A 288358-nucleotide genomic window follows, 5' to 3' on the forward strand; every position below is an offset into this window, starting at 1 on the left:
AAAACAAAAAGCTTATAAAAACAATACAAATTTTAAAGCTTTTCAAATACATATAACTGCCCTGATATTATAAACTTTAATTTCTGTATTTATTATTTATTATTTATTTTATTATTATTATGTACATTTATACTTTAGTTGTTGTTATTCTTTGGTTTATACATTTTGAATTGTATTTACAGTGCCTTGTATTCATTTTGTTTTTTGTTGCATTGTAGGCTACTTGAAATGTTTGTAATTTAACTAAATAAATAAAAAGCACAATATGTTATGTATACCATACGTAATAAGATATATTTCTAAAATCAATACTTTCAATATTATAATATTATATATTATATGACGTTACTGTCACAAAAATAGCGTTAATGGTTCTGTTTTTTTTTTTTTTAAGCAAGTCTGGAGGCTAATGAAATGAAACAGTAACGTTATTTCTGAGGAGATTTGTATTGTATTGTATTGTCTTGTATTTTGTACTGATTTTCTTGCAGGTTGGCGATGGCTCGTAATCACATGATGGGTGGAAGAGGAAGTGAGTGCTTTAATTTTTACTTAATTTTGTATGGTGTGTTGTACCATGACTGACTGATCCCATTTGATCCCATTTATTTGATTCATTGCATGTGAAATAAACTTGAATTTAATTTGAGTAACTTAACTGAAGTAAAAATCTGTAATTGACCACAGACATTGATTATTGATTATGATTAAACTAACGTTATGTGATATGTGAAATATTCCATCCTTAGAGCACTCCAGATCCAGGAGAGCTGCTTTCTGCCAGACGGCTGGTCGGGAGGTTTGGAGGCCCGATTCTGATGACCGTGATCAGGATCCGCTGCCCAGAGATGGACAAAGTAAGTTACAGATACTTCTGGTCAAATATTACTCAGTTACAAGTAAAAGTTGAAAAGACTGATTTTTACTTGAGTAAAAGTACAGAAGTACTTGTTTTTAAAAGTACTTAAGTATCAAAAGTAAAAAGTAAATGTCAATGCATTGTTTTATTATTGTTTGTAATATTTACAGTACCTTATGCCTCTGAATCTATGCCTGCCTACCTACCCACCCTCATATCAATATATCATTTATTTCTAGAACACAGGTCCTGTAGTGGGATTGAATGTGAGATTGAATAAGTGCTCTCAATAACGTCCACAATAGTTTCGGGCTGTTCCCTCAAATAGTGCCCTATTTAAAGATGTTTGGCTTTTAGGATGAATATGTCAGCCACTGTTATAAGCTAGTGTGCTCCAAAACACAGGGGGACAGAAATATCAGTTTTGGGGGGGGTCAGATCATTTTTCTGATATTGTGAAAAAATATAATTACAGTTACAATACAATACAAGTCAACTCCTATTTTCACTGTAGGAACATTTTAATGTAAAGCGATTTCAGACCCCCCTATTGTGGACCGTTCCATTTTTAACCACCGTGGGTAGAAGCAACGGAGATAGAGAACGACTTCAACTTCTCAAGCAAGTGTCAACGTTGAATGATAAAACGCTAGTTTCATAAAGTATCATTCTTTTCAACATTCCTTATTTGTATATTCAAAAATATTTAAAATAATCTAATTTAATACAGTTATAATTTTTCAATGTAAATTATTAAATTTTATTGGTAACAGCCTAGTGTCTAATTATTTTAATTGAATATATTTATCAAATTTAAGAATTTGAAATGAAAGATGGAGCATACATTTAATAAAATTAGGGGAAAATGCCCTTTATAAAGGTACAACAAATTATTCTGAGTGTTTTCAAACAGTGATGTAATGAAACATTGACAATTTAAGCTTGAAGGGAGTAAAGCCTCTGCACACTAAAAAAAAAAATGGTTCTTCAGCGGTTCTTCAGGGATTCTTTGCGGTGGTTAAGGTGCTATATAGCACCACTACCATTTAAAGAACCTGTTAAGCCCAGTTTGGTTCTTCAGCGGTTCTTTAGCGGTTCTTTGGGGTGGTTAAGGTGCTATATGGCACCATTACCATACAAAAAACCTGTTAAGCACCTACAGTTATTTAAAGGCTCTCTTTAGTCTCTTAGTTTAGTTGGTGATAGGATTAGAAAAACGACATTAAAATATAGTGATTTTCCTGAATACAAGTCCCGCCTATATATATTCCAGGGCCCCCACACAAGACTTTTTGACCACAGAAAAAATTTGTGTGGATGTGAAGTCAGATATATAGCCTACTGAAATTGTCACAAACTTAAATAAAAAGCTATATTCATATATTAACTGCTTTTTGTTATTTGTGTAGGCCTAGTCAAATAATTAGGCTAAACAAATGAGTGACTAGAGAAGTTATGTTTAAAAACGTGTTTAAATTTATACTTACACAATTTGAAAATGTGTCAAGAACTTGTTGTTGAATTCTGTCATTTTGAAAAAAAAAAAAAAAAAATCATAGTAAATAAATATATAATTAAATAAAAACGTACGCGCCGATTAGTGTGACTGTGCATGTCAGGTGCACGTGATTGGTCGTGGCGGAGGTGTTGCAACCATTTATAAAGATATTCTAAATGTTACTCAGAAAACGGGTTATAAGTTTATTTCATTTGAAGTACTTGTACAAAATGTTACGCTCTTAGATGTTAGAAAAACATCCCTATTATCTCTAGCCTTGGCTACCGTATATAGACCGCCAGGGCCTTACGCTGATTTCATAAAAGAGTTTGCAGATTTTCTCTCAGACCTATTAGTCAATGTCGATAAAGCATTAATTGTTGGAGATTTTAACATACACGTAGATAATCCAAATGATGCGTTAGGAGCTGCGTTTACAGATTTATTAAATTCATTTGGGGTCAAGCAAAACGTCACCGGACCAACACATCGTCTTAATCATACACTCGATTTAATTATATCACATGGAACCGATCCAACCGATATAGATATCATTCCACAAAGTGATGAAGTCACTGATCACTACATGGTAACTTGCATATTACGTACTGCTGTAATATGTCATGCGGCGTCGCGTTATCAACCAGGCAGAACAATCCTCCCATCCACCATAGATAATTTCTCAAATTGCTTATCTAATCTGTCTCAGCTGCTGCCTGAACCCAAACAAACAGATGAACTAGAAGAACTAACTAGCACTATGAGCACCATTCTCTCTAGAACATTGGATGTGGTTGCACCTATTGTTGGAGCTACATTAGTTTGCTTTCAGTAGTGGTAATTTTGTTAATTGATTTGTTTATCATTATAATTTTTCCCACATTAGTAATATATTTTGGTAATATTATTTTGTTGTTTGTTTAGTTAATTGTTTTATTTATATGTTTAGTCTTTATTTTTTGGTTAGTTTATTAACTACAATGTTTTGATTTAGACACCTGAGGGCAGTAGTGTGCACAGGTAAAGGTGAATATAGGTAGGAAGTAGGAGGTGATCTGGAGCACCTGGGTGATGGGCATATGGTTTTTTACCAGCGCGAGAGATGCTGTATTGTTTGCTCCGTTGGGAAAATAAATCAGCCACAACTTTGAATCAGCCTGGAATTGGACTCATTTCTTGCCTGCGTGCATCACCTGCCCAGGGTGCTATAAAGGTTGTCGTTTGAAGTTTGATTTAAGTTTAATTAATGTTTTTTTTTTTTGTTTTTTTTTTTTGTTTTTGACAAACGGCCACTACACCTATTAAATTAAAAAAGGTCAGAGAGAAAAATAAAGCACCATGGTATAACAATACTACGCATGTTTTAAAGAGAGAAACCCGTATTTTAGAGCGTAAATGGAAACAAACTAATATAGAGGTCTTTAGAATCGCGTGGAAAGACAGTATGTCACGTTATAAAAAGGCCCTAAAAGCGGCCAGGGCTGAGCACCTCCGCAAACTAATAGAAAACAACCAAAACAATCCAAGGTTTTTATTTAACACCGTGGCTAAACTAACAAATAAACAGACGTCACCCGAACAAAATATCCCGTTACAGTTCAGTAGTAATGATTTCATGAACTTCTTCACTGAGAAAATAGAAAGCATCAGAACCACAATTGTAAACGTTCAATCTTCAATCGCGCCTTATAATTCAGCTTCAATTATCACCCCGCAAGAACAATTACAGTGCTTTACAACTATAGAACAAAAAGAGTTAAATAAACTTATCACTTCATCTAAAACAACAACATGTTTATTAGATCCTATACCAACTAAACTACTGAAAGAAGTGTTACCTGTAGTGGAAGAGCCTCTCCTCAATATTATTAACTCGTCTTTATCTTTAGGTCATGTTCCAAGAACATTTAAACTGGCAGTTATAAAACCTCTCATTAAGAAACCACAATTAGATTGTTACGTCCGGAGCCGTAAGGTTCTGTTTGTGTGTGCTCAGCTGTGCTGCTTTCTTTTTTTTCTCTATCCCTGTCTCTGTTAATAGGAGAAATGGTTCCACCTGGTACAGATAATCAGTGGCCTGCTGTGATTGGATGCTGGGAGTATTTAAACTGCAAACACCATCAGAGCTGTGTTGGTGGTGGCTTGACTGTGCAGCAGCAGCAATAATGAGGTCCCATCTTCAACCCCAGACCTGAGACTTTGTTGAAGCCAGTAGTGAACAGTGTATCTCTACCTCATATTGTGTGTACTACTTAGTGAAGTAGTTTTCTCTTTTTAGTCTTTTTCTGTTGCACTTCCTGATTGAGACTTTAAAGGCAGAAGTGAGTGTTACCTTTAATGGTTAATCATTGATTGACTTAATGTATCATTTTCTTTTGGTTTATTTGAAGCTCGTTACTTAATCATTTATTTCTTTATTTTCTGGGGTTAGTAGGGAGGTGGGTGCCATTTATTTTGAATCATTCTTTTTTCTCCTGTTTATGCTAGCAAGGGAGTTAGCTTATTTTGCTGTACTTTTGTTTTCTTTTCTTTTAGTTTAGGTAGTTTGATTAATGAGGAGTAAGATTGATTATGTTTGTTGTTTTGGCTATACCCCCTTCTGAATTTGATACCTCTCTTTTTCTTTTGCCTAATTTGTAAATAAAACTACCTTCTTGAATGAGATCACTATGTGGATATTGTGAAACAACTCTGGGTCTGGAGACGGGGTGGCTTCATGCTGTTGCACATTCATTTCACCACCATCCATTTTTACTGTTTCATTCCTCCCCTAGACCAATCAGGAAAACGTAACAGTAAATGGGGGCTCGTCCCTTTGTTGACTTGTAGTATCGCAAACTTGTCTACTTTGTGTGTGACAACTCTTTGAGGTAAGTGTTCATTCTTTTTGCATTGTTCACATTTGTTTGCCTGGCTGATTCACTTTTGATGAGGGAGGAGTCGTCTGTGTAGGATATGGAATTTGATCTAGTTTCATTCACATTATATCCTTCTTGGGAAGTATATGATCGTTGCCGAAAGAAGGATTTAATTGAAATAGCAGATTTCTTTCATATTAATATTCCAAAAGAAGCGAGTAAACAGGTAATCAAGGAGGAGTTATTTGGAGAGCTAGTTAAAACTGGCGTTCTAGTACCACCAGATGAGGAGGGTATCGTTGGGGTAGAGTCCGATGCTGTGGTGGGGTCTGCGGTTTCTGATTCTAATCCTAATATGGAGCCCAAAGATGCTTGTTCTGAGCCATTACTAGCCATTAAATTAAAGGAGATTGAATTGAAGCTAAAACAGGAAGAATGTGAGGCAGAGCGTATTAAGTTGCGTATGGTAGAAGTGAAAGGAGATCGTGATATCGAACTGCGTAGGTTAGAGATAGAAGCTTTAAAGCTGCGTAGGCCCATTCCATTGCCTCAATCCAGATTACCTTCTGTGTCATTAGTGAAAATGCCAGAAGTGGATTCTGTTCAAAACTCAAGGTGTAACTCCTCTGATTCTCCGTTTGACTCCCCTCCTGATTTTGATGTAGGTAAATTCATTCGTTTGGTACCATCGTTCAGAGAAACTGAAGTAGACTCGTATTTTACAGCATTTGAGCGTATAGCTGCCAAGCTGAGATGGCCTAAAGACATGTGGGTGCTACTTTTGCAAAGTAATTTTGTAGGTAAGGCACAAGAGGTCTCGGCTGCATTGCCAATCGAGCAAGCTCTCGATTACGATGTAGTTAAGACGGCGGTTTTGAGAGCATATGAATTAGTGCCTGAGGCGTATCGTCAGAAATTCCGATCGCATGTGAAATCAGCCAGACAGACATATGTTGAATTTGCCAGAGAGAAGAAAACACTATTTGATAAGTGGTGTCTTTCCAGTGGGATCACAACCTTTGAGCAGCTTCAGGAGTTGATCCTGCTGGAAGACTTTAAAACGTGTGCACCAGAAAACGTTGTTGTATATCTTAACGAACAAAAAGTGCAGGTTCTAGCTGACGCTGTTATTGCAGCCGATGAATTTGTGTTAACGCATCGAAATGTGTTTTCAGGAACCCGATCGTACAAAAGCCAGCCTTCCATGGGGGGAAGCTCTGAAGTTTTCCGATCACCTCGTCGTAATACTAACACCGGTCAAGACTATAGTTCACAACGTAAATTGAGTCCTAAACGTGCAGGTGATGGGCGAGCATGTTTTTTTTGCCTTGACCCCAATCACTTAATTTCGGAATGTAAGGCGTGGAAGCAAAAAAATTCTGCTTCCAAGTCCAAAAGTGTGGCGCTTGTGCAATCGTTTCCAAACACATATGATGTGAATGCTACCACTTATCAGCCATTTATTTGTACTGGTACTGTCTCTCTTTCATCTGAGTCAGAGGAAAGACAGTTAAGGATTCTAAGGGATACTGGGGCTGCACAGTCTTTTATTTTAGAAGATAGGCTTCCTTTTTCTGCTGAGTCTTATACGGGTACTGATGTGCTAGTTCGTGGTTTTGGAATGGTTTGTGTCAATGTTCCTCTTCATCAAGTGTATTTGAAATCGGAACTTGTTACTGGTTTAGTGACGCTGGGGGTATGTTCACAGTTACCTGTAGATGGGGTTGATTTCATTCTAGGAAATGATCTTGCCGGTGGCAAAGTCTTTCCTCGTCCTATTGTTACTCATGAACCTATTACTACTGAAGTATCTGAACTTGCGACTCAGTATCGATCTGTATTCCCTGCCTGTGCTGTAACACGAGCTCAGTCACTGAAATTTGGTGATGTTTCAGATCTTTCAGATACTGTGTTGTTTTCTCAACCTGAGGATATAGAGAGGGTGACAAAAGTTACATCTAAGGTTGAGTTAGAAAACATTGAATCCCCTGAGTTACCAAAAATCACATTGAAAATAGGTAAGGTGGAGTTAGCTGCTGCACAGATTACTGATCCTTCCCTGGCTACTTGTAGAGATGCTGTAGTAGATTGCAGTCAAATACCTAAAGCTAGAATTGCGTACTTTTGGGAAGATGGAATTCTGATGCGTAAGTGGAAACCTCTGCATTGTGATGCAAAGTGGCAAGAGGTTCGCCAGATTGTGTTACCAACTGATTATCGACACCATGTACTAGAGCTAGCTCATGAGAATGTTCTAGCAGGACATTTAGGAGTAACGAAAACATTCCATCGAATCACTAAATACTTTTTTTGGCCTGGGTTGAAGTCTGCAGTTTCTACATTTGTCCGTTCATGTCATGTATGCCAGTTAGTGGGGAAACCAAATCAGACCATTCCAGTAGCTCCTCTAAAACCGATTCCTGTTCTTCATGAACCATTTGAAAGGCTGCTTGTAGATTGTGTAGGTCCCTTACCTAAGTCTAAATCTGGGCATCAGTATATTTTAACCATCATGTGCACCGCGACTCGCTATCCAGAAGCAATTCCTCTCCGCACGATAAAAGCTAAATCTGTGGTTAAAGAGATAATTCGCTTCTGTTCTCTCTTTGGTTTGCCTAAGATTATTCAATCTGATCAGGGTTCGAATTTCACATCAAAAGTGTTTTCACAGATGCTGAGTGAATTGGGAGTTAAACATCAATTAGCGAGTGCATACCATCCAGAGTCTCAGGGTGCATTGGAGAGATTTCACCAGACTCTTAAAGCTATGCTCCGAAGATTTTGCACAGAGACTGGTAGAGATTGGGTGGAAGGTCTACCTTTAATGATGTTTGCAATAAGAGAAAGTGTTCAGGAATCACTCGGATTCAGTCCTGCAGAATTGGTGTTTGGCCATACCGTGAGAGGCCCACTAAGGTTACTGAGTGAACAGTTGCTTGCACAGACTTCTGCACCTGTCTCTGTACTGGAGTATGTGACTTCTTTCAAGGAACGTCTTCACCAAGCTTGTCAGTTAGCTCGGACTCATCTGGTGGAGTCTCAAGAGAAGATGAAAACTCGTTTTGACCACAAAAGTGTGAGGCGTGAGTTTCAGCCAGGTGAATCCGTTCTGGCCCTACTTCCTGTGTCTGGAACAGCCTTGCAAGCTAAGTTCTCTGGTCCTTACATCATTGAGAGAAAACTTAGTGATACCAACTATGTTGTTTGCACTCCTGAGCGGCGACGTAAGAGCAGAGTGTGTCATGTAAACATGTTGAAAACATACACCATAAGAAATGCAAATCCAGATGTTCCTGTTAAACCTGTGTCTGCAGCAGTTCTGTTACCTATTGATTGTTTGGAGGAGGATGGATTGATAGCCAAAGATGCTCAAACTTTGTGTGCCCGCTTGCAGAATTCAGTTATTCTGAGTGATCTGCAATCCTATCTCTCCTACTTAGCAGAAAAACAGAGTAAAGCAGTTAGTAACTTAATTGTTACCTATTCTGACCTTTTCTCTGATGTTCCTTCCCAGACTACCTTACTGTGTCACGACATTGATGTAGGAGATAGCCAGCCCATTAAACAACATCCATATAGAATAAATCCAAAGAAACGAGTCGTCATGAAATCTGAGGTAACATATTTGTTAGAGAATGGTTTGGCAACTCGCAGTCAAAGTCCATGGAGTTCACCATGCATTCTAGTGCCGAAGCCTGACTCTACATTCAGATTCTGCACTGACTATCGTAAAGTTAATGCTGTGACCAGACCAGACTCTTTTCCTCTTCCAAGAATGGAAGATTGTGTTGACAAAGTTGGTGCTGCTCATTATGTTACTAAATTAGATCTACTAAAAGGGTACTGGCAGGTCCCGCTGACTTCTCGTGCCTCTGAAATATCTGCATTTGTCACACCTGATTCTTTTCTACAATACTCGGTCATGGCTTTCGGGATGCGAAATGCACCGGCTACGTTCCAGCGGCTCATGAACAGAGTTTTGTCAGAAGTGACCAATGTTGAGGTATATTTGGATGATGTTGTGATATACTCTGACACTTGGGAGGAACACCTTGAAAAGTTAAATGTGGTTTTTGGACGGTTGAGGAGAGCATCTCTGACTCTGAATTTGGCTAAATGCGAATTTGCCAAAGCAACCGTTACTTATCTTGGTAAATGTGTTGGCCAAGGACAAGTAAGACCTATAGAAGCCAAGATAGCTGCCATTGTTGAGTTTCCCAAGCCCACTAATAAACGTGAGTTGCGCCGTTTTTTAGGAATGAGTGGCTACTATCGAAGCTTTTGCAAGAATTTTGCTGCTATTGTTTCTCCTCTCACTGATCTTTTGAGTGCATCCAGGAAGTTTGTGTGGACTTCAGAGTGCATGGATGCATTCAATGCTGCCAAAGATCTCCTCTGTACTGCACCTGTTCTCTCTGCTCCTAATTTCTCACGGCCTTTCAAACTACAGGTGGATGCCAGCGCTGCAGGAGCCGGAGCAGTCCTGATTCAGGAGGATGGAGCAGGAATTGACCATCCTGTATCTTTTTTCTCAAAGAAATTCACTAACTGTCAGCGAAATTACAGTGTAATTGAGAAGGAAGCGCTAGCTTTGTTACTAGCCCTTCAAAATTTTGAAGTTTATCTGGGTGGAAGTGATGGCCCTATTTTGGTTTATACAGACCATAATCCATTGGTGTTCTTAACTCGCATGTCTAACACTAATCAACGTTTAATGCGGTGGTCTTTAATTGTGCAGGAATACCATCTTGACATCCGGCACAAGAAAGGAAGTGACAACATCATTGCCGATGCCCTGTCCAGAGTTCATTCTTTAGACAGTTAATGTTTTGATGATTGGTGAATTAGTATGTTGACTTATAACCAGTGGGCGGTTATAGTCTTTGGTGGCGGGGGTGTTACGTCCAGAGCCGTAAGGTTCTGTTTGTGTGTGCTCAGCTGTGCTGCTTTCTTTTTTTTCTCTATCCCTGTCTCTGTTAATAGGAGAAATGGTTCCACCTGGTACAGATAATCAGTGGCCTGCTGTGATTGGATGCTGGGAGTATTTAAACTGCAAACACCATCAGAGCTGTGTTGGTGGTGGCTTGACTGTGCAGCAGCAGCAATAATGAGGTCCCATCTTCAACCCCAGACCTGAGACTTTGTTGAAGCCAGTAGTGAACAGTGTATCTCTACCTCATATTGTGTGTACTACTTAGTGAAGTAGTTTTCTCTTTTTAGTCTTTTTCTGTTGCACTTCCTGATTGAGACTTTAAAGGCAGAAGTGAGTGTTACCTTTAATGGTTAATCATTGATTGACTTAATGTATCATTTTCTTTTGGTTTATTTGAAGCTCGTTACTTAATCATTTATTTCTTTATTTTCTGGGGTTAGTAGGGAGGTGGGTGCCTTTATTTTGAATCATTCTTTTTTCTCCTGTTTATGCTAGCAAGGGAGTTAGCTTATTTTGCTGTACTTTTGTTTTCTTTTCTTTTAGTTTAGGTAGTTTGATTAATGAGTAAGATTGATTATGTTTGTTGTTTTGGCTATACCCCCTTCTGAATTTGATACCTCTCTTTTTCTTTTGCCTAATTTGTAAATAAAACTACCTTCTTGAATGAGATCACTATGTGGATATTGTGAAACAACTCTGGGTCTGGAGACGGGGTGGCTTCATGCTGTTGCACATTCATTTCACCACCATAATAATCTAGCAAATTATAGACCCATTTCAAATCTTCCATTTATGTCTAAAATATTAGAAAAAGTGGCGTCCGCTCATGGGCTCTTTCTTGCAACAAAATGATATCTATGAAAAGTTTCAGTCTGGATTCAGACCGCATCATAGCACTGAAACTGCGCTCGTTAAAATCACAAATGATTTACTTTTAGCTTCTGACCAAGGCTGTATCTCAATACTAGTTTTACTTGATCTTAGTGCTGCATTCGATACTATAGATCACACAATACTCTTAGATCGACTACAAAATTATACTGGTGTTCAAGGACAAGCACTAAGCTGGTTCAAATCATACCTATCTGACCGCTACCATTTTGTCTATTTAAATGGAGAAAAATCGATCATAACTCCATTAAACTATGGAGTGCCGCAGGGATCTGTATTAGGCTATACAAATAAACTTGACTTGACTTGACTTGACTTGACTTGACGTGAGCGAGCGCGAGCCTCAAAGAAAATTAAGTGCCATATAGTACCAAAAGAGGTTCCCCTATTATTACGAGCCAAAGAACCACTGTTGGGTACTGTTGAGCACCATTTTTGTTATGTTACCTCTTATGGTTCTACATAGCACCATTTGACAAAGGTGCTGTATAGCACCTTTAAAGATAGGTGCTATATGGCACTTAAAGTGGTTCCCCTATGATTACAAGCCAATTAACCACTTTTAGTGCTATTTAGCACCATTTTTGTTTAGAGTGTGTTTAGGCTATTAAAGGGGTGGTTCGGGATTTTTGACATCGGACCTCATTTTTAAGTCAGCCTGGTTGTTATTCATCAGTGGAGACATTTTTTTTTTTTTAAATGATCCAGTCCTTATATTTGGATAGTTAGCCGATGCTAGGCTAGCGCGAGTCAATGGTATATGTTAGCCAGCCATTAAAAACCGTTTTACCCACTCCACAGTGCACCAAACGCAAATCAATTATAACACTAGACTATCGATGTATATGTCTGTTGAGAGAATAATGTTAGAAATCAAACTTACCTTTTCATCACATTGCATTAGTTATAATTTGTTCCCTGTAATCATAAGCCTTGTCTACAGCAGCAGCGGAGTGATATTGATTACCTAGGCAACCGAGTGAGCCGGTACACTCATGACGCAAGTGTATTTACCTGCCGCGACTTTGATATTGCTGAGGAATGCTAGCTAACGTTAGCTGGATGTAACGACTGTAGTGCGCTTCTGTTCTGTGTTTACTTTTTGCCGCATTACTAACCGGAGCAAAGTAAAATTCCGCAGCTGCTGAGAAACTAGTTCCTTTGGGATCATTGAGATGAAAGGTAAGTTTGATTTCTAACATTATTATCTCAACGGACATTTGCATCGATAGTCTAGTGTTATAATTGATTTGCGTTTGGTGCACTGTGGAGTGGGTAAAACGTTTTTTAATGGCTGGCTAACATATACCATTGACTCGCGCTAGCCTAGCATCGGCTAACTATTCAAATATAAGGACTGGATCATTTACAAAAAAAAAAATGTCTCCACTGATGAATAACAACCAGGCTGACATAAAAATGAGGTCCGATGTCAAAAATCCCGAACCACCCCTTTAAGGAAATGTAATTTTGCCAAAAGAAGAACTTTTATTTTAAGTGTGATATGTTACCATATTATCATGCTTAACACTAAGAATTTGAATAATTGTAATGTGATGATCAGATGCAGATATCTGCATGAGAACCCCCCGAACCCCCTAGAGATACCAAGCTCCACCAACAAAAAATGTGGTAAACATATTAGGCTATATGATGATCTACAAAAAAATACACATTTAATTATCTTATTATTAAAATACATTATTATGATTTTACCACCTCCGCCTCATTTTGAGCCAGGAAAAAAACCTGAAATAGGCAATAGGCTTCTTGTAAAGGTATTACTTTTACTAGTAATTAGAATGGTATTTCAGTGCACTTAACTTCTAACTTTTGGGAGTTGATCAAAACAGTTCTCTTTTGGATATATAATAACAATGAGATATTCTGTAGCCTACTGATTATCAGTTTGTCGCATGTTTAGACCTTGTATGTGTGTTGCACAACACATGTTGCACTTGGCGATCACGGTGGGGATTGATATGGTAGTGGACCATGATGGTCATAGAAGAAGTGAAGGAGCAGTACCCCCCAATTATGGTGGGGTAATTCGCACTCTGGCCATGCTGCCACAGCACAAACTGTCTGTAGGCGGCATGTCTATATTGACGCTGTTCTACACCCGGCTCCTGGCTGTCATCAACAGCAAAAATGTTATTCCAGGCCGCACGGGCCAGCCGCAACACCCCCTCATTCAACACATAGAACTCCATGTGTGCCATGTTGCTTATGCAATTTGCAGGTATCTGGTGACAGCAAAGCCTTTCCAGGTCTGTGTCCATTTTTCTGTCTGCAATTGGTGCAAGTGCACCAATGCAGGACATCTCCAACAGGGTCAGGGCTCTGGGATACCTCAAACATGGCCATCACATCAAACATAAGACCTGGCAACCTTGGATTGTATTCAACAGCCTGTCCTTCTGCACAGACTCCAGGGAATGCAGTTTTACCTACAACGCAAAACAATGTGTTAGTATATATATATATATTGGGGGAAAGGCTGAATGTATCTAAAATGACATCTTGACCAATAATAAACAAACCTCCATTTCAGCTGCACGTCTTGACCGCAGCTCCTGCAGCCTCGACTGTATGGGACGCCAAAAGGGTCAAATTTCGCCACTAACCAAACGCCTTTCATTCGCGTTTTTTTCTGTGGTACAAACGCCGCAAATTACGGCGTTTGCAAAGCAAAATCGCCGTCATTATCTGCGTTTTATTCATACAGCCAATGACGCCGTTTCTGATGCCGCAGGCCATCCATAGTGCGCCGTAATTTGCGGCGCTTCTGTCTGACAAAGACGCCGTAAAAAGCGGTGTTTTGTATAATATTATAATCAGCCACTCCCTTTTCTTCAAAGTTCAGCCCATCTAATGAAGTAGATGGAAAGACTTATGTAGTAGATTGTCGATCTGAATGATCGGGTTTTGTTTTTCTAACGTTGTTAGGACTAGTGTTTGGACTTTTATCGTGTCATATTTTTTATTTCTTTATTGGGCGCGTGTATCCCCCTTTTTCCTTTATCATATGTGGGTATGATTTTAGCCTCTGTTTACATTCATGTCTGTGAAATACATTAGATTTCCCAGCAAACTTACAACCTTCAATAGGGCATTGGTATGCTTGCACGGGCAGCAGTGTCGGTTTGCTCTTAATGACAGGGGTTCGACCCCACACTCAAAAAAATGCTGGGTTGTTTCTGTAAACAAATTGTTAGGTTGATTGTGCTATGTCAAAATGTTGGGTTGTTTGGGGTACTGTAAACACATTATTGGGTTGCTCATGCTGGGTAAAATGAGTTGTAAGGGTCATTCACAAATAGTAATTGGGTTACTTTTTCATTCTTTGCGGAACTTTCTGGATTCTTCACATCTGACTCGAGGAGCACGCCACTCGGAGCAGGCAGTGTTTTATGGTAAGTTAATATGAATGTTTACCTATATTTTTAATAAGTTGTGGTGGTAGCAGCAAGCTAATTTCACTGTTCAACATACAGTCTTTGATATGGAAGTGTGAGGGGTAACGTATTTATTCTGTGAAACATTAAATAGCCACAGCTAGCCGGTAACTAATCCTTAGTTGAAATTAAACTAGCTACTGTATATCAGCAGCCTTTTTGAAATATGCAGTTTAAATTCTAAATTCATCACGTAATCGGAGGCCTATTCATTGTGGAAGTTGCGTATTTAAAAGTGAGAAAAGCCTTTTGTATGAAATCCATACGTGCAGTATCCCTCACAGGGCTCGCACGTAAAATCAGCGGGAAATGAGTCTCTAATGTAGCCTGGGTTTCCCCATTCTGCCTTGTGCGCAGCATGATTTTATTCACGCTGCTAGGCAGCCTGGACACCATGGACCAGATTTTCCCCTCAAAAAGGGAACCAATCACAGAACGGGGAGGGAGCAGCAAGACGATGACGACGTCTATGCGACACACCGAAGCAGTTTCTTTATATCTATGGATCCAACATAGCATCAGACGCAAAGTTACCTTTCGATGCAGCCTTAGATAGTGTTCTAAGTAGTTTAAAACGCAAGTTTATTTCGTCTTCTTCCTTTCAACCAGATGATCCCACAGTAGCTGCACGGGTCTCAAGCTGTCTGGCAGACATCTCCACATGGATGAAGGAACATCACCTGCAGCTCAACCTGGCAAAGACTGAGCTTCTCGTCCTCCCTGCCAATCCGTCTCTACAGCACGACTTCACCATCCAGCTAGAGTCATCATTAATCACCCCATCAAGATCGGTCAGAAATCTTGGAGTAACGTTTGATGACCAGCTGACCTTCACAGATCACATTTCAAAGACAGCTCGATCATGCAGGTTTGCACTGCACAACATCAGGAAGATCAGGCCTTTCCTAACTGAGCATGCAACACAACTTATCGTCCAGGCCCTGGTCATCTCTAGGCTTGACTACTGCAATGCTCTTCTGGCTGGACTTCCAGCATGTGCAACCAAACCCCTACAGATGATCCAGAATGCTGCAGCTCGTCTTGTCTTCAACGAGCCCAAGAGGGCCCACGTCACTCCTCTGTTCATCTCTCTGCCCTGGCTACCTCTCGCTGCTCGCATCAAGTTCAAGGCACTGACGCTTGCTTACAGATCCATCACAGGCTCAGCTCCCTCCTACTTTCACTCACTCCTACGAGTCTACATCCCTACCAGACACCTACGATCGGTCAACGAGCGACGTCTCGTGGTTCCATCACAGAAAGCCACAAAATCACTTTCCAGAACATTCTCATTCACAGTTCCATGCTGGTGGAACGCTCTCCCCACCCTCATCCGGAATGCAGAATCCCTGACAACATTCAAAAAACAGCTGAAAACCAATCTCTTCCGTGAGCACTTTACCTTATAAAAAAATAAATTAAAAAAAATGTCCTTTCCCTTTGAAACATCACTTATCAGGCTTATGCTACTCTGAATAATACCTGAACTTCGTATTTTGAGCACTTCTTGCGTTGTTGTTGCTTTTGCCTCTTTATGATGACTCGCTGAATTTAGTCCTAATTTGTAAGTCGCTTTGGACAAAGGCGTCTGCTAAATGACTAAATGTAAATGTAAATGTAAATGTAGCTGAGCTGTCATTTCAATTCAATATATATATATATACACACATCACAAAAAATATATTTCCACAGAGACGCAGCCATCTGTCAGTGCTTATTGTTCACTGACACAGCAGAGGGACACAGGATGTAGCTACTAGAGAAAAGTAAGTGTATGTTTGAAACAAAAGAACCAATTAATAATAAAGCATCATCTTTATGATCAAAGCCTTCGTGGAGCTTTATTATGGTATTGCGACTGAAATTCATTTGGATAAATCCATTTTAACTGAAACATTTATTGTATAGTGCAAGCATTTAGAGTTGTTGAAACATTAGTCAACCTTCGGTTTTGTTCTCTGAGGTCATTTAACTTTTGTGCGCACAGAGCTTCACCACAACAACCACTTAATAAGACATTTTCTTTTTCTTTTTTTACTCAAACACATTTTCCATTGAACTCAGCCTAATCATGCTCATTAACATTCACTATGCAGTATTAGAACTAATCCTGCCGTGCTGTGGGTATAAACCTCAAATGCTCTTACCACTGTGCTTTGCATTTTGCTCTGTACATTTTAATGGAAATTGTGGTTTGTACAGTCCTCAGGTTCTTTTTGCTAGAAGATTAAGGCTGAAAATAAATGCTAAATTTGATTATATAATGAAGCAATGGCAATAGTTTAGACAACTCGTATAGTCTTAGAAAAGTGTGATATCTTAATGACATCAGAGTAACGTGATGACATCGGCAGTCTTTTTAGATTGTTATTGATTTTTCATCAGTTCTTGTAATCATCCATAATTTACATGTTTTCATTTCAAAGGAAATATCATTATTTTAAAGATACATCATTACCATACATCTGTCATATCACATTAAGTTGATTTCAAAAACCAAGGAATTTGTTACCCTCTTAAAATACTCAACATCTAGATGACAGCTTGTATAATTAAAGGGATAGTTCACCCCAAACTAAAAAATTGTCATAATTTATTCACCCTCATATTGATTCATATTGAAGATATTTCATTTTTTGTTGTTGTTGTTTCACCATTTCTCAAGATATCTTTGAGTTCCACAAAAGAAAGTAAGTCATACAGGTTAGCACTGACATGAGGATAAATAAATGACATCATTTACATTTTTTGGTGAACTCCTGTATAACCATGCTTAAATAACTGTAAACAACCTGGCAAGATACTGATCCATCCTTTAGGTTGCCTGAACATTAATTTTCATCTCTCTGTGCACTACTCCTATCACAGAGTCATTGCCTATCGGTGAGTCAAGGCTATGACGTTTAAAAAAAAAAAGAAGTGAATTTTAAAGAAGAAAAAGCCACAAGTGGAAGAAGCCCAGATTAGAAGAGATAACAACACAGAGAGAAGCCCAGAATAAAAGATGCTGAGAGGATTAATAAGTGAGTATGCCAAATGCTTTGTGTGTCCTCCTTTTGCTTAATACGTGTATCATATGTACATATGTGTTTTTTTTCTGTGAATGATGAACTAAAATTAACAATGAACAAAAAAAGCACTGTTTCTTTTTTCTGGCCTCTTTTTCTGTACTAAGAGGCTGAATTTGGAATATTGTTATATGGCATCATCTTTATAGCTTTGGATTGATAGTAATGCATTTTCAGATTTTCTGTCTGTGATGGCTGACTAGATATCGCTGAAGTATTACACTGAACACAGTAAAAGGTGATAATACTTCTTAAGAATATATAGCAGAAAGTAATATTTTTCTTGATTTGAGTCTGACTGTGAACACGCTTTCTCTTGGTAAGCTTGAAATCACTGTGGTCATTTATAGCAATATGTTGGACAAAAATACAGGTCCAAAGAATACATGTGATCTATTCTGAAACCAGTTTCCAGACCACTGAAAAATGGAAATGAAAAACCGTAATTGCATGATGTTTGCTCAAAAGTTAGTGTGGAAACTAAACAATCTGTCAGTTCTAAAGTCTTGTACATGAATGTGAAGAGTTCATATAGCTTTCATTATGGTAAGTTCATATAGCGTATCAAGTATAGATAAACACTATGTGCTAAAGCTAAAAACACACAAACAATTATAATAGTATAATAGTTATAATTGAACAAATCCCATTAAACATTCACAGTGCTGTGGAAGAAGTGAACTTTATTTTGATGACATTACCTGGATGAATCACAACTGATTATTTATTTATTTGTTCATGTTGTTCAAGAGTCTCTTGTCCCTTGCACATTCTTTGGTTTTTCCACATATATGGGAGTGGGTGCCATTTTTCTTTTCTCATTTTCTCCTGTTTTTTGTTAGTTAGGAAGTAAGGTAAGAGTTCTGTTGTTTATTTGTGTTGATTGTTGTAGGTCAATTAGGTGTTCCTTCTACCGGGTAGTGAGATCTTTTGTTTGTTTTGGCTTTACCTGCTCCTGAAGAACAGGCTTCATTTCTTTTTCTTTTGGAGCTGTTTGTTTAGGATTCTTTTTGCACTGTATTTATCACTTATTGTAAATAAATGTATTGGAAATCTTACTTTGTGTATTGTGTGCTGGGACTCAGATAGGTTAACTTTTCTTTGTCGCTGTTCATTTTTGCTTTAAAGCTACTTTCCCTTTTGCCCCTAGAAAATGAATTGGGAACGTAACAGTGGTATTGTGTAATTATTCGAATAGAATTGAGTCTTTTCTCTCTGTTTTGCATGCGTCGTCATAATCATTATTGTTATTGTTGTTATTATTATTTTAATAAATTGTTTTGCCTCTGTCACAGTGTATTCTTAACCTGAATTAGCACTGTTCATATAGGCAACACCAATAGGTGTCATGTAACACAAAATAAACCTATGTTTTCTTCATGATACAGGGCATAATCTTAGTTTCGTTTTTATTTTGTTACCATTAGACATCACTGGGTTTTAATTTGAGGTATGAAAACCTGACGATGCCACATATTGAAACACAAATTCATATAACATATTAATTAGCCTGTCATTTTCTTCATTTTCTAAGTCAATAAAGGTTATGTTAAATGAATAAATGTAGTGTAAATGTTGTAATGAAACCAACTGTACCGTTCAAAAGTACTGTTTGTTGTTGTATTTTTCAAAACTTGAAACTTGTGTGTGTGTGTGTGTGTGAGGTGGATTTTTTTAATGTTTTTGAAATAAGTCTCTTGCACTGCTCCCCCAGCCTGCATTTATTTGATTAAAATATAGTAGCCTAGGCTATAAACTACAGTATTGTGATGTATTATTACCATTTTAAATAACAGTTTCTATTTGGACATATATAAAAAATAAAAAAATAATTTTTTTTTTTTTTTTTTTTTTTTTCTGATTTCTAATTGTAATAACGATCTCATAGCTTTATTTCTGCAATTGTAAATGCAGTGAAAATATATTATTGGCACTTCAAAGATGTATTTTCCTTGAATGATTTAATTTGACTGGTGTTACCGTCCCAGGACGTATGCATTTGCGTTTTCTAATGGGTAAGTGTCATTGATTGATTTATTGAGTGTGTGTGCGCGCGCAGCCAATGGACCCAACGGCCTGCTGGGAGTTGTAGTTTTGTTGTACGTTGTATTTATACCACAGAAAGGACCTGTCTTTCACTTCGATGGTAACTAAAAAAAAATTCAAGCTGCGATTTTTCACGATGGATATCCTCGCGCGATCGAGTGTAGATTGTGTTAAACACGACAAGAACCAAAAATTCTGCGTTTATTCCTTAAAACAGTCGGTATTTCCCATATTGCTTCTCCTTTGCAGCTGCCATTGGCGCACGTCACGATTATAAACGCCTGCTATTGGCGTAGGCAATGTTTACAGCACGATTATCAAGTATGTGGTGCGAACGCAACGGAACAGTCAGATTTACCATAAATGAACATGGTGAGTAACATTTTATAAACAATATTGTCAATATTGTTTGTTTTCCCTCTATTTTGCTGACGAGAATTTCAAAATAAAGCCCTACCAGAGTCTCAATGCAACAACAGACAGTGATTGAACCGTGAATTTTGTGAACCATTACATAATCCTATATAGGCTAATTATAAATTCAATTGTTATTATACTTTACAATATTACTGTTTGTTGTTGTATTTTTCAAAACTTGAAACTTGTGTGTGTGTGTCAGGTGGATTTTTTTAATGTTTTTGAAATAAGTCTCTTGCGCTGCTCCCCCAGCCTGCATTTATTTGATTAAAATATAGTAGCCTAGGCTATAAACTACAGTATTGTGATATATTATTACCATTTTAAATAACAGTTTCTATTTGGACATATATTAAAAGGTTTTTTTTTTTTTTTTTTTGTCCAATTTCTTGTGCTCCTCCCTGTCCTAATCTAGGTGATGGGACCTACCAGCTGTTCCTCATCAATAGCAAGAGGATCCAGTATTTAAGCAGAGCCGGGGGGGAGAGAGAGAGAGAGAGACTGGGACTGGGACTGGGACTGGGACTGGGACTGGGACTGGGACTGGGACTGGGACTGGGACTGGGACTGGGACTGGGAGAGGTTTCTTCTCCCAAGAGCCTGAGGCCCCGTTTACACGATGGGAAAACGCAGATATTTCCCTGCGTTTTGGCCTGTCATTTACACGAAAACGCAGTTTTTATCCCAGAGAACGATTATTTCTAAAAACTCCGGCCAAAGTGGAGATTTCTGAAAACGCCGGTTATGTGTTGCCGTGTCAACTGGGAGAAACGGGGTTTTAGGTTCTCAAACGTCACATTATGCGCCAGAAAATGCTTACGTCATGTGAGCGCCCTATGTTTCAGAGTTTGTTCCATACTGTCTATGAGTTTGTTTGGCTACTATTTGATCATGGATGCTGTTAAAGTGGTACTCATTTTTACTTTTGTGAAAACGCTTTTGGCCTGTTTGCATTTGCTTCGCTGTCTGTCCACACGAACGAACCTCGCGCCATGTCTATTGTTTTGAAAGGAACAGGAAGTCGCTCGTGCTATTCGTCGTTGTCGATTTTGAGGATTCTGATTGGCTTGCATGGCTTTATCCTTCTCCTTACACTGCCGCCCCTTTGTATTTATGCGGGTTGATGTAAACGACAACTTTTTTTGAAAACGATATTGCGTGCACAATGTTATTTTTGAAAACGGAGGGGGAGAAATATTCGTTTCTCTAAATACCCGGCTATGTGTAAATGTGGCCTGAGACTGTTGTGTTACCAGACTTGGAGTGTTGCTCTTGTTGGTGTATGTTAAGCTTAAGTGTGTTGTTACGCTTAAATGTGTTGTTACGGCTGTAGTGTGCAGCTTTGAATTGCTTGCCCATTGTTGAGTGTTGGAGCAGTAGGGAGTGGGTGCCATTTTTCTTTTCTCATTTTCTTTTCCTTTTTTTTGTTAGTTAGGAAGTAAGGTAAGAGTTCTGTTGTTTATTTGTGTTGATTGTTGTAGGTCAATTAGGTGTTCCTTCTACCGGGTAGTGAGATCTTTTGTTTGTTTTGGCTTTACCTGCTCCTGAAGAACAGGCTTCATTTCTTTTTCTTTTGGAGCTGTTTGTTTAGGATTCTTTTTGCACTGTATTTATCATTTATTGTAAATAAATGTATTGGAAATCTTACTTTGTGTATTGTGTGCTGGGACTCAGATAGGTTAACTTTTCTTTGTCGCTGTTCATTTTTGCTTTAAAGCTACTTTCCCTTTTGCCCCTAGAAAATGAATTGGGAACGTAACAGTGGTATTGTGTAATTATTCGAATAGAATTGAGTCTTTTCTCTCTGTTTTGCATGCGTCGTCATAATCATTATTGTTATTGTTGTTATTATTATTTTAATAAATTGTTTTGCCTCTGTCACAGTGTATTCTTAACCTGAATTAGCACTGTTCATATAGGCAACACCAATAGGTGTCATGTAACACAAAATAAACCTATGTTTTCTTCATGATACAGGGCATAATCTTAGTTTCGTTTTTATTTTGTTACCATTAGACATCACTGGGTTTTAATTTGAGGTATGAAAACCTGACGATGCCACATATTGAAACACAAATTCATATAACATATTAATTAGCCTGTCATTTTCTTCATTTTCTAAGTCAATAAAGGTTATGTTAAATGAATAAATGTAGTGTAAATGTTGTAATGAAACCAACTGTACCGTTCAAAAGTACTGTTTGTTGTTGTATTTTTCAAAACTTGAAACTTGTGTGTGTGTGTGTGTGTGAGGTGGATTTTTTTAATGTTTTTGAAATAAGTCTCTTGCACTGCTCCCCCAGCCTGCATTTATTTGATTAAAATATAGTAGCCTAGGCTATAAACTACAGTATTGTGATGTATTATTACCATTTTAAATAACAGTTTCTATTTGGACATATATAAAAAATAAAAAAATAAATTTTTTTTTTTTTTTTTTTTTTTTCTGATTTCTAATTGTAATAACGATCTCATAGCTTTATTTCTGCAATTGTAAATGCAGTGAAAATATATTATTGGCACTTCAAAGATGTATTTTCCTTGAATGATTTAATTTGACTGGTGTTACCGTCCCAGGACGTATGCATTTGCGTTTTCTAATGGGTAAGTGTCATTGATTGATTTATTGAGTGTGTGTGCGCGCGCAGCCAATGGACCCAACGGCCTGCTGGGAGTTGTAGTTTTGTTGTACGTTGTATTTATACCACAGAAAGGACCTGTCTTTCACTTCGATGGTAACTAAAAAAAAATTCAAGCTGCGATTTTTCACGATGGATATCCTCGCGCGATCGAGTGTAGATTGTGTTAAACACGACAAGAACCAAAAATTCTGCGTTTATTCCTTAAAACAGTCGGTATTTCCCATATTGCTTCTCCTTTGCAGCTGCCATTGGCGCACGTCACGATTATAAACGCCTGCTATTGGCGTAGGCAATGTTTACAGCACGATTATCAAGTATGTGGTGCGAACGCAACGGAACAGTCAGATTTACCATAAATGAACATGGTGAGTAACATTTTATAAACAATATTGTCAATATTGTTTGTTTTCCCTCTATTTTGCTGACGAGAATTTCAAAATAAAGCCCTACCAGAGTCTCAATGCAACAACAGACAGTGATTGAACCGTGAATTTTGTGAACCATTACATAATCCTATATAGGCTAATTATAAATTCAATTGTTATTATACTTTACAATATTACTGTTTGTTGTTGTATTTTTCAAAACTTGAAACTTGTGTGTGTGTGTCAGGTGGATTTTTTTAATGTTTTTGAAATAAGTCTCTTGCGCTGCTCCCCCAGCCTGCATTTATTTGATTAAAATATAGTAGCCTAGGCTATAAACTACAGTATTGTGATATATTATTACCATTTTAAATAACAGTTTCTATTTGGACATATATTAAAAGGTTTTTTTTTTTTTTTTTTTGTCCAATTTCTTGTGCTCCTCCCTGTCCTAATCTAGGTGATGGGACCTACCAGCTGTTCCTCATCAATAGCAAGAGGATCCAGTATTTAAGCAGAGCCGGGGGGGAGAGAGAGAGAGAGAGACTGGGACTGGGACTGGGACTGGGACTGGGACTGGGACTGGGACTGGGACTGGGACTGGGACTGGGAGAGGTTTCTTCTCCCAAGAGCCTGAGGCCCCGTTTACACGATGGGAAAACGCAGATATTTCCCTGCGTTTTGGCCTGTCATTTACACGAAAACGCAGTTTTTATCCCAGAGAACGATTATTTCTAAAAACTCCGGCCAAAGTGGAGATTTCTGAAAACGCCGGTTATGTGTTGCCGTGTCAACTGGGAGAAACGGGGTTTTAGGTTCTCAAACGTCACATTATGCGCCAGAAAATGCTTACGTCATGTGAGCGCCCTATGTTTCAGAGTTTGTTCCATACTGTCTATGAGTTTGTTTGGCTACTATTTGATCATGGATGCTGTTAAAGTGGTACTCATTTTTACTTTTGTGAAAACGCTTTTGGCCTGTTTGCATTTGCTTCGCTGTCTGTCCACACGAACGAACCTCGCGCCATGTCTATTGTTTTGAAAGGAACAGGAAGTCGCTCGTGCTATTCGTCGTTGTCGATTTTGAGGATTCTGATTGGCTTGCATGGCTTTATCCTTCTCCTTACACTGCCGCCCCTTTGTATTTATGCGGGTTGATGTAAACGACAACTTTTTTTGAAAACGATATTGCGTGCACAATGTTATTTTTGAAAACGGAGGGGGAGAAATATTCGTTTCTCTAAATACCCGGCTATGTGTAAATGTGGCCTGAGACTGTTGTGTTACCAGACTTGGAGTGTTGCTCTTGTTGGTGTATGTTAAGCTTAAGTGTGTTGTTACGCTTAAATGTGTTGTTACGGCTGTAGTGTGCAGCTTTGAATTGCTTGCCCATTGTTGAGTGTTGGAGCAGTAGGGAGTGGGTGCCATTTTTCTTTTCTCATTTTCTTTTCCTTTTTTTTGTTAGTTAGGAAGTAAGGTAAGAGTTCTGTTGTTTATTTGTGTTGATTGTTGTAGGTCAATTAGGTGTTCCTTCTACCGGGTAGTGAGATCTTTTGTTTGTTTTGGCTTTACCTGCTCCTGAAGAACAGGCTTCATTTCTTTTTCTTTTGGAGCTGTTTGTTTAGGATTCTTTTTGCACTGTATTTATCATTTATTGTAAATAAATGTATTGGAAATCTTACTTTGTGTATTGTGTGCTGGGACTCAGATAGGTTAACTTTTCTTTGTCGCTGTTCATTTTTGCTTTAAAGCTACTTTCCCTTTTGCCCCTAGAAAATGAATTGGGAACGTAACAGTGGTATTGTGTAATTATTCGAATAGAATTGAGTCTTTTCTCTCTGTTTTGCATGCGTCGTCATAATCATTATTGTTATTGTTGTTATTATTATTTTAATAAATTGTTTTGCCTCTGTCACAGTGTATTCTTAACCTGAATTAGCACTGTTCATATAGGCAACACCAATAGGTGTCATGTAACACAAAATAAACCTATGTTTTCTTCATGATACAGGGCATAATCTTAGTTTCGTTTTTATTTTGTTACCATTAGACATCACTGGGTTTTAATTTGAGGTATGAAAACCTGACGATGCCACATATTGAAACACAAATTCATATAACATATTAATTAGCCTGTCATTTTCTTCATTTTCTAAGTCAATAAAGGTTATGTTAAATGAATAAATGTAGTGTAAATGTTGTAATGAAACCAACTGTACCGTTCAAAAGTACTGTTTGTTGTTGTATTTTTCAAAACTTGAAACTTGTGTGTGTGTGTGTCAGGTGGATTTTTTTAATGTTTTTGAAATAAGTCTCTTGCACTGCTCCCCCAGCCTAAAATATAGTAGCCTAGGCTATAAACTACAGTATTGTGATGTATTATTACCATTTTAAATAACAGTTTCTATTTGGACATATATAAAAAAAAATAAAAAAAATTTTTTTTTTTTTTTTTTTTTTTTTTCTGATTTCTAATTGTAATAACGATCTCATAGCTTTATTTCTGCAATTGTAAATGCAGTGAAAATATATTATTGGCACTTCTGTGTATGCACTGCAAAGATGTATTTTCGTTGAATGATTTAATTTGACTGGTGTTACCGTCCCAGGACGTATGCATTTGCGTTTTCTAATGGGTAAGTGTCATTCATTGATTTATTGAGTGTGTGTGCGCGCGCAGCCAATGGACCCAACGGCCTGCTGGGAGTTGTAGTTTTGTTGTACGTTGTATTTATACCACAGAAAGGACCTGTCTTTCACTTCGATGGTAACTAAAAAAAAATTCAAGCTGCGATTTTTCACGATGGATATCCTCGCGCGATCGAGTGTAGATTGTGTTAAACACGACAAGAACCAAAAATTCTGCGTTTATTCCTTAAAACAGTCGGTAATTCCCATATTGCTTCTCCTTTGCAGCTGCCATTGGCGCACGTCACGATTATAAGCGCCTGCTATTGGCGTAGGCAATGTTTACAGCACGATTATCAAGTATGTGGTGCGAACGCAACGGAACAGTCAGATTTACCATAAATGAACATGGTGAGTAACATTTTATAAACAATATTGTCAATATTGTTTGTTTTCCCTCTATTTTGCTGACGAGAATTTCAAAATAAAGCCCTACCAGAGTCTCAATGCAACAACAGACAGTGATTGAACCGTGAATTTTGTGAACCATTACATAATCCTATATAGGCTAATTATAAATTCAATTGTTATTATACTTTACAATATTACTGTTTGTTGTTGTATTTTTCAAAACTTGAAACTTGTGTGTGTGTGTCAGGTGGATTTTTTTAATGTTTTTGAAATAAGTCTCTTGCGCTGCTCCCCCAGCCTGCATTTATTTGATTAAAATATAGTAGCCTAGGCTATAAACTACAGTATTGTGATATATTATTACCATTTTAAATAACAGTTTCTATTTGGACATATATTAAAAGGTTTTTTTTTTTGGTTTTTTTTTGTCCAATTTCTTGTGCTCCTCCCTGTCCTAATCTAGGTGATGGGACCTACCAGCTGTTCCTCATCAATGGCAAGAGGATCCAGTATTTAAGCAGAGCCGGGGGGGGGAGAGAGAGAGAGAGAGAGAGACTGGGACTGGGACTGGGACTGGGACTGGGACTGGGACTGGGACTGGGACTGGGACTGGGAGAGGTTTCTTCTCCCAAGAGCCTGAGGCCCCGTTTACACGATGGGAAAACGCAGATATTTCCCTGCGTTTTGGCCTGTCATTTACACGAAAACGCAGTTTTTATCCCAGAGAACGATTATTTCTAAAAACTCCGGCCAAAGTGGAGATTTCTGAAAACGCCGGTTATGTGTTGCCGTGTCAACTGGGAGAAACGGGGTTTTAGGTTCTCAAACGTCACATTATGCGCCAGAAAATGCTTACGTCATGTGAGCGCCCTATGTTTCAGAGTTTGTTCCATACTGTCTATGAGTTTGTTTGGCTACTATTTGATCATGGATGCTGTTAAAGTGGTACTCATTTTTACTTTTGTGAAAACGCTTTTGGCCTGTTTGCATTTGCTTCGCTGTCTGTCCACACGAACGAACCTCGCGCCATGTCTATTGTTTTGAAAGGAACAGGAAGTCGCTCGTGCTATTCGTCGTTGTCGATTTTGAGGATTCTGATTGGCTTGCATGGCTTTATCCTTCTCCTTACACTGCCGCCCCTTTGTATTTATGCGGGTTGATGTAAACGACAACTTTTTTTGAAAACGATATTGCGTGCACAATGTTATTTTTGAAAACGGAGGGGGAGAAATATTCGTTTCTCTAAATACCCGGCTATGTGTAAATGTGGCCTGAGACTGTTGTGTTACCAGACTTGGAGTGTTGCTCTTGTTGGTGTATGTTAAGCTTAAGTGTGTTGTTACGCTTAAATGTGTTGTTACGGCTGTAGTGTGCAGCTTTGAATTGCTTGCCCATTGTTGAGTGTTGGAGCAGTAGGGAGTGGGTGCCATTTTTCTTTTCTCATTTTCTTTTCCTTTTTTTTGTTAGTTAGGAAGTAAGGTAAGAGTTCTGTTGTTTATTTGTGTTGATTGTTGTAGGTCAATTAGGTGTTCCTTCTACCGGGTAGTGAGATCTTTTGTTTGTTTTGGCTTTACCTGCTCCTGAAGAACAGGCTTCATTTCTTTTTCTTTTGGAGCTGTTTGTTTAGGATTCTTTTTGCACTGTATTTATCACTTATTGTAAATAAATGTATTGGAAATCTTACTTTGTGTATTGTGTGCTGGGACTCAGATAGGTTAACTTTTCTTTGTCGCTGTTCATTTTTGCTTTAAAGCTACTTTCCCTTTTGCCCCTAGAAAATGAATTGGGAACGTAACAGTGGTATTGTGTAATTATTCGAATAGAATTGAGTCTTTTCTCTCTGTTTTGCATGCGTCGTCATAATCATTATTGTTATTGTTGTTATTATTATTTTAATAAATTGTTTTGCCTCTGTCACAGTGTATTCTTAACCTGAATTAGCACTGTTCATATAGGCAACACCAATAGGTGTCATGTAACACAAAATAAACCTATGTTTTCTTCATGATACAGGGCATAATCTTAGTTTCGTTTTTATTTTGTTACCATTAGACATCACTGGGTTTTAATTTGAGGTATGAAAACCTGACGATGCCACATATTGAAACACAAATTCATATAACATATTAATTAGCCTGTCATTTTCTTCATTTTCTAAGTCAATAAAGGTTATGTTAAATGAATAAATGTAGTGTAAATGTTGTAATGAAACCAACTGTACCGTTCAAAAGTACTGTTTGTTGTTGTATTTTTCAAAACTTGAAACTTGTGTGTGTGTGTCAGGTGGATTTTTTTAATGTTTTTGAAATAAGTCTCTTGCACTGCTCCCCCAGCCTAAAATATAGTAGCCTAGGCTATAAACTACAGTATTGTGATGTATTATTACCATTTTAAATAACAGTTTCTATTTGGACATATATAAAAAAAAATAAAAACATTTTTTTTTTTTTTTTTTTTTTTTTTTCTGATTTCTAATTGTAATAACGATCTCATAGCTTTATTTCTGCAATTGTAAATGCAGTGAAAATATATTATTGGCACTTCTGTGTATGCACTGCAAAGATGTATTTTCGTTGAATGATTTAATTTGACTGGTGTTACCGTCCCAGGACGTATGCATTTGCGTTTTCTAATGGGTAAGTGTCATTCATTGATTTATTGAGTGTGTGTGCGCGCGCAGCCAATGGACCCAACGGCCTGCTGGGAGTTGTAGTTTTGTTGTACGTTGTATTTATACCACAGAAAGGACCTGTCTTTCACTTCGATGGTAACTAAAAAAAAATTCAAGCTGCGATTTTTCACGATGGATATCCTCGCGCGATCGAGTGTAGATTGTGTTAAACACGACAAGAACCAAAAATTCTGCGTTTATTCCTTAAAACAGTCGGTAATTCCCATATTGCTTCTCCTTTGCAGCTGCCATTGGCGCACGTCACGATTATAAGCGCCTGCTATTGGCGTAGGCAATGTTTACAGCACGATTATCAAGTATGTGGTGCGAACGCAACGGAACAGTCAGATTTACCATAAATGAACATGGTGAGTAACATTTTATAAACAATATTGTCAATATTGTTTGTTTTCCCTCTATTTTGCTGACGAGAATTTCAAAATAAAGCCCTACCAGAGTCTCAATGCAACAACAGACAGTGATTGAACCGTGAATTTTGTGAACCATTACATAATCCTATATAGGCTAATTATAAATTCAATTGTTATTATACTTTACAATATTACTGTTTGTTGTTGTATTTTTCAAAACTTGAAACTTGTGTGTGTGTGTCAGGTGGATTTTTTTAATGTTTTTGAAATAAGTCTCTTGCGCTGCTCCCCCAGCCTGCATTTATTTGATTAAAATATAGTAGCCTAGGCTATAAACTACAGTATTGTGATATATTATTACCATTTTAAATAACAGTTTCTATTTGGACATATATTAAAAGGTTTTTTTTTTTGGTTTTTTTTTGTCCAATTTCTTGTGCTCCTCCCTGTCCTAATCTAGGTGATGGGACCTACCAGCTGTTCCTCATCAATGGCAAGAGGATCCAGTATTTAAGCAGAGCCGGGGGGGGGAGAGAGAGAGAGAGAGAGAGAGACTGGGACTGGGACTGGGACTGGGACTGGGACTGGGACTGGGACTGGGAGAGGTTTCTTCTCCCAAGAGCCTGAGGCCCCGTTTACACGATGGGAAAACGCAGATATTTCCCTGCGTTTTGGCCTGTCATTTACACGAAAACGCAGTTTTTATCCCAGAGAACGATTATTTCTAAAAACTCCGGCCAAAGTGGAGATTTCTGAAAACGCCGGTTATGTGTTGCCGTGTCAACTGGGAGAAACGGGGTTTTAGGTTCTCAAACGTCACATTATGCGCCAGAAAATGCTTACGTCATGTGAGCGCCCTATGTTCAGAGTTTGTTCCATACTGTCTATGAGTTTGTTTGGCTACTATTTGATCATGGATGCTGTTAAAGTGGTACTCATTTTTACTTTTGTGAAAACGCTTTTGGCCTGTTTGCATTTGCTTCGCTGTCTGTCCACACGAACGAACCTCGCGCCATGTCTATTGTTTTGAAAGGAACAGGAAGTCGCTCGTGCTATTCGTCGTTGTCGATTTTGAGGATTCTGATTGGCTTGCATGGCTTTATCCTTCTCCTTACACTGCCGCCCCTTTGTATTTATGCGGGTTGATGTAAACGACAACTTTTTTTGAAAACGATATTGCGTGCACGATGTTATTTTTGAAAACGGAGGGGGAGAAATATTCGTTTCTCTAAATACCCGGCTATGTGTAAATGTGGCCTGAGACTGTTGTGTTACCAGACTTGGAGTGTTGCTCTTGTTGGTGTATGTTAAGCTTAAGTGTGTTGTTACGCTTAAATGTGTTGTTACGGCTGTAGTGTGCAGCTTTGAATTGCTTGCCCATTGTTGAGTGTTGGAGCAGTAGGGAGTGGGTGCATTGGCTGTGAATCTGAATAAAATGTGTCTTTACACAAAACATTATCATAATTCAACCTGAATGTATTAAAAGCCGTAGTCACCTTTCACTTATTCATGCAAAAGCTATAAAAATTATGACTGAGATTATCTTAAATTTATACTATTTTTGAGAGGATAGATAGATGAATTTACTCACTTTTTCAATTTGTCCTTTCAGGGAGATATATACTGTTTTTGCCATTTCTGCTTTCTACCTCCTCTGGCAACTCAAAGGGAGCAGTTTTGCATTTTTTGGATGCAGGACCAAGAAAAGTACACGCAAATTTCATGGACAATATGTAATTTTTAATAATATGAACCACACCCGTTTCAAACAGTTGAGTGTCGCTGTCCACTGGAGCCATAAAGGTTCTCTCAACATTAGTGAGGGCACTGATGGTGGTCGTTTAGAAAGACCCAATCTTAACTTTATCTGTGGACACTTCATGTTTTTGTGCGGCGGTTTGTGCGGTTGTCCACTCAGATGAGCCGGGTGAAAGCAGGTCGGCTGTACGGTTGGCTTGCAACAGACATTCTGGAGGGTGACAGAAAATAAACATTGACTCAATAAGCATTGATAATACCAATTACCTTTTTTAAACCTTAGTGCGCTGACAATAAGCCTACATTAATATTAACCCCCTGAGGTCGGCTGTATCGCCGGCGATACCAGCTCGCTTTTTTTTTATTAGTGTAAAAGAAACTCATAAATACTCTGTTGACTTTGATTTTCCATAGGAGTTTCATACATCAATCGATTCTGTTAAATGTGTATTATTTTTGTGTATACTCACAATAAAAACAAAGTGTTGTGCTTTTTGCCAAATAAAGAAAAATAAACACGAAGCGAGTTCTGCCTTCTCTCTGCCAGTGAAGTCCATTCTGAAACGCGTCCGAAAATTAACAATAACTCAGCGAATACTCAGTCAAACAGACATACAGACAGACAGGCATGACGCTTGAATTCTCTTCTTTTAAATGAAGTCATTTATATAAAAAAACAATTATTCTCATCTTGTGAAATCTGTATTAAAAGAGAGCGATTCCAGTCGAGCTCATCTCATCTCATTACGTTATAATCGGCCCCGCCCACGGAGAGCGCGCGCTATTCAAACGCAAATGGCTGAGGCAATCCTGTGAACGCCCCCATCAGCTCGAGAAAACACACACGTTTATTTAGATCATTGTTTACACCGTCTTGCAGCGCTGTGAGGAATAATACTAATCGAAAATGTCCCTCAGAAGTGCGGGTATATCGAGGAGCGAGCTGAGGAATACAAGTAAGTTTTTTCCTTCTCACGTGAATTTCTTCACGTGGGTTTCTGTTTATGAATGAATAAACGGCACAGATGCGCGCTATTTACCACAGCTGGCAAAGACAGTTTCAATTTAAATCGCGTGTGTGAATGAATCAGTGGCGTAGGCAGAAATTGTATTTTGGGCGGGCCATTGAAAAAGTGAGTGGGCCTATAGTTTTTCTTAGAAAAAAAATGACTTAAATAATAATTAAACCTTAGAGAGTAGAAAAAGAATAGACAAACTGCAAAAAACAGTTTTTTTATTTTTATTTATTTATTTATTTATTTAGAAAAACAGGGACAGCGTACAATAAACATTAACCTCAAGGGGAGAGATGCATAGTACCAGGTTTTAGCTCAAGAGCTAATTTCCACCCGTAGTCCCTGGGACACCTTTATTTTGCAATATTCGGCAAAGACAATAACAAAACACTGTCTAATCATCAAGTTCAACCAACAGAGCTCAATAAAGGCTGGACAAACCACTAGACAATAACCTGTCTATTTTATTCAGGTTAGTCAGCAGTGCAAAGACAGTTCACCCGAAAATAAAGTAGGCTAAAAGTAAACGAAATTCAAATAATGAAAACTCTCAGCAGAGCACGGTTTGAAATAAATAACAACACACTCCCTAATTTCTGTTAAATCAACCATATACAATGCAATCAGACAATGCAATTAAGCTTTTGTGCCAAAAAAAATAGCAACTACAAAAAATAAAACCAAGAAAACTGTCCAAACCACTTTGATGAGAAGCTCCTTGATTTTCTATTCTTGACAGTGCAGGGAAATACCTTCAGATTGGGTTGTGAAGGTGGTTCATCAATTGCAGTTAGATCGGCGGGTAAACCCGCGTCAGGCTGACCGGGAGAGAGCACTGGCACTGCCGCCAGGGAGAGAGCGGCGGCCGCCACCAGCGCCTGACTAGCCTTCTTGTGGGTTAATGAGTCTGAAGAACTGGGCTGGGTAGACTCGGCAGATGGCGTGTCTTCTTCCTCAACTCTTAAAAAAAAAACAAAAAAAAAAAACATTAAAGAAACTTGTTTAGCCATTATTGTGGCGATATACATTGGCTAAAGGCCGCCAGAGCCCGCCGCTCAGAGAGTCTTCCTGTCGCCCTAGCAACCATAGGCTTTCTACAACTTGCTTCAACAATTCCATTTTATTCGGAAAACAAATTAAACACACACACCAGTCAACAATAAATCAGGTTTATATTAATATATTTTCTTAAATACATTTGAATAATAAAAATAAACTAAAAATGTATTTTGATCAAACTTGCCTGGGCGGGCCAGCGAGTAATGTGGGCGGGCCAGTGCCGCCCTGGCCCATTACTGGCTACGCGCCTGGAATGAATGATGATGTTTTAGCAAACTGCATTGCTATACTGAGATAAGTAAACATCGACTGAATGTTGAAATAAAATGTAGGCTATTTGTATAAGCAACGTATTAAACTGCAAATTAACAATATGCCCTAATATTTCATGAAAACAACGTTACAGTCAGACGAAATATGAAAGACAACATTTTGTTTAGTAGATTTGGGTACAGTTTTTACTGTAGAATATACTGCCACATCAAATAAGCTTTTGTTTAGCCATTTCTATATATAAAATACGATTTTTGTCAAAAATAAAGTCATCAACTAAGATGTTAGCTGTTCCAATGTTGGTTATATTCAAACTAATGAATACATAGATAAAATGTAGGGCCTATAATCTTTTTTTTTTTACAAAGAAAGAGTACACTTGAAATATTGTTGAAATTGTAATTATTGTTGTAATTGTAACCATTTTAATAAAATAGCAAAACATATTTACAAGATAGATGTAAGCAAAATCTTAAATGGTCAATATAAGTCTTCTTCTAAATATATCTTTTGTCCTTTCATTGTGGCTCAGTCAGTGTCACACCTGAGTGAATGGCTCATCATTATGCAGAGTGGGTGTATTCTAAGGTGTAAACCACTCCTCGTTCACGCCCCCTCGCATATTGGCTTTCCAAGCAAAACCTGTTTTACATCAATTTAAATCAATGTATGGTTTTATGTGAACGATAAAGCAAGACTATTTTCACATAATTTTGAAGAAAAAACTATAGGCGACGACATCCATAAGTCAAAAGTCTTATTGCCACATATTTAGTATGTGTTTTGTGGTCTTATTTCAAAAATTTTAATTTTTAGTTTTTTCGATAACCACGCATAAACATTATTCTCTCAAAAATGAAAACATGTACATACATGTGGCTCACATATTATTGTAGTCCTGTTTGTGCTATATAGAGTGAATTTACACCTTTGCCATTAATATGTTTATAAGCAACTGAAAAAAGCACAAATGTCAGGGCATGTCAGAACACCCCCAGGGCCCAAAAAAACGCTCAGACTCCAGAGGGTTAACCATACAAACTACAAATTAATAAAACTAGAAAAATAAAACTGTGAAAACAGTGAAAAGACTGTTAATAATGTTTTATTTCTTTTTTTTATTATTATTAGGGTGGCCCGATTATGATTTTCTATTGCTGATAACAATTTTTTTCAAGCAAATTGGCCAATTCCGATAGCCGATTTTTCCCTTTAAGCAAATTTATTTGTTGTTTATTTGCTCTATAACATCTGTTGCCAGCCATTTGAAATGTAATCATGATGCAAACAAAGAGGCTACACACATGTAGCATGATAATTAATTTTTTATTTAAATTAGATTGTATAATTTCAAGATTTAAAGCAAAAACAAAATGGTCTGACTTTTGTTTTGTGAAATTATGCTAGAAGACACCTGCACAAAACAAAAACAGCAGACGGACTGAATGAAAACGCAAATTCACTTTCTGTCAGTAGGTGGCGCTTGGAAATCGCAAGTGTCTTAAATGTGAGTGTAAATGCAATGAAGAAAATGTTTAATTTAAATTACAATTTTGCCACAGTTTTTGCATGAACATGTTAAACATATCTAATCATTTCTGTAATACATTTTTATTTAAATTTTGCAACTTATAAAGTGTTAAAATATGTATTCAATTTACATATTAAAACTATTGTATGAAATGGCAAATGTAAATTATATAATTGAATTTTCATTTTCATTTTGCACCAAACGTTGCACAAATGTATGGGGAAATTTAAATTTAAATACAGAAATGCATTGCCATTTTACATATTGCATTTCAAATTGAATATTGCTACCCATAAGCTTCCATACACATGGTACCGGTTACTTGTTACTTGTTACAGTACAGATTGGAGGTTGACCAATCACAGTTGTCTCTGATCATTGGCTAGAGACGCTTATTTAATCATTATAGTGAGAAAGTACGACAGCTTCTAAACCCATACAATTAATAGATTTAATCGGTTATGGTTTATAACGCGCATACATTTCCAAAAAGACAAAAAAGTCCCGAATATTGCATAAATGGAGCATTCGGGTTTTTGAGCCGATGAGCGCCCTCTGGTGGAACATTGAAGGATTGTTTGTGTGACAGTTCTGATGTTTTCCTCTAGTTACGGTTCCCACGGGTCCTTGAAATCCTTGAAAGTCTGTGAATCTGAAAAAATGTTTTCAAGGCCCTGGAAAGTTTTTGAAAATAAACATACATAGAGACAGGTGCTTGAAAGTGCTTGAATTTATTTTGTGCAATAAGTTTTCTGGAAATAATTCCATATTCACTCCAGTCCACTAATGTGTTATTTCTCCAACACTTCATGGCCTTTGCATACTAGCTTGCTTGATTTACACTAGTTAAGCGCATTTACGCGTTACGTTAGGGTTTTTCCTGCATAGAGAATTATGAGGCGGCCGCTCTCGACAATAAAAAATAACTCGAGAATCACAGTGACAGAAAACGTGAGGATGATTCTTTTTTATTTCATTTAAAGTAAGTGGTGATTGATAGCCTATAGTTGATAATAATATAGGCCTACCTAATGTACTGACGGTAACAATGTTGCGCTGTTGAGGCTCACGCAGTTATTTATAACATATTATAGTTAAGAAACAATATATAGCCTAGGTGACCAGAGAGCTGTTTGCCTGAATGCCATCAAGATTGAAACCGAGACTGATTTCATAAGTTCAATAAACAAATAGTTAAAATTAAGTCACTTACATTTTAGACGCAATGACTGTTTTTGTTCTGTTTCAGCAGCGAAAATAGTTCCAAACAAAGATCACAGCAGAACCACAGCGCATCTCACAGCAACACTTGTTGCATTACTGAATGATTCAGCGTTTTGAACGAATCGGTTGAGTCAAAGATTCAATTACCCATTCATAACCTGCCTCATTCTGAATAAATCAGCCGTTTGAACGAATCATTTAAATGGATGACTCAATGACTCGCTCATTAAGACGGTCGCCTGCTGTCTCCTACTGGCGGTTTAGTTTCAAAGTATCATTCTTTTCAACATTCCTTATTTGTATATTCAAAAATATTTAAAATAATCTAATTTAATACAGTTATAATTTTTCAATGTAAATTATTTAATTTGATTAAATAAATGAATAGGTACAAAAAATTAGTGTATTCAAACAGTAATGTAATGAAAGACTGAAACAACAATGAAATTAAACAATTTAAGTTTGAAGGGAGTAAAGCCTCTGTTTAGGCTATTAAGTAATTATGTAATTTTGCTAAAAAAATTACTTTTATTTTAAATAAATGTTCATTTTAAATCAGCCTACTTCAGTGTGATATGTTACCATACCATCATGCTTAACACTGAGAATTTGAATAATTGTAATGTGATGATCAGATGCAGAAATCTAAATCAAACAATATGGGCGGTTCGCGGGTGGATTATTGATTTTTAACAGTGGATTTGGGTGACTCAAAGTGCACCAGGTTAATGAATTTATCTTTAAAATGTAAAAAAAATTCTTACAGGGGGGCATGCCCCCGGACCCCCCTAGAGGTACCAAGCTCTACCCACAAAAACAATGTGGGAAACACATTAGGCTATATGATGATCTACAAAAAATACAAATTTTATTATCTTATTATTAAAATACATTATTAGGATTTTACCACCTCCGCCTCGTTTTGAGCCAGGAAAAACCCTGAGTTATGTTAAGTGTTTCCCGCATGAGGTACTTTGTGTTGTAAGTTGTCATGAAGTTCAAGTGCGCATGAAACTACGATGGTACCTCATTGTTTGTTGTTGGACACAACAAATGTGTCCCCACATTAAGTCCTTGAATTTGAGGGTATTGGACCTGGAAAGTCCTTGAAAGGTCCTTGAATTTGAATTCAACCAAGGTGTGGGAACCCTGGTGATGTAAGGAAGTACAGGACATATATAGTTAAAAAAATATGCCTGTGAGTTTGATGTAATGACAAAACATGGTTTCACGTTATTTTTATTTTTATCGGCCGTCGCCATCGCTACATTTAGGGACGAACAAGAATTCTGTGAGAATGAAAGTTGTAATGAAAGAGAGTTCGATAAGAGTCACTTTTATAGCGATGTGAAACACTGTGGAGAAATACCACTGGCATTATCACATAAACTACTAGGTAAGATACAGATATGAGTGCCAACATGCTATTTTACACGTTGATATGTTTTAATCACTTCTGTGTGTTTTACAGATGCTCTGCCTCTTGATGAGGTTGATGGTAATGTTATTCGTACTGTGAAGAGAAGTGTGTTTTCAGAGTCTCAGCCCTCTCCTCTGAAAGAGCCCCTGACACTGGCTGCTGTGTCACAGGTCAATAAACCCATCCACTCATCATCATTTACAGAGAACTTGTGCTTCACTGCAGTCAAACCTGGGGATATTGTTGCAGTAACTGTGTATATGTAATTTATGAAACAGAAAAATACAATGGAGCTAGTGCCATCTAACCACCAGTCAAAAGTTTGGTCACACCCACCCATTCTTTATCATTTTTCTTGTCCACATTTTAAAATAGTAATAAATTAATCATCATCATCACCACCAATAACATTGTCGTCGTCAGCATCATTTTGAACTTATTCAGGCTGTTGTTACAAAGAAGTACACTTCATCATACTTTTAAAAAGAGAAATTATATGAAAATAATATAGGCTACTTTAAAAGAATATACTTTGGTGCAAACTGAATATAATGTTTCGGACACTTAATTGCATCATGTTAACTGAAATTAAATGAACATTTATTATAGTTTGTTAAGAAACGGTCATGAAAGTATACTCGTTAAGTGGCTTTTTATTTCATTAATTTTGTATTATCTGCAATAACTGTTTTTTAAAAGAAACATAGTTTTCCATTTTTATTTTTAACACTTATTTTTTACAAGGGTGAAGCAGATCACAAAAAAAAAAAAAAATTTGAACCACCCAACTCCTCAAATAAATGTCTACTTTAGGTTGTGGGCAAATTATTTTTAGCTATTATACTCTATTATATATATAGATATTATATAATGATAGCTTAAAAATTGGACCAAACACTTACATACCAATAGAAACACTTTATCATAAATGTATTTAGTCACAAACAGTTCATTTATTGTATTGAGTTAATTAATTCAGTTCATTTAGTGTTTTTTGTTTGTTTTTGTCAGTTATACTTTTATTTATTGATTCAGTCATAAAGCTTTTAATCAGCTAATGAACTCGTGGGCCACTTGGACTCTTTACAGAACCACCAGTGGTCTGAGGATCACAGTCTGAGAAAACTGCTTTAAAACCAAACTGGACCATGGTACCACCACAGTACTTTTGTGTAAATGTTGTTTCTGCATATATTCAGGCTCTTTTGTGTATTTCAGGATGTGTTGAGGAATATTTTGGATCTGAATGAGTCTGTGATTCAGAATGAAGAGTTTGTCCGTTGTGTCAGTGGTGGGAAACTGTTTCCTGGCTCTGTTCCACTGGCACACAGATACGGGGGCCATCAGGTAAAACTGACCGTCACTTCAAACCCGACAGCGATGGCGTAAGACAACCAGAGCAAACATGTCAACCATGTGTTATTATTATTATAGTTTGGTTATTGGGCCGGACAGCTGGGGGATGGAAGAGCACATATGTTGGGTGAATACACAAACAGGTAAAATCATCCTTTTCCATCAGCGTTCAACACAAATCATCAGTTGTTATTGTCAGATGTGACTTTTCTGTTGTAATGCATGTCAACTTTCCCATAATGTTGTTTAAGATTAAAGAATGGAAAGTGTGATCTATACTTTACTGGTTTTTCAGCAAATAGATGATTCTGGCATTTTTTAAATCTAATTCTCACTTAATGCTTAAACATGCGTCTGAACAATGACATCTCTCAGTTTAGAACTGACAAGTGTTAACCGTTAGAGCGGTATACAATCTCTCTTTTATCCAGAAAAGGTGAAAGATGGGAAGTCCAGTTGAAAGGCTCAGGAAAGACACCGTACTCAAGGTGAATATCAGTTTCTGCTGCTCAATATTTTTTGTATGCTTTTAAAGTAATTCTGAGATATATTTAGTTGTAAATGATCTTACATTATGACTCATAGTGTGTGATTCTCTGTCTGGCAGGATTGTTATGGTTATGCTGTTTACTGTACATGATGTTTTGTGTGCAGGTCTGGTGATGGACGGGCTGTGATTCGCTCCTCTGTGAGGGAGTTCCTGTGCAGTGAAGCCCTCAGGTACACACACACACACACACACACACACACACACACACACACACACACACACACACACACACACACACACACACACATACATATAAATGCACAATATATATGAATGGACATGCACAAGAAGAGTAATATATGGATTTATCATATTCAAATGCTTGGTGTTGAATATTAGTTTTATTTTTATTTATACTTTTTCCATTTTTTTGCCTTTATTGTTTGTCAGTCTGGTTGTGAGTGAGGAACCTGTTTGGAGGGATCCGTTTTATAATGGCAGTGTCATAAAAGAAAGAGGTAAAATACGATCAGATTTGGAAAAATCGAGTAACTAAGTTCTTTATCCTCCTCAGCTTTATGTGATTGTTCTCTGTATCTATCAGGAGCGGTTGTTCTGCGTCTGGCCAAGTCCTGGTTTCGTATCGGTTCACTGGAGATATTAACTAGAACTGGAGAGTTAGATGTCCTACGGTATATTAACTTTTACTTGGGAGAGAATATTTTTTTTCTCACTCTTTTTTGCTTTTTAATTTCTTTTTATCTTTTATTTTCAGGACATTGTTGGACTTTGTAATTTCAAGAGCATTTTAAATCTATAGCAACAAATGACCCTGACAAGTATGTGGTGAGTATCTGTGTCTCTCTGCTGTTTAGCTGTAATACAAGATTATTTTATATTGTCTGATCAGTCTCACTATATTTGAATGGTTTTCATGTTGTGTGAAGGTGTTTTTCTCTCGAGTGCTGAATGAAACGGCACATTTAATCGCCCACTGGATGTCGGTTGGTTTTGCTCATGGTTAGTTCACTCTGCTTTACTTGTTTAGTTATCACATAGATTTATCATTATAGATCGAGCTTAATACACAAAATGCACAACATCATGATCTGCATCTTCACACAGGAGTCTGTAACACAGATAACTTCAGTCTGCTTTCTATCACTTTTGATTATGGCCCATTTGGATTTATGGAATCATATGACCCAAGTATGTTTCTTTGTCTAACTTAAACTTTCATAATATTAGCAATCATCTTCCTATACGTTTAGTTTTTAAGCTTTTTGTCATTTTGACATTACACACACACACACACACACACACACACACACACACACACACACACACACACACACACACACACACATACAATACTGCAAAAGTGGAGGAAAATTGTATGAATAGTAAGCTACTTTAGATCTACTATAAATTTTGTATATAGGCTACTTACAGTATAATATACATGGGTTGAGGGGCATGATTAATTGCATACTTTTTTTAATCCATTACTTGTTTTATTTTACTTCATTATATTCTAATAAGTTAAAGTGAAACAGACAGCCATAATAATAACATATAATAATTGTATTGTTAAATGTGTGTTATTGCTCCAGCATTGTTTCCTCTGTATAGATTTTGTCCCCAACACGTCTGATGACGAGGGCCGGTACAGTATAGGAGCTCAGGCTAATGTTGGCCTGTTCAATCTACAGAAACTTCTAGAAGCTCTGAAACCACTGCTGACCTCAGATCAGCTTTCACAGTAAGAGATCCTTTTATTTTCTGTTGGTATTGGTCTGGAATAAATAAGGGTGATTCGTGTCAATTCATTTACTTCAGATCTCAGCAAATATTGAGAGAGTATCCACAAATCTACCATCAAAGGTGAGCCTGTCATTAGACAATATAGATCACTGTATTCCTCTCTGAGTCGTTCCTGATCTCACTTTACTGTTTCTGTTGTAGATTTCATGAGCTGTTCAAAGCAAAGTTGGGCTTTCTGGGAAATGAAGAAAAGGATTCATATGTGATTGCATTTCTTCTAAAGGTAAATATTAGCTGGATTGTTTTTTTCTCTAATTGTACTATAATTAATTCATGTGATAAAGTTATTTGGCCATTCTCAGGAAATGGTGTCATTTGTGACAAAAAGGGTATGTATATATATATATATACATACATACACACAATTTCATTATAAACTTTTTTTAATTAGATAGTTGTTTTTTTTAGAATTATATATTTAATGGCCAAACTGTCAGAAATAGTTAAGTCCAGTATGGTATCAGTAGTAGATCACACAAATGGCAGCATTTCCTGAGAATGACCCATATAATGTTGTATGATGTGTGATGTGTTGAGCTAATGGAGGACACTGGAGCAGACTTCACTATGACTTTCAGACAGCTGAGTGAAGTGACCCTGTCCCGGCTTCAGAAGGGATCCTTTGCTCCGGTACGTTTCCTCTCCATTCACTCCCACAGCAGCCGCAATATCCATAATCATGATTTCAGTCCATTAACTGTGACTGTGTCTCTCTTGACAGTCTTTGTGGGCTCTTTCAGACCTCTCATCACACAAGCATTTCAGAGACTGGGTTCAGCTGTATTTACAGCGTCTGTCAAGGTAATGTTGCTGTAATGTAAACTCAAACTCTTTAGAGGATTAAAAATGAACATCACTTGATGTTTTAATCGTCTTCTACAGGATAATGAGTGACTCAGATGAAGAACGGCAGCACAGAATGCAAGGTGTGTTTTTGTATATGTTATATGATGCAATGTTATATATTATGTGTTTATATATTGTTACAGTAACACTACCGCTGAAATGTTCATGATTGGTAAGATTTGTTTTTGAAAGAAGTTTCTTATACTCACGAAGGCTGCATTTATTTAATCAAAAATACAATAAAAACAGTCATTTTGTAATACTATAATATATTATTTATTATATTATGAGATATTATTACAATATAAAATAAATTATTCTATTTGAATATACAGTATTTGTGTAATTAATATATTTGTTCAGTTGAATGTAATTTATTCCTGTGATCATTTCTCCAGTCTTCAGTGTCACATGATCCTTCAGAAATCATTCTAATATGATGATTTGCTGCTCAAGAAACATTTGAAAACAGTTGAGCTGCTTAATATTTCTGAGGAAACCCTGATACATGTTTTGATTAATATAAAGTTCAAAAGAACAGCGTTTATTTGAATCTTTTGTAATATTATAAATGTCTTTATTGTCCCTTTTTATGCATCCTTGCTGAATAATATTATTAATTTCTTTTTTTTTTAAAAGCCTTACTGACCGTAAATGTTTAAACGGTAGTGTGTGTTTTTTTACGATGTGTTATGTTGTATTTAATGTTATTAGTAATTTTTCTATTGTTCAGGAGTAAACCCACGGTATGTGTTGAGGAACTGGATGGCTGAATCTGCTATCAGAAAAGCAGAGAAAAATGACTTTTCAGAGGTATTATTATTACATGTGATGTCAAACTAATATGCTGTCATGATCATGCTTATCATATATCTTAGAGTGTTTGCTTTAATATATTACTGTGAAATGAAGACTTGACAATTATACATACAATGTAACATCTTCAGACAGACCATTATGGCTTGTTGACAGTATGTTTGATGTATTTCTAGGTGACACTGTTGCAGAAGACTTTAATGGAGCCATTTATGGAGCAGGAAGAGGCTGAGAGAGCCGGATATGCCAGTAAACCTCCATCCTGGGTTCAGCAGCTGAGGGTCAGCTGTTCTTCCTAACTCAGGGTCGAATGAAAAAAAAAAAATCATGAATTTCAGCATCATTTGAACCAAAAATATTGTTTATGACATTGTAATCACACTTCCTAATGGATGATCTGATTGGAGGATGCGCCATGTTTGATGTTATATATGGACATATATGCACGTTATATATGGACAATGGACATGGATGTCTTTTGTAATATTGCTGTTTCTGCATTTCTACAAAAGTGCAAAAATCTTTGCATCATGCATCTCGTTTACTCCTGTTTAACAATTAGGCATGTCAAAATCTGTTAAACAGTTAACTTTGCAAGACCTTATTTATTATGACATTCCATTAGCAATGATGATATAGCATATTTGTAATACAAATAATCTGATTAGGTGCGTAAGTACAAAGTATTTACATATTTTAGTCTGGTGGTGTAATGCAAGAATATTAAACAACAAAATAATTAAAGATGTATGTCCTAATGTCACGCCGAGAACTTGTTTGGCGGTCAGTTCCTCAGTCCAACTACAAAAACATGTCAATTAGCTCTATCTGTCTTCAAGATCATTGTTGACTGCGCTTTTTCAGCATTGCTGTCATCAGTTCTGACATGAGTTCGCCACCTGGGGGCGCTGTTTGTAGAGGTGTAATTCTCTTTGGTGGAGCTGGAGGCATTTTTCTGATGGAGCCGGCGGATGGGTTGGCAGCCGGTGCAGGAGCTGGTGGTGGAGGTGGTGGTGGTGGAGCTCCACCTGCAGATGCAAAGTTTTGGGGACCAGGAGGAGGAGGAGGTGGAAGGGAGGTAATGGGGTCTGGAGGTGGTGGGGGGAGTGAGTCTCCCCCGTGAGGTGCAAAACTAGGAGGCGGTGGAGGAAGAAAGTCAGGGGGCAGCTCGGCATCTTCTGGAGGAGGTGGTGGTGGAGGCAGGTCATCCATGGGTGGAGGTGGGAAGGAGGATTGTGGGAATCGAGGTGGAGGAGGAAACTTGTTGACTTTGGTTGTGCTGGCAGGAGGAGCAGGGGGAGGAGGAGGCAACATGGGGTCGGGTGGTGGAGGAGGCAGGGTTTCCATTGAAGGCGGAGGTGGTGGGAAAGATGTTTGGTTGCCAGGACCCTTCAAAAACAAACCAAAAGTAGCATTCAGGAGCATTTCAGATAAATGATGAAATTACAAGGGGATTAAAACAACTCTAAAGGAACCGTCACCCTTTGTGGAAAAGTAGTGTGCTTAATTTTACTGCTCTTGAAGTATACTTTAAGTCTTTGAAGTATATTTAAAAATATATATTTTCAGATAATATATTGTTCATTAAATAAAAGGCCACTATATGTGTATTTAAAGACACTGCACTTTCATGACTGTTTCTTAACAGAGTTTAGTGCAATTTTAAAAAGTGTACTTTGCAATCATGACAAATTAACAGTTATACTTTTTAAATTATGGTTTAGTAATCTTTTGCAGTACATTTATTTTGATATTGACAAACATACTAGAGCACATGCAAATTTGATTATAATTTCAACTGTAGTGTGTTATTCGTTAATACATTTAATGTTAATATATTTTAAATTTACCAATTGGCAACTTCATCATGACAAATGTGTAATTAAATATTGAAAACATGTCAAGTTTCAATAGAAATGATATATGTATATTTTAGTTTACTATAAATGCTTCTCAGTACATTCGGCAGTAAACTTCATATTTCATTGAAAGTAGAAGTAATTATGAAATGTTATAAAATTATGTACTTAAGTGTGTTAATAAATTTAAACTATATTTTGTTTAATTGCAATTAACATGCAGTTAAGTGTCTGAAAACATAATAGTTCACACTTCAGTATGGTCCATGAACTTATATTATTTATGGTATTATATTATGGTGTTCTTCATTACTAAGGCAACTGATAGATTTAGAGGTACCTTGGTGTCCTTTGGAAGCTGAGGAGCGTGTCCATTCGCAGCTTTGGCTGAAAGATAAACACAAAAATGTAATTAAAATCCTTTTATATATCAAGATCTATGATACATTTTATAACAATCTATTTAGCTCATTATCTCTACCTTTAGGTGTAGGAGAGGGTGTGGATGCACTGGAGGAGGCCTGGATAGTGCGGTTAGCCCAGCTTCCAGTGCCGGCTGCTTTCCTCACAGCGGCTTTGTAGTTTTCATATAACTGCTTACCATACTGTGACAAAATCATGACAAAACAAGACCATTAATAAGGTAGGTTTTCATTATTATAATTTTTTGACAAAGTAGACAGCTCACAATAGGACCCAACACAATACAGCTACAATTTACAGTATGTTTTTGCATTGCAAACTATAATTTATAATTTAATTTGCTGCAAAAACTTCAAATTAGTGTCTTCTTGCATTTATCATCATTATCTATTTTGGTTTTTGGTGTGTGGCCTGGTTTCTGCTCACCTTTGCAATACGTATCCCAGTCACCCACAGAGTCATGGTCAACTCATCATCACAACACAGATACTTGATGTATTGGGATTCTTTTTGAATTTGAGGATGCTGAAAGCAGATCACAGTGACCATATGAACATGACACACACCTGATATACACACCTGAGAAGGCCAAGATAATAACACTTCATTTAGTTGTTTTCGCTATTGTTTCCCTGTCATTCTCTACAGATTTGTGGAACCATTCATTTTTCAGGGGTTGAATCTTTAATCAATGTTTTTTTGTTCTCAAAACAACAAAGGGTTGGGTAACAACTTACTAGGGTTTTCAGTATTAGTTCATGCTTTGCTAATATTCATTTTTCTCCAAATGGACAGTTGGTGATATTAACATTGTTTTGATTACATATGTTATTGAGCTGCAGTTGCATAGCAGAGACAGTGGATGACACACTAAAATCACAATTTGATTGCCAGTGCCCCTCATGCCACACTTTAGGATTAGTCCTAAATATTGCTAAAATGAACCACAAAAATCTTTTGCTTTATAATTTTGAATTATTTCAAACATACAAAGAATGTATGTCCCTTTTCTGTTGGGGTAAGGGTTTAATTGTGCATGTATTACATTTATTGCATTTTTTGCGTTTTATTTCCCAATTGCTTGACAAACATAAAACACAGCCCACCCTAACCTAATCATAGCCTGAAACACCCTTGATGATTTGTCATGCTTTCTTAATGAGATGACTGAGATAACAAATGATTTTATGTGGGGAGGGAAAGGAGTTAAAATAGCAAGGAAACATTAATTGCAAGTTATAAAGAAGGAGGATTAGGATTGATTGACTTAGAAGTTAAAAAGAAGGCCATAAGGGTAAAAACGATGAAAAAGTATTTATGTGATAAAGTGGAGTATGGATGGAAAGGTTATATGAAGGATGTGCTGGACAAATGTAGTGGATGTGGGGAAGAAGGGCTTTTTATGGGATTGAAAAAGCCGATGTATGACAAAATGCCGCTGTTTTGTCAGGAAGTGCTAAGTGTGCAGAGGTCATATACAGAAATATACAGTATGAGTGTGAAAATATAAATCAAGTTTTAAAACAACCGATATTTTTATATCCAAATTTTAGAATGAAAGAGAGAGTGTTTTATGACAAATTGTATATGAAAGCAGGAGTGAGACAAGTTAAGGATATAGCATATGATGTAAGAGGGTTCTTACCTAATAGAGCCTTATATTTACATTTACATTTACATTTATTCATTTAGCTGACGCTTATATCCGAAGCGACTTACAATTGCTATATATGTCAGAGGTCGCACGCCTCTGGAGCAACTAGGGGTTAAGTGTCTTGCTCAGGGACACATTGGTGTCTCACAGTGGATTCGAACCCGGGTCTCTCACACCAAAGGCATGTGTCTTATCCATTCTCTCACACCAAAGGCATGTGTCTTATCCATTGCGCCACCACCACCCCCTGTGAAAACTTACAAGTGTACAAGTGTACCACCACCACCCCCTGAGTGAAACTTACAAGTGTACAAGTTATATGATTGTGTTTCGGAGTGGGATGATGAAAACGAAATGTCAAAAGTGGACTCGATGTGTGAAAATATTAAGACAAGTCTGCCCAGAGCCTGGGTAGAGAGTATTGAAAATGAAACTGTTAAACCTGGGGAATGGGGATTGCCAGATTTGTATTTTAGAGTTTGTGGTTGCGCAATAAAGACTCTGGATATATGCGGTACAAAGAAATCTCCTCTCACAATAGGCCAATGTCTGGGTATCTGAGAGAAAAACCTGGGCTGCGTTTCCCAAAGCATTGTGAGATAAGTTGATCGTAGAGGACATTGGTGGCAAATGGTCTTCACGATCAACTTCACAATGCTTCTGGGAAACGCAGCCCTGGACTGGAGCTCAGAGCCACTGCAGAGAGAATTACACAGAGCTGGCCAGTGAAATGAGACAACAGATACTCACTGTCACACATGCCTGGTATTATTATGGTTACAGTTATAATGCATGGATTGATTTGCACAGAAACAGAGTTTGATCAGATCAGAGAAGCTCTTCCTGCACATATTCAAGGTAATGTTCCACAATGGTTTCAGTGTCCCAGGACAGCAGTGAGCTCAACACTGCACAGCTGTGTCTTTAAAACACTTTGGCCAGTGGACAAATGAGAGCTACTTTTGACAGTTTGCATTTCCTCTATTACAGTGGTGAGATATTATACCTTCTATAATAAGAATAAATGAATAAACATCATGTTACACACAAAAACAAGCAAACTGTAAATTCAATAATCCTTTATGCTCTGTCTTCTGTTTGCTTTCTTGTGAACATGATGATCATCAGATTGACCCATCATTTCAGATGAATATGATCATTTTGTGCAGGCTAAATAGGTCTTCATCCAAAATGAACGTTATCTTATTACATTCAAATTATTATGTAAATACACTGTACAAAAAACAGTTTTTTTTTTTTTTACTGATCGGTGATGGGACCGAGAGTGAAACTTACAAGTGTAGAATAGGTTAAAGAAAAACAATGTCGCAATGTGAAACCATCATGAAAGTTTAAATAATTAAGTAACAAAACAAATTTTCAGTTCAAGAAGAATTTCTTAGATGATGACTTCCGAGCAACTTCACCATTGATAAATGTAAAACCAGTTCATAAGAGACATAAGGGTGCATTCCTGTACACAAAGAAAATGTATTAAGGTTTCATGCTTTTTCAAACTGTCTTTGGATCTGAACCAAAAGTAAAAAAAACAACAACAAACAAACAAAAAAACTTGCAGCTGCACATACAGAAAAAAAAAGAAAAAATAGTAATGTCACAGTCTCTGTGTCTTCGGTCTCTGTAGCGGCTCCTTATTCACCATCAGCTGATCCTTAGGAAACTACAATTAAACACACAGAGTCACATATGGAGAATGAGACATTACTGCAGTCACATCACATCAGTAGATTCATTTCAGAACAAACACAGGGAGAGATACATACAGAGTACATTAATATTACAGCCAGAGATATAAAGGTGAGGAGAACATCAGAGCTGTTGTTCTGCACGCGGGAGAACGACAAGATGAGGAAGATCCTGATCAAGACCATTGTGAACAGATCACCGTGTCAGGACCACTTCCCACTTACCGTCGTGGAAACGAAAGGTTCAGTCGATTATTCGCATTATATGAATGATGTGATGAACAGAAACTACTCTTGCAATTAATTGTAATCTTTTCTGGGAGTGATCTAGATTCTTCTGTGACAATGTCCTGCAGCCGAGAGTCAGAGCGGACCTCCTGTCGGACAACATCTATGTACTAACTGATTAAATGATAATACGGCATATGTAGTCCATTCCATAGAGACTGTGTGTGTTCTCAGAATAATGAGAACAAATAATGTTTATTACAGGATCTAAATAACTGAGCAGTTAAACTCGCTGTTCTCCAGAAAAATCCTCCAGGTTTTGCACATTTTTAGGTTTTCCAGAATCTTCTGCATATTTGACACCTTTCCAACAATGACTGTATGATTTTGAGATCCATATTTTTACATTAAGGACAATTGAGTGACTCATACACAACTATTACAAAAGGTGAAAACATTTACTGATGCTTAAGGAGGAAACGATGCATTAAGAGCAGGGGGTGTAAACTTTAAACAGAATTATGATGATGTGTACATTTTGTTCAAAGATCATCTTTTTTTTTTCATTCAGTACTGCCCTTCAGAAGCGAATACTTCCCGGTTTCACAGAAGACAAAATAATTACAATTTATCCTGTTCATGCATTTTAAAAAGTTTACACACCCCAGCTTTTAATGCATTGTGTTGCATCAGTAAAAAAATAAATAAAAATTATATATAACAAATATTTTACTAAAATATTAAACTAAATGTTTACTAAAAACTAAAAATATATTTTTTTCTTCAAGAAATACTGTGTAAAACTGATGTCATTAAAATAATATGCAGGGGAAACCAAGTCCTATGTTTGGTGGACCCTTTGTGTTACAAACCTTATTAATATTCCAAAGTATTCTAAATGATTTAGATTAGGTTACAAAGCTTGTGTAATCTAACGAAATATGTTACAAATTACTGTATTTTGTAATCTTTAGTAAATAATCTACTTACAAGATAGTGTCTCCAGTTTATAATGTGGATCATTCTTCAGATCAGAGAGAAGCTTCACGTCTGATTCTCCAAGTTTATTCTCAGACAGATTCAGTTCTCTCAGGTGTGAGGGGTTTGATCTCAGAGCTGAAGCCAGAGCAGAACAACCTTCATCTGTGACTCCACAATCCCACAACCTGTAGAGAACAATGACACACTCTTCACTCTCTCAGTTCAGATCAGTTTAGCAGTGAATCCATTATTAAAGAGAAAATACAAACTTAAAGCACAAATAAAATGTTTTGATGGATCATTGGACTGAGATCTAAAATGTCAAAGAGCTCAAAACATGATTATTAAACATCTAGTCTTTAGATCTGTACTAATACAGTACGTATGGAGTAATGATTTGTTTTAATTGTGTAAACAATATTTTAAAAACAGTCCCTGCAGAAAGATGAACGTGATGAACTGCAAGAATAAATCCAGCATGTTCTTCATTTCTCAGTTCTGAATGTGTTGAGATCGAGTCGGTTTAAAATCAAGAGACTGAAGTGTTGATTGTGATGTGACAGTGTGTATTTCAGTGACTCAGTCCTGCAGAATCATGTTCCTGAAGAGCAGCTCATGTGTTCAATCTGTAAGAATTGATCAATTAGGAAATGCCGGACAGTCTGTTTGGGGAGCACCCAGACCCTGAGAGGACAAAGGACCTCTCTGGAAATTACCATTTGAACGAGGCAAAGTCACACCTCAGAACACATCTCTCCTCCTCTTCCTCACTCCCCCTCTCTCATGCTGAGACCACATGTAAATCACCCAAGAAAATGTATAGTTTAATGTGAATGATTATCACAGAGTATTTTTCATGTTTGGTATCATTTAAAATGTCACAGTGCGACTGGTACAAATGTCTCGTTTCCAAATAAGTAAAACAAAAGGTAATAAGGTTTTTGAGAGTTTATGGATAACTAGCACACAAGGAGGGGTTGGCCTCTAGACAAATGGTCTCCCTACACCCAAAGGTGTAACCTCTGAATGCAAATTTCCATTGCTAAAAGATATTTCCAAGTGAAAGAGGTCCTGGCTATTTAATGAAATGCAGCAGGGAATTCGAGGCCTTTTTCTGTACCTCAGATTCGCCCGTGAGGCTGAGAGAGAGAGAGAGAGAGAGAGAGAGAGAGAGAGAGAGAGAGAGAGAGATCTTCAGCCTCATGTATTTCTTATTGTTGGGTTTGCATCTCTTCTCATTTTCCAGAGTATTTGATGTTTTGTATCGATTATATTTGAATTGATTAAGAAATTGGCATGATACATACTTTGCCTCGAGAAAAGGACAGTAACACGTTAAGACCTTCCGCGCTGGTCGGATGCCGGACTTTGGGCCGATTTAGCGTGAGCTTACAAATCACTTACAGTTCAATAAGCTCAATAACACAGCAGCAGAAAAAGGCTGAACATTTCAAATATAGGAGACTTTACATTGTGTTTCATGTGTGAGTCATATATGATCTTACCACAGTGTGTCCAGTTTACAGTGAGGATCCTCCAGTACAGCAGAGAGCAGATGAACTGAATCTCCTAGTTTATTCCCAGACAGATGCAGATATCTCAGGTGTCAAGTCAAGTCAAGTCAAGTTTATTTGTATAGCGCTTTTCACAATACAGATTGTATCAAAGCAGCTTCACAGTATTAAATTAAAATAATACAACAAAGTTTGTTTCAAGAGGAATTTATTGATTGATAAAATTAAATTAAATATCCCCAAAATATCCCCAACTGAGCAAGCCAAAGGCAACAGTGGCAAGGAACCGAAAAACTTCATCAAGTGACCTAATGGTGTCCTAAAACTCCATCAGGTGACCTAATGGAGAAAAAAAAAAAAAACAACCTTGGGAGAACCCAGGCTCAGTCGGGGGCCAGTTCTCCTCTGGCATTTATGAGCTAGAGGCCGGATTGTAGTTTGAACTGTAGGATTATATGAATGCCTGGCTGAAGAGATGCGACTTTAATCTAGTTTTAAACTGGGAGAGCGAGTCTGAGCAACGAACAGTATCAGGAAGACTATTCCAGAGTTTTGGAGCCAAATGTGAGAATGCTCTCCCTCCTTTGGTGGTTCTGGATATCCTAGGTATGACCAAAAGCCTTGAATTTAGTGATCTTAAAGAGCGCGATGGATTATAGGGTGATAAAAGATCCGTTAAATAGACTGGAGCTAAGCCGTTTAGGGCTTTATAAGTCAGTAGCAATACCTTATAATTAATACGGAACTTTATAGGTAACCAATGCAGTGATGATAAAATCGGTGTTATATGATCATATTTTCTTGATCTAGTAAGAACTCTAGCGGCGGCATTTTGGACTAACTGTAGCTTGTTTATTGAGGATGCAGGACAACCAGCTAATAAAGCATTACAGTAATCCAGTCTCGAGGTCATGAATGCATGAACTAACTTTTCTGCATCAGAAACTGATAGCATATTACGTAGCTTAGCAATGTTTCTAAGGTGGAAAAATGCTGTTTTTGTAACATATGAAATATGATTTTCAAAAGACAGGTTGCAATCGAGTATAACACCCAGGTCTTTTACTGTAGAGGATAAAGTAACAGGACATCCTATGATGTTAAAGTTGTATTGTGCGAGGTTTTGTGGGCGGTTTTTTGAACCGATAAGTATTACCTCTGTCTTGTCTGGATTTAATAAAAGAAAATTACGGGTCATCCAATCTTTTATATCTTTAACACACTCTGTCAATTTGGAAAATTTTGCGTTTTCATCCGGCCGTGATGAAATATATATTTGAGTGTCATCAGCATAACAATGGAAACTAATTCCATGTTTCCTTATAATATTTCCAAGTGGCATCATATATATTGAAAATAACAGAGGGCCTAATACAGATCCCTGCGGCACTCCATAGTTTACTGGAGTTATGATCGATTTTTCTCCATTTAAATAGACAAAATGGTAGCGGTCAGATAGGTATGATTTGAACCAGCTTAGTGCTTGTCCTTGAACACCAGTATAATTTTGTAGTCGATCTAAGAGTAATGTATGATCTATAGTATCGAACGCAGCACTAAGATCAAGTAAAACTAGTATTGAGATACAGCCTTGGTCAGAAGCTAAAAGTAAATCATTTGTGATTTTAACGAGCGCAGTTTCAGTGCTATGATGCGGTCTGAATCCAGACTGAAACTTTTCATAGATCTCATTTTGTTGCAAGAAAGAGCCCAGTTGAGCGGACACCACTTTTTCTAATATTTTAGACATAAATGGAAGATTTGAAATGGGTCTATAATTTGCTAGATTATTATGATCTAATTGTGGTTTCTTAATGAGAGGTTTTATAACTGCCAGTTTAAATGTTCTTATTGTTAATTGCCAATTTCTTAATCAATTCAAATATAATCGATACAAAACATCAAATACTCTGGAAATGTTCTTAGGTGTGAGGGGTTTGATCTCAGAGCTGAAGCCAGAGCAGAACAACCTTCATCTGTGACTCCACAATCCCTCAACCTGTAGAGAACAATGACACACTCTTCACTCTCTCAGTTCAGATCAGATCAGTTTAACACAAGGGTCCGCAGCCGTACTGCAGGGGGTCCGTCAATTAATGCTTGATCACAAATAATTTTTTGTTAAAAAATTAAACATGGGTAAAAAACATCACTAAGACAAATTTAAATATAAGCACTCTCAAACGAATGCAAGATCTTCCTCAAACAACCTTCATCTGTGACTCCACAATATTTCAACCTGTAGAGAACAATGACGCTGTGTAAACAGTGTGTAAAATGACCATTTTATTAAAGATTGCAATGTGTGATGTGATTTGAATGTAGTGACAAGCAATGCCACTATATTCTACACTGCTTTATAAAGGATGCCGGTTCTCCATGAACTTGAGGAGAAACTGAGGGACAAATACCATGCAGTGCTGTAACTATGGAGTGATAAAGAGATAACATTAATAACACCTGAAGTGTAACTATCAATTAAATGTACTATATTTTAGTTCAATAATTTTAATTTAATATTTGAAGATATTTTTGTTTCTAAATATTTGTCCAATAATAATGATCCATTAATGGCCATTTAAAATAATATTTTTTTTCTAATATTTTTATTACTTATATTACAATTAGATTTCATGCTTAGCATTTAGCATGCTAATATATGCTATTGCTAATTAATAGTTTTGTAGCAATCTAATACAATCTTATAACTCAGTCATGTGACACAAATATAAGAAATTGAATGAATTAATCCAGTTAGGGAACCATATTAAAATCACTTTAAAACTTCTTCATTGGGTTACTTGGAAATGACTTGATTCCACGATGTTGACATTATGTGAACAAATGATCTTTGTTGAAATTAATTGGTTCATGTGGAACTGATGTGCATGATTCAATCATTTAAATCCTACACACTTTTTCAGTGCATTGTTTTCTGTATTTTAAAAATAATTTTGGATTTACTGTAAATCCTTAAGAATGTCAACATTGAAAAGTGGAAGAATAATCAATTTATTAAAGAAGTTTCAATTATGAGAAGAACCTGAAGTCTTTTTGTCCCTGATATTTTTCCCATTTCTTTTTCCTTTTTATATTGTGCTCTGTTTTTTAGGACATTTATTATATTTTTGTTTTGCCTTATTGTAATGATATTTACTGCAATACAAAACTTTACTTCCGCATTCCTCGATTCCTATGGAAGTCTGTGGGTGTTGTAACTCTGTCAGTTCAAAAACACTGTTGTTTTAATATAACATTTATACTTTGTGTATTTGTGTAATGTTTTGTCTTGTTTGTGATGTGGAGTAATTATATATATATACTTTATACCATGGTCTGGGTGAATACCCGATTCTGATTGGCTGCAGGGTGTCCATTAAAAAGTGATAGAGGACACCTAGTAAAGGAGTTCTGGTGAAACTGACTGTTTACCGTTCGAAATTAATAAATAAATGCGCTGGCTACATCAGCTGTGAGTAACCATAGCAACAGGCAGTAAACTGAAGGGTTCTACGAGCTGAGCGGACTATAAATATCTCTGGTTGCTAAATAAACCGTCAGGCGTAACCAGGGAAACCAAGTTATTGTTTGTAAAAACTTTAGATTTCGATTGTAAAACTAATTAAAATATAAACTAATGTTTTAAAAATGTGTTATTTGGCAAGTGACCATGGTATAAGCGGGTTAATGCCCTTCGAGGTGTCCATTGTCAGGTATTAATGGACTTCGCTGCGCGTCGGACGGTTCACACCTCGCCGTCGTCCATTAATACCTGACAATGGACACCTCGTCGGGTATTAACCCTTACATACAGTAGGCCTACTGTGCAAAAGTCTTAGGCATGTTAATAATTTTTCTGTTTCTTCATGTAATCACAGACGGACTCGATGATGGTGAGATCAGATCATACCGGCTGTTGTCAGATTCCTTGTGCATACACAAATCTCACTGGATTATTACAATTAATGGCAAAAAGAATGTTTGGAAATCTAAACTGATATTTCCTACTGACACATTACAGCAAAATATATAAACAACTGACTTACAATTATTTTTTGGGGGGAGGGGAGGGGGGGGGGGGGGATATTAACATGCCTAAGACTTTTGCACAGTACTGTATACACTGGGGAGAACATTTATGTTTTAGGATTAGCATGTTTAATCAAGCATTGGCTCACCTGTGATGTTCACTGATTTAACTGAATATTTATTTAATGTGCATTTGGACTGAAGTAAGTATCACTTGTAATTTATTGTTTAACTGAGTGTCTATGAATCACACATAAAATACTGGTTTTGGTTTTCCTGGTCAAACTATAATTGTACAGAAAATGAGCTCTCAATGAAATGTATTCAATTGTCTCTCATCTGTGTTGTGTGGATGTGTAATTGTTTGGTTGGACTCCTTCTTCAGACCCGAAAACAAGCTAGAGTTTAACAAGCAAAGTTGGTGATCATTGAGTAAAAAAAGTTAAAAACGATTAAATTACTAATACATAATATATTTACCAAGGACAAAATATGTGTTTATCAGAGAGTTTATCTTACCACAGTTTCTCCAGTTTACAGTGAGGATCCTCCAGTACAGCAGAGAGCAGATGAACTGAATCTCCTAGTTTATTCTCAGACAGATACAGATCTCTCAGGTGTGAGGGGTTTGATCTCAGAGCTGAAGCCAGAGCAGAACAACCTTCATCTGTGACTCCACAATCCCTCAACCTGTAGAGAACAATGACACACTCTTCACTCTCTCAGTTCAGATCAGATCAGTTTAACACAAGGGTCCGCAGCCGTACTGCAGGGGGTCCGTCAATTAATGCTTGATCACAAATAGTTTGTTAAATAAAAAAATGGTAAAAAACATCACAAAGTCAAATTTAAATATAAGCACTCTCAAGCAAATGCAAGATCATCCTCAGTTGATGCTGTAATAATATCATACTGGCAAACTCTCAAGTGTGTTTTTGTGTTTGAGCTCTGGAGAACGTCAAATGTTTTTACAGCGGTGAGAAATGTAGCCAATCACAGTCATGTTTGTTGGTCTATTGAACGCAGTGGCCAATCAGAGGTGTTTCATTTTGTCAGAGTCCACTCACCGAGATATAAAGGCCCTGTCCTAAATGGCACACTTCATATGCACTTTCAGTCTTGTAGACTTACAAGGGCTTCTGCGTGCCCTTTAAGTCCATGAGACCGTAGGGTGTCCTATTTAGTAATGTTAGGTTTCAGAAGGGTACTCACGAGCGCCCCTCTGTGGTCGATATGTGCCCTAAATGCGCACTGAAGCGAGCTCCGCATCAGACTTGTTCACGACAGTCAAAGCGGTGTTACGTCAGGAAAGTGCGGACTCAGAGGAAGACCGCGAGTGTTTAGGGTGCCGTTTGTGACAGGGCCAAACTCACAATTGCGTGACATAAAAAGTCAGAATTGCGAGTTTGTACCTTGCAATTCTGAGGGGAAAAACAGTCAGAATTGTGAGATAAAAAGTCACAATTATCTTTTAAATTGTTTTATTTTGTGGCGGAAACAAGCTTCCATAAATTAGAGGCAACCAGTGGCGAATTAGTCTTCCAGGTTTGCTGTCATCCCTGTAGCTCTATTCACAGTCAGCTTTCCTTTCACATGAAACCCCCCAAATGCCAGCAAACCAATGAGAATGCTATGGAAGCTTATGGGTAGCAATATTCAATTTGAAATGTAATATGCAAAATGACAATGCAATATGTAAAATGGCAATGCATTTCTGTATTTAAACTTACATTTTCCATTACATTTGTGCAACTTTTGGTGCAAAATGAAAATGAAAATTCAATTATATAATTTACATTTGCCATTTCATACACTAGTTTTAATATGTAAATTGAACATTTTAATGCTTTATAAGTTGCAAAAGTAAAATTAAAATTTATTACAGAAATGATTAGATATGTTTAACATGTTCAAACAAATAATGTAGCAAAATGATCATTCAAATGTTATTTTTCTTAATTGCATTTACACCCACAGTTAAGACACTTGCAATTGCATTTTCATTAAATGTCCCGCAATGAATGAAGCAAAATTCATTGTGCAAATTGAAAATGCATTCCACCCTGTCAATCACTGCGTGAAGTTGGCCCCGCCTCCTTCCTGTCAATCACTGTGTGAATGTGGCATATGACTGTGGAGCGGTGCTTACTGTGAATGTACGAATTATACTGCAGACAATTTAAACAGAGCAGCAGGGGCGTGTCTAGAGGGGGGGCACGGGGTGGCACCGGCCCCCCCTGGAATATGATTGGCCCCCCCTGGTGCCCCCCCTCCAATCTCATTGGGCTAGATTTACTGTCAACCTGAAAATGCCCACTGCACCATTGGACCAGAGTGCTGTCAATCACTGTTTGATTAGCGAGCACAGTTGCGCGTTTTTAAAACAGGAGGAAAGAGACACCACAACACGTCAGTGTTTACGTATGTACACACTAAATTATATATGACCTGGGAGTGCTCAGTGTAGAGTCACGGAGAGCCAAGTCCCTGGACATGGATGAGTTTACCAAACTATTTGGTAGCCAGCAAAACCCCCCCCAAAAACCCCCCCCCCGCAGAATACAGAGCAGAGCATAATACATGTGATGGTGCAGTTAACCCACAGGAACAGACACATTTCATGCTGAGAACACACACTTAATTTTTGTGTTGAAAATAAAGTAATGTAAAAAGTAAAGTAAATAAAATAATGTTAAATGACTAAATAATGTCTGTGATTTTTATTTTGTATTTATTGGAACAGAACTGTGTTGTCTAATCCATGCAAAATACAAAAAAAATAATACCATCTATATTAGAGCACGTGGCATTGCACAAGATTTTGGAAATCGTGCTTAATATTTTCTAAACCAGTATTTATTTTCAGTTGAATTTTCTGATTGGCCCCCCCCTGACTGGTTCTTGGTCCCCCCTGTGCCCCCCCTGACTGGTTCTTGGTCCCCCCTGTGCCCCCCCATTTATAAAATCCTGGAATCGCCCCTGCAGAGCAGTGCAATTTTTTATATGTTAGGTTGACTATTTTATAATTATTTTTTATTACGGCTATAATGAACAGGCTGCAAGATTCCAATGCTGGAATATGTTGTATGTGTGTGTGTGTGAGGTGTGTGTGTGTGTGTGTGAGAGGCGCAGGCGCGATCGAAAAGTGGAAACATAAAAACATACTCCGTCATGTTCATACAAGACATCATTCAAACTGCAAAGTGTTGCAAAACGTTGGAGGATATTTTGTAAATAATTTATTTAATATGTTTTGTGACAGTCTTAATAGCTTTTCCATTAGTACTAGAATGAATAGTAGAAAAGTAATTTTCAAATTCTTTAAGGAATACTGAGAAAAGGGGCTTTTTGTTAGAAAACTTACACTTATGGATGTGAAATTTGACTAATAAAATTAACAGATTAATTACAAAAGCCTCCTTAATCACACTGTTATCATACTTTGAATACCAAAAATTACATTTTCAAAATGCAAAACTAAATTAGAGAGTACCTTTTCCTTAATAAACATAGACACTTCATACCATAACTTTTTCACACGACTACAATGCCAGAAAATGTGGGGAACTGTTTCCAAGTGCAAAGAGCAAAACACGCAACTTACATCAATGTCTTAAACTTACTAAGGAAATGTTTGACAGGGTAGAATTTGTGCAATATCTTGAAAGAGATTTCTTTCACCTTGTTTGTAACAAAAAACTTATGAGGTAATAACCAGACACTTTCCCTAACAAGGTCATTAACACATTTAGTCCAATAAGCAATAGAGCAAGATTTGGTGACAAACTCCTTTAAAAATAGAGAACGAATAGATTGGTTATTGTTTTTGTACTGTAAAAAACAAATTTTGCCACATACTGTGTCAGCTGGGTTAATTATGGCCATATCAACTGATGACAACACACTTCTACATAAGGAAATTATACCAGAATTGATTGCAGAAAATACAAGAGCAAATTCCTTGGGAGTCAGGAAAATTAAAGTGCAGAAGAAAGTGTCAATTTTATAATCACACATTAGTAAAAAAGAAAGACCCCCAAGTCGGTCAAAAATAAAATTAGGAATAAAATTCCACAAAGAAGGTTTTTTTCAAACAAAATTTTAACCAATTAATTTTGAGGGTATTAGTATACTCAATATTGTATTGAGATGATGTTCTAACCTGTGTAGTAGTAGTACTGATAAATAGTAATAAGTAATTATTGATGAATAATTATTTACATAAATGTGATGCTTAAGTTATCCTAGTTTCTCTCTACATACATGCAAAAATAGTTAATTTTACAACATTTTAAATCACATGATTTTAAACCTAAATTTGATGGATTAATAGCATGTGGTCACCGCAAGTATTATTATTATTTTTAATGCGTGTATACAGAACATTTTAAAATTAAGCCATTTAATTTTATTCAGGACATATTTGCGGTTGAGTGGAAGTAATTGTCTCTGTAATGTTAATCCTAAAGCTACAATACAATATGGTCTGTAAACAACTTAACATACCAGTACACGTTCAAGAGAAAATGCTAAAATAATAACAGCATCAAGAAAATAAATCTTGTCAGATGTCCAAAAAAAAAAAAAAGTGCATAAAGATATTTTGTCTGGTAAGAGTTCCTTCTTTAATGGCTCATTTTTCCACAGTGATCTGTACATAAGGTTCCTCTTAATTTGCTGTTCAGTGTCTGCAGGACATGTACGCACATAAAAATTTAACCCCACTGAATTTAAGTTTAAAATACAAACTGATCACATCACTGATGAACTCTCTTCTAGTGCGCATGCATATATGACGTCACCCAACACACACCACCGCGCATGCGCGTAACAGCGTCCAGTACGTGTTGGATCTGATCCAGCTACGTCATCGTGCTACAGGCTGCAGAGAGGACTTCTTGAGAGTAGTCGAGTGCAGGCGGGGAGGAGCTGCAAATGGACACGTGAAGTCGGACACTTTCTGGTTCCCGTAGTGACCGCTCACGTGGTGTTTGCATACTTTACCACAGCTGAAGTGAAATAAATTCAATATTTGCCAAATAATACACAGATGTTTCAGAGACATTTTCATTCAATACTTTATGTACTGCTTCATACAGCGTCTGTTTGAACAAGAATAAAGTTCAACATAAACTTCTATCAATGAAGTGGAGTCTACGTTTTTTAATCAGTTTTAATTTGATAAACATGACACAATATAACATCGCAACTACATGAAAAGAGTGTTTACTGTTATAAAAAACTGATTTGTGATCTTTAGAGGAACTAAAGGTGTTTGAATAAACACGAAACACACGTGATCGTTGTCATGCGGTGAATCCGGCCAATCGTGGAACAGCTGTGTCGTCATCAGAGCTCGTGCAGCCGCTCTTGAGAAGCTGCGCTGGCTGAGTTCTCCGGCTACTCTCGAATCGCTCTCGCGGTACTTTGATGGCATACGTCACAGTCACGTGGCGTCGGCACTTTATCAAGTCGGACAAAATTTCTAACCGGCATGCACTGCTTCAAGTCAGCTGCCGATCGGTCTGCGCAGAGCTGTGTGAAGTTGAACAAGCCTTGTGTGAAGTTGGCCCCGTCCCCTCCCACCCTGTCAATCACTGTGTGAAGTTGGCCCCGCCCCCTCCCACCCCTGTCAATCACTGCGTGAAGTTGGCCCCGCCCCCTCCCACCCTGTCAATCACTGCGTGAAGTTGGTCACTTCAAGTCACTTTCATCAGAATAAGATGGCGGTGTACTTTCTCTTAATTAATTACATATAAATACAGCAAGATTCTTAAACTAGTTCTAGAAAATTAAGAACAAAGAAATGTGCATCAGGTGTACTTTGTTTTTTAATATTTTTCATTAATTTATGAAGCCACTGCAAACTTAAAATATGTTAAAATATGTTGTATAATATCAAGAAAATGCAATTACCTGCCTCCTTATTTATTATAGATGCCTTTTTGTTACACATATTTAGCCAGTGTAATGCATTGCATTCAATGTTGTTATTTATTTTGTTTGTAAAAGATGGCTTATATTGTTTTGGCATAGATGTACAGTAATTGGTTATGTATGTATATGTGACTGTGCCAACCTCTGTTAAGAGGAGCAGAAAATTGCGATTATGTGTGTGCGCTAGACTCCTAGAACTTTAAATGAACTCAGCCATCTTAGCTGAGTTTACTGTAGTTCAAGGACATGAAGAGGTGGACCGCTTGCACCTGACTGGAGAAGGATCTGGGAAACTTTGGAGGAGTGTCAACCAAATGCCAGTTGTTAACAAGGAGTATAAAAGACTGATGAACGGACTGCCTCTTGGGATACTGATACGCCAGTGCCCCCGACGCCTAGAAGCCCAGAGCTGAGGACAAGAAACCCCAAGCAGAAGAGAAGAAGCCCAGAGCTTACTACACCTTTGTTTCAAAACATGACTATTGTATTTTATACTTAAACGATTAAGTTGTATTCGCCTTTTATATTTTTGTTTATTATAAAAAGAAAAGTAACCAATTCAAAGAAATTTAATTGATTACAAAATCTGCCTACTGAGACTTATGATGCTGGAAGACTATTAATGAGAACATACCACAGAGGAGTCTTCTGACCAAATTGTAAGTAACATTTGAACGCTTACGGTTTAGGTCAGATTTGACTTTCTTTACCTTACCTGAGAATAATAAATAAATAGGTAAAAGGTGTTAAGAGTAAAGTACACACCGTAAAACATGGCGCCCAACGTTTTAGGGGCAGTGATCCATCGACCCCTGGCCACGGTCGATCGAGCAATGCTTGCCCATTCGCTTCCGCACTCGTACGCTTGAGTATAGGAGTACGAACTTTGAATGCTAGTAAATTACCAACTAAAAGGCAACCTGTAAGACCCCAACAATGTTAATAAACTACAAAAGATTATTTAAAGGAACAACCCAGAAAGGGTTAAAATAAATGACGTCTAAGAGAAACTTCTGGAAAAGATAGTATTTAAAAAAACAGACCCAGAAAGGGAAAATATTACTGTTATAATACAGACCCAGAAAGGGAGAATATTACTGTTATAATAAAGCCCAGAAAGGGCAAAGATTAATATAAAAATAAAATTCCGTGAGAGTGGAAAATATACAAATAAAATTCCGTGAGAGTGGAAAAATGAATGCTATAATGCATACCCAGAAAGGGCAAAGATTAATGTAATAATAATAAAACCCAGAAGGGTTAAAACAAAAGTCGACTAAGAGAAATTTAGCCAGAAAGTAATAATCTAGAAAAGATTATTTAAAGGAAAATCCCAGAAAGGGTTGAACAGAGATTATTTATAGACAGCCCAGAAAGGGTTGAACAGAGATTATTTATAGACAGCCCAGAAAGGGTTGAACGCGCGTAGAACAAATAACTTTATGAGCGAGAGAGCCGTAAAGATTGAGAAAGCCGTGAAAAAGGAGAGACAGAAAGTCTCAAACGGCTAGCCTCAGACAGTAAGAGGCAGAGACTGACTAAAAGATAAGACCTGTTAGTGGAGGACGCTTCGCTTATGACAGGGCAAGCAGTAAAATCCAGCAATGTAGATATTTAACATGAGGAGATTCTCATGTATTAAAATGAAAACTAGCCTTTCAGGCAGACACAACGGTTCTAGAAAATGGAACGAGGCTTCTCTATAGAGATAGACCAAAATGGTTAAAACTTAAAGACTGAGGTAGGTCTAACATGAAGTGGAAAAATGTGTACATGTAATAACATTACAGAATAAGACTTCTAGACAAGGAATAATGACTGTTAACAAACAGCTAAGAAATGTTTTTCTATATTACGAATGATAGAGTGCTAAAACGAATTTAAACCACCGGACTTGGATAGACAGGCTATATATCAAGTTGATATTAATATCTTCAAACAAACAGAAGAAATGTACCTAACATTGTCAGAAGACAGTTTTATGAAGTGGAAATATGCAGGCTAAAAGTAGGACTTATAATCTGTAACAATATGTGTTGGGACAAATGGGATGTTATCTGGCATATTAAAATAAAAATAAAAAGTGTAATGAAACTATAATTATTGGTCCTGGAAGAGCCAGGATGATTTTATTGTAAAATAGGTGTACCGGTTAAAGAGAGAGAGTCTGTGAACATAGCTCAGACTCGAAAAGCCAACAGTAGTGCGTGCCAGATCGTCTCCCACACTGTATTACAGAGAAGAGCTCGTACTTCAGAACGTTAGAGGCTGAAAGACCTGTAAAACGATAGTTATGAAAACTTAAGGGAGGCACTGACAACAAAATAAGTCAGGTAAACTTTATTTTAATATAAAGTTAACTAATAGTTTATGATGGAGTAAAAATGGTATTGAAGGAATATAATTACAAATAACAGACAATGAAGGAAATGGGAGATAAACTATTAACAATAAACTTGTTAACAATAACAATGCAAAGAGTAACAACTTTAGAAACGGGAAAAGATGTCCCGCAAGGACTCTTTCGGCCGTCCATGCCTCCGTATGAGAGTTTTACCACAGAGTCAGGGTGAGTTAGAGGGTTCAGAGAACTCCAATACCTCTGATACACAACACAGAAAGTGAAAGCAGGAAATCAAATAATATTATGTTAAATGTAGCTATTATATATATTGAATGATTAGTCAGAGGTTAATGTAGTAAATACAGAGGACTAAATACAAATATTCTGATAGAAAGAAATGAAGAAGATGCTTTTAAGAGGAAAACAATAAAAATTATAATAAATAAAAAAAATGTAAAAAAATTGTGCCTATAGAAATTTTACTTACAGAGATATAAAGACAGCCAGTCTATAATGGGAACCCATTTACTGAGGGTTTAAGTAGAATAGTGACAAATTTAGAACAAGTAATAGTGTCATTAAAAACAAAAAAATAGTTTCTGAAGCGAGACTTAGGTACCGTAAGAAGTCAAGTAAGAACTTCAAAAGACAAGAGAGCGTTAATATTGGTAAAGAGAAGTTCCAGAGTCCAGAAGAAGAGATGGAAAAAGACACTGGGACTTTTAGCCCAAAATTAAATGAAGAATAGTTTATAAGCAGGAATATTAGACTTATAAATCATGTCAAGTCATACTGCAAACATAAGTAAACAGGTAGGAGTTAAAAATTATATAACCACATGCCTATGCTGACAGGAGGTTAAAGCATTAGAAAATGCATATAGGTGAGCCGAGATTTCACTACAAGACAAACGTGTATCTGTCTTAGATATAAAGACAAATATAATGACCGATTACTGAGAGAGATATAGGTCAAAAAAAAAAAAAATGAAAAGATAGTAATAACTAAATAATATGAATAATATGACGTAATATGTAAATTACATAAGTGGGCAAACAAACAAACATAAATAGAATATTTCATATCTTATAGGCTACTTTAGTCTTGAACAAAATTCATGTCTACACTAATGTCTACAGCAGAGAAAATGATAAATACTTCAATAACTTAGAACAGGGCTTGGTACGCTGATAAATGTTAAAAAATGGAGATGTGACTGAGACTGAACTATAACGGATTTTCTACAAGAAAACTTTGCTACTTTAAGGTAAGAAAATATAATTTATTTAAAAATATGTAATTAAGGCCTAGCAGCAAGAAATTGTTAATTAATTTATTAAAATAACAAGATAAGGCAAGGCAAAGCAAGCTTATTTATATAGCACATGTCATACACAATGGTAATTCAAAGTGCTTTACATATAAGAAAATATTATAAAAGAAGAATAAATATTACAGTTTAGACAAAAATAAAATAAAATACTGTACAAACAGTCGGACCAACAGATAAGCAAGAAGGATGAGCTTTAATTAGTAAAAAGTTAATTATAACTATACATGAAGTATGGATTTCTATACAGAAATTTATACAAAAACTTATATTGTAAACTTCTTAGATTAGGAGAGCTGTTGAAAATAGTGAATTCAAAGAGTATTATTAAATGGAATGTTTAAGTTAGCGACAAGATATACAATGTTTTGGACCGAAGGAAAAAAGCTGATAGATGTTTTATTAACATCTGAGAAACTAAGAATAATAGATGGAAAATTGATCTAATAAATACGTTTAGATAAGAGAGGTCTATACCAATTGAAGAAGTTGTGAAAGAAGGCAAAGCTGTTTTTATGTATATATAGGCTATATATATATATATATATATATATATATATATATATATATATATATATATATTTAATACTATTATACTAATGGCAGAAGGTTTTAAAGGAGTCGAAATACCTACCATTCCAGCCGCTCAAGATAACTAAGGAAACACCCTGGACAGTGAAATTTAGAATGAATAATTTGATTGAGGACTCAATAAAGCAAAAACTGTTTAAAAGCTGTAGAAGTTGTGTTAAACAATTGCCTAGGAAGTCAAGTTTGAGGATTTAATAAGTATATATACAAAAGATTATTAATGTTTAACGAGTTTGAGTTTAAGAGTTTTAGGTTTTGTAATTTGAAGTGGTTTACGCATAAAATACATAGCTTAATGGGTTACATTAAAGCATGTTATTGCTAGCAAATGATGAAGCATTACATATTAGAAAAAAATATTTGATTAAACTAAACGGGAATAAGCTGAAATGTTAGTGCAATTAAAGCAGCCATGTGAAAGACGTTGAGTTATATAGAGGAAAAATAACAAACAAATGTGTTGTAGTTTGTGCCGAATGTGTGAATATAAAACCAGCTTTACCCAAGTATTAATAATAATACATTTAGTTTATATAGCACCTTTAAAAGTTGCTTTCTCAAAGCGCTTTACAGGCAAACACAAGAGGGAAAACTACACATTTTAAATACAAATATAAACAAATAAAATGGAAAATCAAGTAAAACTTGAAATAAAATGTTTTAAGAAGAGATTTAAGTCACTAAAGTGTTGCTTCACTGCTGCTGTATTGTCAGTAACTTTACCCTAAGTATCTAGTGCAATTATAACTAGACTAATGAGATAAAAACATTAGGGCATTTGAATATTGATATTGATAAAATATTATATCAATTAATAAAATAAAATAATAATAAAAACATACCTTGCTTCTGAGAAAAAAGATTAGCAGTTCTGTGCAAAAGATATTCCAAGTTGGAATTTCTGACGAGGTCAAAAGATGCGCTTCATCTGACAAACAACTACAGTTAGAGAGCCTCAAATGTGGAAACATTGCAGTGAGGAAGAAAAATAAAAAATAAAAATAAAAGCAAAACATTATAATAAAAGCACGATTGATATATTATGTTGTAACAACTATTAATAGCCAGATAAAAAGTCATAAAAAAGGAAAAAGGTTTCTTAAAAACGTACAATTGTTTGTAAAACTATGTGCACTGAAGACTGAAGATTTGAGTTTGAAGTTAGAGAAAGCAGCATGTTAGGGGGAGTAATGTTTCTCCTGGTACAGCCTAGCACACAGAGCTCAGGGGAGTAGCTCAAGGTCGCTCAACAGGAGTTTTACCAGACAAACCCAGCAATACATGGAGAAACAGGGTTTGATTTAAACTGTTTTGAGAAACGGGAAAATAGACCGCCAGGTAAACTAACTGATTTAGCTCTAAAGCTTTAAAAAATGTTGGGGGGACTTAACCTCTTATATAGACTAAGCCTTTTTCTGAACCTTTTAGTCCAACCAGACAATTTTAAAGAAAACACAGTGATATGATATTAATACAGCTGATAAGCTAGCTTGACTTAGAGAAAAGTAGAGAAACGGAAACAGAATGTATAATATATAATAGATATTGGACCAAATTTAACACCTTAGTGAGAATTTAATCTTTGAAGTTTTAACTGATAACAAGATACATATTCCTACATGGGGACAGACATTATAATATTACTATTGTTTAAGTTAAAGATATAATACTATTGCATATGTTAAAGATATGCAACAATTATAATGGAGTTATTTAAAAGTCAAATATGGATGTTAAATATAGTGAACAAGAAATAAGATATTAAAGTAATTAAGTGGGTTACATATTATAGTAGTTGATGGATTTTTAGGAAGTCCTAGCGCCTGCTGTTGCATGAGTGCACTCTCAATGCTGGGTCGCACAAGGAAAGGAATTTGTTGTTAACCCCAGTGCCAAACAGATATGTGGATGATCCACTGTGGTGACCCCTATAACGGGAGAAGCCGGAAGAAAAATAGAGAGAGAAAAAGTGGATGGATTGTCAAAAAAAAAAAAAAAAAAAAAAAATTATAATGATAAAATAATAATGTACATAACAAAAGTAAATGTATAATTATTACTACAGTGGAAGAGGATAGTGACTGCTTTAGACTGACCACATAGTTTTAGGATATTTAGAACAAAGACCATGTTTGAATATTGATTAATTGAAATTAGTTTTGATATAAAGTATTAAGATATGCAGCAGAGTGATCAAAATGCAGGAACAGCTGTTAATAGCCTACTAATAAAAGTTGCAGGCAAGATGTGTTAAATGAAATTAATATTTTTCATAGCTATTTAACAAACTGTACTGCATACAGAGTGACTGTAAGAAATGTCTGAATAAGCTTACATGGATTAAATAGATTAGTCATTTACAGATGTAAAAAGAATAATAAACGTGAGGATAGTTGATTAAGAAACTTGGAGTTATTAGAACATTTCCTCTGATTTAAAAGGAATTTGATCCTTGCTATAAAAAACAAGGTTACAAATGAAATTGAAATGAACAATAAAAGTATGATTAAGATGAAGAAAAGCTTCATAAGTTAGAGATAACTAGGGAGGTATTAACAGGATTGAGGTTAATTTAATGATGAATTGAAAAAGAAGATTGTCAACAAACAATGAGAGAACCTAGTGTGTTGTTGTCTTCCAGGACTGTAGGATGAGTTCTCCTCAAAGTAATAATGAATGACCCAGTGACTATCAGCGAGCACATGGATGCATAGGACTGTTTATGTAACAGGGTTGCTGTGGACTAAATGCGATGAATGTTTGAAAGACATTAACCAAAGTAATTTGCTGGTGTATATATGGTAGGCAATAGGCATAGAATTTGGGGCATGGACCTTTGGTGGATTAACCATTTAAGGCAAAAGTACGGAACAAAGGTGTACAAAGAAATCAGACTTGGAAACAGCTGAGTATTTCTAGCGTCGTAAATATGGTCATAATGTATTGAGATAAATACAAATGACGTAGAAAGCAAGTGGCTGTTGGTTTTGTCCCAGGAGACTTGGGAGAAAACTAGAGAGCCTAAAATCTTGCTTTGAAGAAGGAAATATTCCAACCAAAGTGAGAAATGGTTAATGGAAACGCTATTTACAATATAGCGTAAGAATGTATCACAATAAAAAATCTCCCAAAAAGGGGGAATGTGATTTAAAAATAAAAAAAAAAGAAAAGAAAAAAGTCCCAAATACATGATTGAAAGGCAGAGGTGATCCTGTGTGCCAGTGAACTTCTGGAAGGGGGAGAGCCTGCTAGCAGAGGTTCACTCAGCACGACCGGCTGGTCTTCAAGGAAATACTGAACAAGACCACCAGCAAAGCACCTCGAGTGTCTGTGCCAAGAGAAAGAGCTGGCACAAGATTAACAAAACAGTAAAATATTAAAAGTTTTTGATGTGGGTAGAGTGATACTTTGGAATTTACTTATCAAAAACAATTAAAGTAAATAGTCCAAAAAGAGGAAGAATAATGCTGAAATATAGAAAAATCCTGCTAATATAAATCAATTGCTGTGGGTAAATGATAATTATTGATTGTTTAAATTATTATGGATGTAGCAGCAATTTGGAATTTTGTTGATTTTATTGTAGCCTAACTGTACAAGCGATTTAAGTGAACTAAAGCTTTTTGGGAGCAAAAGAAAGCAGGAAGTTGAACTATAAAGCTAATGTGGAAAATCTACAAGCATAAAAATATATTTAATAGTACATAAAGGAAGAACATTTGAATATTGCATTATGGAACTACTGAAATTATGGGATTCTCATATCTGCATAATCTTGCCTGATGAATCCACCGTATAAAGCACTAGAATATAGGTGAAGTAAATTAGGGTCAAAAATTGGAGAAAAACCCCCAATGATATTAGTATTACAAACGAAAAGAACAAAATGGTTTAAAGTGAATGTCCTGATAGAAATATTTAATAGGAAGGTAAACGGAGATTATTCACTGTAAGGTGAATCTACCCTAAAGGAACATTACAGGAAATTAAGATTTTGACGATAAGAGAGAAAAGTATACATTTGGTTAGAACTGGAATATTTGGGGAAAATGGAAAGACATCAGTAAACACTGCAACAGTATAGTCAGTCTTAGCAACGTTTAAGAAGAACATTCATGGACAAATTAAATATGAATTGTGTAAGAATGTAATTTAGAAAATGGCATAGAAGCAAATCCTAAAAGTCTTAATACAGTTATGGAGACTTATTTGGTGATAATGAAACTAATATTTTGAAAACTATTAAATAATGTGAAGAATATTGAAGAATATTCTAGAATTGGCTAGAAGGAAAAATAACCAAGAGATAATGGTAATATAAGATAAAATACATTGAGGCTAATACCTCCTACTTGTAGTAAGAGTGAGAAATGAAAAATGATATAAAACATAGGTTATTTTTAAACATCATCCTAAATATCATGATAAAATTAAAAATGAAAATAGACAGTATTTCTTTTTAGAGGGGAAAAAAATGTGTGCACGTACTTGGCAGCAGAAACGAAGAGTGATATTAAATCACGAATATGATAGCATATGGAGCATGTAGGCCAATAATATTTAATGAGAGTCACATAAAATAGATTAGGATTATGGAAAATATTGCAGTATCTGTTATATTAAAGCATTCTAATATGCAGAAAGAAGACTAGAAAGACTAGAAAAATTGGGAGAGAAACTGGACAAGGATGGTCAATCAACTTGTAGAAGAGTTGAGAAAACAACTTAAAGTTAATTTAGTATGTTTCCATAACAAACAAAAAGAAATGAATAATTGAAAATGAGCTCATTATGAATAATAGGTGCTAGTAGACATATTGTAATGTTGACCTGATTGACACTCCTGGATGCAGGCTTATCATGGAAGTGTTTGAGAACAGCAAGAGAGCAGATGAGGACAAACAAGCTCTCATTATGATCCATGCAAGAGCACCAAATGGCCTTGACTGAATCTGGAACCCTTTCAAAGAAGGGGGTGGAAATAGCAGAAGAAGTCCTACAGTATATAGTTTGTATATGCCTCTTATTCAGTCAAATAGACTATACAACAAGATAGACTGTAATAGCAAGAAACGGCCGCTCTGCATCCACCAGCACTGAGACCTTAGCTGGGGTCAGTTAAACCTTTTGGGAAATCCTGGTAAATATTATTACTTTATTATTTTAATGATTTATAATAAATAAATAAAATAAGAACCGTAGAACTAAAAGGACTATTATGAAGTGGGTGTTTGATATTGTAAACATAAAATGTAATAATTTTATGGCATCTATAATGCCAGTTGTGTTTATGGTTTTTACTGACTGATAAATACATGATTTAAGAAAACGAAATATATTATTGTAAATGAATAAAGAATAATTTAATTGTATTATGTGAAAATGTATTATACTATAGTAACAAACAAATCTGGGGTTAGAAAAGATTATACCTTAGATTTAACTAAGGAGACGTTTAGGGTAAGAACTCCTGATATGATGATTTAATTATTGGGTTAATTTTTGAGGATTTAAAATGTGTGTGGTGCCACCAAATACTGATGTAACAAAGTGTGAACCTTATTATAATGGGGATGTAAAGATAACTTATAGTAAGAACTTACTGAAAATAATGTTGTTGTTTTTGCTTTTGAAATATTTTTAAATCTTTATGAATGAAAGAATTCATTGGCTTCAGTGGACTTTGAATGTATATAATATATTAAGGAAATTAAAATATATGCTATGCTAATTGAAGAAGAAACTCTTGTGACCGTAGGGCATGTTAAAAGATGAACTTGTACATTTAATTTAAAATATAAAATGTTTAAAGATGGACATTATTAACTTAAGAGATTGTTTGCAAACTTTACAATGGGAACCATATGTATAACAAGGAACAAATTGATTTATTGACTTATATAATTTATGTTTGAATATATAGTGTTCTCAGATATTAAGGGAAACATTAGAAGAATTACTCTGGATACAAAGGTTTAATAACTGGATTATTCTGATTATAGTAAATGTATGAAATGTAACCATAATTAACCAGATAAATAATTGTAGGATGTGATATGTTTATGCAACAATTACTACACAAGGTTTTTTTTTATATTTGATGGTACAATTATGATATCTGAGAATCTGTTAATGCTTAAGAAATGATGGATTTAGTGTAAGATATTTGAATGAGAAAATGAGTTGCATGACAATATTTGACCCAGAGGTTTGGAACTGGACGTTTCAAGCAATAATAAAAAAAGAAACCTTGTGCACTGTTTGAACACTGAATAAATTTCAAGACTGGTACAAACCAAGGGGGATGTTTAAACTAGTAGTTTGGGCAAGAAAACCCATCATACCCCAGAGATACTAACTTTGTGCCCTAAAGACCCTAGGAGATGTCAGCGGCTCTAAGGGGGGACCGGGTGGTGCTTGAAGTACTGGATTTTTGTTGAGATCCAAATTGGCCTAATACATGATAAACAAGCAGAGCACAAAGTTTTGCCCCTTGATAAATAAATAATTGTAATACAATTACAAAGGAAATATAATTGATTATTTCTGTTATGGGAACCAGAAAACAAAACTGGGTGAAATATTGCATGAACTGTAACAAACCAATCTATTTAAGAATGATGGACAAATGTCTATGTTATTGGTAAAGTTTGATGAAGTGAACAAAGTCTGTGCTACAATTATGAGAAGGAAGGATAAAGAGTCAGGATAATTGCATGAAGGGGGTGTTGTATAATATCAAGAAAATGCAATTACCTGCCTCCTTATTTATTATAGATGCCTTTTTGTTACACATATTTAGCCAGTGTAATGCATTGCATTCAATGTTGTTATTTATTTTGTTTGTAAAAGATGGCTTATATTGTTTTGGCATAGATGTACAGTAATTGGTTATGTATGTATATGTGACTGTGCCAACCTCTGTTAAGAGGAGCAGAAAATTGCGATTATGTGTGTGCGCTAGACTCTTTAAATGTTTAAATGAACTCAGCCATCTTAGCTGAGTTTACTGTAGTTCAAGGACATGAAGAGGTGGACCGCTTGCACCTGACTGGAGAAGGATCTGGGAAACTTTGGAGGAGTGTCAACCAAATGCCAGTTGTAAACAAGGAGTATAAAAGACTGATGAACGGACTGCCTCTTGGGATACTGATACGCCAGTGCCCCCGACGCCTAGAAGCCCAGAGCTGAGGACAAGAAACCCCAAGCAGAAGAGAAGAAGCCCAGAGCTTACTACACCTTTGTTTCAAAACATGACTATTGTATTTTATACTTAAATGATTAAGTTGTATTCGCCTTTTATATTTTTGTTTATTATAAAAAGAAAAGTAACCAATTAAAAGAAATTTAATAGATTACAAAATCTGCCTACTGAGACTTATGATGCTGGAAGACTATTAATGAGAACATACCATGTTAATATTAATTTGCGAGTCCACAAAACTCATTCTCTTAAATGGCTTGGGTCTGCAGAGCATTCACAGCGTACAGTATACGTATACTTGTAACTCACTTTTCTCCTCACTTAACAAATCTGTTCTTCATCGACTGCAATCTATTCCAAATTCTGCTGCTAGGTTACTCACTAGATCAAATAGGCGCACCCATATCACCCCGATACTTTGCTCCCTTCACTGGCTTCCTGTAATTTACAGGATCCAATTCAAAATTTTAATCATAACCTATAGGGCTTTACATGGTCAGGCCCCTGCTTATCTTGCTGACATAATTCATCTTCATACCCCTCTCCGGTCTCTCAGGTCTAATAATCTGCTATCTACGCTACGCACTCGTTTAAAGACAGGTGGGGATAGAGCCTTCGCCGCTATGGCACCCAGACTATGGAATGCTTTGCCAACCAGTTTTAGGTTTGCTGAGAATGTGGACAGTTTTAGGGGACAAGTGAAGACTCATTTGTTCAGGTTAGCTTTTGGGTAATCTACTGTTTATATACTGAAAATTGTATCTGTTTTATTTTATTTTATTTTATTTTATTTTGTTCTTTATTATGTTTTATTGTCTATTGTAAAGCGCTTTGTGACCTAGTCTGTGAAAGGCGCTGTATAAATACATTTTACTTACTTACTTATTATATATTTTATAATGAAAAAGACTAATAAAATTGTCTCTTCATATTAAATGGATAACAATATTTGTCTGGACACTTGAAAAATGTGTAATAATGGGGCCTATAAAACTTAAACATTTAATGATTTATAAGCATTTCACATATTTCTACACTAATTATACAAAACTATTCTGCCAGTGCACCATACTGTACAAATAAACTAGATCAATGTTCATTCTTGTCTGAAACTTTGGAGGAGACAAATATGAGACCACCAGGGTCTTTAGTTTAGGGAAAAACTCTGAGCACAGTGTGTGATGATGTTGAGATCACTTCTAAACTTCAAAATAGACAAATGTGAGCGATCCCGAGTTTCTACGGAGAGAAATCTGAGCACAGTGTGTGATGTTGCTGAGATTTCTTCTAAACTTTAGAGGAGACAAATATGAGATCTCCAGTATGAAGGGCCGTTAGGCAACAATTATTGAAAAGCCTCAACACTAGTGAAACAAAAAACATTGATCAACCTTGGTGAAATTCATTCATACGCATTACTGAAATAAGAAGAGATTTCGGTAGTTGATGATGGCTAATTTCCCTTGAAAAGGAAGTTGTGTGTCCGCACTTCTGTTTAATTTGGCGCGTCTCACAAACTCTTTTAAGCAATGTCGGTTAGTTGTAACGAGTTGTATGGGAAGCCAAACACACCAACAGTGGGACGAAACGGAGCGGTGTTACAGAGCTCGTGCCGTGCTGACATCATCGGTGCGGCTCAATGGACCGAGCTGTGTGACTGACTCGACATCGCAGGGAGGACGTGTTTGCTAGCGAAACCGAATGGACAGAGCAAACTAATCTCACCAGCGCGGCGCTGACCATGTTACTTTATTCATTACTGCTCCGCAGAAGTTCAGGTGTTTTCCCTGCATATAAGATAATGAAGATCAGCATGAAGTTATTACATTTCTTTTGCTTATTATCTTTCATATTAGTACATTAGTAGTTTTTGAAAAGCTACTTTGAATAATTGTATTTTTGTAGCCACGGAAAGAACCGTTCAAAGCAGAAACTTCAACGATTAAGGACTGTGCAGTGCCGGGGGAACTATAGGATCAGGGTTGGGAAACACTATTATTGCACAGAAACATCATTAGGGAAAACACTGTTGAGTAAACGTGGGGGAAAAGAGTTGTCATTGTAGTCAGAGTGAAACAGACTAAAATTATTGAACATAATGAATATAATGAAATACTGACTACATTTAAAGGATATATTTTAAAAAGAATGTAAAAATGAACACTAATACCAGATCATGAGATTAGACATTTGTGTACACCTGTGATTTCTGTGCTGAGATTTAGTGTTTACAGAACAAGCTAATTTTAGTCCTAAAATGTACATCAAATGATTCGTCTTACTGAGGACAAAGACATGTGTGACAATCAGAGAGACAATCTTACCTCAGTGTGTCCAGTTTACAGTGAGGATCCTCCAGTACAGCAGAGAGCAGATGAACTGAATCTCCTAGTTTATTCCCCCACAGATCCAGATATCTCAGGTGTGAGGGGTTTGATCTCAGAGCTGAAGCCAGAGCAGAACAACCTTCATCTGTGACTCCACAATCACTCAACCTGTAGAGAACAATGACACACTCTTCACTCTCTCAGTTCAGATCAACACGTACAAGCCACAATTCTACACAGACTATACATATGTCTAAATTTCAATTGGAGATTTATCAGTCATAAAAAAATTAAGAAATTCAAAAAGCTCTCAACACATGTGCTTCATAAATCCAACAGTTCTAAATGAGCTCAAACACAACTACACCTCTTCTCTGTGACAGACTCATCGTGAAGATGAAAGCACACAAGAGTATGGTAGGTTAACTACTGACTATAAGTAACATTGTAACTACATGCCAACTTATTCTAACCCTACTAGTCTACTAATAAATCTATTAACACTCCAATGGGAGTTAGTAGACATGTGCAACTGTACTGATAGTCAACAGAATGTGTTCAAAGGACCATTAAAATAAAGTGAAATCAATATGGTCAAACCTAAACTGATAATTATGACAACACTGTTGCTGACAGTGAACATACCATGAGGTTTTACTGGATATGCAGTGATTGCTTCTGTCTTCCTAATGCTACCTTCTGCCTCTCTGTTTTGCTCTTGCACACAATCTACTTCATGCCTTCTGTCCTCTGATTGATAGTTTATACAAAAAATAAAATAAAAATAAAATAAAGTATTTTTTGCTGAGAAATGATTCATGATTATTATAAATTAATGTAAGAAACATTCACTGGACTGAAGCAACTGGGTTTATTGATTATTAATCCACCATTTGTTAATGTTAAAAAAATGAATTCTTCTGACATTTTTTCATGTTAATATAAATGTCAAATATGACGCAATAGGCTTTTGGGGAACATTTTCCATCTCTTAATTATCATTGATTTGCACTGAATTGCATATGAGCCATAAAAGCGATGTATAAATATGATACTCAACAAAAAAAAAACACATATGCATGCATATACAAGTTTGTATCTGTTTTTTGTTGAGTATCAGATTACACACACACACACACACACACACACACACACACACACACACACACACACACACACACACACACACACACACACACACACACAAACAGCTTTTCTGGATCATACAGTATATGCAATTTTTGACATTAAAAAATGGTGTATTAATAATCAATAAACCCCAGTTGCTTCAGTCTAGTAAATATTTCTTACATTTACTTTATAAACATAATTAAAGATTTTCTGAGCAAAAGGACCTTACTTAAAATTAAAAAAAATTAAAAAAATTAATCAGAGGACAGAAGGTATGAAGAAGATTGTGTACACGATGTTTCTCAGCAAAGTTTTGGTCATATTGATAATTTATAGGCCCTAGAAATTTGCATTTTAAATTTGATACAGTAGTAGGCTAATATATTCATAAATAGGCATTTACTTATTGTTCAACCGAATTTTACAAAGAATGTTTAGTTAAAGTTATGAGAGAATAAATGTTTTAAAATTCGTATTAAAATCTTGTAACATGCATTGCCAAACAAGCATTCTTTTTTTCCAATTAATTTAAACTCCCAAAGGGGAAACGTATCCTGGGAGATACAAACATTTACAGGCAGATTATGGAAAATGGAAAAATTAAATCCATAAAATTTCAACATAAACATAATAAACTAACACTTAACAACAACTCTTCAAACATGCAAGTCTCCTCAAATATTGTAAATATGTGAAATGTATCACTGAAGGCGAGTAGATTTCCCACTACAGGAGATCATGTTGTTTTTAAATGCTGTCCATGAGCTAAACAGAGAATCTATGAATGAAGTCACCAGATCTAAATATTCACAACAAACACCCTTTCAACATGAAAACTGAGAAATTAAACCAACACTTTCCCTGCTTATCTCAGGATACATCGCCCCTTTTAAGGTTAATTTTAAATTAAGAGAATAATTGAAGAGTTCAGATGCAAAAGCCTCTAAGTGCCATCTGAAATTTTCTTCTAGAATGATCATTTTTATCAAGCTCGTATATTTAAGTTCAGTAATTTCACTTAAATGGCAATGAAAATTACCTATTAATTGTCATTTAAGTGAAATTACTGAACTTAAATATACAAGCTTGATAAAAATGATCATTCTAGAAGAAAATTTCAGATGGCACTTAGAGGCTTTTGCATCTGAACTCTTCAATTATATGAATATACTATATGAATTATAAATAATTACAATTCATTTAATATAAACATAAAATTATTTCACTCTAAACTGCTTTAATTTGGAGTGAGAGATACAGGGGGAGTGGCTTTATTGCATCAGATACATGTCACTTTACTCACAGCTGATTGGTCCAGTTTTGGTTTGCGATCTCTAACACAGAATACATTCATTTTATTCAAGGTCATCCTCCAGCGCAAGTTACCATGGTGATCGAACCCGTTCAAAACCAATCCACCTTCTTGAGCCCGAAAAAATAGAGTTTGCTCAAAATAATCTCAAATTTACAAGGGGAGCATTTTGGATGTCTCTCTTCTCTGACAAACCCACCTGAGATCTTGGAGTCTTTACTAACGAGCTGATGAGTTGAGTCAGCTGTGTTTGATTAGAGAGACATCTAAACTGTGCAGTGCTGGTGAAACTCCAGGATCAGGGCTGAGAACCACTGAATTATTATACAGGAACATCATTGGGGAAAACACTGTTGAATAACATGGGGAACAGGAATGTCATTGTAGTCAGAGTGAAACAGACTAAAATTATTGAATATAATGAAATATTGATCAAATTTAAAGGATTTTTTTTTAAATGTAAAAATGAACACTAATACCAGATCATGAGATTAGACATTTGTGTACACCTGTGATTTCTGTGCTGAGATTCAGTGTTTACAGAAAATTTTACAAGCTAATTTTAGTCCTAAAATTTACATCAAATGATTCGTCTTACTGAGGACAAAGACATGTGTGACAATCAGCGTTTCATAACTGCAGGATGTTTTACTTACAGCAGCCTTAGCATATTGACATCATGAGCCAAGTAATATTGTTTAACACCAATTACCAGTGTGCACATTAACATTCTCATGTATCTCAAAAAATATGAATTTAATTATTTTTGTCCAGAGTTCAGATAGCTTTACTGCTTGAAAGTCTTTGTAAAGTTAAATTGAACTGCCGTCTTCCCCTGTATAAGTAAGTGCAGCACTCCTGAAAAAGAGTAAGGATTAAAGAAAAATGAAATAAAAGAGAGCGCAGCAGTGCTTCTTTGTTGTTATATTTACTCAGAATGAAGTGCATCACGGGCACGCACCACCCACTGAAGTGTGCGGTGACGTAATCACGCTGGTATGCCAAGCGAAAATAATTAATTTAATTAATGCACATAACAAAGCACAAATAAGAAATTGAACAGTATATAAAAGTATTAGAAAAATAACATTTTAGTATATTATAATGGCATTGAAGAAATTGTACAAACAAAAACAGCTTGTACTCCTACATAAGCATCAGTAGCCACGAGTCGCATTGGTGTGACGTCAACTCCCCTCTTCGATTGATTGGCTAGAGGAGTAGCTGTCAATCTAGAACTAGTGGACCAATGGTGACACTTAAGCCTGCCCTAATTTACATGAAACTCGAACCAGGGACGTGGGAACTATATTGTGAGAGGGGGGGTGGGATTCTTGGGGGGGGGGGGGGGGGGGGGGGTGTTAGTGTAGGCCTAGTAGCCTGTGTTATGTATCCTGATTGACTTTATGATTAGTTAAACCTGTTTTGCACATGCATCCCCACAGAGTTAACCATTTCAGACAGTAGGCTACCGGACAGCCTCTGTCTCGTTCACTTCAAGTCTGTGGGCGTTACGCACAGCTCAGTGTGGCCGCTCCAATTTACCTTCAATGAAATCTATGTCAAAACGCGTTAAAAGAGGCAATGCATTTACGCAGAGCAGGGTCATAAACGCGCAGAAAACGTGGCCATGTGTGTCTGGAGTTCAGCGAGCTCCACGGACCACTCCTTCAGTCTATCCACGGAGCGCTCTAAAGTCAACAGCGCTGAATGAATGATGATCTGCTTTTATGTCATTTTTCCTTTTTTATTCAGAATATTCACAAATGTGTTAGCTATGGCATGAAATATCTGATATTCCGATTGTCAAATATATGCAAGTGGAAGTGTATTGTTGTTTAAACACCTTTATAACGATCGCGTTAGTTGAGCTGTATGCGCGATGGGCGCCGCCGTGTTAATTTGTGCCGCAGACGCAGTTCAGAGAATCGGATCTGTTGGATTTACAACACGTGTAAATTTCACATTCATCCACTTCTCCCAAAATACATAAAAGTAAGTGGCTGGTGAACTGGGAGAAGAATAGAGTAAACATTAAAGTTACTTACACAATGTGTATCTGATATGAATAAAACGTGTCGAATTATAATGGAAAGGATTATTATTACCTCCGAAAACAATACATTTAGAATTTGTAAAATACACACTGATGTCTATAGACATCAGTGTGTATTTTACAAATTCTAAATGTATTGTTTTTTTAGTAGCCTACTTAGGCTATGTGAATTTATATGTCTGAAACCTAAAATAAACAGTATGTGGTTGAAAACACTGAAAAGTTGTGATATATGACAGCTCTGAGCGCGCCTGTCTCTGGCTAAATTCAACATTTGAATTTAGCAGTTGATCATGTGATGCACTGACCGTTCTGATCACACCGGTGTGAAACGCTCCAGGGACCAGCCTAGACTGATCACAACGGTGTGACCGTACGTGCGAAAGGCTTAAAAACAAGAAATTTTATGACACAAAATGTTGAAATGTAGGCTTAAATCAAACACATTTAATTCAGATTCTGTATATATAAAATGGAAACCAAAAACAACGAAAAAAACAGCTGGCTGACCCCTAGAGGGGTGGGGAAAAGGGGTGGTGGTGGGGGGGGGGGGGGGGGGGCGGCCGACCCCCCCGCCCCCCCTGTTCCAACGTCTATGACTCGAACTGCAACATTTGGGAAAGCAAGCGCAGAACATAGAAAGAAGAGCGAAGAGAAAAACAGCACAAGCGTACAAAAGAGTAAAATATGAGCAGAAAATGCAAGAAAGCACAAAGTACACAGTAATAAAACCAAGGAAAACATACTTTTTAAGAAAGCATGACCATAAGTTTAAGTTTTCTGCAAAATAACTTTTAATGTGTTTAAAGTTTTTATTCATGCTTGTTATTTCTTGATTCACGCTTATTATATTTTGATCCATGACCACGTTGTTTGCTATTCTGATCATTTTGCATTCTTTTTTTTCAGTTTGTGCAATATATTTTTACATGTGTTTTAAAAATTTTGATTCACGCTTATTATTTTTTTATACGTGACCGCTATATATTTGGCGGGAATTTGATCCCATAAACCGGACTCGCGTCCTCGGGAGTCATTCTCCTGAGTCGGACTTGGCAATTAACTTGGCAATCCGAACTTTGTGTACTTGCTATCGAGAAACGCCTAATGTCGGCGCTTGGCTTCTTGTGACAAACACGCCGGGAAGCAAGAACAAGATCTGCTGTATGTCATCCATTGTTGTTTATGTTGCTTTCTTCACGCGGAAATGACATCGTTCCAGTCTCACACAAAGCCCGCCCTTTTACCCATATATGGATTGGCCAGAAGGTGGGCGGGGTTAGGATTTCCCGAGATTTTCCAAGATGGCGCCGCCCATACCCCCATAAACGGCTCCAAACCCGTTCTTCAGAAAGTCTATGGGTGACATCACAGACGCTTTGTCCATATTTTTTACAGTCTATGGTTTATTCGAGCAAAAAAGTGTTAATTTGAGCAATTCCGTCAAAGAAGCAACACAAAGCCTGTAAAGCATTGAAATAAATATCAGTAAATATTGGAAACTTAAATAATATAAAGTTAAATCTATTAAAAAAACAACAAAAAACTTTCGTTTAATAGCCTACTTCCACACAAAGACGCGTGATTCCACATGAAGCCTACAGTTCTGCGCTTTGAGAGGGATGTGGGACACGAGGAGGAAAGAGTCAGAGACCATCAATCTATTTTCTGATATCTTCATGTTTTCTAGGCTACTTGTTGTATAAGGTATGAAAAGCGAATTTAATCTTCCACAACCCAGCGGGCACCTTGACGTCAATTTAACATCAATATGACATCAACATTGATGTCAAAATGACGTCACGAAATAGGTCAAAAATGAAAGTCATATTGACGTCAAAGTGTCGATGTCAATTTGATGTCAAGATTTTGACCTCTGCTGATGTCATTTTGCCAAACAAAAAGGTGAAATGCATGGCCGTACACTTATTACACGCTTCACTTAAAACTAACCAGATTTACTTTATTTAATTTCCGGTTTAATGAAATCATATTTTGCATTTTAAAGTCACCATGATGGTGGTTAGCGTTTGCTTTAGTTGGGCTCTTGACGCTTGACTTTTTAAAGGTCCCCTATTATGCCCCTTTTGACAAGATGTAAAATAAGTCTCTGATGTCCCCAGAGTGTGTATGTGAAGTTTTAGCTCAAAATACCCAACAGATCATTTTTTACAGCATGTTTAAATTGTCATTTTTTGGGGCTCAGAAAAACACGCTGTTTTAGTGTGTGCCCTTTAAATGCAAATAAGCTGCTGCTGCACAACACAGGGGGCGGAGCTTCATGAGCTCGCGCTCAGTCTCAGGACAATTTCATCTCACGGAATGATGATAATAATATCAGAAACTCTCAGTAACGGTGTTCATTTCGACCCGGAGTCGGACAATAATGCCTACAGAGTCAGAGTGCTGTATAGAGATGGAACAGGTATTACGGTTATAACGTATTTGTCATCTGCTTGTATGTATCCACTATTAATAGCCTACAAGTCTGCTGTTTCGGACCAGGTCCGAATGATGATCAAACATATACTGATGAGTTTAATAAAGTTTATTGTACATAACACAAAAGATGAAGCGTCAGTTTTACTTCAGAAAATCACCGTAAGAGCTGAGTAAACACAGTAAGTTATAAGAAGTGCGCAAGTACATAAACAAATTTCAGTAGAGTTGAGGGAGCTTTTTCTTTAAAAAACAAAATAATTCCACCTCGTCTTCAGCGGCTGCCTCAGATTTCGGGAGTAAATAGAGAGAGAGCTATGTGGATTAATACATCCAGCCACACAACACTTACAACGCTTGGGAGACATTCTCGTCAGTGCAGCAGCTGTGAACTCCATCAGGGCGGGTCTATGTTCAAACGGCAGTGTCTGTCAACACTCGTGGGCGGGGCCTGTGCTTAGTGACGTCACTAAAACAGCATTCTGAAAACAGGTCGTTGGGAGACACTGCTGATGATTTATGGGGATTAATAAAAAAGGAGTGAGTGGATTTTTATCACTATTGGGTGGTTCTGTACACACACTGCCAACACACATTTATGTCCAAACAGCTTGCAAAAGTGAATGTTGCATAATATGGGACCTTTAATGTAAAAATTTCTCTGGCTGCTATAATTGTGTGTTTATAAAGCACAATTGTTGTAGCAAAAAAAGCCATGAGAAAATGAGATCAGGTGATGTTGGCTGTTTATTGATGATGACGACAATATCATCATGTAATTGCCTGAATCCCTGATCTTATTCAATGTCTAATGCTATGATTATATAGGACTTGTGATTTTAAAACTGTTTTATTCATAATCATTAATGGCAAAAGAAGTCATGTCTAGCAGTGTTGTTTATCAAATAATATACTTGGTTTTAAAAAACTATTTAGTGCACAAAAACCTTTCATCTATGGCATTACTTAGACGCACACAGACATCAAGAAACAGCATCTGAATCTCAACAATGGTGACATTCAAACAAAATATCCAGATAATCAGATCAACTCTGAGCATAAAACAAGCTATAAAAAATCCAGCTGCATAATTTGTTAAAGCCGCAATGCATGCTGGGAGATAAGGGTGAGTTTTGATTGGTGGTACCCAGCATGCACTGCAGCATGAAGCATTTCATTGACTGTCACCATTGTTGAGAGTCATACACTGATGGCTAAGTAATAATGTAGAGGAAAAAGTTTAATGCTTTAAAGGTCCCGTTCTATGTGATCCCATGTTTCAAACTTTAGTTAGTGTGTAATGTTGTTGTTAGAGTATAAATAATATCTGTAAAATTATAAAGCTCAAAGTTCAATGCCAAGCGAGATATTTTATTTAACAGAAGTTGACTACAAAAAACGGCTCGATTGGACTACACCCCTCTACTTCCTTCTTTAATGATGTCACTAAAACCGTAACCTCCGCCCACAGGAACACAGGCGTATTGATGGCGAAATGTCAACAGACGTGGTTGATGTTTATCTATAATCGGATACCGCAAAAGTTTAATTCGAAGTTGTTAGTTTGCTCTGTCCTTTTCACCACGGACTGTTTTTCTAACCTGGGATAATATCAAGCAGGCTTCTCTCAGCGTTTCATACTGACGAAGGGGGCAATTTCAACTATATTCCAGCAAGCGGTAAGTAGTGATTTAATATGGAAGTAGCGATCACTCTTCACATCGTTTCTCTTAGTAGGATGAAAATAATCTTACTTAAACTGTGATTAATATACAGAAAGCGATCAAAGAACAATCCCTTTCCAATCGCCCAAGCTGTCAATCACACAGCGCGAGTTTACCTGACACTTGCCAAAACTCGTTATGAAATCAATGACGCTGTTACACTGCACAACGAAGCTCTTACTGTATTTATATACCTCATGTTAGCATTGGTGAAATCATTAGTGAGAGTGCAGAAACTGCGTTGCAATGATAAGATCTTTCACGCGATCAACAGGCTGTCATCTGCTCAATGCTCATCACTGCAACCTTTTATGTAATGGTAATAGATCTAAATACTTAAAAAACTTCTCACGATTCGTTAATCCAGATAGCTGTAATAGTAAAAACGTATAATAGCTGTAATAGTAAAAGTTTTCCAGATAGTTTCACATGTAATGCCAGATATTTCATATGCAAGCATGTCAGCCAATCACAGCAGAGGGCGTTTACACTGAAGTCTCACAGCAGACACGCCCCTTCAAACAGAGTGTTCAAAACAGGGAATGAAATCAGGCTAGGAAATATACCTTTTATTTCTAAATTATAACAATTTTTGATCTAAAAAACATACTAACATTATAAGGGCACCCCTGGAAACATTATAAAATAATAAAAATAATCCATGGAATGGGACCTTTAAATGCTTTTAAAATCCTTTACATTGTTTGATAAACAACATTACTCTCATGCTGTAAAATTAAATGGCTTCTATTATAAAACAATATTAAAACCACAAGTCCAACATGATCAAAACATTAGACCCAGAATAATATCAGGGATTCAGGCAATTACATGATGATATCGTCATCATCATCAATAAACAGCCAACATCACCTGATCTCATTTTCTCATGGCTTTTTTTGCTACAACAATTGTGCTTTATAAACACACAATTATAGCAGCCAGAGACATTTTTATATTAAAAAGTCAAGCGTCAAGAGCCCAACTAAAGCAAACGCTAACCAGCATCATGGTGTCTTTAAAATACAAAATATGATTTCTTTAAACCGGAAATTAAATAAAGTAAATCTGGTTAGTTTTAAGTGAAGCTGGTAATAAGTGTACGGCCATGCATTTCACCTTTTTGTTTGGCAAAATGACATCAGCAGAGGTCAAAATCTTGACATCAAATTGACATCGACACTTTGACGTCAATATGACTTTCATTTTTGACCTATTTCGTGACGTCATTTTGACATCAAGGTGCCCGCTGGGAAGGGCAAGACATTTAAGCTATGTTTGAAATTGCGCTGCCAGAGAGAGCGAGACTAAAAATCACCCGCGCGTGTGAAACGCGCTTTACAAATAAACTTGACGCGCCTTGCATGTCTAATAACAAGCCAAAACTGTGTTAAAATGAATCTGACGTGCAAGTAAAAATGTAGGCTAACTGTCCAACAACGTTTTTCTACTTTACCACAGTAAAGAATCTGAATATAATAGGCCTAATTAAAAGCGAACCAAGGAAGAAACGTTTATAATCCCCTTAGAAAATCGAGACGTGACTGAAGATTTGAGGGGAAAAAACAAGAGATTACATGCAGGGATGAGTCACGATTTTTGAATATTCGATTAGTTTATTTAATTAATGAATTATAGAATATCGAATAGGTTGTCTAATTATTCTCTAAAATAAAATATCCATGTTTTTGGTGCTAATGCGGTGGTGACGTGTTCATATAATTACGTTCTGTAATAAGGTCCTGTGTCCTGAATGTTCAAGGACAAAGTTTTTGCACTTCCCTCCTAAGTTGCACTTCAGTAAATGTGTAGAAGATGTTCACAGATTTAATGTGACATTTGAAGTGAGTTGAGCAGTCTTATTATCCTAATTTTTTGTAATGCCTTTGAATAATATGGGGGACATGAATCGCAATATATCGCAGAATCGAAACGCAATACTTGCTGTATCGCAATATGTTAAGAATCGCAATAATATTGAATCGTGGCCCAAATATCACAATACTATCGGATTGTCAAATTTTTGCCAATTCCCACCTCTAGAACCAATGAAATGTGATTTTCAAACTCATACTGATTTAAACAAAATGATTTTACCCACACTGACTGACACATCCGAAGCGTGCCTCAAAGACGCCTCAGACAGCGCGTGATCCCGATAAACTCTTATACCTACACAGAATTACAGTGTTTCAAAATATCTGTCTTGGCGAGTATTCAAGCAAACACAATCTGCTATGTCTTAAGTGAACGTTTGGTAACTGTTGGGGAAAAACATCTGATGTGTAACATTATATTAGACCCATGCAGTACAGTAGGTCTGAATATATAGTCTTTTTCATTAATGTTAATCAAACAATTGTGGTACCATGGGGGAAAAATAAAAAATGTGGTGTTATTACCAGAGATTTTAAGGCAGGGGTGGGCAAACTTTTTGGCTCAAGGGCCACACTGGGTTTTAAAATTTGACAGAGGGCCGGCCCAGTAGCAGATTATGAAACACAATCTCATGAAAGTGCGTATCTATACCACAAATTTTATTTCTCGTGCCATTTATACGCCAAGAATGTTTTTTGAGTGCATATGCTACGCACTGTAAACCCCTTGGTTAGGATTAGGGGTGTGGAGTGCGTGCCTATTAAACACCATAAAGTGCGTATCATATGCACGCGAAAACTGCGTATCATAAGTAGGCTACTACAAATACAATTCATGGTATTCGCACTTTCATAAGATCGGGCTGAGCAAACACATTTACGTTGTGGAAACGTCTGCGCGAAATTCAACAACTGAGAGACGACATTCTGACAATACATTTTTTATGCTAGATATCCCCCATTTAGCATGTTATGTTTTGAGGTTAATTTTTTATTAGTTAGATGTTAGATAATTATAGCCTATACTTTTTAAATATTGTTTATCCTTATTATTATTTAATGGGCCTAACAGTAAATTAGAAACAAAACACCTGCAAGTGTACACTTAGAAGAGTAAAAATGACAGAAATTAATTCAACTTTATTAAAACTGCATATGGCAATCAATTTACACTTCCAAAAGTCATACATTTGTGGAAAAAACGAAATAAACGAATATACAAATTTATTTTTAAGTATACTAAAATAAAACATAAAAAGCAAAGGCAGATCAGAACATTTCATGAACAAAACCGGGTTCTGTACATGGCAGACAGGGGTCGAAAGCCGGGCGATAAAGGTCGGTAAACGGAATCAGTCAGGATACATCCACAAATCCAGAGGAGCAAAGAAACTAAATAGCAGACAAATCAAAGGAAAAACTAAACAGGTGTGCAAGCGGTTACCAAACTTTTTTTTCTCTGTGAGTTTCCAAAAAAGGAAAAAACATTAACGTGCAACAAGTCTATGCGCTTAAGTCGCTGTCTGTTTGGTTTCCATGGTGACGCGTCATTGCTTGTTACGTGACACACCGCAGCCACAACAGCGCTGAATGAATGATGATCTGCTTTTATGTCATTTTTCCTTTTTTACATTTGTTAGCTATGGCATGAAATATCTGATATTCCGATTGTCAAATATATGCAACGCAATATATATATATAACGCAAAGTATTGCAAGAAAAAGGCTAAATGAATGCGATCTTAAGACAATTTTTTAAATACTCGACGGGCCGGATTAAACAGCCTAACGGGGCCGTATGTGGCCCGCGGGCCGTAGTTTGCCCACCCCTGTTTTAAGGTATGGTTGGTAGATGATTTTGTTTTGGAACCTTCAGAAAACGTTTAACTCGATTTTTCTCAAAATTGACTTTGACTATTAAAGTCAAACAGGTGTAGCTCAGTCATGAACATTTGCTCATTGCGACTCATTTTGCCAGAACGGGTCACGTATGTAAGCAGACCAGTGGCGGAACTAGAGTTTTATACATGGGGTGGCCAGGGGGTGGCCACTGCTACTTTCGGGGGTACACAGTACACACACACACACACACAGTGGAAAAGCTTGTGGGGTCACTCTGTGTCTATAAGTGTTGAACATTCAAAATATTTGCGGAAAACAAAGCTGAAGCACCAAGGAGATAAGATACCGCATGTGTCTGTTATGAACTGCTGCGTTTATTTACAAAAAAATATTTATTTTTTTAAATGAGATATAGCAGGCATCAAGCAGACATGTCCTTGAAAATTTTAAACAATTTTATTGCCCATCAATATAAAATCTTATCCTAGGAAGATTTAATACAACATAATTCTTTCTTTATAATAATTTATAATAATTCTTTCTAAATATAATTATTTAATTTTTAATAATTTTTTTGTTTTCATTTTTGGGTGAACTATCCTTTTAATCTGGCAAAATCATCTCAACTTAAATTCCTGAATTGGGTATGTGATTGACTGCCTGTGTCTGGTAGATGCCCTGGTTGCAATACATTTTTATCTTAACTCTTTCTCGCCAGTATACAAAAAAAAAGGTGTTTTTGGTAATTTTCACAATTTCATGGCACCCCAGAATATTTTGTTGTATGAATATCTGAACATACCAAAAGAAAAAACAGACCCTGTGCTTTTAAACAAAAAAAACAACAACAAAAAATAATAATGTTTTATTCTAGCTTCGTGCGTCTTTTTTTATCAACACTTGAATGTTGGCAAGTTTCATAAAAAGCAACATGAGCAAAAAGCTGAGAAAATCGCATTTTTATCAAAGACTACATCTAGATCAGATTCATAATGATGATCAAAACACAGTAGATCGAGTCCATCAACACCCTACACCCATAAAGCTTCATAGTCCTATATCGCATTATGATATCGCTTGTTTCTGCTCTTCTTTGCCAGCGTTTTGATCTCCTATCCTCACATTAGCTAGAACATTTGTGTACTGTAACGTTCACACGGCAAGGTACTGTATATGCGTGTATTAGGCCTAATGTAGGCTATTCGGAGCAAACCACCCTGATGCTAAACCTTAAAAACTTACTTCAAATATGATGTTTTCTTATTCGGTGAAGTTCGGTATCTTGCAACCATCTCTCGTCCTCTGCTCGTCCGTTTGAAAACTGCGCGCGCGCCGCGCTGCCGGCGAACGTATTTATTTATTTTTTTTAAATCAGCATCAGCAACTGCCAGTAGCAAATAAAATTTTGGGGTGGCACCCGGGGTGGCCAATCGCATGTCAGGGGTGTCCAGTGCCACCCCGGACCCCCCTCTGGCTCCGCCACTGAAGCAGACGCATATGTAAAATCAAAACTGCCTAATGTTACTTGATGAAATGTTGACGCAGGACGAGGTATAGGACTGTGAAGCTTTGGGGGTGTTGCTGGACTTGAACTTCTGAATCCGATCCAGACGTAGTCTGAATATCTAATATCTAAAAATTCTTAAATCAAGATACATAAGCAATTTTTCAGTATACAAGACTTAACATTTTAAGTTATTGTGCTAAATTTATCTTAAATTAAGAATACAAAAAAGAAAAGAAGACAAAAATACGGAGAAAGAAATTTATTTTCTGCGGGGTAGTCCTAAAATTTACATCAAAGCATTTAGTCCAGGGTTCCTCAAATCCGGTTTTGAAGTGCCGCTGTCCTGCAGAGTTTAGTAAGGTAAGTAACTCAGTAAGGCAGTGGCCCTCCAGTGCCAGATTTGTAGAACCATGATTTAGTCTTACAGAAGACATTAACATGTCTGACTATGATATACAGTAGATGATCTTACCAGAGTTTCTCCAGTTTACAGTCAGGATCCTCCAGTACAACAGAGAGAAGCTTCACACCCGGATCTCGCAGTTTTCTATTATTCAGATCCAGTTCTCTCAGTTGTGAGGGGTTTGATATCAGAACTGAAGTCAGAGCAGCAGAATCTTTCTCTGTGACTCCACAATCACTCAAACTGTAGAGAGATGAAAATCATACTTGGTAAACACTATGAACTGAAAACAAAAAGCAATAGAAAATTGAGAAAAAATTGACAATTTGTAGATGGAGTAAAGAAAACACTGCACTTGGTCACCAATGGATAGCATTGTCTCAAAATTACTCAGGAACCTTGAGGTAATGGTGTCACAGATTACAATTGGAGAGAGTTAAGTGTGAATAAAAGACAAATGGGACATGGACTCAGGATAACAAACTCTCAGTGTGCAAAAGAACAAGATTCTGAACAGACACGACATATACAACATAAAATTAAGCCAACTAACTCCACGCTTTGCTCTAAATGTAAGACCGCATTCTTGGGCTAGAATTCTTGGCCTCCCTTGCAGGTGAATAACCAATAAACATGCTATATGAATATTTTATTTTTTGTCCGTTGTTGCCAGGAAAACTACTTTATAAAACTGGATCAGTGATAAATCACTCTCTTTGTCTAGCATATAATTAAGAAAAATTATTCCCATGACAAGAATTTTACAACCATCAACTGATATCTCAACCATGATAGCCTTTTTTTTTAAATAACATTTGTGCTTTACTATGTCATATTATACATGCTTTATTATATATATTATGATGTCATATTTATAGATTTTGACCTTTACCTTTTTAGTCCAGTCTTTGGCTCTATCCAGTTGATGTTGTTTACCTCTATTATAAGAGTTGGGCTTTGTTTGTCTGTTTAAAATGTAATACTTAAAATGTTAAAGGATTAGTTCACCCAAAAAGGAAAATTATGTCATTAATGACTCACCCTCATGTCGTTCCAAGCCCGTAAGACCTCCGTTCATCTTCGGAACACAGTTTAAGATATTTTAGATTTAGTCCGAGAGCTTTCTGTCCCTCCATTGAAAATGTATGTACGGTATACTGTCCATGTCCAGAAAGGTAATAAAAACATCATCAAAGTAGTCCATGCGACATCAGTGGGTTAGTTAGAAGTTTTTGAAGCATCGAAAATACTTTTTGTGCGAAAAAAAAAAAAAAACCCGACTTTATTCCACTATTAATTTCCTTCTCTCTGGGCCTCGAGTTAGTTCACGTAGTGTAACAACGTAGCGCTTCTGTGTTATACGTCACACGTAAGCTCACTATTGGCCGACGCTGGTCATGTGTGTGGTCAAACTTCTAACTAACCCACTGATGTCAAATGGACTACTTTGATGATGTTTTTATTACCTTTCTGGACATGGACAGTATACCGTACATACATTTTCAATGGAGGGACAGAAAGCTCTCGGACTAAATCTAAAATATCTTAAAACTGTTCCGAAGATGAACGGAGGTCTTACGGGCTTGGAACGACATGAGGGTGAGTCATTAATTACATAATTTTCATTTTTGGGTGAACTAACCCTTTAATGAAAACCTCAACTAAGTAGTCAAGTTTCATTGTCAAATTTGCAACAATAAAGAATTAACTTTTAACGTGGATCAAATCCATATAAATGGTTTAAGTACTTATTCATTTGTAACATTAAACTTGTTTATTTTAAATGAATCCTCATGTTGAAGACATTGGGTGTCAGGTGCTTTAACACAAGTTTGAGTCAGCTTGTATTGTTTCCCAATCACATCTCCCCGTCATTATTCACATAATAAAATAGATAAATTCAAATTTTAAAAAATCAGAAAAACAATAAAAACAAGTATGCTGCCATATTGCTCCTATTACTGATACAATAAATGTTCGTATGTTTCTTAGATTTATGATCTTTTGATTTTCTTTTGTTTTAACAGTAAAGTGATAGTTTTCACTGATACTTACTGAACTTTAATCACGGGCAGCAGCTTCTGAAGAACCTTCAGTTTTTCAGCTTTATTGTTTTCTCCAACAAATGTATTAATATCAAACTTCTCCAGACTCTTCTCTGATGTCAACAACACAAAAACTACAGCTGACCACTGAGATGAAGAGAGTCTGGCTTCACTTATTGTTCCAGATTTCAGATACTGTTGTATTTCCTCCACTAGTGACTGGTCACCCAGTTCATTCAGACAGTGGAACAGATTGATGGATTTCTCTGGAGAGTCAATGGTCCTGATCTTCTCCTTGATGTACTCAACTGTTTTCTCATTGCTGTCAGAACTCCTTCTTCTCAGTGTCATTAGTCCCTGAAGGAGAATCTGATGAGACTCCACTGACAAACCCAGAAGGAAGCGCAGGAAAAGGTCCAGATGTCCATTTTTACTCTGTAGAGCCTCATTCACGGCTCTCTCATGGAGCTCAGAAAATGAAACATATTCTGATAAATTGAGTTTAAACCAGTTCTTAAACATAAACAACACACCTGTTATAGAGACTATGTCGAATACATTTCTGTTGTTGTTTGTGAAGCAGAGATGCACATATAAAGCTGCTAGATGTTCCTGAACACTCAGATGAACAAAGCAGAAGACTTTCGCCTGATACAGGCCTGACTCCTCTCTGAAGATCTGAGTGCACAATCCTGAGTACACTGATGCTTCTGTCACATCAATGCCACACTCTCTCAGGTCTTTCTCATAGAAGATCACATTGCCTTTCACAAGCTGCTGAAAAGCCACTTTCCCCAGTTTGAGGATCATGTCTTCATCTGTCAGGTTCTTCTCATAGTCCTTCTCATGTTTTATGTTGGACTGAAGGATCAGGAAGTGTGTGTACATTTGAGTGAGAGTCTTGGGAATCTCTCCACTCTCTGCTTCACTCAACATCTTCTCTAGAACAGTGGCTGAGATCCAGCAGAACACTGGGATGTGGCACATGATGTAGAGGCTCCTTGATGACTTCAGGTGTGAGATGATTGTATTGGCCAGACTCTGATCACTGATTCTCTTCCTGAAGTATTCCTCCTTCTGTGGCTCATTGAAGCCTCGTACCTCTGTCACTCGATGGACACACTCAGAGGGGACGAGATCGGCTGCTGCTGGTCTAGAGGTGATCCAGATCAGAGCAGAGGGAAGCAGATTCCCCGCAATGAGGTTCGTCAGCAGTACGTCCACTGATTTCTTTTTGTTTACATCTCGTAGAGTCTCATTCCATTGAAAATGTAAGGGAAGACGACACTCATCCAGACCATCAAAGATGAACAACACTTTATATTTGTCACTGGATATTTCCATTTCTTTTGTTTCAGGGAAAAACACATGAAGAAGATCTGAAAGACTGAACGTTTTGCCCTTCATCAAATTGATCTCTCTGAAAGGAAGTGGAAATATGAGCTGGACGTCCTGATTCACTTTGCCTTCAGCCCAGTCTAGGATGAACTTCTGCACAGAGACTGTTTTTCCAATGCCAGCGACTCCCTTTGTCAGCACAGTTGTGATGGCTTTGTTTTGTCCAGGTAAAGGTTTAAAGATGTCATTGCATTTGATGGGTTTGTCCTCTGTTGCTGCTCTCCTGGATTGTGTCTCAATCTGTCTCACCTCATGTTCATTACAGATCTCTCCACTGTCACCCTCTGTGATGTAGAGCTCTGTGTAGATCTCATTCAGGAGTGTTGGGTTTCCCTGCTTTGCTGTTCCCTCATTCAGACGCTTAAACTTCTTCATCAGATTTGATCTAAATGTGTTGAGGACTTCATGGCTGCAAAATTCAAATTCCATGTTACATGTATTAAATAAGTTAAATATAGAGATAAATATATAGAGTAAAATGTCTTATTTATTCTCTGTATCATGACCAAAAACATATCATAATATTTAGGAAATGTGTTAATTATTAATGTGTTTTAATTTTGATCTCAATCTAAAATTCCACACTTTACCTGACACCAGCATCCCTGCTTTCATTAAAGTCCTGTAGTTGATTCATAGATTGGTCATTCTTCTTACAGACGGGTTTTGTTACTGCTGATCTTTGTGGTGGGATTGAACTGAAACATCATGAAGAGAATCAAGAATCAGACACTGTGATATTGGTGGATTTATTTTACATCACCTGAATAATTCTAACAGTTAATAAGTAAATGCACATTAATAAATCAACTCCTAAAGGGCACAACTGTAATAATACTAAAAACAAAAACTATAAGTTTGACAATATGTTGTATTAAATATTGTACATATTAAATTAAAATAATACATTGTTTATTGATTGCTTATAATTTAACTTCATGCCAGTTGTCAGAGATATTTTAATGGTGAGAATAAAAGTACCAGTAGCAAAATATAAAAAGAGAAATAAACAAAAAACTACAATTACAAAAGTTTTTTAACTAAATCGGCCTCACTATTCTTTTCATAAGAATCAACAGAGTCCTAAAATAGTTAAAACCATCGCATTTCCTTAAAATATGCTTTAAAGATAGTGGACTCTGTCATAAGAGGCATAAAGGAGGATCTTCAACTGATAACAAAACCTTGTGCCTATTTGACAATATGTGCAGATGATATGGTCCCAGTGATTATCTGAGTAGAAACAATGTTTTCTACCAACAACATGATTAATTTCATTAAGTTTAATTGTATTACATTGATACCATTTGTTGGTAATTTTTGGAGGACTCATTTTGGAGGAGGTTATGATGGGTTTGAGGTCAGAATATATAGGGCATTATTTGAGCTCTGAATATAAGGCCTCCACAGCAGCACTGCTGCACATTACCTGGAGTTCCACAACGCACAGGTACCAACAAAAATAACTACAGTCCATTTAAAATGTACACAAAAGCTGTATTTAAAATAATATATAAGCATCTCATTCAATAAAATGCTATATCTGAGTCCAAGCCAAAAAAATTTAACACTTTGTAGATATGTCTCTCTCACATCATGTGAAGACAACAATGTCTAGTGTGAATATCATAAACGCAAAATACAAAAACACCATAATATAAAAATGCCAATCATGTATTAATAAAAATGTTATAGCTACCTGAGATCAGCCTGTGTATTGTCATTCTTAAAATATATTGGATGATCCATAGACCAGTCACTCCTCAAAGACACACAGCTGGGCGCTGGTTCTGATCTCTCCTGCTGAACTGAACTATAACAGAACAACGAAACGTAAAAACAAAACGTTTTAATGGAAAGCACTTGAGGAGGGTTTAGACATTGTTTTCAAGAAATTTCCTTTAAAATAATGTATATAAAAAAAATGAATGTCACATTATTTTCTTCAGGAGACATCTTTTTTATTATATAAAAGGTTAATTAATGTGTTTATTCATAGTACCTGCATCCTTTAGAAAAATCTTCATCTCTGGATGTTTGTCTGTCATCCATGATAAAGCTGAACAGTAACAGTCTGATCTCCACTGACTCTGGGTGGAAATGACAAACAAACACAAAACTAATGTAATTAAACATTGTTAAACATCTTTATAATTTATCTGACTAGATCGCGAGAGTTGGAGAAATAAATAGATAGAGATCTTTTGAAAAATCATCATATACACGATACACAAAATAAACCACGTTCATTTCCTTTCAGAGAAAATATTACGCTGGAAGAGCGGGGTAAAGTTAGTTTTAGGTTCGATATTCGCCAGACATTCGTTTTTCTATGTCACTGCTCTATAAAGTCAGCAGTCTTACAGATATTTCAAGAACAATATTACTTTTAACAGTAGTCAATCAATTTATGTTGGCATGAAATATTCGTTAAAAATTATCTTACGTGCATTATAGCTGCATATTTATACATGAGAGTGCTTCAACGCGCTGTCACGGCTCATAATGCTCGAGGGAACGTCTGCAAATTACACCAACCGCGTTAAAACGTATAATTTTTAACACTTAAAAAACAGACAAGTTCAAATTCCAAAGCTTACAGTTGGTTACTATTAACACCGATGTACCAGTGACATTTTGCCAATACCTCTCTTACTCTAGTAAGTCAGTCTGGTCACTAAGGAATTAGTACATTACAATTAGTAGGCTACATTACAATTGAACAGTACACAAATATTGACAATAAAATATTACTGTCATTCACCAAAGTGTTTTTTTTTTTTTCATGTTTCAAAGGTTGTAGTAATTCCCTAGGGACCAGACTGACTTACTACAGGTGAAATTTTGACCATACCTCCCTTACTGTATGTACAGTACACATATTGACATGAAAATATTATTGTAATTCACCTATAGTGGATTTTTTTTTTTAAGTTTCAAAGGCTGTAGTAATTCCATAGGGACCAGACTGACTTACTACAGGTGAAATTTTGACCATACCTCCCTTACTGTACATACAGTACACACAGATTGACAATAAAATATTACTGTAATTCACCCTAAAGTGTTTTTTTTTTAAGTTTCAAAGGTTGTAGTAATTCCATAAGGACCAGACTGACTTACTACAGGTTAAATTTTGACCATACCTCCCTTACTGTACATACAGTACAAACATATTGACAATAAAATATTACTGTAATTCAACCTAAAGTGTTTTTTTCATGTTTCAAAGGTTGTAGTAATTCCCTAGGGACCAGACTGACTTACTACAGGTGAAATTTTGAACATACCTCCCTTACTGTACGTACAGTACACACATATTGACAATAAAATATTACTGTAATTCACCCTAAAGTGTTTTTTTTTTTTTCATGTTTCAAAGGTTGTAGTAATTCCATAAGGACCAGACTGACTTACTACAGGTGGAATTTTGACCATACCTCCCTTACTGTACATACAGTACACATATTGATATGAAAATATTACTGTAATTCACCTATATTTTTGTTGTTTCATGTTTCAAAGGTTGTAGTAATTCCAAAGGGACCTGACTGACTTACTACAGGTGAAATTTTGACCATACTTCCCTTACTGTATGTACAGTATACATATTGATATGAAAATATTACTGTAATTCACCTATAGTGGTTTTTTTCATGTTTCAAAGGTTGTAGTAATTCCAAAGGGACCAGACTGACTTACTACAGGTGAAATTTTTACCATACCTCCCTTACTGTACGTACAGTACACACATATTGACAATAAAATATTACTGTAATTCACCCTAAAGTGTTTTTTTCATGTTTAAAATGTTGTAGTAATTCCCTAGGGACCAGACTGACTTACTACAGGTGAAATTTTGACCATACTTCCCTTACTGTACTTACAGTACACACATATTGACAATAAAATATTACTGTAATTCACCCTAAAGTGTTTTTTCAAGTTTCAAAGGTTGTAGTAATTCCCTAGGGACCAGACTGACTTACTACAGGTGAAATTTTGACCATACTTCCCTTACTGTACATACAGTACACACATATTGACAATAAAATATTACTGTAATTCACCCTAAAGTGTTTTTTTGAGTTTCAAAGGTTGTAGTAATTCCATAGGGACCAGACTGACTTACTACAGGTGCAATTTTGACCATACCTCCCTTACTGTACGTACAGTACACATATTGATATGAAAATATTACTGTAATTCACCTATAGTGGGTTTTTTCAAGCTTCAAAAGTTGTAGTAATTCCATAGGGACCAGACTGACTTACTACAGGTGAAATTTTGACCATACTTCCCTTACTGTATGTACAGTATACATATTGATATGAAAATATTACTGTAATTCACCTATAATGTTTTTTTTTTCAAGTTTCAAAGGTTGTAGTAATTCCATAGGGACCAGACTGACTTACTACAGGTCAAATTTTGACCATACCTACCTTACTGTACGTACAGTACACATATTGATCTGAAAATATTACTGTAACTCACCTATAGTGGGGTTTTTTCAAGTTTCAAAGGTTGTAGTAATTCCCTAGGGACCAGACTGACTTACTACAGGTGAAATTTTGACCATACTTCCCTTACTGTACTTACAGTACACACATATTGACAATAAAATATTACTGTAATTCACCCTAAAGTGTTTTTTCAAGTTTCAAAGGTTGTAGTAATTCCCTAGGGACCAGACTGACTTACTACAGGTGAAATTTTGACCATACTTCCCTTACTGTACGTACAGTACACACATATTGACAATAAAATATTATTGTAATTCACCCTAAAGTGTTTTTTTGAGTTTCAAAGGTTGTAGTAATTCCATAGGGACCAGACTGACTTACTACAGGTGCAATTTTGACCATACCTCCCTTACTGTACGTACAGTACACATATTGATATGAAAATATTACTGTAATTCACCTATAGTGGATTTTTTCAAGTTTCAAAAGTTGTAGTAATTCCATAGGGACCAGACTGACTTACTACAGGTGAAAGTTTGACCATACTTCCCTTACTGTATGTACAGTATACATATTGATATGAAAATATTACTGTAATTCACCTATAATGTTTTTTTTTTCAAGTTTCAAAGGTTGTAGTAATTCCATAGGGACCAGACTGACTTACTACAGGTGAAATTTTGACCATACTTCCCTTACTGTACTTACAGTACACACATATTGACAATAAAATATTACTGTAATTCACCCTAAAGTGTTTTTTCAAGTTTCAAAGGTTGTAGTAATTCCCTAGGGACCAGACTGACTTACTACAGGTGAAATTTTGACCATACTTCCCTTACTGTACATACAGTACACACATATTGACAATAAAATATTACTGTAATTCACCTATAGTGGGTTTTTTCAAGTTTCAAAAGTTGTAGTAATTCCATAGGGACCAGACTGACTTACTACAGGTGAAAGTTTGACCATACTTCCCTTACTGTATGTACAGTATACATATTGATATGAAAATATTACTGTAATTCACCTATAATGTTTTTTTTCAAGTTTCAAAGGTTGTAGTAATTCCATAGGGACCAGACTGACTTACTACAGGTGAAATTTTGACCATACCTACCTTACTGTACGTACAGTACACATATTGATATGAAAATATTACTGTAACTCACCTATAGTGGGTTTTTTTCAAGTTTCAAAGGTTATACTAATTCCATAGTGACCAGACTGACTTACTACAGGTGAAATTTTGACCATACCTCCCTTACTGTACGTACAGTACACATATTGATATGACAATATTACTGTAACTCACCTATAGTGGGTTTTTTTTCAAGTTTCAAAGGTTATACTAATTCCCTAGTGACCAGACTGACTTACTACAGGTGAAATTTTGACCATACCTCCCTTACTGTACGTACAGTACACATATTGATATGAAAATATTACTGTAATTCAACTATAGTGGTTTTTTTCATGTTTAACACACATAACTGTTAGTGGTTTATTACATAGTTACACATTGTCATGTTAACCTCAACTTAATTATATCTAAATCTTCTACTACATCATTTTGTGAAGAAAAGAGTAATGACATCGTCTATTACATTATTCATAATTTTTTTTAATTCTTTGATGAATAGAAAGTTCAAAATAACAATTTATTTTAAATAGAATCTTTTCAAACATCATACATGACTTTACTGTCAAGTTTGATCAATTGAACTCATCCGTGATAAATAAAAGTATTGATTTATTGATGTATTTCCCCCAAAAATAAAAAAATGAAATTATTACTGACCCAAAACATTTGAACGGTAGTTTTTAATGTTACAAAAGCTTTCTATTTCAGATAAATATTGTTCTTTTGAACTTTATATTCAACAAAGAATCCTGAAAAAAAATTATTATCAACATTGATAATAATCATAAATGTTTTTCGAGCATCAAATCATCATATATAGAATTAATAAATTACACTTTACTATATATTCACATACAAAACAGCTGTTTTAAATTGTAATTATAATTTTACAAAATTACTCTTTTCTTTTTTTAAATCATAAATGCAGCATTGGTGAGCAGAAGAGACTTTTTTTTAAAAACATTAAAAATCTTACCGATCTAGTGTATGTATATGTATTTTCATCACTTTATGCGTGATGCGTTACACACGCACACACAGATATATCTACACATGTACATGTCCACAATAAATCTGATATTATTAGAATTATCATTCATGTAAATACGTTTTTTTAATTTGTCTTTGGAAGAAAAAATATGAAGAAAAATATTATTTATTTTTGTCTATTCATTAATTAAAAAATATTTTGTTCATAAAAACTATTTTTATTATTTTTAAAAGCCGTCAGACAGAAATCTTTAAAGTATTTTCGAGAAAAAAATTTATAAAATAAATTTCAGAAAAAAATTCTCTCTGACGGATTTTAATTAGAACAAAACAGTTGAGACAGTGCATCATAGTTGCCATCGCGATCGGCTCGATTTCCACGCTTATATTACTGAATCAGTGTGATATGTTTCTTTGTTCTTTTTGTTCTATTATTTTTTGGGGATTATTTTTCCTTATCTACAGCTTTCAAAACTGGTGAGTAAAAACAACATTTGATAATCCTGATACAGTCGACTGTCAATAGCACTAATCATAAACGTGTTAGGTTAGCCTATAGCCTAGACGTTGACTGTAAAAAAACACACTATAGGTGAATTACAGTCATATTTTATTGTCAATATGTGTGTACTGTACGTACAGTAAGGGAGGTATGGTCAAAATTGCACCTGTAGTAAGTCAGTCTGGTCCCTAGGGAATTACTACAACCTTTGAAACTTGAAAAAACCCACTATAGGTGAATTACAGTAATATTTTCATATGTGTACTGTACGTACAGTAAGTGAGGTATGGTCAAAATTGCACCTGTAGTAAGTCAGTCTGGTCCATAGGGAATTACTACAACCTTTGAAACATGAAAAAAAACACTTTAACGTGAATTACAGTAATATTTTATTGTCAATATTTGTGTACTGTACGTACAGTAAGGGCGGTATGGTCAAAATTTCACCTGTAGTAAGTCAGTCTGGTCACTATGGAATTACTACAACCTTTGAAAAATGAAAAAACACTTTAACGTGAATTACAGTAATATTTGATTGTCAATCTGTGTGTACTGTATGTACAGTAAGGGAGGTATGGTCAAAATTTCACCTGTAGTAAGCCAGTCTGGTCCCTATGGAATTACTACAACCTTTGAAACTTGAAAAAACCCACTATAGGTGAATTACAGTAATATTTTCATATCAATATGTTTGTACTGTATGTACAGTAAGGGAGGTAAGGTCAAAATTTCACCTGTAGTAAGTCAGTCTGGTCACTAGGGAATTACTACAACCTTTGAAACATGAAAAAAAAAAACACTATAGGTGAATTACAGTAATATTTGAATATCAATATGTGTACTGTACGTACAGTAAGGGAGGTATGGTCAAAATTGCACCTGTAGTAAGTCAGTCTGGTCCCTAGGGAATTACTACAACCTTTGAAACATGAAAAAACACTTTAGGGTGAATTACAGTAATATTTTATTGTCAATATGTGTGTACTGTAAGTACAGTAAGGGAGGTATGGTCAAAATTTCACCTGTAGTAAGTCAGTCTGGTCACTAGGGAATTACTACAACCTTTGAAACTTGAAAAAAAAACTATAGGTGAATTACAGTAATATTTTATTGTCAATATTTGTGTACTGTAAGTACAGTAAGGGAGGTATGGTCAAAATTGCACCTGTAGTAAGTCAGTCTGGTCACTAGGGAATTACTACAACCTTTGAAACATGAAAAAAAACATTATAGGTGAATTACAGTAATATTTGAATATCAATATGTGTACTGTACGTACAGTAAGGGAGGTATGGTCAAAATTGCACCTGTAGTAAGTCAGTCTGGTCCCTAGGGAATTACTACAACCTTTGAAACATGAAAAAACACTTTAGGGTGAATTACAGTAATATTTTATTGTCAATATGTGTGTACTGTAAGTACAGTAAGGGAGGTATGGTCAAAATTTCACCTGTAGTAAGTCAGTCTGGTCACTAGGGAATTACTACAACCTTTGAAACTTGAAAAAAAAACTATAGGTGAATTACAGTAATATTTTATTGTCAATATTTGTGTACTGTAAGTACAGTAAGGGAGGTATGGTCAAAATTTCACCTGTAGTAAGTCAGTCTGGTCACTAGGGAATTACTACAACCTTTGAAACATGAAAAAAAAACATTATAGGTGAATTACAGTAATATTTGAATATCAATATGTGTACTGTACGTACAGTAAGGGAGGTATGGTCAAAATTGCACCTGTAGTATGTCAGTCTGGTCCCTAGGGAATTACTACAACCTTTGAAACATGAAAAAACACTTTAGGGTGAATTACAGTAATATTTTATTGTCAATATGTGTGTACTGTAAGTACAGTAAGGGAGGTATGGTCAAAATTTCACCTGTAGTAAGTCAGTCTGGTCACTAGGGAATTACTACAACCTTTGAAACTTGAAAAAAAGACTATAGGTGAATTACAGTAATATTTTATTGTCAATATTTGTGTACTGTAAGTACAGTAAGGGAGGTATGGTCAAAATTTCACCTGTAGTAAGTCAGTCTGGTCACTAGGGAATTACTACAACCTTTGAAACATGAAAAAACACTTTAGGGTGAATTACAGTAATATTTTATTGTCAATTTGTGTGTACTGTACGTACAGTAAGGGTGGTATGGTCGAAATTTCACCTGTAGTAAGTCAGTCTGGTCACTATGGAATTACTACAACCTTTGAAACATGAAAAAACACTTTAGGGTGAATTACAGTAATATTTTATTGTCAATCTGTGTGTACTGGACATACAGTAAGGGAGGTATGGTCAAAATTTCACCTGTAGTAAGTCAATCTGGTCACTAGGGAATTACTACAACCTTTGAAACTTAAAAAAAAAACACTTTAGGGTGAATTACAGTAATATATTAATGTCAATCTGTGTCAGGGTTTATACAGAGATTCTTAAATTGAATTTACTACCTTTTTACTACCTATTTTACTACCATCACAATATTTTTACTACCAACACGGCTTCAAACTTCAACTGTAGCAGTGTTAAGTGTTAAGTAAAGTGACAAGTAAAGACATGAAATATCATTTCCAAAATGAATTAATAACATATTTAATCACAATTTAATGAGGCAATTATAACTTAATTTCAACACTGGGAGGGAGAGATAGAGAACCAGAGAGAGCGAGAAAGAGAAAGTCAGGAGAGGTTCTGTAGGTGTATGTGAGTGTGCATGTGTGTTAGGGCAAGTGAGTGAGCTACATTCAAGTAAGAGGGAACTCTACCATAGGACTTGGATTAATCAAGATATCACAACAGGCCTTGGTCCATAGGATTTACTCAATATGTCAAAGAGTAACAATTACATAAAAATTAGAAGACAGACTGGACCTTTAGAATGAACAGCTACACAATGTGTAATAATAAAGTGCAATTGTACACTATATTAATAACAGTATTTCATTAATAAACAAATAACTTCAACACTAGACACAAGCCGAGCACTGTCCAACTCACAACTTTTTTTAGTGAGGGCCAAATACAGAAAAATAAACAAAGGGCCGGGCCACACACTAGAGGTGACATATTGACACAATACACAATACTGTATTTTTACAACCTGGCTATACAACGCTATAAATCCATCCATATTTTTTTCCAAAACGCTATAAATCCATCCATATTTTTTCCCAAAACGCTATAAATCAATCCATATTTTTTTCCAAAACGCTATAAATCAATCCATATTTTTTTTCAAAACGCTATTAATCCATCCAGATTTTTTTTCAAAACGCTATAAATCCATCCATATTTTTTTCCAAAACGCTATAAATCCATCCAGATTTTTTTCCAAAACGCTATTAATCCATCCAGATTTATTTTTTCAAAACGCTATAAATCCATCCAGATTTTTTTCGAAAACGCTATTAATCCATCCAGATTTTTTTTCAAAAGCTATAAATACATATTTTTCCCCCCAAAATTGTCTTGTTAAAAAGTATTTTGTCTTTTATTTCGTGTTTGCATTTGAGGAAAAAAACATGTTATGTAGCCTAACCGTTCGTTCTCCATTAAGGATGCTTTTAAAACTTAAAACTTAAGACATCAAACAGAAAACACAAAGCCTCTCTTTGAAACGAATTTCGTTTTGTATTAATTTTATCTTAATTTTAATCCATGTTTCATTATTTTGTATAATCACAACACGTTCAGACATGAACCGAAACCCAGCGTATAGGTAGCCTAGGCTACTCGCCTCACAGACCTAAACAAATTAGAAATATCCTATATCTATTATCTACAGAAAGCTTGAAATTTCTACTTTTAAACAGAACCATTCAAAACTAAATAAAAGTAGGCTATAGGCTAATCCGTAAGAAATGCATTTTTCTCCGGCGCGTTCACTACTGCGAAGATCGCGGGTCAGTGTCAACTTCATCTTTGCAGCTGACACAGAAACACTTGTTTATTAATAAACAATTAAAATGTCATAATATATATTTTTTACAGCGTTTAGGTGCCGTTTATATGAACGCGTCACCACTGCATGAGAGAGAGAGAGAGAGAGAGAGAGAGAGAGAGAGAGAGAGAGAGAGAGAGAGAGAGAGAGAGAGAGAGAGAGAGAGAGAGAGACACACACACACGCAAGGTCTCTCCCTCTCTGCCGTGCGCTCGCTACACGGTTTGCATGCGCGCTTTTGCTCGCTCGCTCGCTCTAGATTCGCAGGAGATTTTAACTAATTTCCAGGCATCATAACATTACAAAAGGCAATTGTAATATTTTTTTATTACTATTTTGGTATGATGAACATTCACCCGCCAGTGTGGCGGATAGCCTTTTGAGATTTACTCGCCAAACGGAAAATCTAACTGGAAAATTTACTACCTCGTCAGATGACGTTTACTACTTTTTACTACTTTTTACTGGCCTTAATTTGGCATAATTTAATTTACTACCTTTTACTACCTTTTACAACCCCGCGGAAACCCTGTGTGTGTACTGTACGTACAGTAAGGGAGGTATGGTCAAAATTTCACCTGTAGTAAGTCAGTCTGGTCCCTAGGGAATTACTACAACCTTTGAAACATGAAAAAAAAAACACTTTAGGGTGAATTACAGTAATATTTTATTGTCAATATGTGTGTACTGTAAGTACAGTAAGGGAGGTATGGCCAACATGTCACCTGTAGTAAGTCAGTCTGGTCACTAGGGAATTACTACAACCTTTGAAACATGAAAAAACACTTTAGGGTGAATTACAGTAATATTTTATTGTCAATATGTGTGTACTGTACATACAGTAAGGGAGGTATGGTCAAAATTTCCCCTGTAGTAAGTCAGTATGGTCACTAGGGAATTAGTACAACCTTTGAAACATGAAAAAACAATTTAGGGTGAATTACAGTAATATTTTATTGTCAATATGTGTGTACTGTACATACAGTAAGGGAGGTATGGTCAACATTTCACCTGTAGTAAGTCAGTCTGGTCACTAGGGAATTACTACAACCTTTGAAACATGAAAAAACACTTTAGGGTGAATTACAGTAATATTATATTGTCAATATTTGTGTACTGTACATACAGTAAGGGAGGTATGGTCAAAATTTCACCTGTAGTAAGTCAATCTGGTCACTAGGGAATTACTACAACCTTTGAAACTTAAAAAAAAACACTTTAGGGTGAATTACAGTAATATTTTAATGTCAATCTGTGTGTACTGTACGTACAGTAAGGGAGGTATGGTCAAAATTTCACCTGTAGTAAGTCAGTCTGGTCCCTAGGGAATTACTACAACCTTTGAAACATGAAAAAAAAAAACACTTTAGGGTGAATTACAGTAATATTTTATTGTCAATATGTGTGTACTGTAAGTACAGTAAGGGAGGTATGGTCAACATTTCACCTGTAGTAAGTCAGTCTGGTCACTAGGGAATTACTACAACCTTTGAAACATGAAAAAACACTTTAGGGTGAATTACAGTAATATTTTATTGTCAATATGTGTGTACTGTACATACAGTAAGGGAGGTATGGTCAAAATTTCCCCTGTAGTAAGTCAGTATGGTCACTAGGGAATTAGTACAACCTTTGAAACATGAAAAAACACTTTAGGGTGAATTACAGTAATATTTTATTGTCAATCTGTGTGTACTGTACATACAGTAAGGGAGGTATGGTCAAAATTTCCCCTGTAGTAAGTCAGTATGGTCACTAGGGAATTAGTACAACCTTTGAAACATGAAAAAACAATTTAGGGTGAATTACAGTAATATTTTATTGTCAATATGTGTGTACTGTACATACAGTAAGGGAGGTATGGTCAACATTTCACCTGTAGTAAGTCAGTCTGGTCACTAGGGAATTACTACAACCTTTGAAACATGAAAAAACACTTTAACGTGAATTACAGTAATATTTTATTGTCAATATGTGTGTACTGTACATACAGTAAGGGAGGTATGGTCAAAATTTCACCTGTAGTAAGTCATTCTGGTCTTTATGGAATTACTACAACCTTTGAAACTTGAAAAAAACCACTATAGGTGAATTACAGTAATATTTTCATATCAATATGTTTGTACTGTATGTACAGTAAGGGAGGTATGGTCTACATTTCACCTGTAGTAAGTCAGTCTGGTCACTAGGGAATTACTACAACCTTTGAAACATGAAAAAAAAAACACTTTAGGTGAATTACAGTATAATAATCACATTCATATTTGTGTACTGTACATACAGTAAGGGAAGTATTGTTAAAATTTCACCTGTAGTAAGTCAGTCTGGTCACTAGGGAATTACTACAACCATTAAAGCAGGAAAAAACACTATATGTGAAATATTATAATATTTTATATTAATATATGTGTACTGTACGTACATTAAGGAAGCTATTGGCAAAATATCATATGTAGTAAGCCAGAGTCGTCACTATGAACAACTGCAACCTTTTGAACACACAAAACAAAACAAAAACATTAATTAGTGGACTTCGGTTTGCACTGTGGGCTGAATTTGCAGACGGTCCCTAAATCAGCCTATGTGAATGTCTGGCGAATATCGAACCTAAAACTAACTTTACCCCGCTATGTGAGCGTCACCTCGAGTGCACGACTAACCTTTATCAAAATGTATCTACATAGCCAACCGATTCACAAACTCCTCCATCTGTTCCATCGAGTAGGCTAGCTACACATAAGAAAGGAATCGACTATTTTATTAAAATGGCGAAACATCAGCTTTCTTTTACTTTCGCTATTATCTGTGACGAAAGGGACACGTGATTAAACTGCTGAAGTCACTATAATGTTGGTTAGTAAGTTAGTGTTTTAATGGTTGCCCTTATTGGCAAATGACTTGAGTTTAATCACCAGTAAGGTTTACAGTTAATAACTCCAGTCAGTTTTGTGTGCTGACAAACTCAAAACAAACATATTTATTACACGGATTAATGCATTTGTAGGAGCCACAGCAGATTATTCATACCTGTGTTCGCCAGTAGAGGGCGGTGTGCGCTGTGTAGTGAAAGCGGGTGTGCGAGACAGGCGTGCAGATCAGGTCCCCTGTCTATATCAGTCAGTAATAAAACATTTAAGCGTTCATTAGCCTATTATTCCACATCTCACTTAAATAGAATCTATCTAGCACTACTTTCTTCTTATTTAATAGGCAACTCTAAACCACTTCTACATTCATCCTCTTCTTCACATTCACTAAATAAACTTAACTATATAACGTTGACTTTGGCTTGCTCATTTGGGGATATTTTGGGGATATTTAATTTAATTTTATCAATCAATAAATTCCTCTTGAAACAAACTTTGTTGTATTATTTTAATTTAATACTGTGAAGCTGCTTTGATACAATCTGTATTGTGAAAAGCGCTATACAAATATACTTGACTTGACTTGACTTGACTTGACTATATAGACCTCACAACATTGACCATGAGGAAGGATCCTTCTTGTTTAGCTCCAGTCTTCTTCTATACACAATTTTTTTTTGTGTGTGTATAGTTTCAAATAGGACCTACATGTTTACCCCAAACTCTGTTATCAATACATTTAAAGACCTTTTTATATTTCTTCAACAAATAAAATAAAACTGGCACTGTTGTTTGTTCCATGAAACTAAAAACAAATTGTTCTTCCTCCACATCCCATTCATTATAATATTTTCTATTTCTATAGGTTTCTCGAAGGAAAACATAATTCATTATCTCTAAGTATTCTAAACCTATCGTCTGTCCATATATTTAACAAACCTATTCTCAAACACTCCATTACTCCATGAACTCACAGAGGATAGAGACCGAAAAGAACCAATAGTGTAAAATTAAGTGTAATTTAATCATTATACTTTTTTATGTACAACTGATGCTTTATTACATACTTTCTTTTGAAATTGTCTTTAGCCAAAATAATTTTTTTGTTTGTTTGTTTAAAAAAGCATTGTGTGCCGTGTTTGGTTTCTTCCTATTTCTGGTCAGATGCATGCATCTATATCCCACTCTTAACCTGAATTACTTGACTTTACTAGAAAATTGCACGTAAACCTGTTGTCTTAAACCATTTAAGTTTTTACACAAGGTGAAACTAGAGATCAAACATAACACATTAAGTGGATGCAGTAGACAAATCAAGTTTACATTATTAGTCTTTACTTAAAATCATTAGTTCACATATTTATTTTTATTTGGAGTGTACGTTGTATAAAATAACTATTTTATGTTACACAAATGTTATATTTATGTAATGTCTTATACTATTTTGAGATTTATTGTAATAAATGCATTCTGTCACATAAATTGGAAGGGAAGAAAATTAAACCATTCATTTCAATGTTCCAATGTTTTTTTTATTAATTGTTGACGACAAAAACAAAACAAAACAACAGGTAACACTTCAATGTAATAAACTTGTCAACCAAAAGACAAGTAAAAATAAGCATTGAAACTGCTTGCAAGTCCAATCAGAATGCACATAGCTTTTAGCACGGTTTCAATGTTGTCCATCATAACTTCTTCTTAATGATGATGTTCAGTGACGCTTGATTGAGACGGAGAGAAGACGAGAGCACAACACCTTCATGCTCAATGAGGAGGATTCTAATGTCCAGATGGCAGAATGAGTCATCGTCATTAGAGTCCTAACATAAGAACACAATCATGACATTTCTCATTAAATAACCATCAATAATGTTAAGCAATAGAGTCTAGTCATGAGACAATCAAACACATGAGGGAATGTGTGAACTGGTTATGACTGCTGGAGTATATTAAAGAGATAGTCTACCCAAAAATAACAATTCCGTCATCACAATGATCGTGGGCCCAAAGCCATTACATATTTAAAACAGTAATATCCTATACTAAACCTAAACTAATCGTGACAAACTATATATCATTTGAAAGTTTACAATCTCTAGTTTTCATATTTGGTGACTGATTTTCAAAATAAATTACAGAGGAGCCGTAATTTATCAATTTGCAACAAGAATATTTTCATATTCCTAAGGTGTGTTCAGACCTTTATTTTGAAATAGCAATGAATATGAAAAATCATGAAAGAATGGTAGAAACTTCCCATATTACTTCTGAATAGAATGTCTACTTCATAAATTGTATTAAAATTGTGGAAATAATGGTTCAGATCACTCAAACCACATATGGAAATGGAGGCGCCCTTACATGGGCAGAAAGGGAGTCAGGTTGTCACCTAGTAAAAAAATGTGGTACTGCGCCCAAACAAATTCTTACTGAAAGCTCATTTTTTGAGATATCAACCTAAATTTTGAAAAACAACTTGTTCAGATTTTTGCAGTTTTAGAGTCGCCCAGGTTTTAAAAATATATATTTTATATAAAATATGAATACATTTTTTTTTTTACATTGTACATTTCCATAAACTCAAACTTCTATAACTTTTTTTCTGTTTCACTTTCTTAATTTATTTAACTTCTACAAAAATCTGCCAAATGTCTTCTTTAAAACAAGACCAATTGTACATCTATACTCCAAAGCATTCTTTAATCACAACCATTTAAGTTCAAAATGTGCATTTTCGTTAACAGTTAACAGGTTAAAGCACATCATTTATGGTAAACACAGAAGCTTGTGCATGCATCACACACCAGAACAAATCCCATTGGTTCTCATTCCTCACGCATGTTTTCTGTGTTTACCATACGTGATGTGCTCTATGAATGTGTGTCGTTTTTTTTTCTTTAGATATAGAAGTAAATCTGTTCATCCTATAAAGTGATTTGGATTAAACAGCTCAATTCATTTTACGACGCCTTTAAGACCGTTTTGGATCTTTAAAGTTTTGGTTAAATTGACTTTCTCAATGGAGAGACAGAAACTTATCAGGTTCCATTATAAATGGAAAAAGGGATAGTTCACCTTAAAAATTAACATTTGCTCTTAATTTACTTAAAAGTTCGTTAGGATATTACTTTAAATGGAACAAATAAACATAAGAAACAAAATGATGAATTTTTACAAAAAACATATCAGTGACAAACTAGCATTCACTAAAAGCAACATGCTACTGTTAAAGGGATGGTTCGGAGTAAAATCAACCTAGGGTCCTTTCACCATGATCTCGAGCCAAACACCCCCCGAGAAGGGGTCATGCTACTGCTAACCCGGACGTCGACGTCACTTCAGTGGTTTGGGAAAAGCACGTAAAAGTCCTGGCAGAAAGCAATGCATAAGGATGCCTTAAACCATTTAAGTTTTTACACAAGGTGAAACTAAAGAGATCAAGCATAACACATTAAGTGGATGCAGTAGACAAATCAAGTTTACATTAGTAGTCTTTACTTAAAATCATTAGTTCACATATTTATTTTTATTTGGAGTGTATGCTGTATAAGTTTATAACTACTGTATAAGTTTGGTACAATTCTGAGCATTATTAGTGGGGTAATTTACGAGATACATCATAGGATCCATTAGCGCTTGCACTACGCCATCCGGCTGATTTCTCTAAATAAGCTCTAACTTTAATAATATTCAACCAAGGGAAAAAAAGCTTCTGTGGGGTGTTTGGCTCGAGGTCATGGTGTAAAGGACCCTAGGTTGATTTTACTCCGAACCATCCCTTTAACCGCCTGAAACACTTCTTTGTTGGTAAACCAGCTAATGGTGCATATCCTGACACCTACTGGAATGGAGTGTGAGGCGTTAATATCAAGGGAAAATGTAAAAAAATAAAATAAATTACCTATATTTTATTATTTTGTATAATCATGTAACTGTTATTTACATTTACATTTAGTCATTTAGCAGACGCCCTTATCCAAAGCGACTTACAAATTAGGACTAAATTCAGCGAGTCATCATAAAGAGGCAAAAGCAACAACAACGCAGGAAGTGCTCAAAATACGTTCAGGTATTATTCAGAGTAGCATAAGCCTGATAAGTGATGTTTCAAAGGGAAAGGAAATTTTTTTTTTTTTTTTTTTTTTTTCTATAAGGTTAAGTGCTCACGGAAGAGATTGGTTTTCAGCTGTTTTTTGAATGTTGTCAGGGATTCTGCATTCCGGATGAGGGTGGGGAGAGCGTTCCACCAGCATGGAACTGTAAATGAGAATGTTCTGGAAAGTGATTTTGTGGCTTTCTGTGATGGAACCACGAGACGTCGCTCGTTGACCGATCTTAGGTGTCTGGTAGGGATGTAGACTCGTAGGAGTGAGTGAAAGTAGGAGGGAGCTGAGCCTGTGATAGTTCTGTAAGCAAGCGTCAGTGCCTTGAACTTGATGCGAGCAGCTAGAGGTAGCCAGTGTAGCCAATCATGTAACTGTTATATTCAGGAAATTAATAAGAGCTTTATGACCTTTATAAGAACTATTTAGCACATTCTCTAATCTCAGAGAGCCAGAAACACTATCGAAATGCTAACGTTATAGCTAAACTGTGAACATACAGAAACACACTTGCTAAAGTTATCGTAACTGTGAACTGACAGAAACACCTATTTAAATATTAACATTACAGTTAAAGCTGCAGTCCGTAGTTTTTCCTCTTTGTCGCCATCTCTGTTCGAAATCTGCAATTGCAGTTATTCGCAGAATGATCAACTTTAAGTTCCTTTGTGTTTGCAGTCTTTGTTGGATCGTTGTATTGTCTTATGTTTCCTGTTATCCTTCAGTAAGTTCATGTTCTGGTTTTGTTTTGTATTTACTAGTTATGTTTTCCCCCTCGTGGGTTTTGTTTTGTGTTTGTTTTTCTTTTTGTAATTAAACTTTCATTCTCCTGCACTTGAGTCCTCGCACCTTTTTGTATTATATTCAGCCGTGACATAACGATCCGACCACATGAGGACTCAGCAGAGAGAAGCATTTGATTGGGTTAGTTTTGGGGCGATGGTGGATGATTTCATTCGCGATCGGGAGAGAATTGCCAGGGAGGTAGTCCCGAGTCCGGTGGTCCCAGTTCCGGTGGTCCAGAGTCCGGTGGCTCCAAGACACAGGAGGAAGAGAAAGGCTCCCTCCGTAACTGTTCCGGTGGTCCCGAGTCCGGTGGCTCCTAACACGGAGACCATCCCGGAGGTAACTGGCGTCCCTGACGCGCCGCCCAGGCGTCATGCTCTGCTGGCCCCGCCCGAGCTGCTCGCACTGCCTGCACCACCCCAGCCAGAGACTGTTCACGTAACGTCTGCCCAGCCAGAGACTGTTCACGTCACGTCTGCCCAGCCAGAGACTGTTCACGTCACGTCTGCCCAGCCAGAGACTGTTCACGTCACGTCTGCCCAGCCAGAGACTGTTCACGTCACGTCTGCCCAGCCAGAGACTGTTCACGTCACGTCTGCCCAGCCAGAGACTGTTCACGTCACGTCTGCCCAGCCAGAGACTGTACACGTCACGTCTGCCCAGCCAGAGACTGTACACGTCACGTCTGCCCAGCCAGAGACTGTTCACGTCACGTCTGCCGAGCCTGTGTCTTCGGACAAGATGGCCGCCACAGAGACACATTGGCTGCCTGCACAATCTTCTCCGCCGTGGCCGCCCGAGGGAGAGTCTCCGCCGTGGCCGCTCGAGGGGTCGTCTCCACCCTGGCCGCCAGATGGACTGTCTGTCCCTCCCGTCCCTCCCTGGTCTGTCCCTCCCGTCCCTAGAGGAGCGTCTGGTAGCCGCTCCTTAAGGAGGGGGTAATGTCACATGCCTGTCCTGTCTCGTGTAGCACATGTGGTGTTTGTGTTCCTGTCTCTGTTTTGACCCCACCCTCCTTATCTCATTATTGGTTTCATTTGTCCCACCTGTTGTTCCCTCATTATCTGCCTGATTTGTCCCTTTTATGAGTTCCTTTGTGTTTGCAGTCTTTGTCGGATCGTTGTATTGTCTTATGTTTCCTGTTATCCTTCAGTAAGTTCATGTTCTGGTTTTGTTTTGTATTTACTAGTTATGTTTTCCCCCTCGTGGGTTTTGTTTTGTGTTTGTTTTTCTTTTTGTAATTAAACTTTCATTCTCCTGCACTTGAGTCCTCGCACCTTTTTGTATTATATTCAGCCGTGACACAGTTAAACTAAAGCTGGCACGGAGGAATGTATAATTACAAACTAAAGCCAATATGACTTTTATCTATTTTTAAAGTAAGCTACATGTAGGATAAATGTATGTGACAAAGTTTCTGCGACAGTTCTTTAACAAGGTGTAATACGTCAGTGTCCGCATTCCTCGCTTCATTTCTTTCACTCCTTGCTTATCTAACTTTCATAGGCACTCAACTGCCATGCACTATATAGGGATTAGAGAATCAGTAAACAAGTGATAGATTTCGGACACAGAAACAGAGTCAGTATGAGAGTAGATTCTTGTGCTGGAGTCGACCCCGACTCTGGGGCTGCGTCCCAATTCAAAGGCTGCATCCTTCGAAGGCCGGACTTTAATATTCATATCATTAGATATTTGAGTAAGCTGAAACCCAGTACTTGCATTTAAAAGTGTAATTCGTGAAGGATCCATTGCTGCTTCCCAATTCAGAGGCTGCATCCGACTGAGTCACCGTGGCACGACGAAGGCTGATCCAATTCTAAGCCTCCTTCACATGCAGCCTCCAAAAGTGTCCTTCGTTTCCTGTGAAATGAAGAATACAACAGATGGATCATTCGCTGCCTTGCCTCGTTGTGGAACTGTTGTATTTTATTTTCTGTAACAAAGATTCATATGTATGCATTGACATTAACTAATAGGGTCTTATTCTAAAGTGTGACCAATATTTGAAATGTACCAATGAATGTACAGTATAAAAAGTTCAGAAACGTACATCCACTTGGTACACTTACAAGAGTAGGAAGATGAAGACAGATCAATTAGGGAATAATAAGGTAACATGATGCATGATGTTGTGTACCTCCACAGCTCAATAGCTGGATTTGGCCAGTCCGTCGGGTCTGAGAGTCGCCTTGAGGTAAGAAATCTCAACTTGAGCTCCCAAGCTGAGCTCAACCAGAGCCTGACAATAAACCTACATTAATATTAACCATACAAACTACAAATTAATAAAACTAGAAAAATAAAACTGTGAAAAGACTGTTAATAATGTTTTATTTAATATTTTTTATAAGGGTGGCCCGATTATGATTTTCTATTGCGGATTCCAATTTTTTTCAAGCAAATTGGCCAATTCCAATAGCTGACCTTTTTTCCTTTAAGCAAATGTATTTGTTGTTTATTTGCTCTATAACATCTGTCTCCAGCCATTTGAAATGTAATCATGATGCAAACAAAGAGGCTACACACATGTAGCATGATAATTATTTTTTTTTATTTAAATTAGATTGTATAATTTCAAGATTTAAAGCAAAAACAAAATGGTCTGACTTTTGTTTTGTGAAATTATGCTAGAAGACACCTGCACAAAACAAAAACAGCAGACGGACTGAATGAAAACGCAAATTCACTTTCTGTCAGTAGGTGGCGCTTGGAAAAAAATGTCTAGGCTATATATAGCTATGCCACTTTATTATTTATTGTGCATTTCCCCTTTAAGAGCCACTATCCAAATTTACATAAGGCGTGATTTCAGAAAACATTGGTTCCACACGTTTTGTTGGCTTTTTGGTGAGCTGTAATGGCTTGTTTTAGTTGTATGCAGTTGATATGGAGACGTAATTGGACGATTTAATTGAATTGAATGTTTATTGAACGTTTGTTTTGTTTTTCAAATGCACTTTTTGTAGTAAAAATATACTTTTTATAGTGAATCATAACTCGTCGGCGGCAGGTGCAAACAGCGCAGCTGCCTGAGAAAATCCCTGGCAGCTGGAGATGCCACTGGAAGTGCCGCTGCCACATTTTGCGCCAGACAGAGCCCGTCTACGGAGAACCTGCCAGCCTGGCCACTCCCTATTAAGTCCTATTGTACCGAATTTTGGTTGTAGTTCCACCAGAGTTCCACTGGGGGCGAATCGGGCGATCGCCCATGAGTGCAAAATGAATGGGAGTCTATGGAGCTAGATGCCTAAATTTGTCTCTTTCACCCGATTGCTGTTGAGAAATCTCAGATTTGATTGTTTTGCAAGTTCAACATGGGTTATAGGTCGAAAGTTGAATGAACGAGTACTTATGTCCTTTCGATTTCTTACAGGTTGAGTTGTTGTTGCCCATAACACGCTAGCATTCTGCTAATGAAAGCTGATTGGTCAGTGAAGGACTGATTACGACCAGAGATACCGCTTGATGGCATCGTGGCATCCGAAGCGGGACCAGAATCAAACACAACAAAAACTCTTCTAGCACGTGTATTTACCTGTGTCAGCTGTGTAGTGTGTTTACCTGTGTCAGCTGTGTTGTGTGTTTACCTGTGTCAGCTGTGTTGTGTGTTTACCTGTGACAGCTGTGTTGTGTGTTTACCTGTGTCAGCTGTGTTGTGTGTTTACCTGTGACAGCTGTGTTGTGTGTTTACCTGTGACAGCTGTGTTGTGTGTTTACCTGTGTCAGCTGTGTTGTCGATGCCTCGAGAGAAAAGAAAGTGCGAAAGCACCAAAGTGACTGAAGGATTGCCGTAAAGCAGTATCTCTGGTCGTCCGATGTGTATGACGTCATTGACATTTTAAAATACTTTTTAAAGCAAATAAGTGACTCTAAAAAATCTAACACCCATCAATATGTAATTTCTTTGCATCTCCTTTCGAATACAACATTCAAATTACTAGACAAAAAATTATATCCTGAGAAAAGTGGATTTTGATGGCTATAGCTCCATAGACCTCCATTCATTCTGCACTCGTCCTGTGAGCGCCCTCATATGGAACCAGAGTGGAACTGCAACCAGTTCAGAAGCCGGAAGTTTACTGAGAGTGGAACTTCTCCCCTTATTAGACATTCTCTGCGCCAGACCTGCTGGTTATAAAGCATGGTAAGGTACAAAGGAAAAGCACAACGAAATGAAATTAATGTATACGACTAGTTGAAGTTTTCTATGCTTTATCCTAACATTACACGAAGTAAATGCCTGCATTAAGTCAGGGACCACAAAACATGCAAACGAATAAAAACATTATAAACTGACACTGTCATATTTACCTTTTTTGAAATAATCCATTACATCATTACACCTGCTGAAACTCAAGCAGCATGAACTAAAAGCAAGCTCTTCTCGCTTGGAAAATTTGCTACTGTCACAATTTCTCTCCTCACACCTCTTTCATTTGGAATAATGGAAATATAACTGTTTCAAATAAATCTTTGTTTTTAACAAATTGGTTCAACAGAGACATTAATCATCTTATAAAACTGTTTGACAGCTCTGGGAATCTCTTAACTTACGAACAATTCATGTCAACTTACAATTTTCCCGTACTGTTTAGGGAATTTAATTTAGTTAATAAAGCTATTCCTGTAACACTTCGTCAACTTATCAAATGTCATATTTGTTACAATTCCTTATCTGTGACAAACCCAAATTTAATTTTAGAAGGTGTTGAGTTAATTGAGAAAAAATGCAATAACAAGCATATTTGTAATATTTTCCAAAAACAAAACAAAATATCTCCTAGAGGGAAATTTTTCTGGAACTCTAAGATTGAAAATATTGATTGGAGAAGAGCTTGGTTAAATCCTTTCAAATACTGTATTAATAATAAAATTAAAGAAATACACTTAAAAATTCTGCATACCATTTATCCTTCTAAATCTTTAATATCAAGATTCTCTGATATTGATGATATGTGTTGTTTTTGTAATAATGAGAAAGAGATACTGACTCACTTATTTTTTGACTGTAATGTCGTGAACAAGTTTTGGACTGATTTGGCAGAATTCATATTTAATCTGATGAATATTAATTACTGCTTTACCTTAAAGGATGTTACCTTGTATTATGAAAACAAAAGCAATAAGGATCTGGAATTTATTGTTAACCTTTTTATTTTATTAGCAAAATTTCACATACATAAACAAAAATTTCTTAATTCATCTCCTATGTAAAATTTGTTTTGCTCTGACTTTGATTTTTATATTTCTTCTATAAGACTGTTAAAAAAAAAAAAAGTCTGTGAAATATTTAAAATGCTATGATAGGCTACACTCTTTAATACCCCTGATATTTTGTAATATCTTTATTTGTTAAAATATCCTTTTTCTGTTTTTATTTTATTTTATTTTATTTTATTTTATGTATTTATTTATTTTTGTGTTATTTTCTGTATGTTACCTTCTCTGCAATAAAAAAATAAAAAAATAAAAAATAAAATAAAAATAAAAATAAATAAAAAGCATGAACTAAAATTATCAGTTCCACATGCATGCCCTGGAAACTCATGAATATGTATGTGCTCCGAGTCCGCCCTCTGAAACCAAAATATACCATAAGATACTGTCACGTGATGTGCTACTGGAGAAGATTGCCCTTTTAGAAATACAATTAATAGGGGAAAGATTGGCAGTTAACATAAAATTGATATAAAATGGACGTTCCATAGTGGCCCATAACTTGTCTCCAATTGGTCAAGTACGGTAGTTCTAATAAGTCTCCAAAAATAACTATATATATATATAAATTGTTATTATTATTATTATTTAAATATTATAAATAATAAATAAATAAAATGAATAAATGTTAACAATGACAATTTAATCTAATTCATGTATTTTGTTCATGTTAATAATAATTGTAATAATAACAGATATTATTATTATTATATTTCGATAAATATAAATAGTTATATAAATATAAAAGTGAGTTAAATAGGTTATTTAAGGGGTGTGGGTGGGCTTAAAACATGTTTACATTTTTACATTTAAAAAAATACATTTTCATTACATTCATTTCAATCATAGAGATTTCAATCTTCTCCAGTAATATTTATAATTTTTAAGTATTCAGTATTTTTAATAGACGGCTGGTCACATGGCACCTGTTACTTTTTACAATAAGATTTGAGGTTGACCAATCACAGTCGTCTCTGATCATTGGCTAGAGACGCTTATTTAATCATTATAGTGAGAAAGTTCCGAGAGTTTCCATTTGTACGACAGCTTCTGAACCCATACAACTAATATATTTAATCGGTTATACTTTATAACTCGCATACATTTCCAAAAAGACAAAAAAGTCCCGAATATTGCATAAATGGAGCATTCGTGTTTTTGAGCCGATGAGCGCCCTCTGGTGGAACATTGAAGGATTGTTTGTGTGACAGTTCTGATGTTTTCCTCTAGTTACGTGATGTAAGGAAGTACAGGACATATATTTTTTTTTTTTTTTTTTTTTTTTTTGGCCATAAAAAAATATGCCTGTGAGTTTGATGTAATGACAAAACATGGTTTCACATTATTTTTATTTTTATCGGCCGTCGCCATCGCTACATTTAGGGACGAACAAGAATTCTGTGAGAATGAAAGTTGTAATGAAAGAGAGTTCGATAAGAGTCACTTTTATAGCAATGTGAAACACTGTGGAGAAATACCACTGGCATTATCACATAAACTACTAGGTAAGATACAGATATGAGTGCCAACATGCTATTTTACACGTTGACTGTGTTTTAATCACTTCTGTGTGTTTTACAGATGCTCTGCCTCTTGATGAGGTTGATGGTAATGTTATTCGTACTGTGAAGAGAAGTGTGTTTTCAGAGTCTCAGCCCTCTCCTCTGAAAGAGCCCCTGACACTGGCTGCTGTGTCACAGGTCAATAAACCCATCCACTCATCATCATTCACAGAGAACTTGTGCTTCACTGCAGTCAAACCTGGGGATATTGTTGCAGTAACTGTGTATAATTTATGAAACAGAAAAATACAATGGAGCTAGTGCCATCTAACCACCAGTCAAAAGTTTGGTCACACCCACCCATTCTTTATCATTTTTCTTGTCCACATTTTAAAATAGTAATAAAGTAATCATCATCATCATCATCACCACCAATAACATTGTCGTCGTCAGCATAATTTTGAACTTATTCAGGCTGTTGTTACAAAGAAGTACACTTCATCATACTTTTAAAAAGAGAAATTATGAAAATAATATAGGCTACTTTAAAAGAATATACTTTGGTGCAAACTGAATATAATGTTTCGGACACTTAATTGCATCATGTTAACTGAAATTAAATGAACATTTATTATAGTTTGTTAAGAAACGGTCATGAAAGTATACTCGTTAAGTGGCTTTTTATTTCATTAATTTTGTATTATCTGCAATAACTGTTTTTTAAAAGAAACATAGTTTTCCATTTTTATTTTTAACACTTATTTTTTACAAGGGTGAAGCAGATCACTTAAAAAAATAAATAAATTTGAACCACCCAACTCCTCAAATAAATGTCTACTTTAGGTTGTGGGCAAATTATTTTTGAGCTATTATACTCTATTATATATATAGATATTATATAATGCTAGCTTCAAAATTGGACCAAACACTTACATACCAATAGAAACACTTTATCATACATTTATTTAGTCACAAACAGTTCATTTATTGTATTGAGTTAATAAATTCAGTTAATTCATTTTTTTTTTGTTTTTTTTGTCAGTTATACTTTTATTAATTGATTCAGTCATAAAGCTTTTAATCAGCTAATGAACTCGTGGGCCACTTGGACTCTTTACAGAACCACCAGTGGTCTGAGGATCACAGTCTGAGAAAACTGCTTTAAAACCAAACTGGACCATGGTACCACCACAGTACTTTTGTGTAAATGTTGTTTCTGCATATATTCAGGCTCTTTTGTGTATTTCAGGATGTGTTGAGGAATATTTTGGATCTGAATGAGTCTGTGATTCAGAATGAAGAGTTTGTCCGTTGTGTCAGTGGTGGGAAACTGTTTCCTGGCTCTGTTCCACTGGCACACAGATACGGGGGCCATCAGGTAAAACTGACCGTCACTTCAAACCCGACAGCGATGGCGTAAGACAACCAGAGCAAACATGTCAACCATGTGTTATTATTATTATAGTTTGGTTATTGGGCCGGACAGCTGGGGGATGGAAGAGCACATATGTTGGGTGAATACACAAACAGGTAAAATCATCCTTTTCCATCAGCGTTCAACACAAATCATCAGTTGTTATTGTCAGATGTGACTTTTCTGTTGTAATGCATGTCAACTTTCCCATAATGTTGTTTAAGATTAAAGAATGGAAAGTGTGATCTATACTTACTGGTTTTTCAGCAAATAGATGATTCTGGCATTTTTTAAATCTAATTCTCACTTAATGCTTAAACATGCGTCTGAACAATGACATCTCTCAGTTTAGAACTGACAAGTGTTAACCGTTAGAGTGGTATACAATCTCTCTTTTATCCAGAAAGGGTGAAAGATGGGAAGTCCAGTTGAAAGGCTCAGGAAAGACACCGTACTCAAGGTGAATATCAGTTTCTGCTGCTCAATATTTTTGATATGCTTTTTAAGTAATTCTGAGATATATTTAGTTGTAAATGATCTTACATTATGACTCATAGTGTGTGATTCTCTGTCTGGCAGGAGTGTAATGGTTATGCTGTTTACTGTACATGATGTTTTGTGTGCAGGTCTGGTGATGGACGGGCTGTGATTCGCTCCTCTGTGAGGGAGTTCCTGTGCAGTGAAGCCATGCACTTTCTGGGAGTTCCTACCAGCAGAGCCCTCAGGTACACACACACACACACACGCACACGCACACGCACACGCACACGCACACGCACACGCACACACACGCACACACACACACACACACACACATATACCAGCAGAGCCCTCAGGTACATATGGACATGCACAAGAAGAGTAATATATGTATTTATCACATTCAAATGTTTGGTGTTGAATATTATTATTTTATTTATTTATACCTTTTCCATTTTTTTTGCCTTTATTGTTTGTCAGTCTGGTTGTGAGTGAGGAACCTGTTTGGAGGGATCCGTTTTATAATGGCAGTGTCATAAAAGAAAGAGGTAAAATACGATCAGATTTGGAAAAATCGAGTAACTAAGTTCTTTATCCTCCTCAGCTTTATGTGATTGTTCTCTGTATCTATCAGGAGCGGTTGTTCTGCGTCTGGCCAAGTCCTGGTTTCGTATCGGTTCACTGGAGATATTAACTAGAACTGGAGAGTTAGATGTCCTACGGTATATTAACTTTTACTTGGGAGATAATATTTTTTTTCTCACTCTTATTTGCTTTTTAATTTCTTTTTATCTTTTATTTTCAGGACATTGTTGGACTTTGTAATTAAAGAGCATTTTAAATCTATAGCAACAAATGACCCTGACAAGTATGTGGTGAGTATCTGTGTCTCTCTGCTGTTTAGCTGTAATACAAGATTATTTTATATTGTCTGATCAGTCTCACTATATTTGAATGGTTTTCATGTTGTGTGAAGGTGTTTTTCTCTCGAGTGCTGAATGAAACGGCACATTTAATCGCCCACTGGATGTCGGTTGGTTTTGCTCATGGTTAGTTCACTCTGCTTTACTTGTTTAGTTATCACATAGATTTATCATTATAGATCGAGCTTAATACACAAAATGCACAACATCATGATCTGCATCTTCACACAGGAGTCTGTAACACAGATAACTTCAGTCTGCTTTCTATCACTTTTGATTATGGCCCATTTGGATTTATGGAATCATATGACCCAAGTATGTTTCTTTGTCTAACTTAAACTTTCATAATATTAGCAATCATCTTCCTATAAATGTAGTTTTTAAGCTTTTTGTCATTTTGACATTACACACACACACACACACGCACGCACGCACGCACGCACGCACGCACGCACGCACACACACACACACACACACACACACACAGGGACTCTGTATATTAACCCTACCCCTAAACCTATGAGGACACAGGAAGTGTGAAGATGTTTACGTTGTCATTATACACATTTGTGTCCTCCTAAACCATAAACGAGAACACACACACACGCATACATATATATATATATTTTATATATATGTATACAATACTGCAAAAGTGGAACATTGTATGAATAGTAAGCTACTTTAGATCTACTATAAATTTTGTATATAGGCTACTTACAGTATATATACATGGGTTGAGAGTCATGATTAATTGCATAATTTTTTTAATCCATTACTTGTTTTATTTTACTTCATTATATTCTAATAAGTTAGTGAAACAGACAGCCATAATAATAACATATAATAATTTTATTGTTAAATGTGTGTTATTGCTCCAGCATTGTTTCCTCTGTATAGATTTTGTCCCCAACACGTCTGATGACGAGGGCCGGTACAGTATAGGAGCTCAGGCTAATGTTGGCCTGTTCAATCTACAGAAACTTCTAGAAGCTCTGAAACCACTGCTGACCTCAGATCAGCTTTCACAGTAAGAGATCCTTTTATTTTCTGTTGGTATTGGTCTGGAATAAATAAGGGTGATTCGTGTCAATTCATTTACTTCAGATCTCAGCAAATATTGAGAGAGTATCCACAAATCTACCATCAAAGGTGAGCCTGTCATTAGACAATATAGATCACTGTATTCCTCTCTGAGTCATTCCTGATCTCACTTTACTGTTTCTGTTGTAGATTTCATGAGCTTGTTCAAAGCAAAGTTGGGCTTTCTGGGAAATGAAGAAAAGGATTCATATGTGATTACATTTCTTCTAAAGGTAAATATTAGCTGGATTGTTTTTTTCTCTAATTGTACTATAATTAATTCATTTGATAAAGTTATTTGGCCATTCTCAGGAAATGGTGTCATTTGTGACAAAAAAAAAAGAAAAAAAAGTAAGGAATCAGTAAGACACACACACACACACTGATATATATATATATATATATATATATATATATATACATACACACAATTTCATTATAAACTTTTTTTTAATTAGATAGTTGTTTTTTTTAGAATTATATATTTAACGGCCAAACTGTCAGAAATAGTTAAGTTCAGTATGGAGTTAAATCAGTAGTAGATCACACATATGGCAGCATTTCCTGAGAATGACCCATATAATGTTGTATGATGTGTGATGTGTTGAGCTAATGGAGGACACTGGAGCAGACTTCACTATGACTTTCAGACAGCTGAGTGAAGTGACCCTGTCCCGGCTTCAGAAGGGATCCTTTGCTCCGGTACGTTTCCTCTCCATTCACTCCCACAGCAGCCGCAATATCCATAATCATGATTTCAGTCCATTAACTGTGACTGTGTCTCTCTTGACAGTCTTTGTGGGCTCTTTCAGACCTCTCATCACACAAGCATTTCAGAGACTGGGTTCAGCTGTATTTACAGCGTCTGTCAAGGTAATGTTGCTGTAATGTAAACTCAAACTCTTTAGAGGATTAAAAATGAACATCACTTGATGTGTTAATCGTCTTCTACAGGATAATGAGTGACTCAGATGAAGAACGGCAGCACAGAATGCAAGGTGTGTTTTTGTATATGTTATATGATGCAGTATTATATATTATGTGTTTATATATTGTTACAGTAACACTACCGCTGAAATGTTCATGATTGGTAAGATTTGTTTTTGAAAGAAGTTTCTTATGCTCACGAAGGCTGCATTTATTTAATCAAAAATACAATAAAAACAGTAATTTTGTAATACTATAATATATTATTATACTATGAGATATTATTACAATATAAAATAAATTATTCTATTTGAATATACAGTATTTGTGTAATTAATATATTTGTTCAGTTGAATGTAATTTATTCCTGTGATCATTTCTCCAGTCTTCAGTGTCACATGATCCTTCAGAAATCATTCTAATATGATGATTTGCTGCTCAAGAAACATTTGAAAACAGTTGAGCTGCTTAATATTTCTGAGGAAACCCTGATACATGTTTTGATTAATATAAAGTTCAAAAGAACAGCGTTTATTTGAATCTTTTGTAATATTATAAATGTCTTTATTGTCCCTTTTTATGCATCCTTGCTGAATAATATTATTAATTTCTTTTTTTTTTAAAAAGCCTTACTGACCGTAAATGTTTAAACGGTAGTGTGTGTTTTTTTACGATGTGTTATGTTGTATTTAATGTTATTAGTAATTTTTCTATTGTTCAGGAGTAAACCCACGGTATGTGTTGAGGAACTGGATGGCTGAATCTGCTATCAGAAAAGCAGAGAAAAATGACTTTTCAGAGGTATTATTATTACATGTGATGTCAAACTAATATGCTGTCATGATCATGCTTATCATATATCTTAGAGTGTTTGCTTTAATATATTACTGTGAAATGAAGACTTGACAATTATACATACAATGTAACATCTTCAGACAGACCATTATGGCTTGTTGACAGTATGTTTGATGTATTTCTAGGTGACACTGTTGCAGAAGACTTTAATGGAGCCATTTATGGAGCAGGAAGAGGCTGAGAGAGCCGGATATGCCAGTAAACCTCCATCCTGGGCTCAGCAGCTGAGGGTCAGCTGTTCTTCCTAACTCAGGGTCGAATGAAAAAAAAAAAAATCATGAATTTCAGCATCATTTGAACCAAAAATATTGTTTATGACATTGTAATCACACTTCCTAATGGATGATCTGATTGGAGGATGCGCCATGTTTGATGTTATATATGTACATATATGCACGTTATATATGGACAATGGACATGGATATCTTTTGTAATATTGCTGTTTCTGCATTTCTACAAAAGTGCAAAAATCTTTGCATCATGCATCTCGTTTACTCCTGTTTAACAATTAGGCATGTCAAAATCTGTTAAACAGTTAACTTTGCAAGACCTTATTTATTATGACATTCCATTAGCAATGATGATATAGCATATTTGTAATACAAATATGATTAGGTGCGTAAGTACAAAGTATTTACATATTTTAGTCTGGTGGTGTAATGCAAGAATATTAAACAACAAAAGATGTGTGTCCTAATGTCACGCCGAGAACTTGTTTGGCGGTCAGTTCCTCAGTCCAACTACAAAAACATGTCAATTAGCTCTATCTGTCTTCAAGATCATTGTTGACTGCGCTTTTTCAGCATTGCTGTCATCAGTTCTGACATGAGTTCGCCACCTGGGGGCGCTGTTTGTACAGGTGTAGTTCTCTTTGGTGGAGCTGGAGCATTTTTCTGATGGAGCCGGCGGATGGGTTGGCAGCCGGTGCAGGAGCTGGTGGTGGTGGAGCTCCACCTGCAGATGCAAAGTTTTGGGGACCAGGAGGAGGAGGAGGTGGAAGGGAGGTAATGGGGTCTGGAGGTGGTGGGGGGAGTGAGTCTCCCCTGTGAGGTGCAAAACTAGGAGGCGGTGGAGGAAGAAAGGCAGGGGGCAGCTCGGCATCTTCTGGAGGAGGTGGTGGTGGAGGCAGGTCATCCATGGGTGGAGGTGGGAAGGAGGATTGTGGGAATCGAGGTGGAGGAGGAAACTTGTTGACTTTGGTTGTGCTGGCAGGAGGAGCAGGGGGAGGAGGAGGCAACATGGGGTCGGGTGGTGGAGGAGGCAGGGTTTCCATTGAAGGCGGAGGTGGTGGGAAAGATGTTTGGTTGCCAGGACCCTTCAAAAACAAACCAAAAGTAGCATTCAGGAGCATTTCAGATAAATGATGAAATTACAAGGGGATTAAAACAGCTCTAAAGGAACCGTCACCCTTTGTGGAAAAGTAGTGTGCTTAATTTTACTGCTCTTGAAGTATACTTTAAATCTTTAAAGTATATTTAAAAATATATATATTTTCAGATAATATATTCATTAAATAAAAGGCCACTATATGTGTATTTAAAGACACTGCACTTTCATGACTGTTTCTTAACAGAGTTTAGTGCAATTTTAAAAAGTGTACTTTGCAATCATGACAAATTAACAGTTATACTTTTTAAATTATGGTTTAGTAATCTTTTGCAGTACATTTATTTTGATATTGACAAACATACTAGAGCACATGCAAATTTGATTATAATTTCAACTGTAGTGTGTTATTCGTTAATACATTTAATATTAATATATTTTAAATTTACCAATTGGCAACTTCATCATGACAAATGTGTAATTAAATATTGAAAACATGTCAAGTTTCAATAGAAATGATATATGTATATTTTAGTTTACTATAAATGCTTCTCAGTACATTCGGCAGTAAACTTCATATTTCATTGAAAGTAGAAGTAATTATGAAATGTTATAAAACTATGTACTTAAGTGTGTTAATAAATTTAAACTATATTTTGTTTAATTGCAATTAACATGCAGTTAAGTGTCTGAAAACATAATAGTTCACACTTCAGTATGGTCCATGAACTTATATTATTTATGGTATTATATTATGGTGTTCTTCATTACTAAGGCAACTGATAGATTTAGAGGTACCTTGGTGTCCTTCGGAAGCTGAGGAGCGTGTCCATTCGCAGCTTTGGCTGAAAGATAAACACAAAAATGTCATCAAAATCCTTTTATATAAAGATATATATGATACATTTTATAACAATCTATTTAGCTCATTATCTCTACCTTTAGGTGTAGGAGAGGGTGTGGATGCACTGGAGGAGGCCTGGATAGTGCGGTTAGCCCAGCTTCCAGTGCCGGCTGCTTTCCTCACAGCGGCTTTGTAGTTTTCATATAACTGCTTACCATACTATGACAAAATCATGACAAAACAAGACCGTTAATAAAGTAGAAGAACTTTTTTTTTTGGACAAAGTAGACAGCTCACAATAGGACCCAACACAATACAGCTACAATTTACAGTATGTTTTTGCATTGTAAACTATAATTTATAATTTAATTTGCTGCAAAAACTTCAAATTAGTGTCTTCTTGCATTTATCATCATTATCTATTTTGGTTTTTGGTGTGTGGCCTGGTTTCTGCTCACCTTTGCAATACGTATCCCAGTCACCCACAGAGTCATGGTCAACTCATCATCACAACACAGATACTTGATGTATTGGGATTCTTTTTGAATTTGAGGATGCTGAAAGCAGATCACAGTGACCATATGAACATGACACACACCTGATATACACACCTGAGAAGGCCAAGATAATAACACTTCATTTAGTTGTTTTCGCTATTGTTTCCCTGTCATTCTCTACAGATTTGTGGAACCATTCATTTTTCAGGGGTTGAATCTTTAATCAATGTTTTTTTGTTCTCAAAACAACAAAGGGTTGGGTAACAACTTACTAGGGTTTTCAGTATTAGTTCATGCTTTGCTAATATTCATTTTTCTCCAAATGGACAGTTGGTGATATTAGGATTGTTTTGATTACATATGTTATTGAGCTGCAGTTGCATAGCAGAGACAGTGGATGACACACTAAAATCACAATTTGATTGCCAGTGCCCCTCATGCCACACTTTAGGATTAGTCCTAAATATTGCTAAAATGAACCACAAAAATCTTTTGCTTTATAATTTTGAATTATTTCAAACATACAAAGAATGCATGTCCCTTTTCTGTCGGAGTCAGGGTTTAATTGTGCATGTATTACATTTATTGCATTTTTTGCGTTTTATTTCCCAATTGCTTGACAAACATAAAACACAGCCCACCCTAACCTAATCATAGCCTGAAACACCCTTGATGATTTGTCATGCTTTCTTAATGAGATGACTGAGATAACAAATGATTTTATGTGGGGAGGGAAAGGAGTTAAAATAGCAAGGAAACATTAATTGCAAGTAATAAAGAAGGAGGATTAGGATTGATTGACTTAGAAGTTAAAAAGAAGGCCATAAGGGTAAAAACGATGAAAAAGTATTTATGTGATAAAGTGGAGTATGGATGGAAAGGTTATATGAAGGATGTGCTGGACAAATGTAGTGGATGTGGGGAAGAAGGGCTTTTTATGGGATTGAAAAAGCCGATGTATGACAAAATGCCGCTGTTTTATCAGGAAGTGCTAAGTGTGTGGGCAGAGGTCATATACAGAAATATACAGAATGAGTGTGAAAATATAAATCAAGTTTTAAAACAACCGATATTTTTATATCCAAATTTTAGAATGAAAGAGAGAGTGTTTTATGACAAATTGTATATGAAAGCAGGAGTGAGACAAGTTAAGGATATAGCATATGATGTAAGAGGGTTCTTACCTAATAGAGCCTTATATGATTGTGTTTCGGAGTGGGATGATGAAATCGAAATGTCAAAAGTGGACTCGATGTGTGAAAATATTAAAACAAGTCTGCCCAGAGCCTGGGTAGAGAGTATTGAAAATGAAACTGTTAAACCTGGGGAATGGGGATTGCCAGATTTGTATTTTAGAGTTTGTGGTTGCGCAATAAAGACTCTGGATATATGCGGTACAAAGAAATCTCCTCTCACAATAGGCCAATGTCTGGGTATCTGAGAGAAAAACCTGGGCTGCGTTTCCCAAAGCATTGTGAGATAAGTTGATCGTAGAGGACATTGGTGGCAAATGGTCTTCACGATCAACTTCACAATGCTTCTGGGAAACGCAGCCCTGGACTGGAGCTCAGAGCCACTGCAGAGAGAATTACACAGAGCTGGCCAGTGAAATGAGACAACAGATACTCACTGTCACACATGCCTGCTATTATTATGGTTACAGTTATAATGCATGGATTGATTTGCACAGAAACAGAGTTTGATCAGATCAGAGAAGCTCTTCCTGCACATATTCAAGGTAATGTTCCACAATGGTTTAAGTGTCCCAGGACAGCAGTGAGCTCAACACTGCACAGCTGTGTCTTTAAAACACTTTGGCCAGTGGACAAATGAGAGCTACTTTTGACAGTTTGCATTTCTTCTATTACAGTGGTGAGATATTATACCTTCTATAATAAGAATAAATGAATAAACATCATGTTACACACAAAAACAAGCAAACTGTAAATTCAATAATCTTTTATGCTCTGTCTTCTGTTTGCTTTCTTGTGAACATGATGATCATCAGATTGACCCATCATTTCAGATGAATATGATCATTTTGTGCAGGCTAAATAGGTCTTCATCCAAAATGAACGTTATCTTATTACATTCAAATTATTATGTAAATACACTGTACAAAAAACAGTTTTTTTTTTTTTTACTGATCGGTGATGGGACCGAGAGTGAAACTTACAGTCCTAGTAAGAATCATGAGCAGTTAAACTCGCTGTTCTCCAGAAAAATCCTCCAGGTTTTGCACATTTTTAGGTTTTCCAGAATCTTCTGCATATTTGACACCTTTCCAACAATGACTGTATGATTTTGAGATGCATATTTTTACATTAAGGACAATTGAGTGACTCGTACACAACTATTACAAAAGGTAAAAACATTTACTGATGCTCAAGGAGGAAACAATGTATTAAGAGCAGGGGGTGTAAACTTTAAACAGGATTATGATGATGTGTACATTTTGTTCAAAGATCATCTTTTTTCTTCATCCAGTACTGCCCTTCAGAAGCGAATACTTCCCGGTTTCACAGAAGGCGAAATAATTACAATTTATCCTGTTCATGGAATTTAAAAAGTTTACACACCCCAGCTTTTAATGCATTGTGTTGCATCAGTAAAAAAAAAAAATTATATATATATATATATATATAACAAATATTTTACTAAAATATTAAACTAAATGTTTACTAAAAACTAAAAAAACATTTTTTTCTTCAAGAAATACTGTGTAAAACTGATGTTATTAAAATAATATGCAGGGGAAAACCAAGTCCTATGTTTGGTGGACCCTTTGTGTTACAAACCTTATTAATATTCCAAAGTATTCTAAATTATTTAGATTAGGTTACAAAGCTTGTGTAATCTAACGAAATATGTTACAAATTACTGTATTTTGTAATCTTTAGTAAATAATCTACTTACAAGATAGTGTCTCCAGTTTATAATGTGGATCATTCTTCAGATCAGAGAGAAGCTTCACGGCTGATTCTCCTAGTTTATTCCCAGTCAGATTCAGATCTCTCAGGTGTGAGGGGTTTGATCTCAGAGCTGAAGCCAGAGCAGAACAACCTTCATCTGTGACTCCACAATCCCTCAACCTGTAGAGAACAATGACACACTCTTCACTCTCTCAGTTCAGATCAGTTTAGCAGTGAATCCATTATTAAAGAGAAAATACAAACTTAAAGCACAAATAAAATGTTTTGATGGATCATTGGACTGAGATCTAAAATGTCAAAGAGCTCAAAACGTGATTATTAAACATCTAGTCTTTAGATCTGTACTAATACAGTACGTATGGAGTAATGATTTGTTTTAATCGTGTAAAGAATATTTAAAAAAACAGTCCCTGCAGAAAGATGAACGTGATGAACTGCAAGAATAAATCCAGCATGTTCTTCATTTCTCAGTTCTGAATGTGTTGAGATCGAGTCGGTTTAAAATCAAGAGACTGAAGTGTTGATTGTGATGTGACAGTGTGTATTTCAGTGACTCAGTCCTGCAGAATCATGTTCCTGAAGAGCAGCTCATGTGTTCAATCTGTAAGAATTGATCAATTAGGAAATGCCGGACAGTCTGTTTGGGGAGCACCCAGACCCTGAGAGGACAAAGGACCTCTCTGGAAATTACCATTTGAACTCAGCATTTGTGAGGCAAAGTCACACCTCAGAACACATCTCTCCTCCTCTTCTTCACTCCCCCTCTCTCATTCTGAGACCACATGTAAATCACCCAAGAAAATGTATAGTTTAATGTGAATGATTATCACAGAGTATTTTTCATGTTTGGTATCATTTAAAATGTCACGGTGCGACTGGTACAAATGTCTCGTTTCCAAATAAGTAAAACAAAAGGTAATAAGGTTTTTGAGAGTTTATGGATAACTAGCACACTAGGAGGGGTTGGCCTCTAGACAAATGGTCTCCCTACACCCAAAGGTGTAACCTCTGAATGCAAATTTCCATTGTTAAAAGATATTTCCAAGTGAGAGAGGTCCTGGCTATTTAATGAAATGCAGCAGGGAATTCGAGGCCTTTTTCTGTACCTCAGATTCGCCCGTGAGGCTGAGAGAGAGAGAGAGAGAGAGAGAGAGAGATAGTGCTTTTTAATGTTAAATTCATCAATCTGGTGAAAATTATTTTAGTTACAGTGTCTGTCTACATTACTAGTACATAATAATAGTTATAATATTAATCCCATGATAGTAATAGCCATATATTGTAAAACAAATGCACTGAAAAATAAAGGAAACTTTCATAATTAGTTTTGTACTAATTTCTATACTTGAAAGAGTATATTTCTATACTTCACATTAAAGGTGTGGTGTCAATCAAGAAAAGAACCAAATGGGCCGCTGATCTACGTGTTTCATGGGGTGTCAGAAAAAAAAAACTAACGCTGACTTTTTATTGACCAATGCATTACACACTAACCAAGCGCCGCCAATTAAAGCAGCACTCAGTTACTGTGTCCAAATTCAGGGTCTACATCCTTCGGAGTACTCATTTGAAGGATGTTACGTCACAGCGCCGCGACGAAGGCTGTCCAAATTCGTAGGATCCTTCAAATGCGGCCCACAAATACGTCCTCATTTTCCCCGAATTGGAAGGATGGGTGTGGTGGATCCTTTCCCGTCCTACCTATCCCATAATTCTTTTCGGCAGAGCGTAATGGCGGACGAAGCGAGCGGTAGCGGAGTGGGAGAGGGAGAGGAGTATGCTTTTCGATGCAAGTTTTTTAAAAACTGGGTTTAAAAAAAAAAAAATTTTCAGTGGTTGTCTAGTTAGGCATTTTGTTTTAGCGTTAAGCATTTTTTTTACATTTGTACGTTTATATGTAAAAAAAAAAACATTACTTTCGTAAACTAGCTTCTTCCTTACTGCCTGTGTGAATATCCCCTTACACACAGCTAATTTGTTAGTGATTGAAGCTGTTTTTAACGCTTCTAGGGACGAAAGAGCAGACAGAAGTGTTTATGTCACGGTTGCTAGGCGACAGGATATGAGCAACGGGTAAGGGAGGGAACTGAAAGAAGGGTAGGCTGTCCAAATTCACAAACACCGACTTCCGGGTTTTGCGGTCGTCGGAGGACCCCTCCTCCTTCAACCGGGTAGGAAGGATCCTAAGGAGGATGCAGACCCTGAATTTGGACACAGCCAGTAGCTTCGGGACTTCTTCGCTGTATTCTCGCTTTTTGCTCGCAGGTTTCTCGCTAGAGCTCCCCCACAGCTTCGGAATAGATATTTGACAACACTGTTGTAAAAACTCGTTGGTGATTCTCAGACACCAGAGGCTATAGATTAACGACATCAAAGCAGATGGGTCGTTCTTTAAAACGTCTTCTTCATTCGGGTTCGGACAGCGTGAGGGAGCGCAATAATGACAGCATTTTAGCAGATTTCTTTTGGCCGTAAAGCAATTGTTTACATCGCGAGACCTGATATCACGCGAGACTTCCTGACGCAGCGGCCGGCGGCCCGCCGGCTCAAAGTTGCAAGTGCGGATTTTCCGCTCACGGGCACCAGGGGGGTGCGAAACGACCACCATTCAACCCGAAATAAGTAATATAACCATTCCAATGACTCTGAAGCTGTTCAGTTAAGGTAAAAAAAGTTACTTAGTTCACCTTTAATCAAAAAATACTTTGCCTCGAGAAAAGGACAGTAACAAGTTAAGACCTTCCGCGCTGGTCGGATGCCGGACTTTGGGACGATTTAGCGTGAGCTTACAAATCACTTACAGTTCAATAAGCTCAATAACACAGCAGCAGAAAAAGGCTGAACATTTCAAATATAGGCGACTTTACATTGTGTTTCATGTGTGAGTCATATATGATCTTACCACAGTGTCTCCAGTTTACAGTGAGGATCCTCCAGTACAGCAGAGAGCAGATGAACTGAATCTCCTAGTTTATTCTCAGTCAGATTCAGATCTCTCAGGTGTGAGGGGTTTGATCTCAGAGCTGAAGCCAGAGCAGAACAACCTTCATCTGTGACTCCACAATCACTCAACCTGTAGAGAACAATGACACACTCTTCACTCTCTCAGTTCAGATCAGATCAGTTTAACACAAGGGTCCGCAGCCGTACTGCAGGGGGTCCGTCAATTAATGCTTGATCACAAATAATTTTTTGTTAAAAAATTAAAACATGGGTAAAAAAACATCACAAAGTCAAATTTAAATATAAACACTCTCAAACGAATGCAAGATCTTCCTCAAACAATCTTCATCTGTGACTCCACAATATTTCAACCTGTAGAGAACAATGACGCTGTGTAAACTGTGTAAAATGACCATTTTATTAAAGATTGCAATGTGTGATGTGATTTGAATGTATTGACAAGCAATGCCACTATATCCTACACTGCTTTATAAAGGATGCCGGTTCTCCATGAACTTGAGGAGAAACTGAGGGACAAATACCATGCAGTGCTGTAACTATGGAGTGATAAAGAGATAACATTAATAACACCTGAAGTGTAACTTTATCAATTAAATGTACTATATTTTAGTTCAATAATATTAATTTAATATTTTGAAGATATTTTTGTTTCTAAATATTTGTCCAATAATGATCCATTAATGGCCATTTAAAATAATATTTTTTTCTAATATGTTTATTACTTATATTACAATTAGATTTCATGCTTAGCATTTAGCATGCTAATATATGCTATTGCTAATTAATAGTTTCGTAGCAATCTAATACAATCTTATAACTCAGTCATGTGACACAAATATAAGAAATTGAATGAATTAATCCAGTTAGGGAACCATATTAAAATCACTTTAAAACTTCTTCATTGGGTTACTTGGAAATGACTTGATTCCACGATGTTGACATTATGTGAACAAATTATCTTTGTTGAACTTAATTGGTTCATGTGGAACTGATGTGCATGATTCAATCATTTAAATCCAACACACTTTTTCAGTGCATTGTTTTCTGTATTTTAAAACGAATTTTGGATTTACTGTAAATCCCTCTGGTCCTCTTCGTTTAGGGGTCACACTTGGCTCCTTCGCGGTCAAAAGTGACCGAAGCCTTAAAAAGTAAAAAATTTTTTTGCTTTTTTTTTTTTTCAGGAAAACCAATGTAATATATTTTTGTTCAATAATATTTTTTTATTATTATTTCGAATTTAGAAAGGTTTCTATGGTACTATGCAATAATTATAAATAAAAAAATGTATGAGCATTTTGTTCCATTAGAATTCATATTTTTATTTGTATTATTATTATTTTTCAATAAATGCAACATGTCACATTAGTGCAGGTCTTTAAAATCCATTTTTTGAAGTGAGAAAAGCGTCATCCAGTGGCGTTAAAAAGTAAAAACTTGTGTAATGTCGTGTAACCGCCTGTAGGCTGTACTGTTGCTCACTATATAAATACATAGAGAGGCTTTTTGATTCCCATTGTTTTTTTTAGACATGATTTCTCCATTTTATTCGTTTTTTTTAAATTTATTTAGATATATATTTAGACATTCTAAAAGACTATTTTTGTCAAGTTTTAGATAATTTTGTTACATAAATATCAGGTTTTGCATTATGATTACAATCAAACAATAACGTTTGGTTAGAAAAGGAACACAATGCAAGCATTTTTGTTAATCGGTATTTGATAATTAAAAAAATCTAACAAAATAAGGGATGGATAGTGATAATTCAAAACACTTTATACAGACATTTTGCAATTAATTGGTATTTTATTCAGTTTAATTCTATAAATGGTAATAAAACTTCAGAAGGGAACAGCAATTATGATCCAACAGCAAAAACAATAAAATAACAACAGCAAACAATCATTATCAAACTGTAGGTTAAAAAACAGGAATAAAAATGTAATTATAATAATAAATATTATTTTAACTATGTACATACAAACTGTAATTATTTTATGTATTGTTGCATATGCAGCAGATATCAGGAACACCTATTAGGCTAAAATAAGACCCAACAATTATTGTTTGTTTGTGTTTGTTTGTTTGTGTGTGTGTGTGTGTGTGTGTGTGTGTGTGTGTGTGTGTGTGAGAGAGTGAGAGAGAGAGAGAGAGAGAGAGAGAGAGAGATCTTTTGTATTTTTTAATTTATTGATTTTATTTCGCATATTCTCAAAGTTTGCTGTTGCAGTCTTACCAGTTAATTTCTTTGTGTGTGTGTGTGTGTGTGTGTGTGTGTGTGTGTGTGTGTGTGTGTGTGTGTGCGCGCGCATTTGAGCGAGAGTCTCTTTTGTATTTTCTTCATTTATTGATTTTATTACGCATATTCTCAAAATTTACTGTTGCAGTCTAACTAGTTCATTTCTCTCTGTGTGTGTGTGTGTGTGTGTGTGTCTGTGTGTGTCTGTGTTTGTTAATTTACAGTATGCATATTCCATAACAACCCGGCCCTCTACAAGAGTTTTAAACATTCCAAGCAAATCAGCATCTTCTCCTTCATTCTTACATGTATGGGATTTTAAAATAGACAGCTTTGCCTGTCCCACAAGAAAATTACCAAGTGTACATTGTACCTTCCATTCTTTCTTATACTTCACACCAAAAATGAACATATTTTTTGTAAACATAAAACCAAGCTTAGTAAACATTTTATCCAACAATTCAAACAAAGGAATTAATCTTGAACAATCACAAAAAAAATGAAAAACAGTATCGAGAATATTGCAAAAAGGCATGCAGATAAAACCATCTCATTAAATTTTGATACAAAACTGTTAGTTGCCGCACAATGGAGTACTCTCCACTGGAGGTCCCCAGACCTCTTAGGAATGGGGGGCTTATACAAACACCTCCATGATGGAGTTATTTCCGAAGAAATTGATAGATGTTCTCTCCATTTAGTATCAACACATCTTTTCAATTGAGTATAAAACAAGGATTTCACACACATACAATATAATATCTTTTTGCCAACATTATGAAACAATACATCTTCAAATCTTTTCAATAAAGTATCATTTAAATCTTCATCCAAATCAAGACTTATATTAACTCGAAGATGTGGAAAAATCATAGGCCTTTCATCATTCTCAATAAAATTGTTTACATAGGTCAAGAAAGACTGAGGAAAAGATTTTTTAAGATCTCCAATTATCCCTTCAACACATCTTTCTGCAGGCACGTGCACACATAGACATCAAAGGGGGCTTGAGCACCTGCCCTTTTTATTCCTGGAGAGAAAGTGCCCTTTTTTCTGGGGTGCTTTTTTTTAATTATTATTTTTTATTTATTTTTTATAATATATATTTCTGTTTGCGCACAGCTTCCCTGTCAAACAAATATATTTATTGAGGAATAGTATATCTAAATATCAGGTAAGGAGTTCTGAAGCGCTCCCTCTCCCCCGATTGTTAAACCCGATTGTATTGCTTCCGCTAAAGAAAATAGTACGCTCCGTCTCTACGGTTAGAATCTCTTATACTGTCTATGGTTAGAATCCTGTGAGTCCATAGCAACGCTCTGTTTTTCATGGCAACGGTCTGTTATACTCCGCACAGCGGTCTCTTATCAAGAAATAACACACCGCATTCTACATTGGAATTCAACCAAGACATGTAATAAAATAAGTTAATAAAATAAGCATATATCACCACCAGGTGATATGCTTTAGTTATTTTGTTTATCCTAAAATACCTGCATTGCCCTGTCAATTAGATGCAAATGTGCGCATTTTAACTAGTTGACGCCTAATTTGCATACAGAACGTCCTCAGTTAATGACTTACATCAAGAGTCTTTCCCCCTGAAATTTAGAAATCTAAATTGGTGAATTTAGAAGAAATCTACAGATGCAAACAGATGGAGGATACACTCTAAAAAATGTAGTAAATCTGAGTAACTGCATCTGGTAGCCTACATTAATTAATAAAACTGAGTAGAAATAAGTTAACATTAAACATTACAATAACAATATTTATAAATTAACTTTTTATTTATGAGTAATTTTACTTTTTTTATTTCCTCTAAACCTTTATAAAATAGTATTCCATACAACCACAAATACATGACATTGGCTTTTATTGAATTTTTACTCAATTATTTTTGTAAGTTTAATTTTAAAGTGTTATGTATTCTGATAACCCCAAAATAATTAAAACGATGTAGTGCCTTGTGCAAAAATAAACAAATTATTAGTAAAACACACCCCTCTGCTTGATGCAGTTATTTAGGTTATTCTAAATATGAAGAGTTCAGATGAAAAAGCCTCTAAGTGCCATCTGAAATTTCCTTCTATAATGATCATTTTTATCAAGCTTGTATGTTTATGTTCACTTATTTCACATAACTGGCAATGAAAATTACTTCTTAATTGTCATTTAAGTTAAATTACTGAACTTAAATATACGAGCTTGAAAAAAAATTCTCATTTTAGAAGAAAATTTCAGATAGCACTTAGAGGCTTTTGCATCTGAACTCTTCATATATACTTGAAACTAGTAGCATAGAAAATGTTTTCAAAACATGCACATTGTGGAATGGTTTCCTTTGCTGCTCTATAAACCTAGTGAATACTAAGGAGACCATGGTTTCTGTGTGAACTGATTATTTTGTAGACATCTTTTGAAAATGAAACAATTGCGTGAGTTTGAGGAAGATAAAATTAATTAACTTTTTAAATTAATTTTTTAAAAAGGAAGTCAGAGTTGTGTTAATATATAGGCCTATACTTTTTTGTTTATAAAAAGAAAAAAAATACGTATGAGAAGTGCCCTTTATTTCACTTGAGCCCCTGCCCCTCAAAATGTCTGTGCACGTCCCTGTCTTTCTGATCTAAGCCCAACTCTATTAGCTATAGATTTAGCCGTATACCATTGACCCTTTGAAAAATCAATTAAATATTTTACAGTAGCTATTCCTGTGTTTAAAAACTTGTCAATTACTGAACTCAGAATGGAAGAATTCCTTTTAAAGAGAGGATTAAAAAACAATGGTTCTAAACAGGGCCGGCCCTGACCAATTTGCTGCCCTAGGCAAGATTTTACCTGGCGCCCCATGCATCACAGCCCATTTCACCCCGTCATTGTGTTCATGATTTAGCATATATATATATATATATATATAGGCCTATATACACACACACACACACACACACACACACACACACACACACACACACACACACACATTACAGCCTAAACACAAATACCAAGAGCATTACATAGCATTCAAGTCAAGTCCCCATTATCTTTTATAGCACGATTTACAATAAAGATTTAATGTGAACTTTCCAAAAGTTTGGAAACATTACTATTTTTAATGTTTTTGAAAGAAATTTCTTCTGCTCATCAAGCCTGCATTTATTTGATAAAAAATACAGAAAAAAAATTAATATTGTGATATATTATTACAATTTAAAATAATTGGTTTTCAATTTATTATACTTTAAATTATCATTTATTTCTGTGATGCAAAGCTGAATTTTCAGCATCATTACTCCAGTCTTCAGTGTCACATGTGACATCCGGTCTATCACATGATCCTTTAGAAATCTTTCTAATATGATGATTCATTATCAAAGTTGGAAACAGTTCTGCTGCTTAATATTTTTTCATAACCTGTGATACTTTTTTAGGATACTTTGATAAATAAATAGTAAAAAAAAATTTTTTTTAATGTTTTAAAAATAGAAATCTTTTGTAACAACAATATACACTACAAAATCAATACTTTTATTCAGCAAAGATGTGTTAAATTGATAAAAAGTGATCGTAAAGATGATTTATATAATTAGAAAATATTTTTATTTTATTTTAAATAAATGCAGTTCTTTTTAACATTTTATTCATCAAATATATTAGGCAGCAGAACTGTGTCCAACACTCATAATAAATCAGAATATTAAAATGATTTCTAAAGGATCATGCGATAGACTGGATGTCACATGTGACACTGAAGACTGGAGTAATGATGCTGAAAATTCAGCTTTGCATCACAGAAATAAATGATAATTTAAAGTATAATAAATTGAAAACCAATTCTTTTAAATTGTAATAATATATCATAATATTTATAATTTTTTCTGTATTTTTGATCAAATAAATGCAGGCTTGATGAGCAGAAGAAACTTTTTTCAAAAACATTAAAAATAGTAATGTTTCCAAACTTTTGGCCTGTACTGTATCCCCACAACTGCACAACTGTAGAGTAAAACATTAATAAAAAAGTGATAATAAAAAATGCGTCTTAAAACTGACATGATTGTTACAAAACCACACAGTCTGTGGACTCTGGAAAACTCAGAACAACTGCTAACATTAAGTTTAAGGTAAAAATAACTGCCATGAAATTATAGTATCTTACTCCTATGCCATAAATTGTTCATTCACTTCATCACTTTACCTCTGTCTTTATCCCCTTTTATCCTCTTCTCTTCTTTTTGGCACTGTATCTATCGCAGACTATGCTCATTTATAATGTGTCATGTAAATTCGGCCTTCCGTCACAATCAGGAAACTTTCACCGCGTCTAGAACTGGCGCGAGCTGCCAGGCCCGTTTCTACGAGCTGTGTGTTAACAAAAGCAGTGCTGTCTACATTGGATGCGGAGTCGCGCACGCTACACAACAAATTACCAACAACTGATCGCGCGCGCGCTCTGTTTCTGACGCACTTCAAGCACTCGATGGGCGGGGGACGATTGGTGAGCCGGACTTTTTTTTTTTTTTGGTAGTATTTCGAATTAATGGTTTTAAAATAGTATTATATATAAAAAAATAATAATGTAAAAAAAAAAAAAATTCACTCGTTCACTCATTCTGGCGCCCCTATGGATGAGTGGCGCCCCTAGCATTTGCCTATACCGCCTATGCCGCGGGCCGGCCCTGGTTCTAAAACACCATAATGTTTATCATCATCTCTCAATTTTTTAAACATTTGCCAGGCCTTTAATACAGTTACATAAAAGTTAGAAGAAGAAACACTTACTCTTGGATTTGGATTTTGGACAGATTTTTCAATTAGGAATAACTGCTTAGCTAATCCAACTCCCCCAATACTTTGTAAAACAGACAAACCTAATGCAATCCAGGGTATCTTATCTGAACAATATAATAGCCTTTGTAATGTTTGAAACCTCATTGTCTTAACTCTCGCCTCCAGATTTATAAGTCCTTGACCACCTTCTACAACTGGGAGATACAAAACTCCAGGAGGAAGCCAATGATAACCATCCCAAAAGAATTTAACAAAGACTTTTTGAATACCAGTCAATAACTCTTCAGGAGGATTCAACACTGTAAATCTGTGCCACAACATTGAGGCTGCCAGATTATTAACGATTAAACATCTCCCTCTGAAAGATAACCTCGGGAGAATCCATCTCCACTTCTGTAGTTTCCCCACAATTTTATCAACTAATCCTTCCCAATCATTTTTCATATAAGTATCAGATCCTAAATATACCCCAAGAACTTTAAAACCATCTTTGATCCATTCACATTGTTGTGGGATTTGAGGAGGATCTATATCCCTCCACTCGCCTAACAGAAGGGATGTACATTTATCCCAATTGATTCTAGCAGATGTAGCTTTTTGAAAAGTTTTCAAACTAGAAGTCAAAGCAGCCATATCATCAATGTTCCTTATGAAAACAGTTATATCATCAGCATAAGCTGTGAGTTTTACAGGTGGGATCTCTGGAAAACCAGGAATACAGAATCCATATAGTCGTTTCCTCAAATGTGACAACAAAGGCTCAATAGAAATTGAATATAGAAGTCCTGAAAGAGGGCATCCTTGTCGTATATCTCTTGTTACTGCAAAAGGTCTAGTTAGACAACCATTAATCTTAAGCATACTAGATGTTTCACTGTAAAGCAGTTTAATACAAGAGACAAATTGTGGTCCAAAGCCAAAGGCCTTCAGAGTCTTTAGTAAATAAAAGTGATCCACTCTGTCAAAAGCTTTTTCTTGATCTAAAGATAAGAGTCCAATATCAATTTGATGTTTTTTAGCAACTGCAATAATGTCTCTTAGCAAAAACAAGTTGTCGAAAATTGTCCGCTCAGGGATACAGTATGACTGATCTTCATGAATTATAGTTGCCATACATTTCTTCAACTTATTAGTTATAGCTTTTGACAGTATCTTAAAATCAGTACACAGCAACGACACAGGGCGCCAATTCTACAAAAGTCCAAGATCTCCTTTCTTAGGGATTAATGTCAACACTGCCCTCCGACAGCTTAGGGGTAAAACACCTTGATTAAAGGACTCCAAAAAAACATCATACAAATCATGTCCAATCACATTCCAAAAGCTTTTAAAAAACTCAGCAGAGAGATCATCCACACCAGAAGATTTGCCACTGTTCAGCCCTTGCACAGCACTTGAAAGCTCATCAAAAGTCAAGAATTCTTCCAATTCCATCTTTTCTTCTTTAGACAACTGTGGAAGATCTAGAAGAAGTTCTTCAACTGCTACTTCATCACAAAATTCGGACTGATTAAGTTTTTCATAAAAAGAAATAGCAGAAACTATCATTTCTCGTCGATTGGTTATTTCTTTGCCATTAGGAAGTTTCAGTTTGTGAAAAAATTTCTGCTCTTTAGATTTTTTTCTCCAGTCCGAAAAAAAAAAGCAGTTGGAGCATCCATTTCATTGCACTTCACATATCTTGTTCTGACAAGTGTCTCCTTCTCCTGCTCTTCCAATAAATCCTTCAAAAGGCCTTTGTTCTCTTTAATGATATCACCTCCTCCCTGATTGCGGAGGCTTTGTTGAAGAATTTCTTGCTCTATCATCTTCATCGTCACTTTCAAGTTCTCAGTATTATTTGCTGTGTATTGTTGACAAAAAACCTTTATCTGGACTTTTCCCAGATCCCACCATTGACTAAGAGATGAATAACTACCTCTCTCTTCTCTCCAAGACTTCCACAAAAGACCAAAAGAGTGCACAAAGATGTGATCTTGAAGTAATGTATTATTAAAGTGCCACTGTGACTTATATAGGATTTAGGTGACAAGACAGACATAGACATAGAGATATAATGATGATCTGATATAGATGTAGGGGAAATACGATTACTAAAAAATCTTCCTTTATTGCATTCCTCAATATAAAAACGATCCAATCTGGCAGCAGAAACCTTATTTGAATTAATTTTCAGCCAAGTATATTGTTTAACTTGAGGATAAACATCCCTCCACAAATCTACAAGACTATGTCTATTAATTAAAGATTTAAGAACATCAGGTTTTTCCTGGCTGAAAATGAGGCGGAGGTAGCAAAATCCGATAGCTCGGTTCCTCTAGGGGGGTCCGGGGGCATGCCCCCCCCCCGTAAGAAAATTTTGTACATTTCAAAGATAAATGCATTAATCTGGTGCATCTTTTTATGTATAATGACCACTAGAAGGTGAAAAAAAAAAAACTTTTTACAAGCATGTATTTATTTATTTTTAGGCATTTTAATAATCAGATAATTTGATTTTATTTACAGTTCATAGGGGGCCATGAAATTACAAAACAGTACTAGTAAATTACGTGACTGCTACTTGTGATAGCTTATTTTATAAAAACGGCAGAAGAATTTCGGCTATTGCCTAAGTCAGGCTGGCTCTATGGATATATTTTAAGTAACCTAACTAGTTTGAGAGCCGAAGCTTAAGAAAAACAGTATCGGTACCTGGCTGTGACAAGTGAAGGCACTTCGATGCTGCAGAGAAGGTGCTTCTTGACTTTCGTGCGTCTGTGGAGGTTGTGATAACTGACAGGTGATGTTGAAAAGGGGGAGGGGCAGGGGCTCCTGCGCTTTCGCAGAAATGTACCTTGCTCCGTTTGAGACAGTTTAGGTGCTTAAAGCCCTGCATTTCAGCCCGAGCCCGACGTGCCAATATTATTATTATTGACTTATTTATGCCCCTAGGGCCGGGCTTCGGGCCAATTCTCACGTCATAATTCACATGCGGCCGGGCCTCGGGCTTTTTTGGGGTTATCCTTCTTTTTATATTTTTAGACATTAATTAAAAAAATATGAGAAGCTGACGACGACGATAGAAAAACAAACATAGAAAGACATTTCATAACCTCATAACTTTCATAATCTTATAATTACACAGTGACATATGACTGACATGACAGTCTCATGCACACACGCACACACACACACACACACACATACGCACGCACGCACACACACACAGAAGGTTTCCCATCAGCGCGACCCACGATTCACCTCATGTGCAAATAATGGAGAATATTAAGAGAAAAAAATCACAGATGGCCAACTTAAAACGCAGCGGGAAGAGTGATAGAAGAGAGGAGGACTGGGTTAAAACCTTAGGCTACACTGTGGATGCTATTCTTTTTCTCCACGATGCTCTATAAAAGACTGCTCTAACTTTTCGTTTCATTGGACTTTATTTTCGTTTAACTGTTGGAAACTACTAGAAAAAAGAATGGCCATGTTCTGTCGTGCATTTTTGAGGTAAGATAACCTGCAAGTTTATTTAATTTAATTGGTTTAGATAGGCTATTGCTCCTTTCGTTTGCGAGCGCTGGTTCGAGCAGCCTGAGCCTGCCTCAGTATTTCAAAAAAAGTTGTTTTACTCACTGTGGTTTAATAAATAATCATTTGTTAAATTAACTGTCTGTGTGATATGCTTGAAGTGTTTTATAGCCTATCTATGGATTGTAGCCAAGTAAAGTAGCCTATTAGCGTTGATTTGAGAGGCTAAATTGATCAAACATGTTGTAGGCTATACTCGCTGTCGGTTCGGCTTCATTTAAAAAAAAATGCTCCAAAACATTTGTCTAAATTAACATGATAAAGAAATGAAAAGAAACATAACTAACAAAACTGACCTATTTTAATGGCTGCAAATAGGGCAGGCTGCCGCTGTGTAATAATAATAATAAAAAAAACGGACTCGGGCTGATAATTCTGATGAGCTGTCGGACTTGTGCTTGAGCGTCTCGGGCCAGGGCCCGGCTCGTGCTTATTCTGATGCAGTCGAAATGCGCAGAACGGTTTGAGAATGGAATGGAACCCGGCCGTGAACCCGCTGCGGAATCGTGTCGGTGGAAAAGAGGTATCTAATCATGTGATTCCGTCTTGAGTTTTTGTCGACAGACGGAGGCGGCCCGAAATTTGACGGAGGCGGCCGCCTCATAATTCTCTATGCAGGAAAAACCCTGTTCATGATTCCTATCCAATTTATGATCTACCGTACAATTAAAATCACCCCCTATAACAACAATCTTATCATCTGAACACTTCAACAATTCTTCAGAAAGTTTCAGAAAAAAATCACAGCGCTCGCTTCCTATATTAGGAGCATAGATATTATAAAAAGAAAAACTATTATTGCCTATTATTAAATCAGCTCTAAGAAGGCGTCCTGGTATTATTTCTAAGAAAACTGGATTATCTTTAACACGCTTTGAGAATAAAAACGCAACACCAGCACTCACGTTCGTACCATGACTAAGACTAATACTGCCCTCCCATTCATTTATCCAATCTGTCTCATTACAGGCATCAGTATGAGTCTCTTGCAACAAAATTACATCTGCTTTTTTAAGTTGTAAATACTTAAATAAAGTCACTCTCTTTCGTACATCCCTACATCCATTTATATTTAAGGATCCGATATTAAAGGATACCATCAGGATGAAAAAAGATAAAATGAATAAATGCCAATATAGATGTAATTTCCAATACATAATAGGCTACCTCTTTAAGGACTTTTCTTTACTCTTTTTCTGACAGCACTTACAAACTTTTTTAAACGATAACGCTTAGGCTGATCTAATTCCTCAAGTGTTGCTTTCTTCATAGCCATAGCAGAGGAATCAATAAAAAGCTTCAAATCAGGAAAATACGTTTCAATCTTTGGTTTTCTGTTTTTTTGTAGCATTCAAGAATTCATCCAGCTGTTCCAAACTATAATACCAGATCCTCTTTAATCGCCCAACAGTACTTTCCTGAGAATTGAATTCATCCAATTCATCAGTGATTAAGTCTGAACACTCACTATCCGGATCACTGTCAACATCCTGTGATATTGGTTCAGCATCATTTTGGGACATATCCCTATTTGATGCCTGCACCTCATCCAAGACATCCCTCACTTTAGACCCATCTTGTTCTCCAGATTGTTCTACCTCCTCCACAATCTCTACAGGGTCATTCATTCCACTCTGTCTAGCATCAGGAATGATCGCATCCGTTTCTGTAATCTCAATATTGCCACCCTGAGGCAACTGTTCTCTCATTTCAGTAGACGCGTCAATTTCCGCATTCAAATCAACTGCAGCGCTTTCTATAGTCGGTTTAACCAACTCGTTATTCTCCAAAACAATTGAATCTTGCACTGAACCATTCTTTGCGCTTTGAGCCTCTTTCACAACAGGACAACCTGTTTTAATATGGCCGTATTTACCGCAAACAAAGCATTTCATAGTCTCAGTAGTGATAAATATTGTATAGTCCTTACCAAACACTGTCAATTTAACAGACACATCAAGCATTTCAAATTCAGCGCTTAATATCATCAGAGCCTGACGTCTGAAAGACATGACATGTTTCAACTCTGGATTTTTCAGTCCTAGAGGAATCATTCTAATCTGCCCAACCAATTTTCCATAACGAGCTAAGATAGACTCGAGCGCTTTATCAGAAATAAACGGAGGTACGTTTGACAACATCACTCTTTTAGAAAGACTAGACAAAGGTCAAATTGGAACAAATACATCCTGAACAGTTAAACCACACTCCACCAATTGACTAACCATTTCGATTTCCTTCAGAAAAACGACAATTGCTTTATTCATTCTTGAAGCGGACATTATGTTTTGTGCACCTATTTCTCGACCAATAGCGACCAAAACACTCTCAATAGACACAGACTCATCTGACGGCATGCACTTGCACGCGTGCCGAGCAGACAAACAGGAAAATCCATCGGAATTTGAGCCCATCTTTATCAGATAAACTGACAAAAATAGCCACTATAACACCTTCTCCTCTAACTTACAGCAATATTCAAAATAAATAAATAAACTCAGAAAGGAAAAGTTCAACTCACTCAGCAACTCCCAGTGGTGGAGGAAGTACTGAATCTCAGTACTTAAGTAAAAGTACAAATAACCAGAGACATATTTACTTTAGTAAAAGTAGAAGTACCACAATGAAAACCCTACTTAAGTAAAAAGTAAAAAGTACCTGATTTTAAATGTACTTTTAAGTATTAAAAGTAAAAGTACTTGCATAACAATTTATTCTCTTAATGTCTATATTCTATTAATTAGGGCTGTAACAATATGAATCCGAAATCGCTACACTCAGATCTACGAACCTGTGTCGCGGTGTGAGAAGGGAGAAGGCAGAATCGCGACACACCCCTTTTTTGAAGTTAACATTATACAATACGTAGACCTACACCACAAAACTAGTTGAGGATAAATTATTTAATATTTGGCAATTCCATCGTTATAAACGGGACATTTGCAGTAAAAACTTGAAATATAAATTCTCAGAAAATGCATTTAATACATATTGAAAAATACCACTATGCGTTTTATATTTAATGGGAAATCTAGGCTACACATGCGTTACGGGACACAAACAATATTTAACTTTTAGGTAGAAAAATATTTTTTTGTAATTCTGTGAATTACACTGCGCAAACCAAAAGTAATACCCACCGGATGAAGGGTTGGCTCTCCACAGAACATAACATATTCATTTTATTTTATTTTTCGTGTTCCCATTTATGAGGAAAAAACAATGTTACAGACGTGACCGCTCTGAAAGGCACTAAAAGACTGCTTTAAAACTTTCACTGAGACCTCAAACAGAAAGCACAAAGCCTTTTTTAAATTTGAATTTCGTTTTGTATTAATTGTATCTCAATTTTAATCAATGTTTCATCAAACAATTGCCAGGATTTAATAAATAAGTAGAAAATAGATAATCACGACACGTAGGCGCTGGCGAGTGAACTGGAGCTCGTCTCATAAATGAACCGAAACTCAGCGTATAAGGTATCCTACTTGCCTCACAGACCTGATAAATATATCTTTAGACAGCTTTAAATGTGTACTTTTAAACAGAACAATTCAAAACGAAAGAAAACCGACTGCTCTCTGCTTATAATCCGTATGAAATGCGCATTTCTCTCTGGCGCGTTCACTACTGCGAAGATCGCGTATCAGTATCGTCAACCTCATCTTTGCAGCCGACACAGAAAACACTTGTTTATTAATAAACAATTAAAATGTCTTCTTGCTATATTTGACATATTCATTCACCTTTTGCTGGTTCTTTGTGACAGCTTTTAGGTGCTTTATTGTTAGCGCCACCAACGCGATCAGCACCGAAAACATGGAGATTTTTTTCAATCCCTGTTTTGGCAGGGGAAAAACTGATCCGAAAATGTAACGAAACGTTGTAGAAATGTAGTGGAGTAGAAAGTATAATAATTGCTGCAAAAAGTAACGAAGTAAAAGTCAAAAGTATGCACTATTGATTCTACTTAAGTAAAGTACAGATACGTGAAAAATGTACTTAAGTAAAGTAACGAAGTATTTGTACTTCGTTACATTCCACCACTGGCAACTCCACACACTCCTTGCTCACGCGCTCCCCACAAACACGCCGCACATGCGCACAGAGAGAGAGAGAGAGAGAGAGAGAGAGAGAGAGAGAGGGGGGGTCTTATTTGCGTCACTCCTTCATTGCTGTGCACTTTTTTTCTGCACAGCGGCTGATTTGTAGTTTGTACCACCAAAAGTTTCTCTGAGTTTTCGTATTTCCCATTCATTTCCTGTCGGTCATTTTTGAAGGAACCAAGTGTGACACTTTTTTTTTTACGACCCTTTACCATATCCGATTCATGTCTATGATTATTTTGTGTGTGTTCACAAAGCTAATACAACAAACGTCACCAAGTGTCATCCCATTCAGATGAAGCAAGATGAATCATTTTTAAACCGAAGAGGATCAGAGAATGTCAACATTGAAAAGTGGAAGATTAATCAATTTATTAAAGAAATGTTAATTATTAGAAACCTTTTTGTCCCTGATATTATTTTTTTTTTCTATTTCTATTTCTTTTTCCTTTTTTTATATTGTGCTCTGTTCTTTAGGACATTTATTATAATAATAATAATAATAAGTTTTATTTGTATTGCACTTTACACGTGAAGAACACATCTCAGAGTGCTACAGGTGCACAGATAAAAACACTGAACATAAAAACAGTCAAAAACAGCAAGAAACTAAATTATATTAAGAAAATGCAATACAAAATAAGTGAGTCTTTAAATTATTTTTAAAAACCTCAATAGATTGTGGCGCCCTTAGGTGGTTGGGGAGGGTATTCCACAGACGAGGCGCAGCCACCTGGAAGGCCCTATCTCCCATAGAGCGGAGTTTGGACTTGGGGACCTGGAGTTGGTGGCTATCAGAGGAACGGAGATGTCGGGTTGGGTTTTGCCTATTGATGAGGTCTTTGAGGTACACTGGTGCGCTACCGTAGACACACTGATAGGTCAGGAGACAGATCTTATACTCAATCCTGAACCTAACAGGAAGCCAGTGAAGTTTATGTAGGATGGGTGTGATGTGCTCAGATTTACGCACCCTCATCAGGACCCTTGCAGCGCAATTTTGAATGTACTGCAGTCTCTGCAGGCTCCTGCCAGGGATCCCGATGAGGAGTGCATTGCAGTAGTCGAGCCTGGAGGAGACAAAGGCATGAACCAGCTTCTCTGAATCGGAAAGGGAGAGGGAGGGGCGGAGTTTAGAGATGTTCCGGAGATGAAAGAATGCAGTCTTACAGATAAGTTGGATGTGGGTGTTAAATGATAGGTGGGGGTCAAATCGAACCCCCAGGTTTGTAATAGAGGATGTGAGAGAAATGTCATGGCCAGCAAATGAATAAACGGTCAGGGTGGAGGATCGGAGTTGGTGTGGGGTCCCAATGAGGAGACCTTCAGTTTTAAAGCTGTTTAGCTGAAGGAAGTTGTCAGTCATCCATGACTTTGTCTCCTCCAGGCAGGCAGTTAGAGTGTGGAGTGATGATGCAGGGGATGTGGGGTCCAACCTGACATAGAGCTGAGTATCATCAGCATAGCAGTGGAAAGCAACTCCATGCCTGCTTATGATGTGGCCCAGGGGGAGCATATAAATGGAGAAAAGGGTGGGGCCGAGGACCGAACCCTGAGGCACTCCACATGTGACTGTGTGGGGCCTCGACCTGGCTCCCCCCAGGGCCACATACTCAACTCTATCAGTCAGGTAGGACTGAAACCACTGAAGTGCTGTATGTGAGATGCCGATAAAGTGTTGCAGACGGTGGAGGAGGATGGCATGGTCAACAGTGTCGAAGGCAGCTGAGAGGTCCAAGAGCAGGAGGAGGGATGGAGAGCCCTGGTCAGCGGCCACAAGCAGATCGTTTGTGACCCTGACCAGGGCTGTCTCTGTACTATGGGCGCAGCGGAAACCAGACTGGAATTTTTCATAGAGACTATGTGAGTGAAGGTGATTGTGGATTTGGGTGACAATGACTTTTTCAATGACTTTGGAGAGAAATGGGAGGTTAGAAATGGGCCGATAATTTGATAAAACATCTGGATCGAGGGAGGGTTTCTTAAGTCGAGGATTGATAAGGGCAGTTTTCAAAGAGATTGGAAGATGGCCAGATTGCAGGGAAGAGTTTATAATGGTGGTGATGAGAGGGCTTAGGAAAGTCATATTTGATTTGATCAAAGCAGTGGGAAGGGGGTCCAGTGAGCACGTTGAGGGTCTCATGCTGTGTATGAGAGTCTCAACCTGTCTGTGTGTGGGGAGAATGAAATCAGAGAATGTTGGTGCTGAGGTTAAGGGGATGGATGGAATGACATTGCTGGGTGTTAGGTTAGAACGGATGGTAATTATTTTTGTGGTGAAAGAATCAAGGAATTTATTGCACTGGTCGTCTGTACTGTTTTTTTGCCCCAAGATCGGTGGACTGAGAAGATGATTTATTGTTTTAAAGAGCTGTTTTGAATTTCCTGGATTATTGTTAATGATGTTGGAATAATATTGTGACCGTGCCTGACTGAGTAATTTGGAATATGATCTTTGGTGCTCTCTATAAGCAGTTTTATGGACAGTCAGCCCAGAGGCAACATAACGCCTCTCAAGGACCCTCCCAGCCGCCTTCTGTCTACGCAGCGCACCAGTGTACCACGGGGCAGAGCGTATAAATGTTACAGTCCGTGTCTTGAGGGGTGCATGGGCATCAAGTATCTCTTGCAATTGGGTATTGTAATGATCGACAAGTGCGTCAGGAGAAGAGTGATTGGCGGATATGGCCAGGTTTTGTAGGTCGTAAGACAGATGTTCAGGGTTAATTTCTTTTGTTTTGCGAAAGCAGATTTTATGTTTAGGCTTATTGAGTGAAGTCAGGAATGAAAAGTCTAATGATATGGCATTATGATCAGATATGCCTAAATCATGTACATGAACATTGATAACAGGAAAATTTGTTATAATAAGGTCCAGTGTGTTCCCTTTTGTATGGGTAGGGACTGTCACGAGTTGTCTGAGATTGATTGTATCAAGAAGTTGTAATAGATCTGTAGTATATTGACTAGTGGGAGAATTAACATGGATATTAAAGTCTCCAAGAATTGCCACATTGTTTGATGTGGTGCACACTGACAGGAGTAGCTCAGTTAATTCTGAAATGAAACGTGGGTGTGGTTTAGGTGGCCGGTATATGAGGATGGTTGTAAGTGGGATGGATTTTTCGCACGTAAAAGCCAAGCATTCAAATGATGACAGCTTTGGCAATGTCACAGGGGACAGGTGCAAATCAGACCGATGAACCCCCTCCACGTCCATTACCCCTGGCTTTTTCCAGATATGTATAGCCAGAGGGGCACGCTTCATTTAGTGCAGAATACACTTCTGATTTGTGCCAGGTCTCAGTGAGACACATAAAATCAATCTTCTGATCAAATATATAGTTGTGGATAAAAGATGACTTATTGGTAAGTGATTGGCAGTTTAACAGTTCCATTTTAATCATTGAAGATGGAATCCACTTTACCAGAGAGCGCAGCACAGAATGGTCCACTCCACGTTTCCCCGGGCGCGCAGTGCGGGGTTCCTCCAGCAGGGGGCCTGGGTGTGGTCGGTTATGGTTTTTTAGACCTAAACCATGAGCGCTCTGATGACGCATCCGATGACGTTGTTGGTGTGCGCCGCTAGAAGCAGTGCACAGGCTTGGAATTGAGCTCTCTGAGATGCTCTCGGAGTAAACAAAACGCCGCCGCGACCCTCTATGGACGTAGCGGGGTCGGCGAAGAATGCCCAATTGCTTGAGAGCAAAGATGTTTGATGGGGCAAGACGAGTGTTAAAAGATTTGGTTCGGCAGGTACCGGAGCATGGTGGATGGAAGAGTCGCTATCATGCTACAGTTAGCAGCTGTCCATGGATCCGGCAAACGTGAATGAATGATGGCTATGCACACCAGGACAAGTGGCAGTGCCCGTAGTAACCCAGGGGACAAGTGTGGCATACGTTGGAGGTGAGGGGAGCCCATGCGGACTATAGAAGATTTGGTTTCAGGACAGTATCTGTTGGTAGCAGCCGGTTAGCCCAGCCACGGACCAATGCAGCTCAATAGGCGAGAAAGCTTCAGCCAGCTACTATACTATGAACTGTCCGAGGGTCCACGCCATCAATATGTTCGATTTACTGAAACCAATCCGACTGACAAGATCCCCAGCTATATCACAAGGTGATGAACAGCTCCAGATCGCTCACCACTCCAGCAGTAAGGGTAGCTCCAGGTAAGAAGTGTCAGAGCCTAGATGTTTTTAATATCCAAACAAAGCTGGACAAAGCTCAATGTCTGTTATCAGTAGAACAGATAAGTTTCACAGAATAGTCATAGCAGTTTTAGCAGGCTGAGAAGCGGCGAACACACGACGCCAGCGTCCTCTCACACCCGCATCCCATAGGTTAATGTTAGAGCGAGCGGCCATGCCAGACTGATAATTCCTCTTCATCATAGTTTTGTTTTGCCTTATTGTAATGATATTTACTGCAATACAAAACTTTACTTCCGCATTCCTCGATTCCTATGGAAGTCTGTGGGTGTTGTAACTCTGTCAGTTCAAAAACACTGTTGTTTTAATATAACATTTATACTTTGTGTATTTGTGTAATGTTTTGTCTTGTTTGTGATGTGGAGTAATTATATATATATATACTATATAGTACTGTGCAAAAGTCTTAGGCATGTTAATCATTTTTCTGTTTCTTCATGTAATCACAGACGGACTCGATGATGGTGAGATCAGATCATACCGGCTGTTGTCAGACTCCTTGTGCATACACAAATCTCACTGGATTATTACAATTAATGGCAAAAAGGATGTTTGGAAATCTAAACTGATATTTCCTACTGACACATTACAGCAAAATATATAAATAACTGACTTAAAACCATCTTTTTTTGGGGGGGGGGGGGGGGGGGGGGGTATTAACATGCCTAAGACTTTTGCACAGTACTGTATATACTGGGGAGAACATTTATGTTTTAGGATTAGCATGTTTAATCAAGCATTGGCTCACCTGTGATGTTCACTGATTTAACTGAATATTTATTTAATGTGCATTTGGACTGAAGTAAGTATCACTTGTAATTTATTGTTTAACTGAGTGTCTATGAATCACACATAAAATACTGGTTTTGGTTTTCCTGGTCAAACTATAATTGTACAGAAAATGAGCTCTCAATAAAATGTATTCATTTGTCTCTCATCTGTGTTGTGTGGATGTGTAATTGTTTGGTTGGACTCCTTCTTCAGACCCGAAAACAAGCTAGAGTTTAACAAGCAAAGTTGGTGATTGAGTAAAAAAGTTAAAAACTATTAAATAACTAATACATAATATATTTACCAAGGACAAAATATGTGTTTATCAGAGAGTTCATCTTACCCCAGTTTCTCCAGTTTACAGTGAGGATCCTCCAGTACAGCAGAGAGCAGATGAACTGAATCTCCTAGTTTATTCACAGACAGATCCAGATCTCTCAGGTGTGAGGGGTTTGATCTCAGAGCTGAAGTCAGAGCAGAACAACCTTCATCTGTGACTCCACAATCCCTCAACCTGTAGAGAACAATGACACACTCTTCACTCTCTCAGTTCAGATCAGATCAGTTTAACACAAGGGTCCGCAGCCGTACTGCAGGGGGTCCGTCAATTAATGCTTGATCACAAATCATTTTTTGTTAAAAAATTCAAACATGGGTAAAAAACATCACAAAGTCTAATTTAAATATAAGCACTCTCAAACGAATGCAAGATCTTCCTCAAACAAACTTCATCTGTGACTCCACAATATTTCAACCTGTAGAGAACAATGACGCTGTGTAAACAGTGTGTAAAATTAATATTTTATTAAAGATTGCCCATGAACTTGAGGAGAAACTGAGGGACAAATACCATGCAGTGCTGTAACTATGGAGTGATAAAGAGATAACATTAATAACACCTGAAGTGTAACTTTATCAATTAAATGTACTATATTTTGGTTCAATAATATTAATTTAATATTTTGAAGATATTTTTTGTTTCTAAATATTTGTCCAATAACGATCCATTAATGGCCATTTAAAAATAAATAAATAATTCTAATATGTTTATTACTTATATTACAATTGGATTTCATGCTTAGCATTTAGCATGCTAATATATGCTATTGCTAATTAATAGTTTCGTAGCAATCTAATACAATCTTATAATTCAGTCATATTTTTGTTCAATAATATTTCTTTATTATTATTTCGAATTTAGAAAGGTTTCTATGGTACTACAAAAAAAAAAATGTATGAGCATTTTGTTCCATTAGAATTCATACTTTTATTTGTATTATTATTATTTTTCAATAAATGCAACATGTCACATTAGTGCAGGCCTTTAAAATCCATTTTTTGAAGTGAGAAAAGCGTCATCCAGTGGCGTTAAAAAGTAAAAACTTGTGTAATGTCGTGTAACCGCCTGTAGGCTGTACTGTTGCTCCCTATATAAATACATAGAGAGGCTTTTTGATTCCCATTGTTTTTTTTAGACATGATTTCTCCATTTTATTAGTTTTTTAAAAATTTATTTAGATATATATTTAGACATTCTAAAAGACTATTTTTTTTAAGGTTTAGATATTTTTGTTACATAAGTATCAGGTTTTGCATTATGATTACAATCAAACAATAATGTTTGGTTAGAAAAGGAACACAAAGCAAGCATTTTTGTTAATCAGTATTTGATAATTAAAAAAATCTAACAAAATAAGGGATGGATAGTGATAATTCAAAACACTTTATACAGACATTTTGCAATTAATTGGTATTTTATTCAGTTTAATTCTATAAATGGTAATAAAACTTCAGAAGGGAACAGCAATTATGATCTAACAGCAAAAACAATAAAATAACAACAGCAAACAATCATTATCAAACTGTAGGTTAAAAAACAGGAATAAAAATTGAATTATAATAATAAATATTATTTTAACTATGTACATACAAACTGTAATTATTTTATGTATTGTTGCATATGCAGCAGATATCAGGAACACCTATTAGGCTAAAATAAGACCAAACAATTATTGTGTGTGTGTGTGTGTGTGTGTGTGTGTGTGTGTGTGTGTGTGTGTGTGTGTGTGTGTGTGTGTGTGTGTGTGTGTGTGTGTGTGTGTGTGTGCGTGCGCATTTGAGCGAGAGAGTCTCTTTTGTATTTTTCTTCATTTATTGATTTTATTTTGCATATTATCAAAATTTGCTGTTGCAGTCTTACCAGTTCATTTCTCTCTCTCTGTGTGTGTGTGTGTGTGTGTGTGTGTGTGTGTGTGTGTGTGTGTGTGTGTGTGAGTGTGTGTGCGTGTGTTTGAGCGAGAGAGAGTCTCTTTTGTATTTTCTTCATTTATTGATTTTATTACGCATATTCTCAAAATTTACTGTTGCAGTCTAACTAGTTCATTTCTCTCTGTGTGTGTCTGTGTGTGTCTGTGTGTGTCTGTGTGTGCCTGTGTGTGTCTGTCTGTGTGTGTCTGTGTCTGTGTCTGTGTGTGTGTGTGTGTGTGTGTGTGTGTGTGTGTGTGTGTGTGTGTGTGTGTGTGTGTGTGTGTTCATTGCTGTGCACTTTTTTTCTGCACAGCGGCTGATTTGTAGTTTGTACCACCAAAAGTTTCTCTGAGTTTTCGTATTTCCCATTCATTTCCTGTCGGTCATTTTTGAAGGAACCAAGTGTGACACTTTTCATTTTTTTTTTTTACGACCCTTTACCATATCCGAATCATGTCTATGATTATTTTGTGTGTGTTCACAAAGCTAATACAACAAACGTCACCAAGTGTCATCCCATTCAGATGAAGCAAAACAATTAAATTAAAAACGTGTTCAGTCATTTTTAAACCGAAGAGGATCAGAGAATGTCAACATTGAAAAGTGGAAGATTAATCAATTTATTAAAGAAATTGTAATTATTAGAAACCTTTTTGTCCCTGATATTATTATTTTTTTTCTATTTATTTTTCCTTTTTTCTATTGTGCTCTGTTCTATAGGACATTTATTATAGTTTTGTTTTGCCTTATTGTAATGATATTTACTGCAATACAAAACGCCTCGGTTACGACTGTAACCTCGGTTCCCTGAAGAGGGAACGAGCGTTGCGTCGAAAACTGACGCTATGGGAACGCTTTGCGTGATGACGTCTTGAAGCACATGTAAAATCAGTCCAATGGTGTGGCGGAACGTCAGAGGCGGGTGACGTCACGTACCAGGAAGCTATAAAAGCCGGCCCGAAACAGAAAACGAAAGCTTCGTAAAGTCTGAAGTCGCGCTGACAGGCATGAAGGAGATATGGCAAGGCGACGCAACGCTCGTTCCCTCTTCAGGGAACCGAGGTTACAGTCGTAACCGAGGCGTTCCCTTTCAAGGGAACTCCCGTTGCGTCGAAAACTGACGCTATGGGAACGTCTATACCAACGCCTCCATAGCTACAAATGTCTGTCCTGTGTGTAATCATGTGAGCAGCACTAAGAAGACAAAACATGAGACCCTGGAGTAGAGTCTAAATCCAGAGAGTAGAACCTGACGAAGGTGTGCGGTGAGGACCAGCCTGCCGCATCACAGACGTCCTGTAACGATACTCCTGATATAAGGGCCTTAGAGGCCGCCATACTCCTAGTAGAGAGCGACCGGACAGCCAAAGGAGAAGGCTGTCCAGCCGCCTCATAAGCCAGTGAGATAGTCTCAACCACCCACTTGCTCATCCTTTGCTTAGACACTGGACCTCCCTTGTTAGGGGAGCAAAAGTCACTTTTACGCCACTGGGCAGCTCTGTGGACATACGCGTCTAACGCCCGAACAGGGCAAAGCAAATTATTCGCCTCCTGGTCCGATTTCGAAAGGGAGGAGGACCTCCAAGTGCCACGAAGGAAACGATATACCAAGGGGTCTTTCCCCACAGACATTCCACCCAAAGGACTGTGGTAAGCACCTATGGCCGCCACATAGACCTTTAAAGTGGACGGGGTCAGACCTGCAGTGAACCGTTCCTGCAGGAACTCCAGCACTGTACCAATTGGGCAGTGGACTGGGTCCAACCGACGGTCACTACACCAAGAAGTGAATACTCTCCACTTCAGGGCATAAAGTTTCCTCGTGGAGGGAGCTCTGGACTGTAGAATGGTCTCAACATCCTCGGTTGAGAGACCTGACTCTATGAGCTGGGCCCCCTCAGAGGCCAAGCCCACAGGTTCCACAGTTCTGGCCGAGGGTGAAATATCGAGCCCTCTGCCTGGGACAGAAGGTCCCTCCTGACGGGTAACTCCAGAGGATGCCCGTCGAGGAGGGACACAAGATCGGGAAACCATACTCTGCCCGGCCAGCGCGGGGCTATAAGAAGTAGATGGACCCGGTCCCTGCGAACTCTTTCCAGAACTCCCGGGAGCAGAGCAACTGGGGGAAAGGCGTACAGACGTAGCCTCGGCCACGTCTGTACCATAGCATCCAGTCCCAGAGGAGCTGGATGCGTGAAGGAGAACCAAAGTGGACAGTGAGACGTCTCTCGAGACGCAAACAGATCCACTTATAATTTCCATATCAGCTCCACCACCTCGGGGGTGGAGCCACCATTCCCCGGGCCTCGGCCCCTGTCTCGACAGAGTGTCTGCTCCTATATTCTGGACCCTGGGGATGTAGGCTGCCTTGAGTGACAGCAACTTCCCCTGGGACCACAAGAGGATATGGCATGCCAGCGCAAACCCCCTTGATATAGGCGACTACCGACGTGTTGTCCGTATGTACTACACATGGTGTCCCCTGAGACCTGTGATAAAGCTCCTCAGAGCCCGGAAGACAGCTAACATCTCTAGGCTATAGAATGCCAGGAACGATGATGGTCTTCCCACAGACCTTGAGATGAGCGACCCTCAGGATCGCTCCCCAACCCGTGAGGGAAGCATCCGTCATTAGCAGTTTGCGACGACAAGGAGCTCCCAGCACTGGGCCCTGGGACAGGAACCAAGGTTTCTTCCACATAACCAAGGCACGTAGGCATCACCGCGTGACCTTGATTGTGCGAAATGGGTTGCCCCTCGGGGAAAAACCCTCTGGTCCTGAGCCACCACTGCAGGGGCCTCATGTGCAGCAGTCCAAAAGGTATCCCGTTGGAAGCTGCTGCCATGAGACCCAACAGTCTCTGGAACTGTTTGACAGTGAGTAGCTGGCCTAGCTTTACACTTCTCACAGCTGCCAGGATGGAATCGAAGCGTGGCGATGACAGGCGCGCCTGCATCGACACTGAATCCCAAACCACGCCTAAAAAAGTGGTCCTCTAAAATGGAGAAAGCACACTCTTCTTGGCGTTCAGCCGTAACCCCAACTCTTTCATTTGGGCGAGAACAACATCTCGATGTTGAACCGCCACCTAATGCGACTGAGCTAAAATCAACCAATCGTCGATGTAGTTCGTGATGCGAATACCCCGGAGGCGCAGAGGCGCCAGAGCTGCATCCACGCATTTGGTGAAAGTGCGGGGTGATAAAGCCAGGCCGAATGGAAGAACTCGATATTGGTATGCTTTGCCCCCGAAAGCAAACCTCAGGAACTTCCAATGACACGGACGGATGGAAATATGCGTCCTTGAGGTCTATCGTGACAAACCAGTCCTCGGACCTGATCTGTGGCACGATTTGTCTCAAGGTTAACATTTTGAACTTGAGCTGCATGTACTCGTACAGAACTCGAAGATCTAAAATGGGACGCAATCCCCCGTCCTTTTTTGGAACTATGAAGTACCGGTTGTAAAACCCGGTTTCCCTGTTGGAGGGAGGTACATATTCTATGGCCCCTTTCTCTAACAGAGTGTTTACTTCCTGTTCCATAACCAGAACCTGCTCGGGGCCCACCACTGTGGGCAGGACCCCCATAAACCGCGGTGGGCGTTAATAGAATTGTATCTAATACCCTTTTTCCACGGTCTGCAGGACCCAACGAGAAACATTTGACAGTAGCTTCCACGCTGTCAAAGATTCTACTAGAGGTACCAGTCTCTCGAGACTGGTTTCTGGATTTTGTTGCTGTTGAGTAGTCGGTTCGTCGCCCTGTAACGGCGCACCGGCAGGGAACGACCAAACAGACTGCTCCAGCACCCTCCTCCACTACGGCCACTACGTTTCCGGGTGGACCTTGAGATATGTGCTCGCCGGAGACCGCTGCGCCCTGTAACACCGGAGGCGGCAGGGTTGGCAGAACGGTCCCCTGAGGGCACCGAAGAGAGACGGCACCGTATTTTTCTCCTGCTGTTGAGTAGTCGTTTCGTCGCCCTGTAACGGCGCACCGGCAGGGAACAACCAAACAGACTGCTCTAGCACCCTCCTCAGAGGGGGCGGGCATCCCGAGGCCACTACGTTTCCGGGTGGACCTTGAGATATGTGCTCGCCGGAGACCGCTGCGCCCTGTAACACCAGAGGTGGCAGGGTTGGCAGAACGGTCCCCTGAGGGCACCGAAGAGAGACGGGCACCGTGAAAAGAGGTGTTAACCGCTCTGCTTCGGGGGGACTACCCTCATTTGTCCTAACACATCAGACATCAGGACTTTTTCCCCAGCAGCCTTCTTGGCGGTAATAACGGTCCGCAGATCCGTTTTACCCCTCGAAGACTGCTGGGTTTGAGAGCGCCCTCCGTGTCCCCGAGATTTTTGTGGGGGAGCACGAGAGGACACACTCTGTTTTTGAGTGGCACGAAGTTCAGCGCTCTTTTTAGAGGAGTGAGGCTGCTCCCGCTCAGCAGCCTCAATGAAAGAACGGCGGGGGAGACGTTTTTGTAATGCAGCTGCCTGTTTAGCAGCTTCCTGAGATTTAGCTACCGCACTGATTACTGCATCACCAAATAAACCAACAGTGGAAACCGGAGCATCTAAGAGAACGTGCTTTTCTTTCTCTTTTATATCGCTCAAATTGAGCCACAGATGCCTCTCAGTGGCCACCAGGGCTGCCATAGACCGCCCGATTGATTTAGCGGTCTCCTTGGTGGCCCTGAGAGACAGATCTGTGGCTCTGCGTAGTTCAGCCACTGTGTCAGGACCAATTCCCCCGCCCTCCTCTAAATCCCCCAATAATTCTGCCTGATAGGCTTGCATAATAGACATCGTATGCAGACACGCTGCAGCTTGACCAGCGGCTGCATACGATTTATGAACCAGAGATGATGTGAATTTTACTGGCTTAGAGGGAAGTGAAGGAGCTTTCAGGGAAGATGCCGTTGCTGGAGAGAGATAGCTCGCAAGCGTCTCCTCCACCTTCGGCATCTCCCCATAACCATATTCTTTATATTTGTGAATGGAAGAATAGTGGGATGTTTGTGGTGCATACACTCTGTATGAAACCGGTTTTCCCCACGATTTCGACACCTCGGTGTGGAGATCGGGGAAAAACGGAAGGCTTCTTCGCTGAGGCTGTGTACGAGATGGCAGGAAGCGTTCGTCGAGCTTACTTTTCGAACGAACGTCCTGCCTATCCTCTGGCCACTCAATAGATAATCTGTGAACTGCTCTCGTGACAACATCGAGCAATTCCTCAAAAGCGTGAGACTGAGGTGGCGAATCCTCAGACTCAGCCTCAATACTAACAACGTCCAACTCCTCAGAGCTGGACAATTGCAGTATTGGTGCCTCCATCGGGGGGGAAGAAACCGCAGCGCGTGCTTCCACACCCTGATGAGAGGCACTGGATCTATCAGAAGGATGTTGAGATAAGGCAGAGCCCGTCTCAACATCCACTGATAGATCCATTTGCGAACCCCAGGTCTGTGATTGCCGCCGTGCCTCGGCAGCGGCGGGACCCGAGCCCTGGGGAACGCGATCGGGATCGGATCACGATCGCGGGATCGCGATCGTGAACCGAGCCAAGCGGGATCGGAGCGAACGCAATGGAAGCGCTTCGCAATGCACACAGTCACCACCCTCGAGTGCTGACTGGGCATGCTCCTCACCCAAACAAACAACACAAAGAGTGTGAGTATCACCTCCCGTTAAATAACGCGGGCAGGGATGGACACACACTCTAAACTGCTGCTTGCTCGCCATACTGAATATATATATATATATAATATAGACAGACAACACCAAATAACAAGGACAGATTCAACACAGAGCGCAACTGAAGACTCAGAAAGCTTTCGTTTTCTGTTTCGGGCCGGCTTTTATAGCTTCCTGGTACGTGACGTCACCCGCCTCTGACGTTCCGCCACACCATTGGACTGATTTTACATGTGCTTCAAGACGTCATCACGCAAAGCGTTCCCATAGCGTCAGTTTTCGACGCAACGGGAGTTCCCTTGAAAGGGAACTTTACTTCCGCATTCCTCGATTCCTATGGAAGTCTGTGGGTGTTGTAACTCTGTCAGTTCAAAAACACTGTTGTTTTAATATAACATTTATACTTTGTGTATTTGTGTAATGTTTTGTCTTGTTTGTGATGTGGAGTAATTATATATATATATACTATATAGTACTGTGCAAAAGTCTTAGGCATGTTAATCATTTTTCTGTTTCTTCATGTAATCACAGACGGACTCGATGATGGTGAGATCAGATCATACCGGCTGTTGTCAGATTCCTTGTGCATACACAAATCTCACTGGATTATTACAATTAATGGCAAAAAGAATGTTTGGAAATCTAAACTGATATTTCCTACTGACACATTACAGCAAAATATATAAATAACTGACTTAAAACCATCTTTTGGGGGGGGGGGGGGGGGGGGGGTATTAACATGCCTAAGACTTTTGCACAGTACTGTATACACTGGGGAGAACATTTATGTTTTAGGATTAGCATGTTTAATCAAGCATTGGCTCACCTGTGATGTTCACTGATTTAACTGAATATTTATTTATTGTGCATTTGGACTGAAGTAAGAATCACTTGTAATTTATTGTTTAACTGAGTGTCTATGAATCACACATAAAAATACTGGTTTTGGTTTTCCTGGTCAAACTATAATTGTACAGAAAATGAGCTCTCAATGAAATGTATTCATTTGTCTCTCATTTGTGTTGTGTGGATGTGTAATTGTTTGGTTGGACCCGAAAACAAGCTAGAGTTTAACAAGCAAAGTTGGTGATAATTGAGTAAAAAAGTTAAAAACTATTAAATAACTAATACATAATATATTTACCAAGGACAAAATATGTGTTTATCAGAGAGTTCATCTTACCCCAGTTTCTCCAGTTTACAGTGAGGATCCTCCAGTACAGCAGAGAGCAGATGAACTGAATCTCCTAGTTTATTCTCAGACAGATACAGATCTCTCAGGTGTGAGGGGTTTGATCTCAGAGCTGAAGCCAGAGCAGAACAACCTTCATCTGTGACTCCACAATCCCTCAACCTGTAGAGAACAATGACACACTCTTCACTCTCTCAGTTCAGATCAGATCAGTTTAACACAAGGGTCCGCAGCCGTACTGCAGGGGGTCCGCCAATTAATGCTTGATCACAAATAATTTGTTAAATTAAAAAAATAGTAAAAAACATCACAAAGTCAAATTTAAATATAAGCACTCTCAAGCGAATGCAAGATCATCCTCAGTTGATTCTGTAATAATATCATACTGGCAAACTCTCAAGTGTGGTTTTGTGTTTGAGCTCTGGAGAACGTCAAATGTTTTTACAGCGGTGAGTAATGTAGCCAATCACAGTCATGTTTGTTGGTCTATTGAACGCAGTGGCCAATCAGAGGTGTTTCATTTTGTCAGAATCCACTCACCGAGATATAAAGGCCCTGTCCTAAATGGCACACCTCACTTTCAGTCTTGTAGACTTACAATGGCTTCTGCGTGCCCATTAAGTCCATAGGGTGTCCCATTTAGTAGTTTTAGGTTTCAGATGGGTACTCACGAGCGCCCCTCTGCGGTCGATATGTGCTCTAAATGCGCACTGAAGCGAGCTCCACAGCTGACTTGTTCACGACAGTCAAAGCGGCGTTACGTCAGGAAAGTGCGGACTCAGAGGAAGACCGCGAGTGTTTAGGGTGCCATTTGTGACAGGGCCAAACTCACAATTGCGTGACATAAATAGCAATTGCAAGAAAAAGTCCGAATTGCGAGTTTATACCTTGCAATTCTGAGGGGAAAAACAGTCAGAATTGTGAGATAAAAAGTCACTGTTTAACATGTTCAAACAAATAATGTAGCAAAATGATCATTCAAATGTTATTTTTCTTAATTGCATTTACACCCACAGTTAAGACACTTGCGATTGCATTTTCATTAAATGTCCCGCAATGAATGAAGCAAAATTCAATGTGCAAATTGAAAATGCATTCCGCCGTCAATCACTGCGTGAAGTTGGCCCCGCCCCCTCCCTCCCTGTCAATGACTGTGTGAAGTTGGCCCCGCCCCCTCCCTCCCTGTCAATGACTGTGTGAAGTTGGCCCCGCCCCCTCCCTCCCTGTCAATCACTGTGTGAAGTTGGCCCCGCCCCCTCCCTGTCAATGACTGTGTGAAGTTGTCCCCGCGCCCTCCCTCCCTGTCAATCACTGTGTGAAGAGAGAGAGATTTATTTATCCTTTCGGAAATTTGTTCTACACCATACAGCATCGGTTTCCAACAGGGGGGTCGCGGCCCACAAGGGGGCCTCAGCGAGCTCTGTGGGGGGTCGCGTCATATTTTGAAAAGTTTTGAGCAATTTGCATTAAATAAAAGTCCTTAACTTTTTTTCTGTTCAAAATTTATATAATGAGCGAGTTCATCATGAATCCATTTTGCAGTGTTTTTGTCTTATCCTGAATCACTATGGTACACCTATAATAAGTGATTACATAGGGACTATTTTACCCTGGTATGGATCGCTGCCGCTGCGGAGTAGCCCAGTACCTGCGTGACTCGTCATAGAGACGACACAGAGGGAGAAGTAGTTCCGGCTACAATGTTCTTCCGAAAGACGCATTATTCTGTTAATAAACACAAGTTTATTATCACTCGCTATAGCGCCAAAAGCCTCAAAAATAAAGCCTCACATTGATAAAGCCTCACAAATAACATGCAAGTATTGAGGCCCCAGACAGAAGTCATTTAGTAATAGCCTATATTCATTCTTTTTTTACCTACACACAAGTGTGAATACTGATATTTTTGTTATTGCATTTAAAATAGGGCAAATTTATAGGCTACTCCTAGGCTTACATTTTTAAATTACAAAGGGCCTACTAATGTTTTTGTTATTGTATTTTCAATATTATAGGCTATTATTTGTGCATAAACATATCTGTTTATAGTAAACATACCGTTTATTTGAAAACAACATATTTTGTCATCCTTGCTGCAAGCTTACAAGAGCGATAATATCATTAAATGTGAAGGGGGGCCCCAAAATATTTTCTTGGGTAAAAGGGGGTCTCAGACAAAAAAAGGTTGGGAACCCCTGCCATACAGTACGTCTGATACATTTATACATAAGACAACAAGACAGTTGACAAGACAGAATTCCAAACAAAATATACAACAACATTTCCCTCTCCCCAAACACCCCCACCCTACCACACCCACACCCATACACAACATCAGGACAGAAGACTCAAACCCCACTACACATAACTAGGATAATAAAGTGCAGTTGTGCATACTGTAACAGTCAAGCTGGAAAGAAAGTGCATGATGCTATTTAAAGTGCTGTCCTGCAGGTAAGTTCTTATTCATAAGTGTAATGTAGTTGGAATGAATGACTTACTGGCTCGATTAGTTTTGAAAGAGGGTAACCTAATCCTCCTCCCTGATGGCAACACCTCATATGCCTGGTGTAGGGGGTGTGACATATCTCTATTAATTGCTTGACCTTTCTTCAACACCCTTCTTTCACAGGTAATAGCCATACTGTCTAGTTTTTTCCCTGCAACCTTGCTAGCCAAGTTAACTATCTTGCTCAGTCTGTTTTTATTGGTCACTGACAAAGAGAAATACCAGGCAACACAACAAAAAAGTAGAATGCTCTCCACAAATGAGTGATAAAAAAGTAACATCATATCACTATCCAGTCTAAATTGTCTTAGTCTCCGCATAAAATGCAGCCTCTGCAGCCCCTTTTTATAGTATAACTGTTCCATTGCAACTTATTATCTATTATTGTCCCTAAGTACTTGTACTCGGCTACAATCGCAACATCCTCTTCATTTATAACCAAACACTGATGGGGCTGGCTCCCAATTCTGTAATCTATTATTATTTCCTTTGTTTTCTTTATATTTAGATGAAGATAGCTGGACCTACACCAATCTGCAAATTGATCCACCCAGGCCCTGTAGTTGGTCTCATCACTATTCTGTATTAACCCCACTATTGCTGTATCATCTGCAAATTTTATTGTAAGATGCTCAGGTGTTTTACTTCTACACTCATTAGTGTAAAGAGTGAACAATACTGGTGAGATGACACTGCCCTGTGGGGATCCTGTATTGGTCATAATCGGGGAGGACACAGCCTCATTTACCCTAACACACTGTGTTCTCTCCGTCAGAAAGGACTCAACCCACCTTATAATGTTAGGATTTACCCCTAACTGCCCCAGCCTCTCCATCAGAATGTGGGGCCTGATGGTGTTGAAGGCGGAGGAAAAATCTATAAAGAGAACCCGGACATATCGTTTGGGCTTATCCAGATGGCAATAGATATTATGGAGCATATACAGAAGGGCATCATCTGTGCTCCGCTTGTTTCTATAGGCAAACTATAAAGGGTCGATATTACATTGCACATCATTTAGAATATGTCTCAGAACAATTCTCTCTAGGCTCTTCACCACGATTGATGTTAGCGCGACTGGACGATAATCATTTAAATCAGCTGGTCTTGCTACCTTAGGTACTGGTACTATGAGCGAGGACCTCCAGGCTTTAGGAATGTAATGTGTATCTAATGACTTTTGAAAAAGCTGGCAGAAAATGAGGCTAAGTTGTTCACTACACATTTGCAAAACCCTACCACTTATTTGATCTGGGCCTGGTGCTTTTTTAGAATCAATTTTATTAAAAACTCTACGCACCTCATCCGCTGTAATAGTTGGAGGAGTACCATACTGTAACTGCTGTCTAATGGCATCACGCTCCAGGAGAAAGTCTGATGTTTCGAACCGTGCATAAAAACCATTCAGTTCATTTGCAAATGCTTGATCATCTCCATTTGCATCTATGTGCCTTTTCTTCTCTTCCTTCCCTATCATTGTATACATCCCTTGCCATGCATGTTTCAGGTTATTCCCCCTCATTTTCACCTCAATCTGCCGTTTATATTTCTGTTTACAATCATTTGTTATCTGTCTAATCTCCTTCTGAATTGCTTTCATTTTAAGCCTGTCTCCCTGCTCAAAAGCTCTCCTTTTCCTGTGCAGTGCAACTTTTAATTCTTTATTTACCCAGGGTTTGTCATTTGGAAATACCCTAAAAGTTTTTTCTGGGATTATACAGTCCACACAGAACCGAATATAGTCAGTCACCACTAAAGTCAACTCTTCCAAATTCTTACTAGTGTGCACGAAAATGTCCCACACAGTACAATCAAAACAGCCTCGAAGGCGTTCAACAGACTCATTAGTCCACTGTTTAACTGTCTTTATCTCCGGTTTGCTGGTCTGCTGGTCTTGAGCTTTTGTTTATACTGCGGGACAAGCTGGATTGCATTGTGATCCGAGTCTCCGAGGGGTGGTTTTGCATAGCCCTTATAAGCGTCTTTAATATTCCCAAAGCATAGATCGAGTGTTTTATCCCTCCTTGTCGGGCATTCGACGTATTGATAGTAATTGGGCAATACGCTTTTGATTGAGCATCCATTAAAGGGTTAGTTCACCCAAAAATGAAAATTCTGTTAGTAATTACTCACCCTCATGTTGTTCCAACCGCGTAAGACCTTCGTTCATCTTCGGAACACAAATTAAGATATTTTTGATGAAATCTGAGAGCTGATAACTTCTCCGTAGGCTGCTAGGTGGCCCAAACTTGCTGGCCCAGAAAAGTTATTAAAGAGATCGTTAATATAGTCCAAGTGACTACAGTGGCTCAATATATCAAGCGACGAGAATACTTTTTGTGTGCAAAAACAAACAAAAATAACGACTTTATTCCACTATTCATTTCCTTCTCTCTGGGCCACTAGTTGGTTCGCGTAGTGTTTTTGCGCTGCGCGTCACACACATGACCAGCGTCGGCCAATAGTGAGCCGACGTGGTGACGTGTAACACAGACGCGCTGCGCAAAAACACTTACGAGGCCCAGAGAAAAGGAAATGAATAGTGGAATAAAGTCGTTATTTTTGTTTGTTTTTGCGCACAAAAAGTATTCTCGTCGCTTGATATATTGAGCTAGAGACCTCCGCGGGTACCCGACGGGTGACCCGCAAATTTTGCTCAAACGGGTGAGAAATATCCAACTGTGTCGGATACGGGTGCGGGTCGGGTCAGACACGGAGGAAACACGGGTTTAAAACAATCACGTGCAAACCTAAAAATATGCATATTTTTAGGAACACACTTACAAAAATATGCCTGTATTTCAAGTTGATAAAATAATTTAAAATCCACATCAGTTTATTTGTGCCCACGCCCTCTCAGGAGTCTGTCTCTATACCTACTTTCACTTTGAAAAAAAAAAACGTCATAACCGCGCGCGCGATCTGCTTGCAGTCGGCGAGATGGATGCTGAAGAGTTGGAGAAAAGAATAGCTAGGACTAGAAGATTGTAAGTTGTCGACAATACGTCATCAAAAGTCAAGTCCATTGTGTGGGAGAAATTTGGAGATATCTGAAGAAAACAATATTGTGAAAGGATTTGCTGCATGCATTTTCGTGTTGGATAGCCGCAAATGTGGATTCATCGCCGAGGAAGCACGCAGTAAGCAGTTCTATCGAACAGTATTTTTCACATTTAACACTGTTAAATATGTGTTGTGTGCTGGCAGGGCGTGTTTGAACCCAAAATTGTCAGATGTAAGCTAGACAAAATTGCGTGGCAGAAAATAGTGTTGTAGCCGCGTCTGTTATTAGGCTACTCGAGTTTTGTGGTAACGTTGGCTATGTTCTTCATGTACCGGCCGTTTGACAGATTCGGCTGAAGTTGTCCTTGTGTTAATGGTCGTGTAATAACTTCTGTATGACCGGGCAATAAACATTTTTGTAAGTGTGTCTATAATGTGATAGTCTAAACTGATTTTATTTCGGGTGCGGGTCGGGTGTCGGTTCTATTTTAAGCGGGTCGGGTCGGGTGCGGATTTGAATTAGTGCTGCTGTCGGAAAACGGGTCGGATTCGGTTTTAAGCACTGCGGGTACGGGCGGGTGCGGATTAAAAAAATTGGACCCGTGCAGGACTCTGTATTGAGCCACTGTAGTCACGTGGACTATATTAACGATCTCTTTAATAACTTTTCTGGGCCAGCAAGTTTGGGCCACCTAGCAGCCTACGGAGAAGTTATCAGCTCTCAGATTTCATCAAAAATATCTTAATTTGTGTTCCGAAGATGAACGAAGGTCTTACACGGTTGGAACAACATGAGGGTGAGTAATTACTAACAGAATTTTCATTTTTGGGTGAACTAACCCTTTAAAGTCTCCGAGCACAAACTTCGGTGCATCAGGTGCCATGTTTTCTAGTTTAGCCATTGTGTCGTATATCCTATTTGCCGCGACCTTAGTATTAGCGCGGGGATGAATATATACCACAGTGACAAACACCTGACCAAATTCCCTAGGTAGATAGTAAGGTCTTACCGACAGCGACAATAGCTCAATATCCTCCGAGCAATGGGAGTCTCTTACTGTGTAGTTTTTACACCATCGCTCATTTATATAAACACACACCCCCCCTCCCATTCTTTTGCCGGTTACCTGTGCATCACGGTCCAGTCTAATCGGGTCGCTAAACCCTGTGATCCTGAGTGTTGAGTTATCAGTCGTGTCTTTAAGCCATGTTTCCGTGAAGCACAACAGACAACTTTCCCGATACTCTGAGAGGTACCTCACAGCGTTCCGTAGCTCCGTAAGTTGCTTCACCAAGGAGCGGTTGTTAGCCAGGATGACCGTAGGTAGAGGTGGCTTGCTCCCCCGTGCGCGAACTCTACGCCGTACGCCTCCTCGCCGGCCTCTTTTCCTCGGTGATGTGGATGTCCGTGTACACTCATCTGGCAGATCGACTGGAAAGTTTCCGCTATGCAGATCCCTTAGTTGCCAGAGTTGATCCCGGGTATAATGTAAAATCCCATATGTTGTGGCGGCGGCCGATGCATAGCTTCCCCGACTCAGTGAAAGGACTGTTAACAGCAACAGGTGAATCGCCAGGACGATAGACAAAAACTGCGTAACAAAACGCATCTTGACTTTGTTGGCTCGCTTCTGACTTAACAACCAAACTTTCAAAGCGTGTAGTTCGAGGTTTATGTGATGAAAAACGCTTACATATAACCCATAAAACAAACAAACATTTCAGACGTGCTGTAGGCACTCGTCGCCACAGTGCAGCGCCGGAAGTGAAGTTGGCCCCGCCCCATCTAACCGTTCTAACCTGTGTAGTAGTAGTACTGATAAATAGTAATAAGTAATTATTGATGAATAATTATTTACATAAATGTGATGCTTAAGTTATCCTAGTTTCTCTCTACAAAATAGTACATTTTACAACATTTTAAATCACATGATTTTAAACCTAAATTTGATGGATTAATAGCATGTGGTCACCGCAAGTATTTTTTTTTTTTTTATACGTGTATACAGAACATTTTAAAATTAAGCCATTTTATTTTATTCAGGTCATATTTGCTGTTGAGTGGAAGCAAAAATTAGTCAAGTAATTGTCTCTGTAATGTTAATCCTAAAGCTACAATAAAATATGGTCTGTAAACAACTTAACATACCAGTACACATTCAAGGGAAAATGCAAAAATAATAACAGCATCAAGAAAAGAAATCTTGTCAGATGTCCAAAAAAAAGAAAGAAAAAAAATGCTTTAAGATATTTTGTCTGGTAAGAGTTCCTTCGTTAATGGCAAATTTTTCCACAGTGATCTGTACATAAGGTTCCTCTTAATTTGCTGTTCAGTGTCTGCAGGACAAGCAAAAAAAAAAAAAAAAAATCACTGATCAACTCTCTTCTAGTGCGCATGCATATATGACGTCACCAAACACACCACCGCGCATGCGCGTAACAGCGTCCAGTACGTGTTGGATCTGATCCAGCTACGTCATCGTGCTACAGGCTGCAGAGAGGACTTCTTGAGAGTAGTCGAGTGCAGGCGGGGAGGAGCTGCAAATGGACACGTGAAGTCGGACACTTTCTGGTTCCCGTAGTGACCGCTCACGTGGTGTTTGCATACTTTACCACAGCTGAAGTGAAATAAATTCAATATTTGCCAAATAATACACAGATGTTTCAGAGACATTTTCACTCAATACTTTATGTACTGCTTCATACAGCGTCTGTTTGAACAAGAATAAAGTTCAACATAAACTTCTATCAATGAAGTGGAGTCTACGTTTTTTAATCAGTTTTAATTTGATAAACATGACACAATATAACATCGCAACTACATGAAAAGAGTGTTTACTGTTATAAAAAACTGATTTGTGAGCTTTAGAGGAACTAAAGGTTTTCGAATAAACACGAAACACACGTGATCGTTGTCATGCGGTGAATCCGGCCAATCGTGGAATCTCGAAGGTGGGGTGGAATGGGGGGATGGAGGTGGATGGTTTTGGGGGATTGATGATGGGGATGGTGTGGATGTGGTCTGATGATGATTGGAGTTGGGGATGGAATGAATATGAGGTGATGGGTGGATGGTGATTTGGGAATGGGATTGGGGGGATGGTGGAATGATGTGGGAGGGAGATGGAATTGATTGGGTGAATCCGGCCAATCGTGGAACAAGCCTTGTGTGAAGTTGGCCCCGCCCCCTCCCCCCCTGTCAATCACTGCGTGAAGTTGGCCCCGCCCCCTCCCACCCTGTCAATCACTGTGTGAAGTTGGCCCCGCCCCCTCCCACCCTGTCAATCACTGTGTGAAGTTGGCCCCCCCGGTGACGTCATCATCTATAAGTTCTCCTGGGAAGTCGTGTTTACGACGGCAGTGCGTTCAAGTCACTTTCGTCAGAATAAGATGGCGGTGTACTTTCTCTTAATTAATTACATATAAATACAGTAAGATTCTTAAACTAGTTCTAGAAAATGAAGAACAAAGAAATGTGCATCCGGTGTACTTAGTTTTTTTATATTTTTCATAAATTTATGAAGCCACTGCAAACTTAAAATATGTTAAAATATGTATTCAATTTACATATTAAAACTAGTGTATGAAATGGCAAATGTAAATAATATAATTGAATTTTAATTTTAATTTTGCACCAAACGTTGCACAAATGTAATGGAAAACGTAAATTTAAATACAGAAATGCATTGCCATTTTACATATTACATTTCAAATTGAATATTGCTACCCATATGCTTCCATAGAACGCAAAACAATGATGATGATGCATAATAACGCCAGCGTTGTGGATACACTTACCCAAAACCCTCCATAACTTTTCCATTAATTTCACATTTTATTTGTATAGCGCTTTTCACAATACATATTGTTTCAAAGCAGTTTTACAGAAAATGCACATCTACATTACAATTTAGAGTGATCTGTTATCAGAGGTGACTGTGTCCAAGTTATGTATTTCAGAAATTTACATATACAAATCACACAGTTAACTAATAATGTATTAATTTTATTTACTTTATAACTGGCACTTATTTGGAAAAAAATTGTTGAATGGCAAATAAATAAATGACGGACTTTTATTATGTAAGCTTTATTTTACACCTCAACCGACAAGGGAATTTATAGTCATATTTATAGTGTTAATATTAATTTGCGAGTCCACAAACTCATTCTCTTAAATGGCTTGGGTCTGCAGAGCATTCACAGCGTACAGTATACGGACTGAATGCCCCTGACCTGAAGCTTTTATATCAAGACCATTTTCATGTGTATCACTTATTTCTATTATTTGCGTTGCCTTAAACTTCATGCTTACAGTTTAACACATATGTGTTTATTACCACAACAGTAAATAAGTGTCTTTAGAAATGTTATAATATATATTATAATGAAAAAGACTAATAAAATTGTCTCTTCATATTAAATGGATAACAATATATGTCTGGACACTTGAAAAATGTGTAATAATGGGGCCTATAAAACTTAAACATTTAATGATTTATAAGCATTTCACATATTTCTACACTAATTATACAAAACTATTCTGCCAGTGCACCATACTGTACAAATGAACTAGATCAATGTTCATTCTTGTCTGAAACTTTGGAGGAGACAAATATGAAACCACCAGTATGAAGGGCCGTATAGGAAACAATTATTGAAAAGCCTCAACACTAGTGAAACAAAAAACATTGATCAACCTTGGTGAAATTCATTCATACGCATTACTGAAATAAGAAGAGATTTCGGTAGTTGATGATGGCTAATTTCCCTTGAAAAGGAAGTTGTGTGTCCGCACTTCTGTTTAATTTGGCGCGTCTCACAAACTCTTTTAAGCAATGTCGGTTAGTTGTAACGAGTTGTATGGGAAGCCAAACACACCAACAGTGGGACGAAACGGAGCGGTGTTACAGAGCTCGTGCCGTGCTGACATCATCGGTGCGGCTCAATGGACCGAGCTGTGTGACCGACTCGACATCGCAGGGAGGACGTGTTTGCTAGCGAAACCGAATGGACAGCGCAAACTAATCTCACCAGCGCGACGCTGACCATGTTACTTTATTCATTACTGCTCCGCAGAAGTTCAGGTGTTTTCCCTGCATATAAGATAATGAAGATCAGCATGAAGTTATTACATTTCTTTTGCTTATTATCTTTCATATTAGTACATTAGTAGTGTTTGAAAAGCTACTTTGAATTTATTTATTTTTGTAGCCACGGAAAGAGCCGTTCAAAGCAGAAACTTCAACGAGTAAGGACTGTGCAGTGCCGGGGGAACTATAGGATCAGATTATTGTTATTAAATTATTAAATAAATAAATTAAAATTATTGAACATAATGAATATAATGAAATACTCACTAAATTGAAAGGATATATTTTAAAAAGAATGTAAAAATGAACACTAATACCAGATCATGAGATTAGACATTTGTGTACACCTGTGATTTCTGTGCTGAGATTTAGTGTTTACAGAACATTTTACAAGCTAATTTTAGTCCTAAAATTCTTACTGAGGACAAAGACATGTGTGACAATCAGAGAGACAATCTTACCTCAGTGTCTCCAGTTTACAGTGAGGATCCTCCAGTACAGCAGAGAGCAGATGAACTGAATCTCCTAGTTTATTCCCCCACAGATCCAGATCTCTCAGGTGTGAGGGGTTTGATCTCAGAGCTGAAGCCAGAGCAGAACAACCTTCATCTGTGACTCCACAATCCCTCAACCTGTAGAGAACAATGACACACTCTTCACTCTCTCAGTTCAGATCAACACGTACAAGCCACAATTCTACACAGACTATTAAATATGTCTAAATTTCAATTGGAGATTTATCAGTCATAAAAAAATAATAATAAAGAAATTCAAAAAGCTTTCAACACATGTTCTTCATAAATCCAACAGTTCTAAATGCGCTCAAACACAACTACACCTCTTCTCTGTGACAGACTCATCGTGAAGATGAAAGCACACAAGAGTATGGTAGGTTAACCCTCTGGGGACCAAGCTGTTTTTGGCGCTGCGCAAAAACACTTACGAGGCCCAGAGAAAAGGAAATGAATAGTGGAATAAAGTCGTTATTTTTGTTTGTTTTTGCGCACAAAAAGTATTCTCGTCGCTTGATATATTGAGCTAGAGACCTCCGCGGGTACCCGACGGGTGACCCGCAAATTTTGCTCAAACGGGTGAGAAAGTTCTATCGAACAGTATTTTTCACATTTAACACTGTTAAATATGTGTTGTGTGCTGGCAGGGCGTGTTTGAACCCAAAATTGTCAGATGTAAGCTAGACAAAATTGCGTGGCAGAAAATAGTGTTGTAGCCGCGTCTGTTATTAGGCTACTCGAGTTTTGTGGTAACGTTGGCTATGTTCTTCATGTACCGGCCGTTTGACAGATTCGGCTGAAGTTGTCCTTGTGTTAATGGTCGTGTAATAACTTCTGTATGACCGGGCAATAAACATTTTTGTAAGTGTGTCTATAATGTGATAGTCTAAACTGATTTATTTCGGGTGCGGGTCGGGTGTCGGTTCTATTTTAAGCGGGTCGGGTCGGGTGCGGATTTGAATTAGTGCTGCTGTCGGAAAACGGGTCGGATTCGGTTTTAAGCACTGCGGGTACGGGCGGGTGCGGATTAAAAAAATTGGACCCGTGCAGGACTCTGTATTGAGCCACTGTAGTCACGTGGACTATATTAACGATCTCTTTAATAACTTTTCTGGGCCAGCAAGTTTGGGCCACCTAGCAGCCTACGGAGAAGTTATCAGCTCTCAGATTTCATCAAAAATATCTTAATTTGTGTTCCGAAGATGAACGAAGGTCTTACACGGTTGGAACAACATGAGGGTGAGTAATTACTAACAGAATTTTCATTTTTGGGTGAACTAACCCTTTAAAGTCTCCGAGCACAAACTTCGGTGCATCAGGTGCCATGTTTTCTAGTTTAGCCATTGTGTCGTATATCCTATTTGCCGCGACCTTAGTATTAGCGCGGGGATGAATATATACCACAGTGACAAACACCTGACCAAATTCCCTAGGTAGATAGTAAGGTCTTACCGACAGCGACAATAGCTCAATATCCTCCGAGCAATGGGAGTCTCTTACTGTGTAGTTTTTACACCATCGCTCATTTATATAAACACACACCCCCCCTCCCATTCTTTTGCCGGTTACCTGTGCATCACGGTCCAGTCTAATCGGGTCGCTAAACCCTGTGATCCTGAGTGTTGAGTTATCAGTCGTGTCTTTAAGCCATGTTTCCGTGAAGCACAACAGACAACTTTCCCGATACTCTGAGAGGTACCTCACAGCGTTCCGTAGCTCCGTAAGTTGCTTCACCAAGGAGCGGTTGTTAGCCAGGATGACCGTAGGTAGAGGTGGCTTGCTCCCCCGTGCGCGAACTCTACGCCGTACGCCTCCTCGCCGGCCTCTTTTCCTCGGTGATGTGGATGTCCGTGTACACTCATCTGGCAGATCGACTGGAAAGTTTCCGCTATGCAGATCCCTTAGTTGCCAGAGTTGATCCCGGGTATAATGTAAAATCCCATATGTTGTGGCGGCGGCCGATGCATAGCTTCCCCGACTCAGTGAAAGGACTGTTAACAGCAACAGGTGAATCGCCAGGACGATAGACAAAAACTGCGTAACAAAACGCATCTTGACTTTGTTGGCTCGCTTCTGACTTAACAACCAAACTTTCAAAGCGTGTAGTTCGAGGTTTATGTGATGAAAAACGCTTACATATAACCCATAAAACAAACAAACATTTCAGACGTGCTGTAGGCACTCGTCGCCACAGTGCAGCGCCGGAAGTGAAGTTGGCCCCGCCCCATCTAACCGTTCTAACCTGTGTAGTAGTAGTACTGATAAATAGTAATAAGTAATTATTGATGAATAATTATTTACATAAATGTGATGCTTAAGTTATCCTAGTTTCTCTCTACAAAATAGTACATTTTACAACATTTTAAATCACATGATTTTAAACCTAAATTTGATGGATTAATAGCATGTGGTCACCGCAAGTATTTTTTTTTTTTTTATACGTGTATACAGAACATTTTAAAATTAAGCCATTTTATTTTATTCAGGTCATATTTGCTGTTGAGTGGAAGCAAAAATTAGTCAAGTAATTGTCTCTGTAATGTTAATCCTAAAGCTACAATAAAATATGGTCTGTAAACAACTTAACATACCAGTACACATTCAAGGGAAAATGCAAAAATAATAACAGCATCAAGAAAAGAAATCTTGTCAGATGTCCAAAAAAAAGAAAGAAAAAAAATGCTTTAAGATATTTTGTCTGGTAAGAGTTCCTTCGTTAATGGCAAATTTTTCCACAGTGATCTGTACATAAGGTTCCTCTTAATTTGCTGTTCAGTGTCTGCAGGACAAGCAAAAAAAAAAAAAAAAAATCACTGATCAACTCTCTTCTAGTGCGCATGCATATATGACGTCACCAAACACACCACCGCGCATGCGCGTAACAGCGTCCAGTACGTGTTGGATCTGATCCAGCTACGTCATCGTGCTACAGGCTGCAGAGAGGACTTCTTGAGAGTAGTCGAGTGCAGGCGGGGAGGAGCTGCAAATGGACACGTGAAGTCGGACACTTTCTGGTTCCCGTAGTGACCGCTCACGTGGTGTTTGCATACTTTACCACAGCTGAAGTGAAATAAATTCAATATTTGCCAAATAATACACAGATGTTTCAGAGACATTTTCACTCAATACTTTATGTACTGCTTCATACAGCGTCTGTTTGAACAAGAATAAAGTTCAACATAAACTTCTATCAATGAAGTGGAGTCTACGTTTTTTAATCAGTTTTAATTTGATAAACATGACACAATATAACATCGCAACTACATGAAAAGAGTGTTTACTGTTATAAAAAACTGATTTGTGAGCTTTAGAGGAACTAAAGGTTTTCGAATAAACACGAAACACACGTGATCGTTGTCATGCGGTGAATCCGGCCAATCGTGGAACAGCTGTGTCGTCATCAGAGCTCGTGCAGCCGCTCTTGAGAAGCTGCGCTGGCTGAGTTCTCCGGCTACTCTCGAATCGCTCTCGCGGTACTTTGATGGCATACGTCACAGTCACATGGCGTCGGCACTTTATCAAGTCGGACAAAATTTCTAACCGGCATGCACTGCTTCAAGTCAGCCGCCGATCGGTCTGCGCAGACCTGCATGAAGTCGAACAAGCCTTGTGTGAAGTTGGCCCCGCCCCCTCCCCCCCTGTCAATCACTGCGTGAAGTTGGCCCCGCCCCCTCCCACCCTGTCAATCACTGTGTGAAGTTGGCCCCGCCCCCTCCCACCCTGTCAATCACTGTGTGAAGTTGGCCCCCCCGGTGACGTCATCATCTATAAGTTCTCCTGGGAAGTCGTGTTTACGACGGCAGTGCGTTCAAGTCACTTTCGTCAGAATAAGATGGCGGTGTACTTTCTCTTAATTAATTACATATAAATACAGTAAGATTCTTAAACTAGTTCTAGAAAATGAAGAACAAAGAAATGTGCATCCGGTGTACTTAGTTTTTTTATATTTTTCATAAATTTATGAAGCCACTGCAAACTTAAAATATGTTAAAATATGTATTCAATTTACATATTAAAACTAGTGTATGAAATGGCAAATGTAAATAATATAATTGAATTTTAATTTTAATTTTGCACCAAACGTTGCACAAATGTAATGGAAAACGTAAATTTAAATACAGAAATGCATTGCCATTTTACATATTACATTTCAAATTGAATATTGCTACCCATATGCTTCCATAGAACGCAAAACAATGATGATGATGCATAATAACGCCAGCGTTGTGGATACACTTACCCAAAACCCTCCATAACTTTTCCATTAATTTCACATTTTATTTGTATAGCGCTTTTCACAATACATATTGTTTCAAAGCAGTTTTACAGAAAATGCACATCTACATTACAATTTAGAGTGATCTGTTATCAGAGGTGACTGTGTCCAAGTTATGTATTTCAGAAATTTACATATACAAATCACACAGTTAACTAATAATGTATTAATTTTATTTACTTTATAACTGGCACTTATTTGGAAAAAAATTGTTGAATGGCAAATAAATAAATGACGGACTTTTATTATGTAAGCTTTATTTTACACCTCAACCGACAAGGGAATTTATAGTCATATTTATAGTGTTAATATTAATTTGCGAGTCCACAAACTCATTCTCTTAAATGGCTTGGGTCTGCAGAGCATTCACAGCGTACAGTATACGGACTGAATGCCCCTGACCTGAAGCTTTTATATCAAGACCATTTTCATGTGTATCACTTATTTCTATTATTTGCGTTGCCTTAAACTTCATGCTTACAGTTTAACACATATGTGTTTATTACCACAACAGTAAATAAGTGTCTTTAGAAATGTTATAATATATATTATAATGAAAAAGACTAATAAAATTGTCTCTTCATATTAAATGGATAACAATATATGTCTGGACACTTGAAAAATGTGTAATAATGGGGCCTATAAAACTTAAACATTTAATGATTTATAAGCATTTCACATATTTCTACACTAATTATACAAAACTATTCTGCCAGTGCACCATACTGTACAAATGAACTAGATCAATGTTCATTCTTGTCTGAAACTTTGGAGGAGACAAATATGAAACCACCAGTATGAAGGGCCGTATAGGAAACAATTATTGAAAAGCCTCAACACTAGTGAAACAAAAAACATTGATCAACCTTGGTGAAATTCATTCATACGCATTACTGAAATAAGAAGAGATTTCGGTAGTTGATGATGGCTAATTTCCCTTGAAAAGGAAGTTGTGTGTCCGCACTTCTGTTTAATTTGGCGCGTCTCACAAACTCTTTTAAGCAATGTCGGTTAGTTGTAACGAGTTGTATGGGAAGCCAAACACACCAACAGTGGGACGAAACGGAGCGGTGTTACAGAGCTCGTGCCGTGCTGACATCATCGGTGCGGCTCAATGGACCGAGCTGTGTGACCGACTCGACATCGCAGGGAGGACGTGTTTGCTAGCGAAACCGAATGGACAGCGCAAACTAATCTCACCAGCGCGACGCTGACCATGTTACTTTATTCATTACTGCTCCGCAGAAGTTCAGGTGTTTTCCCTGCATATAAGATAATGAAGATCAGCATGAAGTTATTACATTTCTTTTGCTTATTATCTTTCATATTAGTACATTAGTAGTGTTTGAAAAGCTACTTTGAATTTATTTATTTTTGTAGCCACGGAAAGAGCCGTTCAAAGCAGAAACTTCAACGAGTAAGGACTGTGCAGTGAACTAGATCAATGTTCATTCTTGTCTGAAACTTTGGAGGAGACAAATATGAAACCACCAGTATGAAGGGCCGTATAGGAAACAATTATTGAAAAGCCTCAACACTAGTGAAACAAAAAACATTGATCAACCTTGGTGAAATTCATTCATACGCATTACTGAAATAAGAAGAGATTTCGGTAGTTGATGATGGCTAATTTCCCTTGAAAAGGAAGTTGTGTGTCCGCACTTCTGTTTAATTTGGCGCGTCTCACAAACTCTTTTAAGTAGTGATGCTCCGATTGATCGGCCGCCGATCATGATCGGCCGATATTGGCTAAAAAGAGCTTAATCGGCAACCCCCAAAAGCGCCGATCAAAAAAGCCGATCACGTGACGTAAATAACTCGCGCAACTTTTCTGCATGTGGCGCGCGGGAACACAACAGCAGAGCAGAGCTGGCTAGAAAGCAGCAAAATGACTTCTTCTCCCGTCTGGAGGTTTTTCAAAGTGTCAGACAAAGACATAAAATTAGTCATATGCAATACATGTCGTGCTGAAATCCCTCGAGGTGGAATACACCAACGGCATTTTAATACAACTAACATGATTAGGCATCTTCGAACACGCCATTCAACAGCTGAATACGGAGAGTATGAGAGACTAAACCAGCCGACGCAAACATCCCCATCCCTCAGTCAGCCGACTGTGAGTGATGCCTTTAAACGACGTGAACCATACAGCCGGGATAGTAAGAGATGGAAAGACATCACGTCCAGAATCATGGAATTCATTTGCCTCGACGAACAACCTCTATCCGTTGTGGAGGATAAAGGGTTCCGTCGCCTGCTAACCTGCCTTGATCCACGATACGACCCCCCAGGCAGGAAATATCGAACTGATGTGTGTCTCCCCGCGTTGTACAAATCCGTGCACACACACATTGACAAGCTTCTGAATGATAGCGTACATATTAGCTTCACAAGCGATATATGGAGTGCAGACGCCTGTCCAATGTCCCTGCTAAGCTTAACAGCGCACTTTATTGACTCAAACTTCAAAAGACACAACATTGTGCTACACTGTCAGGATTTCACGGGGTCACATTCTGCGGAGGCTTTGGTGAACGCATTTAGCGGCATGTTTCAGTCATGGGGGATCCAAAAAGAGAAAATCCACGCAATTCTAACCGACAACGCCAAAAACATGCAGAAAGCAATGAGAGACGCAGATTTCCCTGGCCTGCCGTGTATGGCACACACTCTCCAGCTTGCTGTGCATGAGGGGGTATTGTCCCAGCGAAGTATTTCGGATATCACAGCCTCAGGGAGACGCATAGTTGGGCACTTTAAACATTCGCCGTTGGCATACAGCCGGCTGGAAAATGTACAAAAGCAACTCGGCCAGCCTATTAAAAAACTTCGCCAGGATGTGTCCACTCGATGGAACAGTACATTGTACATGCTCCAGAGTCTATTAGAGCAGAAATTGTTGCTTGCAGCATATGCTGCAGAATACGAATTGCCATGCACGTTTACAATTCACCAGTGGAAATTAATCGAAAATATGATCTCCATCCTTGCCCCGTTTGAAGAGCTGACACAACAAATCAGCTCCTCAACTGCGTCAGCTGCGGATGTGATTCCGTGTATAAGAGCTCTCACCCGACTCTTGGAGAAGACGGAGTCTGACCATGGTGTGAAAACATCAAAAACAGTGCTACTGGAAGCTGTCAGAAGACGATTTGCTGACATTGATACACAGAAGCTATATGCAATTGCGACGATCCTAGATCCAAGGTAAGAGAAACTTATCACTTATCATTAGTCTTCCATTGTCTTTCAGTCTTAGGCCAACTACCTCTTTGTTTAAAATACGTAATTATGCTTTTCTTATGCCTTATTTGAAGGGATCAAATATAGTATTAAATTAATATAGTAGGCTTACTAGGCTTTAGTAATCTAAAATATTTTTAAACTATGTAATATTTTTTGTCATAGTTGGAAATTCTATCGAGTAGGCCTATTTCATGTTTTGAGATGTAACCTGTATGCATTGCTCATATTGACCGTTTAACCGTTAACCTAAAGTTTTTTGACCGATTAATAGCCTTTTTTTTTTGCTGCATGGTTAAAAAAAAACTATATAGGCTATAGCCTATATTTGTTAACTCAATGTGGCGCATCGATACGCAACTATAGCCTACAGACATATTTCAAAAAAATAAATAAATCCGGTTTTCAGCTGAAAACTGATTCAGTGTTTTCTTTTTGTCGTCATAATTTAATTGTTTAAGTTAAAACAATATATTTATTTTAGGCCTATTTTATGTTTTTTATTTATATTATTCTGTTTTTCTCTGTTGACACTGTCAGAAATGCTGCAGGTGTGTGAACATTTTATATGAATCCAGGTTCTGTTGTTGATCTGTTTGCACGTTAAACCCGTGATTTTATTTTATTTATTTTTTACGGGTCACAGACACTCGTAAAATAATTTTTTTACTTAATGCCAATTCAATATTATAATCTTATCAGTTAACGGTTAATAATCGGATAACAAGCGGCGGTTGTCTGTCGAAAATTAACCGAAATGAGCATTCTGACACAAATGGATGTGTGGATGTGTGCATGGCATGTCACTCTAATTGATTTTAGTTTTTAATTTTTACATCTATTTCATTTCAGGTACAAAGACAGATACTTTCCAGAGGCACTCAAACCAACTGTGCATGATCTGTTTCGGGAAGCCGTTGGAGCCCATTGCAGCACTGAACTGCCAAGCAGCGTGGAGGTGCCCGGTTCCAGCAGGTCAACAGACAAAAGCCCACCAGCTTGCTCTTTACAGGCAATGTTTGCTGAACTGGTGGAGGAGGATACAGGACAAACTGATGAGGAAATCACAATAGTCTCGCAGATCAACCAATATCTAGCAGAGCCCGTAATGTCACACAGTGGACATCCACTTGCTTATTGGCAGGCGAATAAAGGCCGTTTCGCACCACTTGCACAGGCAGCAAGAGCATATCTTTGTTCACCGTGCACAAGTGTGGATAGTGAGCGACTATTTAGCACGGCTGCAAACGTTATTGATGATAAAAGAAACCGTCTGACATAAAAAATGCAGAGATGCTCATAGTCATCAAGAGAAACTTGCCTTTAGTTTATGATTGAGACCTGAATGATTTTGTCCTTTGTGAGGCCAAGCAAGTTTTCGTTTGAAACATTGTGTGGCCAATTGTTTAATTTTATTATATTAAAAAACACTACATTTTACAAGTAGCCTGGGCCTAAATGTGACCTCATCCTATCCCAAGTTCATGTGGGTTGGTAACTATCTGCTTGGCCTCCTTTTGTTTCTCTGCCTTGTTATTTATGAAGGATGGCATTGGCTTACAGTAGCTAATCTAGCTATACATTATTTGATTTTTTTGGGATCTGATGTAGTTAGTTCCTCAACTACATCCATTGCAGTCTGCCTGACCCCTCTTTGTTTTGAAAAATGTTACTCTGCCTTATTTGGAAAAGATGGCATACAGTAGCCTTATGTTATCTTGTTTTCTAACTACAATCAAATAAACATTGGTGGTTCTTTAAGATTTTCTTGACTCTACTGATTTCTACTGATAAAAGATTCCCATTCCCCTGCCATTCTGTGATCGGCAGTGATCAGCAATCGGCAGATCATGATTTTGGTGATCGGTAATCGGTGATCGGCCCCAAAAATGCTGATCGGAGCATCACTACTTTTAAGCAATGTCTGTTAGTTGTAACGAGTTGTATGGGAAGCCAAACACACCAACAGTGTGACGAAACGGAGCGGTGTTACAGAGCTCGTGCCGTGCTGACATCATCGGTGCGGCTCAATGGACCGAGCTGTGTGACCGACTCGACATCGCAGGGAGGACGTGTTTGCTAGCGAAACCGAATGGAGCAAACTAATCTCACCAGCGCGGCGCTGACCATGTTACTTTATTCATTACTGCTCCGCAGAAGTTCAGGTGTTTTCCCTGCATATAAGATAATGAAGATCAGCATGAAGTTATTACATTTCTTTTGCTTATTATCTTTCATATTAGTACATTAGTAGTGTTTGAAAAGCTACTTTGAATTTATTTATTTTTGTAGCCACGGAAAGAGCCGTTCAAAGCAGAAACTTCAACGAGTAAGGACTGTGCAGTGCCGGGGGAACTATAGGATCAGATTATTGTTATTAAATTATTAAATAAATAAAAATTATTGAACATAATGAAAATAATGAAATACTCACTAAATTGAAAGGATATATTTTAAAAAGAATGTAAAAATGAACACTAATACCAGATCATGAGATTAGACATTTGTGTACACCTGTGATTTCTGTGCTGAGATTTAGTGTTTACAGAACATTTTACAAGCTAATTTTAGTCCTAAAATTCTTCCTGAGGACAAAGACATGTGTGACAATCAGAGAGACAAACTTACCCCAGTGTCTTCAGTTTACAGTGAGGATCCTCCAGTACAGCAGAGAGCAGATGAACTGAATCTCCTAGTTTATTCCCAGACAGATCCAGATCTCTCAGGTGTGAGGGGTTTGATCTCAGAGCTGAAGCCAGAGCAGAACAACCTTCATCTGTGACTCCACAATCACTCAACCTGTAGAGAACAATGACACACTCTTCACTCTCTCAGTTCAGATCAACACGTACAAGCCACAATTCTACACAGACTATTAAATATGTCTAAATTTCAATTGGAGATTTATCAGTCATAAAAAATAATAATAAAGAAATTCAAAAAGCTTTCAACACATGTTCTTCATAAACCCAACCGTTCTAAATGAGCTCAAACACAACTACACCTCTTCTCTGTGACAGACTCATCGTGAAGATGAAAGCACACAAGAGTATGGTAGGTTAACTACTGACTATAAGTAACTTTGTAACTACATGCCAACTTATTCTAACCCTAACCCTACTAGTCTACTAATAAATCTATTAACACTCCAATGGGAGTTAGTAGACATGTGCAACTGTACTGATAGTCAACAGAATGTGTTCAAGGGACCATTAAAATAAAGTGAAACCAATATGGTCAAACCTAAACTGATAATTATGACAACACTGTTGCTGACAGTGAACATACCATGAGGTTTTACTGGATATGCAGTGATTGTTTCTGTCTTCCTAATGCTACCTTCTGCCTCTCTGTTTTGCTCTTGCACACAATCTACTTCATGCCTTCTGTCCTCTGATTGATAGTTTATACTTTTTTTTTTATCAAATAAAGTATTTTTTGCTGAGAAATGATTTATTAATGATTCATGATTTTTATAAATTAATGTAAGAAACATTTACTGGACTGAAGCAACTGGGTTTATTGATTATTCACCATTTGTTAATGTTACATTTTTTATTCTTTTGACATTTTTTCATGTTAATATAAATGTCAAATATGACACAACAGGCTTTTAGGGAACATTTTCCATCTCTTTATTATTGATTTGCATTGAATTGCATATATGTGTCAGGCAGTGTTGGGAAAGTTCACTTTCTACATGAACTAGTTCAAAGTTCAGTTAACAAATTTTTAAATGAACTAGTTCAGTTCATAGTTCAAACTTCAAATTTTGAACTAAAGTTCACAGTTCCAAAAAATGAACTAGTTCAGTTCTTTTTTTCCATATGTTGCTGCAAACTATTATTTTTCAAAATTATTGCCACAGCCCATATAAAACCACAGACAGCAATTATGTTATCAGTTTTAACACTGAAACTATGCGTCAGATTTCATCTTCATATCCAATTTTAAAATCCTTATCCAACCAGGGTTTACATAGCATTGAGGGTAGGGTTGCCAACTAAACAAATGCGGGACAATCGTGCATGGTTCTTTACAGGAAAATGAGGGACACTCAAAAATTTTTGTAGGCTATAGGCTAGGCCAACATAACACAGTAGGCCTATATGTCATTTCAGGTTCGTATGCGTTTAAAAGGTTTTCAGACAACACATTTGTTTTGATTAAAGTCATATTACACACAAACCATTGTTCAAAATAATAGCATTTATCTGAAATAGAAAGCTTTTGTAATTATACACTACTTTTAAAGAAATTAATAGCCTACTTTTATTCAGCAAGTACATTTATAATGCTACTTTTTTTATTTCGGATAAATTTACTTTGAACCTTTTATTTATCAAAGAATCCTGATTTTTTTTTCTTTCTTTTTTTTTACATTAATAATAATTAATGTATAAATGTTTCTTGGTCAGCAAATCACATCAGTATATTATTCGACTCAGGATGATTTGATGCTTTCTTGCGTGGCTGGATGTATGTTGGACTCACAATAATCACGTTGTTTGAATTCGTTAAAACTGATTTGCCGAAATCAAAACCCAGTCGGACAGTGAAAGGGATTTGCCGTTAGCGCGAGTCCGGATCGAAGCGACCAGACAGCGGAGGATTCTGTGCGCAAATCAAACAATGATTTGTCCCAAAATAATAATTAATTCTCAATTTAGAGTTTGTTATTCGTATGGTCTGATCTCTGGGTCTGATGCGCGTGAGTGTGGACTGTGATTGGATGATGACCGGTGTCGTGATCAAGTGTTGCTGTTGTATCAGATTCAGTCATACATCAGTGGTTAGATCAGCGTCAATAAACGGGACAACGGAGGTTCCGAACGGGACAAATACATTTCTATAGAAATCTTGCACCCTTTTGAACGAAGTTAAACTGAGAGAGCGTGCCGTTCACAGACACCAGAATGAACGAGTTCACAGTAACGTTCATCAGGCAGTAACAGAGTACGTTCAGTTCACGTTCGCCCAAAATATGAACGAGTTCATGAACTATCGTTCAATGAACGCGTTCAGGCACAACACCGGTGTCAAGGTTTTAGACTTATGTTTGGCCACATAGATTATATATGTTCATTGTGTCTCTTGTTGGTTTTCAGTCTCTGTCATTATGTCTCCTGTGCCTTGTTCCCTGTTTGTGTATTTAAGTCACCCTTCTCCTGAGTACTTTGCTCAGTGTTTCCAGTGCCATGACCAAGTCTAGGTCATTCTCTTGCTGTGCCTCTTTTGGAGTTATCTAAATCTAATTTGTGTACTTGGTATGGTTCCTTTGTTTTGTTTAATTGACTTTTGCTCTTTGAAATTTTGGAGTACTCACAGATCTTTTTGTGAACTTTTTTTCAAATTCCTTCTGGATTTACTTTGTGGACTTTTTGGATTTACTTTTTGGAACTGTTGTCAATCTATTTGTGGAAGTTTTTTGGAGTTTACTTTTTGGATTTATCCTAGGAAAGTTTGGACGTTCCTTTTCATCAAATACAAGATTTGAAGAAATTTCCCAGAACTGTCATCTGGTTTTCTGCATTTGGGTTCACCTTTTGACTGTGTTCAAGTTTTCACACTAGTCCTAACCCTGTGTTTCTGACAGTATGAGCCATAAAAGCGATGTATAAATATGATACTCAACAAAAAAACACACATGCATGCATATACAAGTTAGCATCTGTTTTTTGTTGAGTATCACATTACACACACACACACACACGGCTTTTATGGATCATATATGCAATTTTTAACATAAAAAAAATGGTTTATTAATATCAATAAACCCCAGTTGCTTCAGTCTAATAAATGTTTCTTACATTTACATTTATAAAAATAAAAACTTTCTGAGCAAAAGGACTTTACTTGAATTTTGTTTTTGTTTTTTAAGTATAAACTATCAATCAGAGGACAGAAGGCATGAAGAAGACTGTGTACACGATGTTTCTCAGCAAAGTTTTGGTCATATTGATCATTCATAGGCCCTAGAAATTTGCATATTAAATATGATACAGTAGGCTAATATATTCATAAACAGGCATTGTTCGACCGAATTTTACAAAGAATGTTTAAAGTTATGAGAGAATACATGTTTTAAAATTGTTATTAAAATGTTGTAACACGCATTGCCAAACAAACATTCTTTTTTCCAATTAATTTAAACTCCCAAAGGGGAAACGTATCCTGGGAGATACAAACATTTACAGGCAGATTATGAAAAATGTAAAAATTAAATCCATAAAATTTCAACATAAATATAATAAGCTAACACTTAACAACAACTATTTAACACATGTATCACTGAAGGCGGTTTAGTTTGAGATCTTTCACTTTTGAAAAAGTATTAAATCTCCTGATAAAAACACAGGCGAAGAAGAAGCAGAAACATGCAATATCATATGTGACCCGTGCTGGCAAAATGAGTCAGAATGCGTACAGGATAATTCTGAGCTACAGGCAAAATGGTCGAATTTGAGGTGTTCACAAAAATGAGTTCATTAAGCCCTCATCTAGTGATCCCAAGGGTCAAAATACCAATTAAACATTTAAAAGTATCTTTATTTGTATGTTTTCCTTTGTCCATGAAAAATTCAGTTTTCTCTGCTCGCTTCTCGACGACTGTGCTTTCCCTCAGCACAAGTTTGGTATTGTTTTAAAACGTAGCAATCCAACTTTGTGAATATTAATAGCGAATTCTCGATGGCATGAGTCTGAACCAGGGTTCTTGCAGGTTTCAGCAAGTCAAATTTAAGACCTTTTTAAGACATTTTAAGACCCCGCGGGAACCCTGGTCTGAACCAATGAAATGTGATTTTCAAACTCATACTGATTTAAACAAAATGATTTTACTCACATTGACTGACACATCCGAAGCGTGCCTCAAAGACGCCTCAGACAGCGCGTGATCCCGATATACTCTTATACCTACACAGTGTTTCAAAATATCTGTCTTGGCGAGTATTCAAGCAAACATAATCTGCTATGTCTTAAAGGTATAGCGGAGGATGTTTTACTTCCTGGTGGGTAACCTATACTATTGGTCCTCCTAATTGTCAATCATTCTGGTGAATCAATCAAACTTTTCAAAAAGTGGAGAGGGCGGGTCTTATCTAAAATTTGGAAAGATCCTCCGCTATACCTTTAAGTGAACATTTGGTTAACTGTTGGGGAAAAACAGCTGATGTGTAACATTATATTAGACCTGTGCAGTACAGTAGGTCTGAATATATAGGCTGTGTTTTTCATTAATTTTAATCAAACAATTGTGGTACCATGGGGGAAAAAAGTTGAATATATATTGTTCCTATAAATATTTGGTTTTGACTCGGTGGTGTGTGCCAAATGTGGTGTTATTACCCGAGATTTTAAGGTATGGTTGGTAGATGATTTTGTTTTGGAACCTTCAGAAAACTTTAACTCGATTTTTCTCAAAATTGACTTTGACTATTAAAGTCAAACAGGTGTAGCTCAGTCATGAACAATTGCTCATTGCGACTCATTTTGCCAGAACGGGTCACGTATGTAAGCAGACGCAAATGTAAAATCAAAACTGCCTAATGTTACTTAATGAAATGTCGACGCAGGACGAGGTACAGGACTGTGAAGCTTTGGGGGTGTTGCTGGACTTTATCTACTCCATCTGTGTTTTGATCATCGTTCTGAATCCGATCCAGACGTAGTCTAAATATCTAATATCTAAAAATTCTTAAATCAAGTTACATAAGCAATTTTTCAGTATACAAGACTTAACAGTTTAAGTTATTTTGCTTCTCAAGTAAATTTATTTTCAATTAAGAATACAAAAAAGAAAAGAAAACAAAAATACTGAGAAAGAAATTTATTTTCTGCAGTGTAGCCCTAAAATTTACATCAGAGCATTTAGTCCAGGGTTCCTCAAATCCGGTTTTGAAGTGCCGCTGTCCTGCAGAGTTTATCTCCAACCCTAATTAAAGACGCCTGAACAAGCTAATCCATGTCTTCAGAGTTACAGGAAGGAGAGTTTTATCAGGGTTTGAGCTAAACTCAGTAAGGCAGCGGCCCTCCAGTGCCAGATTTGTGGAACCCTGATTTAGTCTTACAGAAGACAATAACATGTCTGACTATGATATACCGTAGATGATCTTACCAGAGTTTCTCCAGTTTACAGTCAGGATCCTTCAGTACAACAGAGAGAAGCTTCACACCCGGATTTCGCAGTTTTCTATTATTCAGATCCAGTTCTCTCAGTTGTGAGGGGTTTGATATCAGAGCTGAAGTCAGAGCAGCACAATCTTTCTCTGTGACTCCACAATCACTCAAACTGTAGAGAGATGAAAATCATACTTGGTAAACACTATGAACTGAAAACAAAAAGCAATAGAAAATTTTGAAAAAGTAGACAATTTGTAGATGGAGTAAAGAAAACACTGCACTTGGTCACCAATGGATGGCATTGTCTCAAAATTACTCAGGAACCTTGAGGTAATGGTGTCACAGATTACAATTGGAGAGAGTTAAGTGTGAATAAAAGACAAATGGGACATGGACTCAGGATAACAAACTCTCAGTGTGCAAAAGAACAAGATTCTGAACAGACACGACATATACAACATAAAATTAAACCAACTAACTCCTCGCTTTGCTCTAAATGTAAGACCGCATTCTTGGGCTAGAATTCTTGGCCTCCCTTGCAGGTGAATAACCAATAAACATGCTATATGAATATTACATTTTTTGTCCGTTGTTGCCAGGAAAACTACTTTATAAATAATTTGTAACATTAAACTTGTTTGTTTTAAATGAATCCTCATGTTGAAGACATTGGGTGTCAGGTGCTTTAACACAAGTTTGAGTCAGCTTGTATTGTTTCCCAATCACATCTCCCCGTCATTATTCACATCAATAAAATAGATTTTAAAAAATCAGAAAAACAATCAAATCAAGTATGCTGCCATATTGCTCCTATTACTGATTCAATAAATGTTTGTATGTTTCTTAGATTTATGAGCTTTTTATTTTCTTTTGTTTTAACAGTAAAGTGATAGTTTTCACTGATACTTACTGAACTTTAATCACGGGCAGCAGCTTCTGAAGAACCTTCAGTTTTTCAGCTTTATTGTTTTCTCCAACAAATGTATTAATATCAAACTTCTCCAGACTCTTCTCTGATGTCAACAACACAAAAACTACAGCTGACCACTGAGATGAAGAGAGTCTGGCTTCACTTATTGTTCCAGATTTCAGATACTGTTGTATTTCCTCGACTAGTGACTGGTCGCCCAGTTCATTCAGACAGTGGAACAGATTGATGGATTTCTCTGGAGAGTCAATGGTCCTGATCTTCTCCTTGATGTACTCAACTGTTTTCTCATTGCTGTCAGACTTTATTCTTCTTCTCAGTGTCATTAGTCCCTGAAGGAGAATCTGATGAGACTCCACTGACAACCCCAGAAGGAAGCGCAGGAAAAGGTCCAGATGCCCATTTTTACTCTGTAGAGCCTCATTCACGGCTCTCTCATGGAGCTCAGAAAATGAAACATGTTTAAACTTAACTTGAAACCAGTCCTTTAATACAAACAACAAATCTGGTTCAGAGACTGGGTCAAATACATTCCTGTTGTTGTTTGTGAAGCAGAGGTGCACATATAAAGCTGCTAGATGTTCCTGAACACTCAGATGAACAAAGCAGAAGACTTTCGCCTGATACAGGCCTGACTCCTCTCTGAAGATCTGAGTGCACAATCCTGAGTACACTGATGCTTCTGTCACATCAATGTCACACTCTCTCAGGTCTTTCTCATAGAAGATCACATTGCCTTTCACAAGCTGCTGAAAAGCCACTTTTCCCAGTTTGAGGATCATGTCTTCATCTGTCAGGTTCTTCTCATAGTCTTTCTCCTGTTTGATGTTGGACTGAAGGATCAGGAAGTGTGTGTACATTTGAGTGAGAGTCTTGGGAATCTCTCCACTCTCTGCTTCACTCAACATCTTCTCTAGAACAGTGGCTGAGATCCAGCAGAACACTGGGATGTGGCACATGATGTAGAGGCTCCTTGATGACTTCAGGTGTGAGATGATTGTATTGGCCAGACTCTGATCACTGATTCTCTTCCTGAAGTATTCCTCCTTCTGTGGCTCATTGAAGCCTCGTACCTCTGTCACTCGATGGACACACTCAGAGGGGACGAGATCGGCTGCTGCTGGTCTAGAGGTGATCCAGATCAGAGCAGAGGGAAGTAGATTCCCCGCAATGAGGTTCGTCAGCAGTACGTCCACTGAGGCTGATTCACTTACATCACAAAACCTCACATCACTCTGAAAATCCAGAGACAGACGACACTCATCCAGACCATCAAAGATGAACAACACTTTATATTTGTCACTGGATATTTCCATTTCTTTTGTTTCAGGGAAAAACACATGAAGAAGATCTGAAAGACTGAGTGTTTTGTCCTTCATCAAATTGATCTCTCTGAAAGGTAGTGGAAATATGAGCTGGATGTCCTGATTCACTTTGCCTTCAGCCCAGTCTAGGATGAACTTCTGCACAGAGACTGTTTTTCCAATACCAGCGACTCCCTTTGTCAGCACAGTTGTGATGGGTTTGTTTTGTCCAGGTAAAGGTTTAAAGATGTCATTGCATTTGATGGGTTTGTCCTCTGTTGCTGCTCTCCTGGATTGTGTCTCAATCTGTCTCACCTCATGTTCATTACAGATCTCTCCACTGTCACCCTCTGTGATGTAGAGCTCTGTGTAGATCTCATTCAGGAGTGTTGGGTTTCCCTGCTTTGCTGTTCCCTCATTCAGACGCTTAAACTTCTCCATCAGTTTTGATCTAAATGTGTTCAGGACTTCATGGCTGTAAAATTAAAATAACATGGTATTACATAAGTTAAATATATAGAGTAAAATGTTGTATTTGTTTACCTGTTTGTTTACTTTACCTGACACTAGCATCCCTGCTTTCATTAAAGTCCTGTAGTTGATTCATAGGCTGGTCATTCTTCTTACAGGCGGGTTTTGTTACTGTTGATCTTTGTGGTGGGATTGACCTTAAACATCATGAAGAGAATCAAGAATCAGACATTTTGGTGGATTTGTTTTATATTACCTTAATAATTCACTGTCAACCTCCTAAAACAGATAATAAGTAAATGCACTTATTAATAAATCAACTGCTCAAGGCCACAACTGTAATAATACTAAAAACAAAAACTATAAAAAAAAAACGTTTGTCAAGACAAACTTTGTGTTAGCTTGAGAAAGCTTTTTATATATTGTAAATATTATATTAAAATAATATATTATTGATTGATTGCTTATAATTTAACATCATGTCAGTTGTCAGAGCTATTTTAATGGTGAGAATAAAAGTAGCAAAATATAAAAAGAGAAATAAACTAAAAACTAAATTTACAAATGTTTTTAAACTAATTCAGCCTCACTTAATAAAAAAAAAATCTATTAATACGAATCAACAGAATAAAAACAGAGTCCTAGAAGAGTTAAAACCATCGCATTCCTTTAAAATCTGCTTTAAAGATAGTGGACTCTGTCATAAGAGGCATAAAGGAGGATCTTCAACTGATAACAAAACCTTGTGCCTATTTGGCAATATGTGCAGATGATTTGGTCCCAGTGATTATCAGAGTAGAAACAATGTTTTCTATCAACAACAGGATTAATTTCATAAAGTTTAAAGGTCATATGATGCGATTTCTTGTTTTCCTTTTTCTTTAGTGTGTTATGTAGCTGTTAGTGCAAGTATAAGATCTGCAGAGTTACAAAGCTCAAAGTGTAAAACCTTAAGAGATATTCTTTATAAAAGTTATAAAGGCTCAGCCACGCCTTCCTAAAACTCTTTCTTTCAAACTCGCCCCAACAAATCTAGGTCAGTGTGTGGGGACAGAGTTTCATAAATAAATGTATACGCAAAGAAAGAAGGCGTAACTTTTGTTCTCGCTGTATTATTGTTGCCGCCAGCGCCGCCATGTCGTGGAGACACTGTGTTTTTCGCTGCGAAAGCCAAACTAAATGAGTTTGGCCTTCCAAAAGAGGACACAATTAGAAAACAATGCTTAAACTTTATTTACAACTGTTCCAGAACAGTACAACTAAAATATTCGACTGTGTGCTGCGCAATTTTCAGAGGACTGTTTCCAGACCCTGCGAGAGTACAAGGCAGGCCGTGCACAAAGCTGATTCTAAAAAGTGGGGCAATTCCATATTTGCTTGTACATTCTGGCGCTTCTGACTCACACACTTATGTAAGTATGTTTTTTTTATATTTTAAGAATTTGCTACTGACTATTCAAAAATCTCTTTCATTCAAATATTTAAATGTCTTTAAGAAATGTTATAGCCTACCTGAGATCAGTCTGTGTATCGTCATTCTTAAAATCTATTGGATGACCCATAGACCCGTCACTCCTCAAAGACACACAGCTGGGCTCGGGTTCTGATCTCTCCTGCTGAACTGAACTATAACAGAACAGATTTAATTAGTTTTTGATGATAATCATCATATGCAAGATCTTCATACTGTTTGGATGAAAAGCACCTGAGGTGGGTTTAAACATTGTTTTCAAGAAATTCATTTAAAACAGACATCTCTTTTATTATGGGCCTATAAAAGGTTATTTCATTTGGAAATATGTTCAGATGATATGGTCCCATGAATTGTCTGAGTAGAAACAATGTTGTAACTTTTGTTCTCGCTGTATTATTGTTGCCGCCAGCGCCGCCATGCAAAGATGATCGCTCATCTTGGACATCTGCATTTTCCGGATCAGAATCGGGCTCCAATTGATAAGGTAGTTCTGACATGATCACATGCCTTTATTGCTTCTGGAGCTGATGTTCCAAATATGGTAAGGGGCGAGACATTTCCGTCACACGCTTGAAGGGGTGGTTGATTATGATTTCACTTTTTTAACTTTAGTTAGTGTGTAATGTTGAAGACGAAGTCCTTAAAAAATGCTAATCAATGAATAGAAGATAACACATAAGCTACCTAAATTCATCAACTAACCATTCAGAAATGTACTGTTGCATTCTACATGTTGTCACTTCTTGAGTCTCTCCATTATTGTCTGACTCTGGTTTGAACATAAACATTGACATTTTCAGTGCATGTCTGTGTGAGGTAAAAGGATATAAAATATCTGTGGGGTATTTTGAGCTAAAACTTCACATACACACACTGGGGACATCAAAGATTTATTTTACATCTTGTGAAAAGAGCATTATACCACCCCTTTAAGGTTATCGGGCCAATCACAATGTACTGGCTAGCTGGCCAATCAGAGCACGCCGCGCTTTTCAGAACGATGAGCTTTGTAAAAATCAACGCATTTCAGAAAGGCGGGGCATAGAGAAGCAACAATAATGTACAGTATGTGTAGAATAATGAGTATGTTTGTTTTTTAACCTAAAACCGCATAAACACATTGCATTAAACCAAATACACAAAATAATGTTCTTTTTAGAACCGTCATATGACCCCTTTAATTGTATTACATTGATACCATCTGTTGGTCATTTTTGGAGGAGTCATTTTGGAGGAGGTTATAATGGGTTTGAGGTCAGAATATAGAATAGGGTATTTTTTTGAGCTCTGAATATACATGTAAGGCCACAGCAGCACTGCTGCACATTACCTGCAATTCCACAACGCCCAGGTACCAACAAAAAGGACTGCAGTCCATTTAAAATGTCCACAAAAGCTGGGTGTTTCAAATAATATAAGCATCTCTTTCAATAAAATGCTATTTATCTGATTCCAAGCCATGAAATTGGAACACTCATAGATTATGTCTCTCTTGCATCAGGTGAAGACAATGTCTATTATGAATATCATAAATACAAAATACAAAACACCATAATATTAAAATGTTAATCATGTCTTTAAGAAATGTTGTAGCCTACCTGAGATCAGTCTGTGTATCGTCATTCTTAAAATCTATTAGATGACCCATAGACCTGTCACTCCTCAAAGACACACAGCTGGGCGCTGGTTCTGATCTCTCCTGCTGAACTGAACTATAACAGAACAGATTTAATTAGTTTTTGATGATAATCATCATATGCAAGATCTTCATACTGTTTGGATGAAAAGCACTTGAGGAGGGTTTAGACATTGTTTTCAAGAAATTAATTTAAAACAGACATCTCTTTTATTATGGGTCTATAAAGGGTTATTTAATGTATTCATTTAAAGTACCTGCAAACTGGAGAAAAATCTTCATCTCTGGATGTTTGTCTGTCATCCATGATGAAGCTGAACAGTTGAAACAGTCTGATCTCCACTGACTCTGGATGTAAATGACGAACAAACACAAAACTAAAGTAATTAAACTTAATTAAACATCTTTATCATTGATCTGATCATGAGAGTTGGAGGTAAATAGATAATGACATCGATGCGTTCACTCAAAAAGGTAATTTGAAAAATCATCACATAGCCTAACTTACAGCACGATACACAAAAGAAACCCCGTTCCTTTACTACAGGATGAAAAATGTCAAACACGTCCTTTCAGAAAAAAAGTATTAATGTGGACGTCACCTGTAAAGGGCCTCAAGACATAAAAAGTCCCCTTGATCCAAATTTAGTCTAACGTTAGATATCCAACCGATTCACAAACTCCTCCATCTTTTCCATCAAGTAGCTAGTACACACATTCCTGTCTACGGTTTTATAAAAGTTTCTGTGAAATACTTACTAATATTTTGTTATCGGAATTTAGGAATCGACTGTCTGATTACATGGCGAAACATCAGCTTCCCTTTCAAGGGAACTCGAGCTGCGTCGAGACGCGGTGGGAACGCCCTGCGTGATTGCGTCGTGAAGCACGTGTATAACCAGTCCAATGGAAAGACGAGACGTAATAGGCGGGTGAGATGGTGCTCGATGCAGAGCCAAATGGGAGGAGCTAGAGCTCGAGCTCACCCTTGCTGGATCTAGTGCGAGTTCAACCGTGATGGAGGAAGGACAAGTTTGTTTTGATGCGCAAGATTCTGGCATACATCATATTGTATTTTTCTCTAATATTTGTCGTGATTATGATTAAATATTTATCGTAAACATTGCTCACACTCTGTGTGTGTGTGTGTGTGTGTGTGTGTGTGTGTGTGTGTGTGTGTGTGTGTGTCTGTTTCTAAAAACGGTTGAAACGTATCTATGTAGCCTATTATTATTTTATCTTTATAACGGTTTCGTTGTTTTCCTCACTTTTAAAGCTGCTTTGGACAAAAGCGTCTGCTATGATTATGTAAATTACTAGACTTAAAAGGCAATGTGAAAGCTTAGATAGTGCACCCCTATTTATTTTTTGTCCACCGCATTTACGTGTGTGTTATTTGTGAATTAATCTAAATCATCTGATTAATTTATGAAATAAAAAATAATAAGACTAGGTACCTAATCTGCCCTTTTTGTAGAAGTAAAAGCATACTCCAACAGGCCAGTTGTAATTATTATTATTTTTAATTATATGTAGTTATTTATAAGTTATTAATTATATGTAGTTATTTTTAAATTAATTAAACTAAAGAAATAAGAAATGAAAATTTCTCAAATAAAAATGTATATTTACTGTACCAAACACCACTTTTAATACACAATAGTCGCCATACTTTATTAAACAACACTTTATTGGAGGACAAAGCATAAAGTTGATAAAGTAGCAGCATAAAGAAAAATGAGATTCAAGATAAATAAAAATGTGTCTTCAAAAATACGTTACCATCATATGAATCCATTCACAGCTGCTGAAGCCACAAAACGAGTGCCAGAGAATCATATTCAGTCACCTATAGAAAACAGATTTGATATTGTGTTGGAAATAATGATTCATTATCACAGCTAAACTGGTTTCTTGCTCTTCCCTGTACGTCTCTATCATGTTCGTGTTCTTCTACCTCGTCTAAACAGTTTGTTCAGTTGAAGAACAGAAGATGTGATCACTGATGTGGTGTAGCTTTTTCTCAACCAGAGGAAGAAGTCTCAACATCCCATTGTCAGGCGTTCTCCAGTGCTGGTCTGAAAGTAAAACAAAAAACACAAACCATTCAAATGAAGTTGTTTAATGGACAGTCGGGTCAGCTTATGTTCTGCGTTATTTAAAGCAGTGATGGTTTACTCTGGCCCTCAGCGTCCACTGTCCTGCAGATTTAGCTCCAACCTCAAACCCTCCTGCCTATTGTCTATAAGTAAACCTGAAGACTTTGGTTCAAATTTTCAGATGTGCTCGATTAGGGTTGGAGGTTAACTCTTAATTAACCTCAAAAAGTAGAATGCAAAGGGCCAGAGTTGCCTGTTCCTTACATAAATTTACAAAGCAGCAGTCAGTACATTATATAATATACACATTGAAGTATTATATATATATATATATATATATATATAATATTGCAGCACATAATATAAGCGAAGTACTGAACAAAAACAGTTATATCAACAGCAACCTATTTTAAAAGATTTTTAAGAAAGGCATGGTCTCTTTTGAGCCTTTGCCAGTGATGCTTGATTTCTTTCCAGACTACATACTCTTCTGTGAATTGTTTCAAGAGCTTCACTTGGTCAAAAACCAAGTGATAACCTGTACAATGTAAAATTGTCAACATCACAGTAAATTGACCGGTGTTGATTTTCCAGTGTTACAATAAAGTATTAAAATAAAGTGTTGAATCAACACTAAACAGATTGGGTTTAACACCAGAAGTGTCCATTTTAAATAAGAGTTGGTGTCATTTTGCGTTGTTGCAAACATAACTCTCTTTTAGAGTTAACCAAGCCACACCTCCGTTTACGTGCAACCGTCGTTTTGACTGAACCAGAGTCCAGACCACATGCGAACGCCATTTTACTTGTGGAAGAGTCAAGCGTGGGGTAAGTCTAATACTTTAACTTGATAGTAATACAGATAAATCAGACTGTAAATTGATTTCAATGTATACAGTTTATTAGTTTAATCTATTATTCGATCACAAATCACTGTAATAATGAATAATTAACATTAGACAGCCAACGAGCTCTGACGTCTGATTTTTGTATTTTGATTTTTGCCAATGTCATGCCACTTTATAAATGATGTAAAGGTAGTAAAGCCTCGATTAAGCTTAGTTTTCTCTATCATCACGTCTCACGCACTGTAATTGTTTTTATGCACGTTCACAGGCATTTTCTTTCTGAGCACACTCGACAAAGCCTAAAGTTTTGCGCGCGCGAAGCACAGGCCATTTTACAAGGTGAACTGTTGAATTTCTAGAGTGTTCTACCAGTAACGTTAAATTGGCCTATCAGGAAGATCACTGGACTAAAACTAATTGTTATGATTTTAATTTGAATATTCTTTCGTTGACCGTGGTTCTGTGATAGTCGTGGTTCTGAACTGTGGTAACGTTAAGTTTATCATGTTGTGAAATGATTGATCTGCGTGGTATTATTTTCTGCCAAATATGGGTGTCAAACGCAATTAATTAAACATTTTGTAGTGAATTAAAGCTCTCAGTTGCCTTTTAAGGAACGAAATCCAGTAATATTTGTTAGTGTTCGCTCTAACACTGTGTGGAACACTCGTCGTGAAATATAGGTAACGTTAGAAATAAGGCACAGCTCTTCACTCATCTCCCTAGGGCTGAAAAATGTAGTCGACATTATCGATAAACGTCAAAACAGATATTGTCGACAGATATTTTCAACTAATAACGCCTGCAATAACGCGGTTTAACCATTGGGACGCTGTAGTGCAAGGCTGTATTGCAGCTGATGCAATAGAAGATGGCGGTTGAAGCTTTTAATGGTGCTGCTTTATTTAATATAGATTTGTGAGGCCAAGATGGCGGCGGTGTAGGTGGTAGTGTTTCTTTGCTCTTCAGGGAAATAAAGGTGAAGTGGTGATATAACCTATTAATCGGACTGGTGATAACGTGAAAAAAATACGTGAAAACGTTATATGATTCTGATTTGACATCTTTATGCATGGGAAAAAGAGGCAAGAAGAAAGTTAAACAAGTTTGGCTTGACACCATGTCTTCCGACGCATCTGGCTCAACTGATCAATTTGAGAATTCAGCATCAGCCTCGAGTAGTGCTGGATTTAAACTTAAGAAAGATACCGAATCACAGTGGTTTGACATGTCCAAATTTCGACAATGAGGTTGTTGTCACATCCCTCTCGGATACTCCTCAGAGGCCAGCTGCTAAAAAAACTAAACGCGCAGAATCTAACGTTAGTGGAAACGGGAATGAGAATGTCTTGGCGGCTATTCGTGAGCTTGATTCTAAATTAGACAAAACGTTCCAGAAGATTTCGGCGATTGAAACTACCACCGAGGCAACTTCCAAACAAGTCAAAAGTCTAACAGCGACGGTACAACAGCTTATTTTGGATGTTGGCGTGCATAAAGAGGCTCTCGATCATATGGAATCTGAGGTCCACGCTCTGAGAAAGGAAAACAAATCACTGAAAGCAAGTGTACAGGAGTGTAGACGTTACAGTTGGCGATGGTTTCTAAAGTTGCACGGCGTTGCGGAAAAAGACAATGAGGATGTCCGAAGTGTGGTCCTCAACATCTTAGGGAAGATTGCTCCTGGAGTCGGAGACGGGCTACAGGACAGTGTCGATGTCGTTCATCGTCTGGGTCCGAAGCGGACGGATGGAAAGACCAGATCGATCATAATTCTCTTCTCACAGCGCCGCATTCGTGACATCATTTGGAGTGCTGCTAAAGGTTGCAAGTTTCTAACTGACAATAAACTGCGTCTCTCGGAGCCGCTGTCTCCTGAAGATAGAGCAGCGCGGGATAAGCTGTGGCCTCTTGTGAAGAAGGCAAGGGAGGAGGGCAAGAAGGCAACCTTTCGCAACTCATTTGCTTTGATTGATGGGAAACAAATCTTCTATGCTGATGTCGTGTAAGCCAAGCTGCTGCTTGCACTGGTTACTTTTCTCATGCAAAAATCGAAAAGATGAAACTTGACGACTAACAATATAAACTGTGCAAAAACTTTTTGAGTTGTGCACAAATAGGAACTATTTTTGTTCTTCTTTAATTATTGTTACCTTTACTATTAATCTCCTTATTTGTTTATCACCTCGATAACATGTGCTTTGGTTATTATCCACCTCTCCCTTTACATTCTGGTAGCTAGTCTAAAGAAAGTAACTTTTTTGTTGTTTTTTCTCATTTTGTTTAGGGGTTCTTGTTATGGAGTATTCGTTTAACTCCTTGTCGGTTGTAACTTTAAATGTTAGAGGTTTGCGGGACAATCTGAAAAGAAAAGCAATTTTTTTGTTTTGTAAAAGAAGTGCAGCTGATCTTATCTTTCTTCAAGAAATTCATTCAGGGGAAACAGATGTTACATTTTGGAGAACGCAATGGGGAAGCTCAATTTTCTTTAGCCATGGCAGCAGCCACTCGGCTGGGACTGCTATAATGTTACATAGATTTAAAGGGACTGTATTAGAAACTGTATGTTCTGATGAAGGCAGATGGGTTTGTGCTGTAATTAAACAAGATAACGCCACCTTTATAGCTTGTTGTGTATATGGACACAACTCTCGTGCATCCAATAGAGTAATGTTCTCTCATCTAGTGGACAAGCTTAAAAAGTTACACAAAAAATAAAATAATGTTTATTTTATTTTGGGGGGAGATTTGAATGAATGTATGGACGATCACCTGGATAGATACCCCCCTAGACTTGATAGCAGGATGAATAATGATCACATTTTTTTCCTGTGCTCCGATCTCTCTCTTACTGATGCATGGCGGTTCTTTAATCCTTCTACAAAAGATTTTACCTGGTCCAATAGAAGTTTATCTCTTAGATCTAGGATTGACTTTTTTCTAATTTCATCTTCTATCCTTAAATATGTAAAAGATGTTTCTCATGTCACTGCCCCCTTATCAGATCATAAATTAGTTGCAATAAAATTGAGTGACATCAATGATAACCCGAGAATGAGGGGCTATTGGAAACTTAATAATACCTTGTTACAAGACAAACAATTTAATAATAGTATCATCAATCTTACCAAAGAATTATTTACCGGATCAACCAGAGATTATAAAAAAAAAACTGGGAGTTCTTTAAATATAAAGCTAGATATATTGCAGTTAAAAGAAGTAAGGAACTTAAAAATATTAAACATAAAACCGATTCAGAGTTGGTTAATAGACTTAATGTTTTACTAGCTAAAGATAAGATTACAGAAGAAGATATGGAAATAAAAAAAATTAAATCTGGAATTCGACAGAGCTTATTTAGAGATGGCCAAAGGTGCATATATTAGATCTCGAGTGAAATGGCTTGAGGAGGGGGAGAAGAATTCTAACTATTTTTTTGCCTTGGAAAAAAGAAACGGTCAGAGGAAAGCTCTTTCAGCGCTTAACATCGATGGAGTTACCTCTAAAGACCCTAAAGAAATATCAGAATTTGTTAGCAAATTTTACAGCAATCTTTATACATCTGAATTTAACTATGACAGCTGTGAGAAATGTATTAATACAATTAAACACCGTATACCAATTATTGATCGTGAGTTTAGTCGAATTTGTGACGCTGATTTGTCAATAGAGGAAATTAATCAAGCTCTGCACTCAATGAAAATAGGTAAATCCCCTGGTATTGACGGGCTTTCAGTAGAATTCCATCTTCACTTTTGGGAGTTTATTAAATTGCCTTTATTTCATATGTATAAGGAATGCATCAGTCAGGGAGAGATGACCTCTACAATGAAACAGGGAGTTATATCCCTTATACCCAAGTCAAGCAAGGACCCTTTATTAATTGACAATTGGCGGCCTATTACTCTTTTAACATTAGATTATAAAATGTTAGCCTCTGTTTATGCTAAAAGATTACGTACTGGTCTAAATAACATTATTTCAGAATCTCAGTCGAGCTTCATGAAAGGCCGTCACATATCTAATAATATAAGGTTAGTATTAGATGTGCTAGATTACTCTAATTTAATTCACTCAGACGGTCTCATACTTTTTCTTGATTTTCAAAAAGCTTTTGATTCCTTAGAACACAAATTTCTTTTTCGCACTCTAGAGTTATTTGGATTCGGTAAATCATTTATTGATACTGTAACCATGTTTTATAGAGATATTAACAGCTCAGTGATCGTTAACTTTGATACATCCAAAAGGTTTGACATCCATCATGGAGTCAGACAGGGCTGTCCAATCTCCCCGTTTTTATTTCTTTTAGCCACTGAACTACTTTGTCTAAGGATTAACCAAAATGAAAGTTTGACAGGAATCTCTATATTTGATCGAGAGTTTAAAATTGCACAGTTAGCTGACGACACCACACTATTCTTGGAGGATAAAAAACAGTTACCTAATGCTCTGGAATTGGTGGAACAATTTTCTTGTGCTTCGGGTCTAAAACTTAATATTTCGAAATGTGAAATGATCTCAATTCATGATATAGAGGAGACATCATTGGAGGGGATCCCTGTTAAAAACTGTGTAAAATATCTAGGTATCCATATCACTAAAAATCCAGTTACCAGACATCTTTTAAACTTTTCTGATAAAATGACAAAAACTAAAAACGTCTTTAACATCTGGCTTCAGAGAGATCTTTCATTATACGGTAGAGTCCTTTTCTCTAAGGTGGAAGGGCTCTCTCGCTTTGTATACCCTGCTCTTTCTTTGTTTATCAATGATAAAGCTATAAGGGAAATTAACAAAATATTTTTGGATTTTATTTGGAAAAATAGGCCTCACAAATTGAAAAAAGTAGTACTCTCTAATTCCAGAGGTGAAGGTGGCCTTGACTTTTTAGATTTTGCTGATACTATAAACACCTTTAAAGTAAACTGGCTGAAAAGATGCCTTGTGAATCCAGTGTCGTTATGGTTTTTCATTCCTAATAATATCTTCAACAAACTCGGTGGCCTGTCTTTCCTATTAAAGTGTAACTTTTTACCTAGCAAGTTACCCATCTCCTTATCTAACTTTCATCAGCAATGCCTTCTCTTGTGGAAATTGTGTTTTGTCCATTGCTTTTCCCCCCACAAAGTTCTCCTTTGGAATAACGCGGATATAACCGTTATATTCCCTAGATGGTTTAACAATAATTTTAATTGCATTCTATCTGTCTTTGATGATTCTGGTCATATTCTAACATACAAGCAATTTTTGAATCACCATAACTTTCCAGTTCCACCAAAGGAATATAATACCTTGATAAAAGCTATCCCAGCAGGCTTAAAGGTAGGGTAGGTAATCCTGTTCAGAAACACTTTTTTTTATACTGGGTGAAATGGTCCTTCCATCCTGATAGTAGTCAATACATTATGTGTTTAGAAAAAGGAATGAAAAAAATCAGACCTCTGTAGCAGCTGCAGGACAGTAAAAACTCTGACCAATCACTGCCATTCGGTGCGAATGTAAAGAACCAATCAGATGCCTTCATGTCTCGTGCCCGCCCCGAGCCCCACTGCGCGCGCTGCCCTGCGTGCACTCATCACATGTCACCGTTCCCGGAAATATTCAGCTCAAAGCACCTGCATATGCAGTCAGCGAAGGCAAACAAGGCAAAAACTACTTCCTCGGACCCTGCCCGCACTCTTGAACGACCTCCTCTGCTTCGCCCTCAACCCCGGACCTGTCCTCGAGCCGACGATGCGGTACTTTTCTCCGGACTCGGAGTGTACGTTAGTCTTCATTAGAGTCAACAATGTTTTCATCATGGAAACTCTTACATGCAAAACACCGTATATGTTATGAATCTTACACGAAATTCATCTTCATCACAGTGTAACTGATGGTAATGGAAAAACGTGTATCAATGCAACCTGTTTTTAGTTTTGCCTTATAAATATAGCTCGTTACCGAATCAAACTTTACCATTATCGATATGCTAGCTTGATAGTGAGTACTAAAAGAAATCTTATTTGTTTATATTCATAGTGATAAAGTTAGGTATTTTATTACATGTGATTCTGACATGATGTCACTGCATGTACTGCGCTCCTTCCTCTCCACTCGTCTCAGGTAATAAATGCGTCTTGTTCCAGCCTGAGCGTTTGGCGTCGCGCGTTCATGTGTTTTGGGGGCGTGGCTTTGGAAGGAGCTCAGAAGGGAGGGGGTGGAGTGAATGGAAATAATGAGCTGTGTTTATTGCAGATTAAAAGGTCTACAGTCACTCGATTTTTAAATTTTCTTTTTCAGAGTACTTACATTTTAATTATGTATTGGTATATAAAGACAGTTTAAACAAATTTGGAATGTTTTTTTTTTAGAAAAATGATTACCTACCCTACCTTTAATTCAGCTAATTAAAAATCACCTTAACTTCAGTAAAGGTAATAGTGTTTATCCGGCTTTACGCTTGGGCGAGATAGATTTTTTAGATTGAAAATGCAACAGACATATTCGCTCAATTTTTCAAATGAAGAGAAAAGTTACTCCAAGGGGTAAATTCTATTGGGGATCCCTTGTAACAAATGTAATTTGGAGAAAGGCCTGGCTTTTGCCTAGTAAATTTTGTGTATCCAACAAAGTTAAGGAAATTCATTATAAAATCCTTCATAAAATCTATCCTGTTAACTCTTCCATTTCTAAATATTCTGATATTGATGAGACTTGCTCTTTTTGTGGTTTTGTTGAGGAAACTGTCCCCCATTTATTTTGTGAGTGTAATGTAACCAATCGATTTTGGGCTAATTTAAGTGCTTTTGTTTTTGGCCCTACAAATGTGACCCACACCTTCATTCTTAAAGAGATTATCTTTTATTATGAAAACCCAAAGCGGATGTCCCTTGAACATGTTGTTAATTTCCTTATCTTATATGCAAAATTCTTCATCCACAAGCAAAAATGGCTTAAGTCTCCTTTGAGCTTCCCTCTTTTTCTTGCTGACCTTAATTATTTTATTTCTTCCCTTAGACTTATAAATAACAAAAAAAGTGCAACATTTTTGATGCATTATGATGATTTATTAAAAGATATGACTTAACCTTGTTGTTATGCTTTTCTTTTCTTTTTCTTTTTTTGTATGTATAATTACAAATCCAGGATATTTATGTATTTTTATTATTTTTATTTTTTTTTATTTTTTTCTCGTTTCATTGTTTGTTCATTGTTAAGAGATACAACCTTGCTTCACTTCCCTGAGCTTGTAATTATGTGTAAGTTCTGCAATAAAAAAAAAAAAGAGAGTCGACGGACAGAAAAAAGAAAAAAAAAATATAGATTTGTTCACATGCAGCTGATTTATTTTTGTTTATTTGTACATTTTACTCATATTTAATGGAGCAAAGTCAGACGTGGACAGTAGTCAATCAATATATTGATCTCGTAATGTGTATGCGTAAGACGTCGGTTTCACAAATTTGCGTTTACATGGAGAAAATGAAAATGGCATCTTTGATGTTTTGACATTTTGAAATGTAATTTATTTTATCACTTAAAAAAAGAAAAATGGTTTCATATTGAATCAAATTTTATTTATAGCAAGTTAGCAACCCAGTAAGATGTTTATTCCTCTCCCACAGGAGTTCAGAGGTAAAATCACTATGATAGTCAAAGCACAATTTAGACATCAGAAGAAGTTCATAAAAATCCCAGAGGCTTGCTTTGATATATTTATAGCAGAAGGTAAGTAATGAAGTCGTTATTAATAATTATGTGTATATATTCATTACCGGTCAAAAGTTTTAGATCGGTACGATTTTTAATGTTTTTAAAAGAAGTCTCTTCTGCTCACCAAGGCTGCATTTATTTGATAAAAAAATAAATAAAAAACATTAATATTGTGAAATTATATGACAATGTAAAATTATTGTTTTCTATGTAATATATAGTAAAGTGTAATTCATTCCTGTGATCAAAGCTGAATTTTCAGCATCATTACTCCAGTCTTCAGTGTCTGATCCTTCAGAAATCATTCTAATATGATGATTTGATGCTCAAACATTCATTACCTATTATTTTCAATGTTGAAAACAGTTGTGTACAATTTTTTTCTCAGAATTATTTGATGAATAGAAAGTTCAAAAGAACAGTATTTATTTAAAATAGAATATTTTCTAATATTATAAATGTCTTTACTGTAACGTTTGATCAATTTAACTCACCCTTGATGAATAAAATTATTGATTTATGTTATTTATTTTCCCCCAAAAAATAAAATTTAAATTATTACTGACCCCAAACTTTTGAACGGTAGTGTTTAATGTTACAAAAGCTTTCCGTTTCAGATAAATGCTGTTCTTTTGAACTTTCTTTTAAAAAAAATCCTGAAATAAAAATGTAAAAAACTGTTTTCAACACTGATAATAACCAGAAATGTTTGGTGTGCATCAAATCATCATATTAGAATGTTTTCTGAAGGATCATGTGACACTGAAGACTGAAGTAATGATGCTGAAAATTCAGCGATCACAGGAATAAATTACACTATTACTGTATATTACACAGAAAATAACTGTTTTAAATTGTAATAATATTTCACAATATTATTATTATTCTTTTTTAATTTTTTAATCAAATAAATGCAGCCTTGATTAGCAAAAGAGACTTAAAAAAAAAAAAAACATTAAAACTCTTACCAACCTAAAACTAATATATATATATATATTGCTATCCTTATGTGTCAAATTGTGAATAAAGCATTGCCTAAATTTGATAAAACTTTTGTTGTGCAGTGAAAGAGAAGTTCTCAATTCCGGAAGATCTTGCAGTTACAGTTACAGATGACACTGGCACAGAGGTGGATAAAGATGTGTTTCCTGATCTAATGACCACCAGTGGGTTAGTTTTTGTCATAAATTAATTTAACCCTCTGATGGTCTTCGTTTAGCAGTCACACTGGGGGCCTTCCCGGTCATAAATGACCGGACACCTAAAAATGAAACTTCCTCCATCCCAGTAAAAACCAATGCAATTTATTTTTGTTCTATAATATTTATTCTTTTTAATTTAGAATTTTGAGACAATTTGATTGAACTTATTAATATTAATGCAATATTTATAGTCCATTTTTTGCCATTGAAAATAATGTTGTTTTTTTTCTTTTGATTTAAAAAAAAATACAATTCTATGCAGTATTTATGGGTAAAATAGAGACTAGGCTTTCAGAAAAAAAATTTAATAAAAAAAATTTATCAATTTATTAAACATAAAATTAAATAAAACATGTTATTGCATGGGTTCACCACTAGATGCCTGTATAGCTCTAAATGGAGATGTTTGTGAATTCTAGTTGTTTTTGGACCAAATTACTTACTTTTAAGATGTGGATTGAATGTATTTTTTTAGAAATTCTCAAATAATACTTTTTGCCAAGGTTTATAACATTTTATTAATTATTATTTTAATAATTTTAATAATTATTATATTAATTATATATACATATATTAATTATAATTATTATAATTATATGATTTTCACTCTTGATGTTTTAGAGCTTCACCCCTTCATTGCTGAGCCCTTTTTTTCTGCATCGTGGCTGATTTGTAGAGAATTTTTGTGTTTTTGTCAATTTCCCATTCATTTCCTATGGGGGTAATTTTGACCAAAGACCAAAATCATGACAAATTTTTTTACGACCACTTAGCATGCTCGGATCATGAACTCAATTTTTTTGTGTGTTCACATACCTAATGCCAGAAAAGTCACCAAGTTTCGTAACATTCTGATGAAGCTGTGATTTTTAAAAATTCAAAACAGATTTTTGTAATCTGAATTTATTGGCGTGTATGTGTATAAACGTGTGTTTGTATGTGTGTGTGTGTGGGTGGGTGTGAATTTTTTTGCACTCTTGATGTTGTAGAGTGTCACCCCTTTACTGCGGTGTACTTTTTTTTAGAATCGTGTCCGATTTGTAGATTGTACAGACAAAAATTCAGAGAATTTTTGTGTTTTTGTAAATTTCCCATTCATTTCCTATGGGTCGGTCATTTTTGACCGAAGACCACGAGTGTGACTCTTTTTGTTTACGACCACTTAGCATGCTCGGATCATGACCTCAAATTTTTTTTGTATTCACATACCTAATGCCAGAAAAGTCACCAAGTTTCATAACCTTCCGATGAAGCTGTGATTTTTAAAATTTCAAAACAGAAAATTGATTGGTCAATTGACCCTATTTACTTCGTTAGCGCACATTACTAGTCTTTTGGTGAACAGTTAATCTGTGCAAATATATATATATATATATATTTTTTTGTCATGGTAATTGAGAGATGGAGGGCAGGTGAGCTAAAGTAAAACCCCTTCATATTTTAAATTTTCAAGAACCCACCGCTTCATGTCCTGATCAGCCTGTCGGAGTTTATTCTGCTATAACAACTGGCTGGATGTATTTCATCCCTTACATAATTGGTTAATGTTCCTCTTTTTATAGTTGATAAAAGAAATTCTACACACAAGACCAGGTGGAGCAAATGTGCTGAAGGAGTATGAAGATACAGGGACAATTAGCGATGACATGAGAAAACTGATGGTGAACATCTTGGTTGCACACATGATTGAGACAGAAGGGTAATTATCAAAATGTAATAGTCTTGGGTTATTTCATTTGTTACTGATTATGATAGTATATAAATTGTGAACTATATTAGTTGGGTGCTACAAATTTTAAGTAATAAGCTGTTGATTGTTCTGAAAATAAGAGTGGTTTAGTTATATATTTTTAAACAATTCTCATCATTGTGAAGTAACATTGAGTGTTTCCATTTTTCAGGAGAGTCCCACATCGACTTACCAAACAGAACTATGGTTTGGGAATTATCACCTTGTTTCCCTCACTCAGAGATCCCCAAGGGAGGACTGGATATGTAAGTCACTATGTGAGATTAGAACATTCAGTATTTTTGTGATCATTTAGAAATGTCTTTCTAAGAAGTTGTCATTTTCGATGGAGGGTTACAATTTTGAGTTTTAATTTGTGTCATTTCATTAGGAACATTTTTATGATGGCCAAAAAAACACTGGGTTCTTGTCATGGCGCCTCAAAACAGTACAACGGGGGACAAAACCTTCTGCAAATAAGGATGATCCAAAAACAGAGGAAAAGGGAGGCCCTTTGCTTGACAGACAGCTGTGTCACTGTGAAGATCAGCTAGATAATGACCAAAGTTTAGAGGCTATCTCCTTGATGAATCATACAAGTGACCGTGATGTCATCATGCAGAAGATGAGGACCACGTTTGAATACAGACAGCACCTTATCCATGATCCAGAGAAATCCACCACCATTCTCTCAGTTTTTCCTCAATTCCTGGATACTAAAGGATTGGTATGGATTTTGTCTTTCCTTTTTTTTTACCACATTGAAATGCTAGTTTCAGAGAATTGTCAAATAGTCTGCTTTGTTGAAAACACATTTAGCTTGTTAAGAAATGTAATATTTTATGGTAATTTCTTTACATGTTTTCTGCAAACTGCTTCAGATTCTTCAGGACTTCACGCTCCTCTTTGGGTCAGAATCTGCTTCCAGACTTCTTGAAAGGTGGCCAACTGTCTTCAAAGCAAAGGTTATCAGGCTAGCAGAAACCTTGACTTCCACTCCACTGCTGAAAAGATTACGGTCATCTGCCAAAGAGAAAAGGGAGGAACAGGATTCCCCAGGTAGAGTTGTACAGAACTAACTTGCAATGGTTTAAAATCTGCTTAACTTAGTTATTGTAGTGTAGACATTTAACATATGTTTTGTGTTTTTCAGAATGGGACAGTGACCTATCATCCTTCCTTCTACTTCTGCATCTCTTGTCACCCCAGGCTTCAGGAAGAAAAAAACCCCACAAGATCAGTATTTCTCAGGCTGTTGACCACGTGGTGGTATTTCAAAAAGTAGGTTATTGGTGACAAAATACAAGGGCTATAAGCGTTATACTTAGATTTGCTCCGTTAATTTCTCCATCTTATAATTCACTATTAGATGAACTGTAAATGGGGGTAAATATAGTAATTTATCTAAATGTAAATGATCTAAACCAGAGATGTTCACAAGTCTTTAAGCTGAAGTCCGAGTCGAGTCTCAAGTCATTTCATGGCTTACAAAAAATAAATAAAAAATGTCATGCTTAAAAATCACCTTTAACAGCTAGTTGGTGCATATACAGTTTTCTTCTGGAGTGTCTCTTGTTCTGTACAATGTTCAATCAAGCTAAAAAGACTAAAATTGATGCTAACTGATAAACCTGCACTTGTTTGTCATTACTATTAATCAAATTTGTGTTTTTGTTTGTTTGTTTTCTTCATTCAGGCATGCCGGAGTATACAGGAACATCTTGAGGCGGAAGAGAATCGTCAACCATACATTCTTGCCACAGGGAGCAGCAAGGAAGCTATCAGTCAGTTCTTCATTGTGGTTGATAAAAAGCTCATCCCCTGTCAAGAATCCTCTTCACTTGCAGCAATTGATGAACTCTTCAAGGTCCATTTTGTTTTCAGCATCAGTTATGATCTTCCACTCAAAAATATGTACACTTTTCTCCAGACTACAATCTACGGAATTGATGTTGGCACCACAAGTGAGAGCCCAAGGGTAAAGGAGCTCAGAGCGAAGTTATTGAATGATGTTTAGATGCTACATCTGTAAAACGCTGCTTGCTACAACAGTAAAATTAATTCGGCACCTTAAACTTGTACATGGTTTGTATCCTGGCAAGAAATTTGAGCTGGTTTGTGCTCAGGATGGTTGTTGCTTGCAATTTAAAAGTTATGCAGGTTTTAAAAAACCTTTAACTAGATTTCATTTTAGTGGTGTAGCATCAAGCAGTGAGAATGTATCACTACAAAATCAACAAGCTCCAAATCCCGGTGAAGCAGCATCACTTATTGTGTCGAACACAGAGCAAAGTTCAGATAATGATGCAAGTTTGCATGAATGTTTTTCTGTTTCAAGGGATTGTTCCAAAGAAATGTGTGCATCCATAATAGCTAAATTGCAGGGTAACGGTGTTGCAAACAGTGTTATTATGTCAGTTGTTGAAAGCATGGAGGATTTTGTCACTGATTTCCATACAAGTTTAAGGGAAACATTTTAAATGTTGTGCCTGTTGACAGCACAAGTAGAAGTTCAGTTGAAGATGTTTTTAATAGTTTTCATAATCCATTCTCCGATTTTAATACCGATACAAAATGGAGAAAATATTTCAGTGAGAAATGGGGGGTTGTTGAACCTGCTGAAATACACTTAGGTGTCAGATACGATACAAGAAAGAATAAGATCTCTGGAATGTATGAACAGATTCCAGTTAATGACACTTTCATATATATCCCTCTTCTGAAGACTCTTGAATTCATTTTTAGGAATAATGAGGTGTGTAATCTTATTCAAGAGAAACGGCAAAGTGACACGTATCGAGATTTGTGTGACGGACAGTATTACAAAAACCATCCTTTGTACTCCATCCATAGCAATGCCCTTCAGATCCAAATTTACTACGATGATTTCGAAACGGCAAACCCATTAGGATCTCAACATGGGATTCATAAACTTGGCTGTTTATATTTTGTGCTTCGTAACCTGCCAGCACACATAAATTCTTCCTTAATGAACATGCATCTAATTTCTTTGTTCCATTCTGAGGATGGAAAAAAGTATGGCATGGACAAAATACTTGGCCCATTGGTTGATGATGTGAAAATACTTGAGCAGGAGGGAATGAAGGTGTCATTTTCTGAGGAGCCCATCTTTGGTACTATTGCGCAATTTACCGGCGATAACCTTGGTCTAAATGGTATTCTTGGTTACGTTGAATCTTTTTCTGCGAAACATTACTGCAGACTGTGCCTCACTGACAAAGGTGTTAGCACAGGAAGTATTTAGTGAGGATGATCCGCGGGTGATATTGCGTAGCAGAAACCTAAATGAGGAACATTATAAGTATCTAGCTGACAACCCTAATGAAAACTCCTGTTATGGTATTAAAAGAAATTCTGTACTCAATACCTTGACTTACTTTAATGTATCAGAGAACTTTGTGCTGGATATTATGCATGATACCCTGGAGGGAGTTGCACAGTATGAAGTGAAACTGCTTTTTGAATACATGAGTTGCAATCTAATTTCTTGCGATTCCATTCCTCAAAGATTGTATGCCTTCAACTATGGCTATTTGGACAAAAATAATCGCCCAACCAAGGTTAACCTTCAACAAGCTGGAAACAGCATTGGACTCAACGCAAGTCAGACATTGTGTCTCATTAGGAACATCCCTCTCATATTTGGAGATGTAGTCCCAGAAGGGGATAAGCACTGGCATTTGATGTTGCTCCTCTTACATATTGTTAACATTATATTTTCTCTTTGCATCTCTGAAGGAATGACAATATTTTTGAAGCATCTGATAGTGGAGCATCATCGATTGTTCAAGGAGTTGTACCCTTCTAGGAATCTGATTCCAAAGCACCACCTTATGATTCACTACCCTGAATGCATCAGGCAAATTGGCCCATTAATTCATGTATGGACTATGAGGTATGAAGCAAAACACAGGTTTTTTAAGAAAAATCTGAAAAATTTCAAAAACCTGACCAAATCACTTGCCAAAAAACACCAGCTAGCCATTGCCTATCACTGGGAGCACTGTACTATCAAAGGTATTGAGTCTGGCCCTGTTTCAAAAGAATTGTTGTCCGACCTTGAAAACGGTGATTTTATTTCTGAGCAGCTCCACATTGATCTCTCAAGTGAATTAACGGTCACACCGTGGGTTAAGTGTCATGGTACGGAGTATCGTAGTGGTCTTGTTGTGTGCTTAGACTTGGTTGATGATGCACCTGTCTTTGGAAAAATTGTTAACATTTTTATTATGGATGGAATTTTTTTTTTGCCATCATGTATGGAATCAGAGTTTGTTGAACATCTTCATGCTTTCAGTGTTTTTGCACAAAAAACCTGACGAATTGTTTTACCACAAGCCGTTTGATTTACAAATGTCCTATGGAAATGACAGTCTATTTTACATCGTTTTGGACTGTTATTTGTAAAAAAAATAAAAAATAAAAAAATGTATTCATGTAATTTAAAGTACTGGCTAGATGTATTGGTGCTCTGTGCTGGAATAAAGTTTTGAAAGAGTAATACAGAGTGATGTGTTTATTTCAAAGTGAATTTATTCTTTTCAGATTAAATAATTGTTAGTTTATTTTACAGTTCTTTAAAGTAGGTAATGCAAAACCCTAATGAGAAAAACTGGTAACTCCTTTAGTGTTGTTTTTTATTTGTAAATAGGTGTTCCATCAACACCAGGATGGTGTAAAATTTGACTCCTATAAGGAGTTGAGAAGATTGTCATTTCCATTTTTTTAAAGTGTTAGGTCAACACCAGAACAGTGTAGAATTTTAACTCTGCCAGTGTTTGCTACAAAGCTGCACCCAGCTCTGTAACAGTGTTGTTGTTCTCTGCATTGGTGTTAAAATTTTACTCTCTTAGTGTTCATATTGTTACACTGTGTCGGTGTTGCGAGAGGCAACACTTTTGAAAGTGTTGAACTAACACTTTGTGGGTGGTTCCCATATATACACTTTCAAAGTGTTGAAATTAACTCTATTGGTGTTGATTTCCGGATTTCAAATTTACTGTGATCAAATTATGTACTACATATTACAGCATTGTTTCAATACAAGACATACCAATGGACTCGCGCACCTTTCTGTCTTCTTTGGGCACCAGATGTTCCTTCCTCACCCGAAACAAAGGACTTATTCGATTAGCTTGCGTTGATATAGGACTGGTCTTCCTTCTCTGCTGTAAAACAAGAAAGTCTCGACTTACTCTATGTGCAATAACTATTGTTCTTGAAACATAAATTAAGACAGTTATAAATAAGTTAATTTACCATACGATTCAGGAGAGAACATTTGATGAGTAAATACTGATTGCAATATTCTAAAAAATAAATAAGCAAACTTAAGAACAATTCAAATTCCCTAACATAGGGGTTTATATAAACTGATATTCTAATATAAGTAAGAAGAATTTAATAGCAGGGACTGTATCAATTTTCTTTAAGGATTTACAAAATAAAGAAAAGTCATTTTTTAATGCATTCACATTTGGAAGAGATTTTGTGAAACGACATTTGTGGATATAGAATTTAACAACCAGTATAATATTATTTATCAAATACAGGGCTCGCAAAATTTCTAAATCTCTGGTAGCCCTTCGGGCAGGCACTCTTCAGATTTTGGTAGCCCGAAATGAATTTTACTAGCCCAGATAAAAAGACAATTTTCAATGTAGAAAATTGGTTAGGAGTCAAAACAATGAATCAAAAACTTTTTCAAAACACAAAATATCAACAAATATGCATCTGGTTCTGACTGAACTGAAATGTGTGTGACAAGTATGGAACATGAATCAGTCATGTCTGTGACTCAGCCCCCAATGAGGGTATGATAAAAACATTTTAAAAAGTAACACTTTAGTTTAGGGTCTAATACTCACTCATACTCAGTCAGGGGGGTTCGAGAAAATTTTTATTTCTCTGATCTACATATGTGCATTTTAAGATGTTTTGAAGGCCAAAAAAAATGGATAACAATAGCTTTAAAACCATGTAAGTGGGCAGCTGATTATTTTTCTCTCCTCATCAGCATCACACTCATATTCTCTTTGTCTTCTCCTCCTAAAGCTGAGCTTTGACTGATATAGGCTTTTCATTTTTGTCTGTCAGTGAAGTAAACATAGGGTCATCTGATAGGTTGATTTATGAATCATTTTCTCAGACGCATTAATTTACTGAAAACTACTAGGAAAGCTAGGTAGCCTAAGTTTATTAAATTCATTCACAGTATGTACACATTCATTATTGATCTTATTCCTAATACAGGGCCGTAGACAGGGCTTTATAATCAAAGAGGTCCTGCATTTAAGGTTATTAGGGGGTTACATTTTTTAATTTTTTGTCCATTTCAAGACATTTTAAGGCCAAAAAAAGGATAAGAAATAGCTTTAAAACAACGTCAGTGGGCAGTAGATTATTTGTCAATACCTGCTCTCACTTCTTATCCATCACTCTTTCTTTTTCTCTCAGTCTCCTCATCTTGCCCTGTCTCTTCCCCTCCTAAAGCTGAACTTTAATTTACTGAAGGCTACAAATTGTATATTAATTCTCAATACGTACACATTCATTATTAATCTTGTGCCCAACATGAAAACGGCTTTGTTAATGCTCTGTTAATGTCCCCTCACAATGACAGCAAACTAATTATTAGTCACGTTACATAGGCCTATTTTCAGTTCAAAATGGCGAAATTCAACAAAAGTATATTCGTTTGTCTGATCATTTTTGTCATTCGTTTCACATTTATGACCTAAAAAACTGTCAAATATGAAATGTTTAGTTTACTTACATCTTATCTCGCACTTGACCGTAAACTAAAGCGAGTCGCTCTGCTCAAATTCGCGCTCAGAAGCTTCTGTGTATATAAAGCCCGCCTACTTTGATTTGATTGGTCATCTCAAATATTCTGACATTGACAGACCAATGAGATTCAGATGAACACACACACACACACACCCTGTCCTCTGTTTCTGACGTGCGCTCTGCTCGGAGCCACTGCGGATTGAAGATGAAGAACGCGCTGAATCTGATTATAACAAGACTTAAGCGAACAGTATTTCAGATAGCCCGTTGGGCAGGCCGGTTATACATTTTGGTAGCCCGAATCGAAAACAATATAGCCCCGGGACGTCGGGCAGGCGATTTTGCGAGCCCTGAAATATTCAACTTTTTTATTTTTCATTAAAAGTCCATATTTGATCCCATTCCAGGAAAAAAAATCAGATCGTGACGTAACTCTTTGATAGCGAGAAAGTTAACCTGCGCATGCGCGGCCCCGCCCACTAAATCCAGCGGGGTGAAGCTGGAGCTCCAGCGAGGGGAGGAGCTGGAGCTCTAGCTCCTCCCATTTGGCGCTGCATCGAGTACCTATATATATATATATATATTTTATGGCAAAAGAGAGCAAGCAAGCCTTGTGTTGTTCCCTGCCCACGTTATATCACGGGTGGGGAGGACACACATTTCAGCTTTGTGTTGCTTGTTTGGGAGTGGAGCATGCCAACAGTCAGTTCTCGAGGGGGCTGACTGTGAGCATTGCGAGGAGCTGTCCGTGAGGACGCTCCGCTCCCGCCGGCCATTCTTCGAGGAGGACGGTTCGGTGCGCGCTCCCCGAGGCGCGGGTCCCGCTGCTGCCGAGGCACGGCGTCGACGCGCATCTTGGGGATCGCAAATGGATCGAACAGCGGGGTTTGAGACGGGCCCCGCCCTATCTCTGCCTTTAAACGCTCTGCGGTTTCTCCTCCCCGGGATGAGGCACTCATGCTGCGATTTCCAGTTCCGAGGAATTGGTATCGTTAGTGTTTTTGTTAAGAGAACAAAACAATTAAAAATATAAAGAATAAAGCAGATGTTTATGAATTTTCAATAAATAAATAAACAAGTCAGCTCATAACTCTGTTGAATAAAGAGGAGCTTTTAAAAGGAGGTTTTATCTAGTGCTGTTGCTAAGTTAAATATTACTGGCCAGCCGGTTATTATGAGAGTGAAAATATAAGTAAAACTCTATATCTCAGCCTCCTCGTCGGGCATGCCGTTTTTTCCCTATCTCCACACTGAGGTGTCGAGATCGTGGAATAAACCGGTTTCTATTTATGTGTTTAGTCCCCAAACTTCTACTATAGTAATGTTATGGGTTATGTTAAGCACTATGGTTTAGCTCCCCAGTACTTGAGCGAGCTCTTAACGCATTATAGTCCTTCACGTCTATTGCGATCTCAAAATACCGGCCAGTTAACCAAAATACAATAAAATATATCCAATAAAATATATTTTTAAAGGGGTCATATAATGCCATTTTTGTACAAGCTAATATGATTCTTTAGGGTCTAAATTAAAAGTTTGTAATATACTTTAATTAAAAATTCTCATTAGTATTGTAAGAAAACACTAATTTTACCTGGTCAAAAACAGCTCTGTTTTCAGCACGCCGTTTCAGTGCATGTGTCTTTAAATGATAATGAGCTTTGCTCACCCCGCCCCTCTGTTCTGTGCGTACACCGTTTGTAACACAATAACCACGCGTTGTTCATTATAAACGTGGGATTATGAATTATATTGAGAACGTCGTACATAGAAAACATGCTGTAATGTACCCTGAGTGTAAACCTTAGACGCATTCATCGTGAAGCCTGCAGCAAGGTTTGCAAATTTCGCAAAGATTAATATAAATACTAATATAAAGGTTAATAAAACATTACACTCACATCTTCTGGAGGTTCAGCAGTAACACGTTGGTACCGATCCGTTTTTTCTCGTTTGTAAAGCTGTCTGGTGTGAAATGATTCGCGTAAACATGAAAGCATGGACGATCGTGGGGAATCCCCGTGAGGATTTGGGCATATCCTTTGGGCATATCGCTTCAAAAACAAAACTCAGCCACTGCATCTATAACGGCTCAGATTTAGGAACATCCAAATGACTGCTGTGTTCCTTATTACATCTAAGAACAGAACACCACAATCGTGTAGACGCCATTCTACTCCAGCATATCAACAATGGCGGACTACTATGACGACGGCTGTCACAGCTTGCTCAGGGCGGGTCTTGTGTTGAAGCACGGCTGTCAATCACAATCGCGGGAGGGGCGTACGATCTTATGACGTCACAATATCGAACGGCTTGATTTCATAGATGGTCAAACATATAAGGAGATTAAAACAAAACCACTGGATGGATTTTAATCATGATAGGATGGTTGTGTACAGGCACTGCCAACAGACATTTCAGTGCAATCAACTTGTAAAAGTGCATGTACCATTATATGACCCCTTTAAAAGTTAAATAACCAAAATACTATGTTTGATAGTTATACTTATAATTTTGTTTCTATTACATGCAGTTCTAACTTGAGCTCTTAGCTCTCCGGTTAGAATATTGGCTTCTTACTAACCCTTTAAAGGGATACTCCACCGAAAAATGAAAATTCTGTCATCATATACTCACCCTCATGTTGTTTCAAACCTGTATGAATTTCTTTCTTTTGCTGAACAGAAAGGAAGATATCTAGAAGAATGTGAGTAACCAGACAGTTTTAGATACCATTGACTTCCATAGTATATTTTTTTCCTACTTTTTCTAATGTACAAACTGTATAATCTATCCCCCTACACTAAACCTACCCCTAAACCTACCAATCACAGATTTAGTATGTTTTTTAAGCCGTTTGGTTTAGAAGGACACATATGTCCTCATAAACCATGTTTACGTTGTAATACCCATGTCATTATACACATTTGTGTCCTCATAAACCATATACAAGAACACACACGTCACACACACGTCACACACACACACACACACACACACACACACAATAACAATATGCTCTGACAGGAGGAGGACAGAGTAAAGGTACACAGGACCTACAATTCCCACACTTTTATTAGCCCCGGGTCTAGCCGAACAGCCTGTGTGTGTGTGTGTGTGTGTGTGTGTGTGTGTGTGTGTGTGTGGTGTGGTCATTGAAAATGTGTTCAGATATATATTCTTCACAGAAAATGAGCCAAGGCCAATGAGTCTGAGATTGAAAAAAAATGAATCGTATAATTTTTCTCTTGATAAAAAATGAAACCGGGTCCTACAGACCCGAACACCATACAAGGGTTAAAACGACACTAACGAGACGCTTAACAACACAGCGTACAAAACAAACATTTTATATAGATATCATATTCTAATAAATGAATACTTACAATCACAGAAATAATGTCCTTGGCGATGGTCAATTTGCTGCCGCCGCAACTGCTGCTCGTGTCCGAAAGCTGAATCATACGTGTAACAGCTGTTCTAAATAAGCTACATCTGATTGGTTAATAATAATCCTATTTCAGTATCTTGCCGCACTATTGGCTCGACTGATATAGTAGGCAACCGCGTTTGCCTGCATATTTACGGGTCGTGCAATATAATTTCGGGGGAACATGTGCAATAAATGGGAGTGGCAACACTTTTCATATCGAGAATAAAACAACCGTCCCAACTTTACAAATCCAGGTTCTCCCTCCATGGGGATCATCCATTTCGAAAAGTAAAGCAGATACGGAACCTCGGCCCACGCGAGATGCAATGCGATTGGTTGCTGGACCAGCCAATGGAATTAATATGTGTAATATTAATATTTAAAATTGCCTAGTCATTAGATTTGTGAATTCTTTTTCTGAAAAACAAAATTATATCATTAATCTTTTAATTATTTTGGCGAAGTTTTATATCCATAAGACAAAAATAACTCAAAAGAAACCCTCCTATATTACCTTTTATAACACTGATCTCACAATATACTTAGAATATCTTTTAAACATGAGATCACAAAACAAAAAGCTTATAAAAACAATACAAATTTTAAAGCTTTTCAAATACATATAACTGCCCTGATATTATAAACTTTAATTTCTGTATTTATTATTTATTTTTTATTTTATTATTATTATGTACATTTATACTTTAGTTGTTGTTGTTATTCTTTGGTTTATACATTTTGAATTGTATTTACAGTGCCTTGTATTCATTTAGTTTTTTTGTTGCATTGTAGGCTACTTGAAATGTTTGTAATTTAACTAAATAAATAAAAAGCACAATATGTTATGTATACCATACGTAATAAGATATATTTCTAAAATCAATACTTTCAATATTATAATATTATATATTATATGACGTTACTGTCACAAAAATAGCTTTAATGGTTCTGTTTTTTTTTGTTTTTTTTAAGCAAGTCTGGAGGCTAATGAAATGAAACAGATGAGAATCATTTTCCCATCTAAATACAGTTGATTTTATTGTAATGTGATGAATCAGAAAAATAAACAAATATAACATTCGCTTAGGCTGTTTTTTAAATGGACCAAAACAAAGTGAAACCAACGTAACAATTTGAAGTGACCAGACCACTGACATTGATAATAAATATTATTAAAAAAATATATAAGATGGCACCACAAGACGACGTTCACTTGCAGAGCAAATTTAGCACGTTTATAGTTAACTCAACTGGGTAGCAATTGTGAACAATTTTAATAGAGAATTCAAAAATAATTTGGATTTCTTCACCACTACTACTAACCGGTTGGATGGTGTATTAGTGATATTGAAAGCTGATTGGCCTTGATATATATGCGGAAAAGGGCCAATTTAATTATTAATTTATATGATGTCCGATTTATTCTCTCTTGTGCCTTTTTGCGCGCATTTTCCACGGGTTTTAATAATAAAACTGGTCTGAAAGAATGAAAATCATATTAAAGAAAACGTCAACATTAAGGTTGCAATTATTTAATAAATCAGAGTCGATGTGCGCGTGCATGCGTGGTTCGAATTTTAGTTGCTATGTAGGTTATGAATTCTGACTGCATATATATTTACACTCGAACCGGTCGCTGTCTGGGCGTGCATGCATGTTATGATTCGAATGTTAGTTGCTATGGCGACGCGTTTTATGAATTCTGCGATCTGCATGTATCTCTCTGCTCAACGATCGACCGCTGTCTGTTGGTTGAGAGACGAGGCGAATTAACAGACTGACTTTTGCGGAGAATTTTCTGGCCGAAACTTGCAAATTTGAAGCTTTTCTGGATTGCTGAGAGGAGACCTATATTCTTGAAGGACATCGGAGGATATATACTTTTTGAAAGCGTCATATAATTTCTTATAATACTTTTATTTGATAGTTCTTTTCTTATTTTAGAAGTAACGTTAACGTTAGTTTGTTTGATATTTTTTTCAGGGGAGTAACGTTAACGTTAACGCTATTTCTGAGGAGATTTGTATTGTATTGTATTGTCTTGTCTTGTGTTTTGTACGTTACTGATTTTCTTGCAGGTTGGCGAATGGCGATGGCTCGTAGCACTAATCGCATGATGGGTGGAAGAGGAAGTGAGTGCTTTAATTTTGTATTATTTTTTTATGGTGTGTTGTACAATGACTGACTGATCCCATTTATTTGATTCATTGCATGTGAAATAAACTTGAATTGAATTTGAGCAACTTAACTGAAGTAAAAATCTGTAATTGACCACAGACATTGATTATTGATTATGATTAAACTAACGTTATGTGATGTGTGAAATATTCCATCCTTAGAGCACTCCAGATCCAGGAGAGCTGCTTTCTGCCAGACGGCTGGTCGGGAGGTTTGGAGGCCCGATTCTGATGACCGTGATCAGGATCCGCTGCCCAGAGATGGACAAAGTAAGTTACAGATACTTCTGGTCAAATATTACTCAGTTACAAGTAAAAGTTGAAAAGACTGATTTTTACTTGAGTAAAAGTACAGAAGTACTTGTTTTTAAAAGTACTTAAGTATCAAAAGTAAAAAGTAAATGTCAATGCATTGTTTTATTATTGTTTGTAATACTTACAGTACCTTATGCCTCTGAATCTATGCCTGCCTACCTACCCACCCTCATATCAATATATCATTTATTTCTAGAACACAGGTCCTGTAGTGGGATTGAATGTGAGATTGAATAAGTGCTCTCAATAACGTCCACAATAGTTTCGGGCTGTTCCCTCAAATAGTGCCCTATTTAAAGATTTTTGGCTTTTAGGATGAATATGTCAGCCACTGTTATAAGCTAGTGTGCTCCAAAACAATGACAAAATGAGCATTTAAAAGACCAAACCCAACATTGAAAATGAAAGTCAGATTGATGTCAGAATCCAACTACTTTCTACAGAAATGTAACGTTAGTGGAGTAAAAAGTATGATACTTGTCTTTCAAGTGTAGTGAAGTTAAAGTAAAATGTTTCCAGAAAAAATAGTACTCAAGTAAAGTACAGATACTCAAAAAGTGTACTTAAGTACAGTACTCAAATAAATGTACTTTGTTACTGTCCACCTCTGCCGCTGCCAGACCCGACCCAGACACAGAGCCAGGATCGTCCTGGATATTTACCATCTCTGTCTTCTGAGTTTTCTGTTTCTGTGTCCACAGGTCAGGCTCACGGGACGAGGGCGAAGCAGAACCCAGATGTTGGACGTCCGTCCACTTCATCTAACCACTCTCGCAGAGGTCAGAATAGGCTTTTAATAAAGATGTAATGGCTTAGTTTCTATTTCTATTTTCAATGGCTGATTTGTCAACTAAACCAACTAAAGTAACGATAACACTTTATTTTGATGGTCCCTTTTGAACATTCTGTCGACTATACGTAACTTTGCAACTACATGTCGACTAACTCTCATTAGAGCATCAGTAGACTCTCTCCTTAATATGAACTATGATGATATTTTAATCATTGTTTTAACTATGTACGAGGCACTGCGAGTGCGAGCTGACATCGCGTTTGTCTCTCAGGCTTGCTTTCACTGCGTGATGTGTCAGTGCAGTTATAGATGTCCCCAAATTAGTTTTTGTCTTATATTTATATCATATTATGTTGTTATATTAGAATATCACATGATCAAGAGTGCCGTTTTCTTTTGCACAATTGCAAATGTGCTATTTATTTTATACAACAGTTAAATTAACAATAAAGTTAACATTGTGAGTTACTTTTTGGACACAATATTGTCAATTTTCACTTTATATCGCCGACGAGAATTTCATAATGAAGCCGTAGTCCAACAGACAGATTTGTTTTTTACTGAAATCCGCGTTTTGAACGAATCATTTTAACGATTCAATGAACAATCACTTGTTTTCTGAATGAATCAGCCGTTTGAACTATAGACTTCATATAGATAGACGCCCTATCGACCGCTACTGCCTACTGGCGCGGGCGAGCCGTGGGGCCGCCATCTTAGACCGGTCACCCGCTCCACTCAGTGTAATCTGTATGGCAGGTGCAATGAGCTGTCAGCGCATTTAATTAATCATACCTCACTGAATACCGAACTGATTTTCACGCGGGTTTGTTTGCTGCAAAGGTCATTCATGTAGCTATTATACAGGACACATGGTTCGGCGTATTTTAATATTCATAGTAGGCTTAACAGTAATATAATACTCTGATATAAGATATAAAGTGACCAGACGTCCAAAATCAAAATATGTGATGTAGGATATAAGCTATTTTATAAATCACACACTATAAATATGATAAAGAAGCAGAAACAGATAGTTGCAGTAAAGCAAGATATTTTAATAAGTTGAAGAAACGTGTGTGTTTTACATTTACATTGCTTCCTGATATCACGTGCGCAAACACAAATAACCTATATTTATATATATATAAAACAGTTATGTCCGGTCGAACAATGTATGAATTAACTTAAGATTGGATTGCGGTAAAAGTAAGTTTCGTGCCTCTTACAAGTGCTTTCGAACTTCTTTCTGATCTGAATGGTATGTGGAAAACACTTGAGTTGAGGGAGGGAGAAAACACGCAACTGAATGCCTTTTCAAGCGTCTCAATACTTGAAAAACTACAGGAAACTACTTTTAAACACGAAATTACTTGATTTACAGAGGGTCTATTCGCACGTTTATAAACGTTAACGTTACCTGAGGTAATTTTCCTGGACCTTTTTACAGAAGGTAAAAGTCGCCGTAATCTTTACTGACATTGTCCAAAATGATTACTGAGATGGCACATTCGGACGGGACTAAAATAACCGAGAAGCTCTTGTAATTATTACTTTACCCCACCTCTCCATGTCAGGTGAACACCGGCTGGTGCAGTAAACATTGCCTAGCTAACGTTAGCTGGCTACGATATCAGTACAGTAATATCAAAGATCCTTGCTCCTTCTCAATTATCTGGTAATATTCTATTCACAAAATACAACCAATAGTACGGTAATGTTAAAAGTAATCCCCCGGGCCCTATTTGCGATGGTCCGCCGATTAGAACAGGAAAATACTCCACAGTGCTCTAGCATCTTCACTGCTGCCACGCAACGAAACTAGGAACACGACCGGTTTAAGATGGCGGCCGCATTTCTCAGTGCCCAGCGGCCAATAGGGCATCTAGTCTCTATATAATATCTATGGTTTGAACAAATCGGTTGAATAAATGACTCCAACAACTCGCTTATTAAGACAGTGACTTGCCGCCACCTACTGGTGGTTTTAGTTTCATATTTAAAGTATTCTTTAATTAAAACATAAAAAAACTGTACAGTAAATCATTAAATCATTTTAAAATATCATCTAATTATTATCGACAAAACGTTGAAAATATCGAGACATATTTTTGTCAATATTGCGCACCCCTAATGTACGGTATTCATTTTGATTTCTTCAGGTCTTAAAAAGGTCTTAAAAAGCCTTAAATTTGACTTAAAAAATTGTGCAGGTACCCTGTAATACTCTAATGAGAGTTAGTAGACATGTAGGTGCAATTTTACTTGTAGACAACTGAATGTCTGTTGGGAGGAGCATTTTACTATTAAGATTTGAATAGTAAAATGTAAGTTATATCATTATGTCATTGCTTAATTTGACGTCAGAGATGGGTCTAATAGTTGTTTTCATTAGTTTTTTCTTCATTTCAGAAAAAGCTCCAGAACGTCTTTGCCTCAGGATCTGGAAGGCTACGAAGGGACTTTTCAGCTGCTGTTCCGGTAGTGCTGTGACTGTTGTGGAGCCTTTTATTCCGGAACCATCGTCACCTTCTCCAGATCACTCCGGCGTCAAGCCAAATAATGGTAAATCATTATTTCTCCAACATTAACATCTAACCCTAACGGTCAACTAATACTCTACTAATACTCTAATGAGAGTTAGTAGACATGTGCAGTGTTACTTATAGACCAATTATAGGTTTGTAAACATCCGGGATGCGTGCGCATCGTGGTTGCAGAAAGACCCGTTTAACAGCTGATCCTTACACGGATACGGATAAGAATAATACTAATAGCTCGATTTAAAACATTTTATATTTAATTTTCGTAATGTTCTCCGCATATTTTTTTGACCACTTTTGGTCCCGACATGCGCAGTAGAACCTGCGTGACGCCGTGTGACGTAGGGTGATAATTCCCCTATAGACTTATAGAATGTCTTAAAGGGACCAAAATAAAGTGAAACCAATTTTTTCCAACATTCATCTGACATTTTCGGAACATTCCGAGAACATTCAAAAGTAACGTTCCAATAATGAAAAATTATAAAATAGAATGTTCCTTTAACCAAGATAAAACATTTTTGAAACGTTGAAAAAACTAGATGTTTTGAACGTTCAGGGAACATTTAGAAATAATGTTTTCTTAATTGAGTGGGAATGTTAGCAAAATGTTCTCAATAAGGCATGAGCTCGATGGCTGTCTGACACACACCAGAAACACACGCACAGAAAGCCGCTTCACAGACAGCATACGATCCAGAAAAGAATTCAATTTCACCACTTATTTCTCTTGAATTGTCAAAAACATGCAAAATTGTCAAAATGGCTGTCGTGCCGAGTATTACAGAGTCAGTTATGTCATAAATAAGACATTGCTATGCATTTAATAAATGTGTTTAATAAAATATATCTATATTTAGATATGGCCCATATGATCTTTACCATTACAAGAACTGAGCCACATGTGCCAGAGTTGGCCAAATGAAGCCTGGAAATGTATGTTTTCTTTTTAATTAAAGATCAGATAAAATAAGAAAAATAACTTTAGCGTTGAATCGGAATCACCTCGTAATCGTGATAATAGTGAAATAAAATTACTATTAATATTGTGAAATAATATGTTGGGACATTTATGCAGGCATTAAGCAGAAGTCAGGTGGATAGCGTGAACAATTCCCATTACTTTAGATTTGTAACTTTACAGATAAGATTTGAATAGTAAAATGTAAGTTATATCATTATGTCATTGCTTAATTTGACGTCAGAGATGGGTTTAATAGTTGTTTTCATTAGTTTTTTCTTCATTTCAGAAAAAGCTCCAGAACGTATGAAGAAACCTGGTCGTTTCCAGAAGCGCTGGAAGGGTTTTTTCAGCAGCTCAAGAAATGTTGTGGAGCCTTTTATTCCTCCAGCAGATCCTGTTCCTGAACCATCATCGTCACCTGGTTCAGATCACTCCGGCGTCAAGCCAAATAATGGTAAATCATTATTTCTCCATCATTATTTTAAACAGTATTATCTTGTTTTCCACTCAAAATAAGGCTTGTTTTTACAGAATATTAAAATTATTTCCCCCATTATAAAATTATTTTCTCGACCAGCACTGACATTTTTTAAATAAAACAATGGATCTAGCAACAGACACTTTACTGACTATAAGTAACTTTTCAACTACATGTCAACTTATTCTAACCCTACTAGGGCTGGGATAAACGATTATTTTTTAAACGATTAATCTAACGATTATTTTTTCCAGTCCGATTCGATTTCGATTCGATTCGATTATCTCCCCAATCCCCATTAATTGACTAATAGCAATTTATACATGTTAATTTACATATCTGAATGAAAAAAACATGAATTCCTTAACATTGCAATATATGTTTATTGCTCTTAAAATTCCAAAATAAAATACTATACAAGTGCATAGTAATGCATTCTTAGTCAGAGGTAGCATTCAATAAAACCTTAAAGCCTTGAAAACACATAGCTTACTGAAACAAGCTTACTGAACACATAGGGCCTAGCTTACTGAAACAAGCTTACTGAACACATAGGGCCTAGCTTACTGAAAAAAAAGTTCTTCTTTCAGATGAAAATAACAACAACTTGATGTCTAGCATTCAATAAAAAAATAAAAAGGTCACCCAAAATACTTGTTTAGAGCAATTGAAAGAATACAGTAACCAATGTAAACTTGGGGGCTTTAAGCTAATACAGAGAGTGCTTTTCCAACAAAAAATAAATATAAATGAACAGTGGGAGCCAGCAGCCTGTCATGGCGTCCTTCCTGAACCAACAGAATTGAACATTTATGTTGAAAACGCATAGTCCTAGCTTACTGAAAAAAGTGCATATTTTAATTCTTCATTCACATAAAAATAACAACAACGTATAGTAATACACTCTGCCACTCACCTTTTTCTTAAAAAATAAATAAAAATACTAATAAAAAAAAGTACTTAACTAGAATTTAATAAATGGAACATTATTGTAAAGTGTTACCGATTTGTTATACACCGATTCAGACGCCTCGTGAGTTCAGTGTTGGTCAGATCAGTTGTTTTAACCATTCATTGAAGTGAATCGGTTCAAATGAGTCATTAGTTCGCGAATCGGACGTGTCATTAGTGGACGTGTAGCCTACGGCAAGCGTTGTGTGATTATCCCGGCAGTTTATTTTTTACCACAATTCACACTCCGCGGTAATTCAAGAGAAAAAAATCTCCGAATGCTCCACGTGAAACTTTGGTCTTCCGCCCTTTTTCTATCGGACATGTCTAATGAATATGCACGAGGGAGAGAGAGAGAGCAAGACAGCGCTCGTGTTGTTTGAAGACGGTGAGTGCGCGCGCGCGGCCGGCGCTCTCTCTCGTACTTATATGAGCCCTGTCAAGCGCAGTCAGTCATTCTATTCTACATCACTCACCGATCAAATAAGGCTTTGGCGGCCGCCCCCCAAAAAATTCAATGCAGGAAAACCCCTGGATGGATGGAATGATGGCCATCGCGTATCAGCGCACTTAAGGTACACACTGTGAAGTAATTTGCACACGTTTTTTAGAGAAATGAAAACAGGTCGACGAATCGACACGCATATTTTGCGTCTACGTATTTTTTGCATCGACGTCATCGATGACTTCGACGCGTTTTCCCAGCCCTAAACCCTACCAGTCTACTAATACTCTACTAATACTCTACTAATACTCTAATGAGAGTTAGTCAACATGTAGGTGCAATGTTACTTATAGACAACTGAATGTCTGTTGGAGGAGCATCACAATAAAGAGTTTACAGATATTAAGCAGAGACTTTGTTACACTATTAAGATTTGAATAGTAAAATGTAAGTTATATCATTATGTCATTGCTTAATTTGACGTCAGAGATGGGTCTAATAGTTGTTTTCATTAGTTTTTTCTTCATTTCAGAAAAAGCTCCAGAATGTATCTTGGAGGATACGAAGGGTGTTTTCAGCAGCTCTTCCAGTGATGCTGTGACTGTTGTGGAGCCTTTTTTTCCTGAACCATCATCGTCACCTGGTTCAGATCACTCCGGCGTCAAGCCAAATAATGGTAAATCATTATTTCTCCATCATTATTTTAAACAGTATTATCTTGTTTTCCACTCAAAATAAGGCTTGTTTTTACAGAATATTAAAATGATTTCCCCCATTACAAAATTATTTTCTCGACCAGCGCTGACATTTTTTAAATAAAACAATGCATCTAGCAACAGACACTCTTGACTATAAGTCTACTAATACTCTACTAATACTCTATTGAGAGTTAGTCGACATGTAGGTGCAATGTTACTGATAGACTTATAGAATGTCTTAAAGGGACCAAAATAAAGTGAAACCAAAGTAACAATTTGATGTGACCACTGACATTGATAATTAATATAATAAATAATAAATAATAGTAAAAACAGTTTTTGATATCTGAAATGTTCCATCATCAGGCCGCTCCGGATCCCGGAGAACTGTTTCCACAGATTCCTCTCCGGGCATCACGCCATCCTCATCTTGGTCCCTCCCTGAGGCCCATGTCGAGAGAGGAAGTAGAGAGTCGTTCAATCTGTGCAGCCGAGGCTCAGACAGCGTCGAGGGGAGCTGGAGTAGCGGTGGATGGGAGAGCCCAAGCGAAAAGGGTTTGTCCAGGTCCAACAGCCTCGAAGGGTTTCTGTGTCCTCCGCTGCCGGGTCAAGTTCCTGTCGAGCCAACAGAGACATCAACTGGCCGAACTGCTCAGGGTGCCGTGGAGGCTTCTCCTGTGAACGAGAGCTCAACAGGTGAGACTGAAATAAGGCTTGGCAGTGCAAAGTCTACAGATAGAGATTTAGCTATTTCATGCATAACTGAGTCAAGTTTTTAACACGTCCGATCACATTTACTAGTGATGCTCCGATCAGCATTTTTGGGGCCGATCACCGATTACCGATCACCAAAATCATGATCTGCCGATTGCCGATCACTGCCGATCACAGAATGGAAATATGCTAGAGTCAAGAAAATCTTGAAGAACCACCAATATTTATTTAATTGTAGTTAGAAAACAAGATAACATAAGGCTACTGTAGGCCACCTTTTCCAAATAAGGCACAGTATAATTTTTCAAAACAAAGAGGGGTCAGGCAGACTACAATGGATGTAGTTGAGGAACTAACTACATCAGATCCAAAAAATAAAATAATGACAATGACATTTGAGGTTATTAAAACAGTAAGTCCCGCCCCTCGACTGCCAAAAATAAAAGTGTTCGAGCGAGCAAAATCAGCAGGCGAGAGGAGATCAAGCGCGAGAGTCTGGGGAATGATCATGCGCGCGCGCGAGGGCAGAGATGTCATGCGCCCGCGCAGGGTTTGAATGAGCTCGCGAGTTCCCGTTTCCTCGCGCGTAGATCTGTTATCCTCTCGCGAATGTCATTTACCGCGCGCGCCAGCATCAGTTGTGCGCTCGTTTATAATTGCCATTGAATTGCCGTCATAGGAGAACTCATTTTGCCACTGTTAAGCAAGCTCTGCTCTGCTGTTGTGTTGCCGCGCATGCGGAAAAGTTGCGCGAGTTATTTACGTCACGTCAGCTATTTTTTGCCAATATCGGCCGATCATGATCGGCGGCCGATCAATCGGAGCATCACTAACATTTACTGTTGCTCGACCAGCACTGATATTTTAAAAATAAAACAATGGATCTAGCAAGCTAATAATTGTCTCATATTTTTCTGTTTGTTTTTCAGAGTTCTTTGAGTCTCTCTATAACGTGGAAAAGTTAATTGGATCCGGAGTATTTGGCAGAGTGTTCCTGGGAACACGCAAATTTGATGGCAAAAAGGTAAATCTTACTGAATTGTACAAACATTTTGCTCTTGCATGCATCAAAACACATTTAAAACAATTTACAGATGGTTTAATACTTAATACAAAGCCAGGTGCTTGAAAACTGTTACTGTTATTGAAACTGTTTTTTTGTTTTTTTTTGTGCAGGTTGCCATCAAGCGGATACGCAAGAGTGACAATGATTGTTATCTTTATATTGTAAGTTGGCCAAAACCTGAATGTGTATTGAGTTGTTTAAGTGCAGATTACTGTAGTTAATACACCCGTAGGAAGCATTAGGTATAAATGTGATCAACAAATAAGCCTAGAGGCACCAAATAACTTTGAGCTGAAAAGGCTCTTTTGAACGCATCTAAAAAGATCAAAGAATAGTACATTTTAAAATGATGTTTTCTTCAGATTTTTACCCAGCTAACCTTCTGTCTGCTTCTTCTCTCTAGCCTGGGAATCCCAAACCTCTCGTCACAGAAGTGGCGCTGCTGATGATGATGAGGCGAGAACCCATAAGCCCCTTCGTCATACAACTGTACGAGTGGTTTGAACATCCTAAAGAATTCACTCTGGTTATGGAGTATCCGGAGCACTACGAGAGCTTGTATGACATAATCACTCGTGAACCTTGGAGTGACTGGTTCTCACGGGTCGTCATGAGACAGGCTGTGCGGGCAGTGCTACACTGCATCCATCATGGTGTTTTCCATAGTGACATTCATGTGGATAATTTCCTGTTTGAGAAAGACACGCTAGATCTCAAGCTGATAGACTTTGGCTGCGGTCAGCTGTTTAGTAGTGAAGGCTACGAGAGCAACATATACAGGGGTGAGCATTTTGGGAGTGTGGAAACCTGAAGGTAGTGACTTACACATTTTTTTATGATGCTTTAAAAAAAAAGCTCAACAATGTGCAAATGTCTTCCTTACAGGAGTTCTGCTATACTGCCCACCTGAAGTCATGACAGAACCTCGATTCCACGCCGTCCCAGCAAACGTCTGGTCTCTAGGAGTGTTGCTGTACGCGTTGTCGAACTTTTGTCTTCCTTTTCAGAATAGAACGGAAATCACACAAGCCGAAGTTACATTTCAGAACCCCAACTTATCCAAACGTGAGTGAATAATGATGATAACATTGATAAACACACATAAAGCAAACGAGTTGTACAGAAAGTTAAAGGTTGTAGTGTGTCAGAATTTTTATATATACTGTAGCTCAACGTACACCGAGAGCATCGCTGTTTTCAAAAATGCCAGGTCACATGGTCATGACTAACCAGCTCTCTCCTTATTAAAATGTGTACAGACTGCAGGGATTTGATTGGACAGTGTCTAGCTCGCGATCCAGCTGAACGCCCCAGCTTAGAGCAGATGTTACAACATCAATGGTTTGTTCGTACACAACGCTAGATTGGAGAAGCTGAGGAGATTCACTCGATCAGTTTCAGGTGTGTGGAAGTGTAACAAGCAGAGTAGGATTATTATCTTTTGTCTTAAATTCTGGATTATTTGTAGTGAGATTTTCAAATTTGTGTTCATTGTAATGTTCTTGTTATAGTCAAATCACCTTCATTTATATAGCGCTTGATACTATATAATAATGGTAAATCATTATTTCTCCAACATTATTTTAAAAAGTATTATCTTGTTTTCCACTAAAAAATAAGGCTTGTTTTTACAGAATATTAAAATTATTTCCCCCATTATAATATTATTTTCTCGACCAGCGCTGACATTTTTTTAAATAAAACAATGGATCTAGCAACAGACACTCTACTGACTTTAAGTAACTTTTCAACTACATGTCAACTTATTCTAACCCTCTACTAATACTCTACTAATACTCTAATGAGAGTTAGTAGACATGTAGGTGCAATGTTTCTTATAGACTTATAGAATGTCTTAAAGGGACCAAAATAAAGTGAAACCAAAGTAACAATTTGATGTGACCACTGACATTGATCATTAATATTATAAAAAAATAAATAAACAGTTTTTGATATCTGAAATGTTCCATCCTCAGGCCTCTCCAGATCCTGGAAAACTACTTCCACAGATTTTTCTCTGGGCATCACATCCGCCATCGCTGCACTGACGAGAATGTCTCCCAAGCGTTGGGCTGGATGTAATAATCCACATAGCCTCTCTCTATTTACTCCCGAAATCTGAACCGCTGAAGACGAGGTGGATTAAGTTTGTTTTTGAAGAAAATGCTCCCTCAACTCTACCAAAATTCGTTTATGTCTGCTCGAATCATTTTACACCGGACAGCTTTTTGAATGAGGCTCAGTATAAAGCAGGTTTTGCAAAAAAATGGCTCCTGAAGGATGTAGCAGTGCCAACTGTTCGTGATCCAGCTACACATCTAGAAGTATGTATTACGCGTTGGTTTTCCAAATTGCCTTTGAATTTGTCAAGTTCATAATAACATGTTAGACTTATAAAGTTTGTGATAGCATGTGATAGCACCATGAGTCCAGCTATGTTGTTATTTTTTTATCGCGCTGATAGTGGAATCTTTATTTGTTAAGGACAGCACATCAGAACAGAGCAGCCAAACCAGAGATGTTGCTTGCCAGACAGACGCAAAACCGCTGACCAAGTCTGTTGGTACTCAGTCATCAATGAAGACGTTTCATGTTCGCTACAGGAGTTCAGGTATGTTTATGTATTACATGATACTGCTTATACAGAGGACCTATAACTAGTCTTGTTACACAATAAGTGTCACATAACAGTAACACACAACTACTTTGTATATTACAGGTGTCCAGACGACAGATAGAGTTTCAGACATTGACAGTTTGTCACCAGCAGCTGGTTTAATATTTAGGACCTCTACACCTATAAAGTGGCCATCAAAGAGACCTCGTGTGGAACTGGAGGAAGAGGATGACGAAGAAACCCTAATGGACACATCATCTGTAGTAGCACCTGAAGAGCAAGATTATACATTTGATCCAGCAGAGACGGACACAACTTTAACGGAGACAGCAGACATGTCGTAAGTTTCAAAACTGTGCATTTGTTTTAGAACAGGGGTGTCAAACTGAGTTCCTTGTTGGCCACAGCACTGCAGAGTTTACCTCTAATCATTATTAAACACACCTGAGGCAGCTAATCAACTCTCTAAGGCTCATTAAAAAAGTTCAAGTATGCCTGTTGATCCTTCTGGAACTGAGTTTAACACCCCTGGTTCAGAATTGTATTATTTTTATTATTATTATATTTTGTTACTTTTGTATTTAATATTTGTTAACCAGTACGAGTTTTTGTTTCTTAGTGCTCAAGCAAAATGAGACGCTAGATCGCCTGAGTGAGAGGGAAAGGGTCATCGTTGGAGGTGACATGAGGGCTGACTCACCAGGTACATAGTTGTAAATAAGAAGGATGCATGGATGCTCGGGTATTTTCCGGATCATGAAGCATAACATGCATAGGTAGTATCTAACTGAATTCAATGCACTCGTGGTAATAATGCTTTGTGTAATATTACTTTCAAAGGCCACTCTGCAAAGTTTGGAAGCTATACATTGATGGACCTTCAGACCAACACCGTTGTGGACACACCAGAGCTGGTTCAGGTGGGAGAGAAGAAATATCAGTATTTAAAAAAATTACATTTTGAGAAGTTTAAAACTTCTGGTTTGTCTAAGATGATTGTTTCGTTCCCTATACTTGTCTATTTCAGAGTAACGAAGTGGGAGGAAGCTACCACATGGAAAAAGGATTACAGAGGAGCCTTGCCCTGTTGGAAGCTCGTGGTGTTACTCTGGAGTGGATTGTAACTGACCGCCGAATTACAGGGGGTACTGGGGGGTACTATACCCCCCAATGAAGACCCAGTAGGGGACAGAAATATCAGTTTTGGGGGGGTCAGATAATTTTTCTGATATTGTGAAAAAATATAATTACAGTTACAATACAAGTCAACTCCTATTTTCACTGTAGGAACATTTTAATGTAAAGCGATTTCAGACACCCCTATTGTGGACCGTACCATTTTTAACCACCGTGGCGATAGAGAACGACTTCAACTTCTCAAGCAAGTGTCAACGTTGAATGACAAAACGCTAGTTTCATAAAGTATCATTCTTTTCAACATTCCTTATTTGTATATTCAAAAATATTTAAAATAATCTAATTTAATAGTTATAATTTTTCAATGTAAATGATTTAATTTTATTGGTAACAGCCTAGTGTCTAATTATTTTAATTGAATATATTTATCAAATTTAAGAATTTGAAATGAAAGATGGAGCATACATTTAATAAAATTAGGGGAAAATGCCCTTTATAAAGGTACAACAAATGATTCTGAGTGTTTTCAAACAGTGATGTAATGAAACATTGACAATTTAAGCTTGAAGGGAGTAAAGCCTCTGTTTAGGCTATTAAGGAAATGTAATTTTGCCAAAAGAAGAACTTTTATTTTAAATAAATGTTCATTTTAAATCAGCCTACTTCAGTGTGATGTTACCATATTATCATGCTTAACACTAAGAATTTGAATAATTGTAATGTGATGATCAGATGCAGATCTAAATCAAAGAATATAGGCGGTTTGCGGGTGGATTTTTTATTTTTAAGGCGAGACACTACAGGTGAATAGGGTAAAATGTTTAAATAATAGATATCACCATGAAACTTCCTCAGTTGATTACTTACACAAGTATATAAAAAAAATGTATTACAAGTTTTAGAAATGTATATGTTTAATTATGCAAATTAGGCATTATCTCATTAAATATGTACGATTTTGCATATATTTTCGGTAGATAGATCTGAACATATGATAAAGCCAGATGCAAAATAATTTTTTCATTTTGTTTACACACAAGATGAAAATAAAAACTCAGAGGGATTTCAGGATATATGCTTTCATTACCTAGGAAATTAAAATATACTGTCCATAGCCTTAAAAAATCGATTTTCACCATATTTTTTTTATTAAAATGTCACATAAATCAGGCCAGGAATGATTTATTAACAAATCCCTCTGAAAATATCTTCAGAATACTGCTAAGTGTATAACTGGAGAGTTTGGTGTACACAGGTGCTACACAGGCTGAGATGTTTCTACTGAAGAATGACAAAAAACTCATTTTGAGAAAACGGCAGTTAAAGAGTTAAATAGCTCTACATGAGATTTCGTCGTTAGCTTTAAATCCCCCTTTGGACATTCACCATTGGTTACTGATAGAAAGGAAATGCCCATATTTGGGTTACAGAGCAGGAGACTCAGAGCTTTACAGCGATCCCGGTCATGACAGACTTCAGTAAACAGACGGATCTCGGCGTGTCGTGTGGGAATGATAACTTCTTGGTAAATTCGGGAGAATTTCTTGGTAAATTCGGGAGAAGTAAACAAAATGTAATAAAATAAACATCTTAATGTATATTTTCAACGTTTTCTTTATAGCAGCTTGAAAGAACACATATTGAAGGAGTAAACTAGCCCAAAATCTCAAAACTGACCACTGTCACGGTAGATGTATTCTCTGTTCCTTCTAGTCTTGTGTTTATGTTGTTGTGTGAGCGCGTGTGTTGTGGGCGTGAGTGTATGACATCACTTGATCCGCTCCAGCTGATCATCATCTCATCACCAGCTGCAAGCAATATCATGACTCCTTAAATACTTACCGTTGTTCTATCATCCTTGTCAGATCGTTGTTTGATGTCGTTGGTGTTCCGGTGTCCAGTTCCTGCCTTGTGTTCCTGTTCCCAGTTCCTGCCTTGTGTTCCTGTTCCCAGTTCCTGCCTTGTGTTCCGGTGTCCAGTTCCTGCCTTGTGTTCCTGTTCCAAGTCTTCGTTGTGGATTCACCCGTTGTCTCACCGTCACCTTCACTGCACTTCTTCACGGATCCTGACCATCGAAGTCCCTGCGTCACTCTTCCCATCGGCTTGCACTGTTGCACAGTTGGACTGTTGTTTGCACTATCTGAATAAATCACTTGCAATTGCTTCCTGTCTCGTATCCAGTCATTATGACAACCACTGCATGAAAAATCTTTGTTTTTGCCTGCCGTGTCTCGCCTTAATAGTGGATTCGGGCGACTCAAAGTGCACCAGATTAATGAATTTATCTTTAAAATGTACAACATTTTCTTCCGGGGGGGCATGCCCCCGGACCCCCCTAGAGGTACCAAGCTTCACCAACAGAAAAAATGGTGGAAAACACATTAGGCTATATGATGATCTACAAAAAAATACAAATTTTTATTATCTTATTATTAAAATACATTATTATGGTTTTACCACCTGCGCCTCATTTTGAGCCAGGAAAACCCTGAAATAGGCAATAGGCTTCTTGTAAAGGTATTACTATTTACTAGTAATTAGAATGTTATTTCAGTGCACTTAACTTCTAACTTTTGGGAGTTGATCAAAACAGTTCTCTTTTGGATATATATAATAACAGATTATCAGTTTGTCGCATGTTTAGACCTTGTATGTGTGTTGCACAACACATGTTGCACTTGGCGATCACGGTGGGGATTGATATGGTAGTGGACCATGATGGTCATAGAAGAAGTGAAGGAGCAGTTCCCCCCAATTATGGTGGGGTAATTCGCACTCTGCCTCAGAGAACATAACATCAACCAGTTTTATGATGTGTGGCACATCGAAAAAGGTTTTATTCATTATAAATCGTACAAATTCAATAACATAGATTTATAAGTGGGTTTAATATGAAAATTAAGAAATTGTGACAGTTTATAGGCATATCACAAATATTTAGTACTGGCAAACTGTGAACATCACTGTTTTTATTCTCAGCAGTAAAATGCTTGTCTATATTTTTATTTACAGGGATTGTGAGGAAACTTGAAAACATTTCCAAGATGAAAGACTTGTGAAAAATTACGGAAATGGCAGAGAAGCATTAAAAACCACATTTACTGCATCATCTTCAACCACTGGACCAGAAAGAGTGGCAAAATGGAAATCGATTCTGAACCATGTCAGGAACGTACACAGAGGATCCAAACTTTCCTGCTCGTCTACATCATCTAAAGGGAAGCAGAGATAGAAACAAGTGGCTTGTTGCCAGTATGATACTGTAAACAAATATTATTTTTATGCAACACGACATGTAAAAAAAAAAAAAAAAAAAAGGGACTGTTAGTCGAAGTGTAAATAACCTACAATTAAAGTTATTAGTTGTAGGGGAGACCGGGGACAGTTGCAACAGGGGATGGTTGCAACATGTCATTTTTCTCCAATCAGAAACAAGCTAGAGTGATGATGACACTCATACTGCACAACCACAGTTAGACCCTCCACCCACCAAGAAGACAGTAGACATTTTCAACATCTGCTGATGTATTTATTGAACAAAACTTGTTTTGGAGGTATGAAAGTAAATTTTTTCATGAGATATATTTTTGTCATACTGTCCTGAAATTTTGTATGATTTAATCAAAACTTACATAGTTTGAATTGTTGTTTTGTTGACTTCTAAGTGACATGGTTAGCATGTGTCAAAGTCAGTGTGTCTAGCAGGCGTATGATGTTCTGTCATGGCTGATAGGGTTGGGGACGGTTGCAACATGTTATAAATTGAATGTTTAATAAAAGTTTGTTGCATTGTAAATTGTTAAATTCTTCCTGTCTGACACTGAAATATGGAGGGATTGAATAGCATCTGTAACACCTGCACACTGAATCTATGTAGGCCTATGTTCTACACATGAACAAACAAAACTCAATAACTGTTATTTGATAAATATGACTAAATAAATAAATAATAGGCTACAATAATATTATTGAAATAAATAATACTATAATATTATAGTAGGCCTAAAACAGTTCATATTTTCAGAATTCTTTGCTCATTGAGACAAAAAGCTTAAGTTAATTAATGAAATTTAAGGTATTTTTAACATGTTGCAACCGTCCCTGGGTTGTGTTGCAACCGTCCCCTGGGTCGGGGTCAGTTGCAACATCTGACTTCTTCCATTCAAATAAATACTGTGAACGATATGTCATATATAATCATCTTTAAATGGTATGGGTAATTAGCAGACAGATGCAAGTTTAATATATACAAATTTGGTTGGTCTAGTCCAAATAGTCTCTGAGTAATTGAGAGAAATGCAAAAAGTGTTGCAACTGTCCCCGGTCTCCCCTAATTAATGCAATTTTTGTATCATTTCTCATAGGAACTCAGGCATTCTACAAGCTGGAGAAAGTGATGACAAACACGCGGATTTTGAAGGACATCACCAAACTAAGTCCACATCACCAGACTTCATCTTTGGAGTCATTTCATAGTGACATTCTACGGTTTGCCCCAAAAAATGTGGTGTTCCCATTTCTTGGAATGTTGTGCAGGTAATTTAACTGCTGTTAAAATAACTTTACATCACTATAGGCTATTTTCCTGAATTGTGTCTGTGCACTTGCAGACTAAACCTGGCTGTGTTTCATTACAATGAAAATGCTGGTCGTGCACAAGCAACATCATCAACAGGATATAAATTTATAAATACATTTTGTTTTATTGCACAGAGTACCTAGATGACCTGCAGGACCTAATATTTGAGCATGTTTTTGTGGACCCTGCTCCATACATGGATGAGGTACTTAAGATACCCATACTATCAGACCTTTGTGCGGAGTATGAGCGGCCAGACAAGGAGGAGGTCATTTCCACCATGGTGTCCAGATTCAATCATCAGCTGGTAGGAAACCAACATATCTGCCCTGATCATCTGGAAACTCACGGCGAACCCTCATCACCACACAGGCTGGAATCACGACACGTACCCGACTGCCAAGGAAACCCCAGCACCAGCTCACAAAGGAGCGATATGCCAGAAACCTGTAACGACTAAAACACAGGCACATGTACAGATAGTACTTTATTTTTCAGCAATGTCTTTGTTTTTTGTTTTTTATAGCACAGCCTATGCTTCATTTTGTGCTTTCTTATAATTCTATGAAGACTCCTGAAGTTATTTCTTACTATTGTATATAAAATGTCAAATATTCACTTGTTTGTTTACAGTATGTATTGGTTTTGTAGAATCGGCAATGTTTATTTAATTACAAGAATAAAGTAAGATCCATCCACTAATTATTTATACAAATTGTGAAATAATTTTCTTGTATTTGCAGAGTGTATTGTGATATTAATAAATATTAAGTTTGTTCTGCCATATGTGTTGTCAATTTCATGGTTGCAATTCAGAATATAGGTAAGTTTTTACTTTTGTGCAGTCAGTATGTGTAGGTTGATTGTAGATGTAAATATATTATATTATATAGCCCTGCATTAAAATGTTCAAACTTTAATAAAATATAAAAACTTGACATAACATTTAAAAACACTATCGACACTTACTGTAAAATTCCACGTAGGCGCAAGGTTCCATTAGCCTGGAAATCCAACACTAAATCTAACTCGCTGAGCAAATTCAACTTGTGCTCTCGCGAGAACTCTGGAATACCAGGGTAAGGTTCCATAGTCGGCTCGATAAATGTATGCATTCTGAAGAGAATACACGTTTAAACAAACAGGATCCAATCCAGGATGCTCAGTCAATATATATATATAAAGATATTGGGAAGAATGTTGATAAAGCAAACCGGTTTGGTTACCATTGACTTCTACTACATGAAGGGGAAAAAACTGATTAATTTCTCAATATTATTATTATTATTTTATTTGTATTTTTTTGTGTTCGACAGAATAAAGAAAGTAATTGAGGTCTGGAACAACATGAGTGTTTGAGTGAATGATGATGAACTATCTCTTCAAGAGGGAAAAACTTTTTGTTTGCCTTGTCAGTTTATTTATTTGTATTTCAACCCTTAAAGAAATAAGCTACACATGTCAACAACAGCAATAGGAATAAAAATGATCAATAAATTATTTTTATTAATAATATTCAAAAAGAATAATTCCACCAAGTAATATTTCATTATGTAACTGTAGACGGTTTGCTGTTGCCAGCAATTAAGCCACTATCAGTATAAACAGGCTTTTTTAATAAAGTTATCAACACTAAATTAATAAAACATCTGAGAGATTATGATAAAGTACAATTAAGACTAGTTTATGGACTTACATGAAAAGCATTTGAACTATATCTCATGACTTTACTGTCACCTTGTGTTCAGATTTGATGGAAGTATAATGTTTGGGGTTTCTTGACAGACTTTGCCATCAAGTGGACATGTGCAGGTACTGCAGGTTTCACTGGACTCTCAGAAATGAGTCTTGTATCATAGTTTCTACTTCATCTGTGAGCTTGTTATAGTCAGCTTGACATACTTTATGTGGATGATGTCCACTGTTTCCCATGCACTTCAGCAGAGCGTCATGCATCTGCTCTCGGCCTCCAATGCTGCAGAGTTTATCCAACTGCTCAACAGGATCCGGTGGGATATCTTGACACTGAAGGGCTTTTAAGACAGCCGGAGCAAACTTCCCGTGGTGTGCAGTGGAGCATATCACAAGCGGGCAGGTTTTGTCATGTATACGATCGGCGACTACTTTCCCAACCGCTGTGTGAGTGTCCATTATGAAGCCTGTTGTCGCGTGCACCTCCTGTATGGCCCTCAAACAGTCTTCTTCAGAGCACCAACCAGCTTGAAGTTCCAGATTTATCTTCTGCCGTAAAGTCTCCGACACTTTAAAGATGCGCTCTCTTTCTAGATTAAAAAACAGATCTCTGACCAGACTTCCATCCCCACCGGAAGCGTGATGGATGAACCTCTCAAGGTTGGAAGACTTCAGGATATCAATGGCAGGAGAGTTTGAAACCTGCAGCTTCCGGTTGCGGAGATCATACTTGCCACTAGCGATGAAGTCGGATATGATGCAGTTATGATTGGATGCACAGATCACCTTCCGTATGGGTATTCCCATTTGTTTGGCATACAGGGCTGACATGGCATTGCCAAAGTTTCCGGTAGGGATGCACACGTCAATGGGGTCTCCGAAAGTCAGCGTGCGATTTCTAAGGAGGTCCATGTACGCCGAGCAGTGATAGACCACCTGAGGGAGCAGTCGGGCCCAGTTTATCGAGTTTGCGGTGCTGAGAACCGTGGCATATTCCACAGCTAAATGTCCGATCAAGCTCGAGTCCCCAAACATTCGTTTAATGCTCCTCTGGCAGAAGTCAAAATTGGACAGGACGCTGATGGACTTGGCATTGCCCTCCTGAAATCCTGTCATCTGTAGCTTCTGAATCTCACTCACTCCGTTCTCAGGGAAAACCACAAGCATGCCGATCCTCTCCCGGTCACTGTCTTTAAGATTTCTGAAGCCGTTCAGCACCGCGCTTCCGGTATCTCCAGATGTGGCCACTAGAATCAGGTAGTTGCACATCTGTGGCAGGCAGTGGGCAAACAGCTGAGGCATCAACTGCAGTGCCAGGTCTTTAAACGAGGCAGTTGGGCCGTGAAAGAGTTCTAGAAGATACTGATGATCAGTGAGGTGCTTTAGAGGCACAACCGACTGATCGGCGAAGTTCTGGCCGTAAGCACGACACACCATTGTGCTCAATTCTACAGGGGACACATCCATAGGATGGATACAGTTTTCCAGTATGGCCACAGCTCTCGTGGCATGGCTAGATATTCTCAACCATTCTGAAGGTTCCAGTTTGGGGAAACCTTTTTTTGGTACGTAAAGCCCTCCATCTGGTGCAAGACCCTCTATGACGACATCACTGAAGAACTTGGGGTCACTTGACATTTGGCTCCTTGTTGAAACAAACACCTCTGATTCTGAATCCTCATATCTGAGCAGAGTCCTCAGGACTTTATCAGCCACGTCCTCCACGGAGTCTCCCGTCCCACAAAGGACTCTCGCATCTAGCCATTTCTCATAAAACTGCTTCCTGTAATGTAATATCTCTCTCATAGAAACACCAGCATCCTGACCCACAATCCTGTTCACCTTCATTCGAGAGAGTCTCTGCATGATATCTTCTGTGTCCACATCCAGGTACACGGCCAGTCCAGAGCGCTTCAGGTGCCGCATGGCGTCCGAATGCAGGGGATTGGAGCCGGTCAGAGAGATGACACTTCCTGTGGCTGCAAACCTGCACTAGGGATGCGCGGTATACCGGTACTGCAAAAATACCGGTATATATTATATTTCAAACGGTACAATATCATAATTTTGCTCAATTCGGTATTTGATGCGCTGCTGTTTCGAAGTTCACCGCTAGGCGGCAGTGCGCTACCCAAACTGACGCGGGTCACGCAAAACCGGCAAACGTGACAACGGAGGAACACGATGGATCAAACAGATGAAGCTCATTCTACACATACTGTCTATGATTCTACACGCCTGAAATTAATAAATAAAGAGAGCAGTAGGAGTGAAATATAGCATTACTTTGCTTACAAAAGTAATGAGAAAGGTGAAGCAACAGACCTCAATGCACCACTCTACAAACGCTGCTTTAAATTAGCCACGGGAGGCAACACAGTCTGGCTAAGCACTTGTCACTTGCTCATCCTGACTTGTTCAAAGAGTTCAGAGATCGACAGGTGAGCATCATTCAACTGATTTAATTTAGACTTCTATTCACAACACTGATCAGCGCACATACATAAGAGCTTATCAATTAAATATGATACGGTAAACACGAAAGCTCAAATGTGCTTGCATGACACGCTAGAACCAATGAAGTTTAGGTCTCATAATTTTTGCACATTCAAACAATCATATATTAATTGAATTTGAATGAATAAAGAGATTAGTAATATTCATTTTAGTATTAGTGCTAGTAAAATTGCTAGTGTGGCGACCCCTAGGAATCAGCCGAGAGAGAAAGAGTAATAGTAGTAATATGGATATTACTAATATGAATGTTAGAATAACACTTTACAATTAAGCTACATTTGTCAACATTCATTAGGTAACCTGACCTAACAGTATTATAACATGTATTAATCTAGATCAATCAGTAATTATTATTTAAATATACTAATACATGTTTAGCATGTTAACATTAGCCTACTTTATGCAATGCATTAAACTAATATGAACCCAAACAGTACTCAAACCAAGATGAATAAATGCTATAAATGTTGATAATTCTCTGTTGACAGCTAATGGTTAACATGTCATTTCATTATTCTATTATTATTCTATATTAATTTATTATTATAGATATTAACCTATTTTAATTGTATCATTTCAGGTTTTTTCTTTTCTTTCCAAAATCAAAATTTAACCTAGGCTACTGTATGTTCCCTGACTGTTTTTTTTTTATTTATTTTTAATTTTTTACATTTTGATACTTTTTGTTTGCATATTCGGTACTGCAGAGTTTCAAGCAGTGTTTTTTAATAAAATAGTTTCGGTTATTTGTCGGTTATTTGTCACCTGTGGTATCGATTTAGTATCGATACCGAGGTATTAGGTTCTGGTATCGTACCGAAACCAAAATTGTGGTATCGAGCCATCCCTAACCTGCACACTGCTTTACCTTCTTCTTCAATAAAACCATCACCACCGATTTCAGAGAGCTTGTCTGCCACACTCATTCCCCACGTCCTTTCGAGAACATCGTCATCTATATCAATAACAGGCATACCTAGTCTGTGTCCCAGAATCCGCCCAACACAGGTCTTCCCTGCTCCAGGAGGACCCATCAGGAGAATGTTTCTTTCATGCGGTTTAGAGTTTTGATTTGATAGCCGTGCTGTAGTGAAGTATGAAGGAGCAAATAGCAGGTGGGTCCTCAGCTTGCTCACTTTAGCCAACAGCTGGCCGAAACTTGCAGGGATCATCTTAGAAAAAAGATCAAATAATCTAGGAAGCAGAAATATGTTTCAGAATTAAAATCATGTCAGTAGATTACAGATAATTTGCTAAAATACAAAATGTAATGTTTAGGCCTGGTTTCACAGACAGGACTTAGAGTAAGCCAGGATTAGGCCTTAGTTAAATTAGAGCATTTGAGTAGCTTTAATAAACGTGTCTTAGAAAAAAACATGACTGGTGTGCATCTTGAAACAAAACAATGGCACTGACATATTTTAAGATATGTCAGTGCAAGATGCTTTTAGTTAAAACAGCTCAAACATACATTTTAGTCTGGGACTATCTTAAGACTTGTCTGTGAAACTGAGGGATATTGTATAGGCCTTTATCGCAACACAATAGAACGCTGGAAGTAGTGGCGAAGCAGTGTACGGCGTCTTCCGGTTATTGCACTGGACTACTTCGCTCTCGCATCTGCCAAAAGTTTATTTTTTTGTTTTGTTTTCTTGATTCCATTTTAATGGTTTGATTAAATTGTTATAACCAATTATTTAAAATGTACTGATTTAAGCCAAACTTTCTTCAAAGGTTAAACCAAACTTTTATTTCGACGGGTTGCCTTGTACACCTTTGAGTCTCTCTGTGTTTTATGATATGATAGTTTTTTCTCAAATGAAGCTAAAATGCTGCTGAAGTGACTCTCAGAGCAGCTGTGTTGATAAAGTGCATTAATGTTAAGACGTTAGGCTGAAAACATCATGCGTGCCTCAGTGTGTGTGTGGTAAATGAAACCATTCATTCACAGAGATACACAGAACATGCATGATTCCTATTTAAATGGTCTTTATGTGGTTTAATATTGACAGACACTGGTCTATATCGCGATTTTATTTAAGTTTACTGACCTACTTTTCATCTAAAGGTGTAACTACTTAACCACCGGAAGTGCGAGTACACTGCTTGGTGATTTCGAACGTTCCAAAACCAGGAAATGAGATAAAGGCCTATTGGTTTAATCTATGTAAAGATTTGTTTTAATAAAGACACAGCCCGTCCCAATGGAACCCTAGGCCTTCGACGTCTTTCTCCAGTTCCACGCTTTCATGACATAACGCTGCTTTGTCTGTCGGGTGTAAGTCTGCTTCCTTCTGAAACCTAAAATGACAAATGGGACACCCTGCAGTCTTGTGGAACACCACAGATGCACATGAAGTGTGCCGTTTAGAACAGGGCCTTAAAAGTCACAATGAAACGGAAGTATAGACAGATCTTTTCTTCTGCATTGTGATATCTTAATGTAACAACTTATTGAAAGGAATAATAGTAGGACTTTCTTCACGCCCAGACGAAACTTACCAATACACAAAATTAACGGAATGCATACCTGATATAAAAAATTGGATGACTAGTAATTTCCTACTACTTAATTCAGAAAAAACAGAGATTCTAATTATTGGACAAAAAACTCCCTCACGTAATAACCTGGAATACTGTCTAACACTTGATGGCTGCTATGTTAAGTCTTCATCGTTGGTTAGGAACCTGGGTGTGCTCTTTGATACCAATCTTTCATTTGAAAGTCACGTGTCTAGTATCTGTAAAACCGCATTTTTCCATCTTAAAAATATATCTAAATTACATCATATGCTCTCAATGACAAATGCGGAAACAATTAGTTAAAGGAACACTCCACCGTTTTTTGAAATAGGGCTTATTCACTTTCTTTCCTACATTTAGATAGGTGGGCAAATGCATTTTTGTCTCAGTGCATGCATTGTTTTAGTTTGACAGGGTCGGCGCTAGCTTAGCTTAGCACAATGAATGGAATCCTTTGTTGCCAGCTAGCATGTCCTGAGTAAAAGTGATATAAATTTTTTTTAAAACCCACCTAATTACTTCTTGTGGCCTGCGTATTCACAACAAGTACAAATAGTGAGGCAGATTAACACTAGGCGATTTCCTAGGCAGATATTGACTTATATATTAAGGACTATATTAGGGGGAAGCACAGGCGAAGCACTGCTACTTGGGCGTGATATCTCTGCGCCCAAGTAGCAGTGCTTCACCTGTGCTTCCCCCTAATATAGTCCCAAGTCAATATCTGCATAGGAAATCGTCTAGTGTTAATCTGCATCGCTATTTGTACTTGTTGTGAATACGCAGGCCACAAGAAGTAATTAGGTGGTTTTTTTTATTTTTTTATATCACTTTTACTCAGGACATGCTAGCTGGCAACAAAGGATTCCATTCATTATGCTAAGCTAAGCTAGCGCCGACCCTGTCAAACTAAAACATTGCATGCACTGAGACAAAAATGCATTTGCCCACCTATCTAAATGTTGGAAAGAAGGTGAATAAGCCCTATTTCAAAAAACGGTGGAGTGTTCCTTTAATGCGTTCGTGACATCAAGGCTAGATTATTGTAATGCTCTACTGGGTGGTTGCCCTGCACGCTTAATAAACAAATTACAGCTGGTCCAAAACGCAGCAGCTCGAGTTCTTACCAGAACCAGGAAGTATGACCATATTAGCCCTGTTCTGTCAACACTGCATTGGCTCCCTATTAAACATCGTATACATTTTAAAATACTGCTGATTACTTACAAAGCACTAAATGGTTTAGCTCCGCAGTACTTGAGCGAGCTCTTAACGCATTATAGTCCTTCACGTCTATTGCGATCTCAAAATTCCGGCCAGTTACAGGGTGTCTAAAGCATACATGCCAACCCTCCCGATTTTTCCGGGAGACTCCCGAATTTCAAAGCCCCTCCCGAAAATCTCCCGGACCGACCTTTCTCCCGAATTTCTCCCGATTTCCACCTGGACAACAATATTGCTACAACATCCGTTAAAATTAAGTTAATTCGGCCAGCGCTCATACTGTGTTTACATCCTGTTTTCGGTTGAAGTCCAAAGTAGTCGATTGTCGAGTTCACGCGCGTGATCATAGGTAACTAAACATATGCGCGTGAATTCGACAATCACCTACTTTGGACTTCAACCGAAAACAGGATGTAAACACAGGTATGAGCGCTGGCCGAATTAACTTTATTCATATCTTTCACATCTACTGCAGTCAGATTCACCCGTGTTAACTCTAAAGGAATCACTCACATGACCTGTGCACTTGTAATGTAAACTTGCACTTGTAAAAGCAGGTTTAAAATATGGCCCATTGAAGTCAACAGGGTGCACATTTTAAAAAGAGGATAAGACGGTGTAGGCAACACCGATTTTTGTCATTGTTCTCTGTATTGACAGCACTCCAAATTTACAACAAAATGAGCTCAATGTTAAAATTGACCGAAGTTAAAATTGACCCCCCCCCCCCCTCCCCCCTCCCCTACTTGTTTATTGAACTAAAATCAATGTAACATTTGCAATCGTGAGAATATTCAGCAAAATAGCACCCGTCATGTTATGTTACTTAACTATATCACATGTTATAAATAAATAAAAAATCTACATTTAGAATTTTTACCTCAGTATGTTTCTTCTGTGAGTTTTTTTATGTGTGCCGTTATGCTCATTTGTTTTGATTTCTTACTATAAAATCTATCACAGAGACAAGCAGAGCGAGCCTCAACAGCGTTACCAGAAAAAGCCTACATTATCATTATCAATAGCTGTTTAAGTAATAAAATCTGAATCATTCTCGCGATTCGATGCTTCACTGGTTATTTGACGAACATTAGGTCCGTCAGACTGGAGAAATTTTAGCGGTAATGTGACCAGAAATATTTAAGACCTATCGAATCTGAATTTAAGACATTTTAATACTTTTTAAGGCCTTTTATTAGGAACATTTTATTTAAGACTTTAAGGACCCGCGGCCACCCTGAATAACCAAAATACAATAAAATATATCCAATAACATATATATTTTAAAGTTAAATAACCAAAATACTATGTTTGATAGTTAGGCTATACTTATAATTAGGGATGGGGCCGATCCGATCCAGTATCGGTATCGGGACCGATACCAGCGTAATTCACGTATCGGATTTTCCCGATCCAACCTGCGGAGATATCCGATATCCTTGAGTCATGTCTGCGCTTTAACGTTGTCTGCTGAAATGACTCCAAAAATGATTCCCGCCGCCTAGTCTGCTAGCTGGCTGCAAACTGCGGAATGGATTTCCTGAACGGAGGCGCGGCTCAATGAGACACAGAGTTATGAGACACGCCACCGCTCAGGAAATCCATTCCGCAGTTTGCGGCCGCTGTGTGGAAATTCTTCACACTGGAAACACCGCAGAGCAAGACAGCAAAATGCAATGTTTGCAAAGCCGTAATTCAGAGCTCGTTGAAGCTCCCTCGCGTCGTACAACACAACGAATGCAATCAAACATTTAAAAAAGCACCACGTTACTGTGCGTTCACACCAAACGCGAATAGCGCGTCAAATTCGCGTCTGCCGCGTCTAGTTGGACGCTTGAATATTTTGAATCCATTCGCGCGCCCAGAGCGAAATTGACGCTCGTAAAAAGCAAAAGTTTGAAGCGAAATTGACGCGCGTCTGAGGCGAAATCCGCTTGTCTGTTTGCACATGGCTGATGTTGATCGAGCATTCATCGAGAGAGTTACAGCATCGGAGCGAGGATCACCCTTTAGATAGTGTGTGTGTGTGTAAGATGTTTACACTTGCACTTTTCTTATATTTCAAGACTCAAGTATTTGACATTTTGGGAATGTAATAAATATTGACATGACCTACAGTTGCATATTTGTTTTCAGAATGGGATTTTTCCTGTTAACAGGATTTACTGTTTTTTTTACTTCATTTTCTGACCTTATACTTACCATACATGCATAAATATGTAGGCCTACATATCATACTTGCCTGTTGAGAGGAGTTTATTTCAGCATCATATAAAATAAACAATAATGATAATAATAATATTAAAGCAAACACAGCTCTGGTATCGGAATAGTATCGGTATCGGCCGATATCCAAATTCAGGTATCGGGATCGGATCGGAAGTGAAAAAATGTGGATCGGTGCATCCCTACTTATAATTTTGTTTCTATTACATGCAGTTCTAACTTGAGCTCTTAGCTCTCCGATTAGAATATTGGCTTCTTACTGACCCTTTAAAGGGATACTCCACCGAAAAATGAAAATTCTGTCATCATATACTCACCCTCATGTTGTTTCAAACCTGTATGAATTTCTTTATTTTGCTGAACAGAAAGGAAGATATCTAGAAGAATGTCAGTAACCAGTAGAGTTGTGACGTTCGCGAACGAACCGATTCTTTTGAACGGCTCATAAACATGAACGATGGGAGCCGAGTCGCGGCTGGAGGGGAGCCGTTCTTTCTGTCGTTCTTTTTTTCCTATGCGTGTTTCACACAGATGCACACAAATTAGCTCCTCCGCGAGACAGAACGGTTATAGGGGACGCACATGGCACCCTTTAGCGCCAATATGAGACGCAGATAGTCTATCTGCGTCTCATATTGACGCTAAAGGGTGCCATGTGCGTTCGATGTAGACGAAATGTCAAAAGCGTCAGTATATGACGACTTGGGATGAGAATGCGTTGGCCGAACAGCATGATGATAGTTGTGCACGCATCCTTCACGTGAGTAAAAACCCTGCGTGCCTCTGTCATTGGGTAGGAGCGGAGCCATGACTTGTGCACGCTGCCGTCACACGCTTACTCCAGTTAAAAAATAAAAAAAAATGTAAAAAAAAAAAACACGTGCGAGTGCCTCTCTGTCTCAGTGCCAACGTCAGTAATAGCGGGTCGTTAGGTATGGTGTGAATAACATAAGTCAACGTAGCTTTACACATACACACACTTTGTACTAAAAGTAAATCCAAAATAGTGATGTCACTGGATGTTGTGCAACCCTATGGAATATAGTCCACACATGACAAATGAGGTAATAATCAATATTTCAGAATAATTCAAACTCAGATATTGGTGTGTGATATCTGGGTTTTAATTATTTGACTACAAATCTCACCTCATAATTCCTCCCAGTGATTATTTCCAGGATAAACTGAGATGCCCCCAAGCTGGCTTCTTAAAACTGACTAAATATTTAAAAAGAGCCAAAAGAGCCGTTCTTTTGAACGGCTCTTTGAAAGGAACGGATCGCCAAGATCCGGATCCCCTCAAAGAGCCATAAATCCCATCACTAGTAACCAGACAGTTTTAGATACCATTGACTTCCATAGTATATATTTTTCCAACTATGGAAGTCAATGGTATCTAAAACTGTCTGGTTACTGACATTCTTCTAGATATCTTCCTTTCTGTTCAGCAAAATAAAGAAATTCATACAGGTTTGAAACAACATGAGGGTGAGTATATGATGACAGAATTTTCATTTTTCGGTGGAGTATCCCTTTAAGAAACACAGAACTCACTCTGCACTCACACTTACAATCTCTCACACACACACACACACACACACACACACACACACTCAGATATGTGGTTTATGAGGACTCTCCATAGGCGTAATGGTTTTTCTAATGTACAAACTGTATAATCTATCCCCCTACACTAACCCTACCCCTAAACCTACCAATCACAGATTTAGTATGTTTTTTAAGCCGTTTGGTTTAGAAGGACACATATGTCCTCATAAACCATGTTTACGTTGTAATACCCATGTCATTATACACATTTGTGTCCTCATAAACCATATACAAGAACACACACGTCACACACACACACACACACACACACACACACACACACACACACACACACACACACACACACACACACACACACACACACACACACACACACACACACACACACTAACAATATGCTCTGACAGGAGGAGGACAGAGTAAAGGTACACAGGATCTACAATTTCCACACTTTTATTAGCCCCGGGTCTAGCCGGACAGCCTGTGTGGGTGGGGGTGTGGTGTGGTCATTGAAAATGTGTTCAGATATATATTCTTCACAGAAAATGCGCCAAGGCCAATGAGTCTGAGTTTGAAAAAATAATTAATCGTATAATTTTTCTCTTGATAAAAAATGAAACCGGGTCCTACAGACCCGAACACCACAAGGGTTAAAAACGACACTAACGAGACGCTTAACAACACAGCGTACAAAACAAACATTTTATATAGATATCATATTCTAATTAAATGAATACTTACAATCACAGAAATAATGTCCTTGGCGATAGTCAATTTGCTGCCGCCGCAACTGCTGCTCGTGTCCGAAAGCTGAATCATACGTGTAACAGCTGTTCTAAATAAGCTACATCTGATTGGTTAATAATAATCCTATTTCAGTATCTTGCCGCACTATTGGCTCGACTGATATAGTAGGCAACCGCGTTTGCCTGCATATTTACGGGTCGTGCAATATAATTTCGGGGGAACATGTGCAATAAATGGGAGGTGCAACACTTTTCATATCGTTGAGAATAAAACAACCGTCCCAACTTTACAAATCCAGGTTCTCCCTCCATGGGGATCATCCATTTCGAAAAGTAAAGCAGATACGGAACCTCGGCCCACGCGAGATGCAATGCGATTGGTTGCTGGACCAGCCAATGGAATTAATATGTGTAATATTAATATTTAAAATTGCCTAGTCATTAGATTTGTGAATTCTTTTTCTGAAAAACAAAATTATATCATTAATCTTTTAATTATTTTGGCGAAGTTTTATATCCATAAGACAAAAATAACTCAAAAGAAACCCTCCTATATTACCTTTTATAACACTGATCTCACAATATACTTAGAATATCTTTTAAACATGAGATCACAAAACAAAAAGCTTATAAAAACAATACAAATTTTAAAGCTTTTCAAATACATATAACTGCCCTGATATTATAAACTTTAATTTCTGTATTTATTATTTATTATTTATTTTATTATTATTATGTACATTTATACTTTAGTTGTTGTTGTTATTCTTTGGTTTATACATTTTGAATTGTATTTACATGTATTCATTTTGTTTTTTGTTGCATTGTAGGCTACTTGAAATGTTTGTAATTTAACTAAATAAATAAAAAGCACAATATGTTATGTATACCATACGTAATAAGATATATTTCTAAAATCAATACTTTCAATATTATAATATTATATATTATATGACGTTACTGTCACAAAAATAGCTTTAATGGTTCTGGTTTTTTTTTGTTAAGCAAGTCTGGAGGCTAATGAAATGAAACAGTAACGTTATTTCTGAGGAGATTTGTATTGAATTGTATTGTCTTGTATTTTGTACTGATTTTCTTGCAGGTTGGCGATGGCTCGTAATCGCATGATGGGTGGAAGAGGAAGTGAGTGCTTTAATTTTTACTTAATTTTGTATGGTGTGTTGTACAATGACTGACTGATCCCATTTGATCCCATTTATTTGATTCATTGCATGTGAAATAAACTTGAATTGAATTTGAGTAACTTAACTGAAGTAAAAATCTGTAGGCCTAATTGACCACAGACATTGATTATTGATTATGATTAAACTAACGTTATGTGATATGTGAAATATTCCATCCTTAGAGCACTCCAGATCCAGGAGAGCTGCTTTCTGTCAGACGGCTGGTCGGGAGGTTGGAGGCCCGATTCTGATGACCGTGATCAGGATCCGCTGCCCAGAGATGGACAAAGTAAGTTACACAATTTCCTTACTTGAGTGAAAGTAAGTTACAGATACTTCTTCTGGATGTGTAATAAATCGGTCAGCAATGCATCAGCCCGCCCCTTTTTCCTAATATGGTGTCTGTGTATATCAAATCTAAATTTTTGCTGTGTATGTTCAAGCAACTCACTCGTCTCGCACGTTGAGCTGGCAATGTTTTACAGATGGTCTTGAAGTGGTAAGTGGGCAAAGCAACAAATCGGCATTGAATTAGTTATTGGATGATATTAAAAGGTAGTGGGATTATTTGTGGTTGACCTGGAAATTTTAACTTGATCAAAAAGTTATGGATTTGATATTAGCTGCGAATTCAGACCATTAACTTAAAGGGATACTTCACCGTTTTTTCATATTAAACTATGTTATTCCCTTAACTAAGACGAGTTGATACATACCTCTATCGTCTCAGTGCGTGCACTAAATCCCTCTGTCTTGCGGCGAAACTTTGTTAGCCCAGTTCATTTAATATGGGCCAAGCAGAGAAGCTACCAAACACCTCCACGTTTTCCCTATTTAAATACAGTTACTCGCGAAGTGTAACTCGACCTAGGACGGTGACACAAAACAAAACGTTGCGCTTTTCTAAGCGTGTAAAATGGATAACTATTTTGTATGGCGGAATACCATAGCAAGTGCTTGTAAGCACTTCGACTTGGCGCAGTAATATCTTCACTCGTGAAAAATCCTCTCACCGGCCCCCGCTCCCTCTAGTGAAGATATTACTGCGCCAAGTCGAAGTGCTTACAAGCACTTGCTATGGTATTCCGCCATACAAAATAGTTATCCATTTTACACGCTTAGAAAAGCGCAACGTTTTGTTTTGTGTCACCGTCCTAGGTCGAGTTACACTTCGCGAGTAACTGTATTTAAATAGGGAAAACATGGAGGTGTTTGGTATCTTCTCTGCTTGGCCCATATTAAATGAACTGGGCTAACAAAGTTTCGCCGCAAGACAGAGGGATTTAGTGCACGCACTGAGACGATAGAGGTATGTATCAACTCGTCTTAGTTAAGGGAATAACATAGTTTAATATGAAAAAACGGTGAAGTATCCCTTTAAATTGTGTCAGTGTAACGTTATCGATAGTTAGCCTAGTCTAACCGTAAAGTCAAGTCAAGTCAAGCTTATTTGTACAGCGCTTTTCACAATACAGATTGTATCAAAGCAGCTTCACAGTATTAAATTAAAATAATACAACAAAGTTTGTTTCAAGAGGAATTTATTGATTGATAAAATTAGATTAAATATCCCCAAAGTAAACTAAAACGTTACTGCCATACAAAGCCATAGTAACGTTATCTGATCGGTTTTGATTACTTTTTTACATTTCTGTCAAATATTAACCATTTTCAAATAAACGGGGTAGTGTTAACCTTATTCAGCACTGAAATCTGTCAAACTTCTTTCAAAGTCCTTCATCACATATTAATATTAAAATAACTTAATTTCAGAGCACCACAAAGTCAGATCTCAGCACCTTTATGTACCTTTAATGTAAGATCGTTCTTAGGTCACATACCAATTATCATAACATAAAAACTGCAATGGTACTGTTTTTAAAATCATGTGTAGTAGGCCTAAGTGTAGGCTACAGTAAGTGTGTGTGTGTACATGCTTTAATGAAGTAGACTTCAAAAGCTTTTGAATTTGAGCTTACAGTTCTTTCATCAACCTGTCTTTTACATAAACTTACAAAATAGATACTTTAACTTAGTCCTCAGAGAGGAGGGTTGCTGCTAGCTCCGTTAAGGTATTTCTGTCCCTCCCAAACTGCATTGAAATGGTATGTTTAGCAGCCAGAATTTAAACATTTTCAGGGGGAGAAACCCCCTGACCCCTCCTAACATGATCCATATCACCCGTCAGAAAACGATTGCAACGTCTCAGATTGTGCCCCCCCAGAATTTTGGCTTGCATGACGCCCCTGCTTCTGGTCAAATATTACTCAGTTACAAGTAAAAGTTGAAAAGACTGATTTTTACTTGAGTAAAAGTACAGAAGTAACGTTACTTGTTTTTAAAAGTACTTAAGTATCAAAAGTAAAAAGTAAATGTCAATGCATTGTTTTATTATTGTTTGTAATACTTACAGTACCTTATGCCTCTGAATCTATGCCTGCCTACCTACCCACCCTCATATCAATATATCATTTATTTCTAGAACACAGTTCCTGTAGTGGGATTGAATGTGAGATTGAATAAGTGCTCTCAATAACGTCCACAATAGTTTCGGGCTGTTCCCTCAAATAGTGCCCTATTTAAAGATGTTTGGCTTTTAGGATGAATATGTCAGCCACTGTTATAAGCTAGTGTGCTCCAAAACACAGGGGGACAGAAATATCAGTTTTGGGGGGGTCAGATCATTTTTCTGATATTGTGAAAAAATATAATTACAGTTACAATACAATACAAGTCAACTCCTATTTTCACTGTAGGAACATTTTAATGTAAAGCGATTTCAGACACCCCTATTGTGGACCGTACCATTTTTAACCACCGTGGCTAGAAGCAACGGAGATAGAGAACGACTTCAACTTCTCAAGCAAGTGTCAACGTTGAATGATAAGACGCTAGTTTCAGAAAGTATCATTCTTTTCAACATTCATTATTTGTATATTCAAAAATATTTAAAATAATCTAATTTAATACAGTTATAATTTTTCAATGTAAATTATTACATTTTATTGGTAACAGCCTAGTGTCTAATTATTTTAATTGAATAGGCTATATTTATCAAATTTAAGAATTTGAAATGAAAGATGGAGCATACATTTAATAAAATTAGGGGAAAATGCCCTTTATAAAGGTACAACAAATTATTCTGAGTGTTTTCAAACAGTGTTGTAATGAAACATTGACAATTTAAGCTTGAAGGGAGTAAAGCCTCTGCACACTAAAAAAAAATGGTTCTTCAGCGGTTCTTCAGGGGTTCTTTGCGGTGGTTAAGGTGCTATATAGCACCACTACCATTTAAAGAACCTGTTAAGCCCAGTTTGGTTCTTCAGCGGTTCTTTAGCGGTTCTTTGGGGTGGTTAAGGTGCTATATGGCACCATTACCATACAAAAAACCTGTTAAGCACCTACAGTTATTTAAAGGCTCTCTTAGTCTCTTAGTTTAGTTGGTGATAGGATTAGAAAAACGACATTAAAATATAGTGATTTTCCTGAATACAAGTCCCGCCTATATATATTCCAGGGCCCCCACACAAGACTTTTTGACCACAGAAAAAATTTGTGTGGATGTGAAGTCAGATATATAGCCTACTGAAATTATGTCACAAACTTCAATAAAAAGCTATATTCATATATTAACTGCTTTTTGTTATTTGTGTAGGCCTAGTCAAATAATTAGGCTAAACAAATGAGTGACGAGAGAAGTTATGTTTAAAAACGTGTTTAAATTTATACTTACACAATTTGAAAATGTGTCAAGAACTTGTTGTTGAATTCTGTCATTTAAAAAAAAAAAAAAAAAAAAAAATCATAGTAAATAAATATATAATTAAATAAAAACGTACGCGCCGATTAGTGTGACTGTGCATGTCAGGTGCACGTGAGCGAGCGCGAGCGCCGCATTCCTCAAAGAAAATTAAGTGCCATATAGTACCAAAAGAGGTTCCCCTATTATTACGAGCCAAAGAACCACTGTTGGGTACTGTTGAGCACCATTTTTGTTATGTTACCTCTTATGGTTCTACATAGCACCATTTGACAAAGGTGCTGTATAGCACCTTTAAAGATAGGTGCTATATGGCACTTAAAGTGGTTCCCCTATGATTACAAGCCAATGAACCACTTTTAGTGCTATTTAGCACCATTTTTGTTTAGAGTGTGTTTAGGCTATTAAGGAAATGTAATTTTGCCAAAAAAAGAACTTTTATTTTAAGTGTGATATGTTACCATATTATCATGCTTAACACTAAGAATTTGAATAATTGTAATGTGATGATCAGATGCAGATATCTAAATATAGGCGGTTTGCGGGTGGATTATTTATTTTTAGTAGTGGATTCGGGTGACTCAAAGTGCACCAGATTAATGAATGGCCCACTCCTCCACACAGATCTTCTCTAGATCAGTCAGGTTTCTGGGCTGTCGCTGAGAAACACGGAGTTTGAGCTCCCTCCAAAGATTCTCTATTGGGTTTAGGTCTGGAGACTGGTTAGGCCACGCCAGAACCTTGATATGCTTCTTACAGAGCCACTCCTTGGTTATCCTGGCTGTGTGCTTCGGGTCATCATTGTCATGTTGGAAGACCCAGCCTCGACCCATCTTCAATGCTCTAACTGAGGGAAGGAGGTTGTTCCCCAAAATCTCGCAATACATGGCCCCGGTCATCCTCTCCTTAATACAGTGCAGTCGCCCTGTCCCATGTGCAGAAAAACACCCCCAAAGCATGATGCTACCACCCCATGCTTCACAGTAGGGATGGTGTTCTTGGGATGGTACTCATCATTCTTCTTCCTCCAAACACGGTTCGTGGAATTATGACCAAAAAGTTCTATTTTGGTCTCGTCTGACCACATGACTTTCTCCCATGACTCCTCTGGATCATCCAAATGGTCATTGGCAAACTTAAGACGGGCCTTGACATGTGCTGGTTTAAGCAGGGGAACCTTCCGTGCCATGCATGATTTCAAACCATGACGTCTTAGTGTATTACCAACAGTAACCTTGGAAACAGTGGTCCCAGCTCTTTTCAGGTCATTGACCAGCTCCTCCCATAGTTCTGGGCTGATTTCTCACCTTTCTTAGGATCATTGAGACCCCACGAGGTGAGACCTTGCATGGAGCCCCAGTCCGAGGGAGATTGACAGTCATGTTTAGCTTCTTCCATTTTCTAATGATTGCTCCAACAGTGGACCTTTTTTCAACAAGCTGCTTGGCAATTTCCCCGTAGCCCTTTCCAGCCTTGTGGAGGTGTACAATTTTGTCTCTAGTGTCTTTGGACAGCTCTTTGGTCTTGGCCATGTTAGTAGTTGGATTATTACTGATTGTATGGGGTGGACAGGTGTCTTTATGCAGCTAACGACCTCAAACAGGTGCATCTAATTTAGGATAATAAATGGCGTGGAGGTGGACATTTTAAAGGCAGACTAACAGGCCTTTGAGGGTCAGAATTCTAGCTGATAGACAGGTGTTCAAATACTTATTTGCAGCTGTATCACACAAATAAATAGTTAAAAAATCATATATTGTAATTTCTGGGTTTTTTTTTTTTTTGATTATGTCTCTCACAGTGGACATGCACCTACGATGACAATTTCAGACCCCTCCATGATTTCCAAGTGGGAGAACTTGCAAAATAGCAGGGTGTTCAAATACTTATTTTCCTCACTGTATATATATATATATATATGCGCTCGACTTGGGTCTCTTATTTCATTTGCATATAAACAAGCTGAAATCTAAATGCACAGAGAGAAATATGGGGTTACAAAAAGAGGAAGAATCATTAACTACAGAAGTAGGCTTAATGAAATTTGTTTCTTAGCTAGTTTTATGACTAGCCAATAAAAACATTTAAATTTACTCCTGAGATGATAAAGTATGTCTGTCTATCTAGCTAGCTATCATGCCTCTATTTTGTTCAACCCAATAGACAACACTACAATTAGTGTACAAGTAAAAATATTTATTTTATTACTACACACATTCCAAATACTTTTGGTCTTGGTAAGTTTACCATAACTTTGTAAGAAGAATTCTGTCAGAAAGTTGAACATGTATGTACTGCTGCTCATACATTTGAAACCGCTGAATGCTTTCAACTATTTGCATGCAAGTAAATTGTTCGAAATGTTTTGATCATGACACACCCTCCACAGACAAACATGTTTTCAGATGATGCATACATACTATTTTCCCCTAATTTGAATAAACTTTAAGGTGTAAAAGGTCAATCAAAATCTTGAACAACAACAAACAGAACTAGTTTTGTTGAGATAATAATGTTGATCATTACATTAAGTTAATGTTGCATGTAATGTAAACTCAAATGTCTCTGTTGAAGTAACTTAAAATTTTCTTGTTAACTTCGAAATTGGGCAGTAGATTTATTTGCATATGCTTTGCATAAGACTGAATAAGGAGAATAAATGTTGAAATTAAGTGTTATTTTATGTGCTTTTAGGTAAAGGAAAATGCCTGTTAGTGTTAAATGCTGTTATGTTCGACATTTAAAATAGTTTCTGTTATGTTGAGTTTTAGTTTTTGTATGTTTACCATTGTGCTGAAGAGTCGATACTTGCAGGTAAATGACTATATGAGCAATTACTGTGCTAATGCCAGTGGCAGATATCTTACTTGTTCATTAAATTTACACGCTAAATAAGTTGCATTAACTTAAATTAGCTTATGCTAGCTGCTGATTTTAACTGAAAAAGATCCAATTAATTAGTTCCAGGGCCACAACTCCATTTGTTGGAGTAACTAAATAGGAGTAGCTAAAAATGATCAAGTTCTTCTAACTCAGTTTAGTTTGTAGATTTAACAATTTCATTAGAGCCATGACTAAAAAAAGGTTGATGCAAACAGTTGTGTTATTTTATTAGAATTGTTGTTGAACCAACATAATTTTTTAGTGTACAAATATTACTCCATCAGGAGTGTCCCATACTGAACAAATATTAATATTCACACTGGCTGTTTGAAAGGTTTTTTTATTATTAAATTATCATGACGTGATGCCTTCCAAAATTTTAACCATCCCTCAATATTAATCATCTGCAAAACAGCACTGTAGTGCACATAATATGCATAACACATACTGTGCTGCTCTCTAGAGGCACATATTGCAAAGAACAGTTGGCTATCTACTACGTTAACATGAACCCTATAAGGTGATTAAGGCAGTAGCTTACTGTTGAAGCTCGTGAAAAAAAGACTGTAATTATATTAAGTGGGGTAACTTTGTTTTAAAAAGTGGGTGGGACAGGTGTATGTGAGGGGGGTTACAGTGCTAAATCATAAATCAGATGGATGTACAATAGCATTATGATGTCCAGTAATCGATAAATCGTACATTGGGTTTAATTTGGCGTTTAATGAGATCTAATATGTTGTTAGTGGCAAGAATTTTCACGTGAATAAATACATAGATCCGACTGTTGTACTTTATGGTCCAGGACCAGTGGTATAACTTTTGCCAAGCGTGTCAGAGGTTCTGGGTTCTATTCCGCAAAAAATATTTTCCTCATCAAAATCTATTATGTTTATCAGTGGTTGTATATCAAGCAGGGACACGTTTGTGTGCATTTTGTTTTAAAAGTGGTGGGGACATGTCATGATTATATTAATGTAATAATGCTCATATTTAAAGTAACCATATTTGCAGTCAAGTCACACTTAAAACATCTAACGTTAGTTTACCACTTGGAAAATGATAGGCCCTATTATTTTCCAAGTGGACACTGGTTTTGATGAGTGTCTGTTTCAGGAGATGATCACACGGCGGTTGCTGTTTATATCGTTTTTTTTTTTTTACCAGGTATGTATTCTTACATTTTTAAGACAGAATTAGGAATTGAATTTAACACAACTTTGTTAGTGTTGGTATAAAACAATTCCAAGTAAGGGCTTTTGAGTTCGTTTTTCTCAATCGAGTTGGTACATTTCTCCAAACTCAGGTAACAGCTCTCAAAACAGTAAACACAGCAAACTAAACACACTCTTATGTTGGTGAAACAGTTAAGTATTCACTGCACAATGAAACACAGCATTTTATTCTAGTAATGCATTTATTAAAATTCAATATTAACATCAAAACTAAAAGTGTGTTCTCTGTTCATTTGATAACAAATTCAGCTGAAGATACACAAAGAAATAAATGAAAATACATGTTTTTCATTAAGTACTTTAATGAGGAGTTCAGGTGTATTACAATGAGTTGTCACCCCACAAAAAAAATTATGCAAATAAGTACATAGGTAAATAAATAAAATTTACTGCATTCATTGAATCAATTAATTTATTGATAATGCCTCTCAATTACATCTGGCCAGAGAAATTCATCAACATCACAGCAAATATTTTCACGAGTCATGCATCGTGGGAAAAAATGCCTTGAATGCTGTATCCATCCTTGACATGCTTGTGCCCCAATATCTCCACTGGCCTCTTCCATCGCTTGAAGACTTACTTGGTTGTAAGGGTTGTGATCATGTACCTTCCATCTCCAAGAGGAGAATAATTCCTCAATTGGATTCAAGAAAGGAGAATATGGTGGAAGGAACACCATCCTGAAATGTGGGTGTGGGTGATTCTCAAACCATTCTCGCACTAGTGCTGAATGGTGGAATTGGACATTGTCCCAAACAACTACAAAATTCCGCACCATTTGCTCCTGATCACCCTGCGGAAAGAGGATTTCATTGAGGAGGTTAAAAAAAAATGTAGGAGCCTTGCCATGTTGTATGGTCCCAAGACAGCATTGTGTGCCACAACACCAGTTGTAGAAGTTGTGGCACAGAGAGTGATGTTGCCCCCTCGTTGTCCAGGGACATTGACTATAGCACGATGGCCAATCACATTTCTCCCTCTTATCCTTTTTTTTTTGTGAAGATTGAAGCCTGCTTCATCAATATATAGGTACTCATAATGAGTTGCACTGCTATCCAACTCCAAGATTCTCTAGAGTAAAAAGAACACAAGGTACAATACAGTAAGTTAGTGTTTTACAGTAATGGCATTGATTGCAGTCAATACTACTGTGAAACTGTTGCTGAAGTTTGAGTTCACACTTTGAAGCAGCAGTATACATAGATATGCTTAAATCTCTTCACTTACAGTAGCATGGAATAGTTTATGGACACATACTTAAAATTCAGGAAATATATATCTTTGTGTTGACAGTAAAAGTGCAGTAATTGGGTTGCACTTGAACAAACTGGAATTGCAACTCCTTCACTCTAACGGAGTTCCTCTCAAAGGGCACTTTGTATACTTGTTTCATTCGGATTGCATTTCTCCTTAGAACACGATCAATTGTGGAGAGACTGCATTGGTGGATATTGTGGAACAATTGATTGTCCTGTGTTATTCTTTGCTGAATTTCTTTGAGGTGGAGGGTGTTGTTCTGGACCACCATGTCAACAATGGCATGCTCTTGTTCAATTGAAAGGAGTCTTGTTGGTCCACCTGAATGTTCTCTAACTTCAAATCTGAAAAATATTTGGACAAGCAGAAACATTTACTGTAGAAATCTAGACCTGTGTCAAACAAGACTACATGGACTCTCATTGTAGAAGTAGAATGATATAGTTACTTACCGGTTTTCCCTCTGAAATGTGCGGATAATTGAAGCCACTGTGGATCTGTTTATATTGGACTGAACTCTCTGCCCAGCTTCTCTCAGTGAGAGACCATGATTTATGATATGGTCAATAAGTGTTGCTCCGATTTCATTTGAAACAAGTGTGTACCCTATCCTTCTACCTCTCCTCCCTCCTCTTACAGCTTGCCCTCCTCTTACACCTTGCGCTCCTCTTCCTCTCTGTCCATCTCTTCTTATATTTTCTACTCTTTCTCTTTCCACTATACCATTGCCCTCCAATCTATCCATCTCTTTCTCCCTCTACTTCCTACATCTCTTCCTACATCCTCAACTCTTCTTTCTCTTTCTCTTTCTCCTACATCCTCAGCTTTTCTTTCTCTTTCTCTTTCTCCTACATCCTCAGCTCTTCTTTCTCTTTCTCCTACATCCTCAGCTCTTCTTTCTCTTTCTCTTTCTCCTACATCCTCAGCTTTTCTTTCTCTTTCTCTTTCTCCTACATCCTCAGCTCTTCTTTCTCTTTCTCCTACATCCTCAGCTCTTCTTTCTCTTTCTCCTACATCCTCAGCTCTTCTTTCTCTTGCTGCTTCATCCTTAGCTCTTCTTTCTCTTTCTCCTACATCCTCAGCTCTTCTTTCTCTTTCTCCTACATCCTCAGCTCTTCTTTCTCTTTCTCTTTCTCCTACATCCTCAGCTCTTCTTTCTCTTGCTGCTTCATCCTTAGCTCTTCTTTCTCTTTCTCCTACATCCTCAGCTCTTCTTTCTCTTTCTCCTACATCCTCAGCTCTTCTTTCTCTTTCTCCTACATCCTCAGCTCTTCTTTCTCTTTCTCCTACATCCTCAGCTCTTCTTTCTCTTGCTCCTTCTACATCTTCAGCTCTTCTTGCTCTTTCTCCATCTCCTCTTCCTCTTCTTCTCCCTCTACCCTGTCCACCACCTCTCACTCTTACACCTCTTCCTTTTCCACTGCTCATTCTTCTTCTTCTTATTTTTATTTTCTCCTCATTCGTCTTCTTTGTTGTTTTTCTCTTCCCCTTTTGTAGTTGTTGTAATTAAGACAGCTGTGTTGAGTGGATTACTAACTCATCAGATATGAGTTTTAGGATTTTGAGGATGAGGATTTTTTTATCATTGGATTTGTATTTTTATAAGAGCCTTTGTTATTGATTATTATGGATCTATAGCCTGACGTTGTCATACTCAGATTCTAGTCAGAATACTTCCCGACCTCAAATGTTGTGGGCAGGGCTAAGTTCGGCTGGCATCCAGGCTAATGGATCTACTGATTTTAATGATTTTTTTTTTTTTTACATTTATAATCAGATTTTGCATTAATGATCCATTTACAGTTTTTTTCAGTTGATTACACACTAAAATTAAAACTTTCCCACAATTAGCAAAACATTACACTCAAGGAGCAAAACACCGGCCTAGATTTGCACGATTGTAAGCACATGGTCCGCTTCACACTTTTTGCAAAACATTACACACAGTGATTTGCAAAACAATAAACACACTTGTATACATTTGACAATAGTTGTTTTTGGAAACAATTGTGGACCATGTAATAAACCACGGACTAATACTGAGGGAGGTTACAGTTTTTTTCAATTGCTTAAGCACAATTTTGAAAACAGGGCCCGGTTTTTCACACCCCTTCACACAATTAGCACAACACTACACCAAAGTAGCACAACACCTCAGATCATTTGCAAAATGGAACACTTTCGTCAAAACTATACAATGTCTTATAAAACCTTATTTTGTTGTCATAACATAAACAACCATCATATGGTCTAATTCTGTTTGAATCAGTTACACACTCCTGTGCTCAACTTAAAACACTTTTAGCATTTACACAGAGAGAGTGTAAAAATATATTCGCCAACACCACATGATGTTTTGCAAAAAGTGTGAAGCTGACCATGTGCTTACAATCGTGCAAATCTCGGCCGGAGTTTTGCTCCGTGACTGTAAGGTTTTGCTAATTGTGGGAAAGTTTTAATTTTAGTGTGCAAGCAATTGAAAAAAAACTGTAACTTCAGGAGGGATTCTTCCCTTCGACACTTCCTTACAGCAAGTCACTCCAACTCTAGTGGGCCGACGATCTGAAAGAGAGACAGAGATTGAAATCTCCAAAGCACTTATACTGTACTGTATACAGTATGTGTGAAAACAAGACGATCTTGATCTTGATAAGGGCTCCATCAAAGAAAACTGTGCTATAGCTAAATGCAATCTGTTATGGATTCACCATCAGCAGAGAACCTTCTCCCTACTCTTGATTGGCGGGACCCCCGTAGAGAGGGTGAGAGGCTTCAAATATGTTGAAATAAACATCTCTGAGAACTTGACCTGATCTGTACATGTACAAGCCAAGTTCCCAGGTGAATAAAGCCAGACAACAACTGTACCATCTACGACAGCTGAGGAAATTCAGGGTCTCTCAAGCAATCCTGAAAACGTTCTATTCAGCAACAATAGAAAGCGTACAAACTCAATGTATTTCAGTGTGTTATGGGAACTGCACTAATCAGGACTGTAAAGCTCTGCAGAGAGTATATAGGGCACTTAGCTGAGTACATCACAGGGTCTGCTCTCCCCTTTCTGCATGACATCTATCTCAAATCATGCAGAAATACAGCTGTCACAGTTTTTCTTGATTGCTTAAATACTTTAACCAGGCTTTAGAACTAAAATTTCAAAACCATAACGCCATTTATCAAAAAGCACACCCATTTCCCGAAACTATAAACACGATTCCCCTGTTTTGACACATGAGTCAGATTTGTTGAACTGTCACTATAAACTCTACACACAAATCCCTTCATTTCTCATTGCCTACACCATGTTGTCATTTAGAAAGCATTAGTATTCAATATCAGATGTAGATGGGAGTGGAGGAAGAGGTGAAGGAAGAGGATGAGGAAGGTGAAGGGCAAGGGCAAGGAGACAAGACACTCTAGTTGCCCATGTCTTTGTCCATGGTATGACTATGAGGGAGGCTGGGATACGAGTAAGGCCAAATTTGAGTCGCTTCACCGTCGCCTCAATCATAAGAACCTTCCGGGAGAAAAACAGGTACAGGAGATTTACTTCAGACTGCTCTGTAACTTTTGAGAGCTGTACTATGTGCTGTTACAACACATACATGTACTGTCGCTGTTGCACTATACTGTAATAAAAAGAAATGCATCAAATTGCCTCACATATAGATAGAGATAGAGCAACCACAAGCAACATAACTTACCAGTTTTGGAAATGTTGTTTTAAATGTATTGCACCAGTGTGTAAGACTATGTTGTAGTGTGTGTGATGTCTGAGGGCAAAGTTTGGTTTTTCAGCAAGAGTGAATGGTTTTGAGTGTAGAGCTTCATTTTGACCTGAAAATAAGATGTTTGGGGAATTGGGTGAGATGTTAGATTTGTGTTTACTGTTTTGAGAATATGTGTTTAAGCAATCGAGCAAAACTGTAAACTGATTGGATACAAGCATCAGAATGCTCTGAGTCCGTGTGTGGATGCTATAGTGTAAGCTCTCTCTACACACATTTCACAGTTTTATATGCCTGATATTGTGTTCATTTCAGTGGTACTGTATATCTGTCCTGCAGATTCTACACAGAGAAAGACAAGTACTGCTCTGATCCAACAGCGCGCTGGATTCAATTCAGACTGAAAGGTACGAGCCTATATTAATATGACATCTTAATATGATGCTTGTGTATTGATAAAAAATAAAATTAAAAAAACGTATAACATGATCATCTTTCCTTCAGGTCTGAAGGAGATTGAGGACTGAGCCAATGGAGGCCTAAAGATGCCGCAAATCTATCTATATCAATTTATTCAAATAGAATATATATGTTTATTTAGGCAAAAAAGGTCCCATTAGACCCCTTTAGCTTATGTGAAAGTTAAAAGAAGTTTCACTTAATTGCTTTGTTTTATCTCCTTTAAATTTGAAATGCACTTTTGGTGGAAAAATGACACTGCTTACTTACATCCAGCCTTTTCTCTGTAACAGTTTGTACTGTATTTAATCATATTTAAGCTAGATCATTAAAGAAATATGTGACCCTGGATCACAAAACCAGTCACAAGTCGCACGGGTATATTTGTGGCAATAGCCAACAACATATGGGTCAAAATTATGGATTTTTCTTTTATACCAAAAATCATCAGGATATTAAGTAAAGATCATGTTCCATGAAGATATTTTGTAAATTTCCTACCGTAAATATATAAAACATTTATTTTGCTTAGATTTTTTGCACCCTCAGATTCCAGATTTTCAAATAGCTGTATCTCAGACAAATATTGTCCTATTGTCCTTTTTGTCCCAATTAAAAAAAAAATTTGACCCATGTGACTGGTTTTGTGGTCCAGGTTCACATATAAATCCTCGTGTTATTAAGAATCAGAATTACTTTCTCTCTTCTTCTCACTTATAATGATACTATTGCTTCCGAGTCCTTTTTGAGGTTAAAAAAAAAAAGAGCCAGTCCCCATTGACTGTAATTGAATGGGAAAAAAGATAACAGCATACTAATATTTTGCAGATTATAAGAGAATTTTCGTTTTTGGGTGAAACATTTGTATGTAGTATACTAATTAATTGTGTTACAGTAATAGAAAGTTCGCCCTCTAGTGGAGAACAGCACCTAATGCACAGAGTAGGTTATGCAATTTATCAGCCAAAAAACTCTCAACCAGTGTTTATTTGGCTTAGCAAATAAACAAATGAAACATGTTATGGGATAGATTCACAAGCAAAGGCATAAACAGAAATAAACTTTTTTTTTTTTACTTTGCATAGGCTACTGTACGCACACATCCCCAAACAAGACGTTAAAAAACAAAAAGGGTAATATTGGGAAGTTATATAGAATCCGTGTATCATTCGTTCAGTCGTTTTTTGAATTAATATTGAATATAGAAAAATGAGAAAACGGTTCCTTTTTCGTTTTTTCATTTTTTACAAAAAAAACGAAAAACAAGAATTCAGCTGGATTTCTCGTTTTTCGTTCTCAGTTAGAAAAATGAATAAACAGCTTGAATATTCGATTTCTACACGTGGGCGGGAATTAAACGCCCCTTTCCTCTGATTTGTCAGCCGAAGATCAAACTGTTCCGTCATCAGTTCTGCACAGCAGAATAAGAGTCCTCCGTTGTGCGGATTCTTAACGTATTTATTGCAACTACATTTAATTTTTTTCTCATCAAACCACCAGACTAACGAATGTCTCGACACAACCCGTACCGGGGAATAGCCTAGATAGGGCTTTCTTCTGTGTATATATAAATTCACCTACGATTTGCATCAGCTGGCTATATGGGCAGGATAAATGACGGCTGTTAAGCCTATCATTGTCGCACTCGCCCAGTAATTAAAAAAATATATATTATAAATTAAGATATAGGCCTAAAACAATATAATTAGTTGTAAATTAAATATTTTTAACACTATGCAAAAAGAAAAGAATAATGCATTGACTATATAATTGGCCTATATTAACGTTAACGTATAAACTGTCATTCAGACTGACTAGCCTATCTAACAACTGGAGAAGTTTTATGATGTAGGCCTTGTGTTTTATTAAAATGTTTTATAATTTATATCTCTAGGATGCGCGCTTGTGCGTGGCGCGCCGGGTCATGTTAAGAGGGAAACGCGCGCGTCACATCGTTGTAAAAAAAAGCATATTCATAAATAGTGTAAAAGACCGGTAAATAAAATACAACATTAACATTATAAACACTATTAATAACATAATATGCGTATTTTAACGAGAAACTGAAACTGTACAGAGCAGACGTTGGTTTCGGGCATCTCTTATTCGTCCAGTAGGCCTAGCCTATCCATATTTGCAATGTAACATTTGGATGCTAATTAATAATGTAAAGAAGTCTTCGTACTTCATTCGAGTCCCAATAGGCCTACACGTAAATCAGCATCTCCACAGCAAGGGAAATTAGTTTGGAATGTCAACAGACCGATTAAGCAGAATAACGTTTTATATGTTTGGTTGACTGTGATTTATTTTAATAACGAACAGGCTGCGACACCCGACATCACTTGGATGTGTTGCTCAACAGGGGATTTAATAGCTACTGTCGTTTTCTCATTTTTCTATATTCAATATTAATTCAAAAAACGACTGAACGAATGATACACGGATTCTATATAACTTCCCAATATTACCCTTTTTGTTTTTTAACGTCTTGTTTGGGGATGTGTGCGTACAGTAGCCTATGCAAAGTAAAAAAAAAAAAAGTTTATTTCTGTTTATGCCTTTGCTTGTGAATCTATCCCATAACATGTTTCATTTGTTTATTTGCTAAGCCAAATAAACACTGGTTGAGAGTTTTTTGGCTGATAAATTGCATAACCTACTCTGTGCATTAGGTGCTGTTCTCCACTAGAGGGCGAACTTTCTATTACTGTAACACAATTAATTAGTATACTACATACAAATGTTTCACCCCGAAACGAAAATTCTCTTATAATCTGCAAAATAATAGTATGCTGTTATCTTTTTTCCCATTCAATTACAGTCAATGGGGACTGGCTCTTTTTTTTTTAACCTCAAAAAGGACTCGGAAATATGACATTTACCCTCAATGGCCCAGTAGTAGCCTTCAAATACGTGAGCAGAAGTTATGTTTAAATGCTGTGAATTTCAGTTTATCCTTCATTCTAACTTTTGCCTTAAAGGGGTCATATAATGCCATTTTTGTACAAGCTAATATGATTATTTAGGGTCTAAATTAAAAGTTTGTAATATACTTTATTTAAAAATTCTCATTAGTATTGTAAGAAAACACTAATTTTACCTGGTCAAAAACAGCTCACGCCGTTTAAGTGCATGTGTCTTTAAATGATAATGAGCTTTGCTCACCCCGCCCCTCTGCTCTGTGCGCACACCGTTTGTAACACAATAACACAATAACCATAACGCGTTGTTCATTATAAACGTGGGATTATGAATTATATTGAGAACGTTGTACATAGAAAACATGCCGTAATGTACCCTGAGTGTAAACAGCCGCATTCATCGTGAAGCGTGCAAGCGATTTGCAAAGATTAATATAAAGATTAATATAAAGGTTAATAAAACGTTACACTCCCTTCGAAATGTATATTCAAATATTGGATTCAATCTTTTTGTCAACTTGTTTTATTTCAATTAGGACAGGTTTTTTAATTTTAATTTTATTTTTTTAGATCTGATTGATTGTAGACCTCTTTATCTGAGCTTATGCACCTAATTTTTTTAACCAAAAAAAAACATTATTCTTGTGTAATTTTAGCAATATTGCATAAAATGTAAAATTATTCTGTATACACTGTATCACACTAGTGTGCTTTACCAGGAATTTAGTTTTGAAATGCTTTTATTTTGTACAAATGGAACAAAAAGTCCGACTTGTGGTGCTCCCGGTCAAAATTGAACAGCCTACAAAAAGTACCTTTTGAATCTCTCATTATGCTATATTATCACCAAATATTAATTGGATTCAATCTTTTTGTCAGCTTGTTCTTCAAATTTAACTTCTTTAAATTAGTTTTTTTTTTAAGGTGTTTTGATTATTTTTTAAACTGACTGATTGTAAGCCTCATTAATCTGAGCTTATATTGGTCAAAAATGAACATCCATCGAAAATGAATGGTGAGATCGAAAATACATCAGACAATATATGTTTTCAAACATTTAGTGTTCAGGAGCATCATGTTCATGTTCACATAATTGCATGTGTGCTTGCAAAGATCTCGGAGGCCTCGGACCTGTGCATGCATGGATATGCACACTCTCACTACCGTGCACAGCACACACACACACACACACACACACACACACACACACACACATGTACACAAACAAACTATTTTGAGTATTACAGGCTTTCTTTCTCACAGATCACTTTATCTTATCATCAGATCAATGAGGCCTACAATCAATCAGTTTCAAAAACAAATATGAAACCTGTCCTAATTGAAATAAAACAAGTTGTCAAAAACATTGAATCCAATATTTGGTGATATAGCATAACGAGCGATTTACAAGCAATTTTTTGTAATTTATTTTTGACCGTGAACTCCACAAGTGTGACTTTGTTACATTTTGTACAAATAAAAGCATTTCAAAATAAACTTCCTATAGTTAAATTTTAAAGCACATGTTGCGGAAAATTCTGTGTTTCTTATAATCATTCGTTTCCAAACTGTTTAATCATATGTTTCTGTGAGGTTTTCTAGCAGCTGAGGGAGGACAGGGAAGCGAGGGCCAATTTAGGTCGTAGATGAAGGCCTTTGGGTGTCTCAGGGACATAGAACAGTGTGACCTGTACCAGGGGGTAGAAACCAGTCCGAACTAGCTGAAGATAGGGGGTATCTTTCTGGAAATTTACAAGAAACCTGGAAGGAGGAGTTTTTGCCAAGAAACTGTATAAAATGTCTATGTTTTATTATGTCTAATAGGTATTCTATTTCAAAGCTGGGTGGCTGCGGCTTTTGTGAAAAGAATCCTCATTGAAATAAACCTTTTCTCTTTATTACAGTTTTGTCTCTTGAAAGTTTTCTTACACCTCTGATGCTGTTTGATATTAACTTCTGAAAATTGCCATTACACACACTTCTGTCATATTTTGTTGAATATTGACAAATTTATCCACAAATCAGGCTTTCATTACTCAAAAGCTGAGGTGCATGAGCTCAGATCGATGAGGTCTATAGGCCTATGATCAATCAGTTCCAAAAAGAAATAGAAAACCTGTGCCAATTGACAGACAAGTTGATAAAAAAGATTGAATCCAATATTTGGTGATAATATAGCATAACAAACGATTTACAAGCAATTTTTAAAAGGCCGGTCATTTTTGACCGAGTACACAAAAGGTGTTATAGGGTTTTCAACAAAGCACAAGGGTTAAGCTCTGCTTTATTGACTATTTAAGGTGAGCTAGTGAGAGTCTTGAATATAATCTCTCAGACACAAGCAGTGAAAGTTGAAGATCGACTGTGACAATGGAGACACAAAGGATCCTCATGAGGAGTTTGGCTGTTGTGGTTTTTTCATCTGTGATCTGGACAAAAATCTAAAAGCAAACTCATAATGAGAACACATTATTAGAAATGAATTTATTAGGATTAACCCCTTGAGATGAATCATCTAATTTTCGAGGGGGTTACGCCACATGTAAGTAACCATGTTTATTCTAATGCCTGATCTGTGATCAGTGATTTTTGATGTGTAATTATTCAAGTTCAGACAGATTATCTTTCTCTCAAAATCGTTCAATACTGTTTATGCATCAGTAAATCAAGCCAGTGACTAAAAGATCAACTTCACATCGTTTCTCTAAGTAGGATGAAAATAATATTTTTTAAACTGTTTAAATTATATACAGAATGCGATCAAAGAACGCTCCATTTCCAATCGGCCAAACTGAAAACCGCCCAGGCTAGAAAAAATGCCTTTTATTTCGACATTATGACAATTTTTGATGTAAAAATCATATTAACATTATAGGGTCACCCCAGGAAACATTATAAAATAATAACATAATCCAGTTCATGACCCCTTCAACACTGTTTTTTTTTTGGTTTTTTTTACTAATTAAATTTGGATTAACTGAACCAATCCACTCTAATGCCCTTTCAAACAACCATCATGCATTAAAATAAGAAGATATAAACTCATTTGCAGTCTTGAGGTGAGAATTTCCATCTGTTGTTCTCTGAAATGATCACACACTTTCTGGACCGGCTGTGGTCTGTAGCTCAGATACAACAGCACATTTCACATTAGTGGTTCACTGTGGTAAAGCGCTATGTGTGGTTATAAATGTCCAGTGTGACTGACAACTATGAAAAACAAGATGTGGTTAATGGTCACTAAACTATATGGCATTAAAAACATTTAGGATGTTCAAAAGTCATTACCTAGACATCACCCACAAGCAAATGCATCCAAAAGAGGTTTTATTAACAAAGTTCGGGAGGAGCACGTTCAGATAATTAACACAAGTGGAGAGCACTCAGCAATCAATGGTAAGAGGTATATATACACTCAGCAGTCTCACCTCAATGCATTGACAGTTTTTGCAGCATCCCCCCACCACCCCTTCTCCACACTTCTAGTCCTAAACACTTACATATGGGGGGAGTACTCTGGATTCGGGCCGAACTCCGAGCTCGGAGCCCTCCCTCCGGAGAGCACGCCAAATACGCATTAAACTTTACCCCCTCAAATGTAAGTGTGAACTCATGAAAATAGTTTTACTTCTTTGTTTGTTTATGCACTTCTTTAGAAATGTTGCTATTTGCTTTTTTTTAACTGTTTGTAATCTCATCAAAAATTAAAAATAGAAAACACACTGATAATAAATGTATCCATCAAGCCAATGTTGTTTAAAGTTTAGTCAGAAATTGGTGCTTTAGGATGCCACATAATCACAACAAGATCATTTGTTTTAACATATTCAATGCAAATTCAATAACTTGTTAATGTGTGTGAGTGCAAAACATGTTACTGTAAGTGTATAAAGAATTTTGAAATTATGATTTAACAAATATTATTCAGTGGTGTATAAATAACTTCAGTCAGTGTCCATTCCTCACGTCTCATCATAAAATGACCTAAATTTATTTCACCCTGGAAAGCAAAAAGAATGAGAATGTGATCAGCTTAAAGATAACTGAATCAAAATCAGAGTCAGAATGAGCTTTATTCGCCAAGTGTGCGCAAACACACAAGGAATTTGTTTTATTTTTTTCAGGAGCTCTTACATACATATTTATGACAAGTATTTTACCATTCCATAGTCAAAAATATGTCAAATTAGAGTATTTGCAGTTCTATGTTTGCCTATCAAATATAATTTCACATACTCGCTTAAAAACTGTCTTATAGGATCATTTTCTCTGTCTCTCTCTCTCTCTCTTTGTGGTTTGTAGCCGTACAATAAACATAACATCACAGTCACGGTGTTAACACAGGAAACTGCAGTAGAGGATGATGTCAGTTACAATTGAATGTCACCTCAGGATGTCAGTTTACATTTAGAACTTGTAGATTGACAGTTCAGGCCAGTTTAATAAACGGATTGGAATCCTACCTTCACCTACAGTAGCCTACCTTACCTGTTTGAACTAATGGCCACTAGATGGCACTGTTTTAAATGTATTGTTTTCTTTTCACCAGAATAACTATTCTACGGAGCCTATGGAAGCTTGTTTCCTCCACAGAATAAAAAATAAAAAAGGTAATTGTGACTTTTTATCTCGCAATTCTGTTTTTTCATCTCTATTTTTTATTTTTATAGAATTGCGAGATATTAAGTCGCAATTGCAAGTTTTAAAGTCAGAATTTTGTGATATAGTCGCAATTGTGTGTTATAAAGTCAGAATTGCGTGACACTGACATAAAGTCGTAATTGCATGTTATAAAGTCAGAATTGTGAGATATAACTTGCAATTGGACTTTATAACTCACAATTGTGACTTTATACACTGTAAAATCCACCATTGATTCTAACTAACACTTTTTAGTTAACTTTCCTTAATGTCTTATCTTAATTGTAAAAATCTAGTAATCTGTAGGCTACTATTCACATACTAAGCTTTGTTTACTAAGAAAACCCAAGTTCAGATTAATTGATTAGTTTGAGTGTGGTTTTTGAGGCAGGGAAAATCTTAATGGACTTTTCACTTAATGGACTCTGTTTGCATTCACTCATTTCCCAAAGTCATCTTGAATGATGAAATTTGAATACCACTGATACATTTCATCACCTTCCTAAAATAATTGCCCAAGTCATTTTTGCAGGTTTCTCAGAAAACACAAAAAATTGAACCTAACTTCAGAGGCCGAGTAGATTTTCGTTCTTCTTGATGCAACTGCCATCTTGAAAAGCTTGTAAAATTGCCTAAGTCTCATTGTCTTTTGACTTAGGCAAAATAAAACAGCCTAAGTCAAACTCTTGACATAGGCCATTATACTACAGGGGTAGAATTGCATGATCTGTTCAACTGAGGATGTGTGTGATTTTACCAGAGGTGGCCAGCATCATGAGAAGATGACTTATGAAAAAAAAAAAAAAAAAATCATTTTTGTCAAAAAATGACTTAGGCAATTATTTTAGGAGGGTGACTATTTGAGAGAACATCACATAAGCTGACTTCATAAATTGATGTTGATTTTCCTAAAATGTTTTTAGTCACCTTTATGGCAATTAGTGATCCCTTTGGTTGGACACTTGGAACTTTAATTATCTTCCCATTGATGCAGTGATTGCAACAAGAAATCAGTTATTTGGTTTCAAATGAAGAGAAGTTATGTATGTATGTATATGTATGAATGAATGATGTATAACATATTTCATGTCAATTAATGATCTTTTGTAATTTTGTTGCTAACACTTATGTCCTACACATCTTGTGAAACTTTTAATTGTGTTGATATAATCCCTCTATATTTGTGACAATCTTGCAATTGTAACGATCACCAGCTGGAGTGCCCTTGAGAACCACCAGAGGGCACTCCACACCAGACTCTCCTATTCACTCACTAACTACAATTCCCATAACTCACTGCCCGGACTCATCATCTCTGATTGCATTCACCTGTGTCTCTTCACCTGTGTCTCATCACCCTGTTAGTCTCAACCTATTTATACTATGTTCACTCATTCACACACTGCGAAGTTTTGTTTGTGTTACACTGCATCTCTGAGCGTTTTTCCCTGGTTTTCTTGTTTCTTGGTTTTTTGGATATCTTGCCTTGTTCCCTGGATTACTCTCTTGCCTCTGGTCCCTGCCTGTTTTGTTGGTTTGTTTATTTGTTTGTTTGGACTGCTTACCTGTGTTTCGACCATTGCCTGTTTATTGGATTTCGTCTTTGGATTACCCCTCATTAAAGCTGCATTTGGATCTCTACCTTTGTGTCTCGGAGCAGTTCGTAACAGAAAACTTCGCCACACCCAGATCCAGCAGCTATGACCTCCAGCAATCCAGCAGTACGGATCTCTCCTGATCTTCCCAGCATGAGCCGGGAGTTCGCTGGACAGATCGCGGCCTTGGCCCTGGATAGCCTCGATCTGTTCCAGTACACCTGGGGGTTTGTTCCTCTCGCTGCCTCTTGCTCTCTAGGTGACGAGGCAATTAAGTTGTGCTACCGGCTGGGGGCTAAGGAGGTCGACCCAAGGGAGCTCCCCGATCTCTCTGGTCTGGATTGGAGAGAGGCACTCTCCAGATGTCTGGAGAGCTTCCTTCCGTGGCACGCCATGTCACCGTCTGCACTTCACGCCAGTCCAGCCGAGCCCGCACTTCACGCCAGTCCAGCCGAGCCCGCACTTCACGCCAGTCCAGCCGAGCCCGCACTTCACGCCAGTCCAGCCGAGCCCGCACTTCACGCAAGATCTGCCGAAGCCAAGGCAGTATGCGTCATGCCCGCCGCCCCTGAGACTGAGAGCGTCATGCCCGCCGCGCCTGAGACAGCAAGCGACATGCCCGCCAAGCTAGAGCCTTCACCACTGGTCTCGTCCAGCACAGAGCCCTCTTCACCACTGGTCCCGTCCAGCACAGAGCCCTCTTCACCGCTGGTCCCGTCCAGCACAGAGCCCTCTTCATCGCTGGTTCCGTCCAGCTCAGAGCCCTCTTCGCCGCTGGTCCTGCCCAGCTCAGAGCCCTCTTCGCCACTGGTTCCGTCCAGTTCAGAGCCTTCTTCATCGCTGGTCCTGTCCAGTTCAAAGCCCTCTTCATCGCTGGTCCTAACCAGCTCAGAGTCCTCTTCGCCGCTGGTCCTACCCAGCTCAAAGCCCTCGCTGCTGGTCCCGTCAAGCTCAGAGCATGCTGATCCTGATCCAGAGACTGTTCACGTCACTTATGCCGAGCCAGAGACTGTTCTCGTCACTTCTGCCGAGCCAGAGCCAGAGCTTCACGTCAGTCCTGCCGAGCCAGAGCCAGAGCTTCACGTCAGTCCTGCCGAGCCAGAGCCAGAGCTTCACGTCAGTCCTGCCGAGCCAGAGCCAGAGCTTCACGTCAGTCCTGCCGAGCCAGAGCCAGAGCTTCACGTCAGTCCTGCCGAGCCAGAGCTTCACGTCAGTCCTGCCGAGCCAGAGCCAGAGCTTCACGTCAGTCCTGCCGAGTCAGAGCTTCACGTCACGTCCGCCCATCCAGAGTCTCGTCCAGCCGAGACTGAATCTGTTCCTGAGCCTGAATCTAATCCTGAGCCTGAATCTGATCCTGAGCCTGAATCGGTTCCTCTTCCTCTTTCTACGCCTGTGTCTTCGGACAAGATGGCCGACTCCACGCCTGTGTCTTCGGACAAGATGGCCGACTCCACGCCTGTGTCTTCGGACAAGATGGCCGAAACCACGCCTGTGTCTTCGGACAAGATGGCCGAAACCACGCCTGTGTCTTCGGACAAGATGGCCGACTCCACGCCTGTGTCTTCGGACAAGATGGCCGAAACCACGCCTGTGCCTTCGGACAAGTTGGCCACCGCCGAACCAGTGTCTCCGGACAAGATGGTCTCCGCTGAGCCGGTGTCTGGTCCTGAGCCAGTGTCTGTTCCTGTCCCTGTGTCTGTTCCTGTTCCTGAGCCGGTGTCTGTTCCTGTGCCATGGTCGCCTGGAAGGTCGTCTCCTCCCTGGCCGCCTGAAGGCTCGTCTCCGCCCTGGTCGCCTGCACAGCCTGCTCCGCCCTGGTCGCCTGCACAGCCTGCTCCGCCCTGGTCGCCTGCACAGCCTGCTCCGCCCTGGTCGCCTGCACAGCCTGCTCCGCCCTGGTCGCCTGCACAGCCTGCTCCGCCCTGGTCGCCTGCACAGCCTGCTCCGCCCTGGTCGCCTGCACAGCCTGCTCCGCCCTGGTCGCCTGCAGAGCCTGCTCCGCCCTGGCCTTCCGCCCTGCCGGAGTCTTCAGGTCCTCTTCCGCTGCACGGGCCTGGCCCGCCATCCCGCCCCCAGGTCCGCCTCCGCTCCACCTCCCTCCTGGAGAATTTTGAGCGTCTGGAATCCGCTCCTTAAAGGGGGGGCTATGTAACGATCACCAGCTGGAGTGCCCTTGAGAACCACCAGAGGGCACTCCACACCAGACTCTCCTATTCACTCACTAACTACAATTCCCATAACTCACTGCCCGGACTCATCATCTCTGATTGCATTCACCTGTGTCTCTTCACCTGTGTCTCATCACCCTGTTAGTCTCAACCTATTTATACTATGTTCACTCATTCACACACTGCGAAGTTTTGTTTGTGTTACACTGCATCTCTGAGCGTTTTTCCCTGGTTTTCTTGTTTCTTGGTTTTTTGGATATCTTGCCTTGTTCCCTGGATTACTCTCTTGCCTCTGGTCCCTGCCTGTTTTGTTGGTTTGTTTATTTGTTTGTTTGGACTGCTTACCTGTGTTTCGACCATTGCCTGTTTATTGGATTTCGTCTTTGGATTACCCCTCATTAAAGCTGCATTTGGATCTCTACCTTTGTGTCTCGGAGCAGTTCGTAACAGCAATTGATCATACTTGAGTCACACAGACTTCAACATTCAGCATGCAAAACACAACAATGGTAACAATTATATTTTATTTAAAGTAAATTATCAAGCACTCTCTACAGTTCTTGTTTAATTACTAGAACTCTTGTGTAAGTGAACTATACTAACTAAGCATTTGTCAGTACCACATACTATTCCTATTTCACTTTACTTTTTTTTTTTTTTAAGGCAATAGGTTTGCATGCTTTTTTTTAAGTAAGTCCAACTAATTAGATTTTACAGTGTATCACGTCTGAGAAAAGATTTCAGAATTGCGAGAAGCGAGATATAGCGAGATATAGGCTAGCCTAAACTCGCAATTGCGAGAAAAAAAGTCAGAATTGCGAGTTTATATCTCTCAATTTTGAGTTTTTCCACACAGGGCTCTGGTTTAGATTCTGGCCCATAAACATATTCAAGCTTCAGAAATCAAAATCAGTTGTTACTTTATGATAACATTGTGATGTTCATCACTTGTAAGTTGCTTTGGATAAAAGCATGTGTTAAATGATTAAATGCAAATGATCACATTGATCCAGATCATGATTGTGATTGCCAAGTCAAGTGATTTCCATCAAAACATTTGGTCATGAAATCACAATTATTCATCTCGTTACAGTGTTTTAGTGCTTGTCACTGAAGGATCATCGGTGAAAGTTCATCCAGGAGGACACGCAACTCGATTGAAAGCATCAACAATGTCAAAACCCACCGATTCGCTTGTTGTGATTCGCAGAGTTTTGACGAGTTTCATAGACTTGATTTTGTTTCTTATACAAAAGCAGCACCCCCACCCTAATAAGTAGGTAAATACATAAAGGCCAGCCTACAAATTGTCAATATTTATGTATTTGAAATCAGCGCCGTCGCAGGTGGGGTGCGAGGCCCTGTGTGAACTTGAAATGCGAGGCCCTGCTCTTTGATGTGGATGCTCAATTGTGCATGAATAACAGTCACACGGACGTAGCTGTTCTAGTTCTATTGCACGCATAATCTCGCTGCAATACGTTTTTATCAAGTAGAATAATACAGCATAATCATGCACATATGATTATGCTGTATTATGTATTATGTATTATGCCGCCAGCTATGACTTTTTGCTATTTATTTCAAAGGGAAAAAAAATCAACTGTGCAACGAGTCCTGTACATAAAGTCAGCTCTAGAATTTGTCCGAATACATACATAGATCCGCCTACTTCACTAACGTATCTTAATGGTCCAGTGGTAGAACTTTGAAGGTGGCCTTCTGAAGATATGCTGACCTAACATATAATATATACTAACTTACTAACCAACATAGAATGTCTAATATGGCGAGAAGTTTCACTCTTAGTTAGTAAGTTAGTGTATAATGGTTGCCCTTATTGGCAAATGACTTGAGTTTAATCACCAGTAAGGTTTACAGTTAATAACTCCAGTCAGTTTTGTGTGCTGATAAACTCAAAACAAACATTACACGGATTAATGCATTTGTAGGAGCCACAGCAGATTATTCATACCTGTGTTCGCCAGTAGAGGGCGGTGTGCGCTGTGTAGTGAAAGCGGGTGTGCGAGACAGGCGTGCAGATCAGATCACCTGTCTATATCAGTCAGTAATAAAACATTTAAGCGTCCATTAGCCTATTATTCCACATCTCACTTAAATAGAATCTATGTAGCACTACTTTCTTCTTATTTAATAGGCAACTCTAAACCACTTCTACACTCATCATCTTCTTCACATTCACTAAATAAACTTAACTATATAGACCTCACAACATTGACCATGAGGATCCTTTCTTTTTTAGCTCCAGTCTTCTTCTATACACAATTTGTGTGTGTGTGTGTGTATAGTTTCAAATAGGACCTACATGTTTACCCCAAACTCTGTTAGCAATAAAGACCTTTTTATATTTCTTCAACAAATAAAATAAAACGGGCACTGTTGTTTGTTCCATGACTAAAAGCAAATTGTTCTCCCACCACATCCCATTCATTAGGGTAGACTGTGTACAGTTGAGACACTTTTTGAGTTTTGATTTTTCACACAAAAATACATACTGAAAAGAATTGAATTTTCACATGAAATGCCACATGACATTACATTAGCTTGTAGACTAATATATTATCAATCAATAATACCCATAAGTAGTTTATATTTTCCACAATTAGCGAATAAAAATAAGGTGCTTTTTGTGTCAACTCTGTCTCAACTGTACCAATGTACGGGACAGTTGAGACAGTACTATGGTACAGTTGAGACACCCATTTCTAATGAGGGAAATGAAGAAAATAACAATTGGGCAACATGTCTGTTTGTTCATCCTTTCTAAATTCATTAATTTGATGTAAATTAGCACCGTTAAAATGTATAAAACATGAACAAGATATTTAACAAACAGATATCATTTCACCACCTTGTCTATTTGACAACTTGCTAGGTTATCTTTAACATGCATGTTAGAAAAATATATTCATTAATAATATACAGTAACTGTATTACAGTTTAAATATAATAAATATGAAATTGTATTTTTAATTGCGTCCTATGCTGGCCAATTATGACGTTTAACCTGTCATAACACTGAACAAATAAACAGCGTGTTTTGTAATATAACTCTATTGGGGTACGGTGTCTCAACTATCCCCCGCTGGCCACTTCGCACATTTCTCTAGATTTTGCATTGAGCTTGCATGACTCAATACCATGAAATATGCCAATTTTTAGGGCACAGAATAACGTTTGTAATGGTACCAGTTACGTTTAACAGTCACAGAAGGATAATAGGTTATTCATAGTTGAGTGCGCAAAAAACGATGCAAGCCTTACCTTAGAAAAAAAACTTTTGCAGATATCTTCTGATCGGAGACGCGTCCAGTCTTCAGATTTTGCAGGATAAAAGAGGACACTAATACGCATGTGCACAGCAAAAATCACAACTTGTGCATGCTGCGCGCGCAAGTTATTTAAGGTGTCTCAACTGTACACAGTCTACCCTATAATATTTTCTATTTATATAGGTTTCTTGAAGGAAAACAGAATTCATTATATCTAAGTATTCTAAACCTATCCTCTGTCCATGTATTTAACAAACCTATTCTCAAACACTCCATTACTCCATGAACTCACAGAGGATAGAGACCGAAAAGAACCAATAGTGTAAAATTAAGTGTAATTTAATCATTATACTTTTTTTATACAACTGATGCTTTATTGCATACTTTCTTTTGAAATTGTCTTTAGCCAAAATAATGTTTTGTTTGTTTGTTTAAAAAAGCATTACTTGCATTTAAAAGTGTAATTCGGCAATTTCTCTCAAAGAAATCCTGTCGTCAATTGTGCGCAATGAATTCTGGGGAAGGTAAGGCCATGAAGGATCCATTGCTGCTTCCCAATTCAGAGGCTGCATCCGATTGAGTCACCGTGGCACGACGAAGGCTGATCCAATTCTAAGCCTCCTTCACATGCAGCCTCCAAAAGTGTCCTTCGTTTCCTGTGAAATGAAGAATACAACAGATGGATCATTCGCTGCCTTGCCTCGTTGTGGAACTGTTGTATTTTATTTTCTGTAACAAAGATTCATAGGCCTATGTATGCATTGACATTAACTAATAGGGCCTTATTCTAAAGTGTGACCAATATTTGAAATGTACCAATGAATGTAAAGTATAAAAAGTTCAGAAATGTATATCCACTTGGTACACTTGCAAGAGTAGGAAGTTGAAGACAGATCAATTAGGGAATAATAAGGTAACATGATGCATGATGTTGTGTACCTCCACAGCTCAATAGATGGGTTTCCGTTTCTCGAATTACCCATTATCCTCTGCGGCGCGCCGCCATGTTGTGTGTCAAAACTGTCAGTAAGCCACTGGGAGACACGGCTCATTCACTGTGCTACATTAATAGAAAGCCAGTTAATATAAAGTATTTTTGACTCTTTTGTGTTGAGATAACGATGACAAATTCCTCCAAACCATGGCGACAAGGTGAAGGTTATTTACAGGGACACATTAGACGATGTTTGCAAGGCAAGATATGATGAGAAATTGAGTTATATCGATGGAAAGGATCCTTACACAATGTCGAAAGAGGACTGGTTATGTAGGCTAATCCTGCGGCGTACCCCGATATTCAGGAAATGGAAATTGCCAAGTATCTCATCCACACCGTTAGTGCGTGACGAATTAAGAGGAAGAAAGTCTCTGGAAGCATACAATTATTTTGTTAGAATGTGCGAGTTAAAATTGTATGTGGTCGCATTTGTGCGAGTGCATGGTCATGTACTACTCAGTTAAATTCACGCATGAATTCTCCTGCATTGAACTTGTTTTAGCGCCCGCCAAAGTCTTATTTGATCGGTGAGTAATGTAGATGAACTGGGCGCATGTTTAACTGAAAGAACGAGCAGAGAGAGAGAGAGAGCCGGTCGCGCGCGCACTCCCTCTCTCTTCGGAGCCAGGCGAAAGTGTAAACAAGACTTCACCGTCTCCAAACTAAGCGCTGTCTTGCTCTCTCTCCCTCATGGAAAAGTTAGTCTGGAGCCCTGCATTGACGGTTCACATTGCTGTAGCCAGGCGGCTGATATCTGCACAGCCCTTATTATACGGTACATTTAGACTCAGTGTCAAGACAACACCATCTGGGTAAAAAAACAACACCACAACGCTCCGAACTAATTTAGTGTAGGAGAGAGATGGAGAGCAGAGGCACGGAGCGATGTGCTCCAGGTGTAGCCTCTGCCTCTGCCTCTGGCTCGACCAGCTGATGTGGCCACAGAGAAAGTGATGAAGGTGGACAATCGTCAGAGTGTGCTTCTGCCCAGCCAACACCTCTCAAGGGCTGTGTCGATAGTAGCCACCTGGGTAACGTTACAGCGATTTGACAGCCGATGAGAGCTAGCGCGTTTAGCTAGCCCATCTTGGAAATGATTAGATCAAGTGTCACATCTCCAGAGCACAAAACCTCTAAATGTTCACAAGAGCAGCACTGAACATTAACTCCAGCCAAACGGAGAATAATCGTATGATTTTCATGTTCAGAATAATGCCGATTCAGGATATTATAATGCTCCGTAACACAAATGCTTTGACCCACTTGACACACAAGATGGCGCCGTAAGGAGTTGCGGGAGAAATGTGACGTCATCGTAAATCTATCTATAGCTGGATTTGGCCAGCTCAACCAGAGCCTCATCTCGTCAGAGGGACACCTTAAAGACCTTGAGGCCACACCTCAGAGTTCCTGACGGAGACCTCTGCATCAGCGACTCGCATCATCCTGAATACCAGCATGTACAACTTCACAATGGGAAGATTGCTAATGCACTGCAAGTGAACACAACTACTAGTGCTTAGACATTATTCATGCCATTTTTCTTTTCAAATTTTCTCCTGTTTTTTGTTAGTTAGGAAGTAAGGTAAGAGTTCTGTTGTTTATTTGTGTTGATTGTTGTAGGTGTTCCTTCTACCGGGTAGTGAGATCTTTTGTTTGTTTTGGCTTTACCTGCTCCTGAAGAACAGGCTTCATTTCTTTTTCTTTTGGAGCTGTTTGTTTAGGATTCTTTTTGCACTGTATTTATCACTTATTGTAAATAAATGTATTGGAAATCTTACTTTGTGTATTGTGTGCTGGGACTCAGATAGGTTAACTTTTCTTTGTCGCTGTTCATTTTTGCTTTAAAGCTACTTTCCCTTTTGCCCCTAGAAAATGAATTGGGAACGTAACAGTGGTATTGTGTAATTATTCGAATAGAATTGAGTCTTTTCTCTCTGTTTTGCATGCGTCGTCATAATCATTATTGTTATTGTTGTTATTATTATTTTAATAAATTGTTTTGCCTCTGTCACAGTGTATTCTTAACCTGAATTAGCACTGTTCATATAGGCAACACCAATAGGTGTCATGTAACACAAAATAAACCTATGTTTTCTTCATGATACAGGGCATAATCTTAGTTTCGTTTTTATTTTGTTACCATTAGACATCACTGGGTTTTAATTTGAGGTATGAAAACCTGACGATGCCACATATTGAAACACAAATTCATATAACATATTAATTAGCCTGTCATTTTCTTCATTTTCTAAGTCAATAAAGGTTATGTTAAATGAATAAATGTAGTGTAAATGTTGTAATGAAACCAACTGTACCGTTCAAAAGTACTGTTTGTTGTTGTATTTTTCAAAACTTGAAACTTGTGTGTGTGTGTGTCAGGTGGATTTTTTTAATGTTTTTGAAATAAGTCTCTTGCACTGCTCCCCCAGCCTGCAGTTATTTGATTAAAATATAGTAGCCTAGGCTATAAACTACAGTATTGTGATGTATTATTACCATTTTAAATAACAGTTTCTATTTGGACATATATAAAAAAAAAAATTTTTTTTTTTTTTTTTCTGATTTCTAATTGTAATAACGATCTCATAGCTTTATTTGTGCAATTGTAAATGCAGTGAAAATATATTATTGGCACTTCTGTGTATGCACTGCAAAGATGTATTTTCCTTGAATGATTTAATTTGACTGGTGTTACCGTCCCAGGACGTATGCATTTGCGTTTTCTAATGGGTAAGTGTCATTGATTGATTTATTGAGTGTGTGTGCGCGCGCGCAGCCAATGGACCCAACGGCCTGCTGGGAGTTGTAGTTTTGTTGTACGTTGTATTTATACCACAGAGAGGACCTGTCTTTCACTTCGATGGTAACTAAAAAAAAATTCAAGCTGCGATTTTTCACGATGGATATCCTCGCGCGATCGAGTGTAGATTGTGTTAAACACGACAAGAACCAAAAATTCTGCGTTTATTCCTTAAAACAGTCGGTATTTCCCATATTGCTTCTCCTTTGCAGCTGCCATTGGCGCACGTCACGATTATAAGCGCCTGCTATTGGCGTAGGCAATGTTTACAGCACGATTATCAAGTATGTGGTGCGAACGCAACGGAACAGTCAGATTTACCATAAATGAACATGGTGAGTAACATTTTATAAACAATATTGTCAATATTGTTTGTTTTCCCTCTATTTTGCTGACGAGAATTTCAAAATAAAGCCCTACCAGAGTCTCAATGCAACAACAGACAGTGATTGAACCGTGAATTTTGTGAACCATTACATAATCCTATATAGGCTAATTATAAATTCAATTGTTATTATACTTTACAATATTACTGTTTGTTGTTGTATTTTTCAAAACTTGAAACTTGTGTGTGTGTGTATCAGGTGGATTTTTTTAATGTTTTTGAAATAAGTCTCTTGCACTGCTCCCCCAGCCTGCATTTATTTGATTAAAATATAGTAGCCTAGGCTATAAACTACAGTATTGTGATATATTATTACCATTTTAAATAACAGTTTCTATTTGGACATATATTAAAAGTTTTTTTTTTTTTTTTTTTTTTGTCCAATTTCTTGTGCTCCTCCCTGTCCTAATCTAGGTGATGGGACCTACCAGCTGTTCCTCATCAATGGCAAGAGGATCCAGTATTTAAGCAGAGCCGGGGGGGAGAGAGAGAGAGAGAGAGACTGGGACTGGGACTGGGACTGGGACTGGGACTGGGACTGGGACTGGGACTGGGACTGGGACTGGGACTGGGACTGGGACTGGGACTGGGAGAGGTTTCTTCTCCCAAGAGCCTGAGGCCCCGTTTACACGATGGGAAAACGCAGATATTTCCCTGCGTTTTGGCCTGTCATTTACACGAAAACGCAGTTTTTATCCCAGAGAACGATTATTTCTAAAAACTCCGGCCAAAGTGGAGATTTCTGAAAACGCCGGTTATGTGTTGCCGTGTCAACTGGGAGAAACGGGGTTTTAGGTTCTCAAACGTCACATTATGCGCCAGAAAATGCTTACGTCATGTGAGCGCCCTATGTTCAGAGTTTGTTCCATACTGTCTATGAGTTTGTTTGGCTACTATTTGATCATGGATGCTGTTAAAGTGGTACTCATTTTTACTTTTGTGAAAACGCTTTTGGCCTGTTTGCATTTGCCGCGCTGTCTGTCCACACGAACGAACCTCGCGCCATGTCTATTGTTTTGAAAGGAACAGGAAGTCGCTCGTGCTATTCGTCGTTGTCGATTTTGAGGATTCTGATTGGCTTGCATGGCTTTATCCTTCTCCTTACACTGCCGCCCCTTTGTATTTATGCGGGTTGATGTAAACGACAACTTTTTTTGAAAACGATATTGCGTGCACGATGTTATTTTTGAAAACGGAGGGGGAGAAATATTCGTTTCTCTAAATACCCGGCTATGTGTAAATGTGGCCTGAGACTGTTGTGTTACCAGACTTGGAGTGTTGCTCTTGTTGGTGTATGTTAAGCTTAAGTGTGTTGTTACGCTTAAATGTGTTGTTACGGCTGTAGTGTGCAGCTTTGAATTGCTTGCCCATTGTTGAGTGTTGGAGCAGTAGGGAGTGGGTGCCATTTTTCTTTTCTCATTTTCTCCTGTTTTTTGTTAGTTAGGAAGTAAGGTAAGAGTTCTGTTGTTTATTTGTGTTGATTGTTGTAGGTCAATTAGGTGTTCCTTCTACCGGGTAGTGAGATCTTTTGTTTGTTTTGGCTTTACCTGCTCCTGAAGAACAGGCTTCATTTCTTTTTCTTTTGGAGCTGTTTGTTTAGGATTCTTTTTGCACTGTATTTATCACTTATTGTAAATAAATGTATTGGAAATCTTACTTTGTGTATTGTGTGCTGGGACTCAGATAGGTTAACTTTTCTTTGTCGCTGTTCATTTTTGCTTTAAAGCTACTTTCCCTTTTGCCCCTAGAAAATGAATTGGGAACGTAACAGTGGTATTGTGTAATTATTCGAATAGAATTGAGTCTTTTCTCTCTGTTTTGCATGCGTCGTCATAATCATTATTGTTATTGTTGTTATTATTATTTTAATAAATTGTTTTGCCTCTGTCACAGTGTATTCTTAACCTGAATTAGCACTGTTCATATAGGCAACACCAATAGGTGTCATGTAACACAAAATAAACCTATGTTTTCTTCATGATACAGGGCATAATCTTAGTTTCGTTTTTATTTTGTTACCATTAGACATCACTGGGTTTTAATTTGAGGTATGAAAACCTGACGATGCCACATATTGAAACACAAATTCATATAACATATTAATTAGCCTGTCATTTTCTTCATTTTCTAAGTCAATAAAGGTTATGTTAAATGAATAAATGTAGTGTAAATGTTGTAATGAAACCAACTGTACCGTTCAAAAGTACTGTTTGTTGTTGTATTTTTCAAAACTTGAAACTTGTGTGTGTGTGTGTCAGGTGGATTTTTTTAATGTTTTTGAAATAAGTCTCTTGCACTGCTCCCCCAGCCTGCAGTTATTTGATTAAAATATAGTAGCCTAGGCTATAAACTACAGTATTGTGATGTATTATTACCATTTTAAATAACAGTTTCTATTTGGACATATATAAAAAAAAAAATTTTTTTTTTTTTTTTTCTGATTTCTAATTGTAATAACGATCTCATAGCTTTATTTGTGCAATTGTAAATGCAGTGAAAATATATTATTGGCACTTCTGTGTATGCACTGCAAAGATGTATTTTCCTTGAATGATTTAATTTGACTGGTGTTACCGTCCCAGGACGTATGCATTTGCGTTTTCTAATGGGTAAGTGTCATTGATTGATTTATTGAGTGTGTGTGCGCGCGCGCAGCCAATGGACCCAACGGCCTGCTGGGAGTTGTAGTTTTGTTGTACGTTGTATTTATACCACAGAGAGGACCTGTCTTTCACTTCGATGGTAACTAAAAAAAAATTCAAGCTGCGATTTTTCACGATGGATATCCTCGCGCGATCGAGTGTAGATTGTGTTAAACACGACAAGAACCAAAAATTCTGCGTTTATTCCTTAAAACAGTCGGTATTTCCCATATTGCTTCTCCTTTGCAGCTGCCATTGGCGCACGTCACGATTATAAGCGCCTGCTATTGGCGTAGGCAATGTTTACAGCACGATTATCAAGTATGTGGTGCGAACGCAACGGAACAGTCAGATTTACCATAAATGAACATGGTGAGTAACATTTTATAAACAATATTGTCAATATTGTTTGTTTTCCCTCTATTTTGCTGACGAGAATTTCAAAATAAAGCCCTACCAGAGTCTCAATGCAACAACAGACAGTGATTGAACCGTGAATTTTGTGAACCATTACATAATCCTATATAGGCTAATTATAAATTCAATTGTTATTATACTTTACAATATTACTGTTTGTTGTTGTATTTTTCAAAACTTGAAACTTGTGTGTGTGTGTATCAGGTGGATTTTTTTAATGTTTTTGAAATAAGTCTCTTGCACTGCTCCCCCAGCCTGCATTTATTTGATTAAAATATAGTAGCCTAGGCTATAAACTACAGTATTGTGATATATTATTACCATTTTAAATAACAGTTTCTATTTGGACATATATTAAAAGTTTTTTTTTTTTTTTTTTTTTTGTCCAATTTCTTGTGCTCCTCCCTGTCCTAATCTAGGTGATGGGACCTACCAGCTGTTCCTCATCAATGGCAAGAGGATCCAGTATTTAAGCAGAGCCGGGGGGGAGAGAGAGAGAGAGAGAGACTGGGACTGGGACTGGGACTGGGACTGGGACTGGGACTGGGACTGGGACTGGGACTGGGACTGGGACTGGGACTGGGAGAGGTTTCTTCTCCCAAGAGCCTGAGGCCCCGTTTACACGATGGGAAAACGCAGATATTTCCCTGCGTTTTGGCCTGTCATTTACACGAAAACGCAGTTTTTATCCCAGAGAACGATTATTTCTAAAAACTCCGGCCAAAGTGGAGATTTCTGAAAACGCCGGTTATGTGTTGCCGTGTCAACTGGGAGAAACGGGGTTTTAGGTTCTCAAACGTCACATTATGCGCCAGAAAATGCTTACGTCATGTGAGCGCCCTATGTTCAGAGTTTGTTCCATACTGTCTATGAGTTTGTTTGGCTACTATTTGATCATGGATGCTGTTAAAGTGGTACTCATTTTTACTTTTGTGAAAACGCTTTTGGCCTGTTTGCATTTGCCGCGCTGTCTGTCCACACGAACGAACCTCGCGCCATGTCTATTGTTTTGAAAGGAACAGGAAGTCGCTCGTGCTATTCGTCGTTGTCGATTTTGAGGATTCTGATTGGCTTGCATGGCTTTATCCTTCTCCTTACACTGCCGCCCCTTTGTATTTATGCGGGTTGATGTAAACGACAACTTTTTTTGAAAACGATATTGCGTGCACGATGTTATTTTTGAAAACGGAGGGGGAGAAATATTTGTTTCTCTAAATACCCGGCTATGTGTAAATGTGGCCTGAGACTGTTGTGTTACCAGACTTGGAGTGTTGCTCTTGTTGGTGTATGTTAAGCTTAAGTGTGTTGTTACGCTTAAATGTGTTGTTACGGCTGTAGTGTGCAGCTTTGAATTGCTTGCCCATTGTTGAGTGTTGGAGCAGTAGGGAGTGGGTGCCATTTTTCTTTTCTCATTTTCTCCTGTTTTTTGTTAGTTAGGAAGTAAGGTAAGAGTTCTGTTGTTTATTTGTGTTGATTGTTGTAGGTCAATTAGGTGTTCCTTCTACCGGGTAGTGAGATCTTTTGTTTGTTTTGGCTTTACCTGCTCCTGAAGAACAGGCTTCATTTCTTTTTCTTTTGGAGCTGTTTGTTTAGGATTCTTTTTGCACTGTATTTATCACTTATTGTAAATAAATGTATTGGAAATCTTACTTTGTGTATTGTGTGCTGGGACTCAGATAGGTTAACTTTTCTTTGTCGCTGTTCATTTTTGCTTTAAAGTTACTTTCCCTTTTGCCCCTAGAAAATGAATTGGGAACGTAACAGTGGTATTGTGTAATTATTCGAATAGAATTGAGTCTTTTCTCTCTGTTTTGCATGCGTCGTCATAATCATTATTGTTATTGTTGTTATTATTATTTTAATAAATTGTTTTGCCTCTGTCACAGTGTATTCTTAACCTGAATTAGCACTGTTCATATAGGCAACACCAATAGGTGTCATGTAACACAAAATAAACCTATGTTTTCTTCATGATACAGGGCATAATCTTAGTTTCGTTTTTATTTTGTTACCATTAGACATCACTGGGTTTTAATTTGAGGTATGAAAACCTGACGATGCCACATATTGAAACACAAATTCATATAACATATTAATTAGCCTGGCTTTTTTCTTCATTTTCTAAGTGGTTATGTTAAATGAATAAATGTAGTGTAAATGTTGTAATGAAACCAACTGTACCGTTCAAAAGTACTGTTTGTTGTTGTATTTTTCAAAACTTGAAACTTGTGTGTGTGTGTGTGTGTCAGGTGGATTTTTTTAATGTTTTTGAAATAAGTCTCTTGCACTGCTCCCCCAGGCTGCATGCATTTATTTGATTAAAATATAGTAGCCTAGGCTATAAACTACAGTATTGTGATGTATTATTACCATTTTAAATAACAGTTTCTATTTGGACATATATATATCTAAAAAA

General features: G+C 37.4%; 3 protein-coding genes, 6 long non-coding RNA genes and 1 pseudogene across 11 annotated transcripts; 6 read left to right on the forward strand and 4 right to left on the reverse strand.

Moving 5' to 3' along the window:
- The first annotated feature begins 749 nt into the window (after positions 1-749).
- LOC309510304 lies at positions 750-15050 on the forward strand. Its single transcript, XR_014210302.1, has 3 exons — positions 750-857; positions 14423-14455; positions 14855-15050. It is a non-coding gene; the product is annotated as an uncharacterized lncRNA (long non-coding RNA).
- A 17040-nt stretch (positions 15051-32090) lies between these two features.
- LOC309510300 lies at positions 32091-33212 on the reverse strand. Its single transcript, XR_014210297.1, has 2 exons — positions 33133-33212; positions 32091-32849 (listed from the first exon to the last, which is right to left on the reverse strand). It is a non-coding gene; the product is annotated as an uncharacterized lncRNA (long non-coding RNA).
- A 6843-nt stretch (positions 33213-40055) lies between these two features.
- LOC309510301 lies at positions 40056-42207 on the forward strand. Of its 2 annotated transcripts, XR_014210298.1 has the most exons (5): positions 40056-40262; positions 40368-40451; positions 40875-41126; positions 41208-41696; positions 41788-42207. It is a non-coding gene; the product is annotated as an uncharacterized lncRNA (long non-coding RNA). The 2 variants fall into 2 exon arrangements; XR_014210299.1 differs by lacking the exons at positions 41208-41696; positions 41788-42207 and having other exon boundaries at positions 40875-41201.
- A 5203-nt stretch (positions 42208-47410) lies between these two features.
- LOC309510296 (NACHT, LRR and PYD domains-containing protein 12-like) lies at positions 47411-190880 on the reverse strand. The gene is made up of 12 exons (XM_082191292.1): positions 190752-190880; positions 188870-190666; positions 187955-188128; positions 182467-182637; positions 172266-172436; positions 161191-161361; positions 152405-152575; positions 132301-132471; positions 74853-75023; positions 55642-55812; positions 49589-49764; positions 47411-48345 (listed from the first exon to the last, which is right to left on the reverse strand). Exons 1-12 carry the CDS (start codon positions 190796-190798, stop codon positions 48338-48340), a joined length of 3399 nt encoding a protein of 1132 aa, XP_082047418.1. The 5' UTR covers positions 190799-190880; the 3' UTR covers positions 47411-48337.
- Positions 117913-124402, forward strand: LOC309510299 (protein adenylyltransferase SelO-like; annotated as a pseudogene). Its single transcript, XR_014211646.1, has 19 exons — positions 117913-118119; positions 118196-118314; positions 119366-119494; positions 119582-119646; positions 119934-119990; positions 120157-120255; positions 120491-120558; positions 120645-120732; positions 120816-120885; positions 120987-121059; positions 121165-121248; positions 121834-121963; positions 122041-122085; positions 122167-122249; positions 122626-122718; positions 122810-122889; positions 122971-123014; positions 123665-123744; positions 123924-124402. The product of XR_014211646.1 is annotated as a protein adenylyltransferase SelO-like (transcript).
- A 4820-nt stretch (positions 190881-195700) lies between the features above and the next one.
- On the reverse strand, positions 195701-217730 carry LOC309510305. Its single transcript, XR_014210303.1, has 3 exons — positions 217548-217730; positions 212423-212537; positions 195701-195850 (listed from the first exon to the last, which is right to left on the reverse strand). It is a non-coding gene; the product is annotated as an uncharacterized lncRNA (long non-coding RNA).
- Positions 217731-219680: 1950 nt separating this feature from the next.
- Positions 219681-230820, forward strand: LOC309510310 (serine/threonine-protein kinase pim-2-like; the record flags this gene model as incomplete). The annotated part of the gene is made up of 8 exons (XM_082191298.1): positions 219681-219726; positions 227325-227513; positions 228602-228696; positions 228849-228899; positions 229142-229520; positions 229624-229803; positions 229998-230079; positions 230715-230820. The coding sequence occupies 8 exons, from the start codon at positions 219681-219683 to the stop codon at positions 230818-230820; spliced, it is 1128 nt and encodes a 375-aa protein (XP_082047424.1).
- A 667-nt stretch (positions 230821-231487) lies between these two features.
- Positions 231488-234022, forward strand: LOC309510295. Its single transcript, XR_014210296.1, has 4 exons — positions 231488-231695; positions 231975-232058; positions 232196-232275; positions 232383-234022. It is a non-coding gene; the product is annotated as an uncharacterized lncRNA (long non-coding RNA).
- A 4112-nt stretch (positions 234023-238134) lies between these two features.
- Positions 238135-240749, reverse strand: LOC309510297 (threonine synthase-like 1). The gene has a single exon (XM_082191293.1). It carries the CDS (start codon positions 240687-240689, stop codon positions 238896-238898), a length of 1794 nt encoding a protein of 597 aa, XP_082047419.1. The 5' UTR covers positions 240690-240749; the 3' UTR covers positions 238135-238895.
- A 23068-nt stretch (positions 240750-263817) lies between these two features.
- Positions 263818-264259, forward strand: LOC309510308. The gene is made up of 3 exons (XR_014210304.1): positions 263818-263874; positions 263958-264025; positions 264123-264259. It is a non-coding gene; the product is annotated as an uncharacterized lncRNA (long non-coding RNA).
- Positions 264260-288358: the final 24099 nt, after the last annotated feature.

This window comes from Leuciscus leuciscus (genome assembly GCF_965113295.1).
Source record: "Leuciscus leuciscus genome assembly, contig: SUPER_11_unloc_9, whole genome shotgun sequence".
In the NCBI taxonomy this organism is placed as follows: Eukaryota; Metazoa; Chordata; class Actinopteri; order Cypriniformes; family Leuciscidae; genus Leuciscus; species Leuciscus leuciscus.

What these genes read in the sequence shown, in the direction of transcription:
- LOC309510297 (XM_082191293.1), bottom strand. Translation starts at nt 240,689, where the DNA reads ATGCGGCACCTGAAGCGCTCTGGACTGGCCGTGTACCTGGATGTGGAC.
- LOC309510296 (XM_082191292.1), bottom strand. Translation starts at nt 190,798, where the DNA reads ATGAATCAACTACAGGACTTTAATGAAAGCAGGGATGCTAGTGTCAG. An exon ending in CTGCCCGTGATTAAAGTTCA is followed by an intron (nt 188,129 to 188,869) that starts GTAAGTATCAGT and finishes ATCTCTCTACAG; the next exon opens with TTTGAGTGATTGTGGAGTCA. An exon ending in TGTAAACTGAAGACACTGGG is followed by an intron (nt 172,437 to 182,466) that starts GTAAGTTTGTCT and finishes TGTTCTCTACAG; the next exon opens with GTTGAGGGATTGTGGAGTCA.